Source organism: Cibotium barometz, chromosome 41, assembly GCF_041138505.1.
Source record: "Cibotium barometz isolate CiBa-2024 chromosome 41, ASM4113850v1, whole genome shotgun sequence".
Taxonomy (NCBI): Eukaryota; Viridiplantae; Streptophyta; class Polypodiopsida; order Cyatheales; family Cibotiaceae; genus Cibotium; species Cibotium barometz.
Window position 1 is genome coordinate 24,211,308 of NC_141086.1, and position 288,358 is coordinate 24,499,665.

The 288,358-nt window shown below is 41.1% G+C and overlaps 3 protein-coding genes and 1 pseudogene across 9 annotated transcripts; 2 read left to right on the top strand and 2 right to left on the bottom strand.

The window, feature by feature from the left end:
- The first annotated feature begins 11,280 nt into the window (after nucleotides 1-11,280).
- On the top strand, nucleotides 11,281-54,205 carry LOC147614799 (oxidoreductase, zinc-binding dehydrogenase family protein). Its single transcript, XM_086780150.1, has 11 exons — nucleotides 11,281-11,473; nucleotides 11,618-11,833; nucleotides 12,955-13,046; nucleotides 13,182-13,280; nucleotides 47,115-47,243; nucleotides 47,345-47,462; nucleotides 47,689-47,764; nucleotides 48,130-48,239; nucleotides 48,343-48,467; nucleotides 48,644-48,749; nucleotides 53,891-54,205. Exons 1-11 carry the CDS (start codon nucleotides 11,393-11,395, stop codon nucleotides 54,200-54,202), a joined length of 1,464 nt encoding a protein of 487 aa, XP_086636276.1. The 5' UTR covers nucleotides 11,281-11,392; the 3' UTR covers nucleotides 54,203-54,205.
- Nucleotides 54,206-67,462: 13,257 nt separating this feature from the next.
- On the bottom strand, nucleotides 67,463-123,234 carry LOC147614800 (uncharacterized). Of its 7 annotated transcripts, none has more exons than XM_086780153.1 (7): nucleotides 120,358-123,234; nucleotides 116,726-120,224; nucleotides 93,362-94,391; nucleotides 93,228-93,286; nucleotides 68,881-68,933; nucleotides 68,646-68,788; nucleotides 67,463-68,490 (listed from the first exon to the last, which is right to left on the bottom strand). In XM_086780153.1, the coding sequence occupies exons 1-3, from the start codon at nucleotides 123,200-123,202 to the stop codon at nucleotides 93,512-93,514; spliced, it is 7,224 nt and encodes a 2,407-aa protein (XP_086636279.1). In that variant the 5' UTR covers nucleotides 123,203-123,234; the 3' UTR covers nucleotides 67,463-68,490; nucleotides 68,646-68,788; nucleotides 68,881-68,933; nucleotides 93,228-93,286; nucleotides 93,362-93,511. The 7 variants fall into 7 exon arrangements, with proteins under 7 accessions (XP_086636279.1, XP_086636280.1, XP_086636278.1 ...); XM_086780154.1 differs by having other exon boundaries at nucleotides 68,646-68,780; nucleotides 68,881-68,967; XM_086780152.1 differs by having other exon boundaries at nucleotides 68,881-68,967.
- LOC147614801 (uncharacterized) lies at nucleotides 68,307-70,442 on the top strand (annotated as a pseudogene).
- Nucleotides 123,235-240,314: 117,080 nt separating the features above from the next.
- On the bottom strand, nucleotides 240,315-243,437 carry LOC147614802 (uncharacterized). The gene is made up of 3 exons (XM_086779780.1): nucleotides 243,177-243,437; nucleotides 241,361-241,490; nucleotides 240,315-241,229 (listed from the first exon to the last, which is right to left on the bottom strand). Exons 1-3 carry the CDS (start codon nucleotides 243,310-243,312, stop codon nucleotides 240,437-240,439), a joined length of 1,059 nt encoding a protein of 352 aa, XP_086635906.1. The 5' UTR covers nucleotides 243,313-243,437; the 3' UTR covers nucleotides 240,315-240,436.
- Nucleotides 243,438-288,358: the final 44,921 nt, after the last annotated feature.

Sequence of the window (288,358 nt, forward strand, 5' to 3'; positions counted from 1 at the left end):
AAACTAAGGCACAAGCAATGTTTTGATGACCAGCACAAAGAAAAAAAGGTGAGCAAGGGTGATATGGTCCTTCTTTATAGCACAAAAAATAACAAAACTAAGCTTAAATAAAAAGGCCTTGGACCCTTCTTAGTAACTTAAATAACTTGGTAGAGCGCTGTACACATTGAAACACTCGCTGGAGTAGAAATGGCAGGTTATTTCAATGGTAGCAAATTGTGATACTACTATGGATCACTCGCGCAAAACGTCTTGAAGGCAAATCACCTCAAGAAGGAGGAAAAACAAAAACAAACTAAGATGAAAAAGGCAGCACAAAAGGAAGCCAAGAAAAGGCAGAGAAACTTAAAGGGAAACAAATCTCTATAAACATGGCTCAAGTATTTGACCTTGAGGAAAAGAACTGGGAAGTCACACCTACCTACTTATGGTTAGGATTTCCCACACCAACAAGATTTACCCAACAATTAGCACTAAATAGAAACTAGTGCTACTCGTAACTTGATGTCCTATGACACATGGGACTCTCTAGGACAACCTAATTTAGTCCACACCCAAGCCATAGTCACTACTACAGTTGCTTCAAATTATGTTAAATGCCTAGGTGTTATTATAATTCTGTTTCACATTGGGAATAACCCCCTAGAAGGAAAGATCTATGACATTCATGCAAGGATAATGCAAGAAGAAATCCTCCTTGGAAGAGGATGGATGGGCCACAACAGATGCAACTGTGTACCCCCTCAACGCAGCACCCTCTCCTTTAACAAGGCATCTCCCTCAATGCAAAATGCCTCCCTCAGATGCAATTGCAATCGAAGGGCTTCATTAGAAATCAAGATGAGATCGCAGTATCGCAAGAAGTGGGCATGTCATAAGTGGCCACATCAAGTGAGGTAACGAACACCTCTCAATTGCATTTGGTTGTGGGGGCTGCTACTTCAATGCCCACGCAACAATCATGTTGCTAGCAATAGTGCACCAATTTTTGCCAAAGAAGAGGAGTCCATAAAGAAGAGTTTCGGCCAAGTGGTTGATCGACACATCTCAACAAATTGGGTGGAGGACCACTTGGTTGATAATCATAACCGTCTTCCTATAGTGCCTCTTTGTCTCCTCCTTGCAAACTCGGCAACCCATATGAATGAGGATTCCATCGAAGGGTTAATTAAAAGCATGGAAGAGAGCACATACCAGTCAACAATGCTGGTGTTCATTGTCTCTAAGGGATTCCCTGGCCAACAGCCCTTTCCATTAGACCATCGAAGTGCAGTTCGTCAATCACGACCTATCATTGTCAGCAAAGTCTAGCACGATACTAGAGCAGACGGAAGGATGGCAACACATGGTTGGGAAGATGTTTGTTTTCTGGGATGGCAACCATCAACTCAAAGAATGGCAAGAATGGGAAAAAACCAATCGAGTTGAAAGAGAGAAGATTCCCAAGGTGATTTGTAAAGTGGTCCCATTCCTTGAGGAGGAGGAGGAGGAGGAGACAGAGTTCTTGTTGGTGCTGCAAATCATAAACAAGTAATTGGATTGTATCTTGTTTTTTTGTGATTCAAATGAACAAACATCTTATATGTCATCATTTATCTTATTTTATATGCATGCAAAATTTCCAAGGTCATGACCATTCAAGTGCCGAACACGACGGCACATGATTTATTTATGATGCAGCATGTGGGCCGCCTTGCCGATCCACAATCGTTATTGTCAAATTTCAATGATGCGGATTGTGTATGGGCCGAGAAAGCTATTACTCATCGGGAACCTAATAGATCAAAGTGGCTGAAGCTTCCTATGGCACTCCTCTCACAATTGGTTTTCAAGGTATGTGTGCACCTCGTATTCAAACCACAATAAAGCCATGTTTTGATTTCAAAATATGTTTCTTAAACATAAATGCATTGCAGTCAAAGTTTGATGCCACATCCAAGGCCAATGTCAATGGCTTTCTTGAGCGAGGGAGTAGAGAATACCTTTTGAATGCAAAAATGTTTGACAAGAATTACAAAAATGCCCTAAAGGAGACAGAGGTGCTTTTTACAAAGAGGCCCTAAAGGAGACGGAGGTGCTTTTTACAAAGAGGGGTTTACAAAGAGGGGACAAGGGTTGGCACAAATTGCCAACCCCGACTGTAGCAAAGAGTTTTTTAAGAAAGTGATCTCCTCCCAGGGGGCAGGGGTGAAAAGGCTAGTAAATTCACTACTCCCACACTAGCAAAGATCGCTTGAGCACATATTCCAAATGGAAAGTAAGATCATTAACTCTCTTGTCGCATTAAAATATTTTTTATACGTAGGTAGAAACATAACGCTGGTTCACAATGTAGGAAATGTCAGCTCTGTGACATATTGGTAGGTGGCGATTTTGCTATGAGGGATGCCCAGATTTTGCCATCTGATAGATTGTTCTTCATGTGGATCCATCATCATGTGTACTAGTTCCAATTGGCTGAGTATATCCTACAATTGTACGCGAAGTTGGAGATGAACTCACCCGCCGTCCGACATGCACATGAGAGAGCCATAGTGGACTCTAGGATAGGTATCACAGATGCCCTCAAATCCTGCAAACAAGAAGACTCACTTTGAGAAGGCGTTCGTAAGGTGGAAAGGGCAAATGCGTGCCACCTTGGATCTGACCAGCAAAACCACACCTGCCATGCATAGCATGATGCCTCTTATACAAGTATGTAGTAGCATGCCATAATACTGTTATTGTTATTTTATCACATTAGGTGGTGGAGAAGTTGTTATTGTTATTTTATTGGTTTGTTATAGAATTTTAATGTTTTTGTATTAGGTGGTGGAGAAGTAGTTTGTGTAATTGGGTATATATTCTCGAGCGCCCTTTAGACGTATGGGTGCAGTCCAAGATAGAGGAGATGGGATTTACCTCGAGGAGTGGATCAACGAGCTACGGGGCAAGGACACTTGGATAATGTGCCCATGGTTGATAGACTACCCAGAGGGGGAGTTTCCTCTAGACAAGGCTAAGCAGTCTCAGAGTACGTTTCATTGTGTAGAGTAGCACATATGTATGGACTATGAAGCTTGTTTTTTGGGAGTTTAAAGTTCCTATGTTAGTTGAATGCAGGACAAAGAAGGGCAAGAAGCTTGGCACCGAGCAGCAATTGGCCCCCAAGAAGAAGAAGGGCAAGAAATCAACAAACGAAGAGTCTTCATCATCCACAACCATGACAACAACGCCCAAAAAGAGGTCACGTCCAGAGTGGGAAGGGGATGCCATTGATGCAGATGCTAAGGATATCCACTCTAAGGATGATAAACATGATGATGAGCATGAGTCCCACACATAGGACGATGAGCAGGTGAGCCCGCATGGTGAGAGAGCAAAGAGCAGGGGTCGGAGAGTTCAAAAGAAGACAATGCAACCCTCTTGGGATCAAGTAAGTGAACTTAACATGTTTGAACATTCATTAGTTCATTTATTGAACAACAGTAATAACATGAATTTGGTCTTATCTAAATGAAGACTACCGTCCACATGTGGTGGACCCTCTGCATTCTCAACTCCAACATTGATTGTCTAAATCTCACACTTTTGGGAAAGCAAAAACACAGGTATGATCTCTAACCTATGCTACTTACTCTCTCCATTTGTCATCATTATATAATTTGTAGTCCACTTATATGCTTTGTTGTTCTAGGAATCTTGCAGTATTGCAACGATTCATGGGATCTCTGAGACGAGGTGGGGAAGCATGGACGCCTTTGATAACCTGCTTAGTGTGGGCTGATTTTCCAACAAATCTCTCTCTCTCTCTCTCTCTCTCTCTCTCTCTCTCTAGGTTGTGGTTCCTCGATGGAATGTTTTTAGGGAGGTACTTGTGGAGTCAGCTTTTATACTTGCTAGTGCAGAGTTCCTATAGGCCGACGACACTATGGTGTGTACTCTACGTGTGTACTCTACGTGTGGAGCACTTGGTGATTGCTGTGTGAGGGGCTTGAAACTTCACATTACGAAGGACTTTGTTCTTGGGCTTCCTGTGATACTTGTATGTCATGTCAGAAGATGGCTAAGAAGAGGTGAGTGAAGGAATGGTTTTTATTAAAGTGAAGCTCAATGATTTCCCTAGCGTAGTTACTAGTCTATGCGCATAGGTCACTATTTTGGTCATCGCCATCTTTATGCACCCCAGTGAGAGTATGCCCAGTTGTCCAAAGAATGACAAGTGGGGAGGTGAGATAGCTACAAATTGTTCAGGTTTCAAGGTGGGCGACAATATCTTCCTATAGCCGGAACCACAAGAGGGAACCATGCCATACCAGTTGGATGTGGATGGGAATCCCATCTGAGATGTTGTTGAGCATAGCAAGTCTTTCACAAGGTAATTACAACACTCACTTCATTACAATTTGATTCGATCAGTGTAATCATTATATAGTCATTGTCTTTTATATATAGTCATTGTCTTTTATATTGTCATCCATTTATATATGCCAATTGTGAGCTTGTACTATGGCAGGTGGTTACTCGAAACGTTCACCAATCAAGGGGATACAGTCCTAGATTGTTTTGCCGGTACTGGGACCCTTGCTACAGCATGCAAGATACTACATCGACATTGCATCAAAGTGGAGAGCGATGAGGTGTGCCTTAGTTCATGTCTACTACGACCACTTATGTACGTTCACGATGATTTGGGTCAACAAATTTTCAAGGGTGAGGTCAGTGAGTATGCTCAACGGGAGCAATAGAGGGACGTGGGGGCATCGTCTCCACACGTTCCTCACCCATATCCTCTACCCGCCCCAATACCCATGAGCCCAACACAGTCAAGTGCCTCGTTATGGCCACCTGGTGTTCCAAGGGAGTCCTAATATCAACATGTCATGCCACAGATATCCCCCATAGGTTCTTTTATAATGCCCTCATCATGGGCACCACGTCCCGAACTTGCGAGGCCACAAATATCCCCTTGTGGGTTCTTTTAAAATGCCCTCATCATGGGCACCACATCCCGAACTTGCGAGGCTGCTATTCCCACCTGCATCTACACCATTTGGTAGAGCTCCCTACCCCATACCACTTTCCTTCTTGCACCAGCACCCATGGCGTCCTTATTGATGTATTTCACTTGCTTGTAAAATGGAAGAAATATATTGTTTTAGACATTATTGTGATGCACTCTTGTACACTCAAATTATGTCAATGGCATTGTTTTTAGGTTTTGTTGTGACCATTTAGGTAATTAAATTGACAATTGAGAGAGATGGAGCAAGATGGCTAGAGATCTCAAGGCCACGAGAGAGAGTGCAAGTGAAAGAGAGTTTGAGTGAGACCTTAAAATAATAATTATTATTTTGCTTAAAATAGTTATTTTTATGCTTAAAATAGTTGTTTCTATTTCTAAGAAGTTATAAATACAGTAGAGATTGCCACGTTCCATTACTCTTCTTCTAGGCACACATCCCACCCCACCCTCCCCTTATATCTTTATAGTGCAATAGGCTGGGCATAAACTCAATTATCATGGCTTCAACAATCCCTCTAATACTACTACGTTTGTAAACATCTTAAGTAAAGCTCTTTAATCTTTCATGCACCACCTCAAAGAAAAGGAACCTAGATCAGATGCCCTTATGAAAGCATGGACAACAATGTTTGTAGGAGCTCACAACAGAGAAAGCGATAGATCTTGTAGACAAGAACATGCTAGAGGTGAAAGTAGCAATAGGCATTGGGATATGGAGAGATTTTGGCATCATTGAAAAGGTAAAGGAGGCTCCTCTTTGAGGAGAAGTTACCAAATTTAGGGTAGGCGGAGAAGGCCAAGATGATAGTTGAGGCCCAAAATATTGTTGCATGTGTTCAATATCTTGTAGGTGTTTGTCGTAATATGCTACACTATTGCATTTTTTCTTTAAAATATAACGGAAGTTGCATCTCTCTATGGTGTCTTTGTGAAGAAGTAGCAATGATAGTGGCCCATCGAAGTAAAGAACATTGTGTACACACATGCTTTCATGTTTTGTTGCGTGTGTTCAACATCTCGGCCAAAGTTTGTCATGTAATGATGTGGTCTTGTAAATTTACTTTGGAATACAATGGAAGTTTTAGATCATAATATAATGTCTTTGTAAATGAGTTGCAATGATAGTGGCCCATGGAAGTAAGGAACATTGTGTGCACACATGCTTTCGTGTATTGTTGCATGCGTCGACATCTCGTAGGTGTTTGTCATGTAATGCTATGGTCTTGTAAATTTGCTTTGGAATATAATGAAAGTTTTAGATCATAATATGGTGTCTTTGTAAATGAGTTGCAATGTTAGTGGCCCATGGTGTCTAGTGCTCAACATCTCGTAGGTGTGATAGTAAAGGGAGAGGAGTAGATGAATACGAGAAGGGTAGGGAGAGAAACTGCTCGCCTCAACACCAAAAAGTGCTCGCTCAAAAATGCTCACCAAAAAAATACACCCCGTGAGTGGGATGATCTCCAACATAGATATTCAAGTGTGAAGGAGTACACTCACAAGTTCCTCAAGCTTATGCATGTAAAAGGGTTTGGTGAAGATTTCAAAATTGTGAAGTATATCAAGGGCTTGAAGAACACTATTGGAGCGGATGTCAAAGCTCAATGGCGGCCGACCACTCTTAAGGAAGCCATGATCTTAACCAGGATTTCAAGATAGTCAAACTTTGGCTCAAATCCTTCCACCACAAGGTAAATAAGGGATACTCACATCACTCCGAGTGTGCCCAAGTTTTCGCTCGTGTATGGTAATGGCAGCATACAAAATTTCAGGTTTGGCAACACTTCTCATAAGCCTTCACAAGGGGATGGAAAGTCTTACAACAATGGGGATAACAAGAGTAAATTTGTGAAGGAGGACCGCATCAATGAATTGAGAAACAAAGACCTATGTTATGAATGCGGTTAGAAGTGGCACAAGGACCATGTCAAATCATGCAAGGCACGTCATGTCACTATTAACATGGTGTTCTCGGAAGTGATGGGTGAGGAAAATGACAAGGATGTGGAATCCTTTGTTGATTGCTTTAAATATATGGATACTAACAATGACATATAGCTAGATGGTGAGTTTCCATTTGATCCCGGCGGTGCTCTGTGGAAACCTTGTGATGAAGATGATGGTTTACCCACAACTTTGTGAGCTGCGGATGCATGTGCACGTGATGCTACTCTATGCTCAATCTCCTATGAAGCTTATACTAGTTGCAAGGGATACTTTGAGGCTTAAGGCTATGGTCAATGGAAGAGTGGTGTTCATGTTGGTGGATAGTGGTAGTACACATAGTTTTGTGAATCGACAATCTTTTTGCAATCTTAAATTGTACCCGAATGCCTTAGCAATAATGTGCAGTTCAAATGGCAAATAGGGATGCTATGGATTGTACAATGGTTTGTACGGATGTGGATGTATTGCTCTCAAACGATTACACTTGCAAAAAGAAAAATTACTAGTATTAGACATGGGGCCAATTGACATGGTTTTAGGTTGCGATTGGCTATCCACTCTTGGGACATTCTCCATGAATTTGTAGCAAGGCTTCTGAGCTTTATGCATGGAGAAATGAGTGTCACTTTGCATGGATTTTGCAGCTTAAAGTTGAGTTTGATTAATGGCACTCAACTCAAGAGAGAGCTCAAAAAATGGGGCAAATGTATGTACTATAGCTTTGCAAAGATGAAGACCATGTGGAAGAGAGCAAGAATACACACAAGGGAATGACAAAGCTATTAAAAGACTATGAAGATGTTTTTCAAATGCCTAAGTTCTTGCCACTCGAGCGTGATGTGGATCATGGAATAGAACTTGAGTCTAATGCTAGGCATGCTAATAAGCTTCCATATAGATTGCCAAAATTTGAGAAAGATGAGGTGGCAAAGCAAGTCAAAGAATTGATGGAAATGGGTTGGGTGGAGCCAAGTCAATCACTGTTTGCATCACCCATGCTTCTAGTAAGGAAGAAAGATGGTACCTTTTGCATGTGCATCGAGTATCATAATGTGAACAAGATCACTATCAAGAATCGATATCCAATCCCAAGGATAGATGATCTTTTGGATGACTTGAAAGGGACCAAATTCTTCACCAAGATTGACCTGAGATCCAGCTACCACCAAATTAGGATGAAGAGTGGTGATGAATACAAGACAACATTTAGAACCGAGAGGGGTCTCTATCACTTCATGCTAATGCTGTTTGGATTAAGCAACCCACCCGCCGCCGCTTTTCAAGCCTTGATGAACAAAGTGCTTCAACCATTCCTCTTTAAGTTTGTATTGGTCTTCTTTGATAACATATTGGTGTATAGAAAGAGTGAAGACGAGCACTTGGTTCATGTGTGTAAAGTCTTGGATGCATTAAGAGCCAACCATTTTTATGCCAAAGAGAGTAAATGTATGTTCATGGAAAATGAAGTGGAGTACCTTGATCACATTGTGGGCAACCATATTTCTCCAAGCCTTTCATTAGAACGGCCAATGGAGAGATGTGAAAGAATATATCTCCAAATGTATGCCATGTCAACTCAACAAGGATCCTATGTAAAGCCCAATGATTTGCTTTAGGCCTTACCTTCCGAATGGTAAGTGGACACACATTGTAATGGATTTCATTATCGGCTTAGCATCTATGTTGTGGTTGACTGTTTGACAAAAGTTGCCCGTTTTGTGCCAATAAAAGTGAGATACTTGGCATCCATGGTTGCACATTAATTCATGGAATATGTGTTTAAGTTGCATGGTATGCCACCACAAATAGTGAGTGATCGAGATGTGAAGTTCATGGGCACATTTAGCTACATTATTTGAGAGCATGGGCACTAGATTTACTCCAAGCATGGCCTATTGCCTTAGAACCGATGGTCAAACTGAGAGGGTGAACAAGTGGCTTGAGACTTACTTGAGGCATTATTGCTATGAGATGCAACATGCATGGGATAAATGGTTGCATTTGGTGATAATAACACATATCATGTGAGCATCGGAATGTCACCTTTTGAGGCTATGTATGGCTACAAGGTGCATGTGCCAATTGTAGCATTCTAACATGATGATGTGAATCCCCATGCAAAGGATGTAAGCTCTTTTGCAAGCATGCAAAGAGAACATTAAGAAGTCTCAAAGCAAAAATGAAGCATTATGAAGATGCACATCGAAGACCATTGAAATTCAAAGAAGGGGATTTTGTCTTCTGAGGATACCCAAAACTAGGTTGATTCTCTTAAGGGCAATACCAACACAAAGCTTGCACACCGATTCTAAGATCCATGTACAAGGTATTGAAAACAATTGGTGAAGTGGCTTATCAATTGCTACTTCCATCCACAACCAAGATACATAATGTCTTCCATGTATCACACTTGAAGGCATATGTTGGGCCAGAAGTGCAAGTTTTGGATCACCTATGAGTAAAGATGGCATAGTGGAGTATATCCCCAAAGAAGTGTTGAGAGAGAGAGAGAGAGAGAGAGAGAGAGAGAGAGAGAGAGAGAAGGCACTTCGCAACCGTTCTTTGTGTGAATACCTTGTCAAGTGGGAAGGGATTACCTCAAGATGAAGCAACATGGTAGCTTGCCTCTATGTTGGAGGGTTTTGAGCACCTTTTGACTGTATATGAAGAGGTTTTGTAAGCCAACACAATTAAAAATAGCTTGCTGTAATTTTCTAGAATTCACTGTTATGAGGCCTAAATGAAGCTCAAAATGGATGCAAATGGTGGATGCACTTCATGAAAGACATGTACTATCAAGTACTATACTTTGTAGGTTGCCGGAGAGCATTACATGAAGATTTGAAGCCAAAATACTCAAGCATGCTCTCTTGGAAAGTTTTGTATAAGGAAAGTTTTGGTGGCTTCCTTTGATACCGCACTCACACCTTACTCATACAATGGTCTTTGATATGATGCATGTTTTGAGGATGAAACATATTTCGGTGGGGATGGTTTGTAATGATGTGGGAGCTCGGGCACATGTAAATATAATAATCATAGGTTATGGGCCAAATAAAGAGGACAAGACCATGGGTAATAGGCTTGGGCCAAGGCCAAGTGTGGGGCCCAAAGGCTTAAGTGAGAATGAACATAGGGCTTGGTATAAAGGATAACTTTGTAAGTTTACTAATAACCATTAATCATTACTAATCACAATTATAGCTTTTTAAGCCTCCATGGCTTTCTTGGCCTCCCTTTGCTTAAGGATTGGTGATCCACACCCATGCCTACTCTATGCCCTTAGGAGCCGCTCTCTTGCATATATAATAATATATTATAGATATATATATAAATAATATAATATAATATATAAATATACATAATAACATAAAAAATATATAATTAATAAATAAGAAGGTATACAATAAGAAAACTAAAAATATATATAGTAAACATACAATAATATAATATAATAATGATATATAAATCAATATACATTAGTAAATATATGATAATATTATATTAATACTATTATATATAAACACATTCACACACACATACATATGTGTACACAGTCACACACGTGTGTGTGTGTGTGTGTGTGTGTGGGAGAGAGTTTCTATCTCTGTGTGTGTGTGAGAGAGAGAGAGAGAGAGAGAGAGAGAGAGAGAGAGAGTTTCTATGTGTGTGTAAGAGTGTGTATGCGAGACGGGTGTGAGAAGAGACAAAGTGCATGTGCACGGTATGTGTGTGAGAGAGGTTGTGTCTGTGCACATGATAGAGACATAGAGAGAATGCATATCAGAGAGACAAACACATATATATGTCTATGTGAGAGAGTTACACATAGACACACACACATGCACACACGCACACACATACGTACACACAAACACACACAAACACACACATACATACACACGCATTCACACATGCCTACACAACACATACACATGCATAGATGCATACATGCATGCAGTCGCACACTTGCATATGCACATATGGATACTACATGCGGGTCACCTACGTACTTGTCAACTAAGGGGGGTTTCACAACCATCCACGCAAAAAGTTTATGAAGGGGTGCTATCCTACTTGGATCAATCAGCTGGGGGAACTTTACATGTCATGGACGCGTTTTTCAACATTTAGCGGGTGGCATGAAAAGGTCGGATGGAAATGTGTACACCCAAAGATATGCCGTGAATCGTTCCTACCGTCTGTCCCACCCAATAGCTTTACCTCGTAGACATGTGATGGGCCCTCCTTGCTTTTGGCCTATAATGTGTCCGTCCGCTTGTGTGAATTGCCGCCCCACCATACATGAGCTTTTCTGAATTTATATTATGTGAATCTGGACTTGTGAATATATTCCACTTAATTATGCTACTAACTAATACTAATGTTCGTCCTCCCTGCTCTCTACGGGCTGGTGTGATCGAAGGGTAAAACGCAAAAATGGTGAGGGCTGTGATTGGAGACGAGACACATGTTGAGGCGTTCATCGACAATCAACTGCAGTCTGGCACAACTTTACAGGTAAAAGGTTAGAATTAGGTTTCGCATTAGGGTTAGATAAGGAAGGGTTTAGGGTATCAATGCACAGTGAAGATTTCTCCTTGTAATAACTGATTCACATGCCTCCTTGACTGTTGTGAGATCGCTTGTTTGTTAACCTTGCAGGTTGGGCTTGCCATTGGAAGATTAGGCACTGGATCCAGCAGAGATGCTGTTTTTGCCCTCATCCCAACACCCCAAAATGACGGACAGGATGTGGTCCTCCTTGAGGCAGAATCCAGGGTTTCAAAAGAAGCAGAGAAAAGAAAAGGGACTAAAGGCAAAGCCGCACCTCAGAATCTGCAAATTGACGTTGATTGGGTGGTGGAACATGCCCGCCAGGTAACTTTGTCCATACCTGTATACACACCTACACACCTACACACCTACATACATACATGCGTGCACACACACACACACACACACATACATACATATGTGCGCAGGTACATACATAGTCATAAAATTATTAGTTATTGATACATAGTTTGGGATGACTGTATGTAAGCAGGTACATACAGTTATAAAGCTACACATACATAGTTTGGGATTCTTTTCACTACGTATACACAGTTTTAGGCTTTCTTTGATCATCTGATGATGCATTTATAGTATGTGTGGCATGTATCTATACATATAGCCATATCTATACATATCTATTTTGGGATACTTTTCACCATGTGTATGTGGTTTTGAAGCATACATACATACATACATACATATATACATACATACATATGTGTGTGTGTGTGCATGTGTATATATATGTATGCACACACACACACACACACACACATGTATGTACGTATATCTTGGATCACGATCATAGTACAATCTTGAGAGCTGCTTGAGTTGGATCATCAGCTGACAATCTCATATTGGACGATTGTAAATTTTAGTCAAGTACGATTCCACAATTGGACGATTGCAAATTGTAGTCAAGCATGACTGCATGTTGTAGAGTGCAATTTCAGCCTAGTTTCTTAAATCATTTGTATATGGTGAATTACTTGACTGCTTGTATGCATTGTTGAATATGCCCAAAAATTGGTACTTGGTTGATGCCTAGTAGTGATTATTGTATGCCATTGGGGAAATATTTCATGCCATTTCAATAAGGATTATGTATTAAGATGATGTCTAAATAAAACAAGCTGCATCAATAGTGTATGCCTCCTTGGTAGTTAAGTGACAAAGAAGAGCTTGCTAGAGCTATTTGGGTAATGGTCAAGAGATTACCGTGAATCCTTTCGCTATGCAAAAATAGTTTGAGGCTTTCTTCTATAACATTATACATTTATAATATCATGCACACAGGGCATGCATGTACACGTAGAGTTTATTATTTCTATGCTCATAGTTTGGGATACGCCAGAAAACTTGTGGGCTATTCTAGTCATTGATTTCCATTGAGCTTTCTATTTCCAAGCGATATTAATTCAAGCTGTTTGCCTTTCTTGCAGGTGTCAAAAATGCTGGTTGGTGGGATAAGGGTGGTGGGCTTTTACATTCTCGCCAGTGAAAGTACATTCAAAAACTCTACGGCATTGCTGTGGTAGGTAGGGGCTACAATGGCCACATTATATATACATGTACATTTGTACGCATTTATGCGTGGATATCCTTAATCAGTTTGAGTGGCTTTGTAATGTTTTTATTCTTAACATGTTGTGCCAATTTTACTCCAAAGGCAGACATCGAAGGCAGTGGAAGCAGCAGGGCATGCTAGCAATAACAAGCTTCCACTTGAAGAGTCGTTGCTGCTGCATTTTTCCTATAGTCCGAGGAGGTAAAAATTATGTGAGTTATGTTCACATTTTCTGTTTGGAATGGATGGTTAGAAGATTATGCACTTCACTTTTGTTCCCCCACTCATTTGCATTCATTTTTTATTTTAGGAGTATGTTCTAGGACTAAGCAGAGTTCTACCTTCTATATAGCAATCTTTCTAGACACGCAATGTAAAGATGGAATACAAGTGAGGGTTTAACTAAAATAATTGAAGGTTTGCCCACGAGCTTTTAATAATTCAATTAATTAACAACAAGACGATGCAAGAATAACATGCAGTAGAGAATCTGCTGTGTGCTTATGTGCTTTGTGTGTGGACACTAGAGCACCAAAGTATGGGCTGCTCCCCCCCCCCCTCCCGCCCTTTTGAGTATTCTTTCATTCTACAAATCTGGATGCAGTGCTTCATGGAGGCATAGATACATTGTCCTTAGTTGTGGCATGCACACAATAAATCAATACCAATCTTCTTGGGAAGTTGACTTTAAATGTTGATGATTTTCATACTTCCATCTCTTTTACTAGAAAGTTTGAAATGTCGCGCAATCCTTCTAAAAAGTGAAAGGTCCTCATGAGGTCGTGACACTTCTTATTAAACAAGGAATCGAGCTTCAGCCTGTAATTTGATATCAGCCGCAAAATCATGTGTGTGGACCATGCCAGTGATGGCACAGCCACGATAGCAGTTCAAGCTGCTGCATTCACTGTCTGCGTTGTTGTCGTTCACTGTCTGAATGTATGTGCTGCTCCTAGGCCGCACAACAATGCTGAAATCAGTCTGTACAGTTGAGTTGAGTTGTGTTGGAATAATTGGAGTCTTAGTTGTGTGAAAGGTTATTAAGTCTTGGTGTGAGCACATTAGGTGTGAACCACCTCTTATTAAGAGATTAAAGATAAGGGCACCCTAGTGCCTATAAAAGCAAGGTCTTGGGTTGTAATTCATTTTTGCCAAAGTAATGAGTATCACTTGAGTTCTTGCAATCGTGCTTGCTTGTGTCTATTGCATCTCTCTCTCTCTTCTCCATATCCATGTCTTGTGCTTCTACACACCATGGCTTGATCTCTCCTTCCACTCACTCACTCCTTCCTCGACTTGGCCATGTTTCCAACATGGTACCAGAGCTAGGATCCATTCCATCGCCATGTTTCACCTTTTCCCTTTCTGCGTTTTTAGGGGTTGCATTTTTTAGGGTTTCTACGTCTTCAGCCTTCCATGAGCATCTGTGTGTTTTTCTCTTCATGAGCCACCCCCTTCATATGCTGCGTTTTTTTCTCAGTTCACGTGGTGCGTTTTTAGGACCTATTACCTGCCATATGCTGTCCTGCATACTTGCATTTTAGCTTCTCTCTACTTACCATGTAACACCCCTTTCTATGCGTTTTCTCACCCATATAGCTGCCTCTTCTTAGCCGCCTATCAGCCCATGCAGCCACCTTCTCATGCTCATGTAGCCGCCTTATATCTGCTACCTATCAGTCATGTATGGTGCATTTTTTTTTTCATATGCTGTAACCAGCCTATAATCAGTGTTCTTTCCTCATATAATAGCTCTCTGATTTGTGTTTTCTTCCCATGAAGTGTCATAGTCTATGACCAACATATAGTCAAGTGTTTCTCTCATCATGAAGTATGGAGTGCCATGCTTACACAAGATGACATAAACGTGCAACCATAATAGTCATTTAGCCGTGTGTTTTTCACACATGGATGCCTTCTAAAGTCATCATCAACAAGGGGCCTCTACACTAATCTATAGCATGAAGGCAAAAGGATTTCCTTGGAAGTACAGATGCGGGTTATGAATCCTGCAAAGTCATCGACGATGCGGGAACACATTAACAAGTTGCAGGTTGTAATATGCGGAAGCTTCGGAGAAAGATCGGTAACTTCAAAACTCAGTATTCAGCACTCTTTTGGTGACGGAAATTAACGCACAACACTTGAAAGGAGAAGTGCAGAAAATAGAGAGAGAGAGAGAGAGAGAGAGAGAGAGAGAGAGAGAGAGAGAGAGAGAGAGAGAGAGAGAGGACACAGTATTGGGTCCCAATTACCCTCTGTAGGGCCCCCACCACGGATGGTGTATTTGCTTTATTAGAATGATGAGAAAATCTGAAAGAAAATACAGCAATCTTGGACCTTTTCTTGGCTGGACTTCAGTTCTCCACCCCTTTGCTTAGTAAGTCCCTTGGCTTGTCTAGCCCTTGATTTGCTTGAGCACTTGGTGAATAATGAGATGAATGAGTGGGATTATCCATGGTTCTGGGTCTCTCTCGTTTTGCCGAAGCTCGCCATAGCAGGAAAATGCAATTCCTTTCCGGAACGCAATCTGACCATCCACTATCTGTGTGGAGAGACTTTCGGAGGCTTCCGGAGGCTAAAAACCAACCGTCCTTCGAGGGACAGGAGTCACTCCGAAAGGGGTAGTCCACCGGCGTCTAAAAACCAACCACACGAGCGAGAAAATTTTCTGGTTTTCTTTGTTGAATCTTTGTACTTGAAGTAGGCTCTGATACCACTGTAATATGCGGAAGCTTCGGAGAAAGATCGGTAACTTTAAAACTCAGAATTCAGCACTCTTTTCGGGACGGAAATCAACGCACGACACTTGAAAGGAGAAGTGCAGAAAATAGAGAGAGAGAGAGAGAGACGGAGAGGACACAGTATTGGGTCCCAATTACCCTCTATAGGGCCCCCACCACGGATGGTGTATTTGCTTTATTAGAATGATGAGAAAATCTGAAAGAACATACAGCAATCTTGGACCTTTTCTTGGCTGGAAAATCCTGTCCTTGACCTTCCCATCAGGAGCAGTCGGCCAGCATAAAGGCAGTCAGCCAGCCCAGAAATGTCCCACGACTGGAAATTCAGCATTTAATGCTGAAAAATCCCATTAAATGCTGGAAAAATTCCCATAAATTCTGCGCATCTCTTCCTGGCTTGCTGGTCATCAGGTGCTTGCTTCTGATTGGTTGGACACCACTTTTGTCCACAATCCAAGGGCTGGGCAGCCTGTATGGGCTGCCCCATACTTGCCCTATAGCCATATAAAGGCTGTAAGCTCCTGGAAATAGCCTTATCTTTGCCCTAGGGCTGTCCTACAGCCCCTCCATGGCTGGTGGGTTCAGCTTGGGCCTTCCTGGCCCTCATGGGGGTGGTTCTACACCATTCCCATGCCCCCACTCAGACCCGGGGTAGCCCTATGGGCTGGCCCCTTGTCCTAACCACTATCTACTCAGTGATCTGGCATCCGATACCATACCAGATACACAGAACCACTGACATCATTCTAGAGGGAGACCCACAGCACGGACTGGCACTGTTTCATGTGCAGGACAGTGCACATCTGACCTTGGACTCATGTGCAGGACAATGCACACTTCACCTCAAACGATTGAGATGGATCCCTGGCTGACTCGTCCCAGACTGGGCTCACATGGGACCAGTTCACCATCCCAGGTCCTACACCTTCTGTACAGAAATGTCTACGAGGCATCCAAGTGCGGGATGCACGTGACACAGGCTCTTTAGCAAGAAGTTCTTCAGGCTAGGAAGGAGATATCATCGGAGGATATGGCCATCACGTTGCTGTCGCATTTACCCTCTCAGTACTCAGCTTTCTACTCTTCTTTGATTTCCAGTGGAAGGCTCAGCACCATCACATGGGAGGAGCTTGTGCAGATGGTCTTGGACCAGGAGGAAAGATTTGCGTGGAGAGTGCCGCCGATGGGTATCGACTTAGGCTGTGTTCTTGAGTACTCAAGTAGCATGTAGGCCTTCAAAGGGGCTGGTCGACTTGTTTCAGCAGACTATACAGCTACGTGGATAGCCAGTACAACATACACAGTACGACTAGCAGGTACTAATGATGATGTGATAGTTGGTACAACAATCATTTAGGGTTTCATCTGAATTAGGGTTGGCCTTTGTAGAATTAGGGTTTTGAAAATTCAGTAGTTCCATGAGTATATGAAAGAGAGAGAAAGAAAGAAAGTTATATCAAACGTTTCCTAATGACCTAATGGGTCTATGAGACCAAAGCGATATGCTATCCAGGGTTTGTCTCATCATGGAAAAGAAAAACAAAACAAGTACAGATAACATAGCTGTCTGAAAGTAGAGGCTCATAAATGATCATCATGGGGAAGTACATGGGGTATAAGCACCAGCACAAGAGTCATCAGCGGTTCTTGCACACAAAGTTCACCTGCGTTGCCCTTCACCAAATCTACATTGTGTATAAGGTAGTTGAGGGCTATACCCAATTCCTTTGCCATAGAATCCATAGTGTGTGCCACCATAGACTTGGCCTTTATGGCCTCCATAAGCTTGTGAACCTGCGGGTTATCATAGAGCATCTTGAGCGCTTCTTCCCTGGTGGACAACTGCCTTTTGACACGCTCAATCTTTGCTTTCAATGCATTTGGGGCATCCTCTTGCATCTTCTCTTGACCTTGAGAAGGCTGTCCCACATGTGTGTTCTCTTCTACATAACTTGTATGCATATGGTTATTGCCCAAAGCTTTAGAAGCATGAGTACTACTTGGCCATGTGAACTAGCCCCTTGACCACTTTGTGCATGGCTGTCTATAGTGTTTGACGGCTGCTCACATGGAGCCCAATGCCGAGACAATCGTTTCCCCACTGAGAAGAGGTAAACAACCATGCTCTGATACCACTGTAACTACACCTCCTAGGTATGAACGTCCTTGGACACTGTCTCGTGAACAATACGCAAGTCAACACTTAAAATGTAAAAGCCACATTGCACAAAACAATTGAATGATACATTACAGCACAAGATAATCTGCAAAAGAGATGAGCACTGCACAATACACCACCACTGGGGTCGTGAACGGGTCGATCCCCCCTCAATATTGAAGTATATTATTAGTACAATGTTCCTAAATGCGACAAGTTACGCAAGCAAAAGTGCATCGGAGTAGATTGTCGATGCCAGACTTGTCGAATGAGTCAAAGTAGCCTAGCCACCAGTCTCATACACCTAGAGGGGAGTGAACGTGACTGTGTTGTTTGAGACCACGTACAAATAGGCACTCTTGTACTAGAGCCTAGCTGGCCTAAGCCTCCTTGGTGCGAGTACACAAACAGGTACTTGCATACGAACAGGTACAAGTACACAAATAGGTACTAGTACGCGGTTTCTAGTAGCCGGTACTCAAACAGGTACATGCGGAGTCGATTCACAACCAGTACATTTGGTGTAGGAGGCACTATTGTAAGTACAACAGCTACAGTGTGGTTTCCAACAGGTGCTGCAGGTACACAAGGGTTTCCAATAGTTGTACTTGCAAGTATAGCAGGTATTGTAGGTACAATAGGGTTTCCAACAGGTGTACTTGCAGGTACAGTAGGATTTCATGAGATACTGTAAGTACAGTAGGGTTTCAGCAAGAGTAGTTGGTAGTGTTGGAATGTGTAGCGGAAATTAGATAGAAAACAGAAAGCAGATAACTGTAGAAGAGCAAGAGTAGAAGAGCAAGAGAGGAGATGTAGTGTCAAACTCTACCATATACAAGAGTATATTCGGTACAGAATGTGTGTGGGGGGGAGAGAGTGGTATATATATGTGATGGGGCAGCCAGTTGGCTAGTAGAAATTGGGCCGACAGCCCCTGTGTAGGTCCCACGACCAGCAAGACCTGGTCGGCCAGCATGCAGTTGGGCAACTCTTGGCAAGCAAACTCCTACAGCCGACTAGAGAAAGGAAACAGCCCCCCTCACGACCTACAAAACTTGGAAAATGGACAATGGAGAAAACCTCACACGGGCGGGCACACCCACATCACTGGCCCTCACTCCCTAGAGTGTAATATGGTACAGGAGATGATTGCTAACACTCCCTTTCGGCTCCTGGATGTGAAACCAATGAGAACCTGCTACAATCATCCACAATCAGCATGAAATACAAGGCTCTTGGAAAAGACTTCCTGCCACGAATGCAAGAACTGCAATGTCCGTGCTTGCTGCCAACATCTAGCAAGCCATCCACCATCTGGTCCCGAAAAGTTCGCCGGAGCGCATCCACAATCAAGTGGCTAATGACCTTTCTACCCACAATGGTTACAAGTCGGCTTGGCCTTCAAAGCATCAAGATTTGAGTCGGGCTTCTTCTCAGAAGACTTCGACTTGAAGACTTCCCTTTGTACTTGTTGCTGTGGGCTTTTGACCGTTGGCTAGTCAAAGCCTCAGAACCTCCGCCCTATGGAGGGTTCAGAAACCACTCCTCCTGGTCCAATATCATCGGCGCAAGCTCCTCCCAAGTAATGGTGCTGAGCCTCCCACTGGTGATCAAAGAGGAATAGAAAGCTGAGTACAGAGGGGATACATGAGACAGCAAGGTGATGGCCATGTCCTTTGATGATATCTCCTTCCCAGCCTGAAGAACCTCTTGTTGAAGAGCCTGGAGTTTGTTGATGTGCTCTCGCATCGTTGAAGACTTTGCAGGATTCATCGCTTGCATCTGCACTTCCAAGGAAATTCTCTTCATGGGCGATACCCGGTTGTACAAAGAGGCCAAGTGCTGCCAAATCCCTCGAGCCAGCGTCACGTGTTTGATATGATTGATCACTTGGGGTGTGCAATTGAGGAAGATGAAAGAACGCACATGGGCATTGATACGATCGCACAACTGTGCCTGGGCCTCCCGCTCTTTCTTAGTTGATAGTGAAAGTTCCTCCTCCGAATCTGGCCTTGGAACTCCAACCACGATGAAATCAGCCAAATCATAAGACTCCAAAACAGACTCCATTGCCTTCCAGATGAAACCGATCCCGTCAAGTGGGAAAGACTCAGTTGGACACCTACACGTTTAATAGCACAACTTTAAAACCACAAATATGAAATGGACAACTTAAAACAACTTGAAATTTAAATGAACAGAAATGGAAAGATGGACACCAGCACTGGGGCCGGAACGGGCCGACCCCCCCCTCAATATATGATATATTTATTGGGAGTATTTAAAGAATACAATGCTCCATGGGTTCTGAGAACCAGATAATGTCCATGTACATATGAAAACAGTACTAAACAAATAGCTCGAATTTCGATGTAGAAGCTCGAAGCAGATTGACCACTAGTGTGGTCCAATCGCTACGGTCCTGTGCTTTCACTGGACTCCGCGGAGAGCACCACACTGGTGTTCCGAGACCACGCACAGACTGGCGCTCTCGTACTAACGCCTGGCTCTCCCGATCTCAGCACCTTTGGACCGAGGTTCGCCCATATAGCTTGGACAACCCGGCACCGAACGGGTGTAGGCCGAGCGGGACGAATCTTTTACCAGATTTAAACATTAAATGCTTTACTCAAATCTGAAAATCACTTACTTGTAGTTGGTTGATAGAAGACCAAGACTTGTGGAATGATGAAGCCTTCCAGGTGATGAAGTAGCAGTTGCCTTGTGGTGAACCACCAAGGCAGATACCTCCGTAAAAGAAAACCACAACCACCTTATAGAATGCACAGCCTGATAGTGATGGATACACAGCCGCCTGTAGAGTAGTAAGCGCAGCCTGTGTAGAAGGGAAACGACCGGCTGTAGAGGTGCACACAGCCGCCACAATTGGTCCAGAAGCGCAGCCTGGACAGCATACAGGTAAGGTTGCCAACAATAGGTGGTGGGCAGCCTGTAGCATGTACTGTTGTAGAGCAGCCAGCCGCCTGCAGAGAGCACTAGCCCTGTAGAAGAGGAGGCGCAGCCAGCAGCCTGTAGGAGATGGCGTAGAGGAAGCAGCCGCCTCAAAGAAGCAGGTTCAGTCGCCTGTAGAGGGTCAGGCGCAGCTGGCAGAGCAAAGATGGAAGACAGCCGCCTGTGAGCAGCGTAGGCTGTCTCCTGCAGGTTTCAACGCAGCCACCAGCAGTAGGGTACAGCCGCCTGTAGTGGGGCAGCCTGTAGGGCGGATGCAATGATATAGTAGTCAGCCGCCTGCAAAGAGAGTGCTAGCCGCCTGTAGAATACGTGCGCCAGAGAGAGAAAGGTTCGCCGGTTGATGGGAAATCCACGCCAGAAGGAAGCGATTTGATCCCACGCTTGAAAGAGAGATTTCTTTTTAATAAATTAAAGTGAAGTTAGCCTTAGTAAATTCTACGCATGCATGTGGGGGACTAGTGGGGGTTGGTGACCATGCCCACCCCCACACTCACTTAAAAGTGGGGCTCCCCACCTTGGCCCCAAAGTGGGTGCCCAAAGGGGGTGCCCACTTTTAAATAAGTGTGAATCCCCTAACCTTATAAATCAAAGGGTTAGAATTTAAATATTAAAACAACATGTACCATATACTTACCACCTGTTCACATGCACTGAAACTCGTCAGAATACAGGGCAGACTTCACGACTCACTGGCAGGCGTCCCCGCTCAGTAAGTAACACGTCAGGCAGGCAAACACACGAATACATGTCATGCGAAAACAGTTTCAAACATGCAAAATATGTGTGCATGTGCAAATAGTAACATGGACATATCTCCCGTTCATGGAACATGTACAAAATATCTGTCGGCACAAAACTGGCACGACATAAAAACATAAAATCCTGGTCTTCCTATGGAGTGACAGTCCCATAGGTAAGACACAGTTCCAGGCACGAGTTTCCCTATGGTGTGACAGTCCCATAGGTAAAACACGGCACGAATACTGGCTCTTCCATGGCGTGACAGTCCCATGGATCGAACACAGTCCAGGTCATACACGGGTGGCACTGGTCTGGCTCCCGTCCATACGACACCATCCTGCTAACACACGGGTGGCACCAGTCTGGCTCCCGTCCATGTCAGCAAAATACTGGCCTCTTCACACGAGACACCGGCCTGGCCTCAAGTGAACGAGACGCAAAAACTAGGAATGGACCAAATGGTCGGCCAATTGGTGACACCAGATGCCATACTTGTTCTCGTCCAACTGTTGGTCCACCGGGAATGTCGGGAGGGTGGGGATCTCCGCATGTTTCTCCGTCATCTCGAGCAAATCTGCCATCTCGGGGTTTCACGTGGTCTTGTCAAGGGAGGGTGAGTGGGAAAAAAAAATTGAAGAAGAGGCTGCGTTTTCTTGCTAGGTGGCTGTCAAGCAATGAAGCCCGCCTTCTACCCTCTTCTCCACATCCCGTACAGCCCAAATGTTCTCCAATCAGTACCAAAAACAGCAACCCTGAAAGCTCTCACTGTCTCCAAAGATTCAAGCCACCTGGGGCTTTGATACCATGTTAGAATGTGCAGCAGAAATGAGACAGAAATCAGAGAGCAGAAAACTGCAAAAGAGCAAGAGAGGAGATGTAGTGTCAAACTCTACTATATACAAGAGTATAAGAATGTGTGGGGGGAAAGTGTGGTATACATATGTGATGGGGCAGCTAGCCGGCGACGAGTAGAAACTGTGCCGACAGCCCCTGTGTAGGCCCCATGACCAGCAAGACCTGGTCAGCTATCGGGCAACTCATGGCAAGCAAACTCCTACAGCCGACCATAGAAAGTAAACAGCCCCCCTCACGAGCTACAAAACTGGGAAAATGGGCAATGGAGAAAAATGGAGAAAACCTCACACGGGTGGGCACACCCACATCACTGGCCCTCACTCCCTATAGTATAATATGGTAAGAGACAGGAGATGACTGCTAACAGGCAGCTAGGCGAGACAGTTACCCCCAGAGGCTCAAGAGAGAGGCCTTCTTGGGATCAAGGGGCAGAGACCGACTTAGCCTTGACATCGACTCTTCCATCCCTCCGGAGTGGTTGTCCCCGATACTGGATCCTTCTCCTCTACGGTGGTTGGTAGTGTTCCCTTGGCAGTTGAGGACGAGTACTTCGCTCGACTCACCTTCTCTATTGGGCTTCATGGCGGACTAGAGAGATCAGAGACCCCCCTTAGAGAAGGAGAGATTAGGGACCCCCCTTAGTGTTCACGAGGCATGGCATACCCTTTTGGCAATTGAGGACGAGTACTCCACTCCTCACCTTCTCTATTGGGCTTCATGGCGGATTGGAGAGATCAGAGACCCCACTTAGAGGAAGCAGGGGATGCACCTTGTAGATTGATTGCCTTTCACGCACATGAGTGGCGCATGGACTCTCCACCGGCCAAGGTGGCCAGAGAGAGACTATGGTGGCTATGGATGTAGGAGGGCCGGCCCGAGTCTATTGTGGGACCCAAGAGAGTGGACATGGCAAGATCCGGAGATAGAGAGGAGTCGCCCGGTACCCTCTTCTTTGCTTACAGTGCACGGCTAGGCCGTAGGATTCAAAATGGTAGAGGTGGAGGGCACTCCAGCAGTAGCAGCACAGGGCCTCCTATCGCATTTTCTTGCAAATTTCTAGAAGTGGCTGTGGGATAGCTTTCGGCCGTGGAAGATCACTCTTTTCATGTGGCAGTTGACTGGTTGGCTATTTGTCACGTGCATCCCACGCTTGGATGCCATTTGGACATATCTGGAGGACCTGGAGTGGAAACTAGTCTCATGTGAGTCCAAGGTCTGGGACGAGTTAGCCAAGGTTCCACTCTAAGCATCCAAGGTTAGGTGTGCTTTGTCCTGCACATGAAGCAGTGCCAGTCCGTACTGTGAGTCTTCCTTTGGAATGATGTCAGATGTTCTGAGAGTCTGGTTTGCAGCCGGACACTATGCCAAGAAAGCATGTAGAAGGGGGCCAGCCCTTAGGGCTACGTTAGAAGAGGGTCCCTTGCATTGGGCATGTGTTATGCCTTAGGCCTCCCCAAAAAGGGCCAAGAGGCCCATGGCCTTGCCCACAGCCCCCTTGCCCACTAGCCATAGATGGGCTAGGCTTCGGGGTAGATCGGTAACTTCAATGCTCAGAAATCAGCAATCGTTCAAGATGGGAATAACACACAAAACTGAAAGTAGATGTGCAGAAAAATAGAGAGAGAGAGAGAGGGAGAAGAGGACACAATATTGGGTCCCAAATACCCTCTGTAGGGCCCCCACCTTGAATGGTGTATTTGCTTTTATTAGAATGATGCGAAATCTGAAAATAAAAGACTGACTTGTTGGGGTGGCCTAAGGCCTACCCCTTGCCCATTCACGGGATATAATACCCCTTTCTGGGTTAACCCTAAGGGCTACCCCCTTCTACATGCAACCTACATGCTTCCTATACAGCTGCCTGGTGTTCGGCTGCAAACCAAACACTCAGAACACCTGACATCATTCCAGAGGGAGACTCATAGCGTGGAATGGCACTGCTTCATGTGCAGGACAATGCACACCTGACCTCGGACGCATGCACAGGACAACGCACACCTGACCTCGGATGCATGGAGTAGAACCTTGGTTGACTCGTCTCGGGCTGGGCTCACATGGGACCAGTTTTCCACTCCAGGTGCTGCACCTTCTTGTTCAGATATGTCCATGTGGCATTCAAGTGCGGGATGCACGTGACATCCCCTTCTGCTTAACTTGACGGAAGCTGCATAGTCTCCAAATAGTTTGTCAATAAAGTCGGATAGTCGTTGAAGAACTATTTGTCAAGCCATACCGCTTCGTGGGTTTCTCAGTCTTGAAACTTTCTGAGGAAGTGTCTTTGTCTTCGGTGTGAGTCATGCTTGAAGTGGTGCAAAACGATCTGTTCTGGAACCATCCTTTCAGCTTCATCAATGATATTTGGCTCTGCTTCGTCTTTCACTTCTAAAGGGATCGGACCTGCATATGGTTTTAACCAACTGACATGGAAGACATCGTGCATAGTCCAGCTCGGAGGTATCTTCAACTTCATTGAAACCTCGTTAATCTTTCTCTGGATGGGAAAAGGTCCGAAGCTCTTGAATGACAACTTTGGGCATCGCTTGCCCACCTGTTTCAACCTTTGCTTCATGATCCAAAGATAAACTGAATCACCTTCCGAAAACTTCATATTCCTTCGGTCTTTGCTGGCTTGTCGAGTTTAGGCTTACTGTGCTTTAGCCAACTTGTCTTTTACTGACTCCAAAATCTCCTGGTAAGACTTCGTCAATCTGTTCGCTTCAGGTTTCGAAGACGAGGTCCTGGTCAATAGTGACTGAAATGGTCTTCCAAATGCTGCTTCATATGAGTCCTGCCAACAGTTGAAGAAAAGGAATCATTCAAAATAGCTTGAACTAAAGGCAAATATGATTCCCAATTACCTTGTTGATCGTGGACATAACACTTCAGCACATCAAAGGCCAACTAGTTGTAGATTTCTGTCTGGCCATCCGTTTGTGGGTGAAATGCACTGGAAAAATTCAATTTGGTACCAAAGTTATCAAACAATGCCTTCCAAAAATGACTGGTAAACTTGGCATCTCGATCTGACACTATGGTCCTAGCGAACCCGCCAATCGGGTACCAATGCTGAATGAACAAATGGGCAACATCTTCGGCGGTCACATTGCCCCTGCATGGAATAAGCATAACAAATTTGCTAAATCTATCAACTATAGTCAAGCACTGAGTATTACGCTTACTTGGACTGGGAGGCAGATTCGTGACAAAATCCATCGATATATCTTGGAACGGTCCCTGAGGAATTGGTAAGGGCTGTAACAACCCTATCTTCTTTCCACGAGGGGCTTTCACCTTTTGACAAATATCACATTGTTGCACATGTGCAAACACATCTCGCTTTATCTTTGGCCAATAATATTGCCGTTCTAACTTCTCCAAAGTCGAATCCATGGCCCGATAACCACCAGTAATAACTGTTAGAAGTCATCTCCTGTCTTTATGTGGACACCAGGGCCTTTGTTGTGGATGTGCCCGCCCGTGTAGTTGTTGTTCTCATTTTTCCTCACTCCTCGTATTTTTTTCCCACATTTTTTCCATTTTTCTATGCTTGGGTGACTGCCATGTGGTGGCTGGAGTTCTCAGGTACTACCCGACTGGTCAATGTTATGGCCAACTCATGACAGCTGGCCGACTGGTGGTTGTGGCTGGTCGTGGAGCTTCAGGGCTTGTCGGCTGCCTCTGATGCAGGCCGACTGCAGTTTGGGGGCCATGTCCCACTGCCCTCTTGCCATTTTGTATTGTATTCGGGATCTTCTTTGTGTATGTAGAGCAGAGTTACACACCTCTATCTCTCTCTCTCTCTTGTGCTGTTTTTCTGCGTTGCGTTTGCTCGTGTTCTCGGATTTGGTCATCATCTCCGTTGCGTATTGTCACATGGTATCAAGAGCCCTAGGCTCTTGATAGTTCTTGGGATTTGTGTGAGCAAGAGGGGGACTGTTGTGTTGCTGATTGGTGGAGTGTTAGGGTCTGTTTGGGAAGAGGAGAAGCAAGAGGACGGCGGGCTGATTTGCTGTTGTTCCCACCCACCCACCCTTTTTCAGAGTACATCCCCGCAATGGCAGATTTGCTAGAGATGGCCGAGAGGCATGTGAAGATCCCTACACTCCCCACGTTCCCAGTGGACCGTTAGTTGGACGGGAACAACTATGGCATATGGAAGGTTATGATGGAATCTGTTCTAGAGTCTTACGACCTTGCTGATTTCATCGTTGTTAGGGTTCCACGGCCGGAAGTAGAGGAAGGGGAGTCACTGTCGATTCGTAAGGACCGGGAGGCACAGGCACATTTGTGGGATCGTGTCAACGCTAGGGTTTGTTTATTTATCTTCCTCAATTGTACACCGCAGGTAATCAATCATATCAAGCATATGACGCTGGCCAGAGGTATATGGCAGCATTTGGCTTCTCTTTACAACAGGGTATCGCCCATGAAGAGGACTTCCTTGGAAGTACAGATGTCCGGGACGAGAGGCTAGCCTGGGCGGCCCCTCTGAGACCGGGCCCGGAAGACTCCCCTCGTCCGGAAGGCACGGGCGATTCCGCCAATTGGGAAAAATCTTCTAATGGGGAAATTACTCTAACGAGTTAAGTCTTAACTAGATAAACTGATCTGACCAAACCTGAAGTCACATGGTCAGATCAAGAAGAGACTTGCACTTGGTCCATGGAATCACCGCTTTTTTCCTCATTTACGAGGCACAGCCGATGATCCCCTCCCACAAAATAAGGTCTTCTCAGGATTTAAAACTAAATAACGTAAATCCTCCGATCTAGTCTAACTCCATCTGGCCCATGGGTTAGCCAACCACCCGACCACTGAATTGGTGGGATTCCTTTATAAAGATTTGGTTGGGTTTTTGTCCGGGTACTACCGAGGAAAAGAGTTCCCAAGCCCCCTAGCCGGCGATTCATGCAAAAATGAAGGTAGGCATACCACGTACACACCCAATATGAAATTGCCATTTATAGGAGATTCGACTGGCTTTAAAAACAATCCTTCAATAGAAATCATAATATTTTTGATCATCATTTTCCGAAATTCCGAGTCCATTGTATTACAAAAATGTATCCTCTGAACTCTCCGTTGAAGACGAGTTGGCCAACCAACGAGATCCAGTATCAAAATTTGGTTCTAAAAAATCTTTCCTTTTTGTCCATCCGAAATCTTCCTCGACGTATGCATGGGTGTTCTAGCAACCGCGAGTCCGTGCATTGCTTGGTCAGAACCCTCTAGGATCCTCCTTAGGTGTCCTAGCACTTCACTCAGGGACCGCTTCGTTGGTCCTCGCCCATCGTACCGGAAGCGCACCATTTTAACCGTACCGAGGCTGGTTAAGACCTCGACAGGCTTTGCCGCGAGCAACGTCCCTTGACGACTCCCCGCCAGCTGTTCCAACGAACCTCCTCTTAGAAAAACATAAGCCAAATGCTTTCTCAAGCATTCTGGCGTAAAACAGTCCTTTGAATGAAAAAACAAAGGTTCCAATGCAAGTAAAATTCCAATTTGAGATTGGTTTCAAAAATCCTTTTTCCATGATTCCCAGTTTCATAATGAGGATTCTTGATCTCTCATCAAGATAATCTACCCATCATTTTGTCCATTTGTCTAACTAGATTCTTGGTGAGTTCGGACAGGAGAAACTAGTTTAGTTCCGGTAGTCTATTCTTTGTGATTAGAACTGGAATTGGTCATGAAGTCTTTACTTGATTCAGATCGAGAGATGGACAAGTAGGTTTACTGTCCGTCCCTCTCGTAGTCTAACCAAATTCATTTGGTTTAGTTCTATAAGGATTCCCTTCAGATAAACATCTAGTTTTGGGTGAATATACATTTAGTGATTTTATCAATTAAAATATCTAAAGATATTCTTTATGCCACATAATTTCTCAACCTTAATTCATTAGGTAGAATTATGGTGGAAATTCATCTTTTGACACTAAAATTTAATTCAAATCCATCTTTTCTTAAATATCATAAAAATTCTTCTTTTAACTAAAATATCAATACCTATTTTTTTGATAAACTTGAAATCCTTCTTTTTCTCATTTCAATGAGTGTAATCCAATTATCATGGGAATTCCTCTTTTATCATAAATTAAATCTACTTAAAATTCTTATTAAAAATTACATAAAAATATCCATTAATTTCATTAAGCTAAAAATTTCACTTTTCTCATTTAAGCATTTGAATTCCAATATGGTGGGAATTCCTCTTTCATCATTTAATCTTATCTATACAAAAAGATAAATTTAACTAAATTTTCTCTTAAAATTTAAATAAAAATCTTCATTAATTCCTTTATACTAGGAATTACACTTTCCTCATTTAAATATTTGGATTCCAATATAGTGGGAATTCCTCTTTCATCATTTAAAATTTATCTATGCAAAAAGATAAATTTAACTAAAATCCTTTTTTAATTTTAAAATAAAATATGCATTATTTTAGCATCACATTTTTCTCTTACTTCATTGGAGTACATGGATTTCCATTGTCATGGGGATTATTCTTTTAACATAAAAATGGATTACTAGAAATTTCTCTTTTTCGTAATTAACTATTTATGTATAAACATAAAAATTATTTTTTCATGATTATAATGAGAATCATTCAATTAATCTAGGATGATTAATCCTAGAATATGGTAGGAAGTCCTCTTTTCATAATATAAATGAAAATAATTTATGTGTTTATTTTTTAAAAATTTTGCCATAGCTCTGTTGCTATTATTGATAATTCTCAATAAATTTGAAAGAATAAAGTTTAGTATTATTCATGTGATTAGAATAACCACTAATTGGATCATTATCCAATTATGGATTGATTCTTAATTTTACCATAAATCAAATAGCATAAAAGTATTGAAAAGCCATTATTTTGGCTTCCAATTAGACAAGCATAGAAATTACTTTTAGATTAGAGAAATGCTTCATGAGAAGCTTCATTCGAATTGAGAATAGGTCATAGGAATGACCATTCTTTGGGGGAGAGAGAGAAATGCTTAAAAAACCATTACAACATTAAAGAACTTCAATAGTATTCAAAAGCCATTCAAATTAATGCTTCTCAAGCTTGAGAGGGGTTGAGAAGAGAAACATTTAGAGTTTTAAGAAAAAGAAGACAATAATTCACACTTTACCTTCTAAATTACTTGTAGAGGGTTTCAGAGGATAATAGAAAATAAGCTTAACTTAGAGTAATATCGGCATAGTTTAGTTCACAGATGAGAATACAAAGGAATGAGGGTCTATTTATAGGTGAGGGAGGCCACTAACTGAATCCAACTGAGTTCTAGAATTTTCTAGCTTCAGTTTGGCTGAATTTGGACAAGATTTGGACCAGTTTGGTTCCCTTTTTGATTTGGTTTGATATAGGAGAGGAGAGATAAAAATATCCTATTATTTTTGAGTTTAAAACTCATCCACATGTGAAATAGGTGTCTCCTTGAAGGGTCTCCTTTTCCTTACTCTTGTGTCAAAAATGAATGATTACTCCAAAATATCTCATTTTTTTATTAATACTTCATAATTTTTAACTAATATATCTAGTACTTAGTCAACTCTTCATCTTATGTGGGCATTTACTTATTTTTGGATATTTTTTTTAATTCTTTGGATTTATCTTGTCCCCCCTAACACTTGGATTAATCTTATTGGTCCATAGGAACCTTAATTGGACCATAATCAAATTTTTTTCGAAAAAAGTCCATACTGATGCATTTCCACTTCATCTGTGGAATGTCTAGAGGTTGCAGTTTCCTTGGCATCTTGACTCTCTCTGCCTTGACTCGTTGACACATCAAGCATTTCCGCACATGATCAAGTACATCCTTTTTGAGTCCTGGCCAGATGAAGCTTTTCTTCACAGATGAGAAGGTTAGTCATAGGGGACGTTGTCTGAGCATACCTAGGTATAAAGATCCTATACCATCCGGTTAATCCTAGGAATCCTCTGACTTCTTTTACTGACTTGGGTTCTGGCCCCTGCTTGGATCTTTGTGGGGTTAGGAGAAATCCCATCCTTTGACACTATGAATCCTAAGTATTCCACCTGGTCAACAGAGAAAGAACATTTGCTCTTCTTTGCAATGAGTTGGTGTTTCCTTAGGATTTCCAAGACCTTGCGCACATAATCTTCATGGTTTGCAGCATTCTTTGAGTATACCAAGATATCATCAAAGAAGACAAGAACAAAATCATCCAAGTATTCTCTGAGAATATCCTGCATAAGACGATTGAATGTCGTCGGAGCATTAGTCAATCCAAACGGCATGACTGTGAACTTTAATGCCCATAGCGAGTATTGAATGCTGTCTTTGGAATGTCTTGCTCCTTGATTCTGATCTGGTAGTAACCGGATTTGAGATCTATCTTTGTGAACATTTGGGTCCCACTTAACCGATCCAGAAGTTCATCAATCCTAGGAATAGGATACTTATTCCTAATTGTTAATTGATTCAATCCTCTGTAGTCAATACAGAGTCTTAACGTTCCATCTTTCTTCTTTTAAAAGAGAACGGGCGTACCCCAAGGTGAGACACTAGGTCTGACGAATCTCTGCTCTAATAGTTGTCTTAACTGTTCCTTAAGTTCTATGGCTTTAGGGACTGGCATTTTGTATGCACGCTGGGCTACTGGCTGAGCTCCGGGGGTTAATTCGATCTCATGATCTACTTCACGAGATGGAGGCATTTGAGTCAGCTCTTCAAGAAACACATCTGCATACTCACTTAACCACTCTGGTTCTTTAGCCTTGCATTTTATGTCTAATGGATTTATTTTAACGACATACACAGCTTGCTTCTTTCTGAGCCCTTTTAATAATTTGGAAGCCTTGACTAAATGTAGCACTGGGGATCCGGAAATTCCAATTCCTTGAACTTTACTCCCGTGAAGGTCAAGGAAAGAGATGGTTCCTTTGTGACAATGAATGTCGGCCTGATTCTTTTGGAGCCAATCCATTCCAAGGATTCCATCATATATTCTCAGGGGTAGGACTCTGAACTAGCACTCTGTTACGTTCCCATCTAGGCTAAACTGAATAAGGTCAGTCTCAAGGTGAGTGAAAAGAATCTTCCCACTGGCTAATTTCACTTGCATAGGTTTCCCTGATTTTTGATTTAGGACTAATTTACGCAGACATCCTGGGAAAATAAAAGAATGAGTACTACCTGAATCAATCAAAAGCTTGAATTTCTTACCCTGGTACTTTGCTGGAGTCTGGAGGACTGAGAATTGACAGTTATTCCCCTGATGCTCAATTGTTGCATAGATCTGTCCTTTCTCTTCCTTCACTTCCTCAGCTATGGTGACTGCTCTGGTTGCTGCAGTCTGAGGTGGAACTCTCTCTCTTTGGTTATTCCAATTCTGGGAGGGAGTTCGGAAACTGCTTTGCATGGAGGCTGCAAGCTGAGCTGGCACTCTTCTTGGGTTACCTTGATTCTGGCGCGGGGGACCCTGATTGGACTGATATGAAGGAGTCTGTCTCGGAACTCTGGCTTCCTTGGCTTCCTTGGCCCACAGAAGGAGATGGGCAATCCTTGAGCTGGTGCCCAAGTCCCTGACATCCAAAGCATCTGTTCTCGCTTCGAAGCTCTTGCCTTTGCATTCTGGAGAGAGCCGGAGTTTCTGAGAAAGTCTTCGGGGGAAAGGTCTTCCTTCATTTCTGAAGCTTTCCGTCTCCACATTCTGGTTAGGACCTTGGTGTCTCTTTGGAGGCGGAAAGTTGGAAGAACTTTCCGGGGTCTGAAATCTCTTGAAGGATGAGGGAGCTGGCTTCGGCGAGACTTTTACGTTGAAGGCTTTAGCAAAGTCCTTCGCCATTTTGACAGCTTCAGCCATGGACACTGGCTTGGCATTTTTGACCAGTGTGTCCAAGGGCTTCATTCCCCGAATGAATCTGGCCATGAGTTGCTCTTCATCTAGAGGTGGTGAATATTTGAGTAGAAGAGCGAAGGCCTGATGATATTCCTCGATGGTTTTGCTCCCCTGCTTCAGCTCTAAGAATTCGTTTATTTTGGTTTCCAAAATTCTAGGGAGACAAAATCTCTTCCTTAAATAGGTTTTAAGGTCGTTCCAGGACTGAGTATTTCTGTCCAGACGGTTGGTGTCACAATGGTTCCTCCATGCCACCCTGGCTGTTTCCACTCTCTTCAGCCTTGCAAGAGCCATTTTGCTTCGCTTATTGTAGCCGGTGACGTCAAAATATTCTTTCATGGCTTCCACCCATTTCTCCACAGCCTCGCCCAGGTTCTCCCCTTCTCCTTTGAAGGGTCCTGGCTGAGTTCTATGAAGAGTCTTGCGAACGTCAGGGTCAAGCTCATCATCTTCAGAGAGAGGGTCTGGCTGACGGCCACGGTTTCCTCGTCTCATGATTCTACCAAAAATGATATATTATTAAATTTTTATTTTTGATATCGTCCACGAGATCCTAAGACTTAAGAGATTCGGAAAACAATTTCTTAAACAAGACAAATGATCTTATTGGAGATCTATGACATATGTCTGATAACAGATTTTTCTTTATCGATTCGTCCATAAACAATCACTTATACAGCAAGGAATTTTTCTCCAGAAAACATTTCTTTATTTATATAAAAGTTTCAAGTACATAGAGTAGCTCGGCTCCAGAAATCAAAATCTCCTCTGGAGACGCATAAGACGGCGGTACTGGGCCATAGCCATGCCCTGATACAAACGTTCACTTACTGCTGCCAAGGGAGCTATTATCTTCTCCTTAGGAATAAAGTGACTAAGGAGTCTGTAGATTTGGCATGAGAGTCTGAAATTCCGAGACGTTGAATGATATAGAATGACACCATGTACCACTTTCAACTTTATCAGAATCATGGCCAATGAGAAGTTTTGCCTCAGCGTTGCACGCCGGTCGTAAGAGGCGTGGACATACTGCCCTGCAAACCACTTATGTTGTCGTCTCTCCGCTGGGTCAGGAAAATATAAATCCGCGAAATGGCGTGCGAGTCTGACTCGGCTTCTTCGAGTTGCAGTGGAAGAGATGAGATGCTCAAAGGCGAACGCAGTCATGTCTTATGACTGGATGAGGTCGGGAATACCAGATAAGTACGGAACTTCCATCTATAAAAACAATTTCTTTGTTAAAAAATTCTTCATTAAAGAAGCTTACGGAATGAAAATAGATTATGAAAATGCCTTTTCTGAGTTTTTGTTATCAATTTCTGATAAGAATTCGTTTATCCTTATTAGCTTTCAACAAAGCTCTGATACCAGCTGTGAGGTTCCCCGTCCGCTCCGGGGCTCCTGTCGGCGGCGGAAGCGGCGTTGGCCTCTCGCGCGGGGCGGGGTCCACACACTCGGGGCCTTGCCCGTGGATGTCCGGGACGAGAGGCTAGCTCGGGCGGCCCCTCCGAGACCGGGCCCGGAAGACTCCCCTCGCCCAGAAGGCACGGGCGATTCCGCCAATTGGAAAAAATCTTCTAACGGGGAAATTACTCTAACGAGTCAAGTCTTAACTAGATAAACTGATCTGACCAAACCTGAAGTCACATGGTCAGATCAAGAAGAGACTTGCACTTGGTCCATGGAATCCTCGCTTTTTTTCTCATTTACGAGGCACAGCCGATAATCCCCTCCCACAGAACAAGGTCTTCTCAGGATTTAAAACTAAATAACGTAACTAATCGTATCTAGTTGTTTCTCAGGAATCCTCCGATCCAGTCTAATCTCATCCGGCCCATGGGTTAGCCAACCACCCGACCACTGAATTGGTGGGATTCCTTTATAAAGATTTGGTTGGGTTTTTGCTCGGGTACCGAGGAAAAGAGTTCCCAGGTCCCCTCGCCGACGATTCATGCAAAAATTAAGATAGGCATACCACGTACACACTCAATATGAAATTGCCATTTATAACAGATTCGACTGGCTTTAAAAACAATCCTTCAATAGAAATCATAATATTTCTGATCATCATTTTCTAAAATTCCGAGTCCATTGTATTACAAAAATGTATCCTCTGAACTCTCCGTTGAAGACCAGCTGGCCAACCAACGAGATCTAGTATCAAAATTTGGTTCTTAAAAATCTTTCCTTTTTGTCCATCTGAAATCTTTATCGACGTACGCATGAGTGTCCTAGCAACCACGAGCCCGTGCATCGCCTGGTCAGAATCCTATAGGATCCTCCTTAGGTGTCCTAGCACTTCACTCAGGGACCGCTTCGTCGGTCCTCGCCCATCGTACCGGAAGCGCACCATTTTAACTGTACCAAGGTTGGTCAAGACCTCGGCAGGCTTTGCCGCGAGCAACGTCCCTTGACGACTCCCCGCCAGCTGTTCCAACGAACCTCCTCTTAGAAAAACATAAGCCAAATGCTTCCTTCAGCATTCTGGCGTAAAACAGTCCTTTGAATGAAAAAGCAGAGGTTCCAATGTAAGTAAAATTCCAATTTGAGATTGGTTCCAAAAATCCTTTTTCCATAATTCCCAATTTCATAATGAGGATCCTTGATCTCTCGTCAGGGTAATCTACCCATCATTTTGTCCATTTGTCTAACTAGATTCTTGGTGAGTTCGGTCAGGAAAAACTAGTTTAGTTCCAATAGTTTATTCTGTGATTAGAACTAGAACTGGTCACGAAGTCTTTACTTGATTCAGATCGAGGGACGGACAGTAGGTTTACTGTCCGTCCCTCTCGTAGTCTAACCAAATTCATTCGGTTTAGTTCTACAAGGATTCCCTTCAGATAAACATCTAGTTTTGGGTAAATATACATTTAATGATTTTACCAATTAAAATATCCAAAGATATTCTTTATGCCACATAATTTCTCAACCTTAATCATTAGGTAGAATTATGGTGGAAATTCATCTTTTGACACTAAAATTTAATTCAAATCCATCTTTCCTTAAATATCATAAAAATTCTTCTTTTAACTAAAATATCAATATCTATTTTTTTGAATAAACTTGAAATCCTTCTTTTTCTCATTTCAATGAGTGCAATCCAATTATCATGAAAATTTCTCTTTTACCATGAATTGAATCTACTTAAAATTCTTCTTGAAAATTACATAAAAATATGCATTAATTCCATTAAGCTAAAAATTCTACTTTTCTCATTTAAGCATTTGAATTCCAATATGGTGGGAATTGCTCTTTCATCATTTAATCTTATCTATGCAAAAAGATAAATTTAACTAAATTTTCTCTTAAAATTTAAATAAAAATCTTCATTAATTCCTTTACACTAGGAATTACACTTTCCTCATTTAAATATTTGGATTCCAATATAGTGGGAATTTCTCTTTCATCGTTTAAAATCTATTTATGCAAAAAGATAAATTTAACTAAAGTCTTTCTTTAATTTTTAAATAAAATATGCATTATATTAGCATCACATTTTTCTCTTACTTCATCATGGGGATTACTCTTTTAACATAAAAATGGATTACTAGAAATTTCTCTTTTTCGTAATTAACTATTTATGCATAAACATAAAAATTAAATTTTCATGATTATAATGAGAATCATTCAATTAATCTAGGATGATTAATCCTAGAATATGGTAGGAAGTCCTCTTTTCATAATATAAATGAAAATAATTTATGTGTTTATTTTTTTAAAATTTTGCCATAGCTCCGTTACTATTATTGATAATTCTAAATAAATTTGAAAGAATAAAGTTTAGTATTATTTATGTGATTAGAATAACCACTAATTGGACACTATCCAATTATAGATTGATTCTTAATTTTATCATAAATTAAATAGCATAAAAGTATTGAAAAGCCATTATTTTGGCCTCCAATTAGACAAGTATAGAAATTACTTTTAGATTAGAGAAATGCTTCATGAGAAGCTTCATTCGAATTGAGAATAGGTCATAGGAATGACCATTCTTTGGGGGAGAGAGAGAAATGCTTAAAAAATCATTATAAATTAAGCATAAATGAAAATTTATGTGTTTCTTCATTACAATACATTAAAGAACTTCAATAGTATTCAAAAGCCATTCAAATTAATGCTTAGCTTGAGAGGAGTTGAGAAAAGAAACATTTGGAGTTTTAAGAAAAAGAAGACAATAATCCATACTTTACCTCCTAAATTACTTGATTTTTTGATCACAGTAGAGGCCTCCAACTAATCAATTGGTTTAGTATGTTGTTGGAGTCTCCAAGGAAGATTGAAGAGAGAGAGAAGCTCCAATCTCTTCAATTTGTAGAGAGTTTTTAGAGGATAATAGAAAATAAGCTTAACTTAAGTAATACCGGCATAGTTTAGTTCACAGATGAGAATACAAAGGAATGAGGGTCTATTTATAGGTGAAGGAGGCCACTAACTGAGTCCAACTGAGTTCTAGAATTTTTCAGCTTCAGTTTGGCTGAATTTGGACAAGATTTGGACCAGTTTGGCTTCCTTTTTGATTTGGTTTGATCTAGGAGAGAGGAGAGATAAAAATATCCTATTATTTTTGAGTTTAAAACTCATCCACACATGTGAAATAGGCGCCTCCTTGAAGGGCTCCCTTTTCCTTACCCATGTGTCAAAAATGAATGATTACTCCAAAATATCTCATTTTTTTAAATTAATACTTGATAATTTTTAACTAATAAACCTAATACTTAGTCAACTCTTCATTTTATGTGGGCATTTACTCATTTTTGGATATTTTCTTTTATTCTTTGGATTTATCTTGTCCCAACACTTGGATTAATCTTATTGGTCCATAAGAACCTTAATTGGATCATAATCAATTTTTTTTTCGAAAATCTTGATCCTTAGGCTAAGGTCGTCTAAATCAATTTTTATTAATTCCAATTGTACCTTGGAAAATCTATTTTGATTTTGTGTTTTAGGGAAACATTTTTTTGATATCTGTAGAATTTATTTATCCAAAAATATCCCAATATTGATTTACCACAATCTAGAAATTTTTATCTCACTAGGCAAAGCAAGGAAAAATAATATTTTCTTGTATTCAGAAACATAGAATGATTACAAGGGATTGAGGTAGAGGCTTAATCAATATTCAGTCCGAGGAGGAATCTTATAACATTGTACAAAAAAGAATGTTAAGTTAGAGTCAAAAAGAGAGTAGCATTTGAATGTAGATTTTGAAAGAATAGGAGACAAAGATACAAGTTTCAAGAACCTTACCAAGTTGGGTGTTCCAATATCGTATTTCTCCCACCACGACACTGGCTCCAACTGTGTCTCCCTGAGTAATGCAGTAGCTCGCTCAAACATATGGCCACCGTTGCGGTAAATGAGAAGCTCATCCTCGAGCTTTCTCATAAGCTGTATATCACCTCCCAATCCCACCAACTTGGTAATGTACTCGGTCCATCCTGACTCTAGCTCCTCATTGAGGTATTGCTCCTCATTCCTCCAAAGGGGATGCAAAATGTGAGCAACATCATGGATTGGCCTATGAAACCAATCCCAACGCCGATTCCAGATCTCCTTAATATCTTGAACTCTACATGTGAAATACATAAGAGATTAAGATTTATAAAATAACTTATAGGAAGACTCAAGAGAAAGACTCAAAGACTAAAGTTAAAGCCCAAGGGTGAGCACTTGTCAGGTGACAAGGTAGTGCAATCATTGAGAGCTTCACCAATTCTGTCCATGAACTCATAAAGCAGCCCAATGGTACTCCCTCCATGTCTGTGAGCCGAAGGACACTATACATGGGATAAAGTGCCTTCACAAGTCCCTCTGCATCCTGCCACCAAGTATCTCTCATCACCATACGAGAGAATGCTATAGACTTTGGCTCGTCCTTGTCCTCCCATGCTGTCCATTCACGACACACAACAGTGCGCAATAAGCCATGTCGCACTCTCACTAGTCTCTCCACAACAATAAACATATATGCAAACCGAGTTTTGGAGGGCTTTAGAGCTCAAGATCACTATTGGCCCTGTACATGCTCAAAACCTTTGGCCTCTTTGTGACAAAGTTCACCATGCTAGATGGAGCTGAAAATACATGGCTCACCTAATCAAGCTTCCCCACATCCTCAATCATCAAGTCAAGGCTGTGTGCTGCACAAGGTGTCCACACAATCTTGGGGAACTCCTCCTCTAACATCCTGCCCATGGATACACAATTGGACCCATTGTCCGTGATCACCTGCACAATGTTATCGGGGCCAATTTCATTGATTGCCTGGCACATGTGGGACATAATGAACTCCCCTGTAACGACTGTCCCTGGCACCAATGCATCTATGGCACGAATGAACATTGTGCCTTTGCAGGAGGACACAAGAATGTTGTACACATTTCTCTTCTGCACATCTGTCCATCCATCACAAAGCAAAGTACAACCATACTTTGCCCAAGTGACCTCGAGAGGCTCCATCTCCATCTCCACAGCCGGTTGCTCCTTGCGAAGCTGAGTAGTGCGCAATGTTTCATAGGAGGGGCCATCCCACTCACACCCAATATGGGAGATAGCTCTCATTGCCTTCTTCCATCGAGGAGTCCTGACAATGTGGAAGGATAATCCACATTGAATAAACAACTTCATCAACTCCCTCGTTGTGTCTTTCATGGTAGCTTCTGCATCCCTGCCTGCACATGTCCTTTCTTGAACACTAGAAGACTAGTTCTTTTGGCTCGAGGTGCCGAGCTAGAACCACCTGCAACATCACCATTGGTATCTTCCTCTCTGATAGTGCGAGCCATCTTGGAGACACTTTGACGTGCTTCAGGCTCTCCCAGATTGGGGATATCCTTGAGGGGGATACCTAGGTGCATGGCCTTCCAAGCCTTTAGGCTATCATAGATTTCTTGTGGCACATGCTTACATGGCCCAATGCCAAAACCCTTTGTTTGTGAAAATGTGCCTTCAGCGTGGTGACACTGCCATGGTGCTTATCTGCACAAAAGTTGCATTTTCACTTTCCGGAGCCCGAGCCACCATACCTAGACTCGAAGGTGACATTGTTCCAAAGAGAATCACCTGTTCGAGGCATCCTACAAGGCGGGGATAAATGCAGATTGTTGGCTCTGCAAGTGCGACACATAACATAAAGTAATCTCATTTTATGATTCATGAATTTAACTGTCATCTTGGCCAATAATAGAGCAAGGGGAAGAGAAGGTAGGTAGCCTTAGGCCTCAATAGAGCAAGGGGAGGAAGATATGCCATAAATATTGATGGAAGAGAACAAAACGTGCTGCTTTGTGAGTTGTGCAGAGAAAACCAACATAAAGCAAAACATGACATTACCTCTTTAGAAGACCCTCCACAAGGCCCAAGGACACCAAGGAGCAGGCGGGTTGACACGGGCGTTGATTCGATGGCGAGCTGGTACACAAAACAACGAAAAATTACAGGCGGCCACCATTGGGAAACGCACACGAAAAAGGTACGAAATGATGTGATGTGACGGGTTGTAGGGTATTAAAATATTCAGGATGAATAAAAAACGCGTTTCGTACATGACGAAACGTTTCATACGTTTTAAACTTGTACGAAACACGTTTCTATGCAACATTGTGCTCAACCATAGCTGAAAATACTAGTATGTCGTCCAGAAATATGAACACACTTTCCAATCAACTCCCGGAACACCCGCATTATCATGCGGTTGAATGTGGCTTGGGCGTTCGTCAAGCCAAAAGGCATGACCACAAATTCATAGTGGGCCCGTTCCGTACGGAAGGCTGTCTTGGGGATGTCTCCCTCAACAACCCTCACTTGGTTGTACCCACTCTTCAAATCGAGTTTCGAGAACACCTTAGCCCCATTCAGCCTCTCCAGAATATAATCTATTCGAGGCATCGAGAATCTACTTTTGATAGTCAGCTTATTTAGTGTACAATAATCGACACACAAACAAGAAGACCCATCTTTCTTCTTGACAAACAGGATCGATGCTGCAAATGGCGACACACTTGGACGCATGAAGCCAGATTGCAATAATTCTTGGAGTTGGCGGTCCAACTTCGATTCCATTGCCTTGGAAAGGCGATATGGAAACTTGCTCGGGGGTTCCGAGACTGGGAGGAGGTCGATCTTGTGGTCCTCCGATCTGAACGAGGGGAGCTGGGGAGGGAGATTGTCCCGAAGAAAAATCTTCTGGAACTTTTCATGGAGAGCCAAATACTTCTCGGAAGCACTGGCCACCATTTGGGTAGTTTGGATGTAAATCATCGCACAATGTGCGCCTTTTTTGATTGCTCGTTTAGCCTGCAAGTCGCTTATGAGCGGAAAGTTCGGGATTCCTAGCTCACACTTAATGGTCATTGGGGCGTTGGACACATTCCAGCTAATCTGGAAAGTGTGCTTGTCCCACTTGACATGTGGAAGGAACTTGTGAAACCACTGAATGCCCAAGATTATGTCTGCCCCTCCTACAAGAGGGGCAACCATAAAATCACGCACAAACTCTATGCCCTGAATGATTAATTTAGCACCTAGAGCTTCATACTTGATGCTCGTTGTCATGCTTGTGCTAAAACTCTCAACTTGCTTGTCCACCAAGTTAGCTCGAAACGGGCACGCAACCGGCCTGTTTCGTGACCACATCCTCCGTGCTGCCGCTGTCAAACAAGATAGCTCTCTGGCCACCTATGTAGCTAAAGGTCTTGAGTAATTCGTTGCGCTCATACTCTTGGTCATGGGCGCCCTTCTGCTTATCTTCGAGCTCCCGGCTGCTCCAACCAAAGCATTGGGATTGGAAGAACTAGGGACAACCATTGGGGTCTGTGTGGAAGCTGGGCTCACTCACTGAAGCCGTGGAGGCTGGGGTGGCAATCTTTGGAGTGGTAGTCTTCTTAGGACACTCCCGAGAAGTGTGTCCTTTTGTATGACAAAAGAAACACCTACCCTCCTTCTTGTACTGAGTGATCTCCTCAGCACTCAACTTGCCACCGGTCTTGCTTGCCTTAGCTTTTTGGTCTGGAGTAAGCTTGGGCACATTGTTCGAGTTCTTGGAGCTTGAGGCTCCCACGCTCTGTCCTGGGGAAGACCCCGTCTGGGTCTGGCCTTTTCCTCCCGAGGTGTTAGCCTTGGGAGTAGCCGGCTGGAAAGTCTTGGGCTTTCCACCATTGTGCTTCATTTCAGCACTCTGCGCAAGTGAGAGTGCGTCTTCGAAGGTGGCTAGCCTAAACATACGCACCTCCCACTGGATTTGCGTGTCAAGGCTAGAAAGGAATTGTCCTTTCTTGTCTGTATCAGAAAAGCCCAACTGCAAACATAAGTTTGAAATTTATTGGCAAACCGAAGGACTGGTTGCGCGTTCGGACGCGCTTCCCTAAACTCATCTTCGAGTCGCTCAAGGTAATGGGGCGGTAAAAACCGTTGCTTAAGGTCGCGGACAAGCTTGTCCCAAACATAAGCTGCCATACCTAATCTGGTGTGGGCATGAGCCCACTAAGGAATGGCCTCACCTTTCAAGTACCAACTAGCTAAGATCACCTTGTGAGTATCACTTTTTCGAACTGTGGCAAAGTAAGCTTCAAATTGATACAACCATGAATAAAGAGTTGTGGGGTCGACTTTACCATTATACTTACTGATATGGCCCACAGTATCTGGGAGAGAGCTTCTTGTACTTCCATAAGGATAAGTAACTTCTTTTTGGTCGTACTCGAATGAAGACCATATCTGATTCTTCAAACTCTCTCTCTCATCTTTTTTTATCTGCATACTGCTTTTGCCTATCTTGGGCTGCCTTTATATCTTTACGGATTGATTGCATTTACTGGTCCATGTCATCAAGCATTTGTCTGGACATTTCGACTCTGATCAATGGGTCAGACCAAGTCAACGGTGTAAGGCAATCTTTCCCATACAAAGCTTTGAAAGGATTCATCCCAATGCTTCGATGATAAGAAGCATTGTAAACAAATTCGACTAGATGCAAATGGCTTGACCACTTCTTAGGTTCCCTGCCGCAGCATGACCGAAGGATATCTTCTATTACCTGGTTCACTCTTTCAGTCTGGCCATCTGTTTCGGGGTGATAGGCTGCGCTGAGATCCAAGAGAGTTCCTACTGCTTCGAAGAATGCAGTCTAGAATTTCGATGTGAATTTGGGATCTTTGTCACTTACTATCCTCCTGGTGGGTAAGCCATGCAATCTGAAGATCTCTTTAAGGAAAACTCGGGCAACATCCACAGCAGTGTATGTTTCTTTTACTGGAATCAGATGGGAAACTTTGGTTAACTTGTCAACTACCACAAAAATTGCACGCATCTGCAACTCAAGCATTGAACTCGGCTGTGGTTGTAACCCTTCGAAAGGGTCCCTTTGTAGATGATCTGGAATCTGGGAAACAGAAGGAGAGGGAGGAGGAGACGGAAAACGCGGAGCTGGAGAATGGGTGCGCTCTTCCAGAGCCAATATCTGCGCCTTCCGCTCTTTCAATTTGGTACTCTGTTCTGCGATTGCTCGCATCATCGTTTGGAACATCTCTGGTACACTCATGCCTGATGCCCTAGATGGACTGCCTGGTGCACTTCGGTCCCAAGGTTCTTGTTCTCTCTGGTCGTCGTAGCTCGCCATAGCAGGAAAATGCACTACCTTTCCGGAGCGCAATCTGACCATCCACTGTGTGTGGGAGACTTTCGGAGGCTGAAACCAACCATCCTCCGAGTCAATCTGAAAGGGGTGGTCCACCGGAGTCTAAAAACCAACCACACGAGCGAGAAAAAATTTCTGGTTTCTTGTTGATCTTTATACTTCAAGTAGGCTTTGATACCGTTGTGACAAGCGGAAGCTTCAGGGTAGATCGGTAACTTCAATGCTCATAAATCAGCAATCATTCACGACGGGAATAACGCACAAAACTGAAAGTAGATGTGCAGAAAAATAGAGAGAGAGAGAGAGAGGGGGGGGGGAGAAGAGGACACAGTATTGGGTCCGGAATACCCCCACCATGAATGGTGTATTTGCTTTTATTAGAATGATGCAAAATCTGAAAATAAAAGACTGACTTGACCTGTTTTGGCTGAGATGAATCTTTGCCCTTGACCTTCAACCTTCACCCTTGCATTAGCTTCTCCCTTGGCTGTCCGGGCCCTTGAGTAGCTGCAGCACCTTGTGAAATATGAGAGACGAATGACCTGAATTATGGCTGGGCTTTATATACCCTTTCATGCTGCTGGTCGGCTGTCCTATAGGAGGCGGGTGGCAGATTTATTCTCCACGACTGGTTTAAAACAGCAAATTATTCTCCACGACTGGTTTAAAACAGCAATTCATGCTGCTGGTCGGCTGTCCTATAGGAGGCGGGTGGCAGATTTATTCTCCACGACTGGTTTAAAACAGCAAATTATACTAATAAATCAGCGCTTTCACACCTATAAAGGCTGGCCACTTAAGTGCATACTGTCCAGGCTGCTGGGCAGCCCTTATGCCCTGGCCGCCTACAGTCCTGGCTGCCCATGGGCTAGCCGACTGGCTGGGCTGGCCTTCAAAGCATGTTGGCTGGCTGGCCGGCCAGGCTTTTCTATGGCCTGGCCGACAGAGCCACGGCATCCTTGGCTGGTGTGAAGAGTCCATGGGCCCCTTGGGGTGGCCTAAGGCCTAACCCTTGCCCATTCACGGGATATAATACCCCTTTCTGGGTTAACCCTAAGGGCTACCGCCTTCTACATGCAACCTACATGCTTCCTATACAGTTGCCTGGTGTCCGGCTGCAAACCAAACACTTAGAACACTTGACATCATTCCAGAGGGAGACTCACAGCGTGGACTGGCACTGCTTCATGTGCAGGACAATGCACACCTGACCTCGGACGCATGGAGTAGAACTCGTCCCGGACTGGGCTCACATGGGACCAGTTTTCCACTCCAGGTCCTTCACCTTCTTGTTTAGATATGTCCACGTGGCATCACAGTGCGGGATGCACGTGACATGGGCAGGTTGTCGGGCCTTGGCCAGCCCATGGGCCTTGGTCAAGCAGCCGACAGGTCCTAGAGGCCTTGGCCAACCAGTCAGCCGGGGCATAGAGGCTGCCCAGCAGGCTGTGCAACTCTGGATAGCAGCCAGACAGCAGTGCATAAGGGCGAGTAGGGTCCAATGTGAAAGCACATGCCTAAAAGACCAGGTTGTGGGGAAAATCTTAGCACGCCGACCCTTGTAAGAGCCAGCCGACCAGCATATTCTAGGGCTATAAATAGCCAAGTCAGAAATCAGTCAAGGCATCTCATTATTCACAAGGGGTTGTGTGTTCCAAGGGCTAGGACAACCAAGCCAAGGTGAAGGGTGCAAGTCAAGAACCATATTTTTATTTGGAGAATTTGCATCATTCTAATAAAGCAAATACACCATTGGTGGTGGGGGCCCTACAAAGGGTATTCGGGACCCAATACTATGTCCGACTCTCTCTCTCTCTCTCTCTCTCTCTCTCTCTCTCTCTCTCTTTCTGCACATCTCTCTCTATGTTGTGTGTTATCTTCGTTCATGAAAGATTGCTGAATTTTTGAACATTGAAGTTACCGATTTTATCCATTGAGCTTTTGTGTGTTACACCATTGGGGGCAGACCAGTATTATGTTAGAGGTGTGGCCATCCCAAGGAGTCTCAGTGTCACTGTCTTTGGGATTGCCCAAAGGATCGTGCGCATTTTCACTATGGACCATGCTCCCACATGTATTGTCACGTGGGAACTCTTGCTTAGGCCACTGAGGCCACGATCATCATGCCGTACGAGGAGGGTCTCTCATCTTCATATTTCCATTGTGCTAGTTCCGGCTTTGCCTACTAGTCGTTGGATCCTAGGTTCTTGCAGAGATGGGAGATTTGCAATAGTATTGCCGCGTGGCATATATGGAGAGCTCGATGCAACGAAGCCATAGAAGGCACCCTCACGCCGCTAGCGAAGTCTATCCAGAGCATGTGGCTCGATATCATTCATACCCTTTGTGGTCAGTGGGGGTAGCTTTAGGGTGGTTGAGACCGCATGAGGAAGCGTCGAGAGGCCTTTCTCAGGATTTGGCGGCACGGTCCTTTTCTTACAGATATAGGTGGCAAGCCCACTTGGCATTACAGACCATGTGTGTGGTTATATCCCCCCCCTCCCCATTGTATGAGATAGCCTTCTCCTCCTAGAGCGGCTAGCCGGAGGAGAAGTGCATCATCCCCCTTTGATCATCTTGACTAGTGTTTTCCTTTGGGGACGGATTTGTACTTAGCCTTTTGGTTGTTTCTTGGTAACTAATAGAAGGAAATTTTTCTTGGGAAAAAAAAAAGAATACTTACCACTCACCTGTTCAAACTTCACATGCCACAAACCATGTCAAAATACAAGGCACACGCATGGTTCACGGGTCGGTGTCCCGTGCTCGTGAACTGGACACGTCATAGTAGGCAGTCACATGAAAACAAGTCATGTGAAATCAGTTTCAAGCAAGCAGAGATGTGTGCACATGCATTATGCAACGGATATATCTCTCGTTCGTGGAACTTGTAAATAGCAGGTCTTCCCAAGCACGGAGCTGGCTTAGTGGGAAGCCTAAATTGGGATCCCTGACAGTGGTCCCTATACAAGGGCTCACAACATGCATAGTGTCCATCAAAATGGTGTCCTAAGTGTACTGGTTAAGTAGAATGCCCACGTGGCACCCTAGTACGGCATGTGTGCAGATGACACCACCCGTGTCCTCCAGCAGCTCGAACTCCAATACCATCTTTCTCTCTAGAATTTCAAATAATGCAAATCATGCCAGCCATGTGAAGGATGTATGAAACATTGGAAACCAAGTGATGGTGGAAATGTGCATGGCATAGGAGCAGCAAGTTTGGGTAGAAGAAAGAGAAATCCTAGGCATGCGCTAGGAGGCAAGATCTTTGGAGATGAAGAATGAAGAAGACCGTCATTAGCAGCTCCAAAGATCTTGCCTCCTAGCGGGCAGAGAAAACTTGGGCTATTTTGGATGGGGTTTCCATTGCAAGAGAATCTGTTCCTGAGACAGGTTGTGCCAAAGCTCCGGTCAAGGTGGCTTTCACCCAAGTATTTGGGCAAGGTCTTTCCAGTCAGTTTTTTTGCGTGTGAGCCTTGATGAGTATGAAGCTCTTTATTATTGAGGCCACGTCTGTAGAGCAGTCAGAGTGCATCTCACAACCTAGAAGGACACCAAAACCTTCTCTAATAGGAGAGAATTTTAACGTGAGAATTACTGTCTAATCCTTGCTCTGAAATCACCGTAAGGAGTCTTGAGAAAAGCAATCACTGCTTGGAATAGTGTAGATACCAAGTAAAACATTCAAAAGTGATGGGGATTCACCCACACAAGCAGCAAGAGCACGAGGTCTCAATCCACCTACCTTTCAGGGATGATTTGGTAGTCTTTTTGCTGCTGAAATCTACTCAATTTGATAGTCTTCTATAAGTTATTGAAGCATGTACACACCCATGGATCAAAGATATAACCCTTGTTCATGTTGACACGTGCAACATCAAAAAATTGCTGCATCTTTGATGCCTCTTACTTCAGTGTTCTTAGGCTGGACCAAACTATAATGTAAGAAGGTTTAAGGTTGTATCTGTAGTTGTCATAGTTTAAGCTACAATAATGAGCAGACTGATTTTGGAGCTACTTCTGTACTGGGTTGTCATCTTTGGTAGAGTATCTTGTCGGAGTTGCTCCTTTGAGTCGGGATTTGGCACAAGCTCACTCCGCCCTTGTGAGTGGAAGTTGGCAAGGACTGTGTCGACGCTACGTAGCTTTGGTTGCACATACAGCTTCGAGAGTAGGTACGGTGTTGAAAAAGGTGCTACATGATACTTTCCTTTAGGTTCTTGTTTGTACCTATCAAATAAAGTCTGTCTAAAAATCTACTTTTTTATGGTGAAAGGGTACCGATATTTGCAAACAAGCCTTCAAAGAAACGGTTATTTGACACCCTTTTGTCTGCCATATCCATGGAAGCATCTCGCTTGGAATCTGCTGTAGTTGTAACGGATGGATCTCTGGTAAAATTCTCATGTTGCTTTCTCAATCAGTTTATGGATACAACCTTTATGCTCATAATCATGGACATGGGGATCATAATTATGACCATGGACATAAGCATGATCATAGTCACATGCATGATCACGGGGATGGGGATTATAATCATGGCCATGGACATAATCATGGTCATGGTCACGGTCACATGGGCTAGGTTATATGGATAATTGTTAACTGATTGATGAGCAGGTTGCTGAAGATAAAGCTCTTGTTGGTGAGATCAATCACGAGGTGGAAATATTCTTACCATTTGATTCTGCTGCAGGTAATGGCCAGGCAAGTACCCCTTTTCTTTTATTGAAGTAACACGAGGATACATGTTTTTTTGTTCTTGGTTTTATTTCTACCTGATATCAGTTAATCTGGCGGGGTGACGTGCCACATGAAAGGGGGGAGGTGGGGTGGGGATGAGGGGTGAGATGGGATGACATGACGCATGAAGGGGAAGGTGGGGTGGTGATGAAGGGTGCATGTAGGGGGAGATGGGGTGTGAGAAGGGGTGATGTCACTGCATCACGAGGATGAGGGGTCTGGGTGATGTGCCACATAAAGGGTGTCAAGGTTGGGAAAGATGCAATTTCTAAACAAGTGGAGACTAACTGCATAGATTTTGGTGTCTTGATGTTCAAGAGGTGAGCAATGGGGAAGTTGCCGGTCTTGCCACCTTAAGTGGTTCAGTTCGAGCTCAGGCCTATGGTTTCTCCCGTGATCCTCTGTTACGTGCTGTTGCAGATCTGAAGGCAAGGAGCTCAACTTCCTCTTCTTTTCTTTCATGTCTTTGAAAAGCCTTTGCTGTTCCTGATCTGATGGCCATAGCACAAAACAACATGTTTATATATGCAGGCAGACATAATAAAGAGCCTTAGAAGCAGGCTTGAGATTCTTTATGATGAAGTTGATCTAGCTTTGAAGGATTCTGATTCAACCACAGACGCCACAGGAGTGCCATTGCATCCTCTTCAAAGAATGTGAGCCACTGCTTTCTTGTGCGTCTGTAGCTTTGATTGCTGTACCTCTGCTCTTTGAGGCAGAATCTTTTTTGATAATGTGTTGTTCAGAAGACAATTTTGAAATTTGTCATAATTAATTTCAATTCATGGTGACCATGGTCTTAGTGTGCACTTGTTTTTATTTGAATGTGCAGTGAAGATGCTGCAGAATATAGATGCAAGCTTCCACGCCGAGTGTTTATTCCATGGTTGGAAGACGTTCTACTCTGTGACTACATGCAAGAGGGTGAAACTTTCCAGGTTTTTTTCTGAAGCTTCAGCCTTAACTTTTTATGAGATGAAATGTGACTAGGTGGCATGCTAGTTCTTGAAAAATTACAGATATGTCAAACTTTACGAGGGTAATGCTATTACGTGAGCCTTGCACTGTGGTATACGCTAAGATAAATTTGTAGCACCTCTTTGAATCATAATCTAGGGAGCTAAAAGGGAGCGACTAGGGTGCTGAAAGCAAGTTAATTTCGAAGAATTGGCTTGCTTTCTGGAAGTGGTCCAATTGCCTGACCAGCTACCATGTGTGCGCGCGAGCATGTTTGTTCTCTGGAGTGCTAGCCTTTTTATGTCTGTGTCTGTCCTTTGCCTCTGGAGAAATGATAGAAACTCAGTATAGTGGTTTATTAATGAAGATCATCCACTAAGGCAGGACATATCTTTATGTATGAACCTGCATTTGATGACTTGAGCATTGATGACATGAGTGGGCATGTCGTAGCATGTAGTCTGTGCTTTGAATGATGGAGTTGATGATTTGAAATTTTGTGAGGAGACTCTCATTGAGTCAAGATTACACACTGGTTTTTCTTAAGTTTAAAAGATAACCTGATCTTTCGATTGGTGTGTGTGTTCTATATATGCATGTATATATGTATGTACATACACGTGTGCGTGAGAGAGAGAGAGAGAGAGAGAGAGAGAGAGAGAGAGAGAGAGGCTGCGTCGAAACTGGTTTTACATGATACGAAACAATACGAAACATTTTGAACTTTTGAAATTCGTTTCTTTCATGCTTTTTTCAAAAATCAAAACCCTATGTTAGGTCTTTTCATACCCATTTTTGCAAGCACTGCCCTTTGTTCTTGATCCCGACGGCCTGTAGTGTCTAGCCTACTCTACCTTTGACATGAACGCTTCCCAACACCATGAATCGTACTTTGGTCTTCTCCTTATGTGTGCTTACCTTGTCAGAGAATTGGAAAACGATGCAGGCTTTGGAATTATGCTTTGTTTTTTCTCCTTGCTCTCTACAAGACATCTCCACCATGTTTCATGTTTTTAACTTATTTAAAGTAAAATGTATCAAAAATGCATTTTTTGGTGGGGGAATACCAAAAAATGATTGGAGTCACGTACTGCCAACCTGCACAAGTGACTGAATATTGTTCAGCAAATCCGTAGACCATTATGAAGGGTGGAAGTGGAGTCTGGCAAGTACGCGGCCATAATGCATTTGAAAGGCTGAACATTGATATGGTTTGGCTTGCTTTTGAGGAAGAGCTTTTGCAAAACATTTAAGGAGTTTGAAATGTGGTTCGTGCAAGCTGTTTCTGAAACGCATGGCAACCGTGCTGTGTGTGACATGGCAAAGCCCTAGGCTGGTGGACAGGTCTAACCATAACCTAGCCATGGGAATGGGGCATTTAAAGGGGAGGTGAATCAGAGGCAATGGTGAATTATAGCTTCTGGTTTATAGGAGAAACTGTAAGATGCACCTTATGCGGAAGCATTAAGATAACGATGCAATCACACTTGCTGAAACTGAGTGTAGGGTTGAGAGAAGTACACAAAAGACAGCAGATTGGGCCCAATCCACCCTCTCAAGGGCCCCCATCAGCTGTCTATTAGGTCTCAAGGACCCAAGCCCAAGGATCAACTGACAGTAAACCCAAAGGATCAAGGTTTTGTAGGAAAACTCGTAGTGGTAGTGCTAGGTGTGAACATGGGCTTATAAGGAGCACTTTTTATCTTCTACATGGGAGGGTTTTTCCCCCTGACCACCCAGTGTGAAAGGACACCATATGGACAGAATTTTATTATTATGCCTTGTACTCGTGGTTGTGTATACACAACCTTATCATTCTAATACATTTCAGCATTGTGCTACCAAGTCGGGGCGGGCGGGCGAAGAGCCAACCTAAAATCCACACTACTTGTGCCAGCTGATCTGTGCTCTTGATGTGCGATAGAAGATCTCTATCGCCTCTGCAAATCTCTGAAGATTCCCCACGTCTCCTTATAAGTATGCTGCTGTCTTCTGCGAACTTTGAGTCTAGTAGGTCCTCTTGTGCATGGATGGGGATATGCAATCCTTGGAGCCTTGTCTCTTGAGATGAGAGAAAACTGCTCATGGCCTCGACAACAAATAGAAGAAGATAGGGTGTTAGAGGGTAGCCTTGCCGGACCGAGCGAGAAAGGGGAAATCTGTCACTTTGGCTCCCTGAATGAGAACATGATTGTGAGAGGCCGAGTAAAGTCCAAAAACGCCACGGATCCACTCCTCCAGAAAACCCATCCGGCACATCGTTCCCTCCAAAAAGCCCTAATCAACTCTATCATAGGCTTTCTTGAAACCCAGAAGGAGCACAATGAGATCCTGTTGTCGCATCTTGGCTGAAGCTGTCGCCTCCCAGAAAGTGAAGATGATGTCTAGAATGCTCCAATCCTGAACAAAAAGTATTGATGACGATTTCAGCCTCCAAGACTTTAGAGTAAAATGCCTTACATATCATGTGTGTACCATGACAAAGCCCACATCTTGGTCCAAGTTACGAACAAACATGTATGCTCTTGTGCTTTGCTAGCTTGTGCGCCCGGCGGCGCCGCTCAGCTTTGGAAGTTGGCTGCCGGCCCCGTCTCGGGCCAATGGTCTGCCACTCTCTAGCATCAGTGTCAGCTATGGCCGGATCTTGGTGCTCTGTTGCTTGAGGGCCAAGTTCCCTCCCCCCTTCCCCTTGAAGAGGATTTTTGAGGTTGGGGGGGAGGGGGGGCGGACCACTGGGGGTGGTCTCCCGGACCTATGGCGAGGACAAGCTCTAGTGAGATGCCCCATCTGCGTGCATATGAAGCATTGGCCTAGGAGGCCAGAGTACTCTACTCTTTGCAGAATAGGGGCTCCCTGGAGGCAAGGAAGAGATATGGCATGCGGCACTATCTTCGCAGAGGCTATGCAGATACGAAGGGATGGAATCTAAGCCGCCCGAGCAAGAACCGAAGCGGCGGTGGAGGGGGATCCCAACACTCTCCTGATCACTGAGAGGAGAGGAAGGTATTCCTTCCTAAGGCTTGGGAAGCGGACTGTCACGGGAAAGCTTGAAACGCTAGTCAGAGGGTCAGATGCTAGGTCGAAGCCATGGTGCCACCTTGCAAAGGAGGCCTGGGCCGTACGCATTGCGACGAGGCTCAACTGCATGATTTTGTCCGACGCCAGTGGCGAGTCAAACTCAACCTGGTAGTAGCCACCCCCCAAAGGATGAATATCAGTAATCTTTCCAGGCGCACCAAGGAGGCTAGCCTGTAACACATCCCTCAGTTGTCCACGTGCCGGGCGGCTACTAAAAATCTTGCATACCAAAGTGGAGGCCTCTAAACAAAACAAGGGGTGTTGAATGGGGAGGAGAGAGGGTGGATGGGAGGTGGGAAAAAATGGGGGGGGGGGGGGGGGGGTGGAGGAGGGGCCGGATGAGGGTTGGGGGCGTAGGCGAGGGGAATGGGAGGAGAGGGGAAAGGGGGGCGAAGGCTGGAAGGAGGCAAGGGGCGTAGACGAGGGGAATGGGTGGAGAGGGGGCAGGGGGCGTAGGCGGGGGGGATGGGAGGAGAGGGGCGAGGGCTGGCAGGGGGCGTAGGCGAGGGGGGGCGAAAGGTGAGAGGGGGCATGGGGGGGGGTGCGCTCTCACAGCTCACCCTCGACTTTTCTTCCCTTGTTCACGAAGCTGAGAGACTTAGAGTGGGTGGGATGCTACATCCACTTGAGATGCTTGAGAATAAGTGGCAAAGTATCTCAATGGATTTTGTGGTTGGATTAACATGGACTAGTGGGGGGCTGTGGTTCAATATAGGTTATATTACGTTCCAAAGGCCCAGTCTGGTTGATAGGCTTTAATTTTGGGTTAGGTTAACTTCGGCATAAGGATGGAGCATCTAAAGAGAGGTCTAGTGTGACTTAGAGGCAATGGATAATTATAGCTCCTTGTTTATAGGAGGGACTATATGAGACAATTATTAGTTAGAGTTCAAGGGGAGTGCATACCAATCTTGGACTCGTGACTTGGCAAGGACAACTTGGTGTGGCGACACATGAGGAGTGTGTTAGATGCCCAGTTCCTCATGTTCCTCAATTAGAAAGCTAAACACATATTCTTGTAGATTGGAGACCTTCCTCCTATATGCATGTTGTTGAGAAAAGTGGTGCCAAAGTGTAGCACTAGGAGATCTCCGCAAAATGGATAGACCGGAGGTCCTCCATCACCTTAAGGTTTTGGGGTTTGGATGGCTAGACCAATTGTAGAAATCTCCAGTTAAGTGCGTATTGGCGTGGACACAATTGGGATGGGTGACCTGGTATTAGAACCATGGGCTGAATTGTAACCTCTGAGCCACTAAAGAGTAACCAAGTTGAGTCTTTGAAGCCATGAGAAATTTGACAAAAAGTTCAACCTTTGAGCTAAGAAAAGTGGACAAGTTGGGACCAAGGGGGGGTGTTGAGAAAAGTGGTGTCAAAGTGTAGCACTAGGAGATTTCCACAAAATGGATAGACCAGAGGTCCTCCATCACTTTGAGGTTTTGGGTTCTGGATGGCTAGACCACTTTGTGGAAGCCTCCAGTTAAGTGCCCACTTAAGCGTGCATTATCGTGAACACAATTGGGCTGGGTGACCTCTCAGGACTTGGCCCCCCATCCAATTTCCAACATATATATATGTCTGTAAGGCGTATGTGCATGTACACCCACATATGCATGGACCCATGCATCCACGTGCACATGCATTCCCACAGGTTTTGCAAATTTACAGTCAACGCGCATGACTACTCTGTATTGTGTATGCATGTTTATGCAGTTCAACCTATAACAAAGCTAGTAAACTCTGGCTGAGCGTTTAAAGAGCCCCATTTCACATGATTGTCTTCCTTGATCAATCACTGGGGTGAACTAGAAACACTAGCACATAAGCATTCAGAGGTGTAGAGCTTGTCTTTGGTAGGCAGTTTAGGGATTGTTGCTTCCTTATGTTGGAGTTAGTATGTGGGGATTTTGGAATTTAGTTTGTAGGTTCATGAATTGGAGCCTAGTGAGTATGCTTTGCGAAGGTTTGTGTTTTATCCCGCATTTATGATGCTGTGCTTGGTTGAAGGCTATATAATTTTACTTCTTTCTTGATATCTTTGTAGGATTTAAATAGCCGGTGCAAAGAGCTGCTTGGCATGGACAAGCCACTGGATCAATCTAAGATTTTGGAGCACGAGGGTGATATTGTGAGTCTGAGGGAGAGGTCCTTTTGGGATATTTCAATCAAAAGCATGTCAGACCCAAAGGTTCAATGGAGTGAAACACATCTAAATAAACAGGTTTCTAATGTTGCTAATGTTGCCAGTGTGAAGGCCACCTCCAACAAGACTGCTATGTTGTCTTTCCTTGTGCTTTTTGTGGCATGCATTGTTGCTTTCTTTCTAACAATCAATTTGAGGCATACAGCACATTGATAATTGGGTAGGTTTCTCTCAAGCCTTGTGCAATATGGTATATGGTATAAGGTTGGGTAAGTAGGGAGTTGGATGGGAAATATTGCCCTTGTGGCTTCTTTTGTTTGGGGGTTTGAGGGGTGTTGGTGGCGGAGGGGAGGGAATGTGTGCTTTTCTAACTTAGCTGAAAACTTTATGAACTAGAACACCCCAAGCCTGAGCATATGGTACCAATTGTATCAATGTGGTATGTAGCGTGGATTGTGTACTTAATATGTGAATGCTTGATAATGTGCCTTGCATGGCTTTTAATGCTGAATAATATGCGGTTTGTCTCAGCATTTCATATGTTACCAAGTGTGTTCGATGCCGATATTTGATTCAACATGTTGAGTTTTTAAGGAATGTGCTGGTTGTACATGTGTATGTGCAGCTGTGTTGCATGTCTGGGCAAGTGTGTATTTGCATGCACGTGTCTGGCTTTGTGGATGTCGGCATTAAATTTATATAAAACTTCCATAAACTTTCACCTTTGGGCTCATGTTACAGTAGGTGTGCCAAGATATGGGGCACTATACCCCAGCATTACTTCCTGATTTTTATAAACCTTTACATTTAGTGAAATTTGATATTTTTCTTGTGGGGAAATAGATCTTTAGAGTTAGCAACATTAACATGAATAGCCCCCCCCCCCCCCCCCCCCCCCCCCCCCTTGTGTTGGAGCCAGCTACCGAATGTTTGCTTTATAAAGTTTCTCCATGACTACCTAAATGCTTGAATAATAACAATGCCATACACTGCACGTGTAGTGCTAAAGTAGCTAATTGGCTCCTAGAACATACCAGCTACTAGCTAAAAAGTAGCATGCAAATGTTAAAAGTTTGCTAATTAGTACCTCAACTTGTCTAGCAGACACGGTAGGTGTTGCCAAAACATGGTACATATTTTGCTAATTAGTACCTTCACTTGTCTAGCACATAGTAGGTGTTGCCAAAACGTGGTACATAGCATGCAATTATTGTGTGGTGCTAACTAGCAGTTTTGATTTGATTGTTGCTAGTTAGCATTTGTTGGAGCCCCTTGTGTCCACCTCACAAAACTCTATTTCCTTTGCATCACCCAACTCTTGAGCTCCTTAATTTTAGGCCCAATTCAAAAACTAAGATCTCTACACCTCTTTTTGCCCAGAGTATGTCCACACTTGGATGTTGCAAGGCTAACATAATCAAATTTAGCATTTAGCTTGCTAATAGTGGCTTTTAATTAACATACTTGTGAGTATGTCCACACTTGGATGTTGCAAGGCTAACATAATCAAATTTAGCATTTAGCTTGCTAATAGTGGCTTTTAATTAACATACTTGTGTGGTGTACTAATAGAAGTTTGTGATTGCCAATTAAGACTAATGTGCTAGCTCTTGGCAAGATTTGCTAATTAGCATGTGATTATGCCCTTAATTTAGCACATTGGTGCTAAATAGTCAAAAGTAGGTTGGACGATCCGACGAGCTAGCATGTTGTTATATGTGCCAATAGCCTTTGAAGCTTGGTGAAGAACCTTGTGAAACTATTGAGTGTGGACCCATGACATCCAATCTTTTAACTTTTTAAAGCTATTATGCCAGTTATGGTGATATTCGTCATAACTTGGTTCACATGTATCCCATTTCATATACGTCCAAGGATCCCCATAGCCCTTGTATCAAGTGTTGCTTATTCATACAAGGAATGTTCTTGGAGGAGAAACACTTGAAAAAGCGAGGAGATTCTCTCCTCTCTCTCTCTCTCTCTCTCTCTCTCTCTCACACACACACACACACACACACACACACACACACACGTATATAAGGTATATCCTTGTGAGTAGATATAAGAACCTATCCCCAAAAGGAGATGGACACAAGCACCTCATAATGGGAGTACATAAGAATCTTTGCATAACAATTTCAAAGTACATAAGAAACTTTCCTAGCAGATTCAGCATCATCGATACATCTGTTAACATTGTTACCACAAAGGCGACCAAAGGCTAGTCTTTTGATATGTAGGGATCCACCAATTTCGAAGGAGGAGACCAATAGCAAATATTTTGTACAAGAGGGTTTGCTATCTTATTCTAGAATGATTGCAAAAAGTCAAAGCTAGTTTGGTTGAAATAGTGGTTAATTAACGATGGAAATAATGGATGGAAAAAAGTCCTAAGCATTTTTGGTTGAAATAGTGGTTCATTAACGATGGAAATGATGGATGGAAAAAAGTTATAAGCATGTGAAAGGAGCCATCAAACGTACAAGTTTGGTGCAAACTGTTGTTTTTTAAAGCAATATCGATAAATTAATTTTGGTAATAAAGACTTGTATTCTTTACATGTGATTGGAACTTTGTTATTAGAAAATTGTATTGGAGATTCTTTATTGCCATAAATAGATTCAAAGATCCTTAATGCTTTTACTAAAAGAGAACACACAATGATAGTCCGACAAGAAGCGACACATGCATACACCTTTGCATGGCATAGTGTTTGGATCTATAGTTTCCACTCTATCAATAGTCTAATAACTTAAAGGTGATGAAAGATTCAAAATTAGTACCTAGTCAATTGATGCCTAATGGTCAAGGCAAATTTACATTTTTATAGTGAGTTAGGTATTCGACCCACTAAGGCATATTTCGGCATTTATGACTTATTGAAGTGGCTTTGCATCAATGTGATGGAAATAAGTTGTATGTGAAGTAGTGGAGTTACAATATACACCTACATGTGTGCTACTAGTGATATCTTCTTGCACTCGTGAACAAAAATGGCTTGTTGTTTGAATTTATTCATTCAAAGAGATGAAACAAGCTTAATCCACCTTCGTCAACAAGGGTAGCTAATCTTGTATATGTATATGTATCTACTGTATGTATCTTGGAATTCCCATTTTTAGTAGCTTTACTTGTGGCACACCTAAGGATGTGAAAAAACCAACTAGACAAATACATGAAGCAGTCTCAAAAATCGTATGAAGTGTGGATGATGATGAAACATAGCGACATGAAAGAGGTGGACGATCTTGTACGAGTCTTGGTGGATGAATTACTTTGTTGATGAATACTTGTGTTATGTGTTATATATTTTTCTCTATTTTGTATGCATATTGAATGTTGTAGTGTGTTTATGAAATTTAAGTGGAATGTATGCTAAGAATGTTATCTCTCCCTCCCTCTCTCTCTCTCCCCCTTAGTGGAATGAAATTTAAGTGGAATGTATGCTAAGAATGTTGTCATCTCTCTCTCTCTCTCTCTCTCATTTAGCAACAAGATATACACATGCATGTTAAAATCTAGTGTGTTTGGCAATGCTTAAATGTAATGGAATAACCTCAACATCAATGTTCCTAGGTGACATTAAAATATTTAACTTATTAGGTGGAACTAGAGTTGTGTGATGAGTAGGTGTGATTGGAAAATTTTAGAATAAATGTAGTTAATTTAAAAGAGGTAAATAAACTTTAGGAGACTAGAATCGAGAGAATCTAGGAGAAATTGTTGGGCTAACAAGAAGCCATTGGATAAAGACTATGTAAAGCTTCAGAGTATGCAATAAAATACACAATCAATTTTTAATGCATTTCTTGTTTTGTTATGATTCATGTCTTTTTATTTTGTTATCACTCTGTTCATCCATCATGAAACTTATCATGGCATTTAAATGTCATATGTGTTATTTTCTCTCCTACTCTTGCTCCCCAACATTTAGTAGAAAAATGCAATATCTCTCATCTAAAATATATGTTTACAAACTATTAAGATAAGTATTCTTTATAATATTTCTAATATCTTCAAAAATTGAACTCAAAATTCTGTAGTGAGTATCAAGCTTAATAGTGACTGGTGTAGTATTTGGGTAGCAAAAAATTACTACTCAAAGAAGAGCTTACTGCAAAAAATTGGTGCGAAATGTGGTAAAACAATTTCTCTACAAACTTGTAGAGCACATTATGTTCTATTGGGTCATAAAATTTTCTACAAAGTTGTGGAACACATTATGTCTTATTGGGTCATGAATTTTGGGCTCAAACAATGAAGAAAAGAAAGGCCAATAATGCGGATTTTTTAAAAAAATGTACATTTTTAAGCTCTATTTTGAGTAACCTTCATATTAGTTTGATGATGTAGGGAAATCAATCAAGACTCTCTACTTTTCTCATCATGATGTGGGGACTGAATCCTATTACAATCTTAAGAAAGTTAATATTTTTGTAAGTGTTGAATCTCAAAGTTTTGACATGTGTAGACTTTGTAATAGTTTTACTACTCTACTAGGTTGAGCATTCCTCTATAAGCTTGAGCTCTCTAAAGCTAGGGTTATTTTGAATTCACAATTTTAGAGCTATGGTTTTTTAGTAAATATTATTATATGGTTTAGTTTGATAAATATTAGTTCTCTAAAGCGAGTGCTTATGTGAATTTATAATTTTAGAGCAAATATTCTTTTTGTGGTGCGGTCTGAAGAATATTAGTGATCTAGTTTCTTATTGGGGTGGTGTCAAAATAAGCTTGTAAAGTTTACAAAAAAGCTTGCATTCAAAATCTCGCAAAATAAATAAACCCCTCAAAGAATCTTCAATGTTAGAGGCAAATTTATTGCTTGCATGTCTATTTGTCCAAGATTGGTAAGATATGATCTTGAGTGCAACCGTTGAGCAAATGCTTATCTATTATAGATGATTGAATCCTTGAGTTAGAATAGTTGAGGCTTGAGTTTGATAGTGAATCCTTGAGTTAGAATAGTGGAGGCTTGAGTTTAATAGTGAATCCTTGAGTTAGAATAGTGGATGCTTGAGTTTGATAATTTTGAAACATCTTTGTCACTATTTTCAACTTCTTCATTGTAGCTAGAAAATCAAGGACATCAATTTGCAACTTTAGTACGTCTTGCTATCCTATGATTTGATCGATCACTTTTGAGGAAATTCTCCACAAGCTAAGTTTTATGCAAAAGCTTGAAATTCTTTACCATAAAAAAGGCAAATGTCTTGTTGCTTAGATTAACTAGCTAACTAGAAAAACTCACCTTGCTCTCAAAGGCACCTTAAGTAAATTACCCTCCATCTTCAAGTACATGACACTATCAATGAAACATCAGAGCCCAACTTTTGATAACTCATGCTCCTTTTGTTTCTCTCTAGAATGAACCATGGCCTAAATATTATTTTTAAAAGAAAAAAATCAGTGCAACTTATATTAAGACAAATTATGAAAATCTTTGTATTGTGTGTATCATACATAACTAAAACCTGAGATGTGTATCTCTAGTATAGTGTATGATGGACGAGAAGACTTAATATGTGTATATGACAAGAGCTAAAATGTGTCTAACCTAAGATGTGTATCTAAGATTGAGAAATACAACTTAAAATCTAGAAATATTAAAAAAACAAATGTATAAGGTATTTGTATAATAAAGATAGATTGTAGCTTCACTTGAGATCTAGAAATATCAACAAAAATAAATATATAAGCTATCTATAAAAAAGATAGATTATAATTTACGAATGTTATTTCAAGGTTTGGAAATATAAACAAAATTAAACATATATGCTATCTTTGGAAAAAAAAAGAGAGAATGTAATTTATAAATGTTATTATGGCATGGGATTAGGTAAGGCTAGCACAAAATAATCTCCACAAAATCAAAATGTGCATAAAATGATCCACTAGAGATCAAAATGTGCATAAAATGATCCACTAGAGATCAAAATGTATTAATATTTATTTTAAAATCATTGAACATAAAGTTAATCTATAATAGGTCAAAATTTGTTGAATTTATTGATTAAATATTTGTACTCAGAAGAGCTCGAAATGTGTATACAAATTGAGCTAGACGAAGCTAGAATACACACAAAATGATCCATAAGATATCAAAATACGTATCTTATTTTAAATCAATTATAAATATTTATAAAATAACTCATGAGATGATTTTTGTAAATAAATTATAAATGTTTATAAACCAACTCACAAGAGCTCAAGACTTTTTTTTTTTGGCAAAGCTCTCTCCCATAAAGGTTGTAATGCTCCCTCTTTTTCATCAAGCCTCTTGCTCCACACCTCTTTCCTCTTCTTTAAGGCTCATTTCCTCTCCCTCTCCTCTTATTTAAGGTGGATTTCCCATTTTTACATGGATTATGTATAAACATTCCCTAAAAGAGTTTTTTTAGCAACCATCAACTCCCCTAACCCCTCTTATTGATCACTTTTTAGGTGATTAATATGTGTGACCAAAATTCCCAAGCATGTTCTCTTAAATTTTTTTGAGTCTTTTTTTTCTAAAATAGAGGTATACACAAATTCAAACTCAAGAAGTTGGCATGTCTTACAAAATGATTTATAAAAAATAAAAATGTGATTTCTTCTAAAGTTATATTTTTCAATTGAAAACATAATTAAAAAAAACAAATGAGAATACGAAACTACCATTAAAAAAAGTACAATTAATAAAGGTAGCATAAAAACCAAATTAAAAGAATTAAATTAAAGAATAAAATTAATTACACTAATTCAATTAATAGTAAAATTAACTCTTGAAGTTCCCATGGACTAATGGTCTTATAGTTGATTGACCTTACAATTCTTGAGCACGAAAGTATTACATCAACTATCATTGTGCTCTGAGTGTTAGTAAGAATAGGAGTAGGGGTGTCTGAAGGGACACAAAGATCCTCCATCAATCTTCTTAATCATACACATTCAATTGTCACAGTGAATGCTACCCTTCTATATTTAGCTTCACAAGACTAGGTTGTTGCATTTGGTTGTTTCTTGCTTAGCCAAGATATGCATGAATTGCTAAGAAAGAAATAGTTTCGAGATGTGGATTGTTGTGTATCATAATCGCTTGCTCAATTAGAAGCATTGAATGCTTACAGTTCTAAATCACCCCCCTTAGCAAAGAACAATCTAAGATCTTGAGTGCCTTGTAAGTGTTTGAAGAAGATACTTTTAATTGCCTACCAATGCTTAGTGCATGGGCCATGCTTGAATTTTAAACATATTTAAAGATATGTTTAATTACCTACCAATGCTTAATGCCTGAATTTTGAAAGTTGTGACACCATACTAAATTTCTGGTAGTGAGTTGCACAAATAGATCTAGCATCCATCGACTTAATCATAAGTGGTTATGTCGAATGGCATGAGCGACATCCTGTAGACTAGTTTTACACCAAGTTTCATTAGTGTAGAAATCAGTTTGTAACTTTTCATGTTGAACCTCTTGAGCAGTGCCTTGATGTACTTTGACTGCTTAATGACTATACCATCATCTTACTATTTATTAGGGTTTTTTTTTCTCTTTTCATGGACCTTATGGGCAAGATGGAGCAGCTATGTGGGATCATGAAAGAGAGTTTATGCATCTTGTAGGCAATAAAAACTATATAGTCATTGGCAAATACTCTTGGCATGTTAATGAATCGGAATAACATTGGAAACTTAATCTTTTTTTACTAAACTTTAGGAGGTAAAAGGGTACCCTTTTTCTGGAGGAAAACGTATGCAACAAAAGCTTTTGATTTATCCCACATGCTCTCTGTTTTGAAAAACATGGAGCCTTTATAGGTTATTTTGGGCAGACTGTTTTGTGATAAAATTAGAGGGGGAGTGGCTTGTTGGTCTAATGGCTTGTGGCTCTGGGTGCCCGACGCATGGGCGTTCCCACGGTGCGGACTTGTGTCGTGCCACTCTAAACCGCTCGTCGTCTGTGGCCGTCCTCATTGGTTGTGTGATGCCGTCGCGCTATGCACCACCACACCACAATTTTGGGTGGGGGAAAAAAGGCATTTTTTTTCCTCTAGCCCCTCCCCCCTCCCCCCAAAAAAAAAGAATTCTTTTGATAAAAGAGCCTATTTTTTAAGATGGCTCCTTGCAATGGATACATACACCCATTTTTTTTCATAGGCAAAGTAGAGGAGGGGAGTAAAAGAAGAGGAGGGGAGTAAAAGAAGAGGACTTTCCCACCCCTAAAAAACCTACATAAACCACAATCTTGCTTCACCAATTGAGAGAGGGAGAGAGGGCTTTGAGAGAAGGAGAGCTTGGAGTAAGTGGGAGGAGTAGAGCTTCACATGAAGAGGATGGAGAGTAGAGGATGGATGAGCTAGAGAGCTAGAGAGGTGAGGTAAAATTTCTCGTGTTGTTTCCATGCAAAGGGAGTTTCTTCTCCCATCATATGATTGTATGGGTTTTCCTTTGGTATACACTTGAATAATGATAGTAGCTTTTTCTCATTTCATGAATTTTGTTTCGTCTTTGTCGATGCTATGGAGTTTTATCTTTTTTCTCTTCATCATCTATGTCATTATGTTCTTACTCTACAAGCTTGGTATGCTTTGGTGAGTGTTCTCGTTGATCGGTTTGAGTTATGGGTGTTGAGAACTATAGTGAGAGTAGAGAGAGTGCTCTATTCTTGCTCGAGTTGTTGCCTTTTAGTGAGAGAATCACCCTTAGCATCAGAAGTTTTGTTGGAATTGGTCTTCTGTTGAAATTTCTTGCCCTTATCCTTGGTTGCTAAAGCTTAATCACTACTACTAGAACTCTTGAAAACATTCTTTCTAGATTGTTCCTCTTGCAACAATAATCTTACAAGCTCTTGATAGGTAAGAGAGGTTGCATTACCTCTCAATCAAAGATGGAGGGAAGTATTAAACCTAGATAAGATTCATGAAAAGAATTAAGGCTGATGTTAATCATGTTTTTTTTAGGAATGAGTTTATCAATATTGAGAAGTTGCTCCCTCAAGTCTTGCAATTTTGTTAAATGTTCATTTATGGACTCCTTTCCTTGCATGTTTTCACTATGAAGTTGGCTTATGAGATACGCAATCCTTGCATCATTTTTAGCATGATACATAACGTTTAGAGTGTTCCAATCAAGCATGGATGTTCTACAAGAGCGAATGTGTGAAATATAGACCCTTTCACTAACAAGGCAATCAATGCTAAAGTTTGAGCATCATGAGAATCCTATATTTTTTATTCAATAGTAATTTAAGGAACTTGTTATTGGATTTGTTGTTGGCCTTGGCCCCCTTTGCAGGAACAATTGTGATAGGGCCGGGTCGTAACATGCCATTGTAAGCCCTTTACAAGCAAGTACATTTCTGACCACAAAATTCCATATGGAGTAATTTAACCAATTTATCCTCCCTAAGAAAGGATACTAAACAAATCATTTGCAGAGTTATTGGTCATACCTGACTGCTAGAGAATTGAAAAAGGAAAGATGTTCAAATAAAGCTTAAAGTAAAGTCAGTAGTTACTATTGAACTCACTAAGAAGCTGCTAAAAAATCTCAGTTGGATCATCGATTGGAGGCTCCGATCATTGGAGATGAAGAGTCGGATGATTAGACTACGGAAGGGATTGCTGATTGGAGTCTTGGATCACCGATCAAAGAAAGTGAAATAGAATTATTATTGGAAAAATGGAAGATCGAGAGGTACAATTGGACGATTGGAAAATCTCTGATTGGACAATTGGAGAACCATCGATCAGGATGATTAGAGACGACCGATCAAACGATTGAAAAATCATAGATCGGACGATTGGAAAATCACAATCAAGCGATTGGAGAAGTGGAGTCGTCTCGTCGATCCCAAAAAGTAGAATCAGACTATCCCAAAAGTGGAATCGGTCAATGTAGGATCATTGAAGAAAGTGGAATTGTTGGAGTAGGATCGTTGAAAACTAGAATCGAAATGATTTCAAGAGGGAATGAGGAGTCGAAGCGATTCGAGAAAGTGGAATCGTCGATCTAAGAGTGAAATCGACCGATTGGAGAAGCTGATAATCCAAGAATTGAATCGAGCAATCGAAGAAACCACTATTGGATTCTCTGATACCACTATTGGATTATCTGATACCACTATTGGATTTTGCATAATGGAGAGTTGAATTCACATACACACAATGCTCAATGACTAGAACATAAGGATGTAGAGCGTGTGAGAGAGTGGCAAGCTCAAAGGACAGAGATGAAAGCTCTCTACAAGTATAAACAAAAAGTATAAATGAGCAAGCAACCCTAAAATATGAGTAAGGTTACTTATATACAAGCAAACTCTAAGGTGCCCGTTCACACCTGGCTGGCCATGGGGAACCAAGGAGATCCTTACTTAAGATGGTTAAGTGGTTAGGATGCAGTGATATTGATTAGCTTTTGACTACCTTTAGCATTGGAACTCTTGTGACAAGATTTTGATGGTTTGGTTGAATAGGTAACAAGACAAGGGGATCAAGATGGGTCGTGAGCGGCTAGGATGCAATGATGTTGATTGGTTAGAGAGGTGATCGGAAGTGTAGGCACAATCCCTAATTGGATAACTCTATAGGTGTACTTGTGAGTCCAAATGACAAAAAATCTATAGGCATAGACCCCCCCTCAGTGCATACTAAAGATAGTTTTACGTTGAGCTGCATGGTCATTACATTCGATTATAATTTAAGAAGCCATCTAGAAAGTTGTAGGCTTCCTTTCCTATAACCTTCTCAAGCACATGTTGTTCTATGTATAACAATGGGTAATGAGCTGTAATAGTGGATGCACTGACCTTTTTCAAGTCTATGCATACCCAAAAAATTTCCGTTCTTTTTAGGAACAATTACTACATGTGTGCTCAATATCATAAATAAATCATGCCACCTTGACTATCTTATCAATTCCTCCTCAACTATTACTCTTTTTGGGGGGTAGGGGCCCATGTATGTCTTTTCTCTTCTTCTTAAAAAAAAAAATAAATTCTTTGTTGTTTGTTGATTGTTTGTTTGGCTTGCATGCCTTTAGCCACTATATGTAATGGCAATTGAGGGTCAGGTGCATCCTTTAAGGAGTAACCCAACATTTGGATCAGGTTTGTAATTTAGACTACTAAATCCTTAACATTCATCATCAATTAAGTCTTATTGTTAGTCTTTCACTGATCTATGGTGTTTCTAGTTTTGATTAATGTTAATCCTTAACATTAATCATTGATTTATTGTTGTGAATCTTCCAGTGCCTTCTGAAAGTCTAAGGTCAATGTAAATCATGGCATTCTCAGCCCAAGTCAGTACCATCATTACATCTACATTAATTAAGCAAATACATCTATACAGTGGGGGCACTCTAGACGGTTATTTGGGACTCAATTTTGTGTTCTTTATGTGTCTCTCTCTCCTTCCCTCTCCCTATTGCTCATAAATTCTCTCAAAGTTTGGTGTTGCATCAATCCCTATTTCTCATAAATTCTCTCAAAGTTTGGTGTTGCATCAATCGGGGCAAGATAATAGTGGACACATTGACAACAATAATGTTGAAATTTGGGTTAATTGGCAATGCTAGATTGTATGGTATGCGTGTGATGAAAGGTTGATTGTGCAAAGGTGATGGGTTTGGTGAATGTAAAAGGTGAGTGGATAGATTACAAATGATGAAATCATTGATGAAAGTTGTGATATGTCATTATGCCACATGGATCATGAGAGATTCATGGAGATGACGAAGAGATTCGATGTTAGAGAATTTAGGAGAGGTCAAGTGAATCATGGAGAGTTCAGTGGATCTAGAGATGCTCTACAAATTGATCAAATCCCAAGCTCATTTAGTGTGGAATTACAATGATTAGACTCTTATTTTATGCTAGTTATTTTCTCCATTAATTGTAATTATGTTTGTTTAATCATGGTACAAATCATTGTTTTGACCCTCCCTAGCTTCTCAATGTTCAATTTGGCATTAGAGCCTCTAGGGCTAGTTGAATGGTGTCTAGGATGTTTGATTATGGTCTAGATCTCATTAGTTTTTTTCTTGTGTTCTTTCACTGGGGTTAGGGGAGAGAGAGACAGAGAGAGAGCTTCTCATCACTCTCCTTTCACCAGTGGTGCATTTCTCCACATCTCTCCATCAAGGTTCTGCTGCAATTTCCCATTGGGGTGAGAAGAGGTAAGCTATTTGAGTGCTCTGTATGCTCAAAATGAATTGGGTGGCTAAATGTTTTGGCAAGAAATGGGCAAGATGTCGGTAGCATGGGGGAGTGCTATGGGCCACAGTGTGATTGATTACATACCAGACCACAAGAGCCTCTGGCCTCCATACTAGAGAAGTACCTAGAGAGAGGGCAGGATCCCTTCTGAGAGCTAGACACCCCCACCCCCGAGAGGTCTTGTGCTTCATTGGCCAACTGCAGATCCAAGACATACTCTAATGACATTGTGACACCCCACCATACACTGCAAAGTTGTAATGATGTCCACTCCCTCATGGAGAAGGATGGTACTATTATTTGATGAGGCACCCTCATACATTAGCCATACATAATGGCACCTTGTATACTAGCCACACGGCTACATGTATTATTTTCTACACCTGTTCATAATGCAAGAAAGCAACAAGTTCTTCATTTTCCATGGATCAACACTTTTTTTGATCTCACATACTTTTGAAGCCATCTCTCTCTCTCTCTCTCTCTCTCTCTCTCTCTCTCTCTCTCTCTCTCTCTATCTATCTCTCTCTACAATGTGGAATATTTTGTTAGGCTTGAAAGTATTTGGTCTCTTTAAGAGCTTTCTGTCCCACAATCTAGCTTGCAAATTCTCATGGGTCATATGTACCACTTTTGGTTATCTCCTGCCACCACCCCCCCGCCCCCCACTCCCCACCCACCCACCCACCCACACACACACACACACACACACACAGGTTAACAGATTGGGCTCTTAGTCGAAGGCTTGTTACTGTATACTTTCTCACAATAACATGCAGAACACATTTCTCGTTAGAAGAGAGCACCCTCCATGCGAACAAAGGACCATTTCGCAAGGCCACTCATGAGTCTGAAGTCCCCTTTGCCTGTCACCAAACAAGGCCTCGAGATAGATCTACAACCATAATAGGCTTTCATATATCGAGCCTTCATTGTCCATCAGTGTCTTCTCAGCATACCTCATAACTTCATCTATTTTTCATTTTCATTATGCTTCCTTCAGGTTCTAAGGATGCCTCATGCATCTCCCACCACACCTCACATATATTGTATATCATGGTCTCATGGACCTTACCGGCCCCCTAAAGCCATTTATAAACCATTCCCTTTCTGTGCATGTGTGTGCTTTTTCAATTCTACTACCTTCTAGCTCAGCTATAAAAGCAATGTAGACTTTATCTTGTAAAAAACAAGATAAACACACTTCCTATCAAAATATCTAGAGGGAAACAATTCAGTAACTATACCATTTAGTAACTATACCATTTATCAAGTAGCAAAAACCAAGTTCAAAGCTTGTTAAATATTCAAATCTTTGAAGTCAAACCAAAAACTTGGATTGATAAGAGCTTGAATCCATCCACATTTTAAACTGGCTTTTGGTATAAAACTAAATATTACTAAGCCTCATTCTCATCTATGATATCTTCTTCTAATGAGGAAGTAAGCTGCCTAGAATTAAAAAGCAGGTAGTTATTACAATCACAGTCTCGGCAATTTCTGAAAGCCTGGTCAATAAATCACTGTACAATTCGGTCAAGAATGGAGCTCAAACCAGTAATAAGTGGGACCTTGCCCAAGTGGCTATCACGTTACGATGCCCCGTGGGAGCATCAGTTCATATCCCAACACCTAAATAGTGCCACATCATGTGGCCAAAAAGAATCTACTGATGACTCTGTATAATCACGAGGTTGATCTAGTGTCTTGATATTTTACAGAATAATGTGATCCCTTTGTTTTATATGAAATACTGCAGCATCACCCCTCTCATGCCACCGCATCGCAAGGACATAGCTGTGTATAAATAATCACAAGGTTGATCTTGTGTCTTGATATTTTACAGAATAGTGTGATCCCTTTGTATTATATGAAAAACTGCAGCATCACACCTCTCGTGCCACCTTATTGCAAGCACATAGCCTGGAAAATTATATCCCGCATAAGTGCACAACATATTTGGAAGGCGAGATGCTGGCATGCCATTACTTGAGGGCATCCCTACTTCCCCCATGATTGCTCTCAAACCTTTCTGAGCAGATTTAGGAACTTCACATGGGTTATGGTCCCATGGTTTATTCTTGTCATATGCCCTTCTGGATTGGGATTAGCTAAGCCATGATTAACTTGGGAGTTCTATTGATGCCATACTTAATAGTCTCTTTAGTTTTGGCAGAGAAAAAAGTAAGTGTGGTACCACTGGGATGGCAATAGGAGGATCAAAACTGCCAGACATCTGTGTCAATGCAACCAAAACTGTCTGGCATCGATCTACCACACACAGCAGCAGTCTGTGTGTTTCCTGGGCAAGGACACGGATATAAAATGATTAGTTTGAAGTACCTGAAAAGCAAGCTGCTTGTAGGACGAGACTCACAAGGCCAGTATATCCACATACTTCACAAGTTGACAATTTTAATCTCAGGATGTTCCATCCTGATCAAAGTTGGGACTTACATGGCCATAGACCCAGTTCTTTTTTTTTTTGTGGTAAATTGTATAGACCCAGTTCTCATCTGGATGCAATCGTTCAGGTATTGCATCGGCATAAGAAATGATTCTTACAAGAACCCAATTGGCATTGCCATAAAGCTTCCAAACTGAAAATTCATGCAAACATGGACATGACTAAATGATCAGAGAGAAGCAAACCTTCATTTGAAAGAAAGTGTTTAAACAGTTTAGAAAGCACCTTTAGCAGCTCAACTTAGGAAGCCTTGGTTTGAGAGAGAACACGCAGAGAATCTAGAAAGCACAGCTTGTATTCAACTTAGGAAACCTTGGTTTAAGAGAAAAGGTGCATTCAATTTAAAAAACACATCTAGCAGTTCAACTTACAGACAGATTCAATGGAGCATGCTAAGCTTTCCAGAACTTAAATCTCTATGCTACACATGGCTGTGGTCACATGGTTTCTTCCCAGAGACTTCTGCCAGTATTGCCCTCCATGAACCACACAGATGGTACATGGTGCTCAGTATGATGGATGAGGCAATATTCTAGCTAGGGGGATCAAAAGCACAAGCAAGAGAAATAAGAGATAGGACAGATAAATAGCCAGAAACTAGTTAATACATCTTGAAAGAGTACTTCTCTACCATTGACACTCACAAACTTGGAATAGAAAATCAGACCCATAGCATGACCAGACAGTCACTCATTGGTATAAAGACACAGTTGGCAACACAAACATCAAAAGGTACATCGTTTTACCTGTTGAAGTGTGCAATCTCCAAGTATAAGAGCATGTGAACAAGGTTTGAAAAGGCTTAGGTTGAAAGAATACAAGATCAAGTAAACAAGTAATATGAGAGACCATGGGAACAAACTCTAAAAGTTTTTAGAGTTAATATTTTTGGCACAAATACTTTATTGTGAAAAGCGTGCTTTAAGATTTTGTGAGAATCGTCTAGCCTGGGCACCATTGGCGGCAGGCCCAGCACGTAGTTTTGGAGACTGGCAGGCCTTCTGCAGTCTCCCAGAGGAGATCTAGGTGGAGAGGCTGAGTCACTTCAGAGGGGGGCTGATTATGAGGGATGACATTCAGGAGGCACTCATAGAGGAGTGGTTCACGCCTCTCGAGCCAGTGGCCCCACGGTGGATGGGAGCCTTTACACAGTTGGAGATCCTGATTGCTGTCAGAGCTTGCACTGAGGATGGTAGATGCCTCTACTATGAGATCCAGCATGAGGGCAGACTTCAGAGAGTGGAGGTGGAGTCGCCTTTGGTTGCAGAGTGCATTTTTCAGTGGATACGGGTAGTGGCCGCCGCTTCTCGGAAGTGGCATATTGACCCAGACCCTGCAGATGTGGACTCTGATTGGCACATATGGGCTTACGCAGCACGCCCCTTGGCCCGTGTCCAATGGGACCCTGGCGAGTACGAGTGGCATGATCCTTATGCATCCCCCGAGGCCACAGAGATCACCTTTTTCTAGTATACTGTTCGGTTGGGGAGACATATTTTGACGGCGAGGAGATTGGTCTCTCCAGCTGCATTGGAGCATTGGCGGCTACAGGGACTCTCACAGGAGTTTCTGGAGGATTTTTGGACCAAGCTCTGGGCTAGTCGATAGGCACGCAAGATCTCGACTTTCCAGTGGCTGGTCGCCCACAGGGGCTCTGCAGTTGGCACCTGGCTTGTCTACAGCGGTCTTCCGGTGGCCTGCGGCCGATGCGGCCACCCTATGGAGACACAGAGACATTGCCTATGGGACTGTCCTCAGGCGCAGCAGATTTGGCTGCGGATGCTGCGCATTCTACTCCAGAGGGTATGTATACGTGGGGTGCCGCTGCTTGGTCGACTTCGTCAGGGCTTGCTATGGGCTATGAGACGGAGCTGGACAGCCAGGCCATCAGATTCATTAGGGGCCAGCCTCGCCTGGTTCCTTCACCGGATTTCTCGTCCGTCGGCTGGACATAGGAGAGGGATCTACGATGGGAGCTCCTCAACAGCCTCACCATATGGTTCACCTGGAGAGCCCGGTGTTTCAGGGCCTTTGAGGGGAGACTGGAGCCACCAACAGAGACTGTTCGAGGGATTTGGCAGGAGTTGATCCACACTTTGCGAGGACAGTATGACCGCATCTGGGGTGACTCGGATGAGGCGATCTTGCGGCGCCAGGCCTTCCACACCACTTGGCGCAGCGGCCCCTTCTATACCCTACACGCGGGTTCCCCCCGTTGGCACTACAGGCCACCTGTTTGGCTTTTCCCCCCTCCTATTGTATGATATAGCCCCTCAGTCTTTGTACTGATATTTGTATTTTTCTGCACCTAGGGAGAGTCTCCCTAGCTGCCTTGCTTAAATCTCTGCTTTGTTTTCTTATGAGCAGGAGAGGATCTTTTGTAGCCCTACGGGCGTTTTTATATAACTAATGAAAGGATCTTTTCTCGGAAAAAAAAAAAGATTTTGTGAGAAGAGTTCTTTGCTTTTATGAACATTCTATATAAAGGTCTTAGACCCAAGCATAATAATAAGTTCAAGTTTTTGGGCTTCAAGGTTTTGTCGGCGTTACCTATAGTACACAGGAAGGAAAAACCTGGTAGGGGGTGAGGCAGCCAAGCTTCCGACTAGACGGAAAGCCATGATACTATAAAGAGGGATACATTTCGCCTGCACATGAAGAGACCGACCACCAACCACGAAATACAAGAAGAGGGTATCAGGAAAGAGCTCTTGGATGATCAAGGCCATATCTTTTCTTCTTCCCGGGAAACAGATCCTTCTATTATTTAAAAAATAGCAGCTTGAGGGCTAGATGTACACATGCTCAGAACCCTCAAAGGAGGCAACATACAGACTGGGGAGGGGTGTTTCCCTCCATGGCTGGCCGCTCTCGGAGGGAAACTGCCTCATACAAGAGGAGGGGGGGGGGGGGGGCGGCGGCTTGAGACCTGTAATGCCAAGTAATATCGCTGGCCCGATCAGTGAGAAAGGGATCCGTGCCCATGTGCGCACTCTTGACCTCTATGCAAGTGATCTGACCCGCCCCACTGACCGCGGAGGGTATGAATGATGATGGTCCAAATGGAGTGGATGGACTCAGTTGGAGGGGTGAGAGTACCCTCGATGGACTCGCTGCAACGGGCCAGCAAATATGCCACACTCAGCTATGCTGCTGCTGCTGATCTCCCAATTCGGCTTGGTGCCTTGGAGACCAGGGCTCTGCCAGGCTGTCAGGGGTGGGAACTGTATCAATCCTGCCGTGAGAGCCGGAGGGCCTACCCACCTGTTGCCTCCTTGTAGAAAAACGCAAGGCTCAACTCAGTCACCTGCCCCCCAATCGATAGTACGCGGTGTGCAAGGATCCTCTGCCAAACCTGTTGCGCTTTGGGACAATCTCAAAGGCAGTGTCATTGCGACTCCGTGGGGTGGCTGCACCACACGCACTGTGCCAGCCTCGTTGGGCTCTTTGGGCTGAAGGGGTCCTGCCACTCCCACTCACCTGGATCCCACTCGACGCGGTCGGGTCTCCAACGCCATAGGCGCTAGGAACTATCCTGGGCCACCTTGGCTAGAGGAGGGTCTATGTGCCATTGATGATCATGAAAGCCAAGAATCCTCACCTGCTAAAGAGATCTACCACTGTAGTCCTTCGTGGGGGAGAGGGTCAACCGGGGTCTTGGGACCAGCTGAGAAAAGGAGTGCACCAGTTTCGGATCAGCCTCTGCACCTATCCGAGGCATGCCTAGGAGAATGTCCAGTAAGAGGTAATGTACCAAGAGCACCTACTTGGCCAGCAAGGGAGAGCTGGGAGGTGCTACAGTAAAGGAGCTTCTTAAATCCATTGAAAAGACTCAACTGATCTCCAAGCTGGGGTTGGTGAGGATCCAACCCAAAAACCACATGACTTGTGCAAGTTGCTCCTGACACCATGCAGAAGACCTCGATGGCCTGCGCGAATCTCTGATGATTCCCCTCCTCTTGTAAGATGTAGGCGGCAGTCTCATCTGCAAACTTGGAGTCTAGAAGCTCCTCTTGATGAAGACCCTGCCTGCGCTAGTCGCATCATTCCAAGCTTGTATGGTGACCTTGCGCTGCTTTCCTGCCATGTGTCAGTGCCACATCACCATTGCAACGTCATTAGTGCCACACCACTTAAAAAAAAAAAGCTTTTTCCAAAAATTTTAAAACTTTTTTTTTGGGGGGGTGTGCCTGTTGTGTTTTGCATATCAGCAACATGTATTTTGATGCTTTGGTGACACGCACCACCAATTGTTGCATGCCCGGTAGCCTTGTTGTACTGATCCACAGCCCTAAGCCTGATTAAGAACATTGATGCTCATTAAGAATGATTAAGATAGAGGAGAGAGTATTTAGTGTCAGGGTTTTCTTGTATTAATATGGTACAAAAAGGGGTTGACCCTTAGCCCTTCTACATATCTTCTACTAAAGCTAGATGAATGAATTGGTGAATGAATGAAAAATACCAATTTTGAAATCTGATTTATGCTTTTTATATATGTTTGGAGTGCTGGTCGGCCAGCATCCAGCTGTCGGCCCAATTTGCTGGACAAAAAACCCCTTTTTACTATATTTAAATGCTGCGCTTTTATAGTCTTGCTGTCGGCCAGTAGTTGGGTACTCAGCTGCCTGCATGCTAGGTCCTTTGCTGGCTGCCAACAGCTTGTCTACAGCCAGCTGACAGAGGCCCTTAACCTCCATGTGCTGATGATGACATTGATGCTGCTGAATCTGATGATGATGCTGATGGTCTTGATGCTGATGCTTGTATCTCTCATGCTGTCGTGGAGCTGTCGGCCTGTTTCCTACAGCGGATTGCTTCATGCACAAGTATATAAGAGTTGCTCCCTTATTCATTCCATCATATCATTCTGTGCCCTATTTACTGGCTCTTGTACTCTGTAACCTCAAGCTAATAAAGCTCAGTTCTTGCTTGCAATCTTTCTCTCTCTCATGTTCATTGCTTCCGCTTGTGCACATTCTTTCATGGTATCATTTGCCTAGGCTCTGGCTGCTGCACAATTTGTTCCTCTATGTTTTCTGCTTCCCTAGATTCTCCAGGCTGTAGATCCTTCAAAACAGTGGCTGCGTTTCTCTTTCTTAGCTGCGTTTTCTTCTACAGAGGCAAGTGGAGGAGTTCTAGCTGTAGATTCAGTAAGTGCATCAGACAAGTGGCACATCAGCTCCTCTCCCTCCAAGATCCCCTCCCTCTTCCGGTAGGAGGTTCCCGGTGGTGTGTTTTTGCATTTCTTTTGCTGCTGTCCAGCCTGCATCTTCAGAGGGGGCTATTAGTCCCTAGTTGGATCCTATGGAAAGGTGCTTGAGAGAGCACGTGGATCGCTTAGCTACAGAGGTTGTTTGAGACATAGCTTCTTTGAGGCAGACATGGGTCCCCCTTGCACGAACAAGGAGGACAAGCTCAGTGGTATAAACTATGATCACTGGAAGCTACAGATGAAGGTCTGGTTCACACACAAGGGTCTCTGGGAGATTGTTCAGGGCCACGAACGAAAGCCCGAATGCCCTACCAGCTCTAGGAAGTGGACTCAGGACCAGGAGGATGCCTTTCTCGCCGAACTTTTAGCTTGGGAGAATCAAGACTCAAAAGCTCACTCTGCACTTGTACGTGTCAGCATATGCAGCGGAAATGATAACCAAACTTGGGTTGACAAGAGCAAGTAGAATGCAGAAAATAGACAGCACAAGAAACACAGAGAAATGTGTGTGTAAACTCTTCTCTATACACAAGATCCCGCAAATAACTGAATGAGAAAGTGGTGGGGGGCATGGGGCCTATTTATATGCCCCATGCAAGCAGTCGGCCTGCTCTAGAGGCTCTCCACGACTGCATAAGGTGAAGGAGCTAAAGAAGCCCAGCTGAAACAGTTAGGGTTTCATGTGGGAGACACACACAGAGAAGAAGGGAGAGAGAGAGAGAGAGAGAGACATGTGGGGATAAGTCAACTCACAAAGTATGAGTGTGTGACTCCCCTATCACACATGTATATTTGCTCTAGTGCACATAGTGCACTTAGTACTTTTAATGTACTAAGTGTACTATGTACTATAAAACTTATGGGCTTGTACACACTATAAGGGTGGGCATAATGCTTTTACCCCAACAACCTCCCACTTAAAGGCAATGTGCCCTTAAGTGAAGGAAAAGAAAAAATCAGCATGTACATGATAATATACAAGGCCATATCAAGGCTGAAACTGGCCTCATCCAATGCCCATCAAGTGTCTGCAATGAGCAAACCGCTCTGGAGGCAAACTCTTTGTCAACAAATCAGCCGGGTTGTCATCCGTATGAATCTTGACAAGCTGAATCAGCTTGTCCTCTATCACCTCTCTGATGAAGTGATACTTCACATCCACATGCTTCGTCTTTGCATGAAAGACAGGGTTCTTTGCCAACTGGATGGCACTCTGACTGTCACAATGCAACAATGGAATATCCCCTGTATAACCCAAATCAACCACTAACCGAGATAGCCATAATGCCTCCTTGCAAGCCTCTGTGGCTGCAATATACTCGGCCTGTGTAGTAGATAAGGCAATGCACTTCTGCATCCTGGATATCCATGACACAGCACCTCCTGTGAATGTAAACACATAACCGGTAGTAGACTTCCGGTTATCTGGATGACCGGCATAATCCGAATCCGTGTAACCATGCACTAATGCATCCTGTTTGCCAAAGCAGATGCACATATCCTGTGTGCCCTTCAGGTATCTCATGACACCTTTCACTGCTTCCCAATGCTTCTTGCCAGGGTTGGCCATGTATCTAATAACCACTCCCACTGCAAATGCAATGTCCGGCCTGGTAGCAACCATGGCATACATGAGACTGCCACAAGCTGAAGCATACGGAATCTTGGCCATATCAGCCCTGTCACTATCCGACTGTGGGCTGTCCATAGCACTGAGTTTCACATATGGAGGCAAAGGAGTACTAGTCTTCTTCCCCCCCTCCATATTGAACCTCTGCAAAACTTTGCCAATGTATTCCTTCTGAGACAAATACAACACATGCTGATTTCTGTCCCGAAGTATCCGCATACCCAAAATGTGATTTGCATCACCCAAATCCTTATATCAAAGGTCTGATGCAGCCTCTTCTTCAAGGCATCCATCTCTTTACGAGATTTCCCGGCAATCAACATATCATCAACATACAAGATGAGGATCAATAGACTGCCATCCAAAGCTTTCTTGGTGTATAAGCAGTGATCTATGTCACTCCTCCTGAAATCCTGGGATTTCATGAATGTATCAAATTTATGATACCATTCCCTTGGTGCCTGTTTGAGCCCATAAAGACTCTTTTTCAGCTTGCATACAAGCTTCTCCTTTCCATTCACTGCATAACCCTCTGGCTATTGCATATATATCTCCTCATGGAGATCACCATGAAGAAAAGCAGTCTTCACATCCATCTGAATCAAATCCAGATCATCATGAGCAACCAAAGCTAATACAGTTCTAAGTGTGGTCATTTTGACCACTGGAGAGAAGATCTCATCAAAGTCCACACCATATTCCTGCTTGAAGCCCTTAGCCACTAACCTGGCTTTGTATCTTGGCTTTGCATCAGGTGCAACTTTGAGCCTGTAAACCCACTTGCATGGCAAAACCTTCTAGCCTGTAGGCAAATGCACCAACTCCCATGTTCCATTTTTTGTGCAGAGAATCCATCTCTGACTTCATAGCACGCTCCCAAAGAGCCTTGTCTGCCCTCTGTAAAGCCTCCTTATAACAAGAGGGCTCCCCACAGTCAGTGAGCATCAAGTAGTCAACCCCTGGAACAAACCTGTCAGGGGGTGTGGAAGGTCTTGTGGACCTCCGTACCCAATGATCATCATTTGCAGGTTGCTGTCCAGCCTGCATATCACCTATTGGTGGCTCCTGTTCCATGCCATAAGGTTGAAAGATCATGCTCGGTATCTCCTCTAACTGTGGGATATCCATAGGGATATCTTCTGCCATCTCTGGCTGTCCATTTGGACCATTTTCAGCACCATTTAAGGGCTGGTTTTGTTGCTGTAATGGCTGATTTACAGCCCTTGGTTGTTGTCCATGATGTCCATCATCATCAAAGATGACTCTGCCAGGCTCCTGTTGCCTTGCAGGCTCCTTATACATGCATGTTTCATCAAAAATGACATCATTGCTGCGTATAATCTTTCTTTTCACTGGATCCCAAAGTCTATACCCCATTTCACCTCTGTCACCATATCCTAGGAATATGCATTTGTGAGACTTAGGATCAAGTTTGGTGCGTATTTCCCTGCGTATGTGCACGTACGCAACGCAACCAAACACTCTCAAGTGCTTGTAGGATGGAGGCTTCCCTGTCCATACTTCCTCTGGCACTTTCCCACCAAGCCTCGTGTTAGGTGACCTGTTTATAATATGAACGGCTGTCATAACAGCTTCAGCCCAAAAACCATGAGGTAACGCAGCATGTGACAACATAGAACGGACCTTCTCCTGAATGGTCCTGTTCATCCTCTTTGCTGTCCCGTTTTGTGGAGGATCATAAGGAGCAGAGAGCTCCCTCTTGATGCCTTCAGCATCACAAAAGTCCTGAAACTGTTTGGACATATACTCTCTACCATTGTCGGAACGCAAAGCTTTCAGTGTTTTGCCAGTTTGATTCTCAACATGAGCAACAAACTTCTCAAACACTGAGAATGTATCACTCTTCAAACGAAGAGGATAAACCCACACCTTGCGTGTGGCATCATCAATAAAAGACACAAAATATTTTGCCCCTCCCAAAGAAAGCTGAGGCATCTCACATACATCTGTATGCACAAGCTCTAACTGAGCATCTTTCTGTCCAAGAGCTTTCTTGTGGGGGCACTGGAGTTGCCTGCCATATATACAATGCTCACAAAACTGAAAACTTGAGAACTTTAGAGAAGGCAAGTAACCAAAACGAGACAATTGCTCCATTCCTTTGACACTCATGTGTCCCAACCGGCTATGCCACATAGAGATTTCCGGCAGCTCGGTTGCATTTACATTAGCATGGTGACAAACACCAGCATGCATGAAGTAAAGAGTGTCCACCTTAGAGCCTCTGGCAACAACCAGTGAGCCCTTACTAATCTTCCACTTTCCACTATCAAATGTGGTAACATAACCAGCATCATCAAGCTGTCCAGTAGAAAGCAGGTTCTTCTTGATCTCAGGCACATCATGGAGCATAAGCTGTGAGCCATCTGAAAACACAAGCCTCACATCACCTCTGCCAAGAATCTGGCATGCATGGTTGTCGCCCAAATAAACTACTCCTTCATTGCCAGCAGTATACCTGACAAACAAGTCTTTGCAACCTGTGACATGAAAGGAGGCATCTGAATCAATGATCCATGAGTGCATACCATGACCATCTCCTGCATGGAGTGAATGGGCATCAAGTGAAGACATGAATAGGACTTCATCCTGACTGTCACCTGCATGTGACACATTGACTTCTTCAATCTTGACTCCACTTTTGCCCTTTGGCTTTGCATCTTTGGCTTCATCTTTGTCTTTGTCTTTGCCTTTGCCCTTTTCCTTTTGATCATTCTTCCATTTGTAGCGTTGCTTTTTGAAATGTCCCTTCTTGCCACAATAATGGCATTCCAAGTTCTTTTTGGAGCGGGACTTGCTCCTTCCCCGTTCTTGGCTTTTACCCCTTTGCTGGGATCTCCCACGTGCATTCATTGCATTGGACTTTCCAACAGAGTTGTTCTTCCTGTTCATCTCCTCATAAAGGAGAGCACATCCCACATCTGCATATGACAGCATAGCATTTGAATTGCTAGCGGCTGTCCTGAATGTGTCCCAACTCTCTGGTAAAGTGCATAAGAGAAAGGTGGCTTTGAACTCATCGTCCATTGCCAACTTTTGATTGATGACCTGGTTGACAACACCATTAAACTCATTTAGATGGGCTATCATAGACGCCCCTTCCTTCATTTGAAGACCTATGAGTTTCTTCAACCAATACACTTTGCTTGAGGCACTTTGCTGGGCATACAAGTCCTGCAATCTTTGCCACATTCCCCAAGGTGTCTTCTCTTCACGTATGCTGAAAAGTAAAGAGTCTGACACAGACAACATGATGGTGGATCTTGCCAGCTCATCCATATCTTCCCATTCTTCAGCAGTAAGAGAAGCGGGCATTACACCCCTTTCTTTGATGGGCTTGTGCTGCTTCTTCTGGAGCAACACATTATAGCACTGGGTTTGCCAAATGTCATAATTATGTGAGCCTTCAAGCTTCTTGATGTGAAGCAATGAAGAGCTCTCACCTGTGGTTGCCATAGCAATATGCAACCTTTGACACAGTCAATGCCTGACTCCCTGCAAGATGTGCAAACACTGCACCAAAGCACACAAAATGCTCACAGTTGTTCTCCCAAAGTTTATCTCCCACTGCGGAAGCACGAATGCAACTCTCCTCCCACTGAATGTGATAAAATCACCAAAATCTGGTTGCTGCAGATTTATGACAGCACCTTAGATGTGCTATGTTCCCCTTCCAAAATACTGTACAATAGTACTAAGTGCTCACCAATGATGTACCAAATCTGTACCGGCAAGTACAGCAGCTGAAAATGAGCCTTTTCCTCACTCAAATCAATGTACAGCTATGCCAAAACTTGTACAAAGTTGTACCAAATCTGTACCAGCAAGTACAGTAGCAATAAATGCTCTCCTGGCTGTCCAAATGAGTGAAAAATCAGACCTTGACAGTCCCCACCACTGCATACAACAGTCCCGGACAAAAATTGGGCAAAAGCCCCTTGACTGCAAGTGGATTACTAAGGGTTCAAGGCATAAAAGTCTTCCCTGTTGCTTTGCCAAGCTCAACAAGCACAAAATCTTGAAAAGCCCCTTGATTCAAGATCAATTTCTGATCATGAATGGTACATTAATGCACATGAAGGCATCCAGAGTCTTCACAATGCTTCCCCCTGGCCACATATACATCCAATACATAAAAGCCCCTTGATTTACTGGCACATTGAGTGCTTGACAGGCATCAACACATTGCCCAAAGCATCAAATGCCAGTGCCTGCATGCAAATCAACCCAATTGGCACAAAAGCCCTTTGATTTGCACTCCAATTTCCTGCAATTTAGCCCCGAATGTGAGATTGCTCACATCATACAGCATGTATGAATGCCCAATGGCACAATTACATCAAAAGCCCCAAATGTTAACACCCAATTTCCTGCCAATTGACCCGGAATGTGACCAATGTCACCCAATGTTGCCAATTGTGCTCAAATCTGAGCCATTAGGACCTGTACCTGCTCAATTGATGATAATGGACATGCAAATCCCAAAATTGAAGCAAATACCTCTGAAATTTCTGATTTCTTGCGATTTGCAGACTGAATTTCTTGATTTCTGTTGCAGGAAGGGGGGCGTCGTATTTGCTGACTCGTGTGCTGATGCTGCTGCTGCTGTGCAGGTACGGATGCTGCTGTGTGCTGTACGGCTGTTGAAGGGAGCTGCTGCTGGACTTGGTGCTGCGAGCTGAGAGCTGCTGCTGTGCAGGCTGGGAGCTGGCTGCGCTATGATGCTGCTGCTGCGCTGTGGTGCGCCTGGCTGAGCAGCAGCTGTTGGCTGCCTGGTTGGGCAGCAGCTGAGCAGCCCACGCTGTGGTTGGGCACGCCTGGCTCAGCTGCGTGGTCTGTTGGCTGCCTACGCTGGGCAGCCAGGGCAGTACGACCAGCAATAGACAGGGCTCTTCGACCAGCTAAGTAAGACCAGCAGGCGCACAATAGACAGTGCGACCAACAGCAGGGTGATCACGTGCAGATGGTACGGCCAGTAGGAAGCGACCAGTAGAGTAATCAACAGGGGACTGTGAGAAGAGGGAGGTGATCAAGCTCTGATACCAATTAAAGGAGCTAAAGAAGTTCAACTGAAACAGTTAGGGTTTCATCTGGGAGACACACACAGAGAAGAAGGGAGAGAGAGAGAGAGAGAGAGAGAGAGAGAGAGAGAGAGAGAGAGAGAGAGAGAGACATGTGGGGATAAGTCAACTCACAAAGTATGAGTGTGTGACTCCCCTATCACACATGTATATTTGCTCTAGTGCACTTAGTACTTTTAATGTACTAAGTGTACTATGTACTATAAAACTTATGGGCTTGTACACACTATAAGGGTGGGCATAATGCCTTTACCCAACATAAGGCAGTCGGCCAACAGTTAAATGCCTCCACGACTGAATAAAGCAGTCGGCCAGCAGAGGAAACTCCACGACTGCTGTTTGGGCAGTCGGCCAGCCACACGACTGCTGAATGGGCAGTCGGCCAGCCACACGAGACTTCTGCCAACATCTGGCATCCCTCCACACCACGGAAAAATGGGGAAAAAATACGGGGAGTGAGGAAAAATGATAAAACACCTCATAAGGGCGGGCACACCCACAACAAAGGCCCTGGTGTATAAAAATAGACAGGAGATGACTTCTAACACCCCCTCTCAGCTCCTGGCTGTGAAACCAACCCAAGGGAGCTGTAGTGCCGCCTGAGCGTAGCCTGAGGTAGAGACTTCGTGAAGAGGTCCGCCGCATTGTCCTCCGTCGAATAATAAAGTAGCAAGATGTCACCAGCCAAGATCTTCTCACGTACAAAGTGATACTGTATCTCTATGTGCTTGGCCCGGGCATGGAAGACCGGGTTCCGAGCAATAGCTATACAACTCTGGTTATCGCAATAGATGACTGTGGGCTCCTTCTGTGGAAACCCAATCTCGCCTAGCAGCCTCCGCAACCACACAACCTCACAAGCAGCACCACAAGCAACCCCCTCTGTCGAAGAAAGGGCAATAGTTGGCTGCCTCTTGCTGCTCCAAGAAACTGCTCCTGAGCCGAGGGTAAAACTGTATCTTGAAGTAGATCTCCTCGTGTCTGGATCTCCTCCCTAATCTGAGTCACTCCAACCTTGGAGCCTGACTCCATCCCCTCCTGTGTAAAAGAGTCCTAGATCCTTCGTACTCTGCAGATACCGCAAGATCCGCAATCCTGCGTCCCAATGAGACTTCAATGGCGTCTGCATAAAAGAGCTCAACAGTCCCACGGAGAAGCTCAAGTCCAATCTGGTGTTCAGCAACCAGATCAATGAACGAACCAACTTCCGGTACTTCGAGGCATCAACTGGCTCACAAGGATCAGTAACGGTTAACTTTGTGTTCGGGTCCATCGGCGAAGTAATAGGTTTGCAGTTCTCCATCCCAAAGGCCTCAAGCAACTCATGAACATACCGCTGCTGAGAGACAAAAAACCCCCTCTGGGTCTGCCAGATCTCCAATCCCAAAAAGAAGTGGAGTAAGCCTAAGTCGGTCATCTCAAACTCCTTTGACAAGGCAGCCTTCGTCACTCCAATGAGCTCCACATGACCGCCAGTGAGAATGAGATCATCCACATAAAGGATAATAATCGTGACCACGCCGCGTTCCCGAAAGAGATACAGGTTCGGATCTGCAATCGATATCTGAAATCCAGTCCGAACAAAGAAGGAATCAATCTTCTGATTCCAAGCCCTGGGAGCCTGCTTAAGACCATACAAGGCCTTACGTAACCTGTAAACCATCCCTTCAGATCCTGGAACAATAAAGCCTGGAGGCTGCTCAACATACACCTCCTCCTGCAGGTCACCATTAAGGAACGCAGATTTTACATCCATTTGATACACGGGCCACCTCTGAGAAGAAGCAAGGGCAAGAATGGTCCGAATCGTGGACATCGCAAAGGTATCCTCGTAGTCGATGCCTGGCCGTTGAGCATAACCTTTAGCCACAAGTTTGGCTTTGTGTTTGTCCACCGACCCATCAGACGCATATTTGGTCTTAAAGACCCATTTGACACCAATGACTGACCGCTTCGACGGCCTCGGTACCAACTCCCAAGTGTTGTTCTTCTCAATGGCATCAAGTTCCACCTGCATGGCTTTTCCTCCAAGTATCCTGAGAAAGGGCTTCCTTTACGGAAGTGGGCTCTTTGGCCCGCATAATACGAGACATCAAAGCATAGTTCACCTGAAGAAGCTCCGCTGTAGTGCTTTTATCTCGGACTCTGTGTGATCGTCGAGGGCCGTCCTCTGTGGTCCACTCGGAGGGTAACTCCGTGACACCTGACTCCCGAAGGGTGTCTAACAACCACCTAGGTACTCGAACAGATCGTGGAGCCTCCTGTGGTCGCGGGGGCTCTACTCCAGTTGCAGGCTCAACCTCCTGTAGTGACTGAGGTTGATCAACTGGAATGATGGTCTGGGAATCATCATCAGACTCCTCTCGATCTCCAAGAAGTGGCGGATCCTCGACAGTGGATACTGGAACATGCTCGTCAAAGACCACATCCCGGCTAACAACAATCTCGTTCTTGTCTGGATCATACAATCTGTATCCCTTGGAAAGAGAATTATACCCCACAATCGAGGAAGAATGCAATTCATTTCCTCACATGATGCTTCTGGGACTGGAAAAACTGCAGATCAGCTTGTGGAAGAGTGGGCCGAAGGTATTGAGAAAGTTGGACCAGAGAATGTTATTCAGTTCTTAGCTGATGGTGAGGCAACAAATAGAGCAGCTGGTCTTAAGCTTGAAGACAGGTATCCGCATATCACATTTAGTCCATGCTTTGCTCATTGTTTGAGCAACTTATTGAAGGATGTTGGCAGCTTGCCATGGGTTGATCCACACATTTAAAAAGGCAAGGAGATAATAAGCTTCATTCAAAACCATCAGTTTATTTTGAATGAATTCCGCAAGAGATCGGCCAAAAAGGATTTGGTTATAACTTTCTCATGATGAAGAGGTTATCCAAAGTGCAATTGCCTTTGAAGCAGTTGGTTGTATGCAATGAGTGGATGGGATGGGCACTTTCTCGGTCAAGAGCCGGCATAGAGGTTGCAAGAACCATACAAGACTTCACATTTTGGGATGAAGTCAATACTATCAATGCTATGATGAAGCCGATCATGCGCTTGATGCGGATTGCAGGTGGACGGGAGCCATGCATTGGCAAGGTTTATGAGAGGGCTGACCGAATGATCGAGAAAATAGGGGAAATGGGCTTGTCTGATGAGAAATATGCAGAGGTTCGAGAATTATGTGAAGCACGATGGAATGGTTATCATTCTCCTATGCATGCTGCTGCGTATGTCTTGGATCCCGAGTTCCAAGGATGTGGACAAGAGGCCGATGATGAGGTGATGGATGGTTGGGAGACAGTGCTTTCTAGGCAGGTTCGTGATGCAGATAAACGAAGGTTGGTGAAAGACCAACTTGGATTTTATCGCAGCAAGTTGGGAAGGTTTGGATCGGCTGATGCAAAAGAGAGATGTTGGGGTAAAGGCATTATGCCCACCCTTATAGTGTGTACAAGCCCATAAGTTATAGTACATAGTACACTTAGTACTTTTAATGTACTAAGTTGGGAAGGTTTGGATCAGCTGATGCACAGAGAGATGTTGGGGTAAAGGCATTATGCCCACCCTTATAGTGTGTACAAGCCCATAAGTTATAGTACATAGTACACTTAGTACTTTTAATGTACTAAGTGCACTGTGTGTACTAGTGCAATATACATGTGTGATAGGGGAGTCACACTCACTTGATGAGTTGACTTATCCCCACAACTCTCTCTCTCTCTCTCTCCCTTCTTCTCTGTGTATGTCTCCCACATGAAAACCTAACCCTAATTCTCCCATTCAACTGGTATCAGAGCCCTGGTTTTAGGGTTTTGTTCTCAAGTGCTGCATCGCTGGAAATCAACTGTAGAAGAGCTGCGTGTGGTGCCGCCTGTTTGTGCTCCCTGCGTGTGCTGTATGGACTTGTTTGCTGCGTGTGTTGAACAAGTCGTAGGCAGGTGGGCCTTAAGCAGGTAGGCGAAGGCTTGCTACCCTCAAGGAAGCGTAATAGCACGACTCTCTACGCTGGTGGAGCTTCGCTCGAGCTTCTGGTGAAAAGCGAACGCCTTTAGGTGGACTCCGTGGGGAAGCGTAGAGCGCTACTAGGCGGAGGCGGCGAAGGCGAGCTCGAGCGACTGGGTGGCGTTGAGGCGTTTGGTCGCTAGTCGGCTGGCTACTAGGCGAAGGCAGGCGGGTGTCCATCGAACACGCCCACGAGCAAGTACCCGTAGCGCGAAGGGGAGGCAGGCGAGCGAGGAGTAGCCGCAGCGTCAACAGCGTTGTGGTGCGTGTACCAGTGTGCCGTGCAGCCGTTGAGTCAGCGTCCGCTTTGCCCTTTTGGCCACCGTTGCAAGCAATCGAGGGCGACACAGCTCCCACAGTTGGGGCATCGGGGATCTCTTCTCGACAGCCTGTCCCGTGTAATCATTGGTACGTCTGCACGTTTACTGCCCTTCAATCTTGCTCCCGCCACGTCAACAACCAGCAGCACCAAACTCTTTGGTGCAGCCTGCAAAGCCCATCAGCAAATCTCACCTCATTTCTGCAGTAGCATCAGCACGACCCCCCTTTCCTGCAAAACAAATTTCAGAGGTACATGCTTCAATTTTTTTTTGGGATTTGCAATTGAGCAGGTACAATTATCAATTGAGCAGGTACAGGTGCCAAATTGCTCAATTTTTGAGCAAAATTGGCAAAATTGGGTGACATTGGTCACAATCAGGATCAATTTGCAGGAAATTGGATGTCGAAATTTGGGGCTTTTGATGTAATTGTGCAATTAAGCATTCATACATGCTGTATGATGTGAGAAATCGCACATTCGGGCAAAATTGCAGCAAATTGCAGTGCAAATTAAGGGGCTTTTGTGCCGATTGGATTGATTTGCATACAGGCACTCGCATTTGATGCTTTGGGCAATGTGTTGATGCCTGTCAAGCACTCAATGTGCCTGTAAATCAAGGGGCTTTCATGTATTGGATGTATATGTGGCCAGGGGGAAGCATTGAGAGACTCTGGATGCCTTCATGTGCGTTAATGTACCACGTATGATCAGAAATTGATCTTAAATCAAGGGGCTTTTCAAGATTTTATGCTTGTTGAGCTTGGCAAAGCAGCAGGCAAGACTTTTATGCCTTGAATCCTCAGAAATCAGCTTGCAGTCAAGGGGCTTTTGTCCAATTTCTGTTCGGGACTGTTGTATGCAGTGTTCGGGACTGTAAAAGTCTGATTTTCACTCATTTGGACAGCCAGGAGAGCATTTATTGCTACTGTACCTACTGGTACAGATTTGGTACAGCTTTGTACAAGTTTTGGCATGGCTGCACATTGATTTGAGTGAGCAAAAATCTCAATTTCAGCTGCTGTACTTGCCGGTACAGATTTGGTACATCATTGGTGAGCACTTGGTACTATTGTACAGTACTTTGGAAGGGGAACAGAGCACATTTAAGGTGCTGTCCTAAATCTGCAGCAACCAGATTTTGGTGATTTCATCACATACAGTGGGAGTAGAGTTGCATTTGTGCTTCCGCAGTGGGAGATAAACTTTGGGAGAACAACTGTGAGCACTTTGTGTGCTTTTGGTGCAGTGTTTGCACATTTTGCAGGGAGTCAGGCATTAACAGGTTGCATATTGCTATGGCAACCAGGTGAGAGCTCTTCATTGCTTCACATCAAGAAGCTTGAAGGCTCACATAATTATGATATTTGGCAAACCCAGTGCTATAATGTGTTGCTCCAGAAGAAGCAGCACAAGCCTATCAAAGAAAGGGGTGTAATGCCCGCTTCTCTTACTGCTAAAGAGTGGGAAGATATGGATGAGCTAGCAAGATCCACCATCATGTTGTCTGTGTCAGACACTTTACTTTTCAGCATTCGTGAAGAGAAGACAGCTTGGGGAATGTGGCAAAGATTGCAGGACTTGTATGCCCAGCAAAGTGCCTCAAGCAAAGTGTATTGGTTGAAGAAACTCATAGGTCTTCAGATGAAGGAAGGGGCGTCTATGGCAGCCCATCTAAATGAGTTTAATGGTATTGTCAGCCAGGTTATCAATCAAAAGTTGGCAATGGACGATGAGTTCAAAGCCACTTTTCTCTTATTCACTTTGCCAGAGAGTTGGGACACCTTTCATGTCACAGGTTGCAGAGACTTGTTTGTCAGGTATACTGCTGGCAATGAAGGAGTAGTTTATTTGGGTGATAACCATGCATGCAAGATTCTTGGCAGAGGTGATGTGAGGCTTGTGTTTTCAGATGGCTCACAGCTTATGCTCCATGATGTCAGGCATGTGCCTGAGATCAAGAAGAACCTGCTTTCTACTGGACAGCTTGATGATGCTGATTATGTTACCACATTTGGTCCTGGAAAGTGGAAAATTAGTAAGGGCTCACTGGTTGTTGCCAAAGGCTCTAAGGTGGACACTCTTTACTTCATGCATGCAGGTGTTTGTCACCATGCTAATGTAAATGCAACTGAGCTGCCGGAAATCTCTATGTGGCATAGCCGGTTGGGACGCATGAGTGTCAAAGGAATGGAGCAATTGTCTCGTTTGGGTTACTTGCCTTCTCTAAAGTTTTCAAGTTTTCAGTTTTGTGAGCATTGTATATATGGCAGGCAACTCCAGTGCCCCCACAAGAAAGCTCTTGGACAGAAAGATGCTCAATTAGAGCTTGTGCATACAGATGTATGTGAGATGCCTCAGCTTTCTTTGGGAGGGGCAAAATTTTTTGTCTTTTATTGATGATGCCACACGCAAGGTGTGGGTTTATCCTCTTCGTTTGAAGAGTGATACATTCTCAGTGTTTCAGAAGTTTGTTGCTTATGTTGAGAATCAAACAGACAAAACACTGAAGGCTTTGCGTTCCGACAATGGTGGAGAGTATATGTCCAAACAGTTTCAGGACTTTTGTGATGCTAAAGGCATCAAGAGGGAGCTCTCTACTCCTTATGATCCTCCACAAACCGGGACAGCAGAGAGGATGAACAGGACCATTCAGGAGAAGGTCCGTTCTATGTTGTCACATGCTGCGTTACCTCATGGTTTTTGGGCTGAAGCTGTTATGACAGCCGTTCATCTTATAAACAGGTCACCTAACACGAGGCTTGGTGGGAAAGTGCCAGAAGACGTATGGACAGGGAAGCCTCCGTCATACAAGCACTTGAGAGTGTTTGGTTGCGTTGCGTACGTGCACATACGCAGGGAAATACGCACCAAACTTGATCCTAAGTCTCACAAATGCATATTCCTAGGATATGGTGACAGAGGTGAAATGGGGTATAGACTTTGGGATCCCGTGAATAGAAAGATTATACGCAGCAATGATGTCATTTTTGATGAAACATGCATGTATAAGGAGCCTGCAAGGCAACAGGAGCCTGGCAGAGTCATCTTTGATGATGATGGACATCATGGACAACAACCAAGGGCTGTAAATCAGCCATTACAGCAGCAAAACCAGCCCTTAAATGGTGCTGAAAATGGTCCAAATGGACAGCCAGAGATGGCAGAAGATATCCCTATGGATATCCCACAGTTAGAGGAGATACCGGGCATGATTTTTCAACCTTATGGCATGGCAAACCTTTGATATGAAGGATTTGGGTGATGCAAATCACATTTTGGGTATGCGGATACTTCGGGACAGAAATCAGCATGTGTTGTATTTGTCTCAGAAGGAATACATTGGCAAAGTTTTGCAGAGGTTCAATATGGATGGGGGGAAGAAGACTAGTACTCCTTTGCCTCCATATGTGAAACTCAGTGCTATGGACAGCCCACAGTCAGATAGTGGCAGGGCTGATATGGCCAAGATTCCGTATGCTTCAGCTTGTGGCAGTCTCATGTATGCCATGGTTGCTACTAGGCAGGACATTGCATTTGCAGTGGGAGTGGTTTCTAGATACATGGCCAACCCTGGCAAGAAGCATTGGGAAGCAGTGAAAGGTGTCATGAGATACCTGAAGGGCACACAGGATATGTGCATTTGTTTTGGCAAACAGGATGCATTAGTGCATGGTTACACGGATTCGGATTATGCCGGTCATCCAGATAATCGGAAGTCTACTACCGGTTATGTGTTTACATTCACAGGAGGTGCTGTGTCATGGATATCCAGGATGCAGAAGTGCACTGCCTTATCTACTACAGAGGCCGAGTATATTGCAGCCACAGAGGCTTGCAAGGAGGCATTATGGCTATCTCGGTTAGTGGCTGATTTGGGTTATACAGGGATATTCCATTGTTGCATTGTGACAGTCAGAGTGCCATCCAGTTGGCAAAGAACCCTGTCTTTCATGCAAAGACGAAGCATGTGGATGTGAAGTATCACTTCATCAGAGAGGTGATAGAGAATAAGCAAATTCAGCTTGTCAAGATTCATACGGATGACAACCCGGCTGATCTGTTGACAAAGAGTTTGCCTCCGGAGCGGTTTGCTCATTGCAGACACTTGATGGGCATTGGATGAGGCCAGTTTCAGCCTTGTATATTATTATGTACATGCTGATTTTTTCTTTTCCTTCATTTAAGGGCACTTTGCCTTTAAGTGGGAGGTTGTTGGGGAAAGGCATTATGCCCACCCTTATAGTGTGTACAAGCCCATAAGTTATAGTACATAGTACACTTAGTACTTTTAATGTACTAAGTGCACTATGTGTACTAGTGCAATATACATGTGTGATAGGGGAGTCACACACTCACTTGATGAGTTGACTTATCCCCACAACTCTCTCTCTCTCTCTCTCTCCCTTCTTCTCTGTGTATGTCTCCCACATGAAAACCTAACCCTAATTCTCCCATTCAAGAGATAGGTTTAAGATAGGGGCTGCTTTATGGTGGGAGGATTATGGGGCTCATACACCACAGCTTCAATCATTGGCAGTAAGGATCTTATCTCAAGGTGCAAGCTCCTCTCCGATTGAGCAGCTATGGAGTGTGTTCGGCCATGTTGCATCCAAGAAGAGGAACAAATTTGGGACAAAACAAGTCAATGACTTGATTTTTGTAAGTGCTAATTTGCGCTTGCTTGGTGATATGGCATCTCCCAAACCAGAGAAGTTTATATTGCTTGATGAGGAGTCCTCGGATGATGAGGAGACACATGGACTTGCAGATCCTGGTCAGGATGGGATTGAAGATTTGGATGCTGCAGATGTTGGTCTTGATGATATGGCTTTCTTGGATGACATAGATGATAGTCTCCTTGATGGCATCACTGGCAGTAGCCATGCATGATATTTCCTTTTTATTTGCATGTCACCTTGAGGCTTGGACTTTGGACTTGGATTGTTTCTTTTATCTAGGCTGTGCCATGTGGGCCACATTTTGTGCTTTTTGTCACTTATGTCATGTATGATGTGGGCTAATTTATTTTGACTTGTGAGATCTATTCAGTGTTAGTATCTAGCCATGCAAATTATGGTGCACTAGACTTTAGTGTGTCTCTGATTTGGTTATATAAATGAGCATTGTATGTTAAGAATTATCGTCATTTCTAGGAATTATCTAGGTCGTTCCCTGTTTCCGTTCCCCCTCGTTCCCGTTCCCCCTTTTTCTCGTTCCCGTTCCCCTGGTGGTGCTTTCGTTCCGTTCCTGTTCCCGTTCCGTTGCTACTATGGCTGAAGGGCCTGCAACTTGTTAATATGTTCCCGCATCGTCGAGGACTTTGCAGGGTTCATCTGCACTTCCAAGGAGATCCGTTTCATGGGTGATACCCTGTTATAAAGAGAAGCCAAGTGCTCCCATATGCCTCTCGCCAGCGTCATGTGCTTTACATGATTGATCACTTGTGGTGTGCAGTTGAGGAAAATAAATGACCGGACCCTGGCGTTGACACGATCCCACATGTGTGCCTGTGCCTCTCGGTCCTTCCTCATCGACAGTAACTCCCCTTCCTCTGCTTCCGGCCGTGGAACCCCGATGATGATGAAATCAGCAAGGTCATATGACTCCAGCACAGACTCCATCATGACCTTCCAGATGCCGTAATTGGACCCGTCCAACTGACGGTCGACTGGGAACGTGGGGAGAGTCGGAATCTTCACGTGCTTCTCAGCCATCTCTAGTAAATCTGCCACCGCGGGGATCAGAAAAGGGTGGGTGGGTGGGAAAAAAAAAATCTCTAAAACCTGCAAGTGGCTGTCCAGCACCTTAGCCCGCCTTCCTCTTGCAACTTCTCTTCCCGAACAGTCCAAAAAAAATCTCTAAAACCTGCAAGTGGCTGTCCAGCACCTTAGCCCGCCTTCCTCTTGCAACTTCTCTTCCCGAACAGTCCAAAACAGTCCACCAATCAGCAACCTAACGATCCCCCTCTTGCTCAGAAAACTCCCAAGATCTATCACGAGCCTAGGGCTCTGATACCATGTCAGAATATGCAGCGGAAATGATAACCAAACTTGGGTTGACAAGAGCAAGTAGAATGCAGAAAATAGACAGCACAAGAAACACAGAGAAATATGTGTGTAAACTCTTCTCTATACACAAGATCCCGCAAATAATTGAATGAGAAAGTGGTGGGGGGCATGGGGCCTATTTATATGCCCCATGCAAGCAGTCGGCCTGCTCTAGAGGCTCTCCACGACTGCATAAGGCAGTCAGCCAGCAGTTAAATGCCTCCACAACTGAATAAAGCAGTCGGCCAGCAGAGGAAACTCCACGACTGCTGTTTGGGCAGTCGGCCAGCCACACAACTGCTGAATGGGCAGTCGGCCAGCCACCAGAGACTTCTGCCAACATCTGGCATCCCTCCACACCACAGAAAAATGGGGAAAAATAGGGAAAAAATACAAGGAGTGAGGAAAAATGATAAAACACCTCATAAGGGTGGGCACACCCACAACAAAGGCCCTGGTGTATAAAAATAGACAGGAGATGACTTCTAACAGTACGAGCCATCTCACCGGAGGTCTCCCCCGCCGTGCAAACATTGGATTGTGCTGCTTCTGTTTGGAGAAGACCTATATGCACGGGACTCTACAATGCGGTCTGTCAACCTACTGGGTCAGCTCTTTTCTCTAGAGTTTACAACAGGGACTTCCATGCAATCGTTTGTGATGAAGGTTAAGGTAATTCATGACCAATTAGTGGCAATGGGTACTGCCCTGACTTGTTCTCAGTTAGCTGCTCTCCTCCTCATCAGGCTTCCTGCAGATTATGACATGGTTTCCCGAGCTTTGCGGGTTCAGATCACAACACGTTCCCTTGAGTTTGATGATTTGTGTACTCTCCTCTTGGAAGAGGAATCCACCCTAGTTTCTCAGGGGAAATTGAAAGTTTCATCGTCTATTGGACCTGATCAGGCACTCTCGACAGTGCAGAAGAAAGTTCGGAGTCGGTGTTACAAGTGTGGGAAGAAAGGCCACTTGTCAAAGGATTGTCAGTGAAAGGACAAAGGCAAAGCCAAGGACAAGGGCAAGTCTTCAAATAAGGGCAAAGACAAGTCACATGACACTGACACAGATTCGTCTAGTGATAACCCCAGCTCTCCCAAGGACTTACAGTCTGGAGAGAACATGACTGGTGTCCTGCTCTGATCCTAAGGGCATCCCCCCGCGTGCTGTCTTCCAGAAACGGTTTGTGGGGGCGGGAGAGGGGGCTTTCAAAAGCTCTCTTATATTAAAATCTGGAGCATGGGACCCGTGTGCCGGAGTTCCAAGTAAAAAGACAGGCAAGTTCACTTGATGGTCCGGATGAGTTCCAGGATCAACCAAGTTTCCTTCATGGTTCGGATGAGTTCTAGGACTATTGGTTAGCACAGATAGAGCCACTGTGTTTTGGACACAAAGTCTAAAAAATCGGGCCAGTGGATACGGAAGTGGACCAAAGGTGCATTGTATACCCCAGTGATCCAAGATTGATTAGTTGGAGGGGATGTCACATGCATACATTTATGGCCTAGCATGTGGACATGGACTATTGCCGCAGAGGCAAGATTAGCGGCAGGATATGTTAGGCTATTTGGATAGGCCCAAGACGTGCAGCACCAATGGATGGGACACAAGTTGGTCACAATATGAACATGCTTGATGACATTTTAGATGATATTAAGTAGCTCCTCTTATCCTACTTTACTCAGGCCATGCATAGACTATTGAGGAAAGGCACATGATTCAACAGTTCATGCATGCAAATTGCATGGTACTAGTTTCTCATACAGCAGCAGCTTATGTTGGTTTTTAAGAAGTTTTGCAAGCGAGTGGATTTAAGACCAAATCTTTCTCACTAAGCGAGTGGATTTAAGAAGTTTTGCAAGCGAGTGGATTTGAGACCAAAACTTCCTCACTAAGACAAAGAAAAACATCAGCGGAGAAGAAAACCTCATAGGAAATGTGAGGCCCCTTGTGGTTAAAGGGAAAGTCTACCATCATTCAAACACTTGAGAAATTGAGCTTCCATCAACCCCCCGCAGATAACAGGGGTAGAATGGCAACAGGCTGGACCAATCAAAATGCCTTTGAGAACACATGCAAGACAGGTCACACTCAAGATGGCATCTTTTGTCATACTGATTTGGCACTATGGTCAACCAGGCCTTGCTTCCATAAGCTAGCTTTGAATAACACTCATCATCATCTGACTCAAATTAAGGAGGCCAAGAAATAGAGGCAAAACAAGATGGCATAAATCACAATTTTTAGCTTACACACCTGTTTTATGTCAGAAGGCTGGTTTGATGCTGTGCTTGGTTTCTCTTAAGCCACAAGACCTGAAAAGGAGGAACTAGTCATTTATACACAAACATTTCTAAGACAAAGGGAAAATCTCAGCAAAAACAATTTACCTGTAGCAGTAGATGCGTAGTACAGATATCCTCAAGCTCATCAATGGAGTCCCAATCCCACATTGAGTGTCCTGCCTTCTCCCCCTTCATGGGGATGATCATAGCTGTACCTCTCACGTTGGAAGCTCTTCGTTGTCGCTCTCTTTGGTTTTACTTAAATAAGCGTGATCTGTGGCTTACATTAACATGAATTCTTCCTGAATCTAAACGGAAGTCGGTCTTCTGGGAATTTTTAACTGGGCTCAAATGGCTAGGGTTGCTACCCTGGTCATTGTCACCTCTCTTGCTGTGGACCTTAAGCTGTGGTTCTGGGAACATATCTCCTAGCTTACCACTTCCAAAAGGCATATCTGTAGTGCATTCATTGGAATCCTGATGCACTTTTGAGACCTGGGCCCATTTGCCAGCAGATTTATTAGGTCTGTTTTCGGACTTTGTGGAATTGAATTCAGATCTACCACAACTATTTTCTGATTCAAATGTCTCAAAATTGCAGCGCAGCACACTGTATGCTTTCTTTGATCCAGCTTGCATATCCTTTCCTGCAGCTGATGGACCACCTCTAGAATGTGTCTCAACTCCTTGAGCAGCAGCATGCGACTCTCTATGCTGACAACTGCTATTAGGAGAATCGCCAAACGATTCATTCTTGGTCTTGACTTTGCCTTTACCATCTGATCCTGAACCACCTTGGCCATGTTGCTCTGGAAGCTTAATACCCCTAAAATCAAAGGGTTTTGTTTCTTCTCTTGAGATGTGCTTCTTTTGATTTATCTGACTTGTTGAAAGAGGGTCTTTCCTTCTAGTAGCCAGTGTATCAGGCTTTAGAAAACGATGCCGAAAGCGGCTTTCACCACCTTTTGAGGACGAATGTGACTTTTCAGGACTGGCTTTACCAGAATTCGCTAACAAGCGGAAGACTTTTACAAGCTCTGCCCCGAGAAGATTGCATTTTTTCTCTGCCATTGTAGCACTTTCCAAAGTTGTTTCTAGAGTGCCATTGATATGCTCAACTTTTGTATCCAGTATACTGCAAAACATGATAGCATTATTTTGTCCAAACCAATTTTAGAACCGATCTCTCTCTCTCTCTCTCTCTCTCTCTATATATATATATATATATACATACATACATACATACATACATACATACATACATACATACATACATACATATATATATATATATATATATATATATATATATATATATATATATATATATATATTTACACATATATGTATATATATGTATATACATATATATATATGATGATGATGTTACTGATGTTGATGATATGATAGACATACAGCTAGTCTATCCTTTTATACGATAGTCTTTTGGTCTCTTTTAGTCTTTTCCATGGCTCAATATCTTGTGGACCCTTGTACTATTTTTGGCCTCATAGACTCATTGGGTCTTTTGAAGACAATAATCTCTCTCTCTCTCTCTCACACACACACACATTTTTTTTGGTAATATCCAATGCAGTATATTTATATGCTCATAAATTTACATGATGGGAGGTGTTGGGGTAAAGGCGTTATGCCCACCCTTATAGTGTGTACAAGCCCATAAGTTATAGTACATAGTACACTTAGTACTTTTAATGTACTAAGTGCACTATGTGTACTAGTGCAATATACATGTGTGATAGGGGAGTCACACACTCACATCATTATGAGTTGACTTATCCCCACAACTCTCTCTCTCTCTCTCTCTCCCTTGTTGTTTCTCTGTGTATGTCTCCCACACATGAATTAACCTAACCCTAATTCCTGTTTCTCTCACACAACTGGTATCAGAGCCAATCTGCAGCTCTCTGCATGGCATGTGCAGCATACTTCCAACATGATGGTGGAGCTAGGCGCCTACAGCTGTCTGTTTTGAACGTAGGAAAGCGTAGTTCTTCTCTCTCCACAACTTTGTAGGCTTGCAGCAAGGCAACGCAACAGGCAGCAATCAGGCGCCTACAGTAGCAGCGCACGGCATGGTAGAAGCGATGACCATAGCCGAATGTAGGCGAAGGTGTAATAACTGGTACTAGGCGGAGGTCGAGCGTGAGCAGCGAGCCGAAAAGAAGGCAGAGCTACGCGTAGCATACAACTAGGCGAAGGCTTTCGATCGTAGACCTGCGCTAGACGTCAATATAACAGGCGTCGAATTGGGCGAAGGCGTAATTGCGCGCTGGATTGCAGTGACGGGCAGATTCACCCGCGAGCTAGTTCTCGTGTGCTGGGCGCAAACTGTGCGCCTAGTGGCCATCGCTACAACACACAGGAGGTCTCCGAAATGGAGAGTATCCCAAAGATCAGAAACATAAAAAGAAAAGCTCTATGCAAGAAGCATCCATATCACCCTCATGGCAGGCATCATATAAGGATTGCCACAATGAGGCTCGAATCTGCCGACCCAAGTATGCCAAATTATGCTCACTCCAGATTGTCCAAAGAGCCCAATATCTCACCCAAGAGAGAAATAGTGAGTATTGAGACAAAGACCTCATAAATCTGCTAAAGAGCCAGAAATGTTTCCCAAATCTGTGACTCGGGAAACAGAGCCGAAGATAATCTGAAATTCTCCTGAGGAGGATCCTAGAACACGGGCAGTGCCAAAGCAAATGAAGAACAGTCTCTGAAGGAGCCTGACATCTTAAACATGTGGATGGTGCAATGCGACGTTTAGCAAGTGTGACCCCCACTGACAATGTGTCTGTCATACATCTCCAAAGAAAAAGTCTTTGTTTCAATGGCATTTTACACTTTCATAACATCCCGAGATTCTTCCGCCACCATGAGAGGGGCTTCCTTATATGCCACAGAGAATTAGCATGTTGCTGAATCCATGGAGCAGGCTGAAGAAGCCTGTAAGCTTTGATGGAGGTTAAGGCAAGAAGAGGAACAGGATGAGTGCATGTAGCAGAGGGTTGCAATTGCCAATCCGTAAGCCTGTCTGTGTCAGCCATAGGAGGAACAGGTAGAAAAGGATGTAATAAATCAGCAATTTTCTTCCATATAGACCTATGATGCATTCCCAATGCATAGGAAGCAGTGGCCTGAGGAAAAGATAAGACATAGCCCTGATCATCTACCACATCATGTATGTATCTAATTCCCAATTTCATGAGATTGTATGCCCGAACAGGTTCCTGTAAAGCGAGTGGAATGTCAAAGATGGCACTCCAATGAATACTTTCTTTCCTTATTGAGTTTGTCCCCGAGCAATTATCAGGAGCCCATTTGACCTTAGAAAGTACTTGTTTCCAGTCAAGTATCAGAGCAGTAGAGAAAGGACAGCCAGGTATCTTCCCTACAAATCTCCCAATGACAACCTCCCAATGATCAGTAATCCAATGACCATAAGCACAAGTCCTCATGTTGACACACATGGATGCTAGCATACAAGTCCATGGCTGTTGTTGGCGGAAAAAAGTATGCAGCATAGTCGCCTTCCTTGCAAGTACATGATATCTTATATTGAGGACATTAAGTCCACCATGCATCCTAGGAGAGCACACCATTTCCATCTTCATCGGTCTCAATGCTTTCATAGCTGTTTTTGTCCTCCATAACATCTCCATAGCTTGAGACATAAAGGCTGAAATATCCCTGGAGGACCAATGCAACAAAGGCAAATAGAACTGGACATAGGACATTACAATGGACTGTACTATTCTGAGCCTGACATGAAGAGGCCAAGTAGAAATCTTCCAGTATTCCAGTTTATGTTGAAGTCTTTGGAAGATCCATTTTAGCTGCTTCCTGGTGATATACCATCCTATGGGATATCCCAAATGTCTGACTACATCTTTGGAATGCACCACTTGACCCGGCCAAAGAATAGAATGCCAGTCAATTGTTTTAGGGGAAGTAATTTAGATTTGTCAAAATTGACATACAATCCCGTTGCCAAGCCATACAATGAAAGAGTGGTCATAAGCATTTGAACTTCCCGGGAAGAATTTTGTGGCATAAAGAAGGAATCATCAGCATATGCTTGTGCCAGAAAAGATGCAGCTCCAGGGATTTTAAGACCAGTCATCTGTCCTGTGTTTGTAAGATGATCAAGATACATTAAAAGGGGATGGATTGCAATGGCATAGAAGAGAGCACTAAGAGGACAGCCTTGTCTAACTGATATACCCAATGTCCATGACCGAGACAGATGACCCCCAAGAATGCACTGAGAAGTAGAGCCAGAATAAAGCCAGTAAACTGCCTTTGCCATCTTGGGACCAAAGCCCAACTTGGTCATGATTTGAGAGATAAAATCCCATTGAACAGTGTCAAATGCCTTAGTAATATCCACCTGCAATAGAAGCACATCTTGATTCGAATACTTAGCATATTCAATTGCAGTCAAGGCATTGGATATATTGTCATGGATTTGTCTTCGCGGCACAAACCCATATGATGAGGATGAAGTCCCGCATCCAGTATCCTGTGAAGCCTATGCACAATCATTTTGGTAATGAGTTTGTAAACTACAGGCATCAAAGTAATAGGCCTCCAATCTGACATATGGTAACATAGATGTTTTTTGGGCACAAGTTTGACTATGCCATGCCGCACTCTTGGAAGCGCGCGCGCGCACACACACACTTTTTTTTTTGGTGGAATCATAAGTATATTAGATTTACAAGATGACTATCCAAAGTAGATAGTCTCAAAGTACATCAACTGAAGATGTCAATATAAGACAAATATACATCATGATCTATTTGGTCAACCTGCATGCAATCGAAGAAAGATTGATGCAGGGAGTACCGAAAGAAAGAAAAAGCAGAAAAACCCGCATCACCGAAAACTCCATGGTTGCGAACTTTCCATAGTGTCCATAAAGCCCAGTAGCGCACCCATGAGAAGAAAAGAGTGAATTCTGGTTTGGGCAAATGAAGACCAAATAGCCAGAAAAACTTTCCAAATTTCATATTTGGAAATCTAGCCCGCAGAAGCTGGATGATAGGAAGAAAAAACTGACGAGAAGGACAGTTCCAGAAAATATGAATGACTGTCTCCCTGGAAGCAGAGCATCTATGGCAAGTGGATGAGGATATATGTCTGCGTGCCAGAAACTGTCCTGAGGGAATAACAGCCAAAAGAACGCGCCACAAAAAAAGCTGTTGTCGAAGAGGAAGCTTCGAATGCCAAAGAGATCGCAATCGTCTTTTCCACCACAAAGACGACCGATGCATATGCCAGAAGAGATTTGCCCGTTCAGAAACCCAAGGCAATGGCAACAAATGTTTATACAGACCAGCAACTGTAATATCAGATAGCCTCAAGGGATGGCATGAAGAATCAAAAGAGGAGATAGTCCAATCCTGTAGGCGATCTCGAATTTCCAACAGTGGAATCGGCAAAAAAGGCTGAAGCATCTGAATTATATCACGCCAAAGACGACGATAGTGAGGTCCCAAGCCATAATGTGCAGCAGCCTGTGGAAAAGAAAGAGGGGAGCCATCAGGATGGATGACATCTCCCACAGAGGTAACACCCTTTGAGTGGAGAAAATATGAACGCCGGGGTTCTTGCACCGCCAGGGGAACTGAAAATGCTTTGGACCAATGGATGCTCTCAGCGCGGAGAGAGTTGCCTTGTAAGGAGTCACGACCATTCCATTTTAAATTTGAAAGGACAAGCTTCCAATCAGCAAGTAAGCCAGAAATGAGAGGACAGCCCTTAATTTTGCCAGTAATGTAACCAAGAATAAATTCCCAATGAGTAGGTTGCCAATGGCCAAAAGCCGAAGTCGTCAGATGAAGTAATAAATGACGGATCATCGCTGTCCAAGGCTGAGTGCCTTCCAGAAATTGAAGCATCAGTTTACCTCTGTGGGCAAGAATATGCACCTGTAAGTTAAGGATATTCAAGCCTCCATGCATTTTAGGGGTACACAACAAACGATTTGCCGAAAGCAAACGTACACTCTTTTTCCCCTGCTTCGATCTCCAGAATATCTCCAAGATGGTGGACATAAATAATTTCAGCTCCCCCTGAGAAAACCTGATGAGAGGAAGGTAGAACTGAATATAGGCAACCAAGATGGATTGGAGAATCCGTAAACGAACATGCAAAGGCCATGTTGCAAGTTTCCAGTATTCCAACTTTTTCTTGAGCTTTGCCAAGACCCAATCTGTTTGTTGACGGCGAGTGACTGTCCATCCCAAAGGATATCCCAACTGCCGAATCAAATGAGTGGAGTGAACTATTTCCCCTGGCCATAGCAAATTATGCCACTGTTTTGAATGCAAAGGCAGCAATTTAGATTTCTGAAAATTGATTTGTAGGCCAGCCGCAAGTGCAAACAAAGAAAGAGCCTGCATCAAAGTAGAGAGATCCTGATGTGTATTGCGAGGAAGAAAAAAAGAATCGTCAGCATAAGCTTGAGCAATCAACTGACGTCTATTCTGAATGTCCAATCCATGAAGACTGCCAGTATCAACCAAATGATCCATGTAAAGAAGCATGGGATGCGTCGCTATAGCATACAAAAGAGCACTTAAAGGGCATCCCTGCCTAACTGAACGATGCAAAGTCCATGATTCTGAGAGATCTCCTGACAATATACAAGCCGCCTGACTATCAGCATAAAGCCAGTAAATGATATTCTGCATTTTTTCTCCAAATCCCAGAGCACGCATGGTTTCTTGAATGAACCCCCATTTAATAGTATCAAAAGCCTTAGCAATATCCACTTGCAATAATAAGACATCCTGCTGCGTGTATTTGGCATATTCAATGCCGATATAAGCATTTGCAATGTTATCTGTAATGTGCCTGCGAGGAATAAATCCATACTGTGCAGAATGAAGTCCATCATTCAAGTAATCCTTAATGCGATCGACAACCATTTTACTGATAATCTTGTATATCACCGGCATAAGGGTAATTGGTCTCCAGTCTGCCAAAGACTGACATAAGTGTTTTTTAGGCAACAGCTTCACTAATCCTTTTTTCCAGGAAGCTGGCATTTGTCTTGTCTCCCAGGCAATGTTTACCATACGTAGCAAAGGTAATTTGAGGGTGTCCCAATATGCAAGAAAAAATTCAACTGTAAGGCCATCCCATCCTAGAGCTTTCCATCGGCCACAAGACCTTATTGCATCAGACAGTTCTTGTTCAGAGAATTTTGTTTCTAGTTGTTGCGCTTGAGTAGCAGAAAGGATGGGGGATACATGCTGTAATAACTGATGACGTGCATCATACACTTCCATGGCGTGAGAATCATCCTCATCAAATTGAGAGGAGAAATGGGCAACACAAGTCGCAGCCAATTGTGCTCGGGTGGAGGTCCACGTGTCATCTGAAATTAAAGTGCGACATATAGATGCAGCTTGTTTTCTGGAATGTAAACTCTTGAAATTTTTTTGGAAGAGCAGCCTTTGTCCAAAAGCGCCTGTTGTCGTGCCCGTATCTCCCATTTGACAAGCTTTCGATGATCATTCACCTGAATACAGTGACGAGCTTGACATAAAGAAGTGGCTTCAGCCAAAGTTAGAGAGCGAAGATGACTAAGCTCAATTAACGATTGGCATGTTTGCTTAGCATAAGCAACAGTCTGTCTCCAACCTTTCAGATACTGTTTACCATAATCACGGATGACTGATTGCATGCGAGCAATAAAAGCTGTCCATGCATAATCCAAGTCAATGAAAGATTGAGGAAAGAGTGGCTGACAGGCCTCAAGTATCAGTGCTTTGAATGCATCATGCTCCAAGTAACTATTATTGATGATAAGCAACCTTCGAAGTGGCAATCTGTCATCGGGCATGTCATGCAGATGAACTCTGAGCCATAAGGGTACATGATCTGAATATGTAAATGTATAATCTAGCCACAATTTGGTTGTGAGAGTATCATAATGAAACTGATCGAGCTGATACCATCGATCCAATCGAGCTTTGTAAGTGGATTGAGCATTATGTTGGAAGGTATACCCAGGCATCAGAGGCTGAGATTCTTTCCAAATATCAATCAGATTAAGCGTTGCTACAAAATCTGCCCACGAAGACCTCTCAGTAGCAAGCATATGTGTACGACCGGATGTATTATCACCAGGTTGAGGGGCATTATTGAAATCTCCACATATGAATGCTTTCTGTCTCCAAGGATACAATTTCATTTGTTGCCATATTTGTCCTCTAGCCTGAGAGGATTGAGGTGCATATATCGATGCAAATTCAAAGATTTCACCCTGAATAAAGCACTGCATAACCATCCATCTGCCTTGGAAGTCATTAAATGCCATGACTGGCTGCAAATGATGTTTCACAAGAAAAAGTACACCCGAAAAGGCATGGTGGCCTGCATAAAAAATATCATAACCAGCATAATGGCCTTGCTGTCCAGCATAGTGATGTTGATTGTGTTCCTGAAGAGCAACGATATCTAGCTGCATATGCTTCAAATATGCCCAAACCATCTTCCACTTTTTAGGGTCACACAAACCCTGTACATTGAGAGTCAAAACTGTGATATATGACATCATATTTATAGTGTATGTACAGCATGAACAAAAAAAAGTAGCTCAAGCTTGCATTTCCTCCACAGGGTCCGCACCTCGATCAGGAGGAGGAATATCTATGAGACCGGTGGCTAGCAAGCTAGCAGCCTCTTCTTCGGGAAACAGAGTACGACCTGCAGTTACAGTAGCCCAGGTGATGCCAATTCCAGAATTTTCTTCGGGGGTATGCCCACTGGAGGAGGCTCCATTCCAAGTTCTAGAAGGTAAAGGATGCCTGGGGATAATTGTCCTGCGTGGTGGCTGAGAGGTTTCTTGAAGTATCTTTTCTTTTCCTTTTGGTGAAGAAGTAGAGGGATTAGCCACAGCTACATTCATATCAGAAGAGACTGGCACTTTGCCTTTTTCTTGAGGCATAACAGGAGTCTTCATACTTTTGTTTTTAATCCCTGAAGGACCAGGAGTGTCCTTATTTTGCATTGGGATGGGCAAGGCATCAGGCGGCATCTTATGGAGGACCAGAGGGCATTGAGATGCCATATGTCCAAACTTTTTGCACTCAAAGCATGCACCTGCAAAAAGACCCCATTTGAGTCTGAAGAATGCACTCCCCATGGAAACGTTATTTATGGTAACAGCATAAGATTCCGGAGTGGGCTGATCTGTGTCCCATAAAATACAGAATCTATTTGAGTTGCCATTTGGTCTAGGAGGGCATACAACCTTTCCTAGAGATGCTGCAATTTTAGGTAACAAGGAGGCCAAACATTGGGGGAAGTCCACCACTTCTACCCAAACAGGACAGCGATGCTTAATCAAAGCCTGATAGTCTCTGGTGGGGGACCATGGCAATACATGAACCATCTGTTGTCCATAGAAGAGAGGGGAGTGCTCTAAAAGCGTTTGTTTATGGTGCTCATCCACCATAATGACCTCAAAGAAGCCTCTTGCCACATAGTGGACTTTGCGAACAAAACAACCACCCAATGTCCGTGTTAACCAATTCCCGACATCAGCAGCAACGGGCATCCTGCCTGGAAAAAAGATAATCACAGCATGTTTCGCATATTCTCGAATGGGATCTATGATTTCATCCACATCCACTGCAAGCCCCACCATAGGAACAGGATCTTTCCAATTCTTGCGTGTATCCTGAAATCCTTCATGCATTACCTCATAAATCAGCCCAGCCTCGGGCGTCTCATGCACAGGGTCATTTTGATCCACAGCCTGCTTTTCTTTTTTATGAGCATAATATTTTGTAGGAGAAGCCATGATGTTCTCTCTCTCTCTCAGAGATCTCACACACACACACACACAGAGGGATGTACAGAGAAGGACAGGAGAAGCTGCAGATCGCAGGGGACGCTAGACACAAGATACAGGCGCACACATCAAACGCAGAGAATGTAGTAGAACAAGTCGTTGGTCGCAGCTTGGCAGGACGCAAGCACACAAACGTGCATGTCACAGAGGCGCACAAGCGTGGGTGACCCCACACACACACACGCACGCACACAGACGGAAGTGCAAGGCACAGAAGGCACTGGCGGGAACTGTCAAGCAGTCGCTGGCGAAGACGCACAGTCGAAATCCTGATCACACACACACACGACTGCTAGCGAAGACGCACAGTCGAAATCCTTCTCTCTCTCCACACACACACACTATCACGCACTCCACACACACACACACACACCGCGCGCACACACACACACACACACACACATGCACACACGCACGCACGCACACGTGTGCGCAAACTTTTTTTTAGTGAAACCATTGTCTCATTAGAAAAACCATGTACATTATAGCTGCCCGAGAGTGGGGTATGTACTACTTAGTTCAGAAACAGTGGGAAAACACTTCTAGTTGCTGGAAGGAAAGCCCTCCAATTTCATGAGAATCTCGGACAGATCGTAGTAGAAGGGCTCTCTGGAAGTAAGCAAAGAGCTGAACAGTATCACCAGAGAAGAGCAGCTGATTCCGAGCATGGTTGATAGTCCACAATGCCCAGAATCTAGTGCAATCAAGGAAGTTTGTATAATCTCGTAGTGGAGGAGAAAGGCAACCAAAAAGCCAAAACATTCACCTGAAATACCTTCCCGGAAAACCCCGGAGGTGTCCAGACAAATCATCACGAAAACCCTGAGAGTGAAAGCAATACCAAGGAAGGTGAGGCGCTCTCTCTAGGATGGGAGCACTGCCTACACGATGCAGTGGCAATATGCTCCATGAAAAAAGAATTCCCACCGGGAATACCCCAACCAGACATCTCCATAGAAATAGTCGTTCCTTGAGGGGCAATCCACTCTTCCAAATTTTTTTCAATGCAACTTTCCACCAAGGAAGAGATTTCAACATATGCCAGAGGCAATTAGCATGATCATGAATCCATGGAGGTGGTAAGAGCAACCTGTAGGCTTTGGCCGACTCTGTTGGTGGAGGGCTAAAGGTTCTCACCAAGAATGATCAAGGAATGATGATGAATGAGGAAGACGGCAGCCCATATATATACTCCAATATGAGCTAGCCGACTACCTCCTAGTGACCTACACGACCTGAAACTAGGTGAAATACTACATAAAATGGGTGGGCAGTCCACATCAAAGGCCCATAAAATATGGGAAAAACGGGGGAAAATATGGGGAATGCCGGAGCATAGAAATAGCCCCACATAAGCACCAGAAAAGCCACCAACAGGAGATGATATATGCTAGCACCCCCTCTTAGAACCTGGGGGTGGCCCAAGACCCAAGGAGCTACCATGACCCCACTGATAGCTGATTGAGATAATCCTTTGGTGAACAAGTCTGCAGCGTTGTCCTAGGTAGGACAATATTCAAGGATAATGTCTCCCTCCAAGATCCGCTCACGCACAAAGTGGTACTAGATCTCTATATGCTTGGTCCATGCATGAAATACTGGATTCTTAGCATTAGCCAAGCAACTCTGGTTGTTGCATGAGATAAGGGTAGGCTGCTGCTGTCGAGAACCGATCTCCTCTAGTAGCCACCAAAACCAAATCACCTCACAAACAGCCAAACAAGCCACTCGATACTCCGCCTCAGTCGATGAAAGCGCCACCATAGGCTGCTTTTTACTTGTCCATGAAATAGCTCCAGATCCAAGAGTAAAGCAATACCCTGTAGTAGATTGTTAGGAATCCACAACTCCAACCTGGTCGGGAGGACGTGCCGGGTCAAGTCGAGGAAGAGGAACAAGAGGATCCAGCGAGGAACCAAGGAGAGACTGAGTCGAATCATCCCCTGAAGGTGAAGAAGCACCCTCTGCAATGGACATAGTCACAAGGGACAAAGGATGGTAACGGGGGACGGGGACGGGGACGGGAACGGGACGAGGGACGGTCATATGTAGGGAACGGGGATGGGGGTAGGAACGGCACTTAAAAATTACTTTGTCAGTACTACCCACTCGCCTATATGGGCAAAGCTTGCATGTCCATGGCTGTGCACCACCTCCATGAGGGGATGGGGTGTGATTGACCTCATCCCACCATGTCCATCCCGTCGTCCTTCTACGGGACCCGGGTAGTTGGAACTTGAAGAGCCACTACCACGAGGAGGATGCCATGGATGATGGATGCCTTCTTGTCACTTGATAGCTTGAGAGAGAGAGAGAGAGAGAGTGAGTGAGGCTTGAGCCTTGAAAGTTGAGGGAGAACTTGAGAAGTTGAGTGTGAGGGTGTGTGTGTGTGTGTGTGTGTGTGAAGCTTGAGAGAGTGTGTGTGTGAGGGAGAGAGTGTATGTCTTGAGAGGCTACAGCTAACTTGTGTGAGAGCTTGAAACTTGAGACCTTGGCCCTTGAGGCTTGCCGCTTGAGGGAGAGAGAGTGTGTGTGTGTGAAGCTAAAGCTTGAAGTGTGAGAGGGAGTGTGTGTGTGCGTGTCTTCTTATTATAGGGAGGGAGGCAAGAGAGAGACCAAGGCCCAAAGCCTCAAAAGCTCAAGGCCTATGGGCCAAGGCTAAAGGCCCATGAAAAGCCCCTCCCAAACGGGAAAAAAAAAGGTACAAAATGTGTCCATTGCCCAAATAGTAACTTGCGGTGTTCCCATGCAGCCAGCCCCCACAACCGTCCCCTCCTGGATCCGTCCCCGAAACACCGTCCTTTGTGAGGGACGCTTAGCTGGGGACATCCGTCCGTCCCCGTCCCACAGTGTTCTCGGGACAGCGTCCCCCCGTTCCAAGGGTCCGTCCTGTAACTTGGTTGAACACAATCCTAATCAATACACTTAAATACACTAAGATTTGATGGACACTTGTTCAAATACAAGAAGTAAATTGCTGAAGAGACACACAATGAGCTGGAACGGCCGACCCCTCCCTCAAATAAAGTATATTGATCTTGGGAGAATCAAGTACATAGTGTCATGGGCATTTCTGACCAGATTTCCATACCAATGCATATGAATACAGTATTGCAAACAAGTGGTTGTCGATGTAGACTTGCAACCCACACTACCTTCTCAAGTGCCCATGTTCCCTACCATCTGCACACTATTGTTCCACCAACACATGGTAGCAACAATCTGCAAGAGAGCACGTAGGACAAGAGAACACTGCACAGGGTATGTGATCTTGTAATCCGGTTCCTCCCTCCTGCTACTTGCTTCCATATTTAAGCATAAAAGCTTACCAATAGCAAGTAGAGTCGATGACAGCGGAAGTCTTCGCGAGATCTTTGATTTGTCGCCTTTCTTCGCGACAAAAGTCTTCAAGAGGATGAAGGGAACCTTGGGAAAGCTTCCCCTATGGTTCAACTTGAGAAAGAAGAGCTGAAATTAGGGTTTTCAGCAAAAAGACCAAAAATTACAGCAATAAAGAGAGCTGTTTTGCTAAATTTCAGTCATTGGGAGTGTGTAGGAGAGTGATTAGCATCCGGAAACACTCTAGGAAGCTTGAAAATCACCTTAGCAAGCTTGCAAAATGGAGTTGGGAAGGAGAATGTGCAGAAAATGCAGCCCAACAGCCCTCATGAAGGAGGCCCCAAACTCTAGAGAGAGGAAGAGGAGTGAGGTGGTGAGTTGTCCAGTGTAGGTGGCAGGCAGGTGCTTTGTGGAGCAAGCTAGAGTGGACACATGGCTGGTTACTCCCTTTGTACAAAGGGGATAAGGTTTGGGCGGTGGACATTGGGTTATGTCCACCTCGGGACATCAGTGTGTGTGAACACTAGGCTGGTCATAATTTATAAGTGAGTTTTGGTCGCCCAAAACTTAATGAAGTGTGTACACACTCACTTATAAATTAGTGCTAACTCCTAAGGCCAAGTTTATGACCAATACTTACCACCTGTCACACATGCCACATAACCATGTCAGCAGAAAGTTTCACACGCACGGTTCGCGGGCGGGCGTCCCCTTACCTGGAACTACACATTGGTCAAGCAAGCATGAAAACAGCATGCAATTTCAATTGCAAGCAAGCACATAAAGATGCTATGCAATGCAGCATTGGTATGGACAATCTCCGTTCATGAGACTATACCAAAATAGACGTGCTCCAGGCAAGTACACAAGGTACCAGACCCAATGGAACACCAATCCACCAAGCATTTCCGGGCATGTATACGGAGGCACAAGTCCCAACGGAAAGCCAAGTCTACAGTATCACATGAGTGGCATCAATCCCCAGCATAAACAACTGCCATGGACACCAGTCCAATGTACATACATGATAAGAAAGCACGGGTGGACCAATTGGGTGGCCAAATGGTGACATCCCCCCCGGCTTCTAAGCAGTTGTCCGCAACTGAAAGCCACTTCATTGATCTTCTCGATCACTCGAAAAGGCCCATAGTACCTGGTTGCAAGCTTAGGATATGCACTCTCTTTGCCATGCCTCTTTGCAAGTCTTGCTTTCTCAAATTTCAGCAATACTCAATCATTCTCTTTAATATCCAATTGCCTTCTATGCTTGTCGGCAGCCTTTTTATGCTTGTCTTGTGACCTTGCAATGGTTGTCCGCACCTGAGCAAAAGCAATATCCAAGTCAATTACATACTCATCAGCTGCAAATATCTCATCCTTTGTGCGAAGGATGGGTGGCAAAACCACCTTACCATAAACAATCTCAAACGGGGCCTTTCCCGTAGATGCATGCACCGTGTTGCTGTATGCAAATTCCACAAGCGGTAAGTACTTCTCCTAGGAAGACTTTTGATCCGCCACATAACATTTCAAGAGATCCAACACGGCTAAATTTGTAGCCTCACTTTGCCCATCCGTTTGAGGGTGATAAGCTGATGAGAAGTTCAATTTGGTGCCCATATTATCAAATAAGGCCCGCCAAAAGAGACTTGTAGTCCTAGGATCTCTATTCCCCACAATGGACTTCGGCATTCCATGATGTTTGAACACTTGTGCAAGATATATTTTAACCATATGCTCAGCTTTGATGGTCTTTTTGACCGGCAAGAAATGAGCTTGCTTGCTAAACCTGTCCACAATTGTCCAAATTGCATCATTACCCTCTTGGATACGTGGCAAGTCCATAATGAAATCCATTGTAATACTTTCCCATGGCTGTGTGGGAATAGGCAATGGCTGAAGCAAACCTGGTGCCTTTTGTCTATCAAATTTGACTTTTTGACAGGTGATACATGCACGTACATGTGCATCCATGTCCTTCCGCATACCTGGCCAAAAGAAATACCGCTCAATCATGTGCGTAGTAGGCATTACGCCTCTATGACCAGCATATGGAGGAGCACGGCACTCATCCAAAACCTTTTGCCTCATGTCAGACACCACACACAGGCAATTATCTTTCATGAGATAACCCTCTTTGATCACATATGAGGCATGTGCATGACCAGCCATCAAATCAGCCCAAATAGTGGCAAAATCAGCATCCGTATGATACAAATCACACATGGTAGACAAGTCCCCATGAGAGGTAACCGAGATAGCCGCTACATATGGCTTTCGTGACAATGCATCGGCCACTACATTCTTCTTTCCCGGGGTGTACAAGATTTGAAAATGAAACATAGAGAGGAAATTGGCCATCCTCATATGCTTCTCTGACAACTTAGTTTGAGTAAGAAAATATCTCAAACTCTCGTGATCTGTCTTCACAGTGAAATCAGCCCCAAGAAGGTTATGTTTCCATATAGTAAGTGCATGAATTACAGCCAAGAGCTCTTTCTCATAAATGCCAAGAGATAGCTCTGCATCATGCAATCTACGACTCTCATAAGCCATGGCATGTCTCTCTTGATTAAGGACAGCTCCTATGCAATTTCCAAATGCATCACATTCCACACAAAAAGGCTTTTGCGAATCCGGAATGATCAACACTGGACCATGAATAGTTGCATCTTTCAATTTGAGGAATGCATCTCTCTCTACATTAGTCCATTTGAACACGGCCTTCTTCTTTGTCAAATCATGTAGAGGAGAAGCAATCCATGCAAAGTGCCGAATGAACCTGCGGTAGTAAGAGTATAATCCAAGAAAACTATGGATCTCATGTACCGAACTCAATTCGGGCCAATTCCGAATTGCATCACTCTTTGCATGATTCATCCGCACCCCATCTTTGGACACAATATGCCCAAGATAATGTATCTCTGACAAGAAGAACTCACTCTTCTTTGCATTTATGAAGAGTTTATGCTTATGGAGCTCTTCAAAAACAATAGCCAAATGAGCTTTATGCTCTTCTTCGGTCTTCGAGAAGACTAGAATGTCATCAAAGAAGACACCTGTAAATTTCCTGTACCCACGGAATATGCGATCCATCATTCTATTGAATGTAGCCGGGGCATTTGTAAGACCAAAAGGCATAACAAGATACTCATAAAGCCCAAATGCTGTCCTGAAAGCAGTTTTGTATACATCTTCAGACACTACACGCACTTGATGATACCCACTCTTAAGATCAATTCGGCTAAAGCATGCCGATCTATCCACCTTGTCAAGGATGTCGTCTATGCGTGGAATCGGAAACCGATTCTTGATGGTAAGCTTATTCAAAGCTCTATAATCCACACACATACAAAAGGATCCATCCTTCTTTTGAACCAAGAGGACGGGTGAACAATATGGGGAAGAGCTTGGCTGAACCAAACCCTTCTCAAGAAGCTCATTCACTTGCTTCATGATCTCCTCTTTTTGGGATGCACTTACACGATAGGCTGGCCTATTAGGTGGTGAGCTACCCGGCACAAGATCAATGCGATGATCTTCTAATCGTACGGGTGGTAACTCATTAGCAAAACAATCATTGTGCTCTTGCAAAAATTTCAGCCTATCATTACTAAGAGTGTTTACATGTACATTATTTTCCTCAACATGATCTCGTACAAAAATCAACTACGCAAAAACACTCTTTTTCATTACTTTCTTAATTTGTACATGAGATACAAGGGGAATGGTATCACCCTCTTCACCAGCATCAATTACATGTTCTCGGCCTTTATGCATGAAGGTGATCCTGTTGTTCTTGTAAGCCTTGCACGGATCAATACGTGTATGCCAAGGCTTTCCAAGCAATACATCACAGCCATTCAAAGGCGCCACAAGAAAATCCTCATGATCCACATAGCCTTGAATGTGTATGCGCAACTTGCCATCAAAAATAGGCATGACCTGCACTTCTCTACCAACAAAGGCAGCTCCTGGTTCAATTTAAGGACCCATGTCCTCCACTTCAATACCCAAAGCAGCTGCCATCTGAGTGGATATGAAATTTTCAGATGCACAATCATCAAACATGAACAAAGCGGGCTGATCTTTGAGCTGTCTCCAAGCTTTACATACAACCCTATCTTTGCTATCATGTGAAGTGTTACCCTGCACATCCGGAACCATATGCACATTAGGCTTTGATGCATTTGCATTATCACGCTTCTTCTTGTTTGGGCATGCCTTTGCAATATGCTCGGTGCTACCATAAGTAAAGCATTTCCCCTCACTCATATATTGCTTTTTCTGCTCCGGAGTGAGACCATAGTTTCTCAGTTTGAAGGGAAGCTTCTTGATAGTGTTATTTTGAGCCTTTGGACCATTTTTATCTTGGTTTTGGTCCTTTTTAGGTGGCTGTCCATCATTTTGCAGGTTTTGGACAGTCCTCTCTTTGCCTTGAAATGAGGGTTTAGCCTTATTGGATCGACTCAATTTGAGTTTCAATTGTTCGGTGGCGGTGGCGGCTGCGATTAATTAGTGTAAGGTATGACCAGGATACATTTGTAGTCCCGCTTTGTACAAGGGTTGTAATCCCGATTGAAACCTTCTCTTCCTTTCCGCCTCGGTGACATGCATAAATGGAGACACCTCCAAAAGCACTTTCCAAAACTTTTGTACATATGCATTTACCGATTCCCCCTCATTTTGCTTTACCCAATCCCACTTCATTGTTATCTCATTCAATGCATTGGGAGGCAAGAATTGAGCATAGAACCTCTCCTTGAACTCTTCCCATGATCTAACAAGATTCGGTGAGAGCTTCTCCGTGAGCCACCAATGGGCAGCAATGCCTTTCATGAACATGCTTACATGCCGGATCATGGATTTCTGAGTGAAATCCTCATCACTGAAAGCAATATCAAACTGGGCAATAAAAGCAAGTGCCTTTGATGCATCATATTCCCCATGATATGTGTCAAACTTCACAGATTTGTCTCCGGCTTTGAAGTCACGAGACTTTGATGCATGTGTGTGCATCTCAACATGTTTTCCCCCATGTTTGTCCATTTGGACAGCCCCTGTGTGACTGGCATCATTTTTGGAACAAAAGGTGATGCATAAGGCATAGATACATGTGCCCTGTAAGCATGAGGCATGGCTGACCCCTCAACATGCATTGATACATTTTCAGCCATAACTTCTCCCTCACGAGCACACTCGAAGGCATGAGCGGCATGAGAGATATGCGGAATACCTGCACCAACAGAAAATTGTAGCCCATGTTGCATGTGTTGTGCATGCCCAATTTCAGCCAGCAATGGCATTTGACATACATTTTGACCACTGCCATAAACATTGTATTCTTCACGGGCTACATAAGGTGTTCCTGCATGGCGTGAAGTCACTGATTGTTCCTCTCCCATAGCATGGAGATTCATCCTCTTAGACATAAGTTCTTTTTCGGGCACTTGTGGGGATTCCAAGACATGTGGGATGGTTGCCTTTTCTGCGTAGGCATCCTCGGTACGAGCCAAGTATGCACGTGTTGCATCCCTCGGTTGCATGTGCAACTCTTGAGCAATCATTGCCATTGCATGATCCATATAAGATTCAGCTTTCTTGGCCTTCAAACGGTCATGTACCAATGGATCCTCGCCGCGGTAGAGATTCAATTCTTCTTGTTGTGCATGGAGAAGAGCCTGCATACGAGTAAGTTCAGCCCTCAAGACTATGGACTCTTCTTCCTGCATCTTCTCTTTGCCACACGGGACGGCTGTCCCACATATTCATGTTTCCTATTGTGCACCACATGAGTTTGCTCATCCTGTAAAGCATTGGAAGTATGCATTTCATTGTCCCTGCCTCTTGTGTTAGCAGCTCCAACATTCATTGTATGGCTGTCCATAATGTTCTAAGTGTAGAGATAGCTAGTGTTCACGGTGATCGTCTCTCACGATAGAAGTGTGAGAGAACCGTATGCTCTGATACCAATGTAACTTGGTTGAACACAATGCTAATCAATACACTTAAATACACTAAGATTTGATGGACACTTGTTCAAATACAAGAAGTAAATTGCTGAATTGACAAGAGACACACAATGAGCCGGAACGGCCAACCCCTCCCTCAAATAAAGTATATTGATCTTGGGAGAATCAAGTACATAGTTCTGACCAGATTTTCATACCAATGCATATGAATACAGTATTGCAAACAAGTGGTTGTCGATGTAGACTTGCAACCCACACTACCCTCTCAAGTGCCCATGTTCCCTACCATCTGCTCTCTATTGTTCCACCAACACATGGTAGCAACAATCTACAAGAGAGCACGTAGGACAAGAGAACACTACACAGGGTATGTGATCTTGTAATCCGGTTCCTCCCTCCTGCTACTTGCTCCCATATTTAAGCATAAAAGCTTACCAATAGCAAGTAGAGTCGATAACAGCGGAAGTCTTCGCGATGGAAGTCCTTGGAGTGTTGAGATCTTTGATTTGTCGCCTTTCTTCGCGACAAAAGTCTTCAAGAGGATGAAGGGAACCTTGGGAAAGCTTCCCCTATGGTTCAACTTGAGAAAGGAGAGTTGAAATTAGGGTTTTCAGCAGCAAAAAGACCAGAAATTACAGCAATAAAGAGAGCTGTTTTGCTGAATTTCAGTCATTGGGAGTGTGTAGGAGAGTGATTAGCATCTGGAAACACTCTAGGAAGCTTGAAAATCACCTTAGCAAGCTTGGAAAATGGAATTGGGAAGGAGAATGTGCAGAAAATGCAACCCAACAGCCCTCATGAAGGAGGCGCCAAACTCTAGAGAGAGGAAGAGGAGTGAGGTGGTAGGTTGTCCAATGTAGGTGGCAGGCAGGTGCTTTGTGGAGCAAGCTAGAGTGGACACATGGCTGGTTACTCCCTTTGTACAAAGGGGATAAGGTCTGGGCGGTGGACGTTGGGTTATGTCCACCTCGGGACATCAGTGTGTGTGAACACCAGGCTGGTCATAATTTATAAGTGAGTTTTGGTCGCCCAAAACTTAATGAAGTGTGTACACACTCACTTATAAATTAGTGCTAACTCCTAAGGCCAAGTTTATGACCAATACTTACCACCTATCACATGCCACATAACCATGTCAGCAAACAGTTTCACATGCACGGTTAGCGGGTGGGCGTCCCCTTACCCGGAACTACACATTGGTCAAGTAAGCATGAAAACAGCATGCAATTTCAATTGCAAGCAAGCACATAAAGATGCTATGCAATGCAGCATTGGTATGGACAATCCCCGTTCATGAGACTATACCAAAATAGACGTGCTCCAGGCAAGTACACGAGGTACCAAACCCAATGGAACACCAATCCACCAAGCATTTCCGGGCATGTACACGGAGGCACAAGTCCCAACGAAAAGCCAAGTCTACAGTTTCACATGAGTGGCATCAATCCCCGGCATAAACAACTGCCAAGGACACCAGTCCAATGTACATACATGATAAGAAAGCACGGGTGGACCAATTGGGTGGCCAAATGGTGACACGTCCCCTCCGTGCCCTGTGACTATGGCAATGGAAGATGAAGTCTTATCAACCACCACATCTCTACTAACAATGATCTTCGAGGTTGCAGGACAATAATCTTTGAATTCTGAGTTGTAACCAACCAAAATATGATGCTTGGACTTAGCGTCTAGCTTACCCCTGTCACCATCAAGTACATGAACAAATGCATCTAATCCAAAAACCTGAAAATGAGAAACTGTGGGCTTTCTACCGAGGTAGGCCTGAAAGGGGGTCTGCCTTGGAACAACATTAGTAGGGAACCAATTAAGAATATAAACAACAGTAGCAACTGCCTCCGGCCAAAGCTTTTGAGGAAGACTCCGATGTTCCAAGTTCCAACATAGTCCGAGCCATCTCAATCACCGTTCGATTCTTTTGCTCCACCACGCCGTTCTCTGAAGGAGTACTTGTGTTGGCAAACTCCCATTGAATGCCATGTAGCTTATAGTACTAAGTTAAATTGATGAGAAGTAAACTTGCCGCCTCTTTCAGCTCGAAATGTCAAGACAGAGTGCCCCCTGTTTGGAGCAATAAGCACAAACCTTCTGGTTGCCAGAAGAATTAGAAGTTGAAGACCCCTTCGGCTTTGCGTCCTTGGACTCTTGGAGTCCTTGGAGTCCTTAGAATCCTTAGAAGGAGGTGCCCCACCTTTGCCTTTGTTAGGCTACCCCCCTCTCTTTCCAATAAAAGCTTGGGTACCTTTCTTTGAAGAAGAATCCCTGAATATGCTCTCTTGATCAAGGACCATAGGCACCAGCTCATCCCACGTAATAGTTTCCATCCATCTTGAGGTAAGAAGTGAAGCATACAAACTCTCATATTTTGGGAGAAACTGAGCAAGTAGCCGGATGGCCATATCCTCAGAGGAAATCTCCTTCCCACACCCAGAAATCTTAGATCACAATGACTCCAGTTTGTTGATGTAATCCCGCATTGAAGTAGAATCAATGGGTGAAAGCTTCAACATTTGAAGCTTCAGAGAAACTCTCTTCATGGGTGTCTTCCGGTCGTAGATGTCGGAGAGTCTCTTCCAAGCAACATGTGCATGGGTATCCCGTGTGATGTGAGCGATGACTGAGGATTGAGAGTTGAGAAGAATGAATGACCGAGCATGGGCATTAAGCCGATCCCATAGAGTAGCTTCATGCATAAGGGCATCCCTTGTATCCTCATCCTCTACGGTGTCGGGGTTGGGCTGAACCGGTCGAGGGATGAAGTCCAAAAGATCATAAGTCTCCAAGATTGCTTCCACCATGACTTTCCAGATGTCGTAGTTTGTGCCATCCAACTTGGCATCTGAAGGAAAATTTGGAAGAGTGGGTATCTGAACCGCCTAGGGTTGTATGAGTGCCATGATGTACCTTCTCTAAAAAATGCAGCCACCAAAACAGCCCAAGAGCTGCTCTTTGCACTTGTAGGGACGGTGGGCGGGAAAGAAAGAGAGTGGAGAGAAGAAAAAAAAGAAGAAAACACAGATCTTCCCCTCTGGAGAAGAAAAACGCAGGTTTGAAACACTGCGGGGACAGCCACCAAGTTTGCGTGAAAACGCAGAAAATCAGCACCAATCAGCCCCCAATCAACGATTCCAGGTCTAGACATCTCTGGGCTCTGATACCATGTCAAAGGGCAGTGGAAAGATGTAGACGAATGACAAAAACATTGGAGCTCCAAGAGAGAGATGAGAGAAAACATCAAAACGCTGATGCACTAATCTCAAGAAAAGAGTGGATACAACCAGCCCGTAGGCGAGGAGTGGACTCCATAGGCGGAGAGCTGAAGGTGCTCACCAAGAATGATCAAGGAATGATGATGAATGAGGAAGAGGGCAGCCCATAATATGAGCTGGTCGACTGCCTCCTAGTGACCTACACGACCTGACAATGAGTATACACACACACACACACACACACACACATGTCAGTATTCTCACATCACTAACTGATTCAATTCACACGGTCTCCGGATGAATCACCTCCGCTCGTTTGAGCATGGATCTCTCTCGCACCAGGAGATCAACTGCATCATCTGCCTAGACCTGGCTTGCCTACCCACGAGCCGGACATGGCTATGTCCACCCAAGCTTCCCACAAAGCTTTAGTTTTACAGAGATCGTTTCCTAATAGTTACAAAGGATAATTTCATTGAGAAACCTGGCTATCTATACAGACACATGTCCCATGCCATGACAATGCCACTGATCAGCTGAGGGTGTCTTCTGCATAGGGGACACGGCTATGCAATTTATGCATGACCAGAGAAAGAGACTGCACTATCTGTTCAGATGCCCTGTATACTATGAGATACGAGGGAGGTTTCACCGTCTCTTCAGGGAGGGGTTTTGCCCCCCTCACATGAGTGATTCATTACTGGCATTCAAAAGTGTTTGGCTTTTGTTGTCACAGAGAGGCCTTATTGAGGCCATACATAGAAAGACAGGATCAACATGACACCACTCTGGCATCCAAATCAACTGGGTTTAAGGCCTAGTTAACCGGAGTGTGGAAATAGCCTTTCAGCATTTCTCAAACACAAGACTTGGGTGCTTTGATCAGATGATATTGTTAGTGCCTTGATGAGATGATATTTCTGGTGCTTTGGTAACATAGCCATCAAGCACACATGGACCTACTAAACCATTTACATATTAATACTGGAGATCACACACACACAAACTGAGAAGAGTGATGTTTATATGATGTTACCGAAGGTTTGTATATGTGGCTGAAGCAACGTGCTCAATACGGCTCTCAAGAATAATTATCCTTGCATCGAGAGATTTGACTACCCCCTTTTCCCTCACATCCATGTTGTGAAAGGTCCTTTCTGCTTCTAGTGGTGGCCATCTTCCTTCATCTGAATTTCCGCCTGCTGCCAGATCCTTGTAGTAGCTTAGAAAGGGCTCTTTCTCATCTAGCTCAGATAACCTCTTCTCAGACTTCACATCATTCCTCGCAGATGTTTCAAGCACTCCCAGTCTGGTTTCAACTTCATTCAGAACTCGTGCAGCCGCTTCGTATTTGGGTACCCACACTGCAACAGATTGCTCCAACTCTTCTGCCTTACCCCGAACCTCTCCAATCTTACTATCCAAGTCCAGTTGTGCTCCCTCCAAGCTCAGAATCTTCTTCTCTAGTTCTGAGAATGAGCATTTTCCCTTGAAATGCTGCCATTCAGGCAGCAAATCTTGGAGTTTCAGCTCTCCAGGCTTAACATTAAGATGGAACATCGCCTCCAGCATACTTGCTACTGTTTCAACCCTCTGATTCAAATGCTTGATGTCATGCTTTATCTGATCTTGTTCCCCACAACCACATTTTCTGGATGGATCAGTGGAATGGGTCAATCTCTTCACAATTTCTGTGAGTTCCTTCAATGCTGAGTCGGTTCTAGCCACGTGCTGAGCAAAATCAGCTTTCACAACTAAGTTTTCTGTAGTCGAAGGGCTTGCTGTGCTAGTCTTTGTTTGCTCAATCTCATCACCAAAAGATTTTGCTTTTCTCATCACCTCCTCCATGATCTTTGTCCATCCATTTGCCTCTATTTTGCATTGTTCCTGTACTACTTGTACGGCATTTTTTATGACCTCACTCATACTTTCATGGAGTTGGGTAGACTTTCTTCTCATACTCATCATCTCTGCCAATACTTCCTCAGCCTTGTTAGCAAGAGTTGCTGCTTCTGTTACTGCTGTTTCCTTGCATTGGGAGGTCTTGTTGCTTGCACTGGTGATACCTGCAATCAGGTCCTCAGCTCTGGATGACCAAGTTGCAGCTTCTGCAGCTGCAGCCTCCTGAATTCGCACACTTCTCCTTTTGACCCGTGTTATTTCTGCCAACAACTCTTCAGCTTTCATTTGCAAAGTGGCCATCTCTTTTCCAGCTGCTTCCTGAAGTTGCATGCCTGCCCTTCTTGTGTTTGTTATCTCTCCCAGAACTTCTTGACCGAGCTCCACACTTTTTCTCTTGGTGTTGGCCATCTCAGCTATGACCTCTTGAGATAGCTCCATGCTCTTTCGCTTTATGTTGGCCATCTCAGCAACAACTTCTTCAGCAAGCTCTGTGCTTTCCCTCTTTGTTTGTGTTAACTCAGAGAGTACCTCATTAGAAAGCTGTACACTCTTCTGCCTCACTTCAAACATTTCATGCAGAACATCTTTGGCTTTTGCAGCTGAACCTGCTATTTCCTCTACCAAGCTTCTGAGAAAGTCCTTGTCCTTCTCCACTTTAGACTGATCAAGCCTCAGTGTCGCCAGCTCATTTTCAAAATCTTGCACAACCTCTTGAATTTTCTTCTTTGTTGTAAAGGCAGCAGCTAGAGCAACTTCTTTTTCTTTGCGAAGATCAGCACTTATACTCATCATCTCAAGCAAAAGAGAAGAAGACGTCTCCCTGTCAGAAATTAGACTCTCATGTAGCTTGCTGCTTTTCTTCTTTGTGTTGTTCATTTCAGAGCTAATAAAGCCTAACAGCTCAGCCAAGGATTCCTCTGCCTTATGAGCTGAAGCAGCAGCATCTGTGGCAGCAGCTGAAGCCAACTTTCTATGTTTTCCTACGATAGCAAGGATATCTTCTGCCTTTTTCTCCAGAGCCTGTGTGCAGTTATGCTCATTTTCCAGTTCAAGAATTCTGGTTTCCAGGCTACTTAGGAAAGAAGCCTTTGCGAAATGTTCGGACTTTTGCATGGACTCTTCATAACACCTTTCAAGTTCCTCAAATTTATCTTGAAAATGCATTTTGAGATCCTTGAGTTCTGTGCGTACCTCTCCTAAACCCCCTAAGTAAAGTTGAGACAGGTTCTCTACCCTTTCCATGATCAGTGTCTCTTCTCTTACTGTCACTTCACTCTTCAAGCTACTTTTTCCTTTCTCAAGTTCATTCTTGAACTTTTTCAATGCTTCCACATCAGCTTGTCCTTCATGTCTTGCTTTATCCATGTTTTCTACAGCTTTCTTCACGTCTGCTTGTTCTTCAATTAGGAATTTCTCTGAGTTTTTCAGCCCAAGAATCTTTTCTCTGCACTCAGTACCCTCAATCTTGAGCTTATCAATAGCCAGCCTTATATCATGCACTTGTGCATCTGTTTCTTTCTTCATACTGTCAACAAGGAATCTGACCTGCACTCCCTCCTTTCTGAACACTTGCAACTGCTTTTTGAAGGAGTCATTTTCATCTTTAGATCTGAAGTCCTCTTTATCTAGTTTTGATTTAACCTCTTCTGCCAGTCTGGTCATGGTTTCCATATGTCCTTGCACTTCTGCTCTCCCTTTGTGAAGTGCTTCATTTTCTCTTCGTAGAAAAGAAAGCTCGCTCTTAATCTCAGTGATGACCTTCTCTTTCCCTGCAGAAACCATCTCCACAAAATGGGGAAACTGTTTCTTGAGCATGTCCTCTACAATGAGATCCAACTGTTTTTCTGTCTTTTTATTTAGTTGCTCCTTGCTTTCATGTAGACTCAGCTTCAGACCCATTTCTTTCTTCAAATTGCCCAAGTCTCGAAGCCTTTGTAGTTCCAACTTCTCAATGTCAGTCTTCAGACTGCCTTCAAACTTCTTCACAGAATCTGCCACAGCTTCTTCCACTTGATTTCTCAGTTCTATTTGTATATTTGATAACCAAGAGTCCACCTGCTTCTGGAAAGAGTCAGTTTTGAAAGAAAATTCATCCAATTTTTTCTTAATCTTTTCTTCCAAGTAATCATCATTTGAGGATTCTTTTCTGTTTACTTCATTCTCTGCTTTCTCAACCTTTTGATTGATCTCATTCTTGATGAGCATTTTCAACCCTAGAAGCTCAGAGCTTGTGTCCATCTTTAAACCATCGAGCTGCCTTTTCATACCCTTGACCTTGCCTTGCCAAAAATCAACCTGCTGATTTAAATGAGTGGACGAGGTTTGTACTGTTTCTTTCAGCTCATTCAGCATTCTCTGAAAAGTATCCATTCTCTTTGTCAATTCAGTTACTTGCAGTGCATCTTTCTCATCAAGAGGAAGTCCGCAAGCATCCTTTGGGTGAAGATCCTTACCCCTTGCTTTTGGATCCGCAATAGAAGACACATTGCTGTTTTTGTGTATGTCAACCAAAGACCCATGGTCTGCCTCACTTTCATTGTCCTGGCCTAAAGAACCTCCTCCAGTCTCCTCCAAACCATGCAGTTGACTTGCCACATATGAGCAGTCACCAAGAATGGATTTCAACCTTTCATCTGCAGAAATAAAAAGAATGAAAAACTTCAAAAACTGTGGGGCATCAGTGAAACAAGAAAGACATTACTCTGCCATCAAGTCACAAGCGCCAAGTTATATAACAGGTGTAACTTGAAGGAAAAGATGCATCACCATCGGCATCACAAGGATCAAACAATGGCCTTGAAATGCGTTCGGAATAGGCTTTACTGCTGAGTGTAGAGTCAAAGTCAAAAACAGGGTTGCAAAACGTCAGTTGTTGTGGATTTGAGGCACCCATCTGATGCTGGTATAACTGAGCATCAGTCTCATCAGATAGGAGGTTCAAAGACGGGGGTTCAAAAGTGTTGATGAAAGACGAGTCCCAAGTTGGTGAAAGCCTGCCCAAAGAACTTAGGCTCCTAAGACTCTCAGTGTAATGAAAGGATGGAGCAGCACCACATGAACCAGAAGAAGAAAAAGAGGAAGACAAGGCATCTTGTGAAAGTGACAATAAATTAGACATTGTGAAGGTTGGCTTTCTGTGCAGCTCCCCCTCAACATTCTCATCATCAGAGTGTTGTGTGTGATCCTCCTTGCCTAAAAAGTGCTTCACTTGGAGTTTCTCTAATCGAGACACTGCATCACCTGTTCCTGAACTGGAGTGTCTGCTGTCGAGACCTCCGCCTTCAGCTTCAGGTTGGGTGTGGTCATCAAGTGAAATGCTGTTCGGCACCAGAGCATCTTCAAGTTCTGTACGTGCTGCCCAACCTTCAAACTTCACCTTTTTCTTGTGGTCAGCCTTCATCCTTTTATCCCCGAGCTTGTGTAGATTTCCTTTCTCAGTTAAGACCTTCCCTAGCTGGTAAACATTTTCGTTCTCTGGGGCATCTAGATCATCTCCCTTCTGCATCGTTCTGTCATCCCAAAAGCTTGACTCATCCCAAGGCTCCTGTAAGTTAGAATTTGTGGCTCTTTCTTCTTGAGCTAGCCAACTTCTGCCTTCCAAAAACTTAGTGTCTCTTTCTTGAATTGGTTTTCTTTGTAAATCTGATTTGGAATCTGAAGCTGTCCCTTCATGCTCACAATCTTCCAAGGTTCGGTCATTTTCAGCCCAGGTCAGGTCCTCTTGGAAGCTGACACGTCGTTGTGCTTCTGCACTTGCATCTTTTCCAAACAATGCCCTTCTCGAACTTGCACTAGCACAAGCTGATACTTCTGCACCTGTGGCCATTCTTTCAGTCGCTTCCATCTTTGAGGGAGCCTCCAAACCATAAGAAGGAGGTCTCAATGAAGTCTTCTCCTCGTCTATTGAAGAATCATCTTCTTCATAGCTTTCATCACTCTCTTGCAAACTCCCAAGCCTCTTCAGTGCTGCTTCCAAGTTTTCTGTCATTGCAAGCCCTGCCAGAGAATCCTCAGCTTCCGGATTGTTCCTATCCAGTTCCCTAGCGTTTCTGCTGGTGGTCCTCGAATGACTTCTCCTGTAGTCGAAATGTTCCAGTGCAGATCCTAGCTCTTGGAAACTGTTCCGCAAAGCATCAACAGCATCTCTTTCTTCTTTTTCTACATCTTTGGATCTTGAGTGGGATGATCTCCTCTGCTGGGATGGCAATGAAGATGCTCTCATGCCATGTAAAGGGTCAGAGACAACATCAGGGAATTCCGTGTAATCTTGTGGAAAGTCCTCAACAGAATCATGCACTCCCTGTGAGCAAAGATTGGCTGTCAAATTTCGTAACCTTTGCCTGCTCAACTCCTCATAGAAGGAAGTGGAACCAGATACTTTTTCTGCATCTTCAGACTCGTCACTTCTGACAACAAAGCCTTCCATTAAGGTTTTAGCAGTGTAAGTGTTCTCTCCCATACCTGAATCATGGGCAAGCCAGCCTGAGTCATCATCAACAGAGGGCTGAACAGGAGTTTTCGGTGAAGGAAACCCTAGTTCATCCACATACTTTTCAAGTGTGGAACTGAATCTGATATCATCTGATGATGGAAGCTTGGATTTATGCAAAGAAAAACCTGCTTCATCCACATATTTTCCTAAAGCAGACCTGAACTTGGCACTATCTGATGACAAATTGGGTTTCGGAGATGGAAACCTAAACTTGTCCACATTTTTGTGTCTGAATTTGGTATTGTCTGATGATGACGGTTTGATTTTAAGTGAAGGAAACCCTAAGCCATCAACATACTTTTCTCTGTATTTGATGCCATTTGATGACAGTTTGGATTTCTGTGATGCTTCACCCACATAGCTGTCAAGTGAAGACCTTAATTTAGCACTTTCTGATGACCATTTAGTTTTCTGGAAGCCAGTTGATCCAGACGAAGTGCTTCTGAGAGAAGGGGAGCAGGAGAGAGGAAGCGGGGGGCTGCTCTTACCAGAGATAGGCGGTGATCTCCTACCACGGTCTGAAGAAGGAACCGGTAAACCCTTTCTGGAAGAAGAAGAAGAAGAAGGCGGCCTGCTGGAGGCCTGCGAGCTCCATAGCTTCTTCTTCTGCGGTTTGGCGGGGTCATGGAGGGCCTCTTTCTCTTTCTTGGACTTGTTGTTGCTGCTGCTGGTGCTGCCCCCCCTGTGATGGTGTTTAGAGAGGAAAGGATGCTTTCCTTCCAGCTCTGCAAGGCGTTTTCTTACATCTGGGAGGTAGAACTCGAGCTCCAGAATCTCCTTTTCCCCTCTTTTGGCCGAGTAGAGAGGGTGCTCTGGTAGGGTTTCTGATACCGTAGAGTCAAAATTGCGCAGGTGTTCCAGCTCCTCTGAGAGCATGTGCGATCTGCGGGAGAATGCTGCCTTCTGCAGAGAAAGGCGCGCATTGCGGCAGAAGAAGGAGATGTTGAAGGTCGCATGCTCCATCATGCGGGCCAATGCAGAGAGGGAACGTGGAGAAAGTACATGGCGAGAGAGAGAGAGAGATAGAGAGAGGGAGAGAGAGGTTTCAAGATCCTGGCTATGGCGGGAAGCACAGGTTCTCTTGATGCAGGAAGAAGATGGCAGAAGAAAGAATGTCATGTGACAACGGCTTCGCCGTGGTTAACTGACCATGGTTGGGTACCCAGCCCCAAGGTTACTTAAACCTTCTGATTAACGCTCGTGTCATTAGGAATCGTGAGAGCCCTTGTCATTTCTTATTTTTATTTTGCCCACCGGGCATTAATAAATTAATGCCTAAACCTTAGCATATACTAAGGTTCAAGCATCACCTTGTGCTGAATGATGAGCTCTGGATCTCGTGCAGCACAAGTGAGGGGGGGGGGGGACACTTTGTCCCCAGCGAACAAAAAGAGGAAGGAGCATATACCCTTCAAACCTAAGGTTGTGACGTTCAACCTAAGGTCGTCCATTCTCTCCATTAATTCATTAATGCACAACAAAATTTGGCACCCATATTCAAGGACATCTTTGGTTCGGCGATCAGGTTAGAACCTTGGCGAGAGCTCTTATCATTGTGTGTGTTGGATTATTGGATAAATCATAAGAATACCATTTTCAAGTATCAGAGTGAGACACAAAGAATATTTAAATGCCTCAAATATTTTGGTTAATAACACGCGTGTGTGTGTGTGTGTGTGTGTGTGTGTGTGTGAGAGAGAGAGAGAGAGAGAGAGAGAGAGAGAGAGAGAGAGAGAGAGAGAAGGGAGAGAGAGTTAGGTTTAATGACTAACCCAAATTTTGTATTTAGGAAAGAGACTAGAATGCTTGGACATTTGCACTTACTCTATGGAAGCCTACTCACTTTGATTAGCATGTAGAGGGAATTCTATATGTTCTGAGGCAAAATCACTTATTAATGAAATATTTAGATGATTATAAATGTATTGGTATAATTTCAGGATGCCATGGGGGATAAAGAGTACTTTCTTGATGTTTAATATATGCACGCCTCTATTGCGTGATTTAATATAATAAATATTATTCGGGATAACTAGCTCTAAGAAGTCCTCCCTATCATCTAATACGATGGAGTTTTGGAGTACTCTAAACCAAGATCTGAACTTAAGGATGCCATGGGGGATAAAAAATACTTTCTTGATGTTTAATATACGCATGCCTCTATTACATGTGTTGAGATAATATTATTTGGGATAGCTAGCTCTAAGAAGACAGCCCTTTTATCTAATATGGTGGAGTTTTGGAGTACTCTACACCAAGATTTGAAGTTAAGGACTATTGGATATATAGTATATAGCATGAGTATTAGAGAATGTAGACATTATGATAGTGGGGTAGGTGTATATAGCATGAGTATTAGAGAATGTAGACATTACGATAGTGGGGTAGGCATCTCTCTCTATATTTTACCTTATTATATCCCCTTGGGTTAGGTCCTAGCAATGTCAATGTTAAACAAAGAAGTGAGAGTGTTAGTGAAGAAAAGAAAAGAGAGAGGGGCCCTCAGAGTTACCGGCAGGTGTGGATGCTCTGTCATGTCAACAATAAGCTACTAGCAAGTGAGGATACTCTATCAATAATGAGTTTGTCCATTCTCTCGTTGGCCTCTACTTCTTGTAGTGGTTTTTTCTTTCGTGCTAATTGCTACTATAGCTATATAATCATGTCTTCATTAGACTTAAGTAGCTATGTCTCACGAGTGGCTTAAGCGAGTTGTAACTATGTACATTTCCAATGTCGGAAATAAACCTTTTTTAAAGCCAATGAAAAAAGGACAACCTCCAAGCTCAACTGGTTTTTACTGAAAAATTACATTAGTTAATCGGTTTTATAACTAAAACCTAAATTTTTTGAATATTTTAATTCAAGGCTATGCAAAATTACAACCGGGTTTTCTCAATTTAAGCCATGAAAATTACACTAAAGGACGGTTTTTTCTGACACTGTCTATGTAACATTTCTTGTTTGCTAGCTTGGCAACTCTATGGATGCCTGCAATTGTGCTTTTGCTATCCTGAGCCTTAATGACATCCGCACATGAGCTTCTAGATGGGTCACCGCATCTTGGTTTAAGTAGTATTTTTCTTGTTTGCTGACTCGACCAACTCTATGGATGCCCACAATTATGCTTTTACTGACTGAGCATTAATAGAATCCACATGAACTTCCAAATGGATCACCACATCTTGGTGGCTCTTGAACATTTGTTCCTTTTCATCCTTAGCATTTGCTATATTTTCTTGCAAATTTCAGATAGCTTAATCATAGCTTTTGTTTAGTGTTTTTCTTTCGTTTTGGAGTCCATTGACTTGTTTTCTCTAAGTGTGGCCTCTTGTGCTTCCATCTCCCAAAATCTCTTTTCTAAGTGTGCTTCCATCTCTAGAAATCTCTTATGGGCTTCGAGCTCTTTGTCCCGTGAAGAAAACTTTGAGCTTATCAGGTTGTTGTCCTCCTCCAACTCCTTGATTTTGTTATGTGCCACTTCCTAGAGTTCCTCCTCTCTAGCATGTGTTGTTTTCTTCTCTTCAATGGCCTTTATGAGGTCCAAGTCTTTTGCCTTGAGAGAATCCATAGCCCTTGTGATCATTTGTCTATGCAATGTTTGGTTATGATCCATGAGATATGCTGATATGATATTGTAATCTATAACCCAATTCTCGTGCCTTTTGTCTACCTACACGTACTCTTGATAGGATACCATAATCTATAACCCAATTCTTGTGCCTTTTTTCTACCTGTATGTACTGCTCAAAATTTTGATCTCAATACTCTCATACTAATGAGAAGCTAGGCATCATTCAATACCTTTTTTCTACCTGTATGTACTGTCTCAAAATTTTTTCTACCCAATTCTTGTGCCTTTTTTCTACCTGTATGTACTGCTCAAAATTTTGATCTCAATACTCTCATACTAATGAGAAGCTAGGCATCATTCAATACCTTGTAGCATTGAAAAGAGTACACCTTGCATGACCTCTATAGGTAGCTTGCACTTGGTGCATTAAGGGAAGGTTTAACATCCTTAACTTTTCATGTGATAATTGGAACAATTTTCTTCTCTCTTCATCATCCGAGCCACCTACTTCTCTATCATCATCCTCTTCGGAAGTACTACTAGCAGTGGACTTAATGAATAGAATGGAGGTGGGGTATAGGGTTTGTGAGCTAGACTTGTTTCGTGTCACTTTATCATTCAAACTTTGCATCAAGCTTTATTCTAACTCACTTGCTTCCACACCTTGTGTCTCTAGCAAAGGCATTGGAAAGCTTATAGATACATGTACTATCTTTGTGGTCTATATAGTTTTTGTGAGTGGCCAATGACATGGGCACACATATAGGCAAATTGGCAAATACATTCATGGCCACTATTATTAGCATACTTTCTATCAGTGGAAGTGACATGGGCACACATATAGGCAAATTGGTAGATACATCCATGGCCATTGTGTTAATATTAGCACACTTTTTGTTAGTGGCAAAAAGGACAAATCAGCATATACATCCATGGCCACTATTAGTGGAACATTTTCTGTTGTTAGTGGAAGGGCATGGGTACACTTATAGGCATATGCATTTTAGCACTTTTTGTTAGTGGCAAAGGACAAATTGGCATATACATCCATGGCCACTGTTAGTGGAATACTTTGTGTTGTTAGTGTGGCAAGGGCATGAGTACACTTATAGGCATATGCATTTTAGCACTCGTGAGACTATAGTCACATCTGGTTACCTCCACTTGTTGTTTTGGCACCATTTCTATATCATTTATTTCTATGATTTACTAAGATTATGATAATGTAATCTTTGTTCTAGGCTAGCTTGTTGGTCAATTATTGTAGTTACCTCCATCCTCCATGGAGGCCTCTATTGAGGCAAAAAAGGAAGATGGTGGTACATCCAGTTTTTGCATACTCCTCCTCTTCTTCTTCTTCTTAGGATAGGTCAGCTTGTTGGTCAATTATTGTAGTTACCTCCATCCTCCATGGAGGCCTCTATTGAGGCAAAAAAGGGAGATGGTGGTACATCCAGCTTTTGCATACTCCTCTTCTTCTTCTTCTTCTTCTTCTTCTTCTTCTTAGAATAGGTTAGCTTGTGGCTCAAGTAGCTTTGGCTTCTAGGGGGATTCTTCTTTATCCTCTCCTTCTCTACCTTCTCTTTTCCTAGTTTTACAAGAAGCTCTTGTGTGATGGAAATAAGAGCATCCGGCTCGTAGAGTGCTTCTTGCTTTGCCTCTTGATCCCAAGAAAGACATGGAGATGCAACCTCTACTAGTGATGTTGGTAGTGGGTGTTGAAAGAACGGTAGAGGGAGAGGAGACACATACACAGGAGCAAACCCTAATGTATATTGCAAACCCTAACCATAGAGGGAAGCCATCTCCACTCACACACAATGCATAATGCCATAATCCATAATACACACAACACACTATGAGTTGTGTCCACACACATCTAACCCTAGCTAATGTCCACACACTATGACCAGCTGGACGCGGTCATTTATGTCTCACACATGTTCCTACCTAACATGCCAGCACATTGCATAGCTGGCTCACACTGACATCGAGCTTGAATCTCAACAGCCCCTCTCAAGCTCATGATGTACTGCCATAGATGAAGATGTAGATGAGCTTAGGATATCAAGGCTCTCAACACTCCCCCTCAAGCTTCCGGGCGTGTGATAGTCATGTAAATGAGACTACCAACCATCTTTCTGTACATTGATGGATCATCCAATTCCTCACCATAATCAGCCCGCAACTTCACATTCTGCTCCAAAGGTGTACTCATAGGCTTACACCCTATCATGCCATATTTTGCCAACATATCCAATGCATATTGGCACTGTACTAACCATGTACCTGCATGATCTTTGACCACTTCAATTCCAAGAAAGTATCTCAACTCACCAAGGTCTTTCATGTCAAATTGCCCACTCAATGCTTTCTTGACATGCATCACATATGTACCATGATCACCTGTGATAATCAAGTCATCCACATAGATGACAAGTAAAACAATCCCATGTTCGGTTTTCTTCACATAGAGTGAAGAATCTGCTGTAGAAATCTGAAAACCAAGAGAGATAAGATATCTGCTCATCTTATCACTCCAAGCACGAGGTGCTTGCTTCAAACCATATAATGCCTTTTTCAATCTGCATACATGAGTGGGATATCTTGGGTGTACATAACCTTCTGGCTGTGCCATATACACTTCCTCTTGTAGATCTCCATTTAGAAATGCATTTTTGACATCCATTTGATGCATTTCCCAACCATTAGCTGCAGCCATAGCAATGACTGCTCTTACTGTTCCCATCTTAGCCACTGGACTGAATGTTTCATCATAGTCCAGACCTTGGGTTTGTGCATAACCCTTAGCTACCAATCTTGCTTTATGTCTCTCAATAGAACCATCAGATTTGCACTTCACTTTGTAAACCCATTTACATCCAATAACATTCTTGTCCTTTGGTAATGCAACCAAGTCCCATGTATCATTATGAACCAATGCGTCCATCTCAACATCCATACTTTCACGGAACTAGAGTTCACGTGAAAAAAAATCAAAGTTAATATTCCATGGAGTCTGGAGTTCATGGCGTGAACCATTTTCTGTACTTTCATGGAACTAGAGTTTATACGAAAAAATAAATAAATTTGAATTTAATATTCCGTGGGGTCCGGTTCACAGCGTGAACCATTTTCTACACTCACGGAACTAGAGTTCATGCAAAAAAAAAACCGAATTTAATATTTCGTGGAGTCTGGTTCATGGCGTGAACCATTTTTTACACTTTCACGGAACTAGGTTTCACGCGCAAAAAAAAACCAATATTTATAAAACTCACGAAGTCCATTGACGTGAAAAGGGGTCCGTAAAAAAAAAACTCTAGAAAACACCCCTGTTTGGAGGCTCGTATCTCCTAAACCATATATCCGATGAAGGTGCTCTAGGGCTTATCTCGGAAAGCTGACATCGAGCTCTTCGACTTTGGACTAGGTCGTCCAAAGTCAAAATCGACCATTTTGGCCTCCGACCAGTAGCCTCAAAATTCGACCCGAAATAGAGGTAAAAAACAGCTCAAAAACCACGAAAAATCATAAAAATTAGTGCAAAAATGATGACCAGCCATATTCAGGCTACTTTTTGAGAGTCTAAACGAGAAAATCACGGACGACTCAGGGGAACAAAGTTGCAGTACTCCAAAAATACTACAACTCCCTCATATAGAGTTTTTCAAAATTCCTTTTGGAACACCCTAAAAAACGTGTTGCGAAATAGGGAAAAAATTCTCAAATTTTTTTTCCATCTTGAGACAGTGATGGAAAATAGGTTTTAGGACCTCCTCTTCCATCTGGGAAGTTCTCAGCATACGCTTTTTCTGGAAAAATATCTCAGGTCGTTCACGTGCGTATAGCGCCTAAGCTAATCAGGGCAAACGAACACCCATTTAATCCAACAAAGAGTACACCAAGACTCTTGAGGCTGTAATAACGGGCTGTGGGAAGGTATAAAAAGCGTAAAAAAACCCTTAAAAAACTATGATTGCTCATTAAGGAGCATTTAGGCACTCTGACATGGCCACGATAGAGGGATTGCGAGGGATCATACAAGCACTGAACCCAATGGCTGACATCTTCGAGCCATTGAATGCCGTAAATTCACCTCCCAATGCCATTGGCCATGCCTATAACAAGCGTGTCATCGGGTTTTACACCCCCTGTCACTTCGATTCCACCAGGCTTTGGTCTCTTGCCTAACGTTCCCGCAAATCCTATAAGTACCAACCCTTTCCTGAATGCCCACACCTTGGGCATACTGACTAGTCTAGGAAGGGGGGTGGCCCAAGGACTTAGTGAGTCTCTTCCAACAAGAGCACTCACATACGGCCTCAGTTGTAACATACAGAAATACGGAGCCCTGTACAAATTTTTAAAATTATGGGCAAATATCACGGAACAACAAACCCTGTTCAATTCATTCAAATGTTTGAATAGAGATGTGAAGCCTTTGGAAATCCCAACTGCCCCACTAAGGTACATGCGTTGAACTTATGCTTAGAAGGAAAAGCTAGTCGATGGTTCATCGCATTGATGTCGGCGATCAAGACCAACTTCAAAACCTTGAAATTAGCCTTTATACATGGCTTTTCCAGACAAGGTGATTGGTGGAGTGCAGTAATAGAACTCTATTCAATTGAGTGTTAACCAAATGAATCCATTAGAGATTTTATCCTTTAGGATAAAACTCTTGGACTCACGTTATGAGTCATAGGAAAATTAAACGATGTTCAATAATTGAGGAGATGTTTCATGATGGGCTTGAAGAATAATAGCTTACACAACTTGATCATTGTAACCAATCCGGAAACATTCGATCAATGTTGTAAAGAAACAATACGTTTAGATGGCAACATGCTAGAAGATGTTCATGCTACGAGGTGTTCCTCATCTAAACCAAGTGAAGCAATGGCAAAAGAAAAATCAATCTCAGAATTGACATTCCGAGAATTTTATGCTTGCTTAAAACCTTACAGCCAACATCCCTAAGAGAGGATGAAAACCTTCAAAACTAGACATCCTTAATGTCTTTATAAGTGAGGAACGAAATGCCTTGTGTTGAAGGCATTCACTATGATCATCCCAATCCTCATTGTGCATACAAAGCACCTGTTCTTCTGTACTGCATATATTGTAAAACCTTTGACCATGATACTAAAAAGTGTCCCGCTTCATCCACAAGGGACTCAAAACCTCCATCTTCTGTGCACCAAACAGAAATAGTCCAAATGGTAGAAAGTGATCAGAAAGCAGTTAATTGAACACTTCAGTGTTTCTATTGTCGTGGACCTCACAAGGTGGCAGATTGCACAGTTTGGAATACTTCCATGCCCATAGTCATTGACACCTTGTGAGACCAATGTGTGAACAATGTGGCATTGATCACATGTTCCAAGATTGCCCAAGACGAGTTGCTTCAATGCAACTTGTCTCACAAAATACAACTCTTAACATCTTAAGTGTACAAAGCAGAAAAATGTCCACAGTGCCATTGAATGTGCTTACACGCTTATAAGCCAAGGCACGAGAAACAATAGAAAAGAACACAAAAGACAATACCTCAACATGGGTAGAAGATTATGCTTCAAAATAGAACCCAAAAGAAGGAGAAAAACCTTCTAAAACCAAGAAAAACAAAGGACAACAAACCAAGGTCGAATTAAAAGACAAGGAAAAGGAGTCTGTAGAGGACATAAACCCAAAAAGGTGTTGGAATTAGGGTTGCAGGAAAGCACACAAAGCTTGGAGAAGAAGAAGCAAGAATGCACACAACACAAAGTGTATTAGATTGTGTCAATGTACAAAAGATGAGTTAGCCCTAGAAGGATGGGCATATATACAAGCCCCAAAAACCTCCTAAAGAGGGAAAAAGTGCCCCGACGGTCCTATGTGTGTTCACACACATCACTGCCTATATATATGGCAACAAATCCCCCCTGGGAGTGATGGTGTGAACGAGAGCTGGCACTCATGTATAGGGGAGTGCCATGCCCGAAGTAGATCAATCCACAAAGGGGAGCAAGCCCAAAGCTTTGCGGAAAGCTTTGAACTTCTCACGAGGAAGTGCCTTTGTGAAAAGATCGACGAGGTTGTTCTGTGTTGGCACATAGGCCAAGCTGATCTCTCCTGCTGAGAGTCTCTCCCTGACATAGTGATAATGCACCTCAATGTGCTTTGTGCGAGCATGAAAAACTGGGTTTCTCGCAACTGCCAATGCGCTCTGACTGTCAGTGAAGATAGAGGTGGCAGACTCCTGTCCAACACCCAAGTCAGCCATAAGCCGTCTGAGCCACACACACTCAACCGTAGCTGTGAAAGCTGCCCTGTACTCAGCTTCACAACTAGAAGTGGCCACAGTAGGTTGCTTCTTGCTCAACCAAGATATGCATGAGCTACCGAGCATGAAACAAAAACCACTTGTGGACATTCTTGTGTCATAGCAACCAGCCCAATCTGAGTCCGAAAAAGCATGTAAATCTGGCGGCAACGATCCCCCCTTGGGATAAAACAACCCAAGATGTATGGTGCCACTCAAGTAGCGAAAGATGCGTTTAACTGCCTTCCAATGCTGAGACCCTGGGCTATGCATAAACCTGCTCACCTGTGAGACTGCAAACTGAATGTCCGGCCTCGTAATGCATACATAAATGAGGCAACCAACAGCTGTCTGATAGAGTGTGACATCAAAGTGATCTCCAGCATCATGAAGACTCAACTTCAAACCTATCTCCATTGGAGTAGCAATAGGCTTGCAGTCTTCAAGGCCAAATCTCCGCAACAATGTCTCAATATACTTTGTCTGACACAAAGCAATACCTCCATCACACTGCTTAAATTGTATCCCCAAATAATGATGCAAACGCCCCAAATCTGACATCTCAAAAGAGGCATTCAAATCAGCCTTAAAATCAGCAATATGACTCTCATTTGGTCCTGTGAGCAGCATGTCATTGACATAGAGAGCAATGATTAGATGTACACCATCCACATGTTTAACATACAAAGTGCTTTCTGTTGGACTATTCTGAAACCCATGTGCAGTCAAATATGCATGTATCTTTTCATACCAAGCTCGTGGAGCTTGCTTTAAACCATATAAAGCCTTTTTCAACCTGCACACTTTGTTTTCCTGCCCTCTTTGAACAAAACCACGAGGCTGCGATACATACACCTCCTCATGCAAATCTCCATTTAAGAACGCAGTCTTTATGTCCAGCTGATGTACATTCCAACCATTATGAGCTGCCAATGCACAAATGCTACGAATGGTAGTTATACGACAAGTGGGAGCAAAGGTCTCATCAAAATCAATGCCCTTTTCTTGAGCATAACCCTTTGCAACAAGTCTAGCCTTATAGCGATCAACACTGCCATCTGGCTTTCGTTTCAATTTAAAAACCCACTTACATCCAATGGCCTTTTTACCAATAGGCAAATCACACAAAGACCATGTACCATTCTTCATTATAGCATCATATTCACTTTGCATTGTAGCCAACCAATTTTCTGAATTTTGTGCCTCATCAAATGAAAGAGGTTCTTCCTCTTCACACATACTAGACACAGCCAAAGCATAACAATCTGATGCATAAGAGGCATGCTGAAAACCTGAACGAGTACGACTAGTCATAGGTGCATCAATCTTACTATCACGCAAGGTTTGCACCAGCCATTTAGGCACACCTCTAGCCTGCTCATTTTCAGCCCTATCCTCATGAATTACATCCTGTAAATCTGCATCAGAAATAGGCTGATCTATGATGTCGTTTGAAATCTGCATAGGCTGAATATTTGCCTCATTAGGACTTACATTTGAATTCCCACCTGTAAACAGAGGCAACAATGTATCAAATACATCCCGTGAGCTCACACCTGTCTCTTTGGTACATGATAACAAAGGCTGCACAGCATCTTCCACAAAAACAACATCTCGACTAATCAAGATACGCTTTGACTGCGGATGATACAATTTGTAACCCTTGCTCTCAGCACTGTAACCAACAAAAATGCATTTGACAGCCTTATCATCCAATTTTCTGCGTTGTTGCACAGGCACTAAAGCATAGGCCAAGCAACCAAAGACACGCAAGTGACCAATAGAAGGCTTCCTGCCATGCCAAGCTTCGTATGGAGTAATAGACTGCAAGGCCTTAGTGGGACACCTGTTGAGTACATATGCAGCACACATGACAGCCTCAAGCCAAAACGCATGTGGCAAAGCTTGGCTCTTGACCATACATCGTGCCATCTCCATAAGTGACCTGTTCTTCCTCTCAGCAATACCATTTTGCTGAGGGGTATACGGCACTGTACATTGGTGTTTTATCCCACGACTAGCCAGAAATGCATCAAACTCTTTAGACATGTACTCCCCCCCTCGATCAGAACGGAGGGTGCCCACAGTACAATTGGATACATTTTCAACCATAAGAAAAAACTGTTTGAAGCACAAAAACACTTCTGACTTTGCCTTCAACAGTGGATATACCCATGCATGCCTCGAGTAATCATCAATGAAAGTCACGAAGTACAAATGACGGAGTTTGCATAGGCCCACATACATCACTATGTACAAGTTGCAATTTGCGAGTGGCCCGCACAGAACCATCCTTTGGAAACGCAGAACGCTGCATTTTGCCCAAAATACAGCCTTCACAAACATGTTTCAATGGTGCCTCAAGAGGGGGCAATGAAGCAACCATATCAAATTTCTGCAAACGCAGCAAACTAGCAAAGTTCAGATGACCAAAACGAGCATGCCATTGTTTTGCATCTGAAACTGCCTTTTCATCAGAAATTGCATTTGCTGAATCTTCCACACACTTGTCATAAGAATTGAGCCTATACAGCCCACGAAACAAGGTGCCAGATACAATAATCGTATCACCAGAAGTCAAATCGTGAACAGTACATCTGTCATCCACAAATTTGACTATAAGTCCAAGTCTAGCAAGCGCAGAGACAGACAATAGATTCTTCTTTGTCCCTGGCACATACAAAGCATCTGAAAGTGTGAAAGCGCTGCCATTTGCAGCAGTAAGCATAATTTTACCAATGCCCTTCACTGGGTAAGAAGCATTATTGGCACATGTGACAGTATTCCCATTAGGGACTGCCTCAAGAGAAGTGAACATATCACGATGCGAGGTAATGTGCTTTGTAGCACCACTGTCAAAATACCATACATGAGAGTCAACAGAAACTGCCAAACATGCATCATGTATAGATGGGTCATACTGGCAATACACGCTAAATGCCCATTCTGTATCCTGCACAACATTTGCAGAATCTGCATTTGTAGAAGCATCCGCTATTGTGGCTGCATTTGACTCTTTCTTCTTTGCCTCTTTAGCCTTTAGCTTAGGGCAATTCTTAATGACATGATCATTTGCCTTACAATAGTTGCACCTGGTCTTTTTCTTGCCCTTATCAAGAGCCTTCTCAGACTTATTGTTGCTACCTGTGGTGGAAGGAGAAGAAGTTGCAGACCTACTAATGGGAGAAGAAACAGTGGAAGGGGCTGCCTTACCACTTCTTCTCTGCTGCTGCTGGGCAACAATAAATGCTTGATCAACTGCACGCTGCCTGGCCCTGTTTTTCCTGGACTGCGCTTCTTGCAAGAGCTTGTTGACTAAAGTATCATACTTGACAGCATCAGGTCTGTCCTCATTAAGAAGTCTCCACGTGGAAGCAAAAGTCTGATATGTCTCAGGTAAAGCATCAAGAACAGTCTGCACAAGAGAATGATCAGGAATAATCTCACCTGCAGAAATCAACTGTTCTTTGAGATCTTCAATCTCAGCAAGAAAAACATTCATGTCATCATCTTCCTGCATAATCTTCAATTCTAGCTCTTTACGCAGGTAAGCGATTTTTGCCTCGTTACGACCTGCATACAAACCAGCTAGAATATCCTAAGCCTGTTTTGCTGTTTTAGCTGAACGAATATGTGGGGTGATGTTTCGTTTGACAGAAAGTGCAATCAAGGCATGAGCCTGTGCATCTTTACCATCCCAACGAGCTTGTTTAGCAGTGGGTAAAACAGCAGCAACAGTAGAGCTGCTAGAACCTGCAACATCCTCAACAGATCCTACATCCACAGAACCTGGACATACATCCATACCCTGCACAATGTTCCACACTCCTTTTGCAACCAAAACATGCTGCATCATGTATGCCCAAAGTGGGTAGTTGCTGTCTCCATCCAGTTTGTCTTCAGCAGACAACATGCGAAATACATCATTGCTGTTATCAGCCATGGCCACTGACTGAAACTGATGCAAAAGCTACTTGTAATGAAGCAAAGACTGAACAGAGAACAACTCGTGCTATGTAGCACGGTCCACAATAGAGTACGTATGCCTGTTTTGCAGAAAACTGCACTGTCAAAATTTCTGCAGAAAATGACGAAAACACCTGTGCAGAACTTGAAATGCAAAAACGGAGCCCGAAACGACCTCAGATGCAAATTCTGAGAACGCAGAGCCCTACGGGCAAATTTGCAGAGTATAGGAACCTGCAAGCGCTCGTGAAAACTCACCTCAATCGGAGAACGTGAGTCGGAGGGTGCTGGCGGCGTAGCCCTGGGAGCCGATGCCTGCTCTGATACCAATTATTGGAATTAGGGTTGCAGGAAAGCACACAAAGCTTGGAGAAGAAGAAGCAAGAATGCACACAACACAAAGTGTATTAGATTGTGTCAATGTACAAAAGATGAGTTAGCCCTAGAAGGATGGGCGTATATACAAGCCGGGGGAAAAAACCTCCTAAAGAAGGAAAAAGTGCCCCGGCGGTCCTATGTGTGTTCACACACATCACTGCCTATATATATGGCAACAAAAGGGACATAAACACAAAAGAGCCAAAAGCTATACAAGATGCATAAGCATCCACCTCAAAGACCACCACACAAACCTCAACACCCATATACGTGACACAAGATGCAAAAACCCAAAAGAAAATTAGATCTCATCGCATGGGTAAACATAATGAAAAGCTGACAAACCAAAGAAAGCCAGAGAATGAAACAAGTTCTAGTACATCACTAAGTGTGGATGAAGCAAGTTCTTACTCTTCACTCAGTGTACCACATAGACTAATTAAGAAACTAGAACCCACCCAACCACCCCAAATGGATAATAATGATCACATGACATATGCGGAACAAAAAAAGCAAGCTCAGGAGAGCATGCTTAGCAAGCTTGGTTGAATGTCTTATAGGGTCACGAGTTGTGATTGAACCTCATAATGCCAAACCTAAAATAGTAACCAAGATACAAAGCCTAGAGGAGTACCTCTTTCTCTTTCATCAAGAGGAAGACATACTCTTTACAGAAGAGTCATTTGAAATAGACTATACGAACTATAGGCTTGATAAAGCACGTGAGGCATTTGATAATTCTCTTACAAGATTAAAACAGTCTCTCAAAACCTCATTCGGAGCAATGCTCTTCTCTCATGAGAAAGCCAACATCACATCAGCACTTGCACCTTTAATGGCTCAACTTGAGTTATACAAGCATATAACGAACTCCATACAACATCACATCAGCACTTGCACCTTTAATGGCTCAACCTGAGTTATACAAGCATATAACGAACTCCATAAAAATGGACTGTGAGGATTCGCAAGTTTCCAAATAGCCCCCATTAAGAATTGTCAGAGGGCCAAGTGTGCTAGTGTACGCATTGGGCACTCTTGAAAAAGCTAAGACCCAAACAGAGGATGAAAGTGAATGGGAATATGAAACAGACACAGGATCCGAAGCTGAAACAATAATTGAAACGCCCATGATTCCTTTAGAAGATTCTATCATCATGGTATGGTTGGATTTCCCTACATGCAATGATGTTCAACGCAAACGCGCATTGATTAGCCCTTGAGCAAGTCATAACCTCATGACAATAGACACTTGGGTGTCATTGGGACAACCTAAACTCATCCCCATAACATCATGACAATAGACACTTGGGTGTCATTGGGACAACCTAAACTCATCCCCACAAGCAAGAGTCTTGCAAAAGGAACCAATGAACAAAACATTGAAGTTCTAGGTTACTTTAGATACACTACTCAAACAATCGATGGTGGCGATATGGAATTTACATTTCATGTTACCCTAGATTCCCTTGAGTATGATGTTGTCTTTGGTGGACCATGGATAAGTGAATCGTTGTATTCACTAGATGAATCCATGCAAAAAATCACCTTGAACACTCCTATAGGAAATGTACAATTGCTATTTTGGGAGGAAGAAACCTTGCAGGAGCTGGAACTTCCAACATATCTTACTGAAAAGATCCCTAGGATTCTGGTTGGATTGGAAATTGCGAATAAAATCACCACAGCTCAAGCGCAGCTTTATCCAACACCAAAACACAATTTCATGACCCTCGAGCTATGGGATTTGTTAGGTCAACCAACACTCACGACACATCCTCTTGAAAGAATACACTGTACACAAGACTTGAACATGCCATGTTTGGGGTACTTTGAACATACAATGTATATTGAAACTAACCCCCTCACTTGCCATTTTTTGTGGTTGAGTATGTGTTGGAAGCAGATTTGATCTTGGGGTATAAATGGACTATTGCCAAGCATCACTATGCTTTGCTAGCGATAGAGTCCTAGCGATAGAGTCATCATGATGGTCAATGACAAAAAGTTGACATAGGATCCAATGGATATCTATGATGCTGAATGCAAAAGGATACAAGCCTCTTACACAAAAGCCCCTCTACACAATGACCTACAATCTACATCAACGATCGACTCCGATAAAGCATCTACTCCTTCAACCCCATCCTCACCACATGAAGTTTGATGCCAAAACCTCGCAATTAGCAGCTATTCCTGAAGAAGTTCCCACAACCAAACCAACTATCTCTAATAGGAAAATCAAAGGAAAGACCCTAGAGCATATGCATCTTCATCGACAAACCTCACCAAAGGAGACAACCACATGCTCAAAGGCCTCATCATCGATAGCCACTCCACAAGAGACTCTAACCTCATCATCATCAACAATGTCCATGAGTCTCAAACCTGTAGTCTCAGCACCAACCATGTTGAGATATCGAGCTCGTCTAGTGAGGCGGTGGCCACTGATGACCCGCGCTTGGGAGATAGGCCCCACACTTACACCACTGGCATGGTTGGTGAGATCTTGGGTGATATGCAGCTAGTGGGATGACAGGCTGTGTGACAGCCATTCTAGAGATTGGCATAGTTATAGCGCCAGCTCATTTAGTCGGGTTCACACTATAGAGAACCCGTGTATGTATTTGGTTGAGTACCTTTCATATTGTGTGTACTCTTATTTTTGTATATGGTGTGTTGAGTGTTGAGTAGAGAAGAAGAAGATTTTCAGCCTCTCACCTTGTGTGTTCTCTATTAGGGTTTTGTGAGTGAGTGTGTGTGTGCTTGCAAGAGCTCAAGCTCTCTTCCCCCCTGCATCTTTTCATGGTATCAGAGCCTGGTTCGTGCTAAGGGCTGAGCTGCAAGCAAGAGAACCACAGGAAGCGGTACGAGGGTAAGAGCTGCAACTACTCTTCCCTATTTGTGTTTGTGACTACACCCTTGTTGGGAGCTCTACGGGAGGCACCGGCAACGATCTCTGATTGAGGAGCTTTCTTTGCGGAAGTAAAGCTATCGGACAGAATTTTTTGGGCCGAAAACGCGTTTTGGGCGCGTCTGGACCTCCGTTTTCAGAAAGCAAGCGATTTCGAGCACTGCGGGTAAGTCATTGATTCTCTGTAGAACTCTGTTTTAAGAACTGCAGGAAGACAGATTGACTGTGCAGACACTGTGGGTGCTGCAAGAGGTCAACAGTTGCCATTGGGTGTATGTATGCACATTGAAGTCACTGGTTGTGACATTTGAGTGGACTGCAGTACCGCTGTGCAGAAAATATAGCAGTTGTGCAGGAAAAACCAGAGTGCAGTTTCTGGTAAAATTGTGTGTTTGGCAAGATGTCTAATGATGGCATAACACAGATTGTGGCTGAGAAGCTGGATAAGAATAACTTCCATGCTTGGAGGTTCAGGTTAACGAATTTCTTGATGGGAAAAGGCTATTGGGACTACATAGAAGGTGAGCATGAAGAGGCACCAGAGATACCGGATATACAGATGTGAAAGAATTTAAAGACTGGAACCAAGGAGCGAGGAAGGTTATGTATTGGCTCTCCATTAGTATACAAGACACCATGATTGGGCACATTCAGGATGCCAAGTCCCCCAAGGAGGCGTGGGACACCTTGGTAAAGCTTTATGAAACAAATACCAAGGCACGTAAGATACAGTTGAAGAATGAACTTCATACTGTGGAGAAAAAGAGCATGTCTGTGAATGACTATGCGTTGAAGATAAAGGGCATTGTGGAATCCCTTGCATCTATTGGTGTGTCAGTAGATGATGATGATAAGGTGGAGGTCTGTCTACGTGGTCTCGGGCCACAATACAAGGCTTTCAAGACGTTCATTCAGACTCGGGAAAACATTCCCAACTTTACAGATTTGGTGTCTATGCTGATTATCGAAGAGAAGAGCTTGGGTGAAGACCAACAGTCTTCACAAAGCAAAAACAGTTCAGAGCAACAGGCCTTCTACACGAGTTCAGGAAGAGGACGCGATAGAGGAGGCCGTGGACGCAGTCAAGGAGGTGGCCGAACAGGTAATCAGAATTATGGCCAGCAGCAGCAGCAACAACAACAGTCCCAGAATCAACAACAACAACAACACGTAGGTGGAAGAGGCAAATTCAAAGGCAGGGGGAGTCAAAGAGGCCGTGGAAATTGGCAAAGGCAATATAATGATGCACGTGAATGCTATTATTGTGGTAAGCCTGGACATGTGCAGGCAGAATGTTATAAGAAGCAGGCTGACATGCAAAATGGGAAAGTGCAGCAAAACAACTATGCATCCTCAAGCAGAAATAATGAGGATAATGAAAGGTTGTTTGTTATGTAGCATGTCATGAATGCCATGTCTGAAAATGTTGATGCAGCACAAAAAGATAATGTATGGTATGTGGATTCAGGCGCTTCGAACCACATGACGAGTCATGGGGAGTGGTTCAAGGAGATGAAAAACCCGGAAAGACCAGGTTTTGTGGAAACAGGGGATGACACTACTCATCCAATTGCCCATGTTGGAGATGTGCCATTATCTATGCAGGATGGCAAAGTGAAGTACCTTGCAGATGTACTTCATGTACCGAATATAACAAAGAATCTGGTTTCAGTTGGCTAGATGATTGAGCAGGGTTTGCAGGTTCGGTTTAACCCTGATGGTTGTTATGTCGAAGACTTCAAAGACAAGTGCAGGTTGGTTGCAAAAGGCAACAGAGTGGGCAGAATGTTTACGTTGAATGTAGACATGCCTGAAATGAGTGCTATGGTGTTTGCAAATGGTTCAGGAATTATTGCAGACACAGACATTTGGCATAAAAGGATTGGACATGTAAATGTGCAGAGATTGAAGTCTATGCAGACAAAAGGAATTGTGACAGGGCTGCCAAAATTTAAAATGGAAGGTATGCAGAAAATATGTGAAGCATGCGAATTTGGGAAGCAAACAAAGCATGTGTTTCCACGTAATAGATATGTGAGCAGAAATGCACTAGATGTTGTGCATTCAGATGTATGGGGCCCTACGAAGACCATATCTATGGGAGGTTGCAGGTATTATGTGACTTTCATTAATGACCACACAAGGAAAGTGTGGGTATATTTCATGAAGGAGAAGAGTGAGGTGTTCACTCACTTTCAGAATTTCAGAGTTTTGGTTGAAAAGCAAACAGGGAAATATGTAAAGTGCCTAAGGTCAGATGGAGGGGGAGAGTACTTCTCCAATGAGTTCTCTGAATTTTTGAAGAAGAATGGTATTCGGAGACAGTTTACATGCAGATACACTCCGCAGCAAAATGGAGTTGCTGAGCGAAAAAATAGGCACATTGCTGAGATTGTGTGAGCATTGATGGAAGAGAAGAATATGCCGCATTGCTATTGGGCTGAGGCTGTCTCTACAGCAGTATACATCATGAACAGGACTCCAACTGCAGCCATACATGATGTAACTCCAGAGGAGAGGTTTACTGGCAGAAAACCAGATTTGTCTCATCTAAAAGTCTTTGGATGCATTGCATATGTGCATGTGCCAGATGAGCTGAGAACTAAGCTGGATCCAAAAGCTGAAAAATGTGTGTTTATTGGATACTCCCTTGAGCAAAAGGGATACAGGTGTTATAACCCTGCTACACGTGAGTTGAGGGTAAGCAGGGATGTTGTCTTTGATGAGATGAGCAGCTGGTATGCTGCTGAAAAAGAAGCTGTTGGGGCTGATGTGAGTGGAAGTGTGGTTGCACAGAATGCAGGTCAGCAATCACAGTCTTTGAGTGGACCAGGAGAGTCCTCATCTAGTGGGTCTATTGATAGACCATGGAGTGGCAGGCTGCGTCATAATACCAGTCCTGCAAATGTGATTAGTACATCACGTAAAGGAAAAGAGAAAGTGGTTGAGCCCCTTGGTATGCCTGACATTTCTGCAGGGCATTCTCATGTTGATGGAGAGTCTAGTGGCTCAGATATGAGCCTTGATGAGGAGCTTGGGATCCCAGCTATGAGAACACCTGGTGTAAAGAAGGCTATGGAAGCCATGAATGAAAAGCTGCGAAGATCAGGGAGAATAAAGAACCCTGTGCAGAGATTTACATATGATGGTTATGTGGCACATCACTATGCATATACGGCTAAGGTTGTGCAGGTTGTAGAGCCCACATGCATTGATGAGGCTGTTGGAAATGTGTGTTGGGAGAAAGCTATGGATGAGGAGATGGATGCACTATATGGAAATGAAACTTGGGATTTAGTGCAATTGCCTGAAGGCAAGAAAGCCATTGGATGCAAGTGGGTGTACAAAGTTAAACATAACAGTGATGGGAGCATAAACAGGTACAAGGCTAGATTGGTAGCCAAAGGATATGCACAGACATATGGGATTGATTATGAGGAAACTTTCAGCCCACTTGCCAAGATGGCAACGGTGAGAGTTGTGATAGCATTGGCTGCGTCAAAGCAATGGTCTTTACATCAGATGGATGTAAAGAATGCATTCTTGCATGGGGATTTGCAAGAAGAGGTGTATATGTTGCAGCCACCTGGTTATGAGGATGTGGGTCACCCCGAGCATGTTTACAGGTTGAAGAAAGCCTTGTATGGCTTAAAGCAAGCACCAAGAGCATGGTCTGACAAGATTTTTGAATATCTTGTCACTATTGGCTTTCATGTCGCCAATGCAGATTTCTCGCTGTATGTGAGACATGGTGATAGAGGAGTTGTGCTTGTTGTCATCTATGTAGATGACTTGATCATTACGGGGGACCATGATGCAGAGATCTTTGATGTAAAGATCTTGCTTAGACAGAAGTTCGAGATGAAGGATCTGGGAGAGCTTAGATATTTCTTGGGCATTGAGGTGATTAGGTCACCACATGGTATTGGATTACTGCAGAGACAGTATGGCTTGGACATGTTGTCCAAGTATGGTATGACAGGCTGTAAGCCTATTTCTGTGCCATTGGATCAGAATGGCAAGTTGAGTGCAGGAGAGATCTTGGAGGATCCTACTATGTACAGGCGCATAGTAGGAAGTTTGATCTACATGACGATCACCAGACCAGATTTGAGCTATGATGTTGGGTTGGTGAGTCAGTTTATGCAGGTTCCACGGAAATCGCATTTGGATGCAGTGAGATGCATACTGAGGTATGTGAAGTCTACTTTGCATTGTGGACTATTCTATGAGACTGGCACAGAGATATGTGTACATGGGTACACAGATGCTGATTGGGCTGGTAGTATCTCAGATAGAAGATCTACCAGTGGATTCATGTTTTCTTTGGGGAGTGCTGCTGTGACTTGGAGCAGCAAGAAGCAGCCTACGGTTGCTCTATCCAGTACAGAGGCCGAGTACAGAGGAGCTGCTATGGCAGCATGTGAGGTAGCTTGGTTGAGAAAGCTACTTGCAGATTTGGGTCTATCAGTGGATAGACAAGTTGTCATTTTCTGTGACAACATTAGCAGTATACAGTTGGCCAGGAACCCAGTCTTTCATGCTCGCACGAAGTATATAGAAGTCCACTACCATTTCATCAGAGAGAAGGTCTTGGCAGGAGACCTTGACCTTGTTTATGTCAGCATAGAGGATCAGGTAGCTGACATCTTCACCAAAGCATTGGGTACAGAGAAGCTCCGTAGATTCAGGGCTTCGCTTGGTGTACATGAGATGGAGTTGAGCTCGAGGGGGAGTGTTGAGATATCGAGCTCGTCTAGTGAGGCGGTGGCCACTGATGACCCGCCTGGGGGATAGGCCCCACACTTACACCATTGGCATGGTTGGTGAGATCTTGGGTGATATGCGGCCAGTGGGATGACAGGCTGTGTGACAGCCATTCTAGAGACTGGCATAGTTATAGCGCCAGCTCATTTAGTCGGGTTCACACTATAGAGAACCCGTGTATGTATTTGGTTGAGTACCTTTCATATTGTGTGTACTCTTATTCTTGTATATGGTGTGTTGAGTGTTGAGTAGAGAAGAAGAAGATTTTCAGCCTCTCACCTTGTGTGCTCTATTAGGGTTTTGTGAGTGAGTGTGTGTGCTTGCAAGAGCTCAAGCTCTCTTCCCCCCTGCATCTTTTCAAACCAAAGTCAAGGGGAGGGCTCCAAACCTTCCACATCAACCCTAAAGAAAACTCCACCAAAACTCCACTATCACGATATCTTAATAGTATCAAAATGTGGGTGGAGAAGTAGGTACTTGTAGCTCAAGGCTACTATGAAGGTGCCAATCAAATTTGGGTGCCTCGATAGTCAAAACCTCTTCCTCAACATAGCACTCGAAAGCCAAGGAAGAAGAAGAGTACTCCAAAACACCGTCCACAAAAGCCTATGTGAGTTCCTCAAAGAACTCCACCAATGCAACAAGTGTGGGTACCAAAAACATTGCTGTAAGCATAAGCATAGTTCCCCAAGCGCATCACAAAGTACCCTAAGCTTGCACAAAGAAGAAAGCCTCAACACCAAGTACATCGGCCACCAAATTACAGTGTTTGTCAAAGTTGGGTGAGTGTGCATGTACTTCAACAACAAGGATACTATGATGATGATTCCATCATATGGTTGCCAAAATTGAACAATGTGAAGAAAACCTCACCACCGACTTCAACCCCAACAACTTCACCTAAAGTTCGACAAGAATGGAGGCCCAAGAAACATCAAGCAAATCACCCAACCACTCTCGTGCATTCAACACCAACACAAGAGCTTATCTATTCAAGCAAATCACCCAACCACTCTCGTGCATTCAACACCAACACAAGAGCTTGTCTATTCAAGCAAATCACCCAACCACTCTCGTGCATTCAACACCAACACAAGAGCTTGTCTATTCAAGCAAACAATCAGGAGTCTTCCCTATTGCCTCGACATCATTTCAGCAACAAATTCAAGAATCAATACTACGGAGACTTAGGAGCACATCAAGAACAAAATAACAATGCTCTTATCACCCCTCTGGAAGTGAGAAATGAGCGCACAAGAAGCTGTTGCTTGCAAATCATGGCCACTCACTTAAACTATGGCCGACTGGGCACTTTAGGCTCATAAGAGGCCTAATGCTATTACAATGACTACTCTCATATTATATCCATGAAGTACATCACTTAGGACTTCATCCTAACTTGATACCACACGCTCTTGAAGCAGGAATCGCCATAAATACTCTGTCACACCATTACGGGCGCCCGTCCAAGTTATAACTTTAGACACCATTGCTTCATATCTTAAATGTATGACCCTTTGGTGTATCTACCGTGACTCCTTGATGTAAGATAATGGCGGTAGCTCTTGTTAATCCTAGAATTGGAATAACACTCCCCCCTTCCTGAGATGGCGATCGCATCTGCGTGATTGCGTTGAAGACCTTTGCATGGGGAGAATGAAAAAGATTTGTCAATCACTTTGATGTTTAATGATGTTCGATGGTCTTTGTTACTTCGGAGGAAATAAGAAAATCTAGTTAATGAATAAAAAGGTTAGTTGTTTATTGGGAATTCCTAATGGGGTGGGGATGGGGTTTTTTGCGAATGATTGCATATTTTATATTTGTGTGACCCCCTTTTTGGGGGGGGGGGGCTCAATTTGTTTTTGGCAATCATCGCGGCAAGGTTACATGTGATTTTTGTTAGTGGTGGGGACACTAAGAGATGTTAATTATGGGAGAGAAGAGAGAGAAGGATTCAGAGGAGGAACGTAGACTTAATCATCAGAACGAGATGGTGATTCTTAGTTCCTCATTTGATTCATTGAAGCGACTTTCATCATTTGAAGTAATTGTCTCGTGTGATGATGTCCCTTTGTATGGCAAGATTCTTGTCAAATGTTATCGAGTAGGACCTGATCCTGTCTTCTTCTATCCATGTTCTTTTTATGTTTTTATGTATATTTAAGTGCTCTTAGAAGCAAATTTTCATGAAGTACAATAATCGAGTCATATAGACTCTATTGAACTTCTCTGTGTTGTTGAAGTAGCCACTTGTTGGTGATGAGGATTGAAGGAATTATGTCGACTTGCGAGGCTAATATAGAAATCAAGAAGATGGTTTATCTTGCTAATTATACTACATGTCAAGTTATGGTATTGGTGATCTTTACTTGGGAACACACTCCTCTACTTGAATTTTGCGAGGTGTTTTACATATTCGTGATCTTCAATGCAATCTTTTATCAGTTATTACTTGTCTTGTGGATCTTGGTTTATTTGTTGGTTTTGACCATACTCAATGTTGACTTGAGAAGGATGGAAATATCATAGCAAGTGCGCCTCGTTGAAGTAATCTATTTGAAATTTCATTAACAGATGATGTAACTTCACCAGGCAATCGTGATAGAAAAATCTGGCATTCTTGACTTGCCCATGCCGACTTCTCAAAAATTCTTGATTTATTGAATTAGTGCGTAGTCTTTAACTGAAGACTCGCTCAACTCTTGGTGTCTACACATTAGGGATAAAATGGTCTATAAAATGGGCCCTTTACTAATAAAAAAATTAGTGCTAATCAAGATATCCACCAATGGGAAGGAAGGGAGTGCACATTCTATCCACTAGCTTTTTAGCTATAAAATATAGGGTAGTTATTACATTTCTTCTTAGCCTTGTCCCCCTATCTTCCACCTCTCTCTAGAGGTCACACCAAAGTTTAAGGCAAGGGTAAAATCTCCTTTTTGAAATGACATGGGCCAACATTTTTAAATAAAAAAGTGCAGCTCGGCCAAAAAAACCTAAAAAAGTAAAATTTTGGTTTTTCCTCCAAAAAGGCGTTTTTACCTCGAAAAAGGTTACCTAATCATATTCTATGGTGGGAAACCTATTTTTCAAGATCATTTTAGCTCTCTAAGCTCTTAATCTCTCTCTAATCCTCTTCCACAAGCTTCTTTAATCTTCTATTATTGCATAATCATCTCTAAAGCTATTGTACCCTCCCTAATCTCATCTTGCTCTCTCTTGCTTACCCATACCAAACTTTAATCTTCTATTTCTTTAATCATTTCTTAAGCTGTTGTCCCCCCTCTTTTCCTCACTCTTCTTCACCCATACATCTCATTATGCCTACCTCTAGTAAGAGATCAAGTGATTCCATCTTTGAATACCTTCTCTACAACACTACAGATAATGAAGGTGAGTGGATCGGGCATCCATTTAGGGTGAAATATTGGGTTTATATGCAACCAAGTGCCACATGTCCACATCGAGTTCTTAACCGTGGTGTTTTGGAACACCATTGGAAGGGAAGGATTCTTCATTTCAAGAAGGATAAGAATGGAGAAATTAAGGCAATAATACAACATGTCTACATGGCTGTAGACATATATCTTCCTCCTTCCATCATGGAGAGGAATAGGCTCCCTTTCAACTGTAAGTATGTGGTTGTAATTTTATTTGGAAATGGCTTGTTTTGTTTTATTAATTATGGTATGTGGGTTGCAGACATTTTCCCGTCAAGCTATATTGAAGAACAACCTTTGAGAAGCCTCACTGGTGTGTTTAGTGCTTTTCATAGTACAATAGGTGAGCTTATGTTTCCAAATGAGAATCATAGAGCCCTCTTCAAACAAAAATATATTCTTTTACACACACTCTCACAAAGTCCCTTCTCGGCCTATAGAATATGGTAGCCTTGAGGAGATCCCTGTGGACTCTTTACATAGTGTAGAGTGGCCAGTTCCGGATAGGTGGAGTGTGAATGATTTCAAAAACAAGATGTATTCTGCCATACACTCTTCCTTAAAATTCTCTAAGGCCTCTAAGTCTATGGAGATTGGATGGTTTTCCCCAATCCATATATTTGTATTTATGTTCTCTAAGCTTTCTCCACAACTCACCCCAAAAATGTGCATTTGCAAGAAATTGAAAATTGAACAAATTGACAATGTCTTGGGTATTGGATGTGTAAGATTCCTCCCTAGCCTCTCAAAATGTCTAGCATCTTCCCCCTGTAATCAATTCCCTCTTCAAAAATATAAGGGATCTCGTCTCTGCCTGTTTTGACATAGAGAGAGAAAATATTCTAGAGAGAGAATATTCAAATTTTTAATATTTTTGGATAGAAAATTATCTCATCTTATTAAAATAAGTTCCCCTGAAACAGAAATTCAAAAAGAACTTTCCAATGTGCAATTGGAATTAATTGGAAATGGGTATAAAGGACCTTAGCCTAAGGGTCTAGATTTTCAGAAATCTTTGGATTATGGTCCAATTAAGGTTCCTATGGGCCAATAGGATCAATCCATGTGTGGGAAGGAGATAAATCCAATTTTGTAAAAGAAGATACCCAAAAATGAGTAAATGCTCACATAAGATGAAGAGTTGACTATGTACAAAGTTTATTAGTAAGAAACTATGAGTAATTTTAATAGTATGAGATATTTGGGTATAATGATTTCATTTTGACACATATGTAAGGAAGGGGAGTCCCTTCAATACTCACATAAGATGAAGAGTTGAAAATGTACAAGGTTTATTAGTAAAAAACTATGAGCAATATTAAAAATATGAGATATTTTGGGTATCCAAAAATGAGTAAATGCTCACAGAAGATGAAGAGTTGAAAATGTACAAGGTTTATTAGTAAAAACTATGAGCAATATTAAAAATATGAGATATTTTGGGTATAATCATTCCATTTTGACACATATGTAAGGAAGGGGAGTCCATAAAGGAGGTGCATATTTCACATGCTTGAATGAGTTTTAAACTCAAAGATAATGTGATATTTTTATCTCTCCTCTCTCTTGAACCAAACCAAATAAAAAAGGAACCAAACCGAATCAAAATTATAACCAAACTAGGTCCAAATCTAGTCCAAATTCAACCAAACTGAATCTGGAAAATTCTAAAAATCAGTTAGCCTTGGTTAGAGCCTCCCTCTCCTATAAATAGAACATGAGTCCTTTGAAAGAAAGGAGAAGAATTTTACTATACTAGAGTTATGCTGAAATAATGCTAATTTCTACTATCTCTAAAATTCTCTCCAAATTGAAGAAATTGGAGCTTCCCTCTTTCTTCAATCCCCATTGGTGGCTCCATCAACATACTTAACCAATTGATTGGTTGGGGGCCTCTACCGTGAACAAAGAATCAAGCAATTTGTAAGGTAAATGGTGAATTTTGATCTTTTCTATAATTTCTCAATGCTTCTCTCTTCTCAACCCCTCTCAAGCTTGAGAAGCTTAATTGGAATGGTTTTTGAATGCTATTGAAGTTAATTGATGAATGGTAGTGAAGAGTTACATAATTTGATGAATGCTATTGAAGTTAATTGATTAATGATAGTTAAGAATTACATAAATTTCCATTTATACTTAATTCAAATGGTTTTTATGTAATTTCTCTCTCTCTCACTCAAGAAATGGTCATACTCATGACCCATTCTCAATCCAAATGAAGCTTTTCATAAAGCTTTTCCTTAATCCAAGATTAATCTATGCTTGAGGCCAAATTAATGGCTTTTTTCTATGCTTTTAGTTTATGTATTTCATGAATATTGATGATTCAATCCATTATGGATTAATGATCCAATTAGGGATCATTCTAATTATTTCCTTAATGATAAGCTTTATCCCTTAGAAAAATTGAGATTTATCAATCATAGCAGCGGAGCTATGGCAAAATTTTTATAAAAATTATGCATAAAATAATTTCATTCAAAGCATGAAAAGAGAACTTCCTACCATATTCTAGGAATTATCATCTTAGATTAATTGAAAGATATTCATTGTAATCCTAGAGAAATTGATTTTTATATTATGCATAATTGATTTTCATGCATAGAGGTATGCATAAAAGATTATTATTTTAACATAAAAGTGTTACTTTTATCATAATTAGATTTCATGCATAGAGGTATGCATAAAAGATGATTATTTTATTATAAAAGTGTTAATTTTATCATATTTGAATTTCATGCATAGAGGTATGCATAAAAGATGATTATTTTATTATAAAAGTGTTACTTTTATCATATTTGAATTTCATGCATAGAGGTATGCATAAAAGATGATCATTTTATTATAAAAGTGTTACTTTTATCATCATATTTGGATTTCATGCATAGAGGTATGCATAAAAGATATTCTTTTTATACTAAAAGTGTGATTTTCATCATAAATGGATTTTATGCATAACTTAGATGCATAAGAGAAATTCTTTTATTCTAAAAGTGTAATTCCTACCAAATTAATTTTATGCATAAGAAGATGCATAAAAGATTGATTTTTAATTCAAAAGTGTCATTCTCATCTAAATTGAATTTATGCATAGGAAGATGCATAAAAGATTGAATTTTAATTTAAAAGTGTCATTTTCATTTAAAATGAATTTATGCATAGGAAGATGCATAAAAGATTGATTTGTACTTTGAAAGTATTAATCTCCTTAAATAGAATTTATGCATAAATAAATGTGTAAAGAAATCTTATATCAAATATAAGAATTCTCTTGTATTCTATAAATAGATATGAGATGTGATAGGATGTGATAAGAGGTGTATAAGATGTGATAAGAGGTGATAAGATGCTTATGAAATAAGTTAGGAGGTGATAAGATGAATTAAGATGTGATAAGATGTGTATGGGATGAGGTCAGAAGTGTATCTGATAGGATAAGATGTATATGAGTTGTGATAGGACGAGAATGGATGTGATGTAAAAGATTAGATGTGAAGGCATATGGGATTATATGAATGGGAATGTGAAAATGGATATATGTTCTGTTATATGAATATATTGCCGGTTACTATGAGCTAGGAACTATGGAAAAGGCCCCTGAGTGAACAGGTGGTGAGCGTTCTGGTTGCCAATGATGCCATAAGTATACCGATGAATGAATGACTGGAAATAAGGATTCAACTAGAGACTATGAGGATTGTCATCAGTGACATAATGGTTTCATTAAAGGATTGTTTTAAAGTTAGCTGATGCTAAGAAAAAGGCAATTTCATATTGGGTGTGTAAGTGGTGTGACTAGTTTTATGTTTGCATGAACTTCCGGCTAGGGGGCCTTGGAACTCTTTTCCTTGGTACCCGAGACAAAACCTAACCAAATTCTTAATTGGATCCCATCACTACAGTGGTTGGGCGGTTGGCTAACCCATGGGACTGGATGGGGTTAGGCTGGACTGATGGATCCGTAAATCGAGACTCAATTTCTGTTACTACGATAGATAAAGTAAATCCCGGATAGTAATTGTTCTATGGATAGGAATCAACGGCTGTGCCTCTTGATGGGGAAAAAAGCGTTGATCCCAATGATCCAAGTGCAAGTTTCTTCCTTGATCTGACCAAGTATCTTTATAGATACAGTCGGATCAGCTTGATCAAAAATGGTCTTGACTACGTTAGAGTAAAAAGTTATCCTGGAGGAATCGCCCGTGCTTTCCGGATAAGGGAAGTTTTTTCGGGTTCGGTTTTGGAAAAAAAACCGACGGATTAGTCTTTTGTCCGGATATCCGTTGGACGAGGCCCTGAGTGTGGGACCCTGCCTCGCGCAAGAAGTGCTACTTTCGCTGCTAGTACCCCGAATCCGTTGCGCGGTGGGAACAGGGATCTCACAGGATAGAATATTGTGGAGGGGTTTCACAAAGGTGACATCTACTCGTGTAAAGTGGTGCCTTCAAGTGTGACCTTTTGATACTTGAAGACTCGTCAGAGCTTATCCATTCGATTCTTCTATGAACAATGGATGAAGAAGAATAGGGAGTGGGTTCCCTTGCAAATCAAGTGAGGGTGTGGACACACCCATAGATTTATCTGTGACTCTTCCTGATGGTTCAATTGAGGTGGTTAATGCAAGCAATGAATGGAGCTTAGGAGATGTTCAGGAGCATTTGCTCATTTTGGGATTTCAAGATGTCCAAGAAGTAAGCATCAAGATTGGCCAATGAAAGGTGAGCTTTGATATTTGTAAATTTGCGTTGCTTTGTGTTTTTTGATATGTTGTTTTATTTATTACACTTGAATTTCCTTGTTTAGATTGGAAGACATTGGAAAAGAGCTTAAAGGTTTGCAAATATTGGAGCAACGGTGGATGCAAATTTCAACTTCAAAATTAGTGTCGCAAGTCGTCGAGGGGATATTTGTCTTTTTTTTTGTATTTAAGATGGTTTTGTATCAAACCTATTATAAAATGATGGTTTCTTGTGAATGACCACATGTGTTATGTCTTGTCAATTTAATTTATATCTTTATATAAATTTGGGTTTATTTATTTATTTACTGGTCACTTATGTTATAGTCTAAAATACCCAATGTTTAATTTTGAGGTCTATAAATATAGGACCTCTCTCATTTTCTAACACTTTGTTTTGAAGTCCCTCTCTCTTTCAGCACTCATCTCTCCATTTCTAGCATTCATCACTCCCTTCTAGCATGGACCCAAACATGGCATACGAGAGGTTTCTCGAGTTCTTGCAGAGGACCGAGTGACCTGAAAGAGAGGAACTTTTCTTTATCTTCTCCCGTGAGATTGACTTTGGAATGACCATCCTCTTGGTAGAAGAGGATTACAGAGGTACTCTTGACTACATGGAGGAGTACATGAGGCCCTGGACTATCAAGCTACCGTAGGAGGACGGTGATTGGGTGCCATGCAATCTCCTATGATATATCAATAAGAATGACACGAATGCCCTTAGGAGGTTGCAAAAATTCCAAGATATTGTGCTCCTTGATGGTCACTGCAAGCAGATCACCAACAAGGAGGAGATGCTTGCACTTCAGAGGGGGAAGATTGGCCTTGATTTCCTCTCTTGGGTTGCCACATTCATATACCTTTGTGGTGAGCAAGACTCTGATGAAGAGGTAGAGGTGGAGGATGTCTCAATTAGAGGCATGATACAAGGCAAGGAGGAGGATCCTAAACCTGAGATCCTCAACCAAATTGTTGAGGCCGTTATGGCCAAAGATCTCCACCTCCAAATTGAGGCACCTTAATCTGGTGAAGCATCCTCGTGAAAGGCATTGGTGTTATACTCTGGAGAGACAAGTGCCTCAGCCACAACAAAGGGTGGAGAAGAGGTGGAGAGGGTCCTATAGAGGGTACCCTAGATGTACCGGATGTTGTGGGCAATCTGGTAAAGCATCCTCATCAAAGGCATTGGTGCCATACTCTGGAGAGACAAGTGCCTCAACCATAACAGAGGGTGGAGAAGAGGTGGAGGAGGGTCCTATAGAGGGTTCCCTAGATGTACCGGATGTTGTGGGCAAGGGAAAGGAGGTTACACATGAGATGCCGGAGTTTGAGCTTAGTAAGCTTAGCTCTGTGGTGATTGAAGGAGAGGAATTCCTCTTTTTACATGACCTAGAAAAGGTCTACAAGCTCAACTAAGCCAAGTGTCTCTCCTTGTTAGCTGTGAATGATGAATTTTCCATCGACAACAAGGGCTTGGAGGCTTTGCAAAACAAGGGCTTGTTCCGATGTAGGGTGGTGTGCATGAGTCGGTGATGATTCTGAAATCAGCAATTGCAGAGGCTGATCAAAGCCTTGTGTGACTAAGAAAAGGAGTTTAGAAAAGCTCATGAACACAAGTCCTCAATTGACATTTGCAAGCATGAGGTGGTTAGCTCTGATTTCAAACACACGGTAAGATAAACTATGTATGAATCTAATAAAAATATAATTGATAATACTAGTAGAATTCCACTAATCCTCTTTCTTGTGTGCAGCATATAGTCTTTGTAGATGCTTGGGCTCAACGTAAAGGTGGCACACGCGAGTTGGCCCATTACATGGGTCATATTGCACCTCAACACCTTGTTGTGGTGCACAATGCATTCACCCCCATGGCAAGCTTCTACATGTTAGCCCTCAAAGTACTTAGCAAAGTCCTATGCTTGTCAACGATTCCAAGAAACGCTGACAAGATAGTGCTCATCAACAAGGCTACAACGTACGCTGCCTTCCAAGGGGGTTACGCTTCTAAAGTGCTTGCACAAATTGAATTTGCAGAGAGTAGTGGTCAGAAGGACCCGAATTGTGTTGTCGATGCCATATTGTCAGGGACCCTTCCACTTAGCAAGAAGAGGTGCACGCAAGACTATAGCTAGACATCTCAAGAACATTATGAGTTAGCCTAAAACATTGTTGTAGATACTGTGTTTGACACTAATACTTTGTTAAAGACAATCAATGTAATTCCTTTTTATTAATACAAGTGGGTTTTTTATACATAATGTCTACATAAAGTTTGAATAATGTAAGTTTTCATGATTGAGAGAGAGAGAGAGAGAGAGAGAGAGAGAGAGAGAGAGAGAGAGAGAGAGCCATTATGGATAACACTGGATTGCATGCATGTTTAGTTTGTGGTATCAGTAATGATTAATTTGGGTCAACTTCCCATGATGTCCCCTGTCCTCTCTAACCATAATGGGTGTGTAGTTATGTCCTATCCAGCCATGATATGAGAGAGAGAGAGAGAGAGAGAGAGAGAGAGAGAGAGCCATTGTGGATAACACCTAGCTCTACTGGATAGCAAGGCATATGTGTATGTGAATGTGAATGCTTGTAAATGCTTGTACATGACAATTGGAGGCCACCAATTGTATGTGAATGTGAATGCTTGTAAATGCTTGTACATGACAATTGGAGGCCACCAAATACAAAAATAGCCCCAACTGAACAGGGTGACTTTCCCTCCGAGCGGTACTGAAAGACTAGATAAGTCGCGCTAATCGCTAAAGACTAGAGCGGGTTACTCCAAATGATCTGTACCTTGCAACGCTAGATAAGTATATTTGTAATAATGTACGATTTAGTCATGGCTGTTACCCTTACCCGCCTTTTCTTGACTTACTGCCCTTCGTGGGGCGAATGCTTGATTGAAGACTTGAATTAATTGAGTGTAAGCACTGGTTATGAAGACCACCACTAATAGAAAGTCTTTTACAATAACCTAAGAGCCCATTTTTCCCATCACCTACATATCGAACAAAACTAGTCAAGTCACAAAAAAATGGTGGACTGTATAAGGTCAAAGGATCATAGGGGAAGAGATTCCCATCCACCCAAAGGTCAACATTCTTCTTCCCCTCATTTCTTAGTGTGGATATGCTTGAATTAGGTAATGGTTGCCTAACATATGGACATTTTGCTAGTGCATAATCTTCATATATACGAATGTGAATGTCTACTTTACGCTTTCTACCATTCGTAATATCATCTAAAGGCATACCTAATTCAAGATGACAGAAAAATAAGATTAATAGAGGATTAGAAAAGAGATTTAAACTAGATAATAATATTATAACATTTGGAATGATCCTAGAGAAACATATATTAAGAATATATCTCTCTAAAAAAACCATTTTTGACACTCCAAAAATAAAGATTCTAGTCTCATGATGATAAGGAGATATGATAAGAATGAAAGGAGTGGGGTGCTATTAAATGACATTAAATGAGATAAGGATTTGAAAATGATATTAAAAAATAAACTTTTTAATATATATATATATATATTTGGGAGGAAAGTTTTACATGAAAATACACTAAAATGTGAAAAATATCAAAAAGTCATTATTTTAGTGGCCTCAAAAAATGTCCTTCTATTTTGGGATATAAAATATTAGAATGCATCTTGTAATCATTAGATAGCATAGAAGCTAAGAAGATATGACAAGAGTGAAGATTCTGAAGGAAGTTATGAAGATATGACAAGATTGTTATGAGGTAGTTATGACTAAGAAATGATATAAAAAATTTCACTTTTTGGGTTTATATATGTATAAGGAAAGTTTTTTTGATGAAAAAACTAAAAAAATGAAAATTTTGAAAAAGTCAATTTTTGGGCCCCCCTTATGGGCGAAAAGTGAAACCTTGGGAATGGTGATGCAACTTGCATCTAAAAGTAGTACAACTTGCAATCATTAGATATCATAGAAGGTAGTAAGATATGACAAGATTGTTATGAGGTAGTTATGACTAAGAAATGATATAAAAAATTCACTTTTTGGGTTTATATATATATAAGGAAAGTTTTTTGATGGAAAAACTCAAAAAACTTAAAATTTTGAAAAAGTCAATTTTTGGGCCCCCCCTTATGGCCGAACAGTGAAACCTTGGGAATGGTGATGCAACTTGCATCTAAAAGTAGTGGGTTAAAATATTCTAAAAATATAGACTATAAAAGTACTAAAAGCTAGTGAGAGAGTGGATAAAATGTAGATGGTAGGACCTAAAAAGTCTATAAAAAATAGGGGAATCATTTGCTTTTGTCTCCCACTATGGGGTCAAAATTAGCATTTTTAATTAAAAGATTACTAAAAATTAGGATTTCTTATACAGCCCATTTCATATTCCAAATTTCCCCTAATGGTGAACATTGTGTTTTGGGCAAACATCACCGAAAACCTTTTATTTCTTCCACTTCTCATCACTCTCAAGATCTATTAGATCTTATTCATATTGACATTTGTGGTCCATCCCCTCCATCCTACCCCGAATTCCACTATTTTATTACATTTATTGATGATTTTTTCTCGATTTACATACGATTTTCTTCTACGACATAAATCAGAAGTTCTTAGTGTATTTCAACGATACCACAAACATGTTGAACTTCAAACAGGTCGGGCTATCAAAACTATACAAAGTGACAATGGTGGATAATACATATCCAATGATTTTGAAGAATATTGTGCTATTAATGGCATTCATCACTCATGAACTTACTATTCCCTATTCTCTTAAGCAAAATGGAGTTGTTGTGCTATTAATGGCATTCATCACTCATGAACTTACTATTCCCTATTCACTCATGAACCTACTATTCTCTTAAGCAAAATGGAGTTGTTGAGCACAAAAATCGGACCATATCAATGCTACAAAGTGTCTTCTTATTTAGGCCAGTCTATCTCAAAGATGTTTTGGGCAGAGGCAGTTCTTATGACAGTTTGTGTTCAAAATTATTTACCTACAAATTCTCCTTCTGGTGATACTCCCATTGTAAGTTGGATAGGTACAACACACTCTATCCCCCATTTACGTGTCTTTGGTTGCATTTCCTATATTCATGTTCCTAAAGAGACACGAAAAAAGATTGATCATCCTGCTAAGAAGGTCATTTTCATTGGGTATCTTGATAATGCCAAAGGCTATAAGTTTTATGATCCTATCTCTAAGAAGGTCACTTTAAGCCGTGATGTAATTTTCGATGACCATACTATGGGGTGGTGAATGGTCCATTGATGCATCTGATGATTCACAAACCATTCTAACATCTTTTCCTTTTTTGACCAATGAATCTCATATCATTTATTCTCAAGTTGATATCTCTATCCCATCCTCTTCATTGGATTGTGACAAAAATATCCCTGACATTGATATCTACATTGACCTTCTTATTGAGAAGAACATGGTTCTCATACTCCTCATGATGACATTGAATTTGAGGCCATGTTCATTATTGAAGACCCTATTACATACGAGCAAGCTATTTATTCTCCACAAGAGGATTAGTGGCAAGATGCTATGCAAGCTGAGTATGATTCTCTCATCTCAAAAGGTACTAGGATTCTAACTGATCTTCCTCATGGACAAACACCTATCAAGTGTAAGTGGGCATACAAGACAAAATTGACCTTCTTATTGAAGAAGAACATGGTTCTCATACTCCTTATGATGACATTGAATTTGAGGCCATGTTCATTATTGAAGACCCTATTACATACGAGCAAGCTATTTATTCTCCACAAAAGGATTAGTGGCAAGATGCTATGCAAGCTGAGTATGATTCTCTCATCTCAAAAGGTACTTAGATTCTAACTAATCTTCCTCATGGACAAACACCTACTATCAAGTGTAAGTGGGCGTACAAAACAAAATTTAAGGGTGATGGTTCTTTTGATAAATTTAAAGCTCATCTAGTTGCCAAAGGATACTCTCAAGTATGTTGACTATCATGATACATTCTCACCTGTTGTTCGCATGACAAGTATATGTGTTCTTTTGGCATTTTCCACTCAATTTGATTTAGAAACTCATCAAATGGATGTTAAAACACCTTTTCTCAATGGTGACTTCAAAGAAGAGATATATGTGGAACAATCTGTTGCATGACAAATGAAGATCAATGCAAGGATGCAACAAAAAAGACACTTAGGGCTCTTGTAAAGAATTCCAAGTTGTAGATGAATGTGGGAGAGGGCTTGACAATAATCCCACATGGGAACTTTTGGGAGTTCTAGAGTTTTTGTATAAAAGGTGGCCCATTTGAGAGGTAGAGCACTCTTTGGTCATTTGGTTGAGAGGCTCATAGAGAGAGCTTGCTCCATAGCTCCTTCTCATGTGCTCTCCCAAGGCTCTCCATCTCCATTCATGCTTCAATCTTGTACTCTCTATTCTCTACATTTTCAATGATATGAGGTTATGGTCTACACACTTGCTAATCTAGATTTCTTAATGATGTTTTGATGCTAAAATCTGATTTGTAGAGTGCATGTGATGAAGCTTGTGCATGAAATGATGTGTAGTTGAGGCTTGTGTGATAGCTCTTTGCATGTTAGGTTCTTTGCATAAGTTGCATTTTTATGCTTAAGTGTAGCCTAATCTTGATGCTTTGATTATGTTAGATTGATTGCTTGAGTGTTGAAGAAGGATTGAGTAGGACTAGAAGTCATTAGTGTGTGGTTAACTAATCTTCTCCCATTCGGGATAGCCTCTATGCGCTAACCGGGTTGCATTCACGAATTGACAAAGTGTGTGGGTTGGAGTGTAGCCTCCGCTATGCTATGATGTCCCAAACAATGGCGCCGCTGCCGGGGAACGCACACCTAAGTTAGTGAAGGGTGTTAACCATTACTTCATACTAAGTGCTCCATTGATTGCAAAATCGTGGATTAGGGTAGATTAGAGTAGAGTTTGCAAGGGCATTGAGTGTGTGATCTCAAGGGCGCCTTGTGTGTTTTCGGTTTTTTGATTAGAAGCAAAAAAAAATTAAAACCCCATTGCGGTAGAGTAATCCCGCCATTAATTAGGTTCAAGTGATTTCTGTTTTTGTATTTTCTGACGTAGGGGCTGTAAGAGGTGTGTCGTTGGAGGCGCAGCAAAGAAAAATAAATATAAATATAAATATAAATATATATATATCTATTTATACACATATATATACCTTGTAGCGGTTGGGCGGCCAGCTTATAGCGAGGAGGTAGAACATTGGAGGTGGCTTTAAATATATATATATATATATATATATATTTATATATATACATTGGAGATGCTGTGGGCGGCCAGTTGAAAACGCAGAGAAGTCTGCAGTTGGAGTGGGCGGCCGGTTGAAAGGAGACCAAGGCGGCTTTAAATATATATATATATATATATATATATATATATATAATTTTTTACGTCTGCAACAACTGAAGCGAAGGCGACGTCTGCTCAACTGAAGCGAAGGCGGCTTTAATATATATATATATATATATATATTATACATTAACGTGGAAGGCGTCGTCTGCAACTGAAGCGAAGGCGTTGCAGTGGAAGTGGGAAGCGAAGGAGTAGAAGTGGGAAGCGAAGGAGTAGACGACGGCGGCTGGAAGTGGGAAGCGAAGGAGTAGAAGTGGGAAGCGAAGGAGTAGGCTGCGGCACTGAGGCAAAGTGGAACGTGGAGGCGAAGGCATAGCTGGAACGTGGAGGCGGCTAAGGCGACAGCAGTGGAAGGCTGGCTGCAAGCAAAGCGAAGACGGAAGGCGTGGAGAGAGGCGGTTGCGAAGGACTGTAGGTGGTGGCTGCAGACTTGAAGAAAGGAAGGCAGAAGGCATGGCGACAGCTGCTGCAGCACGTGAAGGCGGCCGGCGAATCCGCAGAGAAAGCGGTGGAGGATAAAGTTGGTGAATTTTTTATTTATTTTATTTATTTATTTTTCAGGTTTTTTATATTTTTAAATATAAAATAATAATAATAAATATAAAAAAAACAACCAAAAAAATATTTTTTTAAAAAAAAGAAAAGAGAAAAAGAGATAGCAAAAAAAGAAAAAAAACATAAAACAATAAATTTATTTTTTTAAAAAAAAGGAGAAAAAAAGAAAAAAAACAATTTTTATTTTTGTATTTTGAATCCATTGTTCATTATTTAAATTTCTGTAAAATTTTGCATAATTAAAGTAGCTTGCATTTTTTATTTTTTATTTTTTTAGAATTTTTGTAATTGCGTGCATAATTAGTAGATTCATATTTTTTATAATTGTTACGAAATTTATATATTAAAAAAAAACAAACAAACAAATAAACAAAAAAAAACAACAACAAAAGGAGAAGAAAACAAAAGAAAAGAAATAGAAATTAAAAAAATAATAAAAAAAATTCTATAAATTAAGTGTTTTTTAGGAGTCTACTTTTTTAGGAGTCTACTTTTTTGCATATTTTGTAATTCTTCATTTTTTTAAATTTTTACATAATTAGTGTAACCTGCATTTTTTAATTTTTGTAACTTTGTGCATAATTAGTATTTTTTTAGTGTGATTCATAATTTTTGTGTAAATTAAAAAAAAAGTAAAAACATAAAATTATTAAAAAAAATCATTTAAAAAATAATAATAATAATAAAATAGGATAGATAGTTACGCCACACATACTCATTTTAGTTGCATTTAGTGATTAGGTAGGTTAAAAAATATATATATATATATATACATATATATATATATATATATATATATATATAAAAAACAAAAAAACAAAAAACAAAACAAAACAAAACAAAACAAAAACACATAAAAAACCAAAAAATTTTTGACCTTATGCACTTGCGGTCGGGACGTCTTATAGATTCTGCCATAGGGCCTAGGGCACCTTCTAGAGTACCTACGCAGGAAAGTGGGACCCAATCGGTAGGAAATTTGGCAGATATTGCTGAAACCCTTTCTGAATCCCAATCCGATACCCTTTCCTCCAGAACAACTAGTTCATTGTCCATGGACAATCTTGGGCCGTCAAATAGTCAGTTCGTAGCCCCAAATAGGACAACCTCAAGATCTTTTAATCCATTTGAAGCCGACACCATGGGGTTAACACTCAATGTGAGACTCCAATATGTCTACACAAATGCTCAAGGAGCTGAGATCTTTAGGGATCCACAACGGTATCTTGTTAAGATCGCAGACATTTTCTCAGAACTTGATAGAGCACCTCTAGTCAATGACCAGGGTAACATGTACATGGGTGGAGATGGTGTTCGCTACGAAGTCACCTACCATCCAAAAAATATAGACAAATTAGGGGAGCTCTCTAAAACCGAGTTCTTAGACTTATCAAAACTTTCCAGAGCAAGGGAGTCTAGAGATGACTGGCTCATTGAGCCGGACATGCCTGGACCCTCCAATGGCCAGTCCTCAAAACCATCCATAGATGATTTACTTCTTGTAGATCTAAATTTGGAAAGGGATAGGAAAGGCAAGAGTAAAATGGATCAGGGGGCTGAGAACCAATGGGAGTTTGTACGACAAATTCCAGTGACAAAGGTCTTATAGGATGACCCACTTCAAGAGGTCTATAAGGACTCGTTAGAGGGATATTATGCCACAACTAAATTGCCAGAGCTGGATCTTCCTCTAGCTCATGTGGTGGTAGTTGAGAAGCTTGCAGGACACATGAACAGAATAATTGATAAATGGGCCAATGAATACCGAACCTTAGATTGGAAAGAGATTCGGGAACTCACGTGGAAAGGACAACCATTATTCATGGAAGTGTTCTCGACAAATACAGCCAAACCAGGAGAGACAGCCTTTCTTGGAGAAACTGTTGCTCCTCCCCTACGAGAGTTCACTAGAGAGGGACCTTCAACATCTAAGTGGACCACTGCTAGTAGCCCAACTCTAGCACCAAGATATCGTCCTACACCAAATGTGCGACCACCGGTCACACCACAACAACATCTTTCTCACTATAACAATCAGAGGGTAGGGGAGCCAACTCGACCTCCCATTAATGCACCTCCTGAAATGCGGGTGACAAGATCTTTGGAGGGGTTTGGTGAGGCTGGTAATAGGGTACCCACACCAAATTTGGAAACATGTGGACCATCTTTCCAAAGAGAGGAACAATTCCCACTGAGAGTGAGAGGCCGTAGGCCTTATGATGAGTATTCACGACAAGTAAGGCCATCAACTCTTCAGAAACTGGTAAAGAAGTATGAAGGGTCGGGAGATCCATACGACCATGTAGCAGCATTTAGGCAAGCAGTTCGAGCTGAGCAAGTGGCTGATAAGCATACTCAAATTGAAGGATTTGGACTCACCCTTGAGGGAAAAGCCCTTGCTTGGTTTCAGGCATTAGAGGCTTCAGACAAATCTTCTTTACGAGTTTTGGAAGAGAGATTCATTGCTGCTTTTTCCTTGATGGGAATTCAACATGACACGGTAGCACACATCTACTCTTTCAAGCAAGGCGAGAATGAGAGTGTTAGAGACTGTGTAAATAGAATGAAGTAGTACATTAATCGTTGCCCAGAAGATGAGAAGCCCGCCCAAAGTCGATTAATTTCTCTCTTCTTAAAAGGACTCAAAAATTCGACACTGCATACACATCTCTATGCGAAGAAGCATACAAATTTCAATGAGTGTTGCCATGATGCTATGGATTTCACCGATAACTTCAAATTCCAAGATGGGTCTGGCCCAGAGGTGAAACCTAGAGATCAGTGGGGTGATGACCAAAGTTCAGGGTCTAGCGCGCTAGTAAATCCAGACCAGATAGCTAACCAAAGTTCAGGGTCTAGCGCGCTAGTAAATCCAGACCAGATAGCTAACCTAGTACTACGGAGATTGGGACAGACCTATCGTCCACCCATGCAGCCACAACAACAACAACAGAGAATGAGGAGTGTACTTCCTACAGGTCCTCATCTTTGTGGAGCATGTGGCGGTAACCATAAAACAGAGGATTGTAACACCTTTTCTCCTCTAGTCACAAACCAACCCACAAAAAAATGGTGCCAAGCCTGTGCTTGGAACTTTACCCATACCACACAGGAATGTACTCGCATTGCGAGAATGAGACAGGAACGTGAGCAGCCAAGGGGTGGAGTGGCTCCACAAATGTATCAACAGTATACTAATTTTGAACGTAAGCCACCGATGGCACAAGAGCAAGCACGACCTGTTCTTGGTGCTCAACCTCCTGCTCCTGGGGGACAGCTCCTGTAAGGGTTGTCAACTACGACAATTCAAATATGTGTAGAGACTTAGTAAACCCAGGCTATGTGGAGGAGGAATATGTATCATATTCATCCAAAGAAAATATCTTTGAAAGTCCCACATACCCAAGCCCAGCACTGGAGACTCAACCAGGGGAGCAAAACTCTTTGATGTTGCTAGGCGGCTACCAACCTAGGACTCCAGGCCCCTCAGGTCAATGGCAACCAAGGAAAGTAGAGGCCAAACCAATGGGTCCCTGTTATGAGTGCGGAGAACCCCATTGGGCTCGTGATTGTCCACATCGCTCAAGGCAAGCATCTCGATCCAATACAACAGTACAACAGTTTCCACCAATTGAAAGATATTGTCTAGGGTGTTGTGTAGAACACTTCCCAAAAGATTGTCTGCTGAAACCACATGAGGAAGGCACCTCTCAACCAAAGGTCTCACTCAACCTTGTAGGGGCAGTTCCATCACCACCTTCATCTGAGAATGAGGATGTCGTGCCACTTAGAGTCATGACTAGATCACAGACACGAAATGCCGAAATACAGACTGATGAGACACCTCGAACTAGGGATGCAAAGACAAATCTAGTGGACAAGACCCTACAGTCCAATAGAAAAAAGACCACTAGGAGGAAGAAGAACCGAAATAAGCAAACTAAAAGTTCATCCACTGGTTCTCAAGAAGCCTCTAAACAAAACATGAGGGATCAAACTTTTACATCCCAAGAAGTGCATGAGGAACATCAACCTCAACCTGAGACTAGTGCTAAACAAGATGAGGCTAGTACGACTGAGGATAGTTCTGGGGGTTCTGTTTTTGTGGATAAAGTGAATGAGACTCTAGATGCCATCATTGATGCTCATAGAAGTCGCATTGCAGCTTTATCTGAGCTACCCAAGAAGCTTCAAGAATACCCAAACCCTCGTGAGGAGAAGATCAATCTAGCTGTACATCAGCAACTCATTAGGGAAGCTCAGACAATACTTGAGGGACCACCACCACCTATTCCTCGGGGCCCAACCTCTCTTAAGCCAACATTAGAAACCATACCAGAAGTGTCATCAAGTCGGGAAATGAAAAGTGAGCTCATTTCACAAGCTCATAGTGAAAGGTCTGCACCAATTGACACCCAATTGAAAGGAGGTAATATGCCACCACCTAGCCTTGTCTTCCCATGCAATGATGAAGTTATTGATGCTAATGAGGACATGGCAAATGAGATGTGGGCCGCAGTTCATGAGAAAGTTAATGAGAACATGTCTTCTATTAGTTCGCCTCCATTCTCTGAGGTGGATTTTACCAGGGGCACGGAAAACAACTTTGGACGTCCAAGCATCCAGGAGGAAGTTCAAACAATTGTTTCTCCTAGAAGTAAGCATACAATGAAAACCTTACCATCATATCTGGGAGAATATGAGAACTGTTCTCAAACCTTGAGGATACCCTCCATGCATAAAAGGTTGACAAAGGAGAAGGATATGAATACCGTGCAAGCTATTTTGTCAGCACCAGTGGCTTGTACCTTACCATTGCTTGATTTGATAAAAATTCGACCTGACTTGTGGAATGATATTGCCACATGTTTGTCAGAGCAGGTATTGCTACAAAAGGGTGAGTGTACTATACACCCCGAGACAAAGCATGTTATGCCAGTTTCTATCAACAAAGTAGGAAAATTTTGTGAGGACGATCAGGGAAATGCTACCCTCCCATTAGAAGTGCGAAAAGTAGCTTCAACTGCAATACTTGATAGTGGTGCAGGAGTGGGCATTGTGACAAGGTCCATTTGGGAAAAGTGGGGCAAACCAGCTATTAGGAGTACCAGGATGCGCTTGCAGCTAGCAGATGGAAGCTTAAAACATCCCCTTGGGCTACTTGAGAACATGTTGGTCACCACATGTGGGATTGAATATGAGCACACCTTTGCAGTAGTGGATTTTGGAAAACATCCAAACTACGAAGTGATATTGGGTAGACCATTCATGCGACAATTTCAAATGATTCAAGATTGGGGATACAATTATTTGTACCTCCGACATGATTCTGTCATCACAAGGGTCAACCTAAGGAATCACTCATATCGTGATGTAACAAGGTCTCCAATAGATGAGTTTGATTCTGCTTCATCTGAGGGCTCAAAAGTTACATTGTCAGATGGGCGAGAAGATCTATGGATGTGTGGAGCCTCATGTAGGGATTTCAACACTGAGAGACTTAAGGGTAATCGAAGTGTATCGGATGAGGCATACATTCCACAACCCTTCCCTGAGCATTTAATTGATCCATTAGAATGGAGTCATGTCCTTGCAACATTATCGACCTGTGCTTTACCTAAGCCAATTCAATTCTGTGACTCAGATGGATATGACATTATTCCTATACGAATGGTACAACCACGTGACCTTCTAGATGATTTGTACTATAGGGATACATCCACAAAAGCACTGCAAGTAAAGGAAGTCTCTGCTACTCCACGAGCTTTATCGTGTCAAAGGGGTAATGTTTCTACCTTACACAACCCACTTTCAAAATCTACTCTTGAAGCTCCAAAACAAATGATGTGGATAATTGATGAGTACTCAAGTGAGGGCCATGGCTGGCATGTTCCAACTACTCTAATTGCTGCTCAAAGAAGGCCGGGCAAGAAGGAATTATCAATGTGGCTACCCAAAGATGCGTACAAACTTGTACCATCTAGTCCAATTGCTAAGCCTCTTAAGAAGCACATAATTTCCAAGCCTAAACCTCGGATTGTTACTCGTTGGGTCCCAAAACATGTTCTTAAAGCACAAGGCTATTATGAGGGTGCAACAGCAATTTGGCTTCCAAAATGCCATGCTTTGCTAGGGGTAAAAGAGTGTTTCAAAAAGATTCCAAAAGCCACCCTTGATTTTCCATATCAGTGGGTGCAAAAGAAATCAACACAAACTCTTCAAGAAAGGAAAGGTGGCTGTGATAGCACCTACAAATCTACTTGTGTTGATCTTCCTAAAACATGTATTGAAACACCAGTTGTCACAAATTCTCCTTGTTACACAATTCCACCCTCAAGTGTACCTAAGACACTTCACATGAGTCTCATTTGAGCATAGATTCTAGCATTTCAATGCCTAAATCCTCTTATCTTGCTCAAATTCCAAGACAATTGATAAAATTCCCACCCAAGAAGGACATACCTAAAACCAAAGATAAGGCATTAACACTACAATTGAAGCTCTTTGGTAGATCAATGTTTGAATAGTGTGGTTCCTTATGCCTTTAGAGGATTATGTTCTTTTTTGAGATGATCTCCACTACCAGGGCAAGGGTAAGCTCAGCGACTCCACAATAAGATCGACAAGCCAGGGCACTTTTCTCCCACTGGGTTTTTCCCCTCGGCTATATTCGGTGATTGGCACCAATAACAAATTTTATTCCTTTATTTTCTTTTCTTGTTTGTTAATAAAAATTTTGCAGAGATCTTTGCTAAAACAAGAGCATCAAACACGCCCCAATAGTCCACCTATCGTGCACACAAATTAGGAAGGGGGGAGACATGCTACGCCTACAAAGATCAAGGAGGAGCAATCTGCACAAAATCAGCAATGCATCAATGCAAACGAACAACATCAAGAGGGCACTACAACAGGTGTATTCAAATCTTAATCTTTATTTCTTTATGTGCTCTTATCTTTCGAATATATGGTTTGCATGTTCACACAATGTTGGCTGGTTTAAGTTTTTGATTAGTTGTTAAAATATGGTGAGTGAATTCTAGACTCTTAGAAGACTTAGTAAAAGATATTTCTATCTAAAGACAGTGTAAGATATATACCAATGGAATATGCCAAGTTCTTATGCTTTCAAGGTATATTAGTTATCCCTAGTGGTAGCTACCTCTTAGATATGAGCTAGGTGCTAGGATTAGTAATAAAAATTTATGAAAATATACCCTAAAAATATATATATATATATATATATATATACAAAGTGAATTGAGACATGACGTGTCTACAGCCATGAGGAATGCTTGGTAGGACCTGGGGTTGTCTTAGCACCTTGGGGCCGATGCCTTGGTTTCCATGGGGTGAACACGAACGTTTAAAAAACTTCAGAAGAAGACCTTCAAGGAATCTATCGCCTTGATAGATGTTGGTAGGACTCTGGGGTACACTATGGGCCCTCGAGACCGATGCCATCATCTTCATGGGGTACTCCTTAGGTCATAAAAGAAAGAAAAAGGGTTTGTCGCCCTTGAGATACTGAGCGGTCTTTAGATTCTCTTGGCGGAGGTCTCTTGGCCATTGCTTGGGTCTCTTTGGGATGGAACCTTAATCTTTATCACCTTCTACACACACATCAAAAAAAAAAAATCCAATCACCTTTGCTCATATTTAGGAGTAGGTTTGCCACTTAGGAATAACTTACATACTTGTAGGACATTGAGATTGCGGTCATAACCGGCGGTGTACAAGCACACTTGCCTTTGCCTAGCACTATCTACCACTTAAGTCTCACTTTGACTAGTCTTTACTCACCTATTTTAGTACTCATTAAAACTTTAATCAGCCTTGCACTTGTATGCTCACGTGTGAAATTATTATCGCTGGTTTTTCTTTTCTTTTAATTTTTTTTCTTTTCTTCTTCTTTTTTTTTTCAATAAAAGACTTTACTTGTATCCATTGTTTTTTGTTGCAGCTCTTGCTACTACCACGCTCGAGGACGTGCGCAAAATAGGAAGGGGGGAGTGTTGCATGACAAATGAAGATCAATGCAAGGATGCAACAAAAAAGACACTTAGGGCTCTTGTAAAGAATTCCAAGTTGTAGATGAATGTGGGAGAGGGCTTGACAATAATCCCACATGGGAACTTTTGGGAGTTCTAGAGTTTTTGTATAAAAGGTGGCCCATTTGAGAGGTAGAGCACTCTTTGGTCATTTGGTTGAGAGGCTCATAGAGAGAGCTTGCTCCATAGCTCCTTCTCATGTGCTCTCCCAAGGCTCTCCATCTCCATTCATGCTTCAATCTTGTACTCTCTATTCTCTACATTTTCAATGATATGAGGTTATGGTCTACACACTTGCTAATCTAGATTTCTTAATGATGTTTTGATGCTAAAATCTGATTTGTAGAGTGCATGTGATGAAGCTTGTGCATGAAATGATGTGTAGTTGAGGCTTGTGTGATAGCTCTTTGCATGTTAGGTTCTTTGCATAAGTTGCATTTTTATGCTTAAGTGTAGCCTAATCTTGATGCTTTGATTATGTTAGATTGATTGCTTGAGTGTTGAAGAAGGATTGAGTAGGACTAGAAGTCATTAGTGTGTGGTTAACTAATCTTCTCCCATTCGGGATAGCCTCTATGCGCTAACCGGGTTGCATTCACGGATTGTCAAAGTGTGTGGGTTGGAGTGTAGCCTCCGCTATGCTATGATGTCCCAAACACAATCACTTGGTTTTGTAATCCTAGAAAAGGAACATCTCGTATGTCGTCTTCATCGAGCTCTCTATGGTTTGAAATAGGATTCTCGTGCATGGTACTTAAAGATTGATGCCTTTGTTCAATCACATGGATTTGTTTCCTATTCTTCTGATCCAAATTAATACTTGAAACCAAAATACCACTTATTTATTATTATTGCTTTATATGTGTATGATACCATGTTGGTTGCTCATGATTTATCCTTCCTTCTACATATTAAGAATCTCTTATCCTCAGTATTTGACATGGTGGATCTGTTGAAATGTGCAAGTGAATGGGTGTGTGCGGGAACAAGCCCTTAGCTAGAGACTGTAAAAGGGAGTCTGTAATTGAGTGGGTAGCAATGAAAAGGTGAGAAGAATCTACTGAATGAGAGAATCAAGGGTAGCATGAGTGAATATAGGGGTGTGAAAAGATTCTAGGAAAAGGTACCCCCAGATGTAGGGGAGGTGGCACAAATCAAGGAGAAATCAGTGGGATTAGATGCTTGGCATCTTGTGGATGTAAAATCTATAAATTGAGGCATTGGCCTAATGAGAAATTGTTAGTTTTTGAGTATTCATGCCTACATTAAGCTCATAGATTAATTATGCACTAATCTCATCTTAATCACCTTCTCATTACTTGCTAATCATGTTGATCCTTGCATTTGATCCACCATAGCTCATCACATTGCTGCAAATTTAACTTGGTATCAGAGACATAGCCTAGGATTCATCTAATTTTTAAGCATAATTACCCTACTAATCATGATTAAAAGTTAATCCCATTATTTGGTCTTCTTTCAACTATCCTCTGCACCCCCAGCTGGTGGAGTCCAATCTGTGTCTATGAAATTCCCTTTCCACCTTTAATCCTTGACTGCCAACTACCATCAGTAGCCGTTAAATGTACTCACAAGCAAGAATCCCACATAGACAAAATTTGGAAAGGATGGCTACATAAGGTGTACACAAGTCTCCATGAAGTCAAGGAATGAAATGAGACAAGAAGGGAATCATTTCTATTAACTTCTATATATGTGTCCCTTAGAATCTTTACTCCTAAAATTCTTCATGCTCCTATCCAAGGGATTCTTGCTAAAAAATGCTGAAACCACGAAATGTGGATTTGTACACCTGTACATACTTGAAGGAACTAACCCACACAATAAATATTTATTTTAAAAAGAGATGGAAAGGAGCATAATAACTAACTAGTTACAAAGAGAATATCTAACCTTTGCAGAATTGACTTTTTAAAGGATATTTGAATGTTACCTTTTTAGGTCTTGAGAAATGGATTTCTTTTGGTGCAACACTAGTGTACCTATTTTGGATGCCGATAGTACATAATGGTACTCTTAAGGGGAGTTAAGTATTCCTTACTTCCAAAACCAATCCCAAATATTTTTAAGCATCCTTGGGTGAGATTTGTTGTGAGAGTGCATTTGTTTATCTATTTTGTTTACAATTCCACCCCCTTGTACCATGTCATGATTATGAATGTTGCATATTCAAAATTGCCTACTTTTGTTGGTAGTGTAGAACCTACTTTAGAAGGTATGGGACCAGACTTCTTCAATTCCTGGTAGAAGTGACCGCACAGTGGCATGATGATCAGAGTGCTATCTATTTAGTTGGTGTACCCCATCATGTGATGGCTGATGTCCAAGAGCAAAAGGTAGAGCAATGGAGGATGGAATGCTATGATGCCTTAGCCCATTCACTCTATGAGATTTTATTGCCATGTACTTGTATATTTTGGGCCATTGTAGGTGACTTCAATAATAGTTTCCATGGGAATAGATGTTTAGCTCACATGCCTATCATTCAAATGCCATTTGTCAGAAATTCCGGACTCGAAATCACCTGCCTCTATAGCTGTCCATCCAACAGCCTTGGACAACACCACGAGCTTGGGGCACCACCAGCACACTGGCTAGAACACTTCTCACACAATTCACCACACCACCCACACCAGAAATACAGCCCAAAACAGGGGCACCATAGACAAGTAATCACCTAGAAAACACATACACTTCCATTGTGTGCATGACGAGGTAATCGAAGGCTGGCACAAAGTGCGCTGTGAGAGTGTAAACCCGTGGACTACACCACCAAGCACGTCAATCACGCCTTCTCCTGCAAATCAACACACACAGGATACCAACACACAACCATAGCCATATACATCACCAGTATCTTTCATCTTTGAATTCCCAGTCAACACTTCCATACAAGCTTCTTCCGACACAGAAGCTTTTCCTCACACAAACATCTCACATACACGACACTTTCAAAATAACACACAAGATGTATACTCACAAGGCTGTCCCCCATTCATCTTGGCTAATCCCTCTCTCACCTCTTCTTATAACTTCATCACCTCAGCCCTCGAGCTGGCCTCAGATACCAGCCCGCAGCAAACCAACAAAACACACACCCCTTGGCTGAGACACGAGGGGGCAGTAACCCAACGAAACAATCCACACATGAGCTCTGCATCTCTCCGTCACCAGCCATCGCCATCACTCCCTTATATATGAGAGCCATACCTTTGCAACCCATTCCATCGCAACAAAACGATGGTCATCCTTCATATTTGAGCCGCCACATGTACTCTTTTGACTGCACCTCAAAGAGATAACCATCTGGTGCGCTATCAGCCAACAGCACCAAACACACAAACCCTGGTTACGGCAGCAATACTCTCTCTCACCTTCGCCACCAGTCGCTGCCAGCGATAAAGCAAAACCAAGCAATACCTCTGAACTTCCCGTTAGCAGAAGCAGCAACCCCAACATAGTACACACATGTAAAAGGCTCTGTCTGTCATCGCTAGCCTTCGCTATCCCAGGCAGCCACCCTCCGCAACAAGCTCCTCTACCTGTAGTCGCCACCCATGTCAAAGCAAGCCCTTCAATTGAAGGCAACCCTCTGCTCCTGCAATGAGACGGCAACCCTACACGTCAAGAAAAACAAGCTCTCTGACATCGCCTCCAGCCTCCGCAGCAACCTCGCAAAAACAACGCAACACCTACCCTCCACTCTCTGCATCCAGAGACGGCCACCTTCTCAAAAAACTCTCTCGTGGAATCGGGCAAAGGTCAGCACTTTGCATTTGGAAATCACGTGCCCAGCATACTTCTGCAACCGATTTCTTTGGTTGATGTTTCTACTTTCACCACCTTTTTAAATAAAATTACATAGTATTTATTAAGGCCCTTGTGTATTAAGGTCTTTATGCTCCATGCATACCTCCAACTTGATATTGGTGATGAAGATCTCCAATTGCATGTGCGCCCTCTACAAAGATTTGATCCACTCCTGCTCTTCTACATATGCTCACGAGATCCCAACCCCAACACAACTCACATTCTGTGATGTTCCACAATGTGTTCGAAACATCATACCATTGATGCTTACACCACCTCCAACCAACATATCTGCATCAAACACATCATCACATGCTAAAAAGGCTTCATTGCAGTTCAGTGGGTGGAGTATTGGGCATCCCAGTGCCACATAAACATGCATCTATATGTACATATGCCAGAAAAACACACTCAAAAAACTCCTCACATACTTTGCCCAACCCCTAGCTTGCTGAATCATTTATGATCAACAGCAAAAAGCATACGACCATGTTTCCCTCCATCAATCCTTTGAGCATCATACAAGGTAACCAAAACATCTCTATTCCATGTGTTTGAAAAAACACTGTCATCTTCCCAAGATGTAATTTGCCTTCCCACATCCCACAACATAACATAAGAACTTTTGGAAACAAAGCTCTTGACATACATAGCATCCTACGTCATCTCAATTCCATAATCACTGATGTGGTCAACACTATTTTTGAAAAACCAGTGAAGCAACTCCTACTGAGGGTAATAACTGATGAAAGCTTCATCAAGAAGAAAGACCTGCTGTGCTATAGCTCTTTCTTGTCCATCAACATAAGAAACATCACCATCAAATCTATCCACTATAGGCAAAACAAACTCCCCTTTAAAAGGCACCATTGCCAAAGCATCCACTTCAGTTCCTGTATGCTCATCTTTATCAAGGCCAATAAGAAATTCATCTATCACAGCATCCATAGTCTCATCCATAGCATCAATATCATTCATAGTCTTCTTGTGTTGCTCCTCCTTCATAGCATCAATTCTGCTTGTAGCTTTCTTAACATTAATACACATTTGATCATAATCCAACTCCAACTCAGGTTCATCATCCTGCAGACTTTCTATATCCCACTCATCCCACAAAGGTACATCATCCAAAGACTCAAAGGCATACTCTTTCACATCACATGCATGCATCTGCTTATGATTCACTTGTACCTTAACCATAGCATCCATCAGGATCTTGAGGGAAACCTGCCTCAAAAAACATATACTCATCAAGGGCATCCTCTATCATAAAATCAGTTCTCGCTACTTCCTCGCATTCTTCCTGTATGGCCTCTTCTTGCTGGGCAACCTCATCACTAAGCATTTCCTCATCAATAACCAGGGCAACCATCTCTGCATCCTCCTCACTAAATGAAGTGTCCTCTGTTCCCTCATTAGTAGTGGTGCTACTAGTCGTATCATCAACACTCGAATCTGCTTCATTTTCCCCTTCATCATCAATAGGCTTTTGATTATCCATATTAAACTGCTTTTTATCCCCTCGCCTGTCATACAGAGTAATGACCCCTTTCCTCCAATCTTGAACACCCTTCACCACTCTCAGCCATGGTCTTCCCAAAATGATGGGGAATGCACCCATTCTTGCCGACATAACATGACAATCCACAAGCACCTTTACCTCAAAAGCTTGCAGTTCTAACCCCTTGATCACACCTAAGCATTTGACCTTCTGGTGATTGGCCAACCGAATATGGGAACCAGATGCTTCAGTAATGTTAAGACCAAGCCTCTCCCACAGTTGCTAGTGTGATTACACAAGTTTGTGCACCACCATCTATATATGCTTCTCCCAGATTCTTCCCTTTGTGCCATACATCCACCACAGGACATATATCAGGTAACTCCTCAACAGATAAAACAGTCACTATCCCTCTGGCAGGTTCCTTCTCTCTCGGGTTCACAAGTCTTTTCCACTGACGTTTCAATTTGGGAGCTAATTCCATCAAATGCCCAAAAGTAATATTAGCTTTCCTTCCAGCCATGTCCTCCTACAAATTGTAGCTATCCTGCCCAACCCCCAAAATTAGTCACTTGAAACTTCCTATGAGACTTTCGCTTCCGCTTGACCTTTACATCCCCTCCTTCCTTCACTTTACCTTTCTTCTTGCTAGGCCCTGCAGCATCCCTGCCTTCCCTTTCCTATGGTGTCCGCTTCCCCAAAGGCATTACATCAGCTTCCGTCTCCTTTGTCTTCTCAAGGGTGACCACATTCACCACCTTAGTTTTACCCTTCTCATTTGTCAACCCATTGGTCCCTGCTTCACCTTTAATTTCAATTCCATAATCATTTGCCCTATTGGGAATCTGAGAGGGTAAGGGATACATATCACCCCCCATTCGCGGCGGCTTATCACAGTCAGGACTTACATGCCCCAATTCACCACAATCCAACATGTAGGAATAAACCGTCTACCCCTGCCAAAACCACGGCCACTTCCATAGCTTGTCTGACCTTCAACCCCTTCCTGATTATAACCTCTGCCTCGACCACGTCCACCACCACCTATGTTCCCTATCATTTTCAAACTCAAATTCTTCATACAATCCACCATTTGTCTCATGTCCTGTTGAAGCCCATCATCAGAAGCTGTAACAGCTATGGGTGCCACCTTTGTCCCATGTGGTGTGGTATTATTCACTTGAGCTTTTGTCGGTTGCACTCTTTCCAGCACGGTTCTCATCGGTACCATCCCCAGGCTGGTTCATTCGTTGCAAGTTCCAATACTTTGATTTGGCTATCTCCACAGCATCCTCATAAGATTTGGGCTTCTTTAGTTCAACCTTCCAGCGAATGCCTCCTTTCAATCCTGCAACAAAACGATCCTTCTTCATCATGTCCGGAGGTACTTGATCCTCCCCCAAAGCCCTGCACAAAGTCTCCCATAGCAAAGAGAATTTCTTCACATAATCATCAATTGGCTCCAATTCGCCCTGTGTCAACCCCTGCACTTCATGCCAAACTCTGTCTAGATCCTCAACCTTCTTGAACCTGTTCAAAAGTGTAGTCTTTAATCTATCCTCGGCCATTGGAATGCGTGGCTCTCAATACCTGTGCTGACTCGTTGATGTGGTTGCTTATGCATGCAACCTCCATTCTTTCAAGAAAATCTGTTACATCTTCATTAGGACCACCAAAAAACTCTGGATACGACATCATTTTGATCTCCAAGTTTCACCTCAAATCCCAAGAAAAATAAGAAAAACACCTTCCTTGAAACCTTCAACTTTTAGGGCATACACCCTTGTAGACGAAGAAAAATACCTGAGCTCTTCTCAGTGGGGGCACCAGAAAGCTGTCAGAAATTTTGGACTCGGAATCACCTGCCTCTATAGCTGTCCATCCAACAGCCTTGGAAAACACCACGAGCTTGGGGCACCACCAGCACACTGGCTGGAACACTTCTCACACAATTCACCACACCACCCACACCAGAAAGACAGCCCAAAATAGGGGCACCATAGACAGGTAATCACCCAGCAAACACATACACTTCCACTGTGTGCATGACGAGGTAATCGAAGGCTGGCACAAAGTGCGCTGTGAGAGTGTAAACCCGTGGACTACACCACCAAACACGTCAATCAGGCCTTCTCCTACAAATCAACACACACAGGATACCAACACACAACCATAGCCAGATACATCACCAGTATCTTTCATCTTTGAATTCCCAGTCAACACTTCCATACAAGCTTCTTCCAACACATAAGCTTTTCCTCACACAAACATCTCACATACATGACACTTTCAAAATAACACACAAGATGTATACTCACAAGGCTGTCCCATTCATCTTGGCTAATCCCTCTCTCACCTCTTCTTAGAACTTCATCACCTCAACCCTCGAGCTGGCCTCAGATACGGCAGCAAACCAACAAAACACACACCCCTCGGCTGAGACACCAAGGGGCAGTAACCCAACGAAACAATCCACACATGAGCTCTGCATCTCTCCGTCACCAACCATCACCATCACTCCCTTATATATGAGAGCCATACCTTTGCAACCCATTCCATCGCAACAAAACAACGGTCATCCTTCATATTTGAGCCGCCACATGTACTCTTTTAATTGCACTTCAAAGAGATAACCATCTGGTGCGCTATCAACAACAGCACCAAACACACAAACCCTGGTTACGGCAGCAATACTCTCTCTCACCTTCGCCACCAGCCATCGCCAGTGATAAAGCAAAACCAAGCAATACCTCTGAACTCCCCGTTAGCAGAAGCAGCAACCCCAACACGGTACACACACGTAAAAGGCTCTGTCTGTCATCGCCAGCCTTCGCTATCCCAGGCAGCCACCCTCCACAACAAGCTCCTCTGCCTGTGCAGTCGCCATCCACGTCAAAGCAAGCCCTTCAACTGAAGGCAACCCTCTGCTCCTGCAATGAGACGGCAACCCTCCACGTCAAGAAAAACAAGCTCTCTGACGTCTCCACCAGCCTTCGCAGCAGCCCCGCAAAAACAACGCAACACCTACCCTCCACTCTCTGCATCCAGAGGCGGCCACCTTCTCAAAAAACTCTCTCGTGGAATCGGGCAAAGATCAGCACTTTGCATTTGGAAGCAATCGAGATGTTCATTTTTAAGTTGACTCGGGTAGCACTCATTGCTTTATTTCTCCAAAACTTGTGAATCTTAACACTTAACATTAGGAAATCAAGTAAAGAGGACCGTCCAACTTGCCAATGGGAAATCCCACTACACCCAAGGGCTCTTAGAAAGCTTATCCTTCACCTTAGTGGGAAGGGAGTGTAAGGGAGACTTCTATGCCATTGAGATGGATAAGTGTGATGCAATAATTGGGAGGGATTAGTTAGTCTCCATCAAAGCCCTCACATTAACTGTGTGGATAGGATTGTGAGTTTTGCTAGTGAGGAGGGAGAAACCCAAGTTATTCACTCTGAAGAAGAGGAACTCAAAGAAAACCAAAGAAGAAGAAGATTGTGAGTGAGAGTGAGAGTGCGAGTTGTTCATGAGAGTGAGATAGCTCGGGGGTGGTTGGGTGGTTTGAGCTCTTTCTCCCAAGAGTGCTTCATATCAAAATGTTGTAAGAACTTTCTTGATTATATGCAGAGTTGTTCTCTTTCTGCGCCTTGAAAATATGTGCAAATTCTACTCTTTGAATTGTGTTGTGATTTTTGAGCCAAAGCCTCACAAAAAGATGGAAATTATGATTGTGAAAGAACCAAGGATCTACACCCTATAATCAACAAGGTAGGAAGAATCCCAATTTCCAAAATTATGGAAATTCAGAATCATTCCAATAACCAAAACGTTGGGAATTAGAAGAACTAGAGACTAGTAACATGGCAGAATGATCCACAATTCATTGAGTGAGAAAGGAGGCTCGGGTTATGTTTTAGATGGGGGAGAAGGGACATCACACATTTGAGTGCCCGAGAAAAGCTAAATTCAATTTTGGGACTGTACCACCGAAGATGCAAGCGAAGTTTATTGAGATGGATCTGATGTGATCGATGAAGCGGGGGAACATTGGAGTTGCCTAAACCTATAATGTATGGTTTCTTGTGCATGAGATGGTCTCTTCTGCATCTCATGCACATGATTTAGTGATAAGAGTAAAAGGAAAGATTAGAAATCGGGATGTTCATTTTTTAGTTGACTTGGGTGTAGCACTCATTGCTTTATTTCTCAAAAACTTGTGGAATCACAACACTTAAGATTAGGAAATCAAGTAAAGAGGACCATCATCCAACTTGCCAATGGGAAAAATCACTACACCTAAGGGCTCTTAGAAAAGTTATCCTCTTCACCTTCTTAATCTCGAAGTGAATGGGCATGATAATAAGGGTATAATCGTACCTCTGTGAAGGAACGAGCGTTCACTTCTCAGAAAAGCAACCCGAGAGTGAGTTGCAGCTCGTTTTTTCTTAGTTTTTCCTTGATTTCACCCCCTTAGTGATGATTTTTTGAGGTTTTATTTTTATTCATAGATTAAGCTATCCTAATATACCTAATGATGTAAGGAATGCATAGTTTAACTTAATATCATAGGATAAATGGCGCAATTATGCTAACATGTAGTTTCCTAGCTACATGAAGAAAAAAACAAAAACCCATGGAACCATGGAAAAAATAGAGCACCTACTTGTTACTTCTGCATCCGATGTATCCTACAAAGCTCTTGTTGCTCCCACAAGATCCATTGCATCTCTATTGATCAAAGAAAAACCAAAAAAATAAAAAACAAACAAGCAATTCATACAAAAGCTCATACAACTGGTGGATTTACCTTCTATCTGGGCAATATAAGTCTCTAGTTTAGGAATAGATTGTGGAGGACCCTGAGCCAAATGCTATCCCTAGCAGTGGCACCAAAGACGCTTACTAAAATGAACATTTACCTTGAATGAGGGGAGAAAGAGAGAAAAGAAGATGCAAGGGTTGGAAAAGAAGATGCAAGGGTTGGTTTGGGGGCATGCACTTAGCCAACCCTATGAGGGTTAATGCCTCTTGATGTGAAGCTATTAGGGGCTTACTCCACCACCACTTATGTCATCCAAGTAGAGATTCCATATGCTAGGTAGGGAGCAAGAAGGGAAGGAGCCAACGAAAAAATTAGGGGCCAAATTTACCCTAAAGGCTAATTTTCAAGGGTCTTCCCCAAAAGTCCTGGGCTATTTTACACCCCAAAAAATGGTGACTTTTTAATATATTAGCCCAAGGTAGCATTTTTCGGGTAAATTTTAGAGGAAAAATCATTGAATTCACACTAAAAGTGAGCATATATCCTGAAAATTTTAGAGGAAAAATCATTGAAGTGAGTATATATCCTGAAAATTTTCAAACATTCGGCAACATTTCCTATAGATTCTACCTTCTATCAAAGAAAGATTCGCCAACCTATCTCTACCTTGACCATAGGATATGCTTCTTATTTTTTACCTTGGAAGGAGCTATGGAAAGCTCAACCTCTACCTCAATGCCTTCATGTGTGTAAGGAGAGAGAGAGAGAGAGAGAGAGAGAGAGAGAGAGAGAGAGAGAGAGAGAGAAGAAAGAAAGGGAGAGAAGAAAGAGAGCCTCACCTATAAAGAACACACACACAATCAAGCAAGCAAGAATGCATCAACACACAAGCTTACTACCATCACCACACAAGGGAGCAAGAGGGAAGAGGAAGAAGAATCTAATGTGATACTAGCATTGTCCCGTTTTATATTTTTTCAAGTCACTTATATATAAGAGCTCACTTTTTAAAATGGTGGTTGGCCGCCCATTTGCGAATTAGGGGCCCAAAACTATTTATCTAGCTCTATGTACATCTAGGCTTTCTAGCTCATGGATGGCATTACACATGTTGTAAGCTTGGTCATCCCATATATTTTTACATGAAGCACTTAGTGCATTTTTACATAAAAATGAGTTACATTTGCTTTTGATTTAAAATAGTAGGAGTAATGTTAACCATTGTGATTGAATAACACGAACAAATGTCACTTTATTCATTCATTACTTTCTCTAATGATAGCCATAACTAAGCTACATCTCCACAATAGCATGCTAGAAAGATAAACACTAAAACTAGCCCTACTTAGAAACTAATACTAGTCCACCCTTGAACTAAAGCATTACTCAAGAATGTATAAAGTATGACCTAAGTCTTTTGCACAATATCTCTTCATAGAACTAATCTCAAAACCGTATATGCTAGCCCCATAACTAAGAATGCTAAGCAATCAGACTCCCCTAGTAAATATTTATTACATCTCTCACTCTTATTTAGCTCTTGTGAAACTCCCCTTTGCTAGTTGTATTTATTGATATAAAGCCTAAGGCACCACCCCGTGGAGACCAAAGCAATGGCTCAAAGACCTCTATAGAGGATCTAAAAACTACCATAAACCTCAAAAAATACAACGATGATAAACACCTCAGCTATTATTAGCACAATTTTTCCTGACTGACAAGGTTCCACCCCAAGAAAGATCAAGGCAAGGCGATGGTTATCTTCTTAGTGTTATGTTATTTGTTTTTTCTTTCATTATTTTTCTTATATTTTCTGCAACTCTTAACTGCACCACTCATTCATTTGTTTTGTTTTTCCCTAACTAGGGCATTCCTCTCACTTTGCAGCTTAGCTACTATGAAACTAGAACATAAAGCCTCAAGATAATCCTAATCAAGATACAGATTAAGTAGCTTGCCATACTCCCTTGACATACCTTAAATAAAACCTAAGCATATAATGAAATTAATAGTAGCCTAAGAAAAGTCAAGATTTAGAATCTATCAAACTAGCAAACTAGCATGGAGTATGAATGAATTATGACTTTTCATGTGCACATTTGCATCCCTCACACTTATGTACTTACTCATTCTTTCACACACATATAAAATTATTTTTCTTCACACGCTCAACACTTGCAAAATTACTATAACCATGTTTTTGAAGAACACACTAACACCATGAATAATATCATCAAAATTAAGGTTTAAATACATGTGATCATTCCATCATCTCCATCTTCCTGTCTTTACTCTACTCTCTCCTATTTTTATCTATTGCTTCTTCTTTTTTAGACTGGCTTTTGGCCCAAGATCCTCTTGTAGTTATCATTTTTACACTACTTGTAGGCACTTAATCATTTTTACACTGCTTGTAGGCACTTAATCATCTTCTTCGGTAGGCGATGCCGCTAGGTTATCTACTGCTTCTTATGCCCATAATACTTTAAAATTAAACTTGCGAGACAACACCAACAGCATAGTCCTAGACTTTCTTTTTGGTTTTGGTTATTTGTTTTTGTTTTAAAATTTTTAATTTTAAAAATTTCCAAACAAAACAAAACAACACACACACACTAACCTACTCTACTAACATCACCTCGCTAGCTTGCTACTCCATAGTAAGCCATGGATGGTAACCACCCTCATCATTGGAATCATCATCAACTAAGAACAAGTCTATCCAAGATGAAGTTTCCATTAACTGTTGTGCCTCTGCATCTAAAGCATACATCTTATCTTGAAATGTAAGAGGCACACTACTGCTTCTAAACTATGGCAGGGCATAACCTCTATAGGCAAATCAGCAAAGACTATGTCTCTCCCTCTACTAGATACAAAATGTGTAACTCTCTCCCAAAACGAGCATACTTGTGGTAAAAGGATCTCATAAATAGATGGAGCTAGCTCATCAACTCATTCCTGTCTTGACTACTCCATATCCCCCCTACCTCCTAGGATGCTGATCAAATCACTCTCTACATTATGTTGAGACGGTGTAACTCCTACCATCCATCTAACAAATCTATCTTTGCAAATGTCAAAAATATGTTCGACATTGCCAAAAAGTATAAGAGGATGCATGAAGCATCCTCTTCACATCTCACACACATGAATAGTGTGAAACTGAAGAAAAAATTACACAATAGCACTCCCCTCTTAAGGAATAAAAATATCATGAATTAGTTTGAAAGAGTCTTAAACGGAGAGATTTGGAAAGGTGCTGAATGATGCTCCTATGTACTCATCACATCCAATGTTGGTGCACTCTTGTCACTCCATGTAAGGTCCATAAAAAATATATGTCCTTATATTTTAAACACCACATAGAAAACCCCCTAAATCTTAAATCAATCCTCTAGACTATATCTTCCTATACCTTTAATACCCTAGCCTAAGCATTACAATTACCATATTAACTTTAAACTACAATGGTTCATTATCCTTTTGCAAATCTTGTATACTCAAAGAACCATTATTAAAAACTTCTATAATCTTAAAAGGTCCTAAACAACTAATACTTAAGTTACTAAGAAGCTTATAGTGCCTACTATCATATATTAACACCAAATATTCTCCTTAAACTTACGAATTTTTATATTGCTGATCGTGCCAAGATTTTCTATGTTTCTGCATAGCCTCCAAACTTTGAAGAGCTATAAATATCTCCTCATCCAAGTTCACTAAACTGTAGCAACCGACATTTAATGCACCACTGTCTCACCTAATTGCATAGCTATGCTATCCTCAAAGTAGGAATTTTGTATTCAATGGAAAATATTGCATCTGTTTCATACACTAAATTAAATGGATTATTTTGCATAGTGACTTTATAAGTGGTATGATAATACCATAATGCTTCATACACTAAATTAAATGGATTATTTTGCATAGTGACTTTATAAGTGGTATGATAATACCATAATGCTTCATATAATCACTCATCCCAATCTCTTTGGTTTTCTACTACTGTCTTGGTTAATATTCCACATGGAACTCTATTGGTAAACCTCCACGTGACTAGTCTCTTTAGGATAATATGGCATTGATTTATGATGTTTAATTTATAAAGCTCGATTAACTCATTGATGGTATCATTTAATAAATGGGAACCACGATCACTCGCTAGCTCAAAGGACATCCAAAATTTGTAATAGTATTCTCATGTAAAACTTAGCAATGTGGATAGCTATGTCTGTCTTCAAGGGTTTTGCCTCCACCCGCTTAGTCACATAATCTATACATACCAAAATGTATTGATTATAAGATCTGTAACATGATGTGGGATCTATCGGGTACTATAAAATCTATTTCCCACATCCCGGGATATCTTTATTAGCTCTAGGTGGATATTGAGCCCTCCTCAAAAAATTAGCAATGTTAGCATACCATGGCACTTTTGTTTCTTGTTAATCTAATTTTGGGATTAATAAGAGCTACCGCCATTATCTTACATCAAGGAGTCATGGTAGATTCACCAAAGGGTCATACATTCAAGATATGAAGCAATAGTGTCCAAAGAGCTACAACTTGGATGGGTGCCCGTAATAGTGTGACGGAGTATTTATGGGGCGATTCCCCCTTCAAGAGCATGTGGTAGCAAGTTAGGATGAAGTCCTAAGTGATGTAATTCATGAATATAATATGAGAGTAGTAATTGTAATAGCATTAATTAGGCCTCTTATGAGCCTAAAGTGCTCGGTCGACCATAGTTTGAGTGTGAACACTTATGGCCATGTATGTAAGTGAATTTCTCTCATAATATAACAGACTCTTCCATTGTGCAATTGAGTCTAGCTCATGCTAATCTCTCTCCCTAATGTATGCTAGTGAGTGTGTGTGAGTGAAGTGAGGTGAGAGGAGGGACGAGTACCCGTATAGTGCAACGCGGTGGTGTGACAACGCTCGTGGGAGACGCGGTGGAATTGCTTCTTAAGGAGTTGCAGAGCTTGGAGACCTTAAGGATTACGAGCTCGGCCACCATTGGAAAGATCCTCACAATAGTTGCAGTTCACCAAGTAATCTCTTTTTGGATGTGTTTCAAGGAGGGTTAGGGTGAGCCATAACATTTTTGGCACCGCTACCGGGTGGGGAGCCATCCCTTGGCTTTTTTCATCATTTTGTCTCTAATCTACGCATAACCGATTGCCCATTATCTTGATTAATGGTTTCCGTGAAAAAGATGTGGATTTGTGTGAGATTTGGTGTAGAATAGCTCTCTTTTTTGTGTGAAAAAGATGTGGATTTGTGTGAGATTTGGTGTAGAATAGCTCTCTTTTTTGTTTTTGAAAAGAATGCTTTTTGCTTAATTTTTAGATTAATTTGTTGTTTTGGTTATTGTTTTTGTGGGTTTTCATGTTCTTAGGGCTTGCACATAGTTTGTATTAGGCTTAGTTTTCATCCATTGCATCAAACAATGCAATTTTTAGTGAATGTTAGCTCTCTTTAGTTTAAACATAGAACTAAGATCATTAATTTTAGTTTAATTGTGTGTTTGTTGTTGAAATGATTTAGATTACATTGCTAGCAAGCATTAGGAGTAGCTTAATCTTTCAAAAAATTTCTTAAAACCATAAAAAAAACCTTGAATTTGATTAATTTCTCTTAATGGATTGGTTTTTGTCATTAAGGGTGATTAATCTTGTTCAAGAGGCCAAAAAATTAGAAAATGTGTTAATTGGAGTCTAAATAGATCATATGAGTAGTCAAAATTGGTGTTTCTGAGTGTTTTGAGAGCATCTAGATGCATCAAAATACCTAATCACATCAATTTTTACATCAATTAGAGAAATTTGACTCTCTTTGCTTAAATTTGCCTTAAAGAGGAGACTATAATTAAGAGTCTAATAAATCTCCAAATTTAGATTAATTTACACAATTGTTGATGCACAAAGATTAGTATTCCCTTGCTCTATCCAATGATGTGCTCAATTGTGTGAATTAATTAAGGATTAATAGTTAATTAGAGTCTTTAATTAGTGTAAAAGAGGGAAAGATAAGTGAAAGAATTAATCTTGGATTAATACTTAATCACTTTTTTATACAACTCATTAAGGCTAATGAGCATTCAATTAGTGGATGCTCATGAATTGTCAAAATTGTCCATTTTGGGAGTCATTTATGAAGGGTGTAAGGGGTGTCATTAAAAGGTTGACTTTTTTGATTCCCACTTAGTTTTTTGGAAAAATGCCCACACCCCTTTCATTTTAAATTCAAAATATCCCCCTCCAAAAAGGGAAATTTGTATTTCTCACTAGACCAAAAAAAAATCTGGCCATGAACGGAAATATAGTCGTGAACGGAAAAATTCAAGCCGTGAATGGAAATTCGATCGTGAATGGAAAAATTTCAATCGTCGTGAATGGAAAAATTCTGGCCGTGAAAGTTCAGATGTGAAAAAAAAATTTAATATTCCGTGAAGTTCACGGCGTGAACCATTTTCTGCACTTTCATGGAACTAGAGTTTACGCGAAAAAAAATCAAATTTAATATTCCATGGAGTCCGGAGTTCATGGCGTGAACCATTTTTTGTACTTTCATGGAACTAGAGTTTACGCGAAAAAATAAATAAATTTGAATTTATATTTCGTGGGGTCCGGTTCACGGTGTGAACCATTTTCTACACTCACGGAACTAGAGTTCATGCCAAAAAAAACCGAATTTAATATTTCGTGGAGTCCGGTTCATGGCGTGAAACATTTTTTACACTTTCACGAAACTAGGTTTCACGCGCAAAAAAAAACCAAAATTTATAAAACTCGCGAAGTCCATTGACGTGAAAAGGGGTCTGTCGAAAAAAAACTCTAGAAAACACCCCTGTTTGGAGGCTCGTATCTCCTAAACGGTATATCCAATGAAGGTGCTCTAGGGCTTATCGAAAAGCTGACATCGAGCTCTACGACTTTGGACGTGGTCATCCGAAGTCAAAATCGACCATTTTGGCCTCCGACCAGCAGCCTCAAAATTTGACCCGAAATAGAGGCAAAAAACAGCCCAAAAACCACGAAAAATCATAAAAATTAGTGTGAAAATGATGACCAGCCATATTCAGGCTACTTTTTGAGAGTCTAAACGATAAAATCACGGATGACTCAAGGGAACAAAGTTGTAGTACTCCAAAAATACTACAATTCCCTCATACAGAGTTTTTCAAAGTTCCTTTTCGAACACCCTCAAAAACGTGTTGCGAAACAGGGAAAAAATTCTCAGAATTTTTTTTCATCTTGAGATAGTGATGGAAAATAGGCATCTTCCCATTTCTTATTTCCAATTGCCTACTCAAAGCAAGTGGGCTCAACCTCATGTATTGCTTTTACCATGTAAGCATAATGATGGGCTGTATATCCATCATATCTCAACCTGTCAACAGGGTATCTAACCCTCGTAGACCTGCATACACTTGGATCACTACTGCGAGGTGTTCTCAAAATAGCCCTGGTTCTCCTTACACCAGGAGTAACCACAGACGGAATGCTAAGCTCCCTATCAAGGCTCTGCTCAGAGCCACTAGAGTCACCATCCACATATGAGTGACGTGCTAACAGATCAAGCACAAAAGGTTGATCTACCTTTTCCTTCCCTTTCCGTGATACATGTGTACATGCATCATTCCTCAAGCTGCTTGACCATCATGGGCTAACATTGGATCCACTGTTCGAGGACTCCCCAGGTCCACTCAGCACCTGTGATTGCTACTCTACATGTGGTGCAACATCAGCACTTCTTACATCTGCATCTTCTGTTGCCTTCACTACTATTGATGCATACCAGCTACTTATCTCATCGAAGACATCTCTGCTTACTCACATCTCACGAGTGGTAGGGTTATAGCATCTATAACCTTTTTGCTCCATAGCATAACCAATGAAGATGAATTTCTCTACCTTTGGATCCAACTTTGTTCTCACTTCATCATAAACATGTACATATGAATTACACCCAAACACTTTCAAGCGGTCTTATGCCTGTAAACTTCTGTTCATCAGGAGTTATACCATGAACAACTATAGTGGGTGTCCTATTCATAATGTACACAGCAATTGCTACTGCTTCGGCCTAAAAGTAATGTGGCATATTCTTTTCAGCCACATCAAGGCACGTGCCACTTCTGCAATGTGCATGTTTTCCCTTTTTGCAACACCATTCTATTTACGGAGTGTACCTACACGCAAACTACCTCTTGATTCCTTCCTTTCTCAGGAAATCACTGAAGTCATTGGAGAAATATTCTCCCCCACCATCTAATCTTAGGCATTTTATTTGTATGCCTTTTTCCTTCTCGACCAAGGCTTTAAATCTATGAAAGTGAGTAAACACCTCACTTTTCTCCTTCATGAAATAAACCCACACTTTCCTAGTATGGTCATCAATGAATGTAACATAGTACCTGCAACCTGCAATTGTTGCAGTCTTGGTCAGTCCTCCCCATACATCTCAATGTATGACATCCACCAATGGCCTTGCACTAACATGTTTTTCATGTGGGAAAGCATGTTTGGCCTGCTTCACATACCTTATGCATACCATCAACCTTAAACTTTGGCAAACCTACAACAATATTTTGGGAGTGCATAGACTTCAGTCACTGTACACTCACATGACCAATGCGCTTATGCCATAAGTCAATATCTGCAATGACACATGTTCCATGCTGTGCAAACATGGCCGCCTTTATCTCAGGCATGTTCACATCCAAAGTAAACATCCTGCCATTTTTGTTATCCTTTTCAACCAAGCAACACTTATTTTTGAAGTCTTCCACAAAACATCCTTGAGGATTAAACCTCACTTTGCAGACCCTGCTCAACCATCTGCCCAATAGAAACCAGGTTCTTTGTAATATTCTGAACATGAAGTACATCAACAAAGTACTTCATTTTGCCATCCTGCATAGATAATGGCACTTTACCAACATGCGCAATGGGATGCGCAATATCATCACATGTTTCTACACATAACCTGGTTTTTCCATTTTCTACATATCTCTAAACCACTCAGCATGACTGGTCATGTCGTTAGAGGTGCCAGAATCCACATACCATATATCTCGAGATCCTAACACATCCCCTATTATGAAACTAAGCATGTACTACATCACAAACAGCTGCTCACTTCTGTCATCACCTCCATGTTTGCTAGATGATGCATAGTTGCCTTGCTACAACTTCCCACTTTTAATGTCATTTTGCTTTTTGTAGCAGTCCTTTGCCAAGTGTCCTGGTTTGCCATATTAATAGCACTCTATGCTATTTGCATTTTGATTTCTTTGCCAACCACCTCGGCCTCTTTGGCTCCCCCTACCTCTAGACTAGCCTCTTTGGCTCCCCCTACCTCTAGACTAGCCTCTTCCACCTGTGTATGATTGCTGCTGTGAATCATTGGACTGTTGTTGTCCAAAATTCTGGTTTCCTTGTCGTCCACCACCTTGGCCTTGACCACAGCCTCTACCTTTGCCTCTTCCTGAATTAGAGTAGAAGGTTTGTTCTGATGTGTTCTTGCTTTGTGAAGAAGAATCCTCACCTAAGCCTTTTCTTCTATGATCAGCATAGATATCAAGTCCCGAAAGTTGGGAATATTTTCCATAACTACAATGGAGGTCTTGAATGTCTTGTACTCTTTACCAAGCCCATTTAGACAGACACTCCACCAAATCATCATCCTCCACACTGATACATTGATAGACCAAAGGGATTCAACAATGCCCTTGATCTTTAAGGCATATTCATTGATGGACATGCTTTTCTTTTCCACAATATGGAACTCTTGCTTTAACTGCAACTTCCTTGCCTTTATGTTAGTTTGGAACATCTGAACCAGATTCTACCATGCAACTACTAGAGTGTTTGCATCCTGTATGTGTCCTATCATAGTGTCTTTGACAAACACTAATTGAAAGTCAGTACATGACTTTTCTTGCACCTTGATTCCAATCCTTGAATGTCTTTATATCTGTAGGCGTGGCATTCTCCTTAGATAACTCTAGAGGCTCCTCATTGTCTCCTTCTACATAATCCCAAAATCCTTTACCTATTAGGAAATTGGGCATTCTAAACTTCCAGGCATGGAAGTTATTCTTATCCAGCTTCTCACTAACAATCTGATTAATTCTGTTAGACATGTTTTCTTGCACCAATCAAATAACCTGCAAACAGACAACTTTTGTATGTAACCTGTAATACAACAGTATCTCCTATAATTGCTGCAGGCACAGTAGTACTTTAGCACAACCTATGTGTCACCAAGTGTGACCAGAGTACATGTACATACACCCAGTATCAACAATACATGTGCAAACCCTGTCTGGTGTGAGACCAAAGTACATGTACATGCACCCAATATCAACAATACATGTGCAAACCCTGTCTGCACTTCCAAAATGCACTACTGCAATGCAAATAACCAGATTTCGAGCAGAAATAGTTCTCTACCAGAACTTCTATAAAACTACCAAAATAACCCTGCAATGACAAAACGGGGCCCGTAAACGTGCTCGAAATGCAAATTTGGCCTGTAGCTCCACTCCCGCGTGTGAAGACAGCTCCGCAATCAGAGATGTGTAGCTCCCATAGCTACTAACGGGGTGTTGTACCTAAACCAAGAAGGGGAAAGAGATGATGGTGCTCTTACCAGTGTAGTACCGCTTCCTTCCTTGCTTGTTCTTGCCTCTTGCTGACCTCCTTAGCTCTCACACGAACCACGCTCTGATACCATACGCAAAATGTGGGGAGAGGGAGAGCTTCAAACCCTAGCAAGAAAACACACACACACAAGAGAGAGCAAGACACAAGAGAGAGATGGATAGCTGAATGTTCTTCTATCTTCTTCTTCTCTACTCAACCAACATAACATAAAGATAAGAGTACACACTATATGGGTTAGTACTCACATACAAGGGTTGGTCCATAATGTGAACCCGACTAAATGAGTTGAACCCGACTAAATGAGCTGGCACTATAACTATGCCAGTCTCTAGTAATCCAAAATGGCTATCACATAGCATGTCATCCCACTGGCCGCATATCACCCATAATCTCACCAACCATGCCAGTGGTGTAGATGCGGAAGCTATCACCCAGGTGGGTCATCAATGTCCACCGTAGCACTAGTTGAGCTCGATATCTCAACATGGAGGCCCAAGAAAACCACTCAAACTCTCTCATGCATTTGGCGCCTACACAAGAGCTTGTGTGTTCAGTCAACCCCAATGGCAACCAACCATTAGCTGTACCTACCGCCTTGACAACAATTGAGCCACAAATTCAAGAATCAATCAATCCCCACGTCTGGCAATGGAGACTTATGAGCACATCAAGGAAAAATTGACAATTCTCTTCTCACCCCTTTGGATGAGAAGCCTCAATATAGAAGCTACGTGGGCAGACATACAAACCTATTCTCTCAAAAAGAAGAGTAGACAAAAAAACCAATTGCTCGCAAGGTGGTAACAACAATTTTTTTTAAGAGAGAAAAAGAAAAGGAAAAAAAAAACACAAGGGAGTCACAAAAATGGTCTACCTAACAATGGTAGATGATCACAAGAAACTCCCAACAACGATCTTCAATAGCCAATACATTTTTGTTAAGCTTATAGCTTACTACTCTTTTGGCTAAGGTAATGAAGCAGCTACTCCATGAGTACATATCCATACTCATGCAATGGAGAACCTTTGTACTAGATCCTCACCATTGACAACCTTGCAAGTACATCTCTCGATGGGGGGCCATGGTTTGTGAAAGCCTGGTCAATGGTACAACCCATCGCCTGGGATTTTTCTTAAAAATTGCAAACCTCTCTAAACAAAAACTTAAATCTTCACAACACAATGATATCTAATCCTTAGTAAAGATATCTATATTACCCTCGCCAGTCGATGTAATTCTTTCATGCCTCACTAACCAGCGGCTACTTCAACAACAAGCAGCAGCTCAATAAGAGTCAATTTTACTCATTTAATGTATTTCATGTATCTCTGCTTCATAGAGCACTTAAATATACATAAAAGCATAAAACGACACATGGGAAGAAGCATGTAGGAACATATCCTACTCAACAACATTTGACAAGAATCCTGCCACACAAAAAGGGACATCATCGAAGACCAATTTCTTCAAATGATGATTTTTGCTTCAATGAATCAGATAAGGAACTGAGAATCAAAATCTTTTGATGATTTTATCTACATTCCTCCAGATCCTTCCTTCTCTTCTCCCCCATCATAAGATCTCTTAATTTCACAACTAACACAAATCAAACGTAACTCTTCTTATGATTGCCAAAAACAAAGTGAGCAAAAAATATAAACAAAAAAATGCTCACAAATTTATAAAATTGAAATCACTCGCGCGATAAATCCCCACCAACCCCACATGTTAGGAATTCTCATTAATCTTTTCATTTGCTGACTAGCTTTTTCTTATTCCTTCCGGAGGAACAAAGACCACTGAATGTCATTCAACATCAAAAGCCATCAACAAAGCTTGTCGATTCTCCCCACACAAAGGTCTTCAACGCGATCACGAGGATGTGATCGGCATCAAGAAGGGGGGAACGTTAACCATTCCTAGGGTTAACAAGAGCTACTACTATTATCTTATATCAAGGAGTCAAGGTAGATGTGCCAAAAGGTCATACATTCAAGATACGAAGTGCTCAATGGTGTCTAAATTCTACAACTTGGATGGGCACCTGTAATGGTCCTATGGAAAACTTATGGCAATCCTCGCTTCAACAGCGTGTGGTAGTAAGTTAGGATCAAGTCCCAAGTGATGTACTTCATGGATATATTATGAGAGTAGTCATTATAATAGCATTAGGTCTCTTAGGAGCCAAAAGTGCCCGGTCGGCCACAGTTTAAGTGAGTGTGAACACTTATGGCCATGTATATAAGTGAATATCTCCCATTCTACAATAGAGTCTTGCTCTTTCTAATCCTCTTGTTAATCTATCTCTCTAATCCATGCTAGTGAGTGTGTGTGAGTGAAGTGAGATGAGAGAAGGGACAAGTACACGTAGTGCAATGCGATGATGTGACAATGCTCACAGGAGGCGTGGTGGAATTGCTTCTCAAGGAGTTGTGGCTCACCCAAACCCCCCTTGAAACACATCCAACAGCAAGAGATTACCTAGTGAACTGCAAATATCGTGAGGATCTTTCCAATGGCTGAGCTCGTAACCCTTGAGGTCTCCAAGCTCTACAACTCCTTGAGAAGCAATTCCACCACGCCTCTTGCAAGCATTGTCACATTGTCGGTTGCACTACGTGTACTCATCCCTCCTCTCACCTCACTTCGCTCACACACACTCACTAGCATGGATTAGAGAGAGCAATTATCAAGAGTATTAGCAAGATCAAGACTCTATTGCTGCACAATGGGAGAGTTTGTTTTTATTATGAGAGATATTCACTTATATACATGGCCATAAGTGTTCACACTCACTTAAACTGGTTAGCCGGGCACTTTAGGCTCATAAGAGATTTAATGCTATTACAATGACTACTCTCATAATATATCCATGAAGTACATCACTTCTGACTTCATCCTAACTTACTACCACATGCTCTTGACGCAGGAATCACCATAAGTATTCCATAGGACCATTATTATTACGGGCGCCCATCCAAGTTGTATATTTGGGCACCATTGCTTCATATCTTGAATGTATGACCTATCGGTGTATCTACCTTGACTCCTTGATATAAGATAATGGTAGTAGCTCTTGTTAACCCTAGAATGGTTTAATAGAGATAATCCCCCCCCACAGACCAAGCCTCAAGGCTCTCACTTTCTTGATAGTTTAACAATAGACAAGGGTAGTATTCCTCTAATGATTTCCCTAATGAAGGCATTTGGTGAATGAGAGACTATGAGAGCTTATAAAGGATATATCTATTCTCAAGAAGGTGTTTGAACAATAGGTGTATCTCAAGATGAAAGGCATGTTCATATTATCAATGAATATTCCAAATGGCTCAACTAGAAATGAGGATGAGGACATAACAAAAACATGGGATAAGAATTGGCACATTGTGAATAAAGAGTCTGAAGATGAGTTCCAATCTAGTGGGTAGTGATCTATCTTAAGAGAGAAGATTCTTTATGTTTGGGAGGGAAACCACCGAATAGCATCCTAGCTAGAAAGGATAAGGTGGTCTTGAGTAATGCCAATAGAACGCATATGAGGGTTTTAGATACTTTATTGTCCCTACACAACACGAGGAGTTGAAATTAATTTCTACTTTACAAAGGTTCAAAATTTAATTATAGTCTTGGAGTAAATTGTTGTTTTCAAACAATTTTGATACTATAACTGCGTGTAATAAATGTTTATCATAATGCATTATTTATGTAGATTGAATAAGGAAGCAATCAGAAAGATCAACCACAAGAACTACTTATACCACACAAGTACCATTTTCTCTTTGGATGAATCTCAATTTATTGGGACATTCACTAAGGCCGAGAAGAAGTTAATGTAGAAATTAAGGGCTAGAGAGGCACAAATAGGGAAGAGGCTCTCGTGGGTGAAAGCATGATAAGGTGGTACACTTTCAACCAATTGCATTGGTTGCTACCACACTTGAAGACAACCAATATTAGTGGATTTAATATCATCATTAGATGTATTTAGCAATTTATCTAGTGCCTTTTAGATATAATAAATGTGAAATAAGATGAAACAACCATGTTTTAATTCTCTACCTCTACATAAAAGTGTTTCACAACCAGTTGTAAACCATTGTCCAGGACACAAGTTTTCAATCCACCTTATCATACTTTCACCCTGATATCCCCTCACCCAAGCAATACTTGGTCCCATGGTAGGTATGAAACTCAATATTATTGAGAACTAATCTTGGTATGGTAAGATTCTTTTATGTTTCTGGTCTCCTGATATATACATGTAAAAATGGTGTGTCTATAGAATAAATGGAAGTCTAATTTTAAGGTAGCATGTAAGAAGACACCTCCTAGTTTGACAAAAGATTGAGCACACTAAGGCTGAAAACCAAGCAAGGAAGGATGTGATGAAGTCTTCCAATAGAATAATTACTTGGGTGAGTGTTGTAGTGTTTCATACTATAAACTTAAATTTCATATGGGCTGCTCATGTATAAGAGACTTGTAGCAAGATTGAATGCAAGGCATTTTTGTGGAACACCTTAAGTGCACTTGTGGAGGAACACAACTGGGATGGGTGACCTCCCGGGAAGTGGGTGGATCCATGTTTCCAACATAGTATCAGAGCCCAGGTTTTTATGTTGGAAGCTAAGACTTGAATGAAAGTGTGTGGCTTGAGGGGGGATGTTGGAGATGCAATCCACACTTCTGGAGATAACTAGCTCACGTGGTGAGACTGGGTTTGAATCTTGGCAAGTTGAAGTTTCTACAAATTGGATTACCAGAGGTCACCTAGCACCTTAAGGATTTGGGGTTTGGATGGCTAGACCAATTTGTGGAACACCTCAGTTAAGCGCGCTTGCGCACGAACACAACTGGGATGGGTGACCTCCTGAGAAGTGGGAGGATCCATGTTTCCAACAACAGACTTGTGGTTGGTCTCTTATTAGATCGAGAGAACCCATGTTCTTCATCATATAATCTGGCAAAAAAATCAGATTCATAATGTCCATTTTTGTGACAATAATTGCAATACATGCTAGAACCATATTGTCGATTAGAGCGTCCTCCACGAGAAAAGTGATTTTCACCATTAGGGAACCGTGAAAAGGGGCACTTTTGGAGGTAAGAAGAGTAGCCTCCTCAGAAGAATCTGAATGACGAGTAAGAGAAGAGCATCTGCAAAGGGCTCTATATGTCATTCATGATGCTCGAAATACTCAATAAGAGATATGCAAACACTATCAAAATCAATACCATCTTTGTTAGAAAGAATCATGACAATATTATCATATTTTTCATCTTTGATAGTGTGAAGAAGCTGGGCAAAAAGTTGAGGTCGTGCAATAGGAGTACCAACAACCAACAAGTTGATTAACAATTTCTTTGAATGATTCAATATGAGAATTCATAGACTTTGTAATCCAACCCATCCAACATATTACATAGATGAAGAATTTCGGTGATAGATTTCTTCTCAAAAGTAGAAATAAGATATTTCCAAATATAATTGGAAGGAGGTTGGAAGCGGGAAGATTAAATGCATCCAACATAAGAGAATCATGAAGAGCAGACAAAATATACCATCGAGCAGCCTTATCTTTCTTTGTCCATTCAGATATAAGTATTTACCAATCAATAAATAACTTCCCATCAATAATAAGTGAACCAACAACATCAATATGTTGCTGAGGACATGGAGAATTTCCATATACAATGTCAAAAAGATCGTCACCTTCAAGAATCAAAGTCATCTTTGCCTTCCAACCAAGAAAATCATGGCCTTGAAAAATAGGAATAGAGCGCTAACCAGGAGGATAACCATTAATAAGAGAAATATTCACCATAGAGAGAGTGCGATGAAGATTTTAAAAAATGTATGAATAATAGAAGGTATGTTTGAGGGCAATCATCTTGATAATAAAAACACACGTCACCAAAATAGCAGTGTTAATATTTTTTGGGATGTAAAGAATAATATGTTTAAAAATAGGTAAAAAAGCCCATAACATATATTATGTGAAAGGGCATGCGGTCATCAAAAATAGCAATCCAAGGCAAAAATAATTAGCAAAGAAGCTGAACAAACTTCTGCATGACGGTGCGTGCAAAACACCAAAAAACTGCATAAAACTACATAACAGTAAACCAATCATAACTTTCACCATGTAACTCGATTTACAAAGATTCTTAATTCAAAATCGAGGGCAGAAGTGGTCCTAGGATTTACAAAGCCTAACAAATACAATCTATGATCCTGTTTGTTGGCCAAATCTTCAAATTCAAACCAGAAGACCCTCAAAATTTACAAGGGGTCAAAATCCTACAACTTGTTTCAATACACAACAAGGACAAAGTTGATATTTCATGACAAATCATAGATACTTACACATATAAACATAGATTATTGCTGAAAGAAACCTACAAAATCCATAAATTGCTGCAAAAAGAAACATTCAAAATTATTCAAAACAATCTTCTTCGTTGTTGAAAGGGTAACTCGCTCTCTCATACCATGTTGACAGGTATGAGAAAGAGCAAGAGAAAAAGAGAGGTACATGAGACATCGCTCCCAAATTAGTGTGTATTATTGATGGTACATAGGTATATATGGGTGAGATCTAGGTCAAGCTAGGGTGAACTATATACAGTGCAACAACAAGTACCTTTAAATCATTTCCAATCATGATGAAAATTTACAAGCTCTGAAAACTCATTAAAACAAACACTTCATCTTCACAAATATACCCCAAACTCATTACTTATTATTAGATAATGACACTCCACCACTAGATCTATGATTATTCTCAATTTATACTACAACCCCATCTTAAATTTACTTTCTACTCAAGTCCTCTTGCACAAACACTATTTTTGAAAAATAAAGTAAATATTCTTTTTAGTTCATCCCCAAATTCATTAATGTTGAGAGATGTAATTGCAATGTTGTGTGTATGTGGGAAAGCACCCTGGAGTTGCAAGATTTATGGCAAGATAAGAATGCCACATGTAATATTGTATGGTGTGTGAGTGTTGACCAAAAGAGTGGAAAAGGAATTGCCACTTGAATGATGACATGTAAAGTGGGATAAGGCTAGAAAGCCTATATCATTGTATGATTCATGAATGCAAGGAATAGAATTGAGTGTTGAGTGTGCAATATATCTCTCTCTCTTTTATAGAGTTCTTAGTGTGGTATGATCCACCCTAATTATGTTGCTTAATCTATGTCTATCACCATGATCAATCCCATTTTAGGATTGTCTTTGGTTATGAGTTCTTTGATTAAGCATTATTTTCAGTTATTATGAAAAAAGAATCATGCACACTCATATTATCATTTGGATTTGCATTTGTGAGGATTTGAGAGAGATTTGGAGATGCCATTCTCAAGTTTGAGAGGAGATTTGCAACAAGGAGGTTGCATAGAAGCTACCCAAGAGAGTTGCAAATGGAAGTTTTGCAACATGGAGAGCCTGCTCATCATCATCATTGGAAGCTGAAAATAGAGATTTCAGCAAGTATGAAGGCTATGGAGTCTTCGTTGTCAACAAGGAAGCTACCAAAGGAGATTTGTGAAGTTTTTGCCTCATTTTAGTTTTGGTTGAGCATGGATTTACTCAAGTTGGAAGGGTTTCTTTGTGATGGGATGGTGAATCCCACAGTTCTTTGCGTGGGTAAAGAGGGGAGAAGGTGCATGGTTGCTTTGCTATGGGCAAGCAAGTTTCATCTCATTTGGAAGTCCATGTATGTGCATCAAGTAGAGGATGCACTTGTGAATTTTTCTCAAGGATGATGAGCATCATTGGTGAAGGCCATTGGAGTCTCTCACAATTGCACCTAAGAGGGTTTCTCATTGGGAGAAACATGATGGAAGCACCCTTAATGCATGCAAATGGAAGAGCATGTGCTTACAAAGGCCATATAGATGGTCAAGACCTCATGCAAGAGGTCAAGGAGGCAAAGCATTGCAGCTAAGTGGAGCTGCATACATAGAGAACTTAGCGCTCAGCACACGGGAGCTCATGATGGCCATATTATTGGGCTAGAAAATTAATTACGATTACAAATCAACAATTATAGTAAGGATAAGCTACATGGTTGAAGATAAAGATAGTCATTGGCAAAGGTAGTCAATGGGCAGTCTTTAGTGGAAACTTTAAAGCTTCAATTTCGCACAAGAACATAGAAAGAAAGCTTGAAGGCCACCATTGGAGGAGGCAAGGCCAATGTGGAAGCAACGTAAAAGAAGTGAAAAGTCTGCAAAAGGAAAACAACAGTGTGTCAGACAGACTGAAGCAGGCTGACTAACGCCAATGCAAGGCAAGGCGACTACTGTGGCGAACTTGGGTGAAAAAGAGTAGCAGAGAGAGAAAGGATAGCAGGCTGTAGAGAAAGCGGGCAGCAACAAACAATAATATTTTCTCACAGACATCGTGAGCAGTGGCAACGATTGCAGGGCACTATATGACATAGAAGCAGTGAACAGCAAAAGAAAATCTTGTCATGCAAGCTCAGAGCTTGAGCTATGGTGGCAAAGCACCAAAAGGTAGCAGGCAGGAACAAAAGTAGCGTAAAAAAGCGTGTTGCAGCAAACACAACATAGAGCATAGAGAAGCTTGAAGGAGATGAATACCACGTGATGTAGAGCCCACGTGATGTAGAGCCCACGACACATAAAATGAGCTGGATTTGTCATGTATACCAGAGAAAATGCCTGGCGTCAGGCATGTTGGCATGTAGCAACATCCACATGTTGCACATAGAGATTATCCACAAATTGAGAGATTTTCTCATCTCCTTTAAAGTTTGAGTTTAACCCTTAGTCAATCTAAGAGTGCATTCACACCATTGAAGGTTAAACCTTGTTCACATACTCCAAAGGCAACTGAGAGCATTAATAATAAGTGATCAATTTTGTTCTAGAAAATGTAAATACAAACATGTGTTCACACATGTTTGTGTTCACACATGAGTACCCTACCCTTGCATAGCACATAAAAAGGTTTGCAAAATTAACTCACCCGTAATTGATAATGGGTAACCGTACCCAAGCCTGCATGCTCAAAACGAGGATTTTGTTTTTTGTAATCACCCATGGTATGAGGGTTTCCCTACCCGAGCTCACCGAGAAGCTCAAAATGGTTAGTGTGATGTGTACATGAGCGATGCATGTGCGAGGTGAACGCGCATGGGTTGGTTCCCACCCAAACTTCTATGTTCAAATCGGACTCAGTGGTTCCACTGTGAGCGAGTCGACTCAAAAAGGACTAGGTGTCTAAGATGGTAGACACGCACACACAAGTTGGTTAATGAACACTCCAATGTATCATTGAGGGGGAGGGTTGAGAGGTAGCAATTGCGGTTGTGCAATGCTACATTGATATTGGTGATGGGTGAGTTGTAGAACACCTTGATTAAGAGGGGGTGTTGAGAGATGTAATCGCGATGTTGTGTGTATATGGAAAAGCACCCTAGAGGTGTAAGATATTGTGGCAAGATAAGAATGCCACATGTAATATTGTATGGTTTGTGAGTGTTGACCAAAAGAGTGGAAAAGGAGTTGCCACTTGGATGATGACATGTAAAGTGGGATAAGGCTAGAAAGTCTATATCATTGTATGATTCATTGTGAATGCAAGGAATAGAATTGAGTGTTAAATGTGCAATCTCTCTCTCTCTCTCTCTTATGGAGTTTTTAGTGTGGTATGATCCACCCTAATTATGTTGCTTAATCTATGTCTATCACCATGATCAATCCCATTTTAGGATTGTTTAACAATGAACCATATTGAGTTATTAATTTTACAACAAAATAGAATTTTTTAAATAAAAATTAATAATATTTATTTAAGATCATGAGGCTTTGAAATACCCCTTCAATAAGACAAATTTATCAAGACGTGCTATTACATGGATGCTTTTATTTTAAGAATTTGATTTTTAAGTGCTGATTAAAGTAGAAAAGTCGCATTTATTGGCTGATCATTTATCTGGTTTATTTGACGGATGATCAAGAGATTGGGATACATGATGATCTACCAAATTCTCATTTATTTTTAATAGAAATGTTATGGCTCACCCTAACCCTCCTTGAAACACATCAAAAAAGAGATTACTTGGTGAACTGCAACTGTCGTGAGGATCTTTCCAATGGCCGAGCTCGTAACCCTTGAGGTCTCCAAACTCTACAACTCCTTGAGAAGCAATTCCGCCGCGTCGCAAGCATTGTCACACCGCCGCATTGCACTACGGTCCTCGTCCCTCCTCTCACCTCACTTCACTCACACACACACTCACTAGCATGCATTAGTGAGAGAGATTAGCAAGAGCAAGACTCAATTGCACAATGGGAGAGTATGTTGTATTATGAGAGAAATTCACTTATATACATGGCCATAAGTATTCACACTCACTTAAACTATGGCTGGCTGGGCACTTTAGGCTCATAAGAGGCCTAATGCTATTACAATGACTACTCTCATATTATATCCATGAAGTACATCACTTAGGACTTCATCCTAACTTGATACCACACGCTCTTGAAGCGGGAATCACCATAAATACTCTGACACAACATTACGGGCGCCTGTCCAAGTTATAACTTTAGACACTATTGCTTCATATCTTGAATGTATGACCCTTTGGTGTATCTACCGTGACTCCTTGATAATTTGAAGGGAAGTTCCAAGCGATGGGTTGTACCATTGACCAGGCTTTCGCCCACCATGCCTCCCCCCCCCATCCAGAGATGTACCTAGAAGTTGTTGATGGTCAGGCTTTGATGTAAATGTTCTCTAGTGCATGAGTATGGATACATACTCATGGAGCAACTGCTACATTAATTTAGCCAAAAGAATAGTAAGCAATAAGCTTAACAAATATATTGGCTATTGCGTGATATGGCTTAATCCGTGATAGGGCTTGAATCGTGAAAATGCAGGTTCTTAAGCCATGAGATGAAATTCCATGAATTTTTAGGTTTTGACCTCGAGGTTTTTTTTAATTATTATTTTATGGGTCATCTAGGTCATGATTTGCAAGCAACAGCTTCTTGTGCGCTCATTTCTCACTTCCAGAGGGGTGATAAGAGCATTGTTATTTTGTTCGTGATGTGCTCCTAAGTCTCCGTAGTATTGATTCTTGAACTTGTTGCTGAAATGATGTCGAGGCAATAGGGAAGACTACTGATTGTTTGCTTGAATAGACAAGCTCTTGTGTTGGTGTTGAATGCACGAGAGTGGTTGGGTGATTTGCTTGAATAGACAAGCTCTTGTGTTGGTGTTGAATGCACAAGAGTGGTTGGGTGATTTGCTTGATGTTTCTTGGGCCTCCATTCTTGTCGAACTTTAGGTGAAGTTGTTGGGGTTGAAGTCGGTGGTGAGGTTTTCTTCACATTGTTCAATTTTGGCAACCATATGATGGAATTATCATCATAGTATCCTTGTTGGGCCTCCATTCTTGTCGAACTTTAGGTGAAGTTGTTGGGGTTGAAGTCGGTGGTGAGGTTTTCTTCACATTGTTCAATTTTGGCAACCATATGATGGAATTATCATCATAGTATCCTTGTTGTTGAAGTATATGCACATGCACCCAACTTTGACAAACACTGTAATTTGGTGGCCGATGTACTTGGTGTTGAGGCTTTCTTCTTTGTGCAAACTTAGGGTACTTTGTGATGCGCTTGGGAAACCAAGCTTTGGTAATTCTTTGGTAGTATCCTTGTGCTTACAGCAATGTTTTTGGTACCCACACTTGTTGCATTGGTGGAGTTCTTTGAGGACCTCACATAGGATTTTGTGGACGGTGTTGTGGAGTACTCTTCTTCTTCATTGGCTTTTGAGTGCTATGTTGAGGAAGAGGTTTTGACTATCGAGGTACCCAAATCTGATTGGCACCTTCATAGTACCCTTGAGCTACAAGTACCTACTTCTCCACCCACATTTTGATACTATTAAGATATCGTGATAGTGGGAGTCTTGGTAGAGTTTTCTTTAGGGTTGATGTGGAAGGTTTGGAGTCCTCCCCTTGACTTTGGTTGGTGCTGAGACTACAGGTTTGAGACTCATGGACATTGTTGACGATGATGAGGCTAGAGTCTCTTGTGGAGTGGCTATCGATGACAAGGCCTTTGAGCATGTGGTTGTCTCCTTTTGGTGAGGTTTGTCGATGAAGATGCATATGCTCTAGGGTCTTTCCTTTGATTTTCCTATTAGAGATAGTTGGTTTGGTTATGCTGCTAATTACGAGGTTTTGGCATCAAACTTCATGTGGTGAGGATGGGGTTGAAGGAGTAGATGCTTTATCCGAGTCGATCGTTGATGCAGATGGTAGGTCATTGTGTAGAGGGACTTTTGTGTAAGTGGCTTACATCCTTTTGCATTCAGCATCATAGATATCCATTGGATCCTCTTCCTGGCAGTATGGTATTGTCAACTTTTTGTCATTGACCATCATGATGACTCTATCGCTAGCAAAGCATAGTGATGCTTAGGCAGCAACAATCCATTTATACCCCAAGATCAAATCTGCTTTCAACACATACTCAACCACAAAAAACTTGCAAGTGAGGGGGCTAGTTTCAATATACATTGTATGTTCAAAGTACCCCAAACATGGCATGTTCAAGTCTTGTGTACAGTGTATTCTTTCAGGAGGATGTGTCGTGAGTGTTGGTTGACCTAGCAAATCCCATAGCTCGAGGGTCATGAGATTGTGTTTTGGTATTGGATAAAGCTGTGCTTGAGCTGTGGTGATTTTATTCGCAATTTCCAATCCAACCAGAATCCTAGGGATCTTTTCAGTAAGATATGTTGGAAGTTCCAGCTCCTGCAAGGTTTCTTCCTCCCGTAATAGCAATTGTACATTTCCTATAGGAGTGTTCAAGGTGATTTTTTGCATGGATTCATCTAGTGAATACAACGATTCACTTATCCATGGTCCACCAAAGACAACATCATACTCAAGGGAATCTAGGGTAACATGAAATGTAAATTCCATATCGCCATTGATTGTTTGAGTAGTGTATCTAAAGTAGCCTAGAACTTCAATGTTTTGTTCATTGGTTCCTTTTGCAAGACTCTTGCTTGTGGGGATGAGTTTAGGTTGTCCCAATGACACCCGTGTCTATTGTCATGATGTTATGACTTACTCAAGGGCTAATCAATGTGCGTTTGTGTTGAACATCATTACATGTAGGAAAATCCAACCATACCATGATGATAGAATCTTCCAAAGGAATCATGGGTGTTTCAGTTATTGTTTCAGCTTCAGATCCTGTGTCTGTTTCATATTCCCATTCACTTTCATCTTTCATATTCCCATTCACTTTCATCCTCTGTTTGGGTCTTAGCTTTTTCAAGAGTACCCAATGCGTACACTAGCACACTTGGCCCTCTGACAATTCTTAACGAGGGCTATTTGGAAACTTGTGAATCCTCATAGTCCTGTTTTATGGAGTTCGTTATATGCTTGTATAACTTAGGTTGAGCCATTAAAGGTGCAAGTGCTGATGTGATGCTAGCTTTCTCATGAGAGAAGAGCATTGCTCCGAATGAGGTTTTGAGAGACTGTTTTAATCTTGTAAGGGAATTATCAAATTCCTCACGTGCTTTCTCAAGCCTATAGTTCTACAGTCTGTTTCAAATGACTCTTCTGTAAAGAGTATGTCTTCCTCTTGATGAAAGAGAAAGAGGTACTCCTCTAGGCTTTGTATCTTGGTTACTATTTTAGGTTTGGCATTATGAGGTTCAATCACAACTGGTGACCCTATAAGACATTCAGCCAAGCTGGCTAAGCATGCTCTCCTGAGCTTGCCTTTTCTGTTCCGCATATGTCATGTGATCATTATTATCCATTTGGGGTGGTTAGGTGGGTTCTAGTTTCTTGATTATTCTATGTGGTGCACTGAGTGAAGAGTAAGAACTTGCTTCATCCACACTTAGTGATGTACTAGAACTTGTTTCATTCTCTGGCTTTCTTTGGTTTGTCAGCTTTTCATTATGTTTACCCATGTGATGAGATCTAATTTTCTTTTGGGTTTTTGAATCTTGTGTCACGCATATGGGTGTTGAGGTTTGTGTGGTGGTCTTTGAGGTGGATGCTTATGCATCTTGTATAGCTTTTGGCTCTTTTGTGTTTATTTAATTTTTCGTTTTGTATACTTAAGATGTTAAGAGTTATATTTTGTGAGACAAGTTGCATTGAAGCAACTCGTCTTGGGCAATCTTGGAACATGTGATCAATGCCACATTGTTCACACATTGGTCTCACAAGGTGTCAGTGACTATGGGCATGGAAGTATTCCAAACTGTGCAGTCTGCCACCTTGTGAGGTCCACGATAATAGAAACACTAAAGTGTTCAATTAACTGCTTTCTGATCACTTTCTACCATTTGGACTGTTTCTGTTTGGTGCACAAAATATGGAGGTTTTGAGTCCCTTGTAGATGAAGTGGGACACTTTTTAGTATCATGGTCAAAGGTTTTACAATATATGTAGTACACAAGAACAGGTGCCTTGTATGCACAATGAGGATTGGGATGATCATAGTGATTGCCTTCAACACAAGGCATTTCGTTCCTCACTTATAAAGACATTAAGGATGTCTAGTTTTGAAGGTTTTCATCCTCTCTTAGAGATGTTGGCTGTAAGGTTTTAAGCAAGCATAAAATTCTGGGAATGTCAATTTCGAGATTGATCTTTCTTTTGCCATTGCTTCACTTGGTTTAGATGAGGAACACCTCGTAGCATGATCATCTTGGTTTAGATGAGGAACACCTCGTAGCATGATCATCTTCTAGCATGTTGCCATCTAAACGTATTGTTTCTTTACAACATTGATTGAATGTTTTCGGATTGGTTACAATGATCAAGTTGTGTAAGCTATTATTCTTCAAGCCCATCATGAAACATCTCCTCAATTATTGAACATCATTTAATTTTCCCATGACTTATAACGTGAGTCCAAGAGTTTTATCCTAAAGGATAAAATCTCTAATGGATTCATTTGGTTAACACTCAATTGAATAGAGTTCTATTACTGCACTCCACCAATCACCTTGTCTAGAAAAGCCATGTATAAAGGCTAATTTCAAGGTTTTAAAGTTGGTCTTGATCGCCGGCATCAATGCGATGAACCATCGACTAGCTTTTCCTTCTAAGCATAAGTTCAACGCATGTACCTTAGTGGGGCAGTTGGGATTTTCAAAGGCTTCACATCTCTATTCAAACATTTGAATGAATTGAACAGGGTCTGTTGTTCCGTGATATTTGCCCATAATTTTGGAAATTTGTACAGGGCTCCGTATTTCTATATGTTACAACTGAGGTCGTATGCGAGTGCTCTTGTTGGAAGAGACTCACTAAGTCCTTGGGGGCCACCCCCCTTCCTAGACTAGTCAGTATGCCCAAGGTGTGGGCATTCAAGAAAGGGTTGGTACTTATAGGATTTGCAGGAATGTTAGGGAAGAAACCAAAGCCTGGTGGAATCGAAGTGATAGGGGGTGTAAAATCCGATGACACGCTTGTTTATAGGCATGGCCAATGGCATTAGGAGGTGAATTTACGACATAGATCTCAATGGCTCGAAGATGTCAGCCATTGGGTTCAGTGCTTGTGTGATCCCTCGCAATACCTCTATCGTGGCCATGTAAGAGTGCCTAAATGCTCCTTAATGAGCAATCATAGTTTTTTTAGGGTACCTTCCCATAGCCCGTTATTACAGCCTCAAGAGGCTTGGTGTACTCTTTGTTGGATTAAATGGGTGTTCGTTTGCCCTGATTAGCTTAGGCGCTATACGCACGTGAACGACCTGAGATATTCTTCCAGAAAAAGCGTATGCTAAGAACTTCCCAGATGGAAGAGGAGGTTGGACTTTTCTATGAGGCTAGTACAGCGATACAATTGCACGGGTACATAGATGCTGATTCGGCTGGTAGTATTACAGACACGAGATCTACCAGTGGTTTTATATTCTCATTTGGGAGTGATGCTATGAGTTGGAGTAGTAAGAAGCAGCGAACAGTTGCCTTGTCGAGTACAGAGGCAGAGTACAGGGGTGCTGCTATGGCAGCTTGTGAGGTAGCTTGGTTTTAGAAGCTACTTGGTGACATGAGAGAGCCCGTGGATAGGGTAATTGTCATATATTATGACCACATGAGTAGCATACAATTGGCCAGTAACCCAATGTATCATGCTAGAATGAAGCACATTGAGGTGCATTATCAATTTGTAGGGAGAAGGTTCTAGCAGGAGATGTAGATCTGGTATATGTTAGCACAGAGGATCAGGTGGCTGACATCTTCATGAAGGCATTCGGCACATAGAAGCTCCACAAGTTTAGGAGCTTAGTTGGAGTGTAGTGTGCGGAGTTGAGCTTGAGGGGGAGTGTTGAGATATCAAGCTCAACTAGTGCATTAGGGGAAGGTTGAGGTCTATAGGGGCCCTTTAAGCTGCCATATTATGATTTTAATGACTTTTTGTTAAAATGTTAAGTTTCTTTGACTTTAGATACCTTCTTATTCTTCAAATGGCTAGAAGTTTGAATTTCAAAGTTTTCCGCCAAAATTGAATTTAAAATTGAGTGGGCAAAACCATATCATGTGACATATCTATGGAAAGAGCTGAGCGAGTAGATTCTGGATCTCTAATCTCTGACAAATTTTGAGCTCATATGTAGAAGTTATTATGGATGTCCGAAATTTCAAAAACTTTTCCTCCACTTTTTGGGAATGAAAAGTACAAAAAGGCATCTTCTAGAGAATCTTTTGACCACCTTTAATCACCCAATATTTTTGTATACATGGCATCACATGATTGGCCCTTTTCCTTAATAACCTTTTAATCACATGACATCTTATAGGGCCCCTATAGACCTCAACCTTCCCCTAATGGCTACGACAGACATTGATGATCCACCTGGGTGATAGCTTCTGTATCGATACCACTGGCATGGTTGGTGAGAATATGGGTGATATGCAGCCAGTGGGATGACAGGCTGTGTGACAGCCATTTTGGATTACTAGGAGACTGGAATAGTTATAGCGCCAGCTCATTTAGTCAGGTTCAGATTATGGACCGACCCTTGTATGTTGTAGTAGTTGATTACTAATCCATATAGTGTGTACTCTTATCTTTATGTTATGTTGGTTGAGTAGAGAAGAAGAAGCTAGAAGAAAATTTAGCTATCCATCTCTCTCTTGTGTCTTTCTCTCTCGTGTGTGTGCGCTTGCTTGTTGCTAGGGTTTGAAGCTCCCCCTCTCCCCCACATTCTCTTTACTCCATTCTTATCAAAATTTAGGTGAAGCTTTTGGGGTTGAAGGTGTTGGTGAAGCGTTTCTTCCTTTGTTTGATTTTGGCAACCATATGATGGGATTTCCATCATAATACCCTTGTTCTTGATGCACGTGCATGGGCACCCATTTTTGATGAACATTAGGAGGTAATGGTTGATGCCTTTGAGGCTTCTTTCTTTGAGCTGGCTTGGGGAACTTCTTGATGTGCTTGGGAATTCAAGCTTTGGTATTACCTGGGTAGTACCCTTGTGCTTGCAGTAATCTTTTTGGTACCCACACTTGTTGAGTTGCCTAAGTTCTTTGAGGAACTCGCTGTCTTTTGTGGGTAATGTTGTGGAGTAATTTTATTCTTCTTTGGCCTTTGAGTGTTGTGTTGAGGAAGAGGCTTTGATTATTGAGGCACCCAAATTGGATTGGCACCTTTGTAGTAGCCCTGAGAGCTACAAGTAGCTACTTCTCCACCCACATTTTGATACCATTAAGATACCTTTGTAGTAGCCCTGAGCTACAAGTAGCTACTTCTCCACCCACATTCTGATACCATTAAGATACCATGATTTTGGCTATCGTGGGGTGGAGTTTTCTTTTTGGTGGAAATGGAAGGTTTGGGGCCCTTCTTCACATTGGTTGGCATTGAGGTTACAATTTTGAGACTCATGGGCATTGTTGTCGATGAGGAATGAGTCTCGTGCAGAGTGGCTTCCAATGTTGAAGCTTTTGAGCATGTAGCCGCCTCCTTTGGTGAGGTTGGTCGATGAAGAATTGTTGACTCCGAGGCTTTTCCTTTGAGTTTCTTTTTAGAGATAGATGGTGCTCTTGGGGGACTTCGTCAGGAATATGATAAAAGATAGATAATGAGAGAGCACACACACATGAGAGAAAACCCTAATAGATTGATGTAACCCTAGCCATAGAGGAAAGTCATATCCACTCTCACAAAATGCATAATAGAAGAAGACTGCACACCACACACTACATGTGGTGTGTTCACACACCAAATAACCCTATCTAATGTCCACACACTATGGCCAGTCGGATGTGGCCATTTATTATCACACACATGCTATTGTCTACCATGTTAGCACATATCATGCTTGGCTCCAGCTGTCATTGAGCTTGTAATCTAACAACCCCTCTCAAGCTCATGATGTACAACCATAGATGATTGTTGGCCTTGCCAATGACCTCTTCCACGAGCATTACCTCTACCTCTTTAAGGTGCATAGCCACGACCACCTCCAGCACCGAATGATGGTTGAAAATTCTATTGAGATTGTGGTGACCTATCTTGCCAACCATGTCCACCTATACATCCTTCATGGACTAAATCTCCCCTTGCCTCTAGCACCTCGATAAGTATAAAATGCTTGATCTCGAGCATTTTCATTTGTGCTAGATGAGGTACCTAAATGAGGTTTCATCTCTTTCACAATAAGCAACGAAATCAACTCACTAAAATCTGGGGAGTCTCCACCTGGAACCCTAATAGAGGTTTCAAATGGCTTGTACTCCTTACCCAAGACATTTAATGTAATGGATTGTACCAAATCATCATCATTCATGGGGGCACCAATAGATGATAGTGCATCAGCACATTCTTTGATCTCTTGCACATAACCATTTATACTTCTATTGCAAGCCACACCATGGATCTTCTGCATCAATTGCATCTTCTTTTGGTGCTGTAGTTGTATCATATAACTTCACCAAAGTATCCCATGCATCCTTGGAATTATGTGTATCCTATATATAGCATAACATGGTGTTTATAACACAAATTGAGAGGTAATGCAACACTTTGAAGTCCCTCTCTGTCCAATTTTGATGTGCTGTAAGCTGAGAAGGTGTTGCATTCATTTGGAGAACCCGTGGCTCCATCTCCTTGCCTGTCACCAAGTTCCATAGTCCTTTGTCTTTGAGGAAATTTGTCATACGATACTTCTAGATGCGAAAGTTGTGTCTATCAAGCTTTTCACCAAAAATTTTATCAGGACCGTCACTTATTTTTCTTAGCACAATGTTCACTAAGGATTTCCAATAGTCAACTCAAACATACACATACATACATATACCTCGGCACGAATGTTGTCCACACATCCCACAATGTTTATGGCGATAACTTCCAAGCCTCAAAAACACTATTTGCAAAAGCTAAAAACAACTTGCGCCGTCACAAAATCTAAGAAATGCATCCAAAACAGTCCTCCACTTTCTAAAACTCTTCAATTAGCTCATATTATGCATACAAGGTCACCCACATAGCATTTGAGCTCAACTATGTACGAACAGTCCACTATGCCCTGTTGTGTGACGGGTTTTGTCGAGCCTTCCAATTCTCCAAATCACTGGGAAATGATCAAATCAAATGTAGATGATATGCATTAACATCCATAAATTCTCGATGTTGAATATAAACATCATCTAAGATCATTGCATACCAAACACTTGTCAAATATTGTACTCTGTTTTGATAAAAACCTGTAAACAACAATTTTCAGTCACTAATCCCACTCTAATTGCTTCAATTGAGATACAAATTCAGGGCTCAGACATTCATTAGCTCCATATGATGTTGCTCCACTTCCTTGTTGTTGTAAGAGGAATTACTCCAATTTTCTGTAAAATGAGTGAGTAATTGATGATTTAGTGAGCTCTGTTTTGCTAATTACAAGCTTAATCATCTACTAATCTATTGCAAATCAGCTCCAATCTTGTTGTTTATCACAAATGAACTTCCAAAAAGCTTCTCCAAGCTCACATACACACATTTTCTAAGCTTCATATGCATTCAACTATATCATATGGCTTTGGGAGGCATCATCCAAGTGTAAAGTTGTAAAAATCTGCTCCAATGGAGTGTATTTTCAACACCGCCTGCTCCTAGTGGATTTGGGATGCTTGTTAATCATTAATGCTTGCATATATACCTTAGCAATCCACCTATGTATGCTCCCAACACATTAATGCTTCCAATTTGTGCAATAGACACATCCAATGGCATTAATTTGTAGCATGTATTCTCTATTTTTGTGAAATTGTGAGGCTTCCAAAACAGTGATTTTCGCTCTTTTGAAATGCATCAAATGGTTTCAAATCAATGCTTGTGCTTGCTCCCGAGTTGCTATTACATCACACAATGCCACATACATGTGTCCTTCACCTATTACATGCATTTTTCTCTTCCAATCAAGCTCTCAAGCTTTCCATTAAAGCTTGAAAAAACTAGAATTTCCACTTGCTTTGGGCAACTCAAATCTTGCTTTGCTTGTGTCAAATCACCTACAATCTGCTCAAGGGTGTTTAGATTTTCTTACCTGTGGTCCTTAGCTTTTAGATCTACTGAGTAGGTGTGTGCTCCAAGCTCCAAGCTCCAAGCTTCAACGGATAGCTCCAAATTAAGATTTTCTCTCTTCTTCACTCACTCGCAAAACCCTAATAGAGAGCACCAGACTCTGATACCATGATAAAATATAGATAATGAGAGAGCACACACACATGAGAGAAAAACCTAATAGATTAATGTAACCCTACCCATAGAGGGAAGCCATATCCACTCTCACACAATGCATAATAGAAGAAGACTACACACCACACACTTCCTATGCTGTGTTCACACACCAAAGAACCCTATCTAATGTCTACACACTATGGCCAGCTGGACGTGGCCATTTATTGTCACACACATGCTACTTTCTACCATGTTAGCACATATCGTGCCTGGCTTGAGCTGTCATTGAGCTTGTAATATCAACAGAATAGATGTTGATTGCGGTGTTGTGGCATTTGACTTTGTTGGTGAGGATGGAGTTGAAGGGGTAGATGCTTTATTGGAGTCGGACATTGATGCAGATGTTAGGTCATTGTGTAGAGGGGCTTCCGAGGAGGAGGCTCGTAACTTTTTGTGTTAGCATCATAGAAATCCATTAGGGTTGGATCCTCTTCCTGGCAGTATGGTATTGTCAACTTTGTGTTGTTGACCATCATGATGACCCTATTGCTAGCAAATCACAATGGTGATTGGGTAGCAATAGTCCATTTATGTCCCAAGATCAAATCTGCTTCCAACACATACTCAACCACAAAAAACTTGCAAGTAAGGGAGTTGGTTTCAATATACATTGTATGTTCAAAGTACCCCAAACTTGGCATGTTCAAGTCTTGTATGAATGGAATTTTATCTAGATGCTCAAATCTTTTAGTGTTGGTTGACCTAACAAATCCCATAACTCGAGAGTCATGAGACTGTACCCTCATTGTGGATAAAGCTGTGCTTGGATTGTGGTGATTTTATTGGAAAGTTCCAATCCAGCCATAATTCTTGGGATATTTTGAGTCAGATATGTTGGAAGGTCCAGCTCCTCCAAGGTCTCTTCCTCCCATAATAGCAATTGAACAATGCGTGCAAGAGTGTTCAAGGTGAATGTTTGCATGGATTCATCAATTGAATACAACGAGTCTCGTACCAAAGTTCCACCAAGGATGATATCATACTCAAGGGAATCTAGGGTAAATGGGAATCTAAATTCCACATTTCCACCGATTGTTTGAGTAGCATAGCTAAAGCATCCTCGAACTTCAATTTTTGTCCATTGGAACCTCTTGCAAGATCATTGTCTTTAGGGATGATTTTAGGTTATCCTAAAGACACCCAAGTGTCGATTGTCATGATGCTATGACTATCTCGAGGGCTAATCAATGTGCATTTACACTTAACATCATTACCCATAGGATAATCTAACCATACCATGAGAGAATCTTCAAGTGGGACCATGGATGTTTCAGTTTTTGTTTCAGATTCAGATCTTGTTTCGGTTTCATATTCCCATTCACTTTCATCCTCTTTTTGGCGGTTAGATTTTTCAAGGGTGCCCAATGTGTACAATGGCACACTCAGTCCTTTGATCACTTTAACTGAGGTCTATTTGGAAACTTGCGAATCCTTACAGTCATGTTCTATGTGGCTCTTGATGTCTTACAACTCATGTTTAGCCTTTAAAGGTGCAAGTGCTAACTTTATGTTGGCTTCACCACCACGAGAGAAGAGAACTACTCCAAATAAGGATTTGAGAGATTGCTTTAATTTCATAAGGGATTCATAGAATTCCTCAGGTGCTTTTTCAACTGCATCATTCGTGCAATCTTTTTCTGATGACTCTTCTTGGCTTAATGAGTTCATTTCTGTAGGGAGTGCTTCTTCCTCTTGAGAGGGGAAGAGATAATCCTCCGGGTTTTGTATTTTGGTTGCTTTTTTAGGTTTGACATTATGAGGTTCAATCACAACCGGTGATCTTGTATGACACTCAATAATGTTTAGCATCCTCTCTTTTTGTGTTGTTCATATGTCATGTGATCATGATTTTCAATTTGGGTACAACTCATGTTTAGCCTTTAAAGTTGCAAGTGCTGACTTTATGTTGGCTTCACACCACGAGAGAAGAGCACTCCTCCAAATGAGGATTTGAGAGAGTGTTTTAATTTCATAAGGGATTCATAGAATTCCTCACGTTCTTTTTCAACTGCATCATTCGTGCAATCTTTCTTTGATGACTCTTCTTGGCTTGATGAGTTCACTTCTGTAGGGGAGTGCTTCTTCCTCTTAAGAGGGGAAGAGATAATCCTCCAGGTTTTGTATTTTGGTTGCTTTTTAAGGTTTGACATTATGAGGTTCAATCACAATTGGTGATCCTGTATGACACTCAATAATGTTTAGCATCCTCTCTTGATCTTACTTTTTGTGTTGTTCATTTGTCATGTGATCATGATTTTCAGTTTGGGGTGATTGGACAGGTTCTAGTTTCTTGATTGGTCTGTGAGGTGCACTGAGTGACAAGTCAGAACTTGTTTTGTCTTTACTTAGTGACGGACTAGAACTTATTTCATCTTCTGACTTTCCTTGGATCGTCAAGTTTTCATTATGTTTGCCCATGCGATGAGAACGAACTTTCTTTTAGGCTTTTATGTTCTCTGTCATACCTATGGGTTTTGTGGTTCGAGTGGTAGCCTTTGAGGTGGATGCTTCTGCATCATGTGTAGCTTTTGGCTCTTTTGGGGTTAGGACCACCACAAGATCCTTTCCCTTATCCTTTATTTCAACCTTGGTTTTGACAGTTTGGTGGCCCTTGTTTGTCTTGGGTTTAGAAGGTTTTGTTCCACCTTTTGGTTTATGTTTTAAAACATGCTCCTCTAGCCATTTCGAACTGTGTTCTTTTCAAATCTTTTTGAATATTTCTCGTGTGCCTTGGCTTGTAAGCGTGTAAGCACATTCAAGGGTACCATGGACAATTGCCCGTTTTGTACACTCAAGACATTAAGAGTTGTATTCTATGAGGCAGGTTGCATTGAAGCAAATCGCCTTCGGCAATCTTGGAATATGTGATTGATGCCACATCATTCACATATGGGTTACAAAGTGTCAATGACTGTGGGCATGGAAGTATTCCAAACTGTGCAGTCTGCCACTTTGTGCAGTCCACAGCAATAGAAACACTGAAGTGTTTACTTAATTGCTTCTTGAGTAGTTTCTACCCTTTTGACTATTTCTGATTGGGACACAAGAGATGGAGGTTTTGAGTTAATTATAGGTGAATTGGGATATTGGGGTGTGTCATGACCAAAGGTTTTGCAATACATGTAGTATAGAAAGATAGCCTATTATATGCACATTTGTGATCCTGATGGATGAAGTGATGGCAATGAACACAAGGCATTTCACCCATCACTTTGAGGGGCATTAAGGATGTTTGGTTTTGAGGGGGCTCATCCTCTCTTAGAGATTCTGGTTCAAAGCTTTTAAGCGAGGCTACATAGAATTCAGGGAATGACAATTCTGAGATAAATTTTTCCTTAGCCTTTGCTTCACTTGGTTTAGATGAGGAACATCTCATATTGTTATCATTTTCCATCATGTTGTCATCTAAACGTATTGCTTCTTTACAACATTGATCGAATGTTCTCGAATTGGATATGATGATCAAGTTATGTAAGCTGTTATGCTTTATGCCCATCGTGATGCAACATCTCTTCAATTAAGCATCGTTTAGTTTCTCTTATGGCTCACATCCTGAGTCCAAGATTTTTATCTAAGGATAAAATCTCTAATGGTTTCGTTATGTTTTTGCTCAATCGAATAGAGTTCTCTTGCTGCACTCAACCGATCTCACCTTGTCTTGAAAAACCATGAATAAAGGTTGTTTTCAAGGTCTTGAAGTTTTTCTTAATCACCGACATCAATGTGAGGAACCATTGACTAGCCTTTCCCACTAAACAAAGGTTAAATGCATGTAACTTGGTGGGGCAGTTTAGATTTCCAAAGGCTTCATATCTTTGTTCAAACATTTGTATGAACCTAATAGGATCAGTTGTTCCATCGTATTTGCCCATGATTTTGGAAATATATATAGCTACATTCTTGTATGAGTCACTGAGTCTGTGTGGTGTGGGTGCTAATGTGGGTAGGACCTCATTTAGTCCTTGGGCGACCCCCCTTCCTAGATTAGTCAATATGTCCAAGATTTGGGCATTTAGGGGTTGTAAAGTGTTTGTTCCTAGCAGTTCTAAAGGTTTAGGATTTGTGGTAGTGCTAGGCTAGGGACTAAATCCTGGAGGGATTGATGTGACAAGGGGCGTTAAACCCGATAACATGCTTGTTGTTGTCATGGCAAATAGAATTGGGAGCTACATTTAGGACATGGACCTCAATGGCTCAAAGATTTCAGCCATTGGTGGGTGTGAGCCCACGTAATCCCTTTATCGTTGCCATATCTTGACATTGCCAATTGCTCCTTAAGGAGCAAGCATACGGTTTTTTCTTTTTTATTTTACTTTTTAGGTTTTCTTACAGCCCGTTTACAAGCTTAGGAGGCCTGGCGCACCCTTCTCTGGGTCAAATGAGTGTCCGTTTGCCTTGATTCTCTTAGGCACTAAGCAACGTGAACATCTTAGAGATATTTTTCCGAAAAAGGTGTGTGCCACTGGTGTCCTAAATGGAAGCCGAGGTCTCAAAAACCCATGTGAACACCTAGGATGAACTTTTCCAAAAAAAGTGCATGTCAGTAGCATCCTAGATGGAAGAGGAGTTCTCAAAACCTATTTCCATCATTGTCTCAAGATGAATTTTTTTTTCGGAAAGAATTTCCTTGTTTTGTAGCCCGTTTTTGAATGTGTTCCAAAAGGAATTTGGAAAAACTCTGTGTGAGAGAGTTGTATTTTTGGAGTACTACAACTTTGTCTCTCTAATTTTTTCGTGATTTTGTCATTTAGACACTCATAAAGTAGCCCGAATATGGTACACAATCTTTTTCGGGGCTTTTTTTGGCGATTTTTAGTGATTTTAAGGCCTGTTTTTTGCCTTGATTTTCGGGTCAAATTTTGGGGCTAACACCATATTAGTGAATTTGGGAATTTCCCAATTCCCATTTTTGAATACTTAAAAAAAGGGACATGGATAACATGTTTGTAAGTTTCTCAAAACCCTATCATATGACCTATTGTTGGAAAGCGCTTGAAATAAAAGGGAATTATCTTTTTTGAAGAGCAACTGAGTAGGATTCTAAGCCCACTAAAAACAAGTGCCCTAGTTGGTGGTGTGACTATCAAATGTACATGTCTTCTAGTATAGTAGGAATTTTGTAATGATTTGTCAAGAAATACCCCTTTGTTGCATGTGACTAGGACTACACTGATTACTAGTGCTACTAGCGTCAAGCTTTTGGGTAGATTTTAGTGTTAAATACAAGGAGAACCAAAGAACAAATGAAGCAAGTGACTAAAGACACCTTTAGTATATCCAAAAATTGGAAATGGAATTGAATCGCAAAACTTGCAGTGAAAATATGATTTTTTTGTAAAAAAATTTAACACTACATGGATACACTCTTCTATTTCAAACCATAATCCAAGAAGTAGCCCTTATAAATGCTAATTATCAATGTGTAAGAGAATCTAGCAGAAACAACTATTCAATTAAATAGTAATCAGCCAATCACACATGACATAACAAAATAGCCACCATGTGCTCCCGCCCAACACACACACACACATAAAGCACTTACATGAAGACTACCATGGGAAAATGCACACGGAATTCATGCATGCTTGTACCTTGGAAGAACATCTTGAAGGGCAAAAATGCTACAACCTGGAGAGGTCATCATTGTTAGTGGGGTGGTTGTACAATAAGGGTCCTCTCTTTGGGATCATGTCGTGTAGATGGGACACCATTGACATAGCTCAATCGAGTTATACTTCCAATCTCATCACAAGTGGTTGTCACTAGACGCTTGGGGGATAACTCAACCAAGTTACTACTCTTGCCACATGGGATACTATTGATGATGACTGAATAACCCAATCGAGTTATGTGGTGTACATCCACAAAGGCACCATGTAACTCGATCAAGTTACATGGTGGATATCCATGTATGGTCAATAAAGGTAGGAGTGGACATCCACGTAAACTCGAACGAGTTATGTAGTGGAAATTCATGTAGGTACCATGTAACTTGATCGAGTTACGCAACATCAACCGTGGAACTTGATTGATATACAAGCTGCCTACGTGGATGTCTAATATGTAACTTGACCAAGTTACTTACATATCCATGGCATTCATGTACATCAAGTATGCACCTCGACAACATTGCAAAGAATAAAACTAAAAAATAAAAAATATTTTTTTCCCCTTTTTTTACATAACTTGACCGAGTTACAAGAATATCCAACCCATGATAGACACGTGTTCTATTTAATTATTAGGAGGCATTAAAAAAATGTAATTTCCATGTAACCAGTTATGTAAATATCCATTGAATGTTGCACGTGTGCTTCACAGAACTTGATCAAGTTATGCACTACAATTGATTAGATTCTCAGTTTTAACAATTAGCTCCATAGGACTAAGTTTATATCAAATTCACATCGAAGGATTTCTCTCTCATGAATCAATCTCTAGCACATGTATATATCTAAATGAAATCAAGACATCGAACACTACATACATAAGAAGTTAAAAAATCAATGTTTTTTTAATTAACTTTTTACAATTTTTAAAAAGGCTCATGCCATGTTGTTTGTGGGCTCACACCTTATAGGATCACTTCTATTGGCTCACATCTCACACATCTATTCGCTCAAATCTCACACTTTTTATGGACTTGCATTTGTGAACTCACACCTATCTTGGCTTACATCTATCTTCTAGCTTGGGCTTATATTTGTATACTCATGGCTCCTAGACTCACGTCTATGTCTAATTTTTACATGGGATTGTGGGCTCAATCTGAGAGGTGGGTGGTTTTTAAGTTTTTTATGGTTCCTTGGACTTGAATATATGTGGGTGTTTTGAAGGTTCCTAATCCTAACGAATAGTGTTTATGTAAGTGACCATTTAGTTCTTCTATTGCCCACAGTAAGTCATAGAAGCTCCTCAACAAGAGGTTGTTTTAGACATGACAATTCATATTGGCTAGATTTGGATAGTGTAGACATCTCAGACTCAAGATTTTTTTCCCTTTTTCCCCTTCCATCATCATAAAGCATCAGTACAAGACCGTCGGTATAAGCCCCAAGATATGCATAAGCGAAGATACCAAGATATGTGTAAGCATCAGTAAGATATATGGATGCTTATACCAACTATGGTAAATTATCGACACCTATATTGACTTTCTTAATTAACTGATACTCTATCATTGGTACCATAACACGTACTCGAATTTGAGAGATTTTGAAAGAAATGTGTTTGAAAGCATAGTTACAAGAAGACATATAAGTACATAGAGATATGATTACATTGATATTAATATTTGTATAAACATCATTTACATTGATATAAATTAGTAGTACATAGTTTATACATAGGTGTATTATAAAAAAATTGGAGTAAGACTCTTGCAAAAAATTTGAGTTAAGATCTTACAAAAATCATGAGCAAAAACTAGCCTATATATTGCATGGTGGCCTATCTACTCATCATCATTTTCATCACCTTCTTCCTCATCATTATTATGAGCCTCTTTTAGAATTCTTTGCGTAACTGTAAGGTTCCTCCGTTCTAAAATGGGAGAAACACTTAAGATAGTCCGCTAAGTCTTATCTTGGGAAAAATTTCCTATTCATCGACACCTTGACCCTGTAGAGATTCAAGGATACGATTCATAGGTATGACCTAGCTCTATCCCGCAGGGGGAGCGTGATTTTCTAAACATCAAATCACCCATAGGGCAATTGATCATAAATTGGGCAACTACTAGACTTGATTTCTAGAGACAACGCTTTTTTCCTCATCTTATGCAAGGCACAGCCGCTGGCCTAGTCTTCTAGAATAGAGTTGCCCAAGAACCTAACTATCTAACGTAGGGCTTTCACTTAATCTGTTGGAAAGCTACCCGACTAATCGGGTCCACCCGTCCGTAGGATGGTGCCGTCAGGGCATTCCATCCTCCCACTTTCCACCCTACTCATGCATTAATTTGTTTTCTAATTAATCCTACCACACTGTTTGACATAAATAAACATATTCCTTAATTAAGGCCCTTTTTCACAAGGTTCGTTAAAACAGCCTTCTTACACAATACAATCATACCAAAGACAAGATGTAATTATATAAAAAGTTTATACATGAACCAATTCCATACAAGCCAATCCGGCTCTCTTATTCTTATTCTGTCGATGATCTAGAATTCGGCCTTCCAGCCTCTACATGCTGGGCAAAACCCTACGGGACCATACACCTCATCGTCGACCGCTGGCGAGGACTCAAGCCGGCCTATCGCCCTCTCAGGCTCCATCGCTCGATCCTCCCGTCCCTCAGAGGGATGTTTGCACACTAGGGTGGGCTTATTTACCGCACTAGCCTGGGCCCTCAGAACTAGGCAGCCTCATAATCTCTCGCCTCAATCGGCGATCCTTATTCTCCCAAGGGTATGAGGGATACCTTGGGCCATTCCCGGGCTTTGCTAACGACGTCGCCCGGCTACACAAGCAACGGAACGGAGTTAGCGTTGAAGCCGAAAAAAAATCTTGAATTCTAAAGATAACAACTTCAATGCAATTTACTAAATATAGTATTCACAATTCATGAAGATAACAATTTCAACGCAATTTATCAAATACAACATCACATAATGCGTAACTTCATATAATTTTTATGTCGTCATTTTAAAAGGAAAAGACACCATTCATTAACACTAATTTAAGAAAAATCTCTTCTTTTGAAAATTAACCAAGCTAACCTGGCCATCGTTTCCTTGAGGGGCTTGAAAAGGGAGGACTGGAGCCGCATTGGGCGCATCTTCCCCCATCTCGTTATTACGTGCTCCTCTTGAGGCAATATTTTGTCGTCTCCGAGATGAGGCCATCTTAGGCGTCGCCTTGTAGAGCTCGCTGCTGCGATCGAAACGCTTCAGTCGGATCTGAATTCCGAGCTCGTTTGCTCACCGTATGAGCAAAAGAATATGGCGCACGAACCCTTTCTTGAGGCAAAAAACCCTTATTAAAGTCTACGCAAATGGGGGGGGATTGTAAGATGTCCTTAAGGGCAAAAACGTGGAGAGGGCTGGGAGGGGCTGTTGGAAGTCTCTTCACACGGGGGGGGGGGGGGGGGGGGGGGAGAAGAGTTAAGGACACTGCCTCTAAGGAAGAGGGGGATGGAGGAATTTTAGCTTATTTGAAAAGAGCCAAATGAGGGGGTGTGAGAGGGGTGGCTGCAAGGGGTGGCTGTACTGCAGCAAGTACGCTACACAGGGACGGACGGCGGTACAACAGGGCATACGCCACACAGAAATGCGTGCCGTCTGTGGAGCACCCCGGGGGTTTATATAGCTGAGGGGTGAGGGTACGGGCGCTGCGCAAAGCAAGGATGAAAGGATGGTGTACCTTCAAAGGCTATGGATCAGTGGCCTGCATGGGTCTAGGGGAAAGGTACGGTGTCGGTTGTCCGGGAAAGGAGTAGTACGCATGTACCTTATCTGATTTGGGGCAGCATGGGTGTCCACGTAGGGGTACGCGTGGACAATACAGTGGGCGGCCGTCCTTTGGTTCTTGGGCGACCATTGTACGGGCACCCTAGTAAGTGTGTTAGGACCAAATTTTGGGACGGGGCACCCAAATTTGGGGCGCTCGCCGCCTCGATTTGCGTGCCGGACCGCCCCAGGGGGGCGAAATTTTTTTTTTTGGTCCGGGAGGTTCTCCTGGTCGTAGGGGTTCAGACCGTTCGTCAATCGGATGCCCGGTCGTGGATTTATTAAGGTTTAAAGGTCGCTGATTTTTAACTAAAATGATTGAAATTAGCGTATAGGCTTGATCCGGTGTCCGTTTTGGATGCTATAAAATCCTATATTAGGGTAAAATCGTGCGCAAATTCCAAATTTGGGCTCAGAATTTGAAGATTTTAAGTAGAAATGACTCAAATAATAAACTCATTTATTTTTATACCATAAAAACTCATAATTACATGGACATTTCTTTATTAGTGAAGATGGGCATGTTACAGTAACCATAGGCATTAATTTCATGCTACCAAACCATAAGTTAATTGAAAGCCTTGTAGCATGTAACTTATGGTTTGGTATAAGGCTATGCATAAACACATGGAGTAAATGCAAGGAATTTACTTACCAACAAGTATGCATAGAAGCGTCTAGTGCAATCGTTTGGCTGAGATGAGAAGCCCTCACTATAAGTGTTTGTCCCTTTACTGATGATATTTTTTAAGTGAGATGGAATTATTTTTTGCTTCCAACTCTCATCATTGGTATAGGTATCGATATAGACATCGATAAAAGCATCGGTATGGGCATCAGTAATACTAGAACATAAAAATATTTTTTGTGTCAATTTTGAGAAAAAATCATAAGCAATCGATTTACAACTTCATAACTATTCCACGATATACATTGCTCTGAAGAGATCAATTTCTAATGTTATCTCTATATCCCCTACATCTTTAGCCAATATGTAATTAAAGGTATTTCATTAACATCCATGGAAGGATTCGTGGAGATACTATCAGTGGATTTGATAAAAGTTGGAAGGCATCATCACCATCATCATATCGTCATGTTTAAGATATCATGATTTTCGATGTCATCGTGAATTTCTTCATTATGATCATGAGTGTGATCTCTTATAATTTATAAATCTTGGGTTTGATGATCTAAAATTTTATTTATGCACAGGGTATAATCTTTTTCTTCCCTTTGAGGATTTTGCAGTTAATATAGTTTCCTCCTCCAAGTCTTTGTCGTCAAAAATGTGTTTACTATGAGGAGAAACTTAAATTACATAATACCACCATGTTCAAATTAAAAGGGTCCCATTAAAAAATTACCTATCACTCTCTGACTAAGTATTATTCTCTCACTAAGTGCATGTTATAAAAGATAAAGAACTCCATGCATTTATAGAAGTGATCTCTATGCATGCATAGGGGTCTCTATATGCCCCATGCATGTATATGGTGCTCTATTCATGGACAAAGCTCTCTAGGCATGTATAGGGCTCTCTATGAGATCTAGACATGTATAGGGCTCCCTACTATGAACTCAACACATGCATAGAGGGCTCTACCTTATGGATAGAGCTCTCTTGATAGTGTTGAGGTAGTACAAAGGTATCTTTCTCATCATTCCAAAACTTGGTAGAATCAATTTGAAAGAACCCATTTGGATGTTTCTTCATGGTTGCTTGAGCACCTCTATATATCACCTTGAACCATTTGACATCAAAGATGAATAGAATAAATGCTCTAAATGCAACCTCAAGAATATCTTGAATAGTTCCACAATACTCAAGATTGTCCTCTATGACATGGTATCATGTTTACAAGCTCGACTTTCCTACTCAAAAGTTACCATCACACCACAATCAAATGTGTTTCTTTTAGAATCCACACGCTCCGTGTGAAAGTGCCTTCCCTCTAACCATATTGTATAATATAGTTTGTACTAACATTAAACAAAAGCATAAAATTTAGTATAGTGCATTAAACAAGGTATATACGTGAGATAGAGATGAATAATGTACTTACCTGAGGGTCACATCCTCTTGCATACTCATGCTCTTCTCTGGTGATCATCTCTCCATTTTGCGATGCCATCGATATTGCCATACAAAGACATTCTATATTTATCACATTTGGTAGAGGTTCCAAGCTAGGAGGGAATGGCAAAGCATCTATTTGCTCTTTTGAAATCGGTTCCCTCATCCTTTCACCTATTGATTGCATCCTTGTATCTCCCAATCCACTTCTCCATGATGGGACTATTTAGGATGCAGAATGTGTTCACCTTGTGGCGTAATGCTTCATCCAGTCTTTGTTGCCTTCCTTTTCCCTGAGGCACATTAGTGATTAGTCAGTCATCCTCCTCATTGCTCCACAATCGTGGCATGGAAGGATCTATGCGAGATAGATGTTTTGAGATATACACAAGAGACTCTTGCATCAACCATCTCTGCCATGCTTGCTTCTGGCCTTGCTCTTTGTCTCACAAAGTCCTTTAAGGTTTTCATTAACCTTTCAAGAAAAAACATCCATCCAACATGAACAACACCACACAAAGCCACTTCATTAACCAAATGCACCACAAGATGCAATTGCCTAGTGAGAATTATTCTAGGAAAGTTGTCGTTGATCATATGTAGATTTTACTGTTAAAGATAAGGAGAACCAAAGAAGAAATCAAGCAAGTGACTAAAGACACTTTTAGTATATCCAAAAATTAGAAATGGAATTGAATCTCAAAACTTGCAGTGAAAATATGATTTTCCTGTAAGAAAATTTAATAGTACATGGATACACTCTTCTATTTTAAACCATAATCCAAGAAGTAGCTCTTATAAATCCTAATTCTCAATGTGTAATAGAATCTAGCAGAAGCAACTATTCAATTAAATAGTAATCAACCAATCACACATGACATAACAAAATAGCCAACATGTGCTCCCCTAGGATCATGTCATGCAAATGGGACACCATTGACATAGCTCAATCGAGTTATACTTCTAATCGCATCATCACAAGGGGCTGTCACTAGATGCTTGGGGGATAACTCAACCAAGTTAAGAGAGACTTAACATTTCAAACATTTGTATTCCAATGATTTAGAGAATAAAATTGGAATGCTAAAATAATATATAATTTATGAAAGATTTTAGTTTAATTTATCTTTTTATATAGATAAACTTTTATGATGAAAGAGGAATTCTCACCATATTGAAATTCAAATATTTAAATAAGGAAAGTATAATTCCTAGTGCAAAGGAATTAATGAAGATTTATAATTAATTTTTAAGAGAAAATATAGTTAAATTTATCTTTTTGTATAGGTAAATTTTTATGTGATGAAAGAGGAATTCCCACCATATTGGAATCCAATTAATTAAATGAAGAAAGTGTAATTCCTAGTGCAAAGTAATTAATGGAGATTTCTATTTAAATATAAAGAGAAAAATTTAATTAAATTTATCTTTTTGCATAGATAAGTTTAAACGATAAAAGAAGAATTCTGACTATATTTTAATGTTTAGATGAGAAAAGTGGAATTTTTAGCTTAAAGGAATTAATGGTTATTTTTATGTAATTTTTAAGAAGAATTTTAATAGATTGAACTTAGGGAAAAGATGATTTTCCATGATAATTGGATTACACTCATTGAAATGAGAAAAAGAAGGATTTCAAGTTTATTCAAAAAAATAAGTATTGATATTTTAGTTAAAAGATGAATCTCCATGATAATTGAGAAAAGATGGATTTCCATCATAATTCTACCTAATGAATTAAGGTTGAGAATTTATGTGGGAAAAAGAAAATCTTGGATAATTGAATCAGTAAAATCACTAAATGGATATTTACCCAAAAACTAGATGTTTAGCTGAAAGTAATCCTGGTAGAACTAAACTGAATGAATTTAGTTAGACTACGTAAGGTCGGACAGTAAACCTAATTGTCCTTCTCTCGAACTAGATCAGACAAAATCTTCGTGACCAATTCCAGTTACTAAATCCAAAGAATAGACTACCGAAACTAATCTAGTTTTTCCCTGACCAATCTCACCAAGAATCTAGTTGGATAAATGGATAAATGACGGGTAGATTACCCTCATGAGAGATCAAGGATCCTCATTATTGAAACTGGGAATTATTGGAAAAAGGGTCTTTCGAACCAACCTCAAATTGGAATCTCACTTGCATTGGAAACTCTGTTTTTCATTCAAAGGACTGTTTTACGCCAGAATGCTAGAGGAAGCATTTGGCTTATGTTTTTCTAAAGGAGGTTTGTTGGAACATCTGGCGGGGAGTCGTCAAGGGACGTCGCCCACGGCAAAGCCTGCCGAGGCCCTGCCGAGGTCTTGACCAGCCTCGGTACGGTTGAAATGGTGCGCTTCCGGTACGATGGGCGAGGGCCGACGAAGCGGTCCCTGAGTGAAGTGCTAGGACACCTAAGGAGGATCGTAGAGGGTTCTGACCAGGCGATGCACAGGCTCGCAGTTGCTAGGATGCCCAGGCGTACATCGAGGAAGATATCTGATGGACAAAAAGGAAAGGTTTTTGGGAACAAAAGTTTGATACTGGATCTCGTTGGTTGGCCAGCTGGGTCTTCAACGGAGAGTTCAGATGATGCATTTTTGTAATACAATGGACTTGGAATTCTGGAAAATGATGATCTAAAATATTATGATTTTATTCAAGGATTATCTTAAAGCCAGTCGAATCTGTTATAAATGGCAATTTCATATTGGGTGTGTATGTGGTGTGCCTATTTGATTTTTGTATGAATCGCCGGCTAGGGGGCCTAGAGGATAACAGAATGACTAATCTTAAAGCTTAATATCTCATATGTGGAAAAAACATTTACAGTCCCTTTGTTGCCTTGATCTGGATGCCTCATGTATTTGCTGCATTTTTCTATACAGAGGCCTCCTATGATAAGTTAATATGCTAAAGACTCATCGCTGATAGATGACCACTAGTAGCCTCTTGCTATGGTGTGTTTTTCTTTTTCACTAGCCCTTGGCTAAGAGTAAACTCTTGGCCTACTTGACTAAGGTAGACTTACTTCAACAAGACGATGTGGCAATGACAAAGATGCATATGGTTGATCAGTAGTAAAGTCTAAAACACAAACAAAAACCCTACAATACAGATATCAAAAAAACATCATGAAGCATATGAACCTTGCTCTAATACCATGCTGGCATTTATAGGATTAGAGAGCAAGCTATGGAGCGTGGAAGATATCCATGATGTGAGTGTGAAAAGAGAGATGAGGATTCAAGGAAAAAGATGAAGTTCAAGCCATGATAATGGCAGAGAGAGAGAGAGAGATGTGATAGACAATAAGAGAGATATGTTGCACAACTCAGATTATACTTGTATGATTATAAAAACCACCATAGCACATGCTTTTATAGGCATCAAGATTCATCTTTTGACTTAGACCTTAATAAAGGATGTTCACACCCTAAGGGGGTGTTCACACCAATGGACACACTAACTAACTCAAGAATACCCAACATTTGTAAGGGCTATTCACAGCCAAGTGTGGATAGAGTTATCGGGTTATTATGTGAACACACTTTGTAGGGCATTATTATTAGGGTTGGTAGCCAACTAATCAATGGTAGACACTACAATAGGATTCTAGGCCCTATTCATATTCATTCACTGATCAGTCAAATAGGATTCTAGGCCCTATTCATATTCATTCACTGATCAGTCAAATAGCATCGAGTCATTGAGAGCTCAGGAGCAATGCTACCATTGAGTATCTCTATTCAACATTGTATATACTTCATGTAAGTAATACATGGTAGATTAGTTTATCTCTCTACTGTCTATTGAACATGAAGAAGCACCAGTTTGTTATGCATGTTTTTAAGTCTTTGATTAGGCATAAATCACAATCAATAAATCATAAACACACTTTTGTAAGCAACCATGTTACATTACTTGAGTCAAAGAAAAGGGATAAATCTTTGTTTGGGCGCATAAATTGCAAGAAATCAATCATAACACACTTCTGTAAGCACCCATGTTACATTACTTCAGTCAAATAAAAGGGAATTGTCTTTTTTGAAGAGCAACTGAGTAGGATTCTAAGCCCATTAAAAACAAGTGCCCTAGTTGGTGGTGTGACTATCAAATGTACATGTCTTCTAGTATAGTAGGAATTTTGTAATGATTTGTCAAGAAATACCCCTTTGTTGCATGTGACTAGGACTACACTGATTACTAGTGCTACTAGGACTACACTGATTACTAGTGCTACTAGCATCAAGCTTTTGGGTAGATTTTAGTGTTAAATACAAGGAGAACCAAAGAACAAATGAAGCAAGTGACTAAAGACACTTTTAGTATATCCAAAAATGTGAAATGGAATTGAATCTCAAAACTTGCAGTGAAAATATGATTTTTTTGTAAAAAAATTTAACACTACATGGATACACTCTTCTATTTCAAACCATAATCCAAGAAGTAGCCCTTATAAATGCTAATTATCAACGTGTAAGAGAATCTAGCAGAAACAACTATTCAATTAAATAGTAATCATCCAATCACACATGACATAACAAAATAGCCAACATGTGCTCCCGCCCAACACACACACACATAAAGCACTTACATGAAGACTACCATGGGAAAATGCACACGGAATTCATGCATGCTTGTACCTTGGAAGAACATCTTGAAGGGAAAAAATGCTACAACCTGGAGAGGTCATCACTGTTAGTGGGGTGGTTGTACAATAAGGGTCCTCTCTTTGGGATCATGTCGTGCAGATGAGACACCATTGACATAGCTCAATCGAGTTATACTTCCAATCGCATCACAAGTGGTTGTCACACTAGACGCTTGGGGGATAACTCAACCAAGTCACTACTCTTGCCACATGGGATACTATTGATGATGACTGAATAACCCAATCGAGTTATGTGGTGTACATCCACAAAGGCACCATGTAACTCGATCAAGTTACATGGTGGATATCCATGTATGTTCAATAAAGGTAGGAGTGGACATCCACATAAACTCAAACGAGTTATGTAGTGGAAATTCATGTAGGTACCATGTAACTCGATCGAGTTACGCAACATCCACCATGGAACTTGATTGATATATAAGCTGCCTACGTGGATGTCTAATATGTAACTTGACCAAGTTACTTACATATCCATGGCATTCATGTACATCAAGTATGCACCTCGACAACATTGCAAAGAAAAAAAAATAAAAAATATTTTTTCCCTTTTTTTACATAACTTGACCGAGTTACAAAAATACCCAACCCATGATAGACATGTGTTCTATTTAATTATTGGGAGGCATTAAAAAAATGTAATTTCCATGTAACTCCAACGAGTTATGTAAATATCCATTGAATGTTGCACGTGTGCTTCACAGAACTTGATCAAGTTATGCACTACAATTGATTAGATTCTCAGTTTTAACAATTAGCTCCATAGGACTAAGTTTATATCAAATTCACATCGAAGGATTTCTCTCTCATGAATCAATCTCTAGCACATGTATATATCTGAATGAAATCAAGACATCGAACACTACATACATAAGAAGTTAAAAAAATCAATGTTTTTTTAATTAACTTTTTACAATTTTTTAAAAGGCTCATGTCATGTTGTTTGTGGGCTCACACCTTATTTGGCTCACATCTCACACATTTGTGAACTCACACCTATCTCGGCTTACATCTATCTTCTAGCTTGGGCTTATATTTGTATACTCATGACTCCTAGACTCACGTCTATGTCTAATTTTTACATGGGATTGTGGGCTCAATCTGAGAGGTGGGTGGTTTTTATGTTTTTTATGGTTCCTTGGACTTGAATATATGTGGGTGTTTTGAAGGTTCCTAATCGTAACTAATAGTGTTTATGTAAGTGACCATTGAGTTCTTCTATTGCCCACAGCAAGTCATAGAAGCTCCTCAACAAGAGGTTGTTTTAGACATGACAATTCATATTGGCTAGATTTGGATAGTGTAGACATCTCAGACCCAAGATTTTTTTCCCTTTTTCCCCTTCCATCATCGTAAAGCATCAGTACAAGACCGTCGGTATAAGCCCCAAGATATGCATAAGCATTCGGTAATGAGATACCAAGATATGCATAAGCATCAGTAATGAGATATATGCATGCTTATACCAACTATGGTAAATTATCGACACCTATATTGACTTTCTTAATTAACTGATACTCTATCATTGGTACCATAACACGTACTCAAATTTGAGAGATTTTGAAAGAAACGTGTTTGAAAGCATAGTTACAAGAAGACATATAAGTACATAGAGATATGATTACATTGATATTAATATTTGTATAAACATCATTTACATTGATATAAATTAGTAGTACATAGTTTATACATAGGTGTATTATAAAAAAAATTGGAGTAAGACTCTTGCAAAAAATTTGAGTTAAGATCTTACAAAAATCATGAGCAAAAACTAGCCTATATATTGCATGGTGGCCTATCTACTCATCATCATTTTCATCACCTTCTTCCTCATCATTATTATGAGCCTCTTTTAGAATTCTTTGCGTAACCATAGGCATTAATTTCATGCTACCAAACCATAAGTTAATTGAAAGCCTTGTAGCATGTAACTTATGGTTTGGTATAAGGCTATGCATAAACACATGGAGTAAATGCAAGGAATTTAGTTACCAACAAGTATGCATAGAAGCGTCTAGTGCAATCGTTTGGCTGAGATGAGAAGCCCTCACTATAAGTGTTTGTCCCTTTACTGATGATACTTTTTAAGTGAGATGGAATTATTTTTTGCTTCCAACTCTCATCATTGGTATAGGTATCGATATAGACATCGGTATGGGCATCAGTAATACTAGAACATAAAAATTATTTTTGTGTCAATTTTGAGGAAAAATCATAAGCAATCGATTTACAACTTCATAACTATTCCACAATATACATTGCTTTGAAGAGATCAATTTCTAATGTTATCTCTATATCCCCTACATCTTTAGCCAATATGTCATTAAAGGTATTTGATTAACATCCATGGAAGGATTCCTGGAGATACTATCGTGGATTTGATAAAAGTTGGAAGGCATCATCACCATCATCATATCGTCATGTTTAAGATATCATGATTTTCGATGTCATCGTGAATTTCTTAATTATGATCATGAGTGTGATCTCTTATAATTTATAAATCTTGGGTTTGATGATCTAAAATTTTATTTATGCACAGGGTATAATCTTCTTCTTCCCTTTGAGGATTTTGCAGTTAATATAGTTTCCTCCTCCAAGTCTTTGTCATCAAAAATGTGTTTACTATGAGGAGAAACTTAAATTACATAATACCACCATGTTCAAATTAAAAGGGTCCCATTAAAAAATTACCTATTACTCTCTGACTAAGTATTATTCTCTCACTAAGTGCATGTTATAAAAGATAAAGAGCTCCATGCATTTATAGAAGTGATCTCTATGCATGCATAGGGGTCTCTATATGCCCCATGCATGTATATAGTGCTCTATTCATGGACATAGCTCTCTAGGCATGTATAAGGCTCTCTATGAGATCTAGACATGTATAGGGCTCCCTATGAACTCAACACATGCATAGAGGGCTCTACCTTATGGATAGGGCTCTACCTTATGGATAGAGCTCTCTTGATAGTGTTGAGGTAGTACAAAGGTATCTTTCTCATCATTCCAAAACTTGGTAGAATCAATTTGAAAGAACCCATTTGGATGTTTCTTCACGATTGCTTGAGCACCTCTATATATCACCTTGAACCATTTGACATCAAAGATGAATAGAATAAATGCTCTAAATACAACCTCAAGAATATACTGAATAGTTCCACAATACTCAAGATTGTCCTCTATGACATTCGTATCATGTTTATAGGCTCAACTTTCCTGCTCAAAAGTTACCATCACACCACAATCAAATGTGTTTCTTTTAGAATCCACACGCTCCGTGTGAAAGTGCCTTCCCTCTAACCATATTGCATAATATAGTTTGTACTAACATTAAACAAAAGCATAAAATTTAGTATAGTGCATTAAACAAGGTATATACGTGAGATAGAGATGAATAATGTACTTACCTGAGGGTCACATCCTCTTGCATACTCATGCTCTTCTCTTGATCATCTCTCCATTTTGCGATGCCATCGATATTGCCATACAAAGCCATTCTATATTGATCACATTTGGTAGAGGTTCCAAGCTAGGAGGGAATGGCAAAGCATCTATTTGCTCTTTTGAAATCGGTTCTCTCATCCTTTCACCTATTGATTGCATCCTTGTATCTCCCAATCCACTTCTCCATGATGGGACTATTTAGGATGTAGAATGTGTTCACCTTGTGGCGTAATGCTTCATCCAGTCTTTGTTGCCTTCCTTTTCACTAAGGCACATTAGTGATTAGTCAGTCATCCTCCTCATTGCTCCACAATCGTGGCTTGGAAGGATCTATGCGAGATAGATGTTTTGAGATATACACAAGAGACTCTTGCATCAACCATCTCTGCCATGCTTGCTTCTGGCCTTGCTCTTTGTCTCACAAAGTCCTTTAAGGTTTTCATTAACCTTTCAAGAAAAAACATCCATCCAACATGAACAACACCACACAAAGCCACTTCATTAACCAAATGCACCACAAGATGCAATTGCCTAGTGAGAATTATTCTAGGAAAGTTGTCCTTGATCATATGTAGATTTTAGTGTTAAAGATAAGGAGAACCAAAGAAGAAATCAAGCAAGTGACTAAAGACACTTTTAGTATATCCAAAAATTAGAAATGAAATTGAATCTCAAGACTTGCAGAGTACATGGATACACTCTTCTATTTCAAACCATAATCCAAGAAGTAGCTCTTATAAATGCTAATTCTCAATGTGTAAGAGAATCTAGCAGAAGCAACTATTCAATTAAATAGTAATCAACCAATCACACATGACATAACAAAATAGCCAACATGTGCTCCCCCCCAACACACACACACATAAAGCACTTACATGAAGACTACCATGGGAAAATGCACACGGAATTCATGCATGCTTGTATTTTGGAAGAACATCTTGAACTAGTTATGTAAATATCCATTGAATGTCGCACGTATGCTTCACAGAACTTGATCAAGTTATGCACTACAATTTACTAGATTTTCAGTTTTAACAATTAGCTCCATAGGACTAAGTTTATATCAAATTCACATCGAAGGATTTCTCTCTCATGAATCAATCTCTAGCACATATATCTGAATGAAATCAAGACATCGAACACTACATACATAAGAAGTTAAAAAAATCAATGTTTTTTTCATTAACTTTTTCAATTTTTTTAAAAGGCTCATGTGATGTTGTTTGTGGGCTCACACCTTATAGGATCACTTCTATTTGGCTCACATCTCACACATCTATTGGCTTAAATATCACACTTTTTATGGACTTGCATTTGTGAACTCACACCTATCTCAGCTTACATCTATCTTCTAGCTTGGGCTTATATTTGTATACTCATGACTCCTAGACTCACATCTATGTCTAATTTTCACATGGGATTGTGGGCTCAACCTGAGAGGTGGGTGGTTTTTAAGTTTTTTATGGTTCCTTGGACTTGAATATATGTGGGTGTTTTGAAGGTTCCTAATCCTAACTAATAGTGTTTATGTAAGTGACCATTGAGTTCTTCTATTGCCCATAGCGAGTCATAGAAGCTCCTCAATAGGAGGTTGTTTTAGACATGACAATTCATATTGGCTAGATTTGGATAGTGATAGTGAAGAAACCCAAAGTAGTTGGGTTAGCACTTAATTTTGTAGTCATCATATGATGTTTTTTTACTGTTATCTAGTGGGGCTAAGCCCAGAGTAGATGGTTTAGCACCCTTATGTTATAGTTTCATGATTTATCCTATGTATGATTCTCTTATATTTATACATCATCCCATTTTTGTTCCATGGAAGTGTATCATTTCTCCCTCTCTCCCTCTCTCTCCAAGGCACACATGCACACAAACATTCACACACACACACACACACACACACACTCATATGTACCTCTATAATAATGCACACACACACTCACATGCACCTACATAATACACATTCACACACACACACACACTCATATGTACCTCTATAATAATGCACACACATTCACACACACACTCACATGCACGTACATAATACACACAAACGTTAACATGCACACACATGCATAAACTTATCCAAACATGTCTTTTCCTTTCATTAATGTATTACATCTCTTTTGGTCTCTAGTTTTTTGGTGGAACTTTGGCCTGCACATTACAACCAAATGTGCTCCAATGGTGTGACTAAACTTTGCAAGAGTGAGGGTGGATCTAAATATACACACTTGTAAAGTTTAGTCACACCATTGGAGTACATTTGGTTGAATGAGCATGCCAAATGCTTAGTTTTCAATGTGTTGTGGTCTTAGAGAGCCCCCTTGAAATTGAGCCTTTGGCTGAGACATTGTAGCCAAATGTGCTCCGATGGTGATAAAACTTTGCGAGTAAGGGGGTGGTGTCCACATATACAAAATTGCAAAGTTTGGTCATCATCCGACACATTTAGTAGAAATTTGTGTGCCATATTTGCCTATTTATAATGTGTCATGGCCTTAGAGAGCCCCCTCAAAATTGGGCCTTTAGCTCACACATTGTATTCAAATATGCTCCAATGGTGACCAAACCTTGTAAGAGTAAGGGTGGGGTCCACATATACACACTTGTAAAGTTTGGTCACCAACATCAAAGCACATTTAGTTGCAATGTGGATTCTATTTGCCTAGTTTCCAATGTGTCATGACCTTAGAGATCCCTCTCGAAATTGGGCCTTTGACCCGCAGTTTGCAATAAATATGCTTTGATGGTGACTAAACTTTGCAAGCGTAAGGGTGAGGTCCACATATACACATCAAAATTTTAGTCACTATTGGAGCACATTTGGTTGCAACGTACATGCCATTTGCCTAGTTTTCAATGTGTGGTGGCCATAGGGAGCCCCCTCAAAATTGGGCTTTTAATAGCCTGCACATTGCATTCAATTGTGCTCCGATGGTGACCAAACTTTGCAACAATGAGGGTGGGATCCACATATATATATACACACTTGAAAAGTTTGGTCACCATCTGAGCACATTTGGTTGCAATGTGCATGCCAGACACTTGGTTTTCAATGTTTCATGGCCTTTGAGAGCCCCTTTGAAATTGGGCCTTTGGCTTACATATTGTAACTAAATGTGTTCTGATGGTGACCAAACTTTGCAAGAGTGAGGGTGGGGCTCACATATACACACTTTCAAAGTTTGGTCACCATCGAAGCATATTTGGCTGCTGTAATGTGCATGCCATTTGCTCAAATTTTTTCAATGTGTCGTGGGCCTTAAAACAACCCCCTCGAAATTGGACCTTTGGCTTGCTCATTACATTCAAATGTGCTCTAATGGTGGTGACCAGAATTCGTAAGAGTGAGGGTGGTATCCACATATACACACTTGCAAAGTTTGGTCCTCACCCACCATAAGAGCGCAATTGGTTACAATGTGTGCTATTTGCCTAGTTTTCAATGTGTTGTGGCCTTAGAGAGCCCCCTTGAAATTAGACATTTGGCTCGCACTTTGTAACCAAATGTGGTCTGATGGTGATCAAACATTACAAGAGTGAGGTGGGTCCACAGAGGAAATTTACCTTTCTTTCAAAATCGGATGTAGTCCTTCTATGAATCTATCTTTTTTAAAAGAATCAGGTGCAACTCCTTGTAGTGATACTTTTACCACTTTCCCCATTGGTCTTGAAATTGAGCTTTATATATGTAATATTCCTCTAAAGTCTTTTATTTGAGCTGTTGGTCCAAATAGCTTCTCAAGTTTCTCCTCTCCCATACTTTTTCATGAAGGCTTCCAAAAACACAAGCCAACTATTCCAAGTATTAGCTGGCAAGGCTCTAATCCATGCTTTTGCTTCATCCTTCAGAAATAAATGTATAGCCCTCAGTTTTTCTTCAACTGTATCCCTTCTTGACTAAAAATAGAAGAGTTTTAGCTCATCTAAAAAGTCTCAGACACTCTCACTTGATCCTCCATGAAAGATTGGTAAAGATCCCATTATTCTCCTCTTTGTAACATCAGAGTAGCAAATAAAATGGAGCAAGATATAAAGCATAGATTAGAAGTGTTTAGAATTTTCTTGTGGTGGTAGGTTCTTGATACATCTCATTAGTAGCAAGAAGATCACCTACTTGCCCTGACATATTCAAGGCTTGTATAGTGATGTCACTCCTACTAATAGCATGTATACCTCCACCATCTTTAGGGAGGGAAATGACCCCAATAGAGCCTTCCTCCTCACGGATTGGGAGTGTAAGCATTGCCCTTGGTGAATTAACATGAAGAGAGGTGAGTGCTTGGAAGAGGAGAAGGAGATCTACCTTCTCGCCACTTTGAAGGAAGAGTGTAAGTCGGATTCTAGATCATCAAGAGAGATGACTGAGGAAAAAAGGAAAACAGTGGAGGTCTAATTAAAATCTTTTAAGAAGAAATAATGGCAAGAGAGGAAAACTCTCTGTTTCTTCACCTTTGTCATGTCCTGAAATTCATCTCTCTTCTTGAATCCTCATCTCTCTCCTTCAATCCTCATCTCTCTCTTTTCACACTCACTCACATCATGGATATCTTCCACCCTTCATAGCTTCTCTTTGATCCTATGAATGCCAATAATAAACACATGAATTTGACCATGTACTTAACCTCTAAGATATCAATGGGGTGGGTAGAAGAATGTCCATGTCACATGCACTCATCTGAACTCCAATAGCATGTCTACTAGACCTGCTATATTCAATGATGTTTGCATCACTGCCTCCTTGTGAACTATGGGTGTTTGAACTAACCCCTTTGCCTATGGATGCTCAGTTAGTTTGGTAGACACCACTACAGAATCACTCATCTCATCCTTCTCCAATGATGTCTCCATCACTGCCTCCTTGTGAACTATGGCCACTGGAAAAACTAGCCCCTTTGCTTATGGATGCTTAGCTAGTGTGGTAGACACACGACTACAAAATTGCTCATCTCATCCTTCTCTTTAATGGATTAACCTAAATGGACTTCCTTAGTGTTCAGCGATTGAGAACACTTGAAGGTAGCGAGGAGAGGAGAATGCATGGGTCTTACGGTCTGCTTGCACCTTAAGCCAGTCTTGGTAGAGTAACCCTCTCTTGTGGAGAGCTAGGGTCCTCAACCTTACCTCTTTGCTATCACCATAAATGAGCTTAGAAAATTATTAGAGAGCAAAGAGAGAGAGAGAGAGAGAGAGAGAGAGAGAGAGAGAGAGAGAGAGAGAGAGAGAGAGAGAGAGAGAGAGAGAGAGAGAGCAAAAGAAAGCTCAACCTCTACTTTGATGCCGTGGTGAGAGTGACAGCATGAAGAAGAGAACATACGTAAGCATTATCACTACACACACAATCTATAAGCATGCATCCAACAAAGAAGAAGATAGAAAGTATACAAGCAACTTCAATCATAAGAGCAAGAAGACTCAAACTAAATTTTGCGAATGGAATTATGTGTTTTCTCATTAGTCAAAATGTCTTAAATACAAGACTCATTTGCACAATGTTGACTGCTCAAATAATGTATGAGGGCCCAATAAGTTGGTCTAGGTTAGTTTCCTAGTCTAATTATGCATTATCAACATTACACAAGTCGTAAGCTTGGTGCTTGACTATCTTCTACTATTACATAAGTCGTAAGCTTGGTGCTTGACTATCTTCTACTATTACATAAGTCGTAAGCTCCGAGATTTTTCATCATCATTTTACATAAAGCACATTGCACAAGTACAAAAAATATGGCTTGAAAGTATTGCTACACGTTTAGAGTAATGTTAGCCAATGTGGTTAACATACCCCCCTCCCTAATCATGATTGTGTCCTCAAAATTGGCAGTGAAGGTGACTAAGATGCTAGTGGTAAAAGACAACCCTGTTGAAGTTTCAATAGAAATTTCATGTCTTGGGTGGTTTAATGAAAGGCTTTGTAGGATGTCCAAAAGGCTGTTTCAAACATTTATGTATCTAGGCAAAAGAAAAGGAAAATCAGATGCGAATAGGAAATAACTAGGGCTAGAGGAAGATTTCAAAAGGGATCAAGGAGTTACTGATCAGACAAATCACGGATGTGCTACTGATAGACAAATCACACATGTGCTATAGACTCTCATCCACTTCATATAATTACTATGGATATGATGAAAGGTTTGGGACAAAGACATGCTATTCCAAGGGAACCAAATATACCAATTAGGAGGAAACAATAGGAATAGGTATGCGGTAATGAAAGAGGTCATGGAATGAATAACTGTTCACATCCTAGAGGAGATTCAGGGAGAATACTTTCTATCCAAATCAAAACAAAAATCAGACTAGCCATGTTACACAGGCTAGAACAAGTACGAAGGGTGTTTAATAAAGAGGGTGGGCTACCCAACCTATGCAAGAAAGAAGGCCTCTAGAAGTAGGAGAGGACTAGCCCCAATAAATCCACCTGTTTAGCCATTCAAGGAGCTGACAAAAACATTAACATCTTAGAGATTGAGGAAGCTGAATTGGAAGACAATCAGGAAATAGATAAGGAGGTTGATCTTATGCCAGTGCAAAAGAGAAAATTGAGATCAAATCAGAAAGAATAAAACTTTTGAAGATTATGTAAGAAGAAAAAGGGGAAAGGATGACAAAGGTAAGACGATATGAAAGAGGAACTAAAAATACGTAAGACAAAGAAAATGATTAGAAGGAAGGTTACCCTTGCTAATTTTCCATTGAGACATCGTCAAAGACCCTATAACCTTTTAGAAGACTTGAACTTAGGAAAATGACTAAACATCACATGTTCTCAGCTTTTGGAGTTAGCACCAAAGATGAGGAGGCAGTTGAGTAGGCTATTAGCATCAGATTACTCAAGAATAAGAGATTTTTTCATTCAAATCTAATTAAATTTAATCCACAAGATGATGTGGAACCTACCTTGGATGCTTGGATAAAAGGACACATGATTTTGAAGGTCTACATAGATGCGGGAGCACACGTGAGTATTATGACTAAGGATACCATGCATAAACTTGGTTTGAAGGCACACTCATCCTCTCCATTTAAAGTCAAGTTGGCCAATAATTCTAGGGTAAGGTGTGTTGGATTTATAATATATGGTATAGATATGAAGTGGATATGCATGTGATGTGGGGGAGGCTAGATGAGTGTGGGATATGTATAGGATGCATGAAAGATGTGTGTGTGTGTGTGTGTGTGAGAGAGAGAGAGAGAGAGAGAGAGAGATCAAAGTGTGATTAGAAAGAGTAATAAGTTGCAAGAGTAGTGCATAGATGTTGAGTAAGCCTTTACATAAGCAAAATGTTGAATACAAGTAGTGCATAGGCACTAGGTTTATTCACATAGAGTCATAATTTATTATGTGGGAAAATCCATCAATCCTTAATCGAAGTAATTAATTTTCATAGGTTTATGTTGAATGGCTAGACCCAAAACATTAATAAAGATAGTCAATGATATGTTATTGTTTCTCACATACCAAAACAATCAAGATGCATACTACACTGCTCTTCGTAAATGTCGCAGATCGTTTTCATGGCATAAAAACGTGTGGTGGGTGCACTTAAGGAAACATCGACAAAGTGCAACAATTTTTTTTGAAGAAATCACAGAGTGGAGGGAGAATTGTCTTACCACTTCCATGCAAGAAACAACAGCTTGTGTAATGAGCTTTCAGATTTAGTGCAATGAGGTGTAATGGAATTCTCATAATGGAGTCTCATAATTATGTACTCTTTTATTATATACTTTTTCTAAAGTTTAATGGAAGTATCGAGTTTATATACCTATTGGCTTTCTGTAATGTTGTTGGTGTCATTTAGACATACATTATGTTATTGCCACCCATTGGTGTCATTTGGAGTCGTATTTGAATATGTTGTTGGTGATTTCATTGTTGGCTGCAAGAATAATGTGTGAGAACATCCAAAAGATGTTAAGAAATCTAGAGAATGAAGTGAATCAAGGAGTTGAAAAGGTACTTACTAAAGATATGGTAAATGCCACGCTTTCATGCCTAAAGTTTAAGTCAATTGGTGATGAAGCTGCCTTACAATGCTTACAATAGGTAAGCAATGACTTCACAACAAATTGCAAGGAATATGTGATAAGGTAGGAATAAGTTCTCAATCTTATGGCATGATATATAAATAGTTAGATATAAGGTGTAAAAAATTGTTGCAAAAGAGAAGGGTGTTGCCTCTTTCTAAACCATTTTATGTGATGAAAACACGATAGTCATTTAACAGTAAGGTGTAACAATTTTTGGTGAGCCAATGCACTTATGTCATAGACAGGTATGCAAGTATGGGGTCAAAGGAAGTGCCATTTTCCTTGCACATAAATAACAATTTTGTGCTAAATGTATGCAAGTTACAATCTTCAATGGTAAAATTTTACAATACATCTTGGCAGAACACAGAGGCAAGCTATAATTTGTTTTGAAGCTTGATGAAAGTGAGGTTATCAAAGGTCAAAAGTTAGAACATGTTAGTCTAACTCTCATGAATAGAGCACTGGGCCTTGTTATCGTGATTACTATAGTGTATAGTGAGAGAGTGAAATATGTTGTCTTATTGCATTTAAAGTACCAAAGGAAAGATCACAAGATTTTGAAGATTTTCTTTTACAAGACAGAGATACCTAATATTATACACCGTCAAAATCATGGTGAAAGTTTGTATGTTGAAGGTTATGGTGAGTATCAAATGGAATGGCACCTTGTTGAGCTCTTAAAACTTTAAAGTGCATGTTTGGTGCATCAAATGCGGAGAATGGCACCTTGTTAAGCTCTTAAAACTTTAAAGTGCATGTTTGGTGCGTCAAATGCGGAGCTTCCTTGTATGTGATGCAGAGCTCTTAAAACTTTAAAGTGCATGTTTGGTGTGTCAAATGCGGAGCTTCCTTGCTTATATTGTATGTGATCTAGAAAGAAAGGTAATAATGAGAAGAAACAATGGAATGAATAGATAGGCAATGAAGGTTTTCCTACATGTGATCAATTTGTTTGCCGTGGGGGGAAAATGGTACGAGTAGATCCTAAGTGGGATCCCATCCTTGATATCCCCTTGACAAGAGTACACTTTTACACTTTGCATGCACTAGTGAGGATCGTAGACAAATTGGTTTATGAATATGTGCGTTTTGCTTATAAATGTAGCTAGCTTTTAATGCCCAAGAAGCATGTAAAAGGGGGGAAGAAGTACTGTTTGAGATGAGATTACGTCGAGGCCAATTAGAAATAAAGAAGGATGAAAAGAAGTCCGAAGCAAGCAACAATGTACCATGCAAGATGTTCTTTGGTGGCTAAAAAGCAATGAAATTGCTCTCTATACCATGAAATGAAAATGGAGAGAACTACTAGTACAATAATCAAAGAAATATAAAACATGGAAAACATTACGCATGACTGTTCTAGATTAAAGAAATGGAGGAAAGACTAGAATAGAAAAAGCAAATGTGGGGATTTCTCTTGACAAATTGGCACTGCTTTTGTAGAAGATAACATTTCGATCAGATGATTCCAAGGAGCTTAAGGAGGTAATTGGTAATTTATATGCATCATGTGTTGAAGCTTGGACTTCAAGTTGTATAACACATTATATGGTAAGTGTGATGTAATCAATTTATATGGTTTAGAAACTAACTATGATTACGTTGTTTATGGATGTAGCATATATTGAACGCTCATGTCCTTACTTTGCAAATCGGTGATATGGTCTCCACAGGGCATGAAGCGATCTCAATGGAAAGCATGATGTGCTTTAGAGAAAGCAACTACTCATGGGGGTAGGATTTATGATGTCAACAATACAATGAAACAATTACTTCTATGGTGGTATAGAAAGATAGTAATAAGGTTAGAGAAGAAGAATCGTATATCCAATGGATTAGAGGCAATACACAGAGCCATATGTCAGGTTAGAAAGACACAATTTGAGAATTCATGAGGTAGAGAGAAGCACGCTGAATGGTTGAGAACTCAAGAAAGAGAGGGAAGCAAGTGGAAAACCCGAGAGTTAAATCTTAGTAGTACTAGCGTTTCGAATGAGAAAATACAAGTTGAACTTTACACTTATGTAATTCCGCCAAGTATTGTAATTGAATTTTGACATTCCTAAAACCATGAATTGTAATTGTTCTTTTATTTTTATATTTTTCAAGTTTTACATTACACTTGTCCATGATGATGAGTAGGACATGAAGTTATGTTAGTTTTAATGTATCAACATTAGAAAAAAACGAGCTAGGGTAGACTGGGGAGTCTTGTGCAGACTCCCCAGTCTTCCCGAGCTTTTTTTTACTATGCAATACATTCGCTGCTGCTCAATAGCACAAATAGCAGCGATATTTCACTGCTGCATAGCGCTATATCATTGCCCAACATGCAATATTACGTTGTAGAGTAGCGAAATATCACTACTATTTTCACTACTGAGCAATGAACCCGTTGTAGTAAAAATACTAGTTTTTTAAGCAACAAAATGGGCCCGACATCTTCGTACCCTTCTAGTTATAAAAACTCTCCTATTTTGCTGCTAAACCCTCATTCTATTGTAGTGATTCTTTGCCCTCTTTGAACTTCTACACTTAAGATGCATAGTATTGACTTCTAGTGTATATGGAGAGAGAGAGAGAGAGAGAGAGAGAGAGAGAGAGAGAGAGAGAGAGAGAGAGAGAGAGAGATGGTAATAGATAGGGAGAGACGGGGAGGACCAAGGTTGGTGGAGGGAGCTGGGCTGGGCTGCTGGGCCGGGAGGTGGTGGGAGGAGATAGTGGTGGGGAGAGTTAGAGAGAGAGTGTTCAAAGTAGAGAGAGAGGGTAGCCAAGAAAACTCCCTCTGCCAAGCTCCTTCGGTGACACCGCCTGATGTACCACACCTCTACATTCTTCATCCACTTTAAATGAATAACATGTTTAAACGAATCATTTTTTATGTAAAGAAAGAGAAACTTTAACTACATAGCCCCATAATGATAAATTGAGAGATTTTAATCGTTTAAAAAAAATACAAACTAGATTTTTTTCCCTTGATTGTGACTTTATTTAATAAGATAAATACTAATTTGATCTATCTTTGTGATGCCCCTATTGATCTAGGCTTCCAAGTGGAGGAAGGACAGATCTATCCATGAGTCAAGGATGCAGGAAGAAGTGTTAAAGCTAGTGTTCTTGACCTCTTCTAAGATGAGGTCATCTTGGGTGAGAAGGGGGACATTATATACAACTTGCATATTGTATGAATTCTCTATAATATGGTTGTCCTTTACCCACATTGAATCTGGCATTGCCATCACATCATTAGAAGGTGATGGTAAAGGTGGTATTAAGGGTGTTTGAGAATCATGAGTATTCAAGCAAGGCACTATGGTAGTTTTTATGTTTTGGTTTAATAGATAGGGTAGCCCTTCTTGAGTAAAGGGTATGTTGCTAGATGGTACACTTGGTGGTGTTTGATTTTCTTTTGAGACTGTAGATAATGCCTCATGGAGCGTTTGTAAGTCGGAGAGAGAGAAATCATGCACGGGTTTCATGAAATGGGTGTTCTCTGTATTGGTTTGCTTCTCTGATATTCCCTGTGATGTGTTTGGATCATCATGAACTCTGGCAAAATGATGGTCAACCTTCCAACCCCCATTGATTAAGTTGTGATTAGCGAAAAAATCTCCATTTGATGATTCATTTGAAGTACTCATCTTAGTGTGCAGCAGTGGAGAGGTTTCCATTGGCTCTTCTACATTAAGCTCATGATAATTAGCCATTAAGTGGAAAGAATTACAAATTAATTTACTATGCTTGATCAATCGTCGTTTCTTGATGGTGGAGTTCCAAAAATTCTTAATCTCATTATCAGTGCGTCCTGGCAAGAAGGACGCTATACGCGACCATCTGCACGAATACACATATTACTTTAAAACTAACAAATAATTAGCATACCTTAGCTATCATTCAAAGACCAAGAATACACGGGTGTCTTTAAAAATAACAGATAGTTATAACCAAGGATTACTGAGTTAAACCTGTTTCCGAGAAGCCTCTGAAGGTGGATGATGAGCTTCACTTCGGAAGGGCTGAACGTCCCATGCTTGAGATTGGGCCTAAGATAGTTGATCCATCTCAATCTACAACTCTTCCCGCAGCGTTGGAGTCCTACAGATTTTCCGTAAACTAATTAGCATTACACCAACCTAAAAAATCATACACATTGCATCACTCTACATTAACAGGGTAGGACTTCATGAAATTGATAGACTAAGGCATAAAAGGAAGGCGAGACCTCTCTCTTTATAGTTTCCATGGACACTGCCCCATCGCCCTCTCTTCCCCACCGTTTTGACCCTTAACCACTCCTTTGTTGAAAAAAAGTTAACCACATGCACCACATGACCCAAAATGAGAGAGAGAGAGAGAGAGAGAGAGAGAGAGAGAGAGAGAGAGAGAGAGAGAGAAAGGAATTTCTTGCCAATATTTCTTTGCAAATAATCACGTTTTCATCCACTATGCAACCGAAGGACAATCTTTCCACTTTGTACTTTTCTCCACTATGGACATTCTTTCTAAGAATCTTGAGCACCGAAACTTCAAATGAAGATTTAGATCTATGTCTTGTCCTCGAGAGCACAACTTTGGTCACTCATCATTAGTCCCCCGGCCTAGATAAGATTCTTTATGAGTAGAAATAATTAAAGAAGTATTTCATGTTAGATTTTATGACAACTTTGCAAGGCAATATTCTTATATGTTTTTGCAAACAAGGACACCCAGTGAAGGATGTTGTTGATTCAGAACCTTTGGGCCATTAGGGATCTCATGTGGCTCATGAGTATGCTTAGTAGATATGGTCATACCTACCTACAATAAATACGGTTAACATGTGATGCCTCTTACTTGTAATTCGACGAATTAAGCATTGTTGTCTCTAGGGAAAAAACACTTCAACATAGAGTTCTCTTATTCCTAATACAATAAAATAAGTGGCTCATTTTTAAGGCTCATCCCATGACTTTTGGTATACATACAAAGGTATATACTTAAAAGAATGGTATCTCTTTGTGGCCTAAGATGTGTGGATGAATTTGAGAGAGAGAGCCTCTTTTTTTAGTTGTCACACATTAAAAAAAGAATCACTTCTTAGTGTACAAACAAAATTTAAATATGATAAGGCATTTTATGTATTACCCAAGAACAATTCTTATGCCATCATTTTTTTCACAACGTCTCTTCTCATTACCTACTTATTGCCATTATTTACTTACATTTGCAGAAGAAACTCACTTTGAACTTTCTGTGTGTCTTGTGATGCCTCCTTTTTTCAACTATATTTTTAAGTATAACTGATTTATAAGACATTTGATACCTATTTGAATAGGAGTGCTTTAGATATTGATCAAAAATTTATTTCACTTTGGAAAGAGAAGTTAATAAGTCGTACTTTAAAAGCCTAGATACTATACTAGTGTTATAAATGAGTTGTGGATTTAGGAGAACCTATTGAAAGTCATACAAGGCATGCAAGTTATAGCATGATTAAAATAGAACGCTTTTTTATATAGATTGTATAAAATAGAACACATTTACATTCTCCTAATTAGTTAAGATATCCATTTGCGTGGCTGCATTAGGTGACAGATAGACTGCAAATCCATGCCTAATTAGTTAAGATAGCCATTTGCGTGGCTGCATTAGATGACACATATGCTGCAAATCCATGCCTACTAGTGAAGATTAGTGTAGTTAATGTTGATAATTAGACGATAGATAGTTGCGATCAAGGCAAGTGTAATCAGAATGCAGTAGATCATCGTTAGGTTAATGGAGGATGAAGTGATTAATTACCGGCTTGCTGCGGAACCCAGCGCCAGCAGGCAACGCCGTGCTGGCGAATGAAGTGCACGAGCCGCTCGTCTTCCTCCGGCGACCACAACCCTTTACGCAGCTTCTTCTGGTCTGGACAGTTGGTGTACTGCGGCATCTCTGCGCACACTAATCTAATGAAAAAACAGCAACGTCGGATGGTTCAAACAACAACGTCGAATGCTGCACGGGCGTTCTCCTTATAATTGATTGTATTGCTCCACCCTCTCTCTCACTCTCATTTTCCACCACCTTTGATATCGTTGGACCCAAAACAATCACAGCTCAACCGCTTTGTTTTCCTGTCTCCATAGAAGTTCCCTACCCACTCACACTCCAACCTTGTCCTTTTTCTCACCACCACTTGTGTGGCCATAAATCTTCCCCCTCATACACGTGTAGCCATCAATCTTCCCCCTCATACACTCGTGTGGCTATCAATCTTCCCCCTCGTAGTTTCAAACCCTTATGCATGTGCAAAGCAATGCCTAAATAGAGATATTGTAAGTTTACCTACAATTAGTTGGGTGGTTAGCTTCAAACTTCCAATGGCATAAAGGTCACCATCCTTTATCATTCCCATACCTCTCCAATAAACCATGCCATCAATCTTCCCCCTCATACACTCACGTGGCCATCAATCTTCCACCTCATAGTTTCAAACTCTTACGCATGCAAAGCAATAACTTAAGAGAGATATTGTAAGTTTACCTACAATTAGTTGGGTGGTTAGCTTCAATCTTTCAATGGCATAAAGGTCACCATCCTTATCATTCCCATACCTTTCCTATAAACCATGCCATCAATCTTCCCCCTCATACATTGGTGTGGCCATCAATCTTCCCCCTCATAGTTTCAAACTCTCATGCATGCAAAGCAATGCCTAAAGAGAGATATATTGTAAGTTTACCTACAATTAGTTGGTTGGTTAGCTTTAAACTTTCAATGGCATAAAGATCACCATCCTTTATCATTCCCATACCTTTCCTATAAATCATGCATGGAAGAAGCTCTCTAACAAGGTTTGCAAAAAAGAAAATGAGGATTGATCAAGTGTGAAGGGGAATTGTTTAGGCACCCACAGCTGCACGTGAATGATGGACATGCATTGTAGGATAAAGAATGTTTATTGTGGTATTAGGCACCCATAACACGTGAATGATAGACATGCATTGTGTAATCAAGAACACTATAAGTGTTGTTAACAAAATCCTATAAGTGTGTCATGTGGAAATCTAAATCCCTATAAGAGCATGTTCCCACACTTATTTATAGTTGAAAGTATGGTGGAAAAAGGAAAAATTGATGAAGGAAAAACAAGGCCATGAAAAAGTGGCACAACTTTTTGAAGGTGTGCAACATGTATTTTTTCCATATGGTGTTATTTGAATTGTTGCATGGGTGGCCATTCACAAGCCTACTGAACCATCCTCATCCTCTTACTAGTGAGAATCTTCCAATGCACGGGAGTAGGCTCTTACTAGTATTATTCCATAACTAAAGATGATTCTCTTAGGGATGGCTTCATGGAGGATTTATCCTTCACAAGAAATGTATGCATCAAGTATTGTTGAGTATCAAATTAGGGTTTATTCTTCACAAGAAATGTATACTTCAAAAGAAAGTTAAGATATTGAAAAAAAGGGTAAGATACTGTAAAAAAGAACGGTAAGAAATCTACACTTCAAAAGAAAGGTAAGATATTGAGAAAAACTATTATATGCCTTTCTAGCCTCTTCACACAGAGAAATGCAAGACTGAAAATGAAATTTGGAGTCACACATCAAATTCGGAGCCTTGAGAAGAAATTTTGTTTCCAACCAATCAAAATAAGGACAACATTCTTCAAGCTACCTGATTTTAGTACCCCCCTCCCCAAAAAAAAATCTGATTTTGTGGTATAGAACTAGTGTGAGGGTACCAAAAGAGGTGTTGCACTACGGGTGTGTGGGTAGCTGGGTAGCCGGGTGAAATCATCGTGTATGACTGAGGTGTTGCACTAAGGGTGTGTGTGTAGCCGTGTGAAATCCTCATGTACGTGTACTAGGGTTCGAGAAAAAATAGGTTCTACTTAGCCTAGAACTTGTTCAACTTTAGGAAAGACCTTTTCAAATTTATGGGAGAAGGAAAAAAAAACTCTTCAAAAATTTCAAGATTTAATTATATTTTGGAGAAAATATGAAGGAAATGCCTGCTCAAAATAATAATTTCCTCCTCAACCATAGGAAAAAAGATAATTTCCTCCTCAATTATAGGAAAACAAGATTCATGTAAGCTTCGGTAAAAAGTGTTTTTCAAACACTAACCGCGTGTATGACTAGGTAAGGGAGTGGGGGAAGGACAAGTCGTCTTTTATCTCTATTCTCTTCTCTATTTATCTTAAGGAAGAGTTTCACAAAGTTTCCACTCTGTAAGAATTTGGAGGTTTGGGAAGGGGAGGAGAGGGTTTAGGTAGAGTTTGAATTCTGGAAGCCTCAAAAGACGTGCTTCGTACAGGTTTTGACAACGAAACACCTTATCAACTGAGTTACCGCCCGATGATATATGTGATAAAATGAATCTTTAACAATTAATGGTGAGCGTTTTTTGATAATTGTAAACGGCAAAACTACACTAATTAAGTACGGTAAAACTACACTAATTAAGACTAATTAAGTACGGCAAAACTACACTAATTAAGTACGGCAAAACTACACTAATTAAGTACAGTAAAACTACACTAATTAAGACTAATTAAGTACGGCAAAACTACACTAATTAAGTACGGTAAAACTACACTAATTAAGACTAATTAAGTTGCGAGTTGCGTAACGGGGCGATACTGTGCAGCACAAAACGCCAAGGCGACAGATCAAAGCAAAAGGTGATATGGAGTTTCGAACGATCACCAGGACTGTGCGGTAGGTGCAACTAATCCGAACCAATTCGCAGCTCAAGGAGCAGTTGACGCCATGATTAAGCCATAGTCGCCTGCAGTCTTGGTAAAAGGTGGCGATCACCCAAAGCGCCATCGCTGTTATAATCGAAGTTGTCTGAATTAAGCTGCATCAAAGTTCTCTGAGATCATCCACAGTCCATCGTTGTCGCGCTAAGCTGCGTCAATGGCTTATAATTTCTCTGATTAGGGTTAAACAGTGCTGCATCGCGCTGCATCAATGGCTTATAATTTCTCTGATTAGGGTTAAACAGTGCTGCATCGTTGTCGAATTTAGCTGCATCGTTGTCGTATAATTTCTCTGATTATGGCTAAATTCTGATTAACGTCTCTCTCTGAACTAGGGCTTTCTTGACTTTCGCGAGTATTCGGTAAAATGCCACTCTCTTCCATTCCCATTCACTGCTTTTCATTGATTTGAGCCCTAAAAGCTTGAATAGGATTGTCCACCGAACACCACTACTGTGGATTCTCATATTCGAAATATTGCTTTTCAAGCCCTAATTATTGCCCTAGCTTGAAAACAAATTCAATATCTCGAGTGGTTTTCAAATAGAAAACAAATTCAATATCTAGTCGAGGGTGCACTACTAAGAAACATTATGTAGCATGTCGAGGGTGCACTACTAAGAAACATTATGTAGCACGTGTTCAAAGGATATTTAAAAATGCTCTTATTTGTGAATTATTCATGAGTAAAATGATCGGAAAAAAACCTTTTTTGTAAATGTATTTCTGTAAAAATACTTTAAAATATTGAATTAAAAAACTTCTTCATTTGAACTCACGTGCTATACTTACATGTTTTTAGGTGAACCGTAACTCCCCCCTCTCCTGCCCCCGAGTTTTCTTTCTCATGTGCATGGACACACACTACAAGGGATGACTCCTTATAGACATCTTAGACTCAAGATTTTTTTCCCTTTTTCCCCTTCCATCATCGTAAAGCATCATGACAAGACCGTCGATATAAGCCCCAAGATATGCATGGGTTAATATTTTTCACCCACATGGGTTAAAGTTTCTTTCTCATGTCACCCACATGGGTTTAATTTTCTTTCTCATGTGCATGGACACACACTACAAGGGATGACTCCTTATAGACATCTTAGAGTCAAGATTTTTTTCCCTTTTTCCCCTTCCATCATCGTAAAGCATCAGTACAAGACCGTCGGTATAAGCCCCAAGATATGCATAAGCGTTCGGTAATGAGATACCAAGATATGCATAAGCATCAGTAATGAGATATATGGATGCTTATACCAACTATGGTAAATTATCGACACCTATATTGACTCTCTTGATTAACTGATACTCTATGATTGGTACCATAACACGTACTTGAATTTGAGAGATTTTGAAAGAAACGTGTTTGAAAGCATAGTTTACAAGAAGACATATTAGTACATAGAGATATGATTACATTGATATTAACATATGTATAAACATCATTTACATTGATATAAATTAGTACTACATAGTTTATACATAGGTGTATTATAAAAAAATTGGAGTAAGACTCTTGCAAAAAATTTGAGCCAAGATCTTACAAAAATCGTGAGCAAAAACTAGCCTATATATTGCATGGTCACCTATCTACTCATCATCATTTTCATCACCTTCTTCCTCATCATTATGAGCCTCTTTTAGAATTCTTTGCGTAACCATAGGCATTAATTTCATGCTACCAAACCATAAGTTAATTGAAAGCCTTGTAGCATGTAACTTATGGTTTGGTATAAGGCTATGCATAAACACATGGAGTAAATGCAAGGAATTTACTTACCAAGTATGCATAGAAGCGTCTAGTGCAATCGTTTGGCTGAGATGAGAAGCCCTCACTATAAGCGTTTGTCCCTTTACTGATGATATTTTTTAAGTGAGATGGAATTATTTTTTGCTTCCAACTCTCATCATTGGTATAAGCATCAGTATAGGTATCGATATAGACATCGATAAAAGCATCGTATAGGTATCGATATAGACATCGATAAAAGCATCGATATAGGCATCAGTAATGCTAGAACATCAAAATTATTTTTGTGTCAATTTTGAGGAAAAATCATAAGCAATCGATTTACATAAACTTCATAAATATTCCACAAGATACATTGCTCTGAAGAAGAGATCAATTTCGAATGTTATCTCTATATCCCCTACATCTTTAGCCAATATGTAACTAAAGATATTTCATTAACATCCATGGAAGGATTCGTGGAGATACTATAAGTGGATTTGATAAAAGTTGGAAGGCATCATCATCATCATCACATCGTCATGTTTAAGATCATGATTTTCGATGTCATCCTGAATTTCTTCATTATGACCATGAGTGTGATCTCTTATAATTTATAAATCTTGGGTTTGATGATCTAAAATTTATTTCTGCACAGGGTATAATCTTCTTCTTCCCCTTGCAAATTTTGTAGTTAATTTAGTTTCCTCCTCCAAGTCTTTAGTGCATGTTATAAAAGATAAGGAGCTCCATGCATGTATAGAAGTGATCTCTATGCATGCATAGGAGTCTCTATATGCCCTATGCATTTATATAGTGCTCTATTCATAGATATAGCTCTCTAGGCATGTATAGGGCTCTCTATGAGATGTGGACATGTATAGGGCTCCCTATGAACTCAACGCATGCATAGAGGGCTCTACCTTAAGGATAGAGCTCTCTTGACAGTGTTGAGGTAGTACAAAGGTATTTTTCTCATCATTCCAAAACTTGGTAGAATCAATTTGAAATAACCCATTTGGATGTTTCTTCACGGTTGCTTGAGCACCTCTATATATCACCTTGAACCATTTGACATCAAAGATGAATAGAATCAATGCTCTAAATCCAACCTCAAGAATATCCTGAATAGTTCCACAATACTCAAGATTGTCCTCTATGACATTGGTATCATGTTTACAGGCTCTACTTTCTTGCTCAAAAGTTACCATCACACCACAATCAAATGTCAAATAAAATGGATTAAGATATAAAGTATCTTCTCAATGGGTGCACCAAAATAATGGCTGATATTTTTCTAGAGATGGCCTCTATAGCCCTCTAGGAAGATATACCTTAAGTTTTCTAGATTAGAAGTGTTTAGAATTTTCTTGTGGTGGTACGTTCTTGATACATCTCATTAGTAGCAAGAAGATCACCTACTTGCCCTGACATATTCATGGCTTGTATAGTGATGTCACTCCTACTAATAGCATGTATACCTCCACCATCTTTAGGGACGAAAATGACCCCAATGGAGCCTTCCTCCTCACGGATTGGGAGTGTAAGCATTGCCCTTGGTGAATTAACATGAAGAGAGGTGAGTGCTTTGAAGAGGAGAAGGAGAACTACCTTCTCGCCACTTTGAAGGAAGAGTGTAAGTCCGATTCTAGATCATCAAGAGAGATGACTGAGGAAAAAAGGAAAACAATGGAGGTCTAGTTAAAATCTCTCAAGAAGAAAGAATGGCAAGAGAGGAAAGCTCTCTGTTTCTTCACCATTGTCATGTCTTGAAATTCATCTCTCTTCTTGAATCCTCATCTGTCTCCTTGAATCCTCATCTCTCTCTTTTCACACTCACTCACATCATGGATATCTTTCACCCTTCATAGCTTTCTCTTCTCTGATTCTATGAATGCCAATAATAAACACATGAACTTGACCATGTACTTTACCTCTAAGATATCAATGGATAGAAGAATGTCCATGCCACATGCACTCATCTGAACTTCAATAGCATGTCTACTAGACTTGCTGTCTCCAATGATGTCTACATCACTGCCTCCTTGTGAACTATGGTCGTTGGAACTAACCCCTTTGCCTATGGATGCTTAGTTAGTTTGGTAGACACCACTACAGAATCGCTCATCTCATCCTTCTCCAATGATGTCTCCATCACTACCTCCTTGTGAACTATGGCCACTGGAACTAACCCCTTTGCTTATGGATGCTTAGCTAGTGTGGTAGACACCGCTACAAAATTGCTCATCTCATCCTTATCCTTAATGGATTTGGAAAGAAAAGTCCAAAACTCTCTTATTACTCTTCCATATCCTCAAAAGCCTAAATGGACTTCCCCCCAGTGTTCGATTGATAACACTTGAAGGTAGCAAGGAGAGGAGAATGCATGAGTCTTACCGTCTTCTTGCACCTCAAGCCAGTCTTGGTAGAGTAACCCTCTCTTGTGGAGAGCTAGGGTCCTCAACCTTACCTCCTCAGTGTCACCCATAAATGAGCTTAGAAAATGATTAGAGAGCAAAGAGAGAGAGAGAGAGAGAGAGAGAGAGAGAGAGAGAGAGAGAGAGAGAGAGAGAGAGAGAGAGAGAGAGAGCAAAAGAAAGCTCAACCTCTACTTTGATTCCGTGGTGAGACAGAGAGTATGAAAAAGAGAACATACGTAAGCATAATCACTACCCTTACAATCTAAGCATGCATCCAACAAAGAAGAAGATAGAAAGTATACAAGCAACTTCAGTCATAAGAGCAAGAAGACAAACTAAATTGTGCGAATGGGATTATGTGTTTTCTCATTAGTCGAAATGTCTTAAATACAAGACTCATTTGCACAAATGTCGACTGCTCAAATAATGTGTGAGGGCCCAATAAGTTAGTCAAGGTTAATTTCCTAGTCTAATTATGCATTATCAACATTACACAAGTCGTAAGCTTGGTGCTTGACTATCTTCTACTATTACATAAGTCGTAAGCTCTAAGATTTTTCATAATCATTTTACATAAAGCGCATATTGCACAAGTACAAAAAATATGGCTTGAAAGTATTGCTGCACGTTTTGAGTAATGTTAGCCAATGTGGTTAACATACCCCCCTCCCTAATCATGATTGTGTCCTCAAAATTGGCAGTGAAGGTGACTAAGATGCTAGTGGTAAAAGACACCCATGTTGAAGTTTCAATAGAAATTTCATGTCTTGGGTGGTTTAATGACAGGCTTTGTAGGATGTCCAAAAGGCTATTTCAAACATTTATGTATCTAGGCAAAAGGAAAGGAAAATCAGATGCGAATAGGAAATAATTAGGGCTAGAGGAAGATTTCAGAAGGGATCAAGGAGTTACTGATCAGACAAATCACGGATGTGCTACTGATCAGACAAATCACAGATGTGCTATAGACTCTCATCCACTTCATATAACCAAAGGCTCTGATACCAACTGTAAGATCCCTGTTCCCACCGAGCAACGAATTCGGGGTACTGGCAGCGGAAGTAGCGCTTCTCGCGCGGGACAGGGGTCCCACACTCGGGGCCTCGCCCACGGATATCCGGATAAGAGACTAATCCGTCGGTTGTTCCAAAACCGAACCCGGAAAAACTTCCTTTACCGGAAAGCACGGGCGATTCCACCAGGATAACTTTTTACTCTAACGTAGTCAAGATCATTTCTGATCGAGATGATCCGGTTACATCTATAAGATACTTAGTCAGTTCAAGGAAGAAACTTGCACTTGGATCATTGGGATCAACGCTTTTTTCCCCATTCAAGAGGCACAGCCGTTGATTCCTATCCATAGAACAGTTACTGTCCGGGATTTATTTATTTTTTTTTCTATCGTAAAAACAAAAGTTTGAGTCTCGGTTTACGGATCCATCAGTCCAGCCTAACCCCATCCAGTCCCATGGGTTAGCCAACCGCCCAACCACTGTAGTGATGGGATCCAATTAAGAATTTGGTTAGGTTTTGTCCCGGGTACCAAGGAAAAGAGTTCCAAGGCCCCCTAGCCGGATGTTCATGCAAAATAAAACTAGTCACACCACTCACACACCCAATATGAAATTGCCTTTTTTCAACCAGATTCAACCAGTTTAAAACAATCCTTTAATAAAACCATAGTATCATTGATCACCATCTTCCAATTTATCCAATTGATTCTTAATTTCCCATCATTCCTTCATCAGAGTATCTATGGCATCATTGGCAACTAGAACGCTCAGGAGCCGTTTCGATAGTTCCTAGCCCATAATACTTGGCAATATAATCACTTAACAAGATGGACTCTCGTTGAAGATCAGCAAGATCAACCAACAGATCCATATAAGGAGCCATGGACTCATCCATTGAAGACCAGCAAGGTCAATCAACCAGATCCATGCTCGATTTCAGAAAACAACTCCAACTCGGTTCCAATATCTTCCTCGACGCACGCTGTCGTGAAGTGTGCGGAATAGCCAGGAAAGTACGAAACTTCTAGCTGTGAGAGTTGGTGTCGAACCTAACAAGGAAACTCAAGTACAAGATTTCCCAAGGAGTATTGAACATCATTGTTTCCAATGACAAATACATGTGTCCACTTCCCTCAATACAACCTTGAATTCCTCCAGATGATTGCACAGAATTGCATGAAATCCTTTGAACCATTCACATGTGGGCATCACAAAGATTTCCAATTATTCCAATATACATGTGGCCAGTTACATCCATTACATCCAGTGCCCTCAAATCCTTTATTTCGGAATGTCCTTTGTCACCTGAAAACCTGCCTTAATATCCTAACATCTCACAAGCAAAAATTGCATTTGGCATAGCTTTCACATACTCATAATTTTCAAAATCCATATGAGACGAAGGTATGGCAAATTTCCCTCAGCTTCAATGCATTTTTCACCAATCACCGAGCTCCAAATTCCTTAGCCTTTTTCCCATGCTCTCTCTATTCAATTCCAATTTCTTTTTGGTGTATCTAATATTTGATTTTCTCCATTCATGTATAGTGAGAATATTTTATTTAAGGGAAATAAGCAAACAAACACTTAGCTGGCGATTTGAAAACGTGCTTCTCTTTATTTACATCACCAACCACAAGCTATGCGCCGGATATTCGAAGGTGGTAAATCGCAAGCAGCTTCGCTGTGTATTGTCCTTCCAAAGTAGATTTTTCCCAGATTTGTATCATCATATAGTACTAGAATTATTCTCTAATTCTAGCACCTACAAAGCATATACAGTATATATATTCAAAAGATCCAAATCTCTGGTAGGTTCGACGCTGAACTTCGACGCTGTATATTAATTTTCCCACACTGGTTTCCGCCGTGAAGCTCCGGCCTTTTTCCTCTCTTTCCCCACGGCGATCTAGGCGGCCCCCCCCCCACATTCTGCCAGCTGTCCATGCCATAAGGAAAAGCTGCGCCTTTTTCTAGAAGTCCCCCCCCCCACGTTTTGTTAACCTTAACACTAAGGTTATTAAACATAACCTTAGCATTAAGGTAGCAAAGCTTAACCACAAGACTCCCGGCATTAGCACCATGTTTTAAGTCTTAACCACAAGACTCCCGGCATTAGCACCATGTTTTAAGTCTTCACTCTCTGCATTAGATACACGTAAGATACTTATGCTTCTACATGATGATCCATGAAGTCCAAGTGCAGCTTTCTATCCCCACATTTCCCAAACATTCAATGAACTCTTCGGCACTGTGATACCTTCATAATTTATAAGTCATCATATCGGCCCATGTGATTTATAGAATCCCCAATTGCCCATTCAAGTATTTCTTCATGCCTTTATAAATGCATTCCTTTGTGCATTGGTATGCCCTCATGCCATCATATATATCTGGATGCTTCTAACTTGCCCATGAACTCTGAGTAACAGCAAAAACATCATCCTCCATACTCATATACAAAAAAAAAACTCCTAAATCTGACTCAGCCTCAGCTTGTCTTATTGAACCTCATATACAATATGAACATATGTACATGGCATCATATAATGACTCATCATGGCACTTAACCCATGCATCTGGATGTGTATTTGACGGCCTCACATGCACGGTTTCATATCATAGACGTGCCATGGCACGACATCCACCCCCTCTAAACCTGCACATCCTCTGGTATGTGCCAAATCATCATCAAGGTCCACATATAACTGAATGTCGTCTTCATCTTCTGCAGTTCCAGGAAGATCATCCTCTTCCTCTTCAATCATATCCATACTTCCACTGTCAAGCTTCTCATCCTGAATCTCTTGTGAATCAAAAGGATCACCATCATGCCTTCTTTTAAATATCTTGATTCTTTTGCCAGCCACAAGATTCTTTACTTCTGTTCCATCAAGCTCACACAGAGTATATGTGGCATTTCCATGCACATGCCTGACAATGTAAGGGCCAAACCATCTTTTTGCAAATTTTCTTTGAACAGTGAATTGGTTGTCAAGGCTACTATCATACATTAGAACCCAATCACCTTCTTCAATAGGTTTTGGCCGGAGTCTGTGTCTACTATCAAATCTTTCTTTATTTTTCAACCTTGCATCTTTCAGGCGAGCTTTAGCAAGCTCTACATCTTCAGGCCTCCTCTCCAACTGTCTTATTCGCAATGCAAGGAGGTCATCTCTGCTCAATCCTTCTACCCAGGGCAATACATTCCAAGTTAGAATTACTTCTTCAACTGGCATCACTGGCTTCTGACCATACATTAATTCAGCAGGCATGTATCCTGTCACTGAGCTATGAGTCGTACGGTCAGCCCACAAGGCATATGGTAACAGCTTTGGCCACACTCTCATCCTTTCTTTGCATGCCTTAGCCAAAGCTTTAATGATTGGAGGATGTCCTCGCTCACTTTTCCCATTGCCCTCAGGATTGTAAGCACATGTTAGAGACAGTTTGATACCAATTCTAGAGAAGAATTCCCTTGCTTCTTCAACATCTAACTCTCCCCTATCAGCTGTTATTTTCCCAACACAACCATATCGGCAGATCACATCTTCCAAGAGAAATTTGCATACTGTTTCCGTACTCTTTGTTCTAAGGGCACGCCCTTCTACCTGATTTGTCAAATCTTCTCTTGCAAGTGCTATATACCGCATCTGCCAAATTCCCAAAGGCATTGTAACTAGATCCACTACCCATTTGTAGTGCATGGCAGGTGGGTAGGTTGGTTGCAAGCCATCACGATGCCTCACATTTGAGTACATTTGGCATACCATGCATGTTTCCACATATTGGGAAATATCCTTGTACATTCCTCTCCACCAATATTTTTCCTTTATTTTGGTATAAGTGGCCCACACACTTCTATGCCCAGCCCAGAGACTCTCATGGAACTCTTTCACAAGCTTCCCTTGAGTCTCTTTATCACATATGACTCTCTGTGGCATAGCATTCCTCTGTTAGGATGTTTCCAGAGATACCCATCCTTTAGAAAGTAACCATATGCCTTTCTGCGGATCCTCTTAAATTCTGAGTCAGACCAATTCTCTTGCCTTGTCAGAGTGCTCAAATATTGACCAATAAGCAACCAATCCCCTTCATATATTTCCTCAATAAAAGACTCAAGTGCATTTGATAGGCAAATATGATCCCCCTTTGCATATGCTGTAGTATAGAACTTTGTACCCACATCATCAATGTCACTAACCATCTCTTCCTCATCTTCATACCTGGCTCTTGATAGCATATCTGCAACTGGATTATCTTTTCCCGCAATATGCTCAAACTCAGGATTTAGTGACTTGATATAAGCAATCCACCTAAGCATATAGCAATATCTGGAGTGGTACAACTTGTTATCATCCCAAGAAGTGGCAAGCAATCAGTCTCCACAAGTACAGATGTCCCAATAAGATATTCTTTTTCACATTTTAGAGCAGTGACTATCCCCCATAATTCTCTCTTAATCTGTGGATACTTTCGCTGCCGAAAGCTTAATACCTTTGCTCCAAATCTAATTACATACCTATGATCATCCTCATCATCTTGCCCTACTGCCCATCCAATCCCAGTAGGACTAGTATCAACTGTAACAATCACAGGCCTGCCACACTCATAATCTGCCTTTCTCAAAATGGGTGATGATTGGAGCAAATATTTCAGCTTTCGCATAGCTTTAATATGTACTGCACTCCACAAAAAATTTTGATTTTTCCTCAAAAGCTGATAAAGAGGATCTGCTACATGTGCATAATGTGGGATCCAAATAACATAAAAGACGCATGCTCCAAGAAATCTCCTCAGCTCTGTAACATTAATGCATATTTCCTTCATTCTTTGTATTGCATCTATCTTGGCTGGACAAGGACGGCGTCCACTAGTACTACAAAGATGTCCCACTATTAGCACTTCACCAACCCCAAACACCGATTTTTGCCCAGATAAAGTAAGATTCACTTCTTCAAGCCTGGATAGAATCATGTCACAATCCTTTATATGATCTGCCACAAACTTGCGGCACCCTTTTGAATCCAAATTCTCATCTTTGTCTTTCTCATCACAGCCCTTTATTGGCACATCATCCAAAAATGGCATAGTTTTCTGTGGTATGAAGTCCCGTAAGACTTTATTCATTCCATTCATCATATGTGCCACTGAGTTAGTGGCTCCCTGTGGTAAGGTACACATCCTTACTAATCCCAAAGGAGTTCTCATTGTGGTCAAGTCCCTGCTTTGTATATCCAGCTGGAACTGATCATATCCCGAATACAGATCACCCATAGAGTATATAGCTTTCCCTGCAAATGCTTCTGCAAACTCATCCACAATTGGACCTGCTCCCACATTCCTGATTGTGACTTTGTTTACAGGTTGCATATCTTGAATAAAGCGCAATGTCCCATTTTTCTTTGGTACAGTAAACCATCTGTTGGAATATGGGGCACATGAAGGCTCCAAGATTCCCATCTTGATCTTTTCCTTTAATAATTCCATCAACTTTGGCAAGAGAGCCTTTGGTACTGGAATTGGCCGCAGGTTCCAGGGCACATGTGGAACAGTAAAGATCACCATTGGTGCTGTTACACTTGGATCAACACAACCAATCTCATGCGGCTGAAAGGCAAAAGCTTTCCCATGTTTTACAAGCATCTCCTCAAAGCATTCCCTTTCAACTGGCAACAGAAAATCCCCCTCACCAATCTTCAGCTCTTTCAGAGTTTCTTGAGTAAATTTATGCCCAATTTTCTTAGGATCTCTAAGATTTGGCTGCATAGAAGCTTCATCTATCTTCTCCTTGCTTCCTGGTGGCAAGGGCAAGGCAACTGGCTTCACCTTTTTTGCAACCGTTTTGTACTTTGTATCAACATGAGCATCCATCTCACAATTCATGTTTTTACATTCCACCCCCTCAAATTCCTGGATTATATCATACATCTCCACAGATGACACCTTTATCACTTCATTTCCACCCTGTAAGCATGCTCTTCTCATATCAAAAAGTACATCCATAGTATCTATAAATGACACCTCATCAAGCACCCCTGAAATAAACTCATTCTTCTCCAAAAGACCACACTGCTCAAAACTTTTTTGTTCATTTTGTATATGTTTTTGCATGCCACGCTTTAAATCCTTGCTTTTAACAAAAACCAGTGACCCATAGCTGGAGAATCCCTGAAAATTTGCTGAAAAACTATTTACATTGATTGAGTCCTGCGAGAACTCATTTCCCCTTGTACCATTGGAATCCCGCTTTACAATGGCACCTGGCCAAAATCCCTCATCTCCCTGTAATTCATAAACTCTCTGTTTATCTTTGGGAGTGACTGTGCCCTAAGAGATTCACGATTCCTTTCATGATTAATGCAAACTGTCAAAAACTGAACAGCCTTTTTGCCATCTTAACTCCTTATTCTTGCATAAGCTGAACCATCATCCAAAACCTTTGTTTCCATCCTTACAGCTGTAATGTAGGGTTGCCCAAGAATGAGGGGATACGATGACATCTCCTGAACAAAGAAATTCTGATCATCCTTCACATCCCCTATAGTTACCCTTACATTTGGACATGCTGCATAAAGCTCTCCAGATGAATCATTAGCTGCTTTAATCATCCACCCATGATCCACATCCATTGGCCACTTACATTTGTTGTAGAGATTTTTAGCCATAAGATTTATTTCAGACCCATGATCAATTAGAGCGACATATGGCTCTTCCAAATCACCTATCTTGACAAGGGTTTCAGTGGTGGCTCTTGCCCAATGGCTCCTGGAGTAATGACTCTTTGTAAGAACTTCTTTTTCATCATCCTCTTCCACAAAACGCACTTGTCGTGCCCCATCAGCAGAGTGATTACATTCCACCACATTTTCTCTCTCTTCCTTTTTCTGTACCTGTACACCATGAGTCTTAGAAGTGCTTGCTTCCCCTTGTGATGGAATAGATTCAATTATGGACTGCCTTTTTCTTCGTATAATATCAATTATCTCATCATGAAATTCTTTCTTTGCAATCCCCAAGACTTCCCCTAGTGTGAATTCCACCCTGCTGTTTAGAATTCTCTCTTCAAGCACCTTTTTGAGATCTGTTGCAACTTCAATATCAGATTGAAGCTTGTAGAGTGGACTTTTTCCTTTACCCTTCTCCTTCATTTTAACTGGCACTTCTTCCATTGAAACATCATGTGGAGGTCTGCTTTGCTGTGGAGGCATATGTGATGGCCCAGGATCCTTCTTTTCACTTCCACGTGTAACTCTTTTTGATGGCCCTCCTTCCTCATTTTCCCTTTTACGTTTCTCCTCTACCTGTGCCTCATTATTTTGACATTTGGCAATATAGGCATGAATGGATAAAGAATCCACAGGCTCCTCCCAGCCAGTCTCAAGGCGTATACAATCACCTGCCTCATGCAAAGCTTGCTTTGACACTTTCCTTGATGCAATTAATTCCATTGTTGACGGCCAAAAATTCTCATTCTCATAATCCTCATCATTCTCAAATCCCTGCTTTTGTTGACCAACCTTTAATCCATAGGTTGCTGCCTCGATCATAGAAATGGCATGACTAGCAGCCATATCTTCTACCAGCTTTTTCATCCCTCCTTTCCCAAAGTTTGTACTCAATGGAAGTCCAGTTTCTGTAAGATGGATTTTCCCATCTTTGAAGAACACAAGTTGATTTTTAAGAGCTTCTTTATAGCTGGTACAATCCTTCTTTGCATGCTCTGGGTCATCACACCATATGCATCTATATGTAAACCCTTCTCTGATTTGAGGCCTTTGCATAGAAACCTGCCCCAATGGTAGACCTTTTTCTTCGATCCTGGACATCTTTAATTTTAAATCACGCATACCCTTGATAAGCTCATCCATCGGCCCATCTATCTTAGGAATTGTAGCTACTGGCTTGGATAAATTCTCAGGGATAACAGCAGCTATGGGGGTTGCAGAGCCCATCACCATTTTATCCCTCCTCCGCTGCCGCTTTGCTAGCATAGTGACTGCATCCTCAACATCATTCCAGTCACTCTTTAATCCTTGCTCTGTATTTTTATCCTCAAGGAGGATTTCCAATGTCTCCTGGAGATCTTTCCCAGCTGCCTGCAAGAAGAGCTCTGTTTTTTCTCTGTCCAAAGTTGCACGCTCTATTCTTGACAACTGGGCATAACGCTTCTCAAACTCCCTTAACAATTCCGTGGCAGAAATTCCCATTTTAGGTTTTGTGACCCATTCCAAAAAAGTTCGTTTAGTCACTCGCTCAGAATCCTCCATGAAGTATTCATCTTTTAAGGCAAGCTTGAATTCTTCCCAATTTCTGCCACCCTGTGCTGTCTGCAATCCTTTTATGCGCTCTCTTATTTCAGGAACGCATACCAACTCAAAACTTCGAACCATATCCTCCTCGGTCACCCTATTTAGCTCCATCTCCTTTATATAATTGCGCAGATACTTTGTAATGTCCTTCCCATCAAATTGATCTACCTTTTTCACAATTGATTGTAAGGCTTTGGTCATGGAAATCTGTCCCCTCTCAGCAGCTTGTTGCTGTTGCATGTACATGGAAAACATTTGGAACATCTGCATAACTCCAGGGTCAAAATGAACCCCCTGGCCCTCAGAATTCTCAGCCATAGCTTCCCTGTATGTTTCACTACACTCTCACCCCAGCAGCTTCACGTCGGGTTCACCAGATTTGTCGTGAAGTGTGCGGAATAGCCAGGAAAGTACGAAACTTCTAGCTGTGAGAGTTGGTGTCGAACCTAACAAGGAAACTCACGTACAAGATTTCCCAAGGAGTATTGAACATCATTGTTTCCAATGACAAATACATGTGTCCACTTCCCTCAATACAACCTTGAATTCCTCCAGATGATTGCACAGAATTGCATGAAATCCTTTGAACCATTCACATGTGGGCATCACAAAGATTTCCAATTATTCCAATATACATGTGGCCAGTTACATCCATTACATCCAGTGCCCTCAAATCCTTTATTTCGGAATGTCCTTTGTCACCTGAAAACCTGCCTTAATATCCTAACATCTCACAAGCAAAAATTGCATTTGGCATAGCTTTCACATACTCATAATTTTCAAAATCCATATGAGACGAAGGTATGGCAAATTTCCCTCAGCTTCAATGCATTTTTCACCAATCACCGAGCTCCAAATTCCTTAGCCTTTTTCCCATGCTCTCTCTATTCAATTCCAATTTCTTTTTGGTGTATCTAATATTTGATTTTCTCCATTCATGTATAGTGAGAATATTTTATTTAAGGGAAATAAGCAAACAAACACTTAGCTGGCGATTTGAAAACGTGCTTCTCTTTATTTACATCACCAACCACAAGCTATGCGCCGGATATTCGAAGGTGGTAAATCGCAAGCAGCTTCGCTGTGTATTGTCCTTCCAAAGTAGATTTTTCCCAGATTTGTATCATCATATAGTACTAGAATTATTCTCTAATTCTAGCACCTACAAAGCATATACAGTATATATATTCAAAAGATCCAAATCTCTGGTAGGTTCGACGCTGAACTTCGACGCTGTATATTAATTTTCCCACACTGGTTTCCGCCGTGAAGCTCCGGCCTTTTTCCTCTCTTTCCCCACGGCGATCTAGGCGGCCCCCCCCCCACATTCTGCCAGCTGTCCATGCCATAAGGAAAAGCTGCGCCTTTTTCTAGAAGTCCCCCCCCCCACGTTTTGTTAACCTTAACACTAAGGTTATTAAACATAACCTTAGCATTAAGGTAGCAAAGCTTAACCACAAGACTCCCGGCATTAGCACCATGTTTTAAGTCTTAACCACAAGACTCCCGGCATTAGCACCATGTTTTAAGTCTTCACTCTCTGCATTAGATACACGTAAGATACTTATGCTTCTACATGATGATCCATGAAGTCCAAGTGCAGCTTTCTATCCCCACATTTCCCAAACATTCAATGAACTCTTCGGCACTGTGATACCTTCATAATTTATAAGTCATCATATCGGCCCATGTGATTTATAGAATCCCCAATTGCCCATTCAAGTATTTCTTCATGCCTTTATAAATGCATTCCTTTGTTTATTGGTATGCCCTCATGCCATCATATATATCTGGATGCTTCTAACTTGCCCATGAACTCTGAGTAACAGCAAAAACATCATCCTCCATACTCATATACAAAAAAAAAACTCCTAAATCTGACTCAGCCTCAGCTTGTCTTATTGAACCTCATATACAATATGAACATATGTACATGGCATCATATAATGACTCATCATGGCACTTAACCCATGCATCTGGATGTGTATTTGACGGCCTCACATGCACGGTTTCATATCATAGACGTGCCATGGCACGACAACGCGTGGGTATCCTAGGCGACCCAGAGCCCGAGCACCGTATGGTCAGCACCCTCTAGGATCCTTCGCAGGTAACCTAGCGCTTCACGCATAGGCCGCTTCCTTGGCCCCTCATCCACCGTACCGGAAGCTCACCATTTTAATCGCACCGAGGCTGGTCAAGACCTCGGCCGACCTTGCTACGCGAGACGTCCTTCATTGACTCCCCGTCAGCAGTTGCAACTTTCTCATCACGACCTTAATCACAAGACGGTCAAAATGCTCCCCCCAGCATTCTTGACATAAAACAATCATTTACAAACAGCATTTACAAACAGCATTTACAAACAGTTTACAATACAATTTCTATTTTAACTTTCATTTTTCCACATTATCCCTCCTCAATCTACATTACTTATTCCATATTCCATTTATATGTATACTCATCCCATCACATCATTTCCATCTCATCACTTCAGATTCCCTCACATCACAATCGTATATTCACATCCATACATCCACAACTATATGCGTACATTCACATCTACATGCATACATCTACATCCCTATGCATACATCCACATCCACATTCACATTCACCTCCATACATCTACATCTACTTGCATACATCCACTCCACATTCACATCCACGTCTATACATCTACATCTACATGCATACATCCACCTCTACATCCACATCTACGTCTATACACCTACATCTACATGCATACATCCACATCTCCATTCACATCTACATCTATACATCTACATCTACGTATACATCCACATCTCCATTCCCATCTACATCTATACATCTACATCTACATGTATACATCCACATCTCTATTCACATCTACATCTACATATATACATCCACATCTCCATTCTCATCTACATCTATACATCTACATCTTCATGCATCCACCCACCTCCACATCCACATCTACATCTATACATCTACATCTACATGTATACATCCACATCTCTATTCACATCTACATCTATACATCTACATCTACATGTATACATCCACATCTCCATTCTCACCTACACCTATACATCTACATCTACATGCATCCACCCACCTCCACATCCATATCTACATCTATACATCTACATCTACATGCATACATCCACCTCCACATTCACACTCACATCCATACCTCTACATCTACATGCAAACATCCACATCTCCATGCATAATAAAATTCTTTTAATTAATCTAGGATGATAGTTCCTAGAATATGGTAGGAAGTCCTCTTTTTATGAAATTATTTTATGCGTAATTTCTATAAAAATTTTGCCATAGCTCCGCTACTATGACTGATAAATCTCAATTTTTTCTAAGGGATAAGGCTCATTATTAAAGAAATAATTGGAATGGTCTCTAATTGGATCATCAATCCATAATGGTCTCTAATTGGATCATTAAGAAAATAATTAGAATGGTCTCTAATTGGATCATCAATCCATAATGGATTGAGTCATCAATATACATAAACTAAAAGCATAGAAAAAAGCCATTAATTTGACCTCAAGCATAGTTTAATCTTGGATTAAGGAAAAGCCTTATGAAAAGCTTCATTTGGATTGAAAAAGGGTCATGAGTATGATCCTTTCTTAAGTGAGAGAGAGAAAAACCATTAGAATTAAATATAAATAGAAATTAACTTCAATAGCATTTATTAAATTATGTAACTCTTCACTACTATTCACCAATTAACTTCAATAGCATTTAAAAAAACCATACCAATTAAGCTTCTCAAGCTTGAGAGGGGTTGAGAAGAGAGAAACATTGAGAATTTATAGAAAAGATCATAATTCACTATACTTATCTTATAATTTGCTTGATTCTTTGTTCACGGTAGAGGCCCCCAACCAATCAATTGGTTTAATATGTTGATGGAGCCACCAATGGAGATTGAAGAAGAAAGAAGTATCAAAAACTAGTGAATTATAAAAGAATTCACAGTTCTTGGCTTAGGTAGAGTAGAGTAACAATGCATAAGACACTCTATATTTTGGCTTAGGTGGAGTAGAGTAACAAAGCATAAGACACTATATATTTTGGCTTAGGTGGAGTAGAGTAACAAAGCATAAGACACTATATATTTTGGCTTAGGTGGAGTAGAGTAACAAAGCATAAGACTCTATATTTTTTTCAACAAGGGGAGGCTTCTATTTATAGGAAAATTTGAGCTCCTAACCAACCAAACTGATTCTAGAATTTTCCAAGTCAGTTTGGTCACTTTTTGACCATTTTTAGGTCAGTTAAGCTAACTTTTTGGAACTAGACTTGAATGAGGAGAGAGGAGAGATGAAATATCTCAATTTTTATGAGTTTAAAACTCATTCAAGCATGTGAAATATGCACCTCCTTTAAAGAACTCTCCTTCCTTACATATGTGTCATAGTTTTTTTTATTAATAAACCTTGTACATTTTCAACTCTTCATCTTATGTGAAATATGCACCTCCTTTAAAGAACTCCCCTTCCTTACATATGTGTTTTTTAAACTAATAAACCTTGTACATTTTCAACTCTTCATCTTATGTGAGCATTTACTCCTTTTTGGATACCCAAAATATCTCATATTTTTAATATTGCTCATAGTTTTTTACTAATAAACCTTGTACATTTTCAACTCTTCATCTTATGTGAAATATGCACCTCCTTTAAAGAACTCCTCTTCCTTACATATGTGTCATAGTTTTTTTTTAACTAATAAACCTTGTACATTTTCAACTCTTCATCTTATGTGAAATATGCACCTCCTTTAAAGAACTCCTCTTCCTTACATATGTGTCATAGTTTTTTTTTAACTAATAAACCTTGTACATTTTCAACTCTTCACCTTATGTGAGCATTTACTCATTTTTGGGTATCTTCTTTTTACAAATTGGATTTATCTCCTCCCTACACATGTATTGATGCTATTGGCCCATAGGAACCTTAATTGGACCATAGTCTAAAGATTTCTGAAAATCTAGACCCTTAGGCTAAGGTTCTTTATACCTATTTCCAATTAATTCTAATTGCACATTGGAAAATTCTTTTTGAATTTCTGTTTCAGGGGAACTTATTTTAATAAGATGAGTTATTTTTCTATCCAAAAATATTCATAATCTGAATATTCTCTCTCTAGAATAATTTTCTCTCTCTAGGCTAAAACAGTTAGAAACAAGGTCTTTATATTTCTGAAGAGGGATTGATTACAGGGAAAGATACTAGACATCAAAAAGGGGGTTGGGGGAGGAATCTTACATTCTACGCCACTTAAAAAACGCGAGATGTCCTCATCTCGCAACTTGGGATAATTTCGCAAGATGCACGAATATGAGACTTAGAGAAAAATTTTAATCACGATTAACCACCAAGAAAAGTCTTAAAGAGAGCAAGATTCAAAATAAGAACAAGATTTAAACTTTATTCATTCTTGGAACTTATACAGTAAAGATAGAAGAACTCTTTACACTTCCATAAGCCCGTCCATCATATGGTCACAAAAGCAGTCCTCACAAGCTGCACAAGTATAGGGTAACTCATCTATGGGAATGATTCTGCTGGTTATTGCCGCACCTATCTCAGTGGTATGAGGTGATCTAACAAAAGGACCTCTGAGAGGCAAGCCAAAAACGGGATAAAGGCATATCTTCTCATGAGGAAGAAAACACGCCCGTAAGAAGACCCGCTCAGAAAACCCAAGATGTCTTGATCTCATGACGCAGTAGTATCGGGGGCCCAAACCCAAGGCTTCAATAACCATGGCCAAGCGGACATTGTTACGAAAGTGCTGCTGACCCCAGGGTGTTACCCTAGTTATGTTTTGATAGGTCCGCCATTTGGTCTGCGCTACAGAAGTTCCTAGGTGAGGAAAAAGTGAACGCTCATACTGTTCTATAAAGTCTTTCTTCACAGACTCTCTTGCGTCTTGAAGGTGAGAAATCATCATGGATAAAACTAGTTCTTGTTGCCAAGCCATGAAGGAGATTAAGAAAGAAAGGAGATTGATGGGAGTAAGATTACTGTGAGCGACAAGTAAAAGTTACGACTTATATAAAGGAAGGAGCTAGCGTAACCTAGAAGCCAACGGTAACTTGACACTGAAGTTTTACCGTCTTTCCATGATTTATGTTTGACACATTTTTCTATAGAAGGCATTAAGAATTTTGAGATGAGGAGATAAAAGAAGCTTGTAGGCTAAGTCACCTATTTTCATTGAATTCAGATATAAGGGTCACAATATTTGGGGGATAACTTCTTATACTCCCCAAGAGATAAAGAACTTCTTTTGGGCCGTACTCGAATGAAAACCAAAACCTTGGTATCCAAAACATCGATTCTCACTTCTGAACTCATTGTTCTAAATCCTTAAAACAGGTGGGACTCCTGAGAAGTATTCTAGGGAAAGGGTCTTCCTTTTTTTAAACAGAAACTTTCTTTTATTTTAGAGAGGGAATAATTATAAGATCAGAAAGGGAGATTCTTACTCATGTATACCTCGAAGGCTGGGGAGGAATCTTACAAGTTGGGTGGTTAGCTTCAAACTTCCAATGGCATAAAGGTCACCATCCTTTATCATTCCCATACCTCTCCAATAAACCATGCCATCAATCTTCCCCCTCATACACTCACGTGGCCATCAATCTTCCACCTCATAGTTTCAAACTCTTACGCATGCAAAGCAATAACTTAAGAGAGATATTGTAAGTTTACCTACAATTAGTTGGGTGGTTAGCTTCAATCTTTCAATGGCATAAAGGTCACCATCCTTATCATTCCCATACCTTTCCTATAAACCATGCCATCAATCTTCCCCCTCATACATTGGTGTGGCCATCAATCTTCCCCCTCATAGTTTCAAACTCTCATGCATGCAAAGCAATGCCTAAAGAGAGATATATTGTAAGTTTACCTACAATTAGTTGGTTGGTTAGCTTTAAACTTTCAATGGCATAAAGATCACCATCCTTTATCATTCCCATACCTTTCCTATAAATCATGCATGGAAGAAGCTCTCTAACAAGGTTTGCAAAAAAGAAAATGAGGATTGATCAAGTGTGAAGGGGAATTGTTTAGGCACCCACAGCTGCACGTGAATGATGGACATGCATTGTAGGATAAAGAATGTTTATTGTGGTATTAGGCACCCATAACACGTGAATGATAGACATGCATTGTGTAATCAAGAACACTATAAGTGTTGTTAACAAAATCCTATAAGTGTGTCATGTGGAAATCTAAATCCCTATAAGAGCATGTTCCCACACTTATTTATAGTTGAAAGTATGGTGGAAAAAGGAAAAATTGATGAAGGAAAAACAAGGCCATGAAAAAGTGGCACAACTTTTTGAAGGTGTGCAACATGTATTTTTTCCATATGGTGTTATTTGAATTGTTGCATGGGTGGCCATTCACAAGCCTACTGAACCATCCTCATCCTCTTACTAGTGAGAATCTTCCAATGCACGGGAGTAGGCTCTTACTAGTATTATTCCATAACTAAAGATGATTCTCTTAGGGATGGCTTCATGGAGGATATGCTTGAACACATGTTGATTGCATGGTGATATGTTGGTAACCAAAATTTCAAAGAAATATTGAACCTAATCAAAACATGGCTGGTACACTCTACTAATGTGCATAACATATAAATCCTAGATATAATCCTTTGAATTAGTAGGTGTGCCCCCACAAGTCCTACACTACCAAGGCTCCTCAAAAGAGAGTACTTGGTCATTCTCATACCTAGGCTCTCGGGGCTATACCTTAAAGGAGTACTGAGACTAGAGTTTTTAGTAGGTACGCCCATGTAAGTCCTACACTACCTGGGCTCCTCAAAAGGGAATAATTGGTGGCTATCATACCTAAGCAACTAGGTCTCTTGGGGCTATTCCTTAAGGGAGTAAAGATACTGCTTTCAGCGAAGTTAATGACAAAAGTGTTTCTTTGTTCAAGCCTAGGGATGGCTCTGGCTACCCCTAAAAAATATAAAAAAATTGAATGGAGATTTATCATTATATGTATTTTTTAAAGTTTGACATGTCCACATGCATCCAGTATTGCTGAAGTATCAAATTGGGGATTTATCCTTCACAAGAAATGTATGCATCAAGTATTGTTGAGTATCAAATTAGGGTTTATTCTTCACAAGAAATGTATACTTCAAAAGAAAGTTAAGATATTGAAAAAAAGGGTAAGATACTGTAAAAAAGAACGGTAAGAAATCTACACTTCAAAAGAAAGGTAAGATATTGAGAAAAACTATTATATGCCTTTCTAGCCTCTTCACACAGAGAAATGCAAGACTGAAAATGAAATTTGGAGTCACACGTCAAATTCGGAGCCTTGAGAAGAAATTTTGTTTCCAACCAATCAAAATAAGGACAACATTCTTCAAGCTACCTGATTTTAGTACCCCCCTCCCCAAAAAAAAATCTGATTTTGTGGTATAGAACTAGTGTGAGGGTACCAAAAGAGGTGTTGCACTACGGGTGTGTGGGTAGCTGGGTAGCCGGGTGAAATCATCGTGTATGACTGAGGTGTTGCACTAAGGGTGTGTGTGTAGCCGTGTGAAATCCTCATGTACGTGTACTAGGGTTCGAGAAAAAATAGGTTCTACTTAGCCTAGAACTTGTTCAACTTTAGGAAAGACCTTTTCAAATTTATGGGAGAAGGAAAAAAAAACTCTTCAAAAATTTCAAGATTTAATTATATTTTGGAGAAAATATGAAGGAAATGCCTGCTCAAAATAATAATTTCCTCCTCAACCATAGGAAAAAAGATAATTTCCTCCTCAATTATAGGAAAACAAGATTCATGTAAGCTTCGGTAAAAAGTGTTTTTCAAACACTAACCGCGTGTATGACTAGGTAAGGGAGTGGGGGAAGGACAAGTCGTCTTTTATCTCTATTCTCTTCTCTATTTATCTTAAGGAAGAGTTTCACAAAGTTTCCACTCTGTAAGAATTTGGAGGTTTGGGAAGGGGAGGAGAGGGTTTAGGTAGAGTTTGAATTCTGGAAGCCTCAAAAGACGTGCTTCGCACAGGTTTTGACAACGAAACACCTTATCAACTGAGTTACCGCCCGATGATATATGTGATAAAATGAATCTTTAACAATTAATGGTGAGCGTTTTTTGATAATTGTAAACGGCAAAACTACACTAATTAAGTACGGTAAAACTACACTAATTAAGACTAATTAAGTACGGCAAAACTACACTAATTAAGTACGGCAAAACTACACTAATTAAGACTAATTAAGTACGGCAAAACTACACTAATTAAGTACGGTAAAACTACACTAATTAAGACTAATTAAGTTGCGAGTTGCGTAACGGGGCGATACTGTGCAGCACAAAACGCCAAGGCGACAGATCAAAGCAAAAGGTGATATGGAGTTTCGAACGATCACCAGGACTGTGCGGTAGGTGCAACTAATCCGAACCAATTCGCAGCTCAAGGAGCAGTTGACGCCATGATTAAGCCATAGTCGCCTGCAGTCTTGGTAAAAGGTGGCGATCACCCAAAGCGCCATCGCTGTTATAATCGAAGTTGTCTGAATTAAGCTGCATCAAAGTTCTCTGAGATCATCCACAGTCCATCGTTGTCGCGCTAAGCTGCGTCAATGGCTTATAATTTCTCTGATTAGGGTTAAACAGTGCTGCATCGCGCTGCATCAATGGCTTATAATTTCTCTGATTAGGGTTAAACAGTGCTGCATCGTTGTCGAATTTAGCTGCATCGTTGTCGTATAATTTCTCTGATTATGGCTAAATTCTGATTAACGTCTCTCTCTGAACTAGGGCTTTCTTGACTTTCGCGAGTATTCGGTAAAATGCCACTCTCTTCCATTCCCATTCACTGCTTTTCATTGATTTGAGCCCTAAAAGCTTGAATAGGATTGTCCACCGAACACCACTACTGTGGATTCTCATATTCGAAATATTGCTTTTCAAGCCCTAATTATTGCCCTAGCTTGAAAACAAATTCAATATCTCGAGTGGTTTTCAAATAGAAAACAAATTCAATATCTAGTCGAGGGTGCACTACTAAGAAACATTATGTAGCATGTCGAGGGTGCACTACTAAGAAACATTATGTAGCACGTGTTCAAAGGATATTTAAAAATGCTCTTATTTGTGAATTATTCATGAGTAAAATGATCGGAAAAAAACCTTTTTTGTAAATGTATTTCTGTAAAAATACTTTAAAATATTGAATTAAAAAACTTCTTCATTTGAACTCACGTGCTATACTTATATGTTTTTAGGTGAACCGTAACTCCCCCCTCTCCTGCCCCCGAGTTTTCTTTCTCATGTGCATGGACACACACTACAAGGGATGACTCCTTATAGACATCTTAGACTCAAGATTTTTTTCCCTTTTTCCCCTTCCATCATCGTAAAGCATCATGACAAGACCGTCGATATAAGCCCCAAGATATGCATGGGTTAATATTTTTCACCCACATGGGTTAAAGTTTCTTTCTCATGTCACCCACATGGGTTTAATTTTCTTTCTCATGTGCATGGACACACACTACAAGGGATGACTCCTTATAGACATCTTAGAGTCAAGATTTTTTTCCCTTTTTCCCCTTCCATCATCGTAAAGCATCAGTACAAGACCGTCGGTATAAGCCCCAAGATATGCATAAGCGTTCGGTAATGAGATACCAAGATATGCATAAGCATCAGTAATGAGATATATGGATGCTTATACCAACTATGGTAAATTATCGACACCTATATTGACTCTCTTGATTAACTGATACTCTATGATTGGTACCATAACACGTACTTGAATTTGAGAGATTTTGAAAGAAACGTGTTTGAAAGCATAGTTTACAAGAAGACATATTAGTACATAGAGATATGATTACATTGATATTAACATATGTATAAACATCATTTACATTGATATAAATTAGTACTACATAGTTTATACATAGGTGTATTATAAAAAAATTGGAGTAAGACTCTTGCAAAAAATTTGAGCCAAGATCTTACAAAAATCGTGAGCAAAAACTAGCCTATATATTGCATGGTCACCTATCTACTCATCATCATTTTCATCACCTTCTTCCTCATCATTATGAGCCTCTTTTAGAATTCTTTGCGTAACCATAGGCATTAATTTCATGCTACCAAACCATAAGTTAATTGAAAGCCTTGTAGCATGTAACTTATGGTTTGGTATAAGGCTATGCATAAACACATGGAGTAAATGCAAGGAATTTACTTACCAAGTATGCATAGAAGCGTCTAGTGCAATCGTTTGGCTGAGATGAGAAGCCCTCACTATAAGCGTTTGTCCCTTTACTGATGATATTTTTTAAGTGAGATGGAATTATTTTTTGCTTCCAACTCTCATCATTGGTATAAGCATCAGTATAGGTATCGATATAGACATCGATAAAAGCATCGTATAGGTATCGATATAGACATCGATAAAAGCATCGATATAGGCATCAGTAATGCTAGAACATCAAAATTATTTTTGTGTCAATTTTGAGGAAAAATCATAAGCAATCGATTTACATAAACTTCATAAATATTCCACAAGATACATTGCTCTGAAGAAGAGATCAATTTCGAATGTTATCTCTATATCCCCTACATCTTTAGCCAATATGTAACTAAAGATATTTCATTAACATCCATGGAAGGATTCGTGGAGATACTATAAGTGGATTTGATAAAAGTTGGAAGGCATCATCATCATCATCACATCGTCATGTTTAAGATCATGATTTTCGATGTCATCCTGAATTTCTTCATTATGACCATGAGTGTGATCTCTTATAATTTATAAATCTTGGGTTTGATGATCTAAAATTTATTTCTGCACAGGGTATAATCTTCTTCTTCCCCTTGCAAATTTTGTAGTTAATTTAGTTTCCTCCTCCAAGTCTTTAGTGCATGTTATAAAAGATAAGGAGCTCCATGCATGTATAGAAGTGATCTCTATGCATGCATAGGAGTCTCTATATGCCCTATGCATTTATATAGTGCTCTATTCATAGATATAGCTCTCTAGGCATGTATAGGGCTCTCTATGAGATGTGGACATGTATAGGGCTCCCTATGAACTCAACGCATGCATAGAGGGCTCTACCTTAAGGATAGAGCTCTCTTGACAGTGTTGAGGTAGTACAAAGGTATTTTTCTCATCATTCCAAAACTTGGTAGAATCAATTTGAAATAACCCATTTGGATGTTTCTTCACGGTTGCTTGAGCACCTCTATATATCACCTTGAACCATTTGACATCAAAGATGAATAGAATCAATGCTCTAAATCCAACCTCAAGAATATCCTGAATCGTTCCACAATACTCAAGATTGTCCTCTATGACATTGGTATCATGTTTACAGGCTCTACTTTCTTGCTCAAAAGTTACCATCACACCACAATCAAATGTCAAATAAAATGGATTAAGATATAAAGTATCTTCTCAATGGGTGCACCAAAATAATGGCTGATATTTTTCTAGAGATGGCCTCTATAGCCCTCTAGGAAGATATACCTTAAGTTTTCTAGATTAGAAGTGTTTAGAATTTTCTTGTGGTGGTATGTTCTTGATACATCTCATTAGTAGCAAGAAGATCACCTACTTGCCCTGACATATTCATGGCTTGTATAGTGATGTCACTCCTACTAATAGCATGTATACCTCCACCATCTTTAGGGACGAAAATGACCCCAATGGAGCCTTCCTCCTCACGGATTGGGAGTGTAAGCATTGCCCTTGGTGAATTAACATGAAGAGAGGTGAGTGCTTTGAAGAGGAGAAGGAGAACTACCTTCTCGCCACTTTGAAGGAAGAGTGTAAGTCCGATTCTAGATCATCAAGAGAGATGACTGAGGAAAAAAGGAAAACAATGGAGGTCTAGTTAAAATCTCTCAAGAAGAAAGAATGGCAAGAGAGGAAAGCTCTCTGTTTCTTCACCATTGTCATGTCTTGAAATTCATCTCTCTTCTTGAATCCTCATCTGTCTCCTTGAATCCTCATCTCTCTCTTTTCACACTCACTCACATCATGGATATCTTTCACCCTTCATAGCTTGCTCTTCTCTGATTCTATGAATGCCAATAATAAACACATGAACTTGACCATGTACTTTACCTCTAAGATATCAATGGATAGAAGAATGTCCATGCCACATGCACTCATCTGAACTTCAATAGCATGTCTACTAGACTTGCTGTCTCCAATGATGTCTACATCACTGCCTCCTTGTGAACTATGGTCGTTGGAACTAACCCCTTTGCCTATGGATGCTTAGTTAGTTTGGTAGACACCACTACAGAATCGCTCATCTCATCCTTCTCCAATGATGTCTCCATCACTACCTCCTTGTGAACTATGGCCACTGGAACTAACCCCTTTGCTTATGGATGCTTAGCTAGTGTGGTAGACACCGCTACAAAATTGCTCATCTCATCCTTATCCTTAATGGATTTGGAAAGAAAAGTCCAAAACTCTCTTATTACTCTTCCATATCCTCAAAAGCCTAAATGGACTTCCCCCCAGTGTTCGATTGATAACACTTGAAGGTAGCAAGGAGAGGAGAATGCATGAGTCTTACCGTCTTCTTGCACCTCAAGCCAGTCTTGGTAGAGTAACCCTCTCTTGTGGAGAGCTAGGGTCCTCAACCTTACCTCCTCAGTGTCACCCATAAATGAGCTTAGAAAATGATTAGAGAGCAAAGAGAGAGAGAGAGAGAGAGAGAGCGAGAGAGAGAGAGAGAGAGAGAGAGAGAGAGAGAGAGAGAGAGAGAGAGAGAGAGAGAGAGAGAGAGAGAGAGAGAGCAAAAGAAAGCTCAACCTCTACTTTGATTCCGTGGTGAGACAGAGAGTATGAAAAAGAGAACATACGTAAGCATAATCACTACCCTTACAATCTAAGCATGCATCCAACAAAGAAGAAGATAGAAAGTATACAAGCAACTTCAGTCATAAGAGCAAGAAGACAAACTAAATTGTGCGAATGGGATTATGTGTTTTCTCATTAGTCGAAATGTCTTAAATACAAGACTCATTTGCACAAATGTCGACTGCTCAAATAATGTGTGAGGGCCCAATAAGTTAGTCAAGGTTAATTTCCTAGTCTAATTATGCATTATCAACATTACACAAGTCGTAAGCTTGGTGCTTGACTATCTTCTACTATTACATAAGTCGTAAGCTCTAAGATTTTTCATAATCATTTTACATAAAGCGCATATTGCACAAGTACAAAAAATATGGCTTGAAAGTATTGCTGCACGTTTTGAGTAATGTTAGCCAATGTGGTTAACATACCCCCCTCCCTAATCATGATTGTGTCCTCAAAATTGGCAGTGAAGGTGACTAAGATGCTAGTGGTAAAAGACACCCATGTTGAAGTTTCAATAGAAATTTCATGTCTTGGGTGGTTTAATGACAGGCTTTGTAGGATGTCCAAAAGGCTGTTTCAAACATTTATGTATCTAGGCAAAAGGAAAGGAAAATCAGATGCGAATAGGAAATAATTAGGGCTAGAGGAAGATTTCAGAAGGGATCAAGGAGTTACTGATCAGACAAATCACGGATGTGCTACTGATCAGACAAATCACAGATGTGCTATAGACTCTCATCCACTTCATATAATTACTCTGGATATGATGAAAGGTTTGGGACAAAGACATGCTATTCCAAGGGAACCAAATATACCAATTAGGAGGACACAATAGGAATAGGTATGCGGTAATGAAAGAGGTCATGTAATGAATAATTGTTCACATCCTAGAGGAGATCCAGGGATAATACTTTCTACCCAAATCAAAACAAAAATCAGACTAGCCATGTTACAGAGGCTAGAACAAGTATGAAGGGTGTTTAATAAAGAGGGTGGGCTACCCCACCACCTATGCAAGAAAGAAGGCCTCTAGAAGTATCTAGAAGTAGGAGAGGACCAGTCCCAATAAATCCACCTGTTCAGCCATTCAAGGAGCTGTAAAAACATTAACATCTTAGAGATTGAGGAAGCTGAATTGGAAGACAATCTGGAAATAGATAAGGAGGTTGATCTTATGCCAGTGCAAAAGAGAAAATTGAGATCAAATCAGAAAAAGAATAAAACTTTTGAAGATTATGTAAGAAGAAAAAGGGGAAAGGATGACAAAGGTAAAGATGTTGATATGAAAGAGGAACCAAAAATAAGTAAGACAAAGAAAACGATTAGAAGGAAGGTTACCCTTGCTAATTTTCCATTAGGACATGGTCAAAGACCCTATAACCTTTTAGAAAACTTGAACATAGGAAAATGACTAAACATCACATGTTCTCAGTTTTTGGAGTTAGCACCAAACATGAGGGGGCAATGGAGTAGGCTATTAGCATCAGATTACTCAAGAATAAGAGAATTGTTCATTCAAATCTAATTAAATTTAATCCACACGATGATGTGGAACCTACCTTGGATGCTTGGATAAAAGGACACATGATTTTGAAGGTCTACATAGATGCGGGAGCACACGTGAGTATTATGACTAAGGATACCATGCATAAACTTGGTTTGAAGGCACACTCATCCTCTCGATTTAAAGTCAAGTTGGCCAATACTTCTAGGGTAAGGTGTGTTGGATTTATAATATATGGTATAGATATGAAGTGGATATGCATGTGATGTGGGGGAGGCTAGATGAGTGTGGGATATGTATAGGATGCACGAAAGATGTGTGTGTGTGTGAGAGAGAGAGAGAGAGAGATAGAGAGAGAGAGATCAAAGAGTGATTAGAAAGAGTAATAAGTTGCAAGAGTAGTGCATAGATGTTGAGTAAGCCTTTACATAAGCAAAATGTTGAATACAATTAGTGCATAGGCACTAGGTTGATTTACATAGAGTCATAATTTATTATGTGGAAAAATTCATCAATCCTTAATCGAAGTAATTAATTTTCATAGGTTTATGTTGAATGGCTAGACCCAAAACATTAATAAAGATAGCCAATGATATGTTATTGTTTCTCACATACCAAAACAATCAAGATGCATACTACACTGCTCTTCGTAAATGTCGCAGATCTTTTTCATGGCATAAAAAAGTGTGGTGGGTGCACTCAAGGAAACATCGACAAAGTGCAACAATTTTTTTTGAAGGAATAACAGAGTGGAGGGAGAATTGTCTTACCACTTCCATGCAAGAAACAACAGCTCTTGTGTAATGAGCTTTCTGATTTAGTGCAATGAGGTGTAATGGAATTCTCATAATGGAGTCTCATAATTATGTACTCTTTTATTATATACTTTTTCTAAAGTTTAATGGAAGTATCGAGTTTATATACCTATTGGCTTTCTGATAATGTTGTTGGTGGCATGGAGACATACATTATGTTATTGCCATTGGTGTCATTTAGAGTCGTATTTGAATATGTTGTTGGTGATTTCAATGTTGGCTACAGGAATAATGTGTGAGAACATCCAAAAGATGTTAAGAAATCTAGAAAATGAAGTGAATCAAGGAGTTGAAAAGGTACTTACTAAAGATATGGTAAATGCCACGCTTTAATGCCCAAAGTTTAAGTCAATTGGTGATGAAGCTGAATTACAATGCTTACAATAGGTAAGTAATGACTTCACAACAAATTGAAAGGAATATGTGATAAGGTAGGAATAAGTTCTCAGTCTTATGGCATGATATATATATAGTTAGATACAAGGTTTAAAAAAGTGTTGCAAAAGAGAAGGGTGTTGCCTCTTTCTAAACCATTTTATGTGATGAAAACACGATAGTCATTTAATAGTAAGGTGTAACAATTTATGGTGAGCCAATGCACTTATGTCATAGACAGGTATGCAAGTATGGGGTCAAAGGAAGTGCCATTTTTCTTGCACATAAATAACAATTTTGTGTTAAATGTATGCAAGTTACAATCTTCAATGGTAAAATTTTACAATACATCTTGGCGGAACACAGAGCCACGCTATAATTTGTTTTGAAGCTTGATGAAAGTGAGATTATCAAAGGTCAAAAGTTAGAACATGTTAGTCTAACTCTCATGAATAGAGCACTCGGCCTTGTTATCCTGATTACTATAGTGTACAATGAGAGAGTGAAATATGTTGTCTTACTGCATTTAAAGTACCAAAGGAAAGATCACAAGATTTTGAAGATTTTCTTTTACTTGATAGAGATACCTAATATTATACAACGTCAAAATCATGGTGAAGGTTTGCATGTTGAAGGTTATGGTGAGTATCAAATGGAATGGCACCTTGTTGGAGCTCTTAAAACTTTAAAGTGCATGTTTGGTGCGTCAAATGCAGAGCTTCCTTGCTGCTTATATTGTATGTGATCTAGAAAGAAAGGTAATAATGAGAAGAAATAATGGAATGAATAGATAGGCAAGGAAGGTTTTCCTACATGTGATCAATTTGTTTGCCGTGGGGGGAAAATGGTACGAGTAGATCTTACGTGGGATCCCATCCTTAATATCCCCTTGACAAGAGTACAATTTTACGCTTTGCATGCACTAGTGAGGATCGTAGACAAATTGGTTTATGAATATGTGCGTTTTGCTTATAAATGTAGCTAGCTTTTGATGCCCAAGAAACATGTAAAAGGGGGGAAGAAGTATTGTTTGGGATGGGATTACATCGAGGCCAATTAGAAATAAAGAAGGATGAAAAGAAGTCCGAAGGCAAGCAACAATGTACCATGCAAGACGTTCTTGGTGGCTAAAAAGCAATGATATTCCTCTCTATACCATGAAATGAAAATGGAGAGAACTACTAGTACAATAATCAAAGAAATATAAAACATGGAAAACATTACGCATGACCGTTCTAGATTAAAGCAATGGAGGAAAGATTACAATAGAAAAAGCAAATGTGGGGATTTCTCTTGACAAATTGGCACTGCTTTTTTAGAAGATAACATTTCGATCAGATGATTCCAAGGAGCTTAAGGAGGTAATTGGTAATTTATATGCGTCATGTGTTGAAGCTTGGACTTCAAGTTGTATAACACATTATATGGTAAGTGTGATGTAATCAATTTATATGGTTTAGAAACTAACTATGATTACGTTGTTTATGGATGTAGCATATATTGCACGCTCATGTCCTTACTTTGCAAATCGGTGATATGGTCTCCACAGGGCATGAAGCGATCTCAATGGAAAGCACGATGTGCTTTAGAGAAAGCAACTACTTATGGGGGTGGGATTTATGATGTCAACAATACAATGAAACAATAACTTCTATGGTGGTATAGAAAGATAGTAATAAGGTTAGAGAAGAAGAATCGTATATCCAATGGATTAGAGGCAATACACAGAGCCATATGTCAGGTTAGAAAGACACAATTTGAGAATTCATGAGGTAGAGAGAAGCACGCTGAATGGTTGAGAACTCAAGAAAGAGAGGGAAGCAAGTGGAAAACCCGAGAGTTAAATCTTAGTACTAGTGTTTCAAATGAGAAAATGCAAGTTGAACTTTACACTTTTGTAATTTTGCCAAGTATTGTAATTGAATTTTGACATTCCTAAAACCATGAATTGTAATTGTTCTTTTATTTTTGTATTTGTCAAGTTTTACATTACACTTGTCCATGATGATGAGTAGGATATGAAGTTATGTTAGTTTTAATGTATCAACATTAGAAAAATGAACTAGGACAGACTGGGGAGTCCTGTGCAGACTCCCCAGTCTTCTCGAGCTTTTTTTTACTATGCAGTACATTCGCTGCTCAACAGCACAAACAGCAGCGATATTTCACTGCTGCATAGCGCTATGTCTTTGCCCAACATGCAATCTTATGCTGTAGAGTAGCAAAATATCACTACTATTTTCACTACTGAGCAACAAACCCGTTGTAGCAAAAATACTAGTTTTTTTAGCAGCAAATGGGCCCGACATCTCCGTACACTTCTAGTTATAAAAACACTCCTATTTTGCTGCTAAACCCTCATTCTATTGTAGTGATTCTTTGCCCTCTTTGAACTTCTACACTTAAGATGCATAGTATTGACTTCTAGTGTATATGGAGAGAGAGAGAGAGAGAGAGAGAGAGAGAGAGAGAGAGAGAGAGAGAGAGAGAGAGAGAGAGAGAGAGAGAGAGATGGTAATAGATAGGGAGAGAAGGGGAGGAGCAAGGTTGGTGGAGGGAGTTGGGCTGGGCTGGGCCGGGAGGTGGTGGGAGGAGATAGTGGTGGGGAGAGTTAGAGAGAGAGTGTTCAAAGTAGAGAGAGAGGGTAGCCAAGAAAGCTCCCTCCGCCAAGCTCCTTCGGTGACACCCCCCTGATGTACCACACCTCTACATTCTTCATCCACTTTAAATGAATAACATGTTTAAACGAATCATTTTTTGTGTAAAGAAAGAGAAACTTTAACTACATAGCCCCACAATGATAATTTGAGAGATTTTAATCGTATTAAAAAAAACAAACTAGATTTTTTTCCCTTGATTGTGACTTTATTTAATAAGATAAATACTAATTTAATCTATCTTTGTGATGCCCCTAATGATTTAGGCTTCCAAGTGGAGGAAGGACAGATCTATCCATGAGTCAAGGATGCAGGAAGAAGCTAGAGGTGTTAAAGCTAGTATTCTTGACCTCTTCTAAGATGAGGTCGTCTTGGGTGAGAAGGGGGACATTATATACAACTTGCATATTGTATGAATTCTGTATAATATGGTTGTCCTTTACCCACATTGAATCTCGCATTGCCATCACATCATTAGAAGGTGATGGTAAAGGTGGTATTAAGGGTGTTTGAGAATCATGAGTATTCAAGCAAGGCACTATGGTAGTTTTTATGTTTTGGTTTAATAGATAGGGTAGCCCTTCTTGAGTAAAGGGTATGCTGCTAGATGGTACACTTGGTGGTGTTTGATTCTCTTTTGAGACTGTAGATAATGCCTCATGGAGCGTTTGTAAGTCGAAGAGAGAGAAATCATGCACGGGTTGCATGAAATGGGTGTTCTCTGTATTGGTTTGCTTCTCTGATATTTCATGTGATGTGTTTGGATCGTCATCATGAACTCTGGCAAAATGATGGTCAACATTCCAACCCCCATTGATTAAGTTGTAATTAGCGAAAAAATCTCCATTTGATGATTCATTGGAAGTACTCATCTTAGTGTGCAGTGGAGAGGTTTCAATTGGCTCTTCTACATTAAGCTCATGATAATCAGCCATTAAGTGGAAAGAATTACAAATTAATCTACTATGCTTGATCAATCGTCGTTTCTATCATACCTAAGCAACTAGGTCTCTTGGGGCTATGCCTTAAGGGAGTAAAGAAACTGCTTTCAGCGAAGTTAATGACAAAAGTGTTTCTTTGTTCAAGCCCACGGATGGCTCTGGCTACCCCTAAAAAACAAAAAAAATGAATGGAGATTTATCATTATATTTATTTTTTAAATTTTAACATGTCCACATGCATCGAGTATTGCTGAAGTATCAAATTGGGGGTTTATCCTTCACAAGAAATGTATGCATCAAGTATTGTTGAGTATCAAATTGGGGTTTATTCTTCAAAAGAAATGTATACTTCAAAAAAAAGTTAAGATATTGAAAAAAAAGGATAAGATACTGTAAAAAAGAACGGTAAGAAATCTACACTTCAAAAGAAAGGTAAGATATTGAAAAAAACTATTACATGCCTTTCTAGCCTCTTCACAGAGAAATGCAAGATTGAAAATGAAATTTGGAGTCACACGTCAAATTCGGAGCCTTAAGAAGAAATTTAGTTTCCAACCAATCAAAATAAGGACAACATTCTTCAAGCTACCTGATTTTAGTACCCCCCCCCAAAAAAATAATCTGATTTTGTGGTTAGAACTAGTGTGAGGGTACCAAAAGAGGTGTTGCAGTACGGGTGTGTGGGTAGCCGGGTGAAATCCTCGTGTTTGACTACGGTGTTGCACTAAGGGTGTGTGTGTAGCCGGGTGAAATCCCCGTGTATGTGTACTAGGGTTTGGGAAAAAATAGGTTCTACTTAGCCTAGAACTTGTTCAACTTTAGGAAAGACCTTTTCAAATTTATGGGAGAAGGAAAAAAGAACTTTTAAAAAATTTCAAGATTTAATTATATTTTGGAGAAAATATGAAGAAAATGCCTGCTCAAAATGATAATTTCCTCCTCAACATGATAGGCAAAAGATAATTTTCTCCTCAATTATAGGAAAAAAAAGATTCATGTAAGCTTTAGTAAAAAGTGTTTTTCAAACACTAACCGCGTGTACGACTAGGTAAGGGAGTGGGGGAAGGACAAGTCATCTTTTATCTCTATTCTCTTCTCTAATTATCTTAAGGAAGAGTTTCACAAAGCTGCCACTCTGTAAGAATTTGAAGGTTTGGGAAGGGGTTTAGGTAGAGTTTGATTCTGGAAGCCTCAAAAGACATGCTTAGCACAGGTTCCCAACCAGTATTTAAAAGAAAAAGTTTACACCCAAAATGTATACGATATGACCCAAAATATGTGATAAAATGAATCTTTAACAATTAATGGCAAAACGGCAAAACTACACTAATTAAGTAAACGGTAAAACTACACTAATTAAGACTAATTAAGTTGCGAGTTGCGTAACGGGGCGATACTGTGCAGCACAAAACGCCAAGGCGACAGATCAAAGCAAAAGGTGATATGGAGTTTAGAACGATCATCAGGACAGTGCGGTAGGTGCAACTAATCCGAACTAATTCGCAGCTCAAGGAGCAGTTGACGCCATGATTAAGCCATAGTCGCCTGCAGCCTTGGTAAAAGGTGTCGATCACCCAAAGCGCCATCGCTGTTATAATCAAAGTTGTCTGAATTAAGCTGCATCAAAGTTCTCTGAGATCATCCACAGTCCATCGTTGTCGAGCTAAGCTGCGTCCATGGCTTATAATTTCTCTCATTAGGGTTAAATAGTGCTGCATCGCGCTGCATCAAAGCCTTATAATCTCTCTGATTAGGGTTAAACAGTGCTGCATCGTTGTCGAATTTAGCTGCATCAAAGTCTCTCTCTGAACTAGGGCTTTCACGACTTTCGCGTGTATTCGGTAAAATGCCACTCTCTTCCATTCCCATTCACTGCTTTTCATTGATTTGAGCCCTAAAAGCTTGAATATAGGATTGTCCACCGAACACTAATTATTGCCCTAGCTTGAAAACAAATTCAATATCTCGTAGAGGGTGCACTACTAAGAAACATTATGTAGCACTTGCGTTCAAAGGATATTTAAAAATGCTCTTATTTGTGAATTATTCATGAGTAAAATGATCGGAAAAAACCTTTTTTGTAAATGTATTTCTGTAAAAATACGTTAAAATATTGAATTAAAGAACTCCTTCATTTGAACTCACGTGCTATACTTACATGTTTTTAGGTGAACCTCCCCCTCGCCCGTCCCCCTGAGTTCAATATATACTAGTGCACCACATTGAGCTTCCTCAAAAAATCTAACCTTAATGATTTTAACTTTACCCATTCAACCATACACAATTTAATGTATACACTCTCATTTGAAATTGCTAAGGCCAATCTTTTTCACCCACCTGGGTTTAATTTTCTTTCTCATGTGCATGGACACACACTACAAGGGATGACCCCTTATAGACATGTTAGACTCAGGATTTTTTTCCCTTTTTCCCCTTCCATCATTGTAAAGCATCAGTACAAGACCGTTGGTATAAGCCCAAAGATATGCATAAGTGTCAGTAATGAGATACCACGATATGCATAAGCATCTGTAATAATGAGATATATTGATTTTTATACCAACTATGGTAAATTATCGACACCTATATTGACTCTCTTAATTAACCGATACTCTATCATTGGTACCATAACACATACTCGAATTTGAGAGATTTCGAAAGAAACGTGTTTGAAAGCATAGTTACAAGAAGACATATCAATACATAGAGATATGATTACATTGGTATTAACATTTGTATAAACATCATTTACATTGATATAAATTAGTACTACATAGTTTATACATAGTTTTTACTACATAGTTTATACATAGGTGTATTATAAAAAAATTGGAGTAAGACTCTTACAAAAAATTTGAGCCAAGATCTTACAAAACTCATGAGAAAAAACTAGCCTATATATTGCATGGTCGCCTATCTACTCGTCAACATTTTCATCACCTTCTTCCTCATCATTATGAGCCTCTTTTAGAATTGTTTGCATAAACATAGGCATTAATTACATGCTACCAAACCATAAGTTAATTGAGAGCCTTGTAGCATGTAACTTATGGTTTGGTATAAGGCTATGCATAAACACATGGAGTAAATGCAAGGAATTTACTTACCAAGTATGCATAAAAGCGTCTAGTGCAATCGTTTGGCTGAGATGAGAGGCCCTCACTATAAGCCCTTGTCCCTTTATCGACGATATTTTTTCAAGTGAGATGGAATTATTTTTTGCTCCCAACTCCCATTATTGGTATATTTACTGATGATATTTTTTCAAGTGAGATGGAATTTTTTCTTGCTCCCAACTCCCATCATTGGTATAAGCATTGATATAGGCGTCGGTATAGACATCGATAAAAGCATCGGTATAGGCATTAGTAATGCTAGACCATAAAGATTATTTTTGTGTGAATTTTTGAGGAAAAATCATAAGCAATTGATTTACATAAACTTCATAAATATTCCACAAGATACATTGCTCCAAAGAGATCAATTTCTCATGTTATCTCTATATCCCCTACATCTATCAGTGGATTTGATAAAAGTTGGAAGGCATCATCATTATCACATTGTCATGTTTAAGATCATGATTTTCGATGTCGTCGTGAATTTCTTCATTATGATCATGAGTGTGATCTCTTATAGTTTATAAATCTTGGGTTTCATAATCTAAAATTTTATTAATGCATAGGGGGTATAATCTTCTTCTTCCCTTTGAGGATTCTGCAGTTAATATAGTTTCCTCCTCTTAGTCTTTGTCTTCAAAAATGTGTTTGCTATGAGAAGAAACTTAAATTACATATCACCATGTTGGAATTTAAAGGGTCTCGTTAAAAAATTACCTATTATTCTCTGACTAAGTATTATTCTCTCACTAAATGCATGTTATAAAAGATAAAGAGCTCCATGCATGCATAGAAGTGCTCTCTATGCATGCATAGGGGTCTCTATATGCCCTATGCATGTATATAGTGCCCTATTTATGGATATAGCTCTCTAGGCAAGTATAGGGTTCTCTATGAGCTCTAGACATGTATAGGGCTCCCTATGAGCTCAATGCATGCATAGAGGGCTCTACCTTATGGATAGATCTCTCTTATGTTTAATTCTATATAGCTTATGTTTTTTGTGGAAGTCTCCATTCTTTTATTACGGTAGTAAGCTCTAAACCAAACACTCTTTTTTTAATGTTGCACCGCCAAGTGATATGAGTGTACCATTTTTTTACATGCATGAGAGCTTTCTATGATCTCTATCCATGCATAGAGCACTACCATATAGATATATCCCTATCTATGCATAGGTCTCTACCATATAGATATAGCCCTATCCATGCATAGGTCCCTACCTTATAGATATAGCCCTATCCATGCATAGGTCCCTACCTTATAGATAGAGCTCTCTATGCATAGAGTGCTCTCCATGCATGCATATGGCTTTGTATGAGGTCTATGTATGCATAGAGGGCTCTACCATATGGATAGATATTTCTGTGCATGGATAGGGCTCTCTATGATCTCTATGAATCCATAGAGTTCTCTCTAGAGATCAGAGCTCTATGCATCCATAGATATTTCTGTGCATGGATAGGGCTCTCTATGATCTCTATGAATCCATAGAGTTCTCTCTAGAGATCAGAGCTCTATGCATCCATAGAATTCTCTCTCTAGAGATACATACATATGGCTTAATCTCAGAAAATCAAGTATTTGGGCAAGTTAACTAATGAAGGGATCTCATTCACTCATTTGTTTCCTTATATTGTGAAGATTTTTCTTTATATTGTGAACATTCTACTTCTACTATTGTGAACAATTAGTGCTTTGTATTGTGAAGATTTATCTTTTGCTATTGTGTTGTCCTATATAAGAGGCATCCAATATTGGAAGTGAACCTTTCCTTTTCGAGTATCAACATATCCTTGTGAATAATATATACCCGGTCATCACTTTGTCCATATATACTATTTGCTTGAAAAACCAAGGTTTGTTTTTTCATGGCTTGAAAAACATAGTTTTTCATAGTAGTGAGATGAAGCATAACTATAATCTTGTTTTGGAGCTCACATAGTACCTGTGGAATACTATGAGATGCATTGAGTCCCATTTTTGAGCAACTTCTATGGTCATGAAAAATGAGAGTTTGGTTTCATGGCATGAAAAACACAGTTACGAAAGTGACTATTTCTTAGATTTTGAGTTGGTCTCTTTGAGATTTGGGAATCCTAGTGGTTCCTTCTTCATGTTAAACTTGGGAATACATATCATTATTACAACACTCAATAACATTTATATTAAAGTGTTTTCCTTACTATTTGGTGTGTAGTGCATGTGGTTCTCGTTTTCTTCAATGTAAATTGTCACCTTAGAACACCCAGAGCGTACATTCACAATGCTCTTACCAGAAGAGCAGCCATTGTTAGAAATGGGACCACATAAACCCATGGATCTTGAAATCTAGCACATAAACTTGATCCTACTCTAAATCTCCCAAGATTTGATGTTATGATTTTGCATTACAACATTTGGGGTTTGAAAGCTCTATTTGAAAGGGTGCAAGACGAAGGATATATTGTTATTACTCGAGGACATGCTTGGCAAGCATGGTAAGTAAGTACATTCCTAAACTCTAAACCACTTTGTTTTTGCAAAACTGATATTCACTAGTGTTAGTTTTATTGTGTTTTAGGATCATGTAACTAGAAACGGTGGTGTAAATGTCCAAGCAAGAAGCAATGGAAATGTGAGAAGTGAAGAGGGTGGATGTTCATTTTTTTGTATGTCTATAGCTTGAAGTAGTGGACCGCCCCCCTATGCAAGATGAATATGATTTTGCATTACAATGAGGTTTGGAAGCTCTATTTGCAAGGGTGCAAGACGAAGTATATATTGTTATTACTGGAGGACATGCTTGGCAAGCATGGCATGTAAGTACATTCCTAAACCCTAAACCTCTTTGTTTTTACAAAACTGATTTCACTTGTGTTAGTTTTATTATGTTTTAGGATCATGTAACTAGAAACAATGGTGCAAATGTCCAAGCAAGAAGCAATGGAAATGTGAGAAGCAAAGGGGGTGGAGCTGCAAGGAACAATAATAATTGCAATGCATGAGATATAGATTCCCTCAATGTAGCCCCTAGCTTCATAGATTTTCATTACGCATTATCTTGTATATGAGTTTTTTGGAATCATACACTTATGTAATTTGTCAAGTCTTACATTACACTTGTCTCCATAAGGATCAGTACGTTAAAAAAAATATCTGAAATGCTAATTTCCTGCAGCGTGTTGAATGCGCCTCTGTGCGCCGTGCGTTGAATACCGACACCCAAATGGTCGTCTTCTCCTTCCTTTCGACTGCTTTTGCTCAGCAGCTATGGCGTTCTCTCTCCGCTCCTGTTGCTGTGCTCCTGCTTCCTCTCTGCAATACCATGCCTTCGTTAACCTAGATGGCAGCCCAGTTGCTTTGCTGTTAGCGCCTCTCTCACGGGCTGCACTGTGCCTCAAGTTTGCTCTGTTTATTCTATAGCCTCCTTTGGTTGCTTTACCCCTTGATGTTGCCATGGTTGCTAGCTTTTCCTTAGAGCTTCCATACTGCACTTACCCCCTCACTCTCTGGTGCGCTCGTTTTTTGCTTTGTTCATGGAGCTGTTGCCGCTTGCCTCTTCGCATGCAGCTGGGCATGTCACTAGCTACATCCATTGCTTCTGCAACTTTCGCTGCCTGCTTTCTTTCTCTGCTGCTGTTTTTGCTTGAGCTGCGCTTCGTCTCTTATCCCTGAAGTCTCGCGCTATTGCCCACCATAGCCAAAAGCTTCCAGTTTGCTACTTGGCCCTTTTCGTGGTTTCGTCGACTTTTTCTTTGGCTAGTTGGGCGGTCTCCTCCGTCTTTCCCATTAGGGTATCCCGAATGGAGCTTGTGGTCTGTGACACAGCCTCCCCCACTGACTCGGCATAGCCGGCATAGCCGGAGGCCCTCTCTTGGCCTAGCCTGCTAGCCTCCTCTGCGCTTCCTTTGGCATCACGAGCTCTCTTGCCCGCTACATCTTTTACTTCGGTGGCTTTTTTCACGGGCTCCATCCCTTGCACCGTCAAATCTTGTTGACTTACCATTTTCCTTTTGTTGCAGCTCTCCAGCCTTCATGATGAAACTTTCTTTGGCTCATTAATCAAACCTTATTTTGATTTGTGTAGCCAACATAATAACTCCATTGAGCTCCTCTCACTGAGCTCTCTTCTTCAACCTCCCTTTTGAGGTTTACAAGCCATCCATATGGCCTTTAAGAGCTCCCCAATTTGAGCTCTAACATGCATCTCCTTCTTGTTTCAGTCTCTTTGCCTCTTCTAAACCTCTCTCATTGAGGTTTCTCCCATAGCCATTTACATGGCCATGTTGAGCTCACACATGAGTTCCATAACTGCTTGCCTCTTCCATCTTTGACAAGCAAGCTTTCCATGCGGCTTCTCTCACAAGGAAACCACTCCAAGGTTGCCTTCAACTAGATTTCTCACAAGAAACCTCTAGGTGCCAAACATGTGAAAGCTATTAGGTGCTTCCACCATTGTTGCCCATCTTCCATGAGCAACTTTGTGAGCCATGCCCTTATAACATGCTCTAACATGAGCTGCAAATCAGCCCATTATAGCTTGCCACCAAGTTGACAAGCTTGCACCTCTTACACTCTTTGCCCAAATGCAAAGAACCATGGGATCTTCTCATCCCACAAATCAGCAACCCTTCTTCCATGTTCAATAACAAAAACTTGAGGCAAAATCACACTTTTACCTTCACAAAACTTTGTTGGCAGCTTCTTGATGATGACAGAAATCTCCACCTCCAACTCCATTTGCATCTTCCCTTGATGCAAATCTTCTCTTTGTTGCAAAACTCCATTTGCAACTCTCTTGGGCAGCTTCTTTGATTTTTGATGAAGACTCCATAGTCTTCATAATGCTGAAATCTTGATTTTCAGCTTCATAGACAGCTTTGAACTCCTCTCTCAAATGCAAATAGAGAACAATAATAGAGTGTGCATAATTTTTTTAATAAAAATGAACCATAATAACATGCTTAATCAAACAAACACACAAACAAGCTAATATACATAATAATCACCATGACCAAGAGCCCATCCAAGCTCTGATACCATGTTAAGATTCTAGAAATGGGATTAATCATGGTGATAAACAATGATTAATCAGCATAATTAAGGTGGATTAAACCACACTAAAAACTCCATGAGAGAGAGAGGGAGATTGCACACTCAACAATAGCATATCACAATGAACCATACAATGATATAGGCTTTCTAGCCTTATCCCACTTTACACATCATCATCCATATGGCCACTCCTTTTCCACTCTTTTGGTCAACACTCACACACCATTCAATATTACATGTGGCATTCCTATTTTTCAACAATATCTTGCACCTCTAGGGTGCTTTCCTACATACACACAACACCACGATTACATCTCTCAACGATGGGTTGGGCAAGGCCGGAAGGTGGTGGGAGGAGAAGGTGGTGAGGAGAGTTAGAGAGAGAGAGTGTTCAAAGTA

What these genes read in the sequence shown, in the direction of transcription:
- LOC147614802 (XM_086779780.1), bottom strand. Translation starts at nt 243,312, where the DNA reads ATGCCGCAGTACACCAACTGTCCAGACCAGAAGAAGCTGCGTAAAGGG. An exon ending in CTGGGTTCCGCAGCAAGCCG is followed by an intron (nt 241,491 to 243,176) that starts GTAATTAATCAC and finishes GAAAATCTGTAG; the next exon opens with GACTCCAACGCTGCGGGAAG. An exon ending in CAGAGGCTTCTCGGAAACAG is followed by an intron (nt 241,230 to 241,360) that starts GTTTAACTCAGT and finishes GTATTCGTGCAG; the next exon opens with ATGGTCGCGTATAGCGTCCT.
- LOC147614799 (XM_086780150.1), top strand. Translation starts at nt 11,393, where the DNA reads ATGGTGAGGGCTGTGATTGGAGACGAGACACATGTTGAGGCGTTCATC. An exon ending in AGTCTGGCACAACTTTACAG is followed by an intron (nt 11,474 to 11,617) that starts GTAAAAGGTTAG and finishes TTAACCTTGCAG; the next exon opens with GTTGGGCTTGCCATTGGAAG. An exon ending in TGGTGGAACATGCCCGCCAG is followed by an intron (nt 11,834 to 12,954) that starts GTAACTTTGTCC and finishes CCTTTCTTGCAG; the next exon opens with GTGTCAAAAATGCTGGTTGG.
- LOC147614800 (XM_086780156.1), bottom strand. Translation starts at nt 123,202, where the DNA reads ATGACATTCTTTCTTCTGCCATCTTCTTCCTGCATCAAGAGAACCTGT. An exon ending in TGATCCTTGTGATGCCGATG is followed by an intron (nt 120,225 to 120,357) that starts GTGATGCATCTT and finishes TTATTTCTGCAG; the next exon opens with ATGAAAGGTTGAAATCCATT. An exon ending in GCCACATATACAAACCTTCG is followed by an intron (nt 94,392 to 116,725) that starts GTAACATCATAT and finishes CATGTTTTGCAG; the next exon opens with TATACTGGATACAAAAGTTG.